Source organism: Heptranchias perlo, chromosome 1, assembly GCF_035084215.1.
Source record: "Heptranchias perlo isolate sHepPer1 chromosome 1, sHepPer1.hap1, whole genome shotgun sequence".
NCBI lineage: Eukaryota > Metazoa > Chordata > Chondrichthyes > Hexanchiformes > Hexanchidae > Heptranchias > Heptranchias perlo.
The window spans coordinates 140,782,631-141,070,988 of NC_090325.1; the positions used below are offsets into that span (position 1 = coordinate 140,782,631).

Genomic DNA, 288,358 nt, shown 5'->3' on the forward strand with positions numbered 1-288,358 from the left:
AATTTAAACTTTAAATCGCTCCCATTTTTGCTAGATTCTTCTTTTCAGTGAAGTCTTTGCCATAATTGAGGTAGTTTTACTTGTATTTTCTGCATTGAAGAATGTCCTAAGTCCCCAAAACAGGCCGTTGCCTGAGAATTGTTCATACTCGGGCAGTGGACTGTTTTGGGAACTTGCATCTGAAGACACAATTTTGCTTAAGATAGCAAGGAAAAAATTGCCAATGAACAGTGGAGTTTTGTACAATTAATTAAGAATTAGTCTGTGTATGCTCTGGCCCTGTGTCATATATCTTGTACTGTAAGCACAGCTTATTTAAAAATCAAGTAATTGTGTATCTCAAAATAGACTTTAACTGCTGGATTTTTGCTACAATTGCAAGAATTTTTTTTTAAGGTCAACAGAAAATTAAATGTTTTATTTATACATCCTCAAGTAAAGTTAGATGCATCATAAATGTTTGTAATTATATGGAATTTTGATATGGCCACGACTTATTCAGAAATATCCCCTTAAACCAAATGGAACTTGTTCAAGAATTGAGAGGTTGTAAAACAGAGCAGAACCCAGCTGCTTAGAATTCATCTCCATTTCTTAAGCTTGTGTGTATGCCACTAGACCTAAGCCAGATAGATTAATAATTGGCACTGAAATATGATCTGTCATACTGTGGCTAAAAAGTATTAGATCAGTGAGTGTATCCATGCAGAATATATGTTGAAATATAACTTTTTTTGTGTAATCCCTAAATTCAGTTGCCCTCTGTCTGTCTGACCGAGTGTCTGAAACAATTCCTTCCATTGCATTTTAATCTGAATTGTTTTGGATAAGCTTTTGAGCATGAATATTGTAACTGATTTTGCTGGATTTCAAGAAAAATGACCTGTAGCATTAGTAGCCAAAACATTTAATTTATTCAGTGAGGCTAATGTTGATTCCATAAACTAAGTTTAAATGCAACATAAAGGAATTGCTTTTGTATCATTAAAGATTTTCATTTCCTTGTATAGCTTTATTAACTGGCCATAGATTACCTAAAAATGTTTGAACTATTATTAATGGTGTCAATTTTTATGGTGCTGTATCTACTGAGTTAATTTCCAAAGCGGCTGTGCCTATAAAGCGTTTGAATTATTTTTAAGCAGTCTACGGACAGTTGCCACTTTGACTGATCAGGCAGTTCTCCATAATATCTTGCTGCATAATCCATAAACTAATGTGCTTTTGCTTGCAGTGCATGGTAAGGAAGGAAATGACATGAATCTAGTCCAAGAAGATTGACCTCCAAGTCCTATTACATTGCTTGGCAGTCTTCAGCAGATAGACTGAGCTGCCAAGCAACAAGATTGTGCCTCATTCAAATATATTCTGCTCAATTAACTCTTTGTGTACCAAATATTATCTTTGGCAACTTTCAAGGTTTCACAGTTTTGGCCACAGCTGCTGCAAAAAAGGCATGCTACTTGATCGTTCAGTGCATGCCCGATTCTGTTCCTGCCCGATTCTGTCCCCACCTTATGTCCACACGTATACACTTTCAGAAAGGATCACTGAATAGAGTAGGAATGCTGCATGTTTCAGTTTTTTTTCCTCTTCCCTAACCCACTCAAGTCTAAGGGCAAAGGTACCAATTCTGGCACCTCGCCCCCTGCTGTAGCTGAGATTGCTATCGCAGCACAATGTTGGTCTAGAACTTCCTGGTTTGTGAGATTCAGTACTACACCATGTGCATTTACTGAGTTATGGGGGACCTGGTTTTACTCATCTGTCTTAGTAGTATCCAGAATAAATGTGAGAATAGCTGTACAGACTGTGTTCCATTAGTAAGAATCTTATTTTATAGAAGAGCATTTTCTCCTCAGGATGTGAACCAGCTCTGTCCTGAAAATGTTTAGTTCAGGTTAATTAGCTAAATGTCAGAATTCTGACTGTTACACATACAAGATCAGTCAATTTTTCCCTAGCTCTCTTAAGCAAAATGATATTAATGGGCAGAGGGATGTTTTGTGTCCCTACAAACTTGTTAAAATAATTTCCCGGTCAGCTGTGTAAATAGGCCAGCTTCTAGGTATTTATCTAGTTACATGTACATCAGTCTTATTAACGTTTAGTGGAACCTCCACTTTTTGTGCTCCAGTTATTCACCTTCCAAATTAATTTTTGCATAAGATGGAGATTATTGTTTTGGCACATAGTTGGATTTTCTGAGGATTGTATAATTTTAGGATCAAATTTTGGCTAATATCTGTGCCTAAGGTACTAAGTGTTAAGTACAACAGATGTATGGAGAATTCAGGAATGGGCATTGTAGTATACTCATGCCACACATGAAGCAGAAGATGCAGTCCCAGGTGGGAGAGTTCTTATCCTTGCCTTCATGTTGATAAATATGTAAGTGCACACACCGAAATTACATAATTTTGGTAAGAAATCACAGTTCTTATTTTATCTTTCTCTGTTACTGTATTAATATTACTATGATCAGGCCTAAACTCTTGTTCTTTCTAAGCAGTGTTGCTCTAGTTGACTAAAACAAAAAGGAAACGAACTTTGTAATCCAATTTGTTCTCATGATCTGTAATCCTGATTTTTCTCTACATTTAATTCATCAACTGAGTTTTGCTGCAGCCTTACTTTGCCTAGGTCATTGTATTTTTGCCACCTAACTTAAAATTGGAACCGTATTCCTTGAAGCTAAAACTAAAATTCAAGAAAAAGAGACTGAACTTAAAATTATTTCCAAGGTTAAATACTTGTTCAAAGTCTGCAACTTTCAGAGCAAATGTTAGAAAATGAAACAAATAGTCTTATTTGTCATTCAAGTTCATTATTTCTTTGGCCTTCTGTGTTGGGAAGAGTTGTATTCTTGAAAGCTAAATTTGAAAAAAAAAATTCTTGAAGACTAGGTATTGAAACATGGAAAGCAAATTTTTGACTTTTTCCAAAACGAAGACTAAAATATGACAAATTTGGCAACAAAAGACTATACTAAAACTAGAACTAAATTTAGTAGAAAAAGACTAATAGTAAAGATCCAGAGATGAGATTAAAGTTATATCTATGACTAAAACACTAGCCCCCCTAACCATCACACATGGTGTTCCATACACTGTCATCCTTGATACTGTAACTCACTATGTTGAAATCAACAACACTTGCACTGTCTCCTATGCTAGTTCATTTCTTCTTTGGATTTTGAACTGTGGAGCTGCTTCTGGAAAGAAAGTATTTAAGGAAATGTAGTGATTTGTGTTGGGACAAGCAGGAGTGGAAGTGGACTATGGAGGAAAGGCGGAGGATAATGGAGTGGTCGATGGTCCTGAAGGCAATAAAGGTGGACGTGGTGGAAGAGGAGGCAGTGGACCGTAGTTGCAGTCACAGGATATGTCATTCATAACTTTGATCAGAGCAGTCTCATGATGTGACCTTTTTTTACAAACTGGCTTGGAAGGACTTGAATAGGAAGTGATGAATGATATGAGTGTGTAGCTGAGTAGCAATGATGGGTTCAAGGACTTGGAGAGGAAGGGTAAATAGAGATAGGCTATAGTTGGCAAAGGCAGAGGCACTGAGTGTGGGGTTTCTCAATAAGACTGATGGCAGTTTGAAAGGGTGTGGACGTTATTGGCAAGGATGGGATTGAGAAGGGCAAGCTGGGTTGCTAGAAGCTGGGTCAGAAGAGGGTCAAGGGAGCAGGTATTGGACTTAATGAACATCGGTTTGAGGGATGTCAGTATTAAGGGGTCGTTTTCCCAGAAGGTGGGTGGAGTTGCGTACTAAGAAAGGAGTTGATGGACATCGTGGATGAGTTGAGTCTGGCAAAGGCTTGGGAACATGGATGAGAGCCTGAACAGTAAAGGGAGAGGGTTTGGATGGAAATGTAGGGGGAGGGTGGGAGAGATGAAGTGGTGGAGGGGGTCTGGGAATAGGTTTTTGCATGTTTTATGGTTTTCACTTTTTTGTCCTTGTACTGTTATAGCACCAAATTAGTTCTTTTGCTGTCGTGTTTAGCCTCCACTTCGATGCTTTTTTTTCTAGAGGCATCTTTGCCCTTTTGATCATCCTTTTAACATGTTTATGTATTTTCTTATATTCATCCCAGTGAACCCCATTATCAAGTAATATTTTAGAGTTGTTATTCCAAATCCTTTATTAGATTGTGCAGTGTAGTTTCATGGTGTGCACCATTATCAACATTTTTGAAGTCTACTATAAAATATGATTCTAGCGTAGAAAACTAATTTTATTGTTTTTGTATTGATTTATTATGGTTTCTTGGAAATATGTTTAAACAAGATTTTCTCTGATTGCAGTTTGCTGTTACGTTGATGTCATTCCATAATCACAAAATTAGGGAAATATGCTGATGAGAATAGTACAAGGAATACCTTTAACCTGCAACAGGGAAAGCTTTATCACATGACCGAATGAAGTTTTTCACAATCAGCTTGATCTTTAATTAGAAATTTATAATATAAAGAAAGTATGGAATTATGAGGTAACCTGACAAGTGGATTCTTAGCTCTGGGATTAAGTTTAATATCTTTTGTGGTTATACTTAGTTCCCAATGGCGATTTTAAAAAAAAACTCATGCTTTCGGTTAAATTGAAAGTAAACTTTAGAGGGAGGAAGATTTAATTGGTGAGAACTAGTGAGTTAATACTGGTCACTGGTAAAGAGTCTGCATATATTGAGTAAAAATTAGGTACGTTATTAGATCGATTAGATAACAGGCGTTTCCACTAACAGCAGATGTATGGTTTGATTGAATCCAAATGGAAGAGGAAGAAGTTGTATTGGACCTTTGTAATTTTGGAAAAAGGGAATTGAACTGCTAACAATGTGGCTCATTTGTTTTACAATTGGCCATTTTTTGAGATGTATTAATAAATTCAGTTGAACTATGATTTAAAACCTTTTTGATAAGTGTACAAAGATACTGGAGTTATGTATCTAACTCTCTTTTGAAGGGTTTCAGCTGCTTATCCAACAAGAGAGGAGCTCCTCACCATACCACTTTCAACAGCAAAATTTGTATAGAGTAGTAACATCTTTTCTATTATTTACTACATTTTTATCCAATAGGTGTTGAGCTCTTTTGGTTTGGAGGATCAGGTATAGGAGGGATTAACATCAATAGTCAACTTGGAGTGTTTCAATGGTCTTATCTCTATTATGTCAATTCAGCTCCCTCACATGGCCAAGTTTAATAATTCCAAATTTGTACCTTTTTGTCAACAGTTCCTGTTTAAATGCAAATATTATTTATTTATGTGAATTTATAGTTTCTAATGACCAATCAAATGTTACAAAGCATTTGTTCTTTTTAAGTTGTAAATCCTTTTTTTTAAAAAGTCACTTTCTTTGAGATTGTTTCCTAAACTCCAATCTAAATCATCTATATGTACTGACAGCGGAAGTGATCTCAGCACCGATCCATGAGATACACCACTTTTAACAGTTTTCCAATCCCAGCAGCACAGATTTACTCGAACCCTTTGTTCCCTGTCCATCAGCGAACTTTCTATCCATGCTGCTACATTTCCTCTTGTATCATACGCCCAAATTTTTTTAAAAAGCCTCTTGAGAGGCCTTATTAAAGGCCTTCTGAAAATCCATATATACTACATCTACTGCATTTCATTATATATCCAATTGGTTACTTCAAAAACAACTAAGTTTAAGCATGACTTACCTTTAACATTCCACGATGACTGTCCTTGATTAACCTATGCATTTCTAAATGCTCAGTAAATCTTACGTTGAATGATGCTCACAACTAATATTAGACTAACTGGTCTAAAATTACCCATTTTGCCTTTCTCTCCCTTTTTGAACAATGGTGTTAAATTGGACCACTCTCCTGTAGCTGGGCACAATCTGCATATTAAAGGAGGATTGCAAAATTGTGGCCAGAGCCTCTGCTATCTCCTATCTGATTTTCTACAGCCTAAGGTGCATGCCATCAGGGATTGGGGACTGGAACAGGTTCAGTTGCAATAAGTTCCATGGTTACATAGCGCACTGATGTTTGGTCTTCTGACTTACACATGAAAACAGCAACTTGATTGAGGTACTAGGAGGGCTTCTGCCATGAGAGCAACCATATCCCAGCATGAGGCTCTGCTTTTAAAAGAGGGATGAACAGGAAAGTGGAGAGTGGCACTGTTCCTATTTAAAATAATTTGTGATGTTGAGATGTGCCTATTCTATTCATTCTATCTCCAACCATTGGATACTTATTTTGAGTCTTCCCAGTATGCAGGTTGCTACTCATCTGATATAATCTACCGGAGAATCAGTGAACAAAATCCTATAGATTGGCATTTGTGTTTCATTCTGGATGCTGATCAGGAGGTATCTGAACCAGGAAAGGTTAGTGCCAGTACAGTACCCAGCTGGTACTGAATTTTCTTGGCTCAGTTGCGTCATGATTAGCTTTTAAGACTGGAGGACCATGCCAAAAAGTGGGATTTCCTGTGGATTCTCTTGCTGACATTCCTGTAGCTGAAGTTAGTAGAGCAGCTCCTCCTTGCATAGAAAAGGAACCTGAAAAGGGGGGAGGAGGTTGAAGGAACTAATGAAAATAGGAATGAGTGTCTCAACAGCTGCTGTCCACTTAAATTAATTATGTTGAGGCTTACAAATAATTTTATGGGAGGTACTAGATATCAGAGGTTTAGACCATTATTCTTTCACCTCGAGCTAGCTTTTGAATCCATACCAGACAGATGGTATGTCTCTCATTTTCCAGTAGACAAAAGCCATACTACAAAAGTGCCCATAATGCAACATGAGTTGCTGCTGGTTGGTTAACTTCTTTCAGTGGTATTTAAGATACAGTAGTTTGTGTGGAAAATGGAAAGTAAGTGTGCTGCAAGAAGAGGCGCTCTTTGGAGCTTGTTTACCGTACATTTTTTTTGGATGGTGGAAAGAACTATAAATTTCACTTCAATATGTTATCCTTAACCTGGAAATTCCTAATACTGCTGGATACAAAAGAGAAAAATGTTTTACTACCCGAGCATTGTCATTACTTATCTTGCTATACGTTTACATGTACAGATGCAATACATTACATCAATGTGCTTTTCTTCTCCACTGAGATTTTAATATATTTTTAGCATGAATTTAGCTCGACGATATACATTCAAATCCATTTTACAACTGACGCCTTTGTGTTGAGTAGTAACTCCATTATAATTATTTAAATGCATCCACTTGCGATTGGGTATATTGTTCACACACTTGCTGTGGATTTCTAGTTTTGCATCTGCTGTCAAGACTGTTCGTGAAAGCACTGCATTGATCAATAGTGAATTATGAGACTGACGTGGCCAGAAACAAAGGTTTATGTAACCACTTCGGTGCTGTTTGACTCTCTTACTCGTGATGTGATGCTTTAAACTGAGGTCCTATTTATATATGAAGAATATCATTGTGCTGTCACTAAGGGTGTTGCTGTATAGTCATATGGTAGTGGAGCTTTTGTAAATGCTCTGTGAAATAGCTGGATTGCACTTCTGTATTGCATTTGTAGCATCCCAGCCCTGCTCTACTGTAGTCACTCACAGCTAAAATTGCCTGAATACTTGTAAACCTCCAAGTACATGTACGACTGCTGTTAATGAGCAGTCGCTGGGAGCTGCTGTCGGCTTGGGCTACACTGTTTTTATTGCATTGTACAGTGGCTGCTTGAATGTGATGTGATAGGTGTTCTGTCTCTGGGAGGTGGCTTTGCAGTAATGAAGCTTGCAAGCAGAATCATGTAAAATTAGTTATTTTCCCCTCAAATTTTATATCCCAGAGCAGGTATGTATGTTTTGATAAAATGAATTGGATCATCACCTAAGACAGCTGATTTGTGTCTGCAGGTTAAGGCTTAGAATTCTAAGCAGCATGCAGCCAGCAGACCAACAAAAGGTTAAATCATTTTCCTCTTTACATTTACACTATTAGTGTGGCGTTTTAAATTGATGGAGTAAAGGTGCCATTTGCAGTTTATTGAAAAGCAGCCTGAATCTTGGTTGGTTAGAGAGAAAGAGAGATAAAGACAGCAGTGGAAACTGGCCTGAGGACAAAGTTGTATATGGTTTTTAGTGATTTTGCTATTTGGACTGGTATTCAATGGAAAGCAGTGCTTTTAAAGATTATTTGCCTTTAAACTGAGATGACAACTGTATCAGCTTGATTACAATATCACCAAAATAACTGGGTTTTTTTGCAACAGAGCTTGAAGGAGTTCTGCGTAGAGAGCGCTAGTTATTTAAAATCAGGTTCTGTACAGAGTAATCAGGTTAAGTGTCTGAGGCGAGATGAAGGCTCTAGTTTACAACAGCCATTGTGAATTTCTAGGGTGGGGGTGAAAGAGCCACTTTGAACCTGAGCGACATTGATTTGAGTGACCTATTCTTTAGTTAAAAGCCAGTTATATTTGGTGGGTAAGATTTTTTTTTTCTTTAATGTGTTCACATGCTTTCTTGTGTAGAATTCATATTGTGAGTAACATCAAAAAACTGTTAAAGTATACAGAATAAATTTGATTAGTTGTAAATTGTAACAATTTTTAATTGCATGGTAGCATGTAACTAGGTTTGTTGTATTAAAGGTTCATAATTTTTTTTACTAAAGTATCAGTTGTTTCAACACACATCCCAAGTGGGTAGAGCAGTATAATTATCTTGTCTGTGGTTCTGACTCTGTGATTGACAGTCGTTCAAAGGGTAGTGTCATTGGCTTTGACTGGGGGAGAAGAGGGAGGTTAATGCATTGTGTTTTCCTGTTGCTTCAAGCACTGCAGCAGCAATTCTCTTTCAGGTATTGAGCAGTCTGAGGGCAGGGGACAGAGGGGCGTGGCCTACTTCTGTTGAATGTTGGGAATAGCAAGAGTCCAGTGACTGAGGGAACAGGTTGGGTTGACTGTGCTGAAGGAGCAGACAGCTAGCTGATCAGGGAGCATTTGTTAAGGACATTATTTATTAGCGACAGTAGCTGGAGAGAGTATTCTGACTTTCAAAGTCTTCCTCAAAATCATTCTAACAACAAATCCTTAGCTTTTGTTTCCTGCTGATTACAGTGTTGTAGAGAGGAGAACAAACATCACTTTGCCTCCCCCAGCTGTGATTAGCCAGCCCAGCTTTACTGACAGTTAAATTGACAATGAGATTACGGCTGCTACCTTTCCAGGAACTATGGGGTTTTCTCTTTGTCAGCAGTGATTTAAGCTGGAGAGCCGTGGAACGAGGCACTTGGCCATTTTATGCGCGTGGGATGATACTGATGCTGATTTACTGAGAATATCTGGTCAGGGTTGCCTGCATGAGTAAGTCAATGTGTGGCTGTGGTTGCAGTATCATTTCTTCTCTAATGAAGAGGCTGGGACGCTCAACCTGCTGTAAAGATCTTCTGTCTTGCAGCTTTACATCAGGACCACTGGAGAGACTTGCCAATGGATTGCCCACCCAACAAAAGGTAAGTGCATGCAAGTTCATTAAATGTCCACAGTGATTTCCAATATATTTGGTGCAGGACGGAATGAAAAAGGTTTATTAAGGGAAATGTTCCAGCTCTCTCTGACCTTGCTTGTAGCTATCCAATATCATATTTGGCCATGATCAGTCTGTGAGCAATGGAAATGTACTGCAGTAATTGATTTTGTAATAGGATCAGGTGATTTACTGACCTTCCTAGCATGTTCTTCCTGCTGGAATTGTGCATCACCTTAATGGATTCTGTGATTTGATATTTTCATTGGTATTACTCAGATATGTGTTAAGTTTCTGGAAGTTGAGACTTGTTTCATTTTGTGCAGCCTGCAGCATTTTCTTAACTTATAAGGTTTGACTGACACACACACACACACACACACACACACACACACAGTGTTAAAACAAACAACTCGGCTGCTATGAATGCTGGCTTTTAAGACTGAAGTGATTAAAGTAATTTTCTCAAGGTTCTGTAGGCAAATTTTAATAAAGTACAGATGTTGCGATATTGACTTGTATTGTTGCACCAGACTGACCAGTTTTTCTTGCAAAATTATTTCCATCTATTGTATATGAACTCTGAGCCATTAGATTTAATATTGGCAGCAACAGTGTACACAGCAGAAACGTTTGAAATTAATTTAAATTCATTCACTTCTAAGTAAAGATCAAGTAAAAGACTGACTGTGTGTGTATTTTAAAAAGGCTGTGGTAATTGCATTTTAGTCGTTAATTGCCTCTTGTGAATGTTATCGCACATAAGGGGCTTAGAACTTGGTCACAGTTGCTACGGATAAAAAAAAACTGGCAAAAACAGAATTAATCCCCCATGTAAAATCAATTATTATAAGTAATTGATATTAGCAAGTAATTCAAGGTTGTAATTGTTCACAGCTATCAATTTTTGATACACCATTTTTTGTTCAATTCTTGACAAAAGTTATAACTGTTAAGTTGAGGACAAGAAGTACTAGTTAGTCTGTGCATGTATGGCTGTAGCTACAGGGTCATTTCTCTTAAGGAGAGGCTGGGACCTGTTTGCTGCACTGTCAACTGCCTTTTTTGAAAATGTTAGTTTTATCTAGGACACAAGTTAAATAGCAGGAGCTATTTTCATTGTGATATGGAGTGGAGAGATTGAGATATACAGTTGTGGATTTTGTTCAATTTCCCCACATCAAATGTACCAAATACACTAGCTTTTGAATGAGATAGCTGCAATTAGCCCTTTGAATTTAAATTCCTCCATGCGTCTACCTCCCATTCCCCAGCTGGTGATACTTGAGATTCATGACTGCATCCTTCATCCCTCTCTCTGAACAAAAGTAAGGGAATATTCTGAGTCAGAGTTATTCCCGTTTCGATAGCATGGGCATAAATGGGCTTAAAAACTTTCGTCCCAGTATATTTGAAGCCTTTTCATTGAGATAGCCGTGTCTACTAATAGCATTCTGTTTTTTTTGCTAGAAGGACAGTAGCATTGAGTCCCAACACCAGATATAAATCATATAGTTTTGAACATTGTGTGTGCTGTGGCTTCTTCAGTCTGACAGACATGTTCTGATATCTAGAATTTTTTTTTTGTTGAAATTTTGTTAGTCTGTTGATGACAACATTAAATAATGAGCAGTCACACTTCATAAGAACATAAGAACATAAGAAATTGGAGCAGGAGTAGGCCAATCGGCCCCTCGAGCCTGCTCCGCCATTCAATAAGATCATGGCTGATCTGATCCCAACCACAAATCTAAAGAACACAAGAAGTCGGAGCAGGACCCGGCCACATAGCCCCTGGGCCCTCTCAGCCACCCACAGGGCATTGACCGATCCGAACTCAGCTTCATGTCCAATTTCCTGCCCGCTCCCCATAACCCCTAATTCCCTTTACTTCTAGGAAACTGTCTATTTCTGTTTTAAATTTATCTAATGATGTAGCTTCCACAGCTTCCTGGGGCAGCAAATTCCACAGACCTACCACCCTCTGAGTGAAGAAGTTTCTCCTCATCTCAGTTTTGAAAGAGCAGCCCCTTATTCTAAGATTATGCCCCCTAGTTCTAGTTTCACCCATCTTTGGGAACATCCTTACTGCATCCACCCGATCAAGACCCTTCACAATCTTATATGTTTCAATAAGATCGCCTCTCATTCTTCTGAACTCCAATGAGTAGAGTCCCAATCTACTCAACCTCTCCTCATATGTCCGCCCCCTCATCCCCGGGATTAACCGCGTGAACCTTCTTTGTACTGCCTCGAGAGCAAGTATGTCTTTTCTTAAGTATGGAGACCAAAACTGTATGCAGTATTCCAGGTGCGGTCTCACCAATACCTTATATAACTGCAGCAATACCTCCTTGTTTTTATATTCTATCCCCCTAGCAATAAAAGCCAACATTCCGTTGGCTTTCTTGATCACCTGCTGCACCTGCATACCAACTTTTTGATTTTCTTGCACTAGGACCCCCAGATCCCTTTGTACTGCAGTACTTTCCAGTCTCTCGCCATTAAGAAAATAACTTGCTCTCTGATTTTTCCTGCCAAAGTGCATAACCTCACATTTTCCAATATTATATTGCATCTGCCAAATCTCCGCCCACTCACCCAGCCTGTCTATAACCCCTTGCAGGTTTTTTATGTCCTCCTCACTCTCTACTTTCCCTCCCATCTTTGTATCATCTGCAAATTTTGATATGTTGCACTCGGTCCCCTCCTCCAAATCGTTAATATAGATTGTAAAGAGTTGGGGACCCAGCACCGACCCCTGTGGAACACCACTGGTTACTGGTTGCCAGTCCGAAAATGAACCATTTATCCCAACTCTCTGCTTCCTGTTTGATAACCAATCCTCCACCCATGCCAGAATATTACCCCCAATCCCGTGATTTTTTATCTTAAGTAATAATCTTTTATGTGGCACCTTGTCGAATGCCTTCTGGAAGTCTAAATACACTACGTCCACTGGTTCCCCTTTATCCACCCTATACGTTATATCCTCGAAGAACTCAAGCAAATTTGTCAGACATGACTTCCCCTTCATAAAGCCATGCTGACTTTGTCCTATTAAATTATGCTTATCTAAATGTTCCGTTACTGTCTCCTTAATAATAGACTCCAAAATTTTACCCACCACAGATGTTAAGCTAACTGGCCTATAATTTCCAGCCTTCTGCCTACTACCCTTTTTAAATAACGGTGTTACATTAGCAGTTTTCCAATCTGCCGGGACCTCTCCTGAGTCCAGGGAATTTTGGAAAACTATCACCAAAGCATCCACAATCCCTACTGCCACTTCCCTCAAGACCCTAGGATGGAAGCCATCAGGTCCAGGGGATTTATCCGCCTTGAGTCCCATTATTTTACTGAGTACCATCTCTTGAGTGATTTTAATCGTATTTAGCTCCTCCCCCCCGAGAGTCCCCTGTTTGTCCAGTGTTGGGATATTCTTAGTGTCCTCTACTGTAAAGACTGAAACAAAATATTTGTTCAGCATTTTTGCCATCTCCATGTTTCCCACCATTAATTTCCCGGTCTCATCCTCTAAGGGACCTATGTTTGCCTTAGCCACCCTTTTTCTTTTTATATAACTATAGAAACTCTTGCTATCTGTTTTTATATTTTTTGCTAATTTCTTTTCATAATCTAACTTCCCTTTCTTAATCAATCCTTTAGTTACTTTTTGCTGTCTTTTGAAGAATTCCCAATCATCTATCCTCCCACTAAGTTTGGCTACCTTATATGTCCTTGTTTTTAGTCGGATACTATCCTTGATTTCTTTACTTAGCCACGGGTGGCTGTCATTTCTTTTACACCCTTTTTTCCTCAATATAAACAAAACCCATTATTTGAGGACCAAGTTGAATAAAGTACCTAACACTCCCAAAAAATCAGAAACGTGATCATTTATTGGGGGGGGGGGGGATGGCAAATGGAAAATGTCAATAGATATTGCAACTCCAAGGATTTGAACAATGGTACTACTGCTAGAACGGGTCACGTGTACATTGGAAATGACAGGAGCAAACTCCTTTGTCAAGGTTTATAATTTTACAAAAATCAATACTATAGCATAAAATTATTCTGATCCAAGAACTGAGCCTGCACAAGTAAGTTGTTTTGTATGCCTGCCTGTTTACTACTCTCACCCTCTGTTTCTATGGTTTTTTTATTTTCTGAAATTTTGTTTTGTTTGCATTTGCTGTTTGTAGATGTGTAGATGCTTGCTGCAGATGCAAACTTCAAAGCGTTCTATACTTTAAAACTCACATTTTCCAAACACTTAAGATAGCTGTTAATGTTATTAACAGAGTAAAACACAGTGGAAAATTGTGGCTCTGACTAAGAGCAGGGTACAAGGTTATTGGAGTAAATGCAGAAATGGGGGAGGGGGGATGAAGAGAACAGCGGCAAGCTAGGGAATTTACACCCAGCCAACACCAACAAATGGAATTAACTGTTGAAATCAGTTAGGGATGTGCTTTGGAGACAGCACTGCAATGTAAAAAGGTGGCATCCAGTTAGTAAGATTATTTTTTATGTGCAATTGTGTTTTGTTGCTTCATATTCTTTACTGGTAACTTTGGAGGAACAACTTGACCAATTTTCTCCCTGCCCTATCCTGAAGGTGCTAAGTCCTTGTTAAGGTTCCATAGTGTCAGTCACTGTCCAAATGAGCATTATTCATGTATATGCCTCAGGTGTTGGGAGGGTAATCACAGCTAAGCCCAAACCTGCCCCCTCACCTGATGCCTGCAAATGTGCACCTCACTGGATAGTGATGAGACAAGGAACTCTTTTTGTTACCTCCCTAATCTAGCATTGCTATGGCCTTTTTACCACCCCTACTCTTGCTCCCATAGAGATTAGTTGACTCTGCATTGAGTAGAGGTTAAACTTGGGATCCTTCCTGGTCTACAACTTAATTGCTCAATGGAAAAATGTGCTGTGCCATTAGAGGGGCTATCAGCATTTCTATGTATACTTTGTGTATGATACTGAACAATCCTGCACCTTCTTTCATATTAGAATAGAATCATAGAAAGTTATGCCACCGAAGAAGGCCATTCGGCCCATGGTATCTGTGCTCGCTGAAAAAGAGCTATCCAGCTTAATCCCACTTTCCAGCACTTGGTGCATAGCCCTGTAGGTTATGGCACTTCAAGTGCACATCCAGGTACTTATCAAATGAGTTGAGAGTTTCTGCCTCTACCACCCTTTCAGGCAATGAGTTCCAGACCCCCACCACCCTCTGGATGAAAAAATTTCTCCTCAACTCCCCTCTAATTCTTCGACCAATTACTTTAAATCTATGCCTCCGGTCACTGAATCCTCTGTTAAGGGAAATAGGTCCTCCCTATCCACTCTATCTAGTCCCGTCATAATTTTATACACCTCAATTAAATCTCCCCTCAGCCTCCTTTCTTCCAAAGAAAACAACCCCAGCCTATCCAATCTTTTCTCATGGCTAAAATTCTCCAGCCCTGGCAACATCCTCGTAAATCTCCTCTGTACCCTGAATGTCAAACCTGAATATCAAAAGTTTGGGCCAAAGGTATATGGGATATAAATGACAGATTAAAATGTTTCACTTAACTGCAATAAATAAATGAAGCACTGCATGCCATTTTTATTCCACAAGTGAGGCTGACTAGCAAAACTCTGAAGTAACAATGGTAAGTGAGTTTTAGCACTCTCCCTCACTTGTGGAATAATTTCAGTGTTGTCAAATGCCTACAGGTATATTATCTGTGTACACTTATTATGTACGTAATATGAGATTTTTGTTCATGTACAATTTAGTTGAAGTATTGTCACCGAACTTTTCACTTCTGGTAGAAATTTTGATTTAGGTAGACTCCATTGAAATGAATTTGACAAATTACTCAAGTATAAAGAAATTAATCTATGCTAGTTGTTTTTGTTTTGACGTACCATACTGTGTTGGTTGTGATCAAACAGTCACATGCACATACTTGTTTGTTTCTTTTAAAGTCTTTTATACACCCCAGTGGAAGAATGCTGTATTAATAAACTGAACACTTGTTAATTTTGATATTAAAATTAAGTTGTTCATGCAATGTAAATCAGTTAATTAAATTACAATTGCACATACTCAGGCATCTATGTAAATAAGATAAATGTTCTTCCAGTGACATTAGAATCATAGAAGTTTACAACATGGAAACAGGCCCTTCGGCCCAACATGTCCATGTCGCCCAGTTTATACCACTAAGCTGGTCCCAATTGCCTGCACTTGGCCCATATCCCTCTATACCCATCTTACCCATGTAACTGTCCAAATGCTTTTTAAAAGACAAAATTGTACCCGCCTCTACTACTGCCTCTGGCAGCTCGTTCCAGACACTCACCACCCTTTGAGTGAAAAAATTGCCCCTCTGGACCCTTTTGTATCTCTCCCCTCTCACCTTAAATCTATGCCCCCTCGTTATAGACTCCTCTACCTTTGGGAAAAGATTTTGACGATCTACCTTATCTATGCCCCTCATTATTTTATAGACTTCTATAAGATCACCCCTAAACCTCCTACTCTCCAGGGAAAAAAGTCTCAGTCTATCTAACCTCTCCCAATAAGTCAAACCATCAAGTCCCGGTAGCATCCTAGTAAATCTTTTCTGCACTCTTTCTAGTTTAATAATATCCTTTCTATAATAGGGTGACCAGAACTGTACACTGTATTCCAAGTGTGGCCTTACTAATGTCTTGTACAACTTCAACAAGACATCCCAACTCCTGTATCCAATGTTCTGACCAATGAAACCAAGCATGCCGAATGCCTTCTTCACCACCCTATCCACCTGTGACTCCACTTTCAAGGAGCTATGAACCTGTACTCCTAGATCTCTTTGTTCTATTACTCTCCCCAACGCCCTACCATTAACGGAGTAGGTCCTGGCCCGATTTGATCTACCAAAATGCATCACCTCACATTTATCTAAATTAAACTCCATCTGCCATTCATCGGCCCACTGGCCCAATTTATCAAGATCCCGTTGCAATCCTAGATAACCTTCTTCACTGTCCACAATGCCACCAATCTTGGTGTCATCTGCAAACTTACTAACCATGCCTCCTAAATTCTCATCCAAATCATTAATATAAATAACAAATAACAGCGGACCCAGCACCGATCCCTGAGGCACACCGCTGGTCACAGGCCTCCAGTTTGAAAAACAACCCTCCACAACCACCCTCTGTCTTCTGCCGTCAATCCAATTTTGTATCCAATTGGCTACCTCACCTTGGATCCCGTGAGATTTAACCTTATGTAGCAACCTACCATGCGGTACCTTGTCAAAGGCTTTGCTAAAGTCCATGTAGACCACGCCTACTGCACAGCCCTCATCTATCTTCTTGGTTACCCCTTCAAAAAACTCAATCAAATTCGTGAGACATGATTTTCCTCTCACAAAACCATGCTGACTGTTCCTAATCAGTCCCCGCCTCTCCAAATGCCTGTAGATCCTGTCTCTCAGAATACCCTCTAACAACTTACCCACTATAGATGTCAGGCTCACCGGTCTGTAGTTCCCAGGCTTTTCCCTGCCGCCCTTCTTAAACAAAGGCACAACATTTGCTACCCTCCAATCTTCAGGCACCTCACCTGTAGCTGTCGATGATTCAAATATCTCTGCTAGGGGACCCGCAATTTCCTCCCTAACCTCCCATAACGTCCTGGGATACATTTCATCAGGTCCCGGAGATTTATCTACCTTGTTGCGCGTTAAGACTTTCCAGCACCTCCCTCTCGGTAATATGCACACTCCTCAAGACATCACTATTTATTTCCCCAAGTTCCCTAACATCCATGCCTTTCTCAACCGTAAATACCGATGTGAAATATTCATTCAGGATCTCACCCATCTCTTGTGGTTCCGCACATAGATGACCTTGTTGATCCTTAAGAGGCCCTACTCTCTCCCTAGTTACTCTTTTGCCCTTAATGTATTTGTAGAAGCTCTTTGGATTCTCCTTTGCCTTATCTGCCAAAGCAATCTCATGTCCCCTTTTTGCCCTCCTGATTTCTCTCTTAACTCTACTCCGGCAATCTCTATACTCTTCAAGGGATCCACTTGATCCCAGCTGCCTATGCATGTCATATGCCGCCTCCTTCTTTTTGACTAGGGCCTCAATCTCCCGAGTCATCCAAGGTTCCCTACTTCTACCAGCCTTGCCCTTCACTTTATAAGGAATGTGCTTACCCTGAACCCTGGTTAACACACTTTTGAAAGCCTCCCACTTACCAGACGTCCCTTTGCCTGCCAACAGACTCTCCCAATCAACTTCTGAAAGTTCCTGTCTAATACCATCAAAATTGGCCTTTCCCCAATTTAGAATTTTAACTTTTGGGCCAGACCTATCATTCTCCATAGCTATCTTAAAACTAATGGAATTATGATCACTGGTACCAAAGTGATCCCTCACTAACACTTCTGTCACCTGCCCTTCCTTATTTCCCAAGAGGAGGTCAAGTTTTGCCCCCTCTCTAGTCGGGCCATCCACATACTGAATGAGAAATTCCTCCTGAATACACTCAACAAATTTCTCTCCATCCAAGCCCCTAATGCTATGGCTGTCCCAGTCAATGTTGGGAAAGTTAAAGTCCCCTACTATTACCACCCTATTTTTCTTGCAGCTGTCTGTAATCTCCTTACATATTTGCTCCTCAATTTCCCATTGACTATTTGGGGGTCTATCAACGTGATCTCTCCCTTCTTATTTTTCAGTTCTACCCATATGGACTCAGTGGGCGAACCCTCGGATATATCCCCTCTCACTACTGCCGTGATGTTCTCCCTAATCAAGAACGCAACTCCCCCTCCTCTCTTACCTCCTGCTCTATCTTTCCTATAGCATCTGTACCCTGGAACATTGAGCTGCCAGTCCTGCCCCTCCCTTAGCCATGTTTCAGTAATAGCTATAACATCCCAGTCCCATGTACCCATCCATGCCCTGAGTTCATCTGCCTTGCCCATCAGACTTCTTGCATTGAAATAAATGCAGTTTAATCTAGACTTCCCTTGGTCTTTGCCCTGCTTTCTCAGACCATCTGTCTGGTCATGTTTTGTACACTCTCCCTTACTGCCTTTTGTTTCTGTCACCACTTTACTTCCCACTGACTTCCTGCATCGGTTCCCATCCCCCTGCCACATTAGTTTAAACCCTCCCCAACAGCATTAGCAAACACTCCCCCTAGGACATTGGTTCCAGTCCTGCCCAGATGCAGACCGTCCAATTTGTACTGGTCCCACCTCCCCCAGAACCGGTTCCAATGGCCCAGGAATTTGAATCCCTCCCTCTTGCACCATCTCTCATGGACATTAGTATACAGGTACTTTTTCTTTTTAAATAAAAGGAATAATTTAATCACAAAGAAAGAAAATGATGAAAAGAAAACACATCGGTTTTGGGAGCCTGCAGAATAATTGTAAGAAGAAAATCAGTTTATAGCATAGTAGGGTTCTGTGGGCTATGGCATAGAGTAGTTGCATACAGGTGTGTGTCTGCATCTTCACACAATAAGATCCTGCTTTAAGGGCACCTACTTTCCGTGCTCTTTCCATTCACCTCTTTTTAAAAAAAAAATCTATACTATTCTCTGCTAGGTTTTTCTTCTCCTTTTCCAACACAGTTTTCAGACCAACAGGACAGGAAAGTTGATCCAAAACCAACCATTCGGAAGTGCGCAACAGCAGCTTGAGATGCTTTATTTTTGTGCGAGGGCAAAGACTATGTGAGCTCTGCATAAGACCCCACTCCACTGTGCTCAGTGCCAATTTATGGACTAACTAGTGATGTTGAGGATGCAACCCATGAACCAAATGTGGCGCGTAAATTGCTTAATTCAGCCCACAATGCTCCTGCTCATTCCCGTCGCCTTTGTGCTTATGTCAAAGCCAGCTAAAGCACATTCAAGCTATTTAGTTGGTGTGGAGAACTATAAACAGTTTTGAGCATCCAAGTAGCAGCCTTTACCAAGCCCAGCAATTTTCAAGAGATGAAACATTCTCCACCCTGCTGCTCCCCATGCTGCTTTAGTAGCACCAGCTAGATTTCTCTTACTGCTTGTCTTCACAGGAAATATCTTTGAAGCAGGGATTGTATTCTAGGAGATAATAGCATCTTTTTGAAGATGTGCTATGACCAAAGAGAAAGACACACAACCCAGAAGGGGAAAGAGAAAGTGCACCTTAGGACAAAGAGAGCAAAAGAGAAAAAGCAAGCCTGAAAAGTTTGGGGTGGGGGAGGGTTATAAAAGCTCGGGGAAGAATGAGGAGACCAATAGAATCAGGCTGATGTCGGGGGAAAAGGAGGGGAAAAGGAGGATAGGGCATCACATGGTCCCGCTCTTTTGCCTATGAAAATCTCGCTTTCTTGCGTATGGGCCTTGCATTTTTATAGATGGACGCTTGCATTAGTACATAATCATATGCAGTTCACTCACTGGTTTCACACGTGTATTTGGTTCTCAGCTTCAATAGACTCAAATACACTCTCCACATCAATAGAAGGTATCTCACTATTTTAGATGCTCAAATTGACTTCTTTTATTCATGGTGCCCCTCAGAGAAATCTTACTTTCTTTTCTCTCGCCTCTGCATGAGTTGAACACGAAACACAATTTTAGGAACTTTCTAACTTGGGAGTCTTCATGCCACCATAGATATCACCATATGAGCATATAGGCTGCATTCCAAATTTGAGGCCCCCCCCACCCACCCTGCCAACTCCGACTGATTTTTTTTTTAAGTCTATCAATGGACAAGTTAATGTATATGTAAACTTTCTGCAGGAGCATACTACAGTCAATTGCATGAAAATGGAGCAAAGTAAGCTGCTTAGAAGAATTAAGTCAGATAAAATGCTGTCACAACCTACATTTTTACCCTCTTGTGTGCACCATAGGTTTAATGCCTAATAGGACTGTCAAATAGCTCTGTTTGATTCTATAAGAGGCCAACTCATGCAATCAAAAATGTAGTGTTTCCATCACGTTGTGTGGTTGATAGAAAATTAGGGTCCTTACAGATCTTCACTTGGTCTTTTGCCTGACTAGAGTGCATTTTATGTCTTGAATACAGTCCCCAGCTAAGTTTTGTTGTGCTTTAAAACACAAAATTTGCTTCCCTGTTATTTGTCAGCTGTAGCTCAGTGGTAGCACACTCGCCACTGATTCAGAAGGACGTGGGTTCAAATCCCACTCTGAAGATTTGAGCATATAATCTCGGGTGACACTTCAGTGCTGCACAGTAATGAGGGAGAGCAGCACGATCAGATGTGCTGTTTTTCGGAGGAGACGCTAAATGAAGCCTCGTCTGCCCTCTCAGATGGATATAAAAGATCCCATGGCACTTTTTGAAGAACAGCAGGGGAGTTCTCCCAGTGTCCTGGCCATTATTTATCCCTCAGCAACATCACTTTTTTAAAAAAAACACATGATCTGATCATTAATCTCATTACTGTTTGCTGTGTGCAAATTTACTGCCATGTCTCCCTTAAGACCCCACTCCACAAGTGCTGTAAGCACTTTGGGATGTCCTGAGATCATGAAATGGAAGTTTGTTCTTTTTCTTAAAAAGAGTAACTACACGAGAATGTGTGTGCGTCTGCATCGCTTCCGGAGGATGAAATGTTGGACTGTAAATCGCAGTGTAATTAAGGATGAATTGCTGCCACTTCCACCTCAGCATGGGGAAGACAAAAGGAATCATTTCCGGTCCTTTGCCACTGACCCCACCCACTACCCAGACATTCACTCAAGCTGAACCAGATCATTCACAATCTTGGTGTCCTGTTCAACCCTGAGATGAGCTTTTGACCCCATATCTTATCCATCACCATGGATCCTTCTATCCACTTAGGGCAGAATTGTTCTTCATCACCCGACCTCTGTTCCTCCATTGCTGAAACCCGTAAACGTGTTTTTGAGATTCCTCCAGATTCAATTGCTCTAACACTCTACTTGCTGGCTTCCCATCATCCACCCTCTATAAACTCCAACTTGTCCAAAGCTCTGCACATATGCTGTCCTGCACTAAGCTCACCCCTATATTCCTCTAACTCTGGACTCCCTTCGATCCACTGGTGGCAGAGCCATCAGCGATTTTGTTCCTACTGTTTGAAACTCTCGAAACCCCTCTGCTCCTGCATGCTTTATCATCTTTATCTGAATGCACGGCGCATTCGTAACAAGATAGATGAATTAATTGCACAAATAGAGACAAATGGGTTAATAGCCATTACAGAGACATGGTTGCAAAATGACCAAGGTTGGGAACTAAATATTCCAGGCTACATGACATTTAGAAAAGACGGGCAGAATGGAAAAGGAGGAGTGTAGCCCTAATAATAAAGGATGATATAAGGACAATGGTAAGAAAGGATCTTGGCTTGGAAGATCGGGAACTAGAATCAATATGGGTGCAAATTAGAAATAACAAGGGGCAGAAAACACTGGTGGGAGTAGTTTATAGGCCCCCTAATAGTAGCAATACCATTGGACAGAGTATTAATCATGAAATAATGGGAGCTAGTAACAAAGGAAATGCAGTCATTATGGGGGACTTTAATCTGCATATAGATTGGGCAAATGAAATTGGCAAAGGTAGTTTGGAAGACGATTTCATGGAATGTATTCGAGACGGTTTCCTGGAGCAAAACGTCATGGAACCAATCAGGGAACAGCCTATTTTAGATCTTGCATTGTGTAATGCGATAGGGTTAATTAGTAATCTCACAGTAAAAGAACCTCTGGGGAAGAGTGATCATGATATGATAGAATTTTACATTGAGTTTGAAAGTAACATACTTGAGTCAGAAACTAGAGTCTTAAACTTAAATAAGGCCAGTTATATAGGCATGAGGTGTGAGTTTTCAAAGGTAGATTAGGAAATTAAGTTAGAGTTTGACAGTTGAAAAGCAATGGCCAACATTGAAAGAAATATTTCAATATTCTCAACAGATATATATTCCACTGGAAAAGTGGCTAATCCGTGGCTAACTAAAGAAGTAAAGGAGAGTATTAGATTGAAAGAAGAGGCTTATAATGTTGCCAAGAAGAGTAATAAGCCTGGGGTTGGGAGAGTTTTAGAAACCAACAAAGGACGACCAAAAAATTGATGATAAGGGAGAAAATAGAATATGAAAGTAAACTAGAAAGAAATATAAAATCGGATCTACAAGTAAGTGAAAAGGAAGAGAGTAGCAGAAGTAAACATTGGTCCCTTAGAAGCTGAGACAGGAGAAATTATAATGGGGAAATCAGGAAATGGCAGATCGTTAAACAAATATTTTGTATCTGTCTTCACAGTAGAAGACACAAAAAGCATACCAAAAATAGTGAGGAACTTAAAACAATTAATATCACTAGAGAAAAAGTACTGGACAAACTAATGGGACTAAAAGCCGACAATCCCCTGGACCTGATGGCCTACATCCGAGGGTTCTAAACGAGGTGGCTGCAGAGATAGTGGATGCATTGGTTGTGATCTTCCAAAATTCTCTAGATTCTGGAACGGTCCCAGTGGACTGGAAGGTAGCAAATATCACCTCGCTATTCAAGAAGGGAGGGAGGGAGAGAGAAAATAGGGAATAACTAGACCAGTTAGCCTGACATCGGTCGTCGGGAAAATGCTGGAATCCATTATTAAGGATGTGGTAACAGCACTTAGAAAATCAACATGATTTTATGAAAGGGAAATCGTGTTTTTTGAAGATGTAACTAGCAGGGTAGATAAAGGAAAACCAGTGGATGTAGTATATTTGGATTTTCAAAAGGCATTCAATAAGCTGCCACATAAAAGGTTGTTATACAAGATAAGGGCTCATGGGGTTGGGGTAATATATTAGCATAGATAGAGGATTGGTTAAAGGACAGAAAACGGAGAGTATGAATAAATGGGTAATTCTCAGGTTGGCAGGCTGTAACTAAATGGGTGCTGCAAGGATCGGTGTTTGGGCCTCAATATTTACAATCTATATTAATGACTTGGATGAAGAGACCGAGTGAAATGTATCCAAGTTTGCTGACGATACAAAGCTGGTGGGAAGGTAAGCTGTGAGGAGGACACAGAGTCTGCAAAGGGATATAGACACATTAAGTGAGTGGGCAAGAAAGTGGTAGATGGAGTATAATGTGGAGAAATGTGAGGTTATTCACTTTGGTAGGAAGAATAGAACAACAGAATATTTTTTAAATGGTGGCAAACTATTAAATGTTAGTGTCCAGAGAGACTTGGGTGTCCTTGTACAAGAAACACAACGTTAGTATGTAGGTACAGCAGGCAATTTGGAGAGCAAATGGCATGTTGGCCTTTATTGCAGGGGGTTGAAGCCTTACTATAGTTGTACGGGGCTTTAGTGAGACCTCACTTGGAGTACTGCATACAGTTTTGGTTTCCTTATCCAAGGAAGGATATACTTACCTTGGAGGCGGCGCGACGAAGCTTCACTAGATTAATTCCTGGGATGCCCTGTGAGGAGAGGTTGAGTAGAATGGGCCTGTACTCTCTGAAGTTTAGAAGAGGTGATCTCATTGAAACATATAAGATTCTAAGAGGGCTTGACAGGGTAGATGCTGAGAGACTGTTTCCCCTGGCTAGAGTCTAGAACTCGGGGGCATAGTTGCAGGATGAGAGGTCGGCCATTCAAGACTGAGATGAGGAAGAATTTCTTCACTGAGGATTGTGAATCTTTGGAATTCTCTACCCCAGAGGGCTGTGGATGCTGAGTCATTGAATATATTCAAGGCTGAGATAGATAGATTTTTGGACTCTAGGGGAATCAAGGGATATGGGGATCGGGCGGGAAAGTGGAGTTGAGATCGAAGATCAGCCATGATCTGATTGAATAGCAGAGCAGGCTTGAGGGGCCATATGGCCTACTTCCGTTCCTAGTTCTTATGTTCTGCACCGCTCTTTCCACCCGTTAAAAACCTCCTTCGGACCCATTTCTTCAATCAAACTTTGTCACCCCACCCATAAGCTCTTCTTTCGTGGCTTGGCATCTGATTTCATTATGTCTATTTGTGAAACACCGTGGGACTTTTTTATGATAAAGATACTATATAAATTCAAGTTACTGCCTCCCTCATAAATAAGCATCATACAGACCTTTTTATATGTAATACTCTATTTCACCACCATTGAAAATCAGCAATTTACATGGGAAAATTTTACGTTAGATGAGCCACTAATGAGTTCCTGATCTTAGCTGGCTTGAGAAGGGGGGAATATAGGCGGTTAGGCAACATATGCACTTAGTGGCTGTTCGAGCAGCAGAGGCATGAAAGTGAGAGCATGTTCCTTACTCTTGCAGGCTGATTTCATTTTGCCCAACTGCATAGTATACTGTGGTCCCAGGTGAGGGATAAATTGTCCAAGAATACTTGTATCTCTAATAGATTGAAAGCAGTATTAAATCTAATACTTGAACAATGTGTCTCATTTGGCCCATCAAGCCTGCTTTGCCATTTTGTGTGCCATGGCAGCTTTGTCTCTTGAGTTCCAATTTCTTGTTTTCCATATCCCTTACTAGCCTTACATATTGGCTCAGAAATAGCTTAGAAAATAACGGTAAGCTTAAGAACATTCACCGTTGTTAGTGGTGAAATCGAGGACCAAGTTCTGGCACTAGCAGATGCACAGTGAAACGTGGAAATCTGGAACTTGCTCCTCCAGGTTCTCAGGCTTTATGACAGCTTCAAATTAAAGGGATATCACCGGCTGGAATCAGTGGAAACAAGGGACCAGCGCCAAATTGCCCAGCTGAAAAGTCAGCAATATCACCACAAAACAGGTATGCTTAAAAATACCAGGTCTAAACTAAGTTTTAACAGTGGGGTAAGTCTTAATGACTGTCAAACAACTAAAAATTAACTTTTAAAAATGTGGAGTCACATTACTCATTTTAATAGTTTTGGTCATTTTTTAAAAAACTTTAATTAAAAAAATGTTGAATTTTTTTTCCTTTTTTCTGTAATTTGTTTAATTTGATTATTTCTTACCCTTTTTTCCACTGTCTATAAACTGTTCTTATAAATGATTTTAGTGTTGTACCTTTCACTTCCTGGAATTAACGTTGCAGCCTACAGAAAATGTTTGTTGCTTGTCAAAAATACAGCAATCTGATTATTCGTGGGGAGAAATCGATGCTCTTGCTTCTCCCACTGGTCCTAGTATCGCTAGAGCTCACGCTAGGCTCTTCTCCACTTCCTATTAGAGGAAGTACACCCAGTAAGGACTGCTATAAGTTAGTGGATTAGTATAAATCTACCAAGTATATTAAAAATCTTGTATCTGCAAACAATTCCTGTCTATCAAACTTTACTTCCTGTTATCACATTTTTCTCACTTTTTTGTCAACTTTTTTGTGCATTATAAATTATGTTGACATCAATAATGGGAACTGCCTCTGTAAAATTGTCATGCTGTACTTTGACCTTTCTGCGAGCAATGTAGCTGTGGTGCCTGAGTTTTGCATCCCCCAGCTTCTTAGCCTGTACTGCAGAGAATTCCTACGCTCCCACAAACTCCACTTCAGTAAATTTACATCACTTTTTACTATTTAACTGTAGGCAATGATATAAAATTGAAGTATTATATAAAAGTATGCACAGAATGGATAATTTAAAAATGGGGTAGCCTGATACAATTATCCCCCACTCCACATGAAGCCAGCCCGTGGTCTTGACTCCCTATGTGCAACACCTGAGTTCGACTAGAATAGAATAAAATGATCAGGGCACTCAGACATCATTCAGTCCCCACTTTAAAATCATCCATTCTGTCCTTACTTTTATACCCGTGGAAATGTGGAAAATTGCCCAGGTATGTCATGTCCACAAAAAGCAGGATAAATCCAATCCAGCCAATTACCGCCCCATCAGTCTACTCTCAATCATCAGCAAAGTGATGGAAGGTGTCGTCGACAGTGCTATCAAATTGCACTTAGTCACCAATAACCTGCTCACCGATGCTCAGTTTGGGTTCCGCCAGGAACCACTTGGCTCCAGACCTCATCACAGCCTTGGTCCAAACATGGACAAAAAGAGCTGAATTCTGGAGGTGAGGTGAGAGTGACTGCTCTTGACATCAAGGCAGCATTTGACCAAGTGTGGCACCAAGGCGCCCTAGTAAAATTGAAATCATTGGGAAGCAGAGGGAAAACTCTCCAGTGGCTGGAGTCATACCTAGCACAAAGGAAGATGGCAGTGGTTGTTGGAGGCCAGTCATCTCAGCCCCAAGACATTGCTGCAGGAGTACCTCAGGGCAGTGTCCTTGGTCCAACCATCTTCAGCTGCTTCATCAATGACCTTCCCTCCATCATGTCAAAAATGGGGATGTTCACTGTCAGTTCCATTCACAGCCCCTCAGATAATGAAGCAGTCCGTGCCCGCATGCAGCAAGATCTGGACAACATCCAGGCTTGGGCTGATAAGTAGCAAGTAACGTTCGCGCCAGACAAGTGCCAGGCAATGACCATCTCCAACAAGAGAGAGTCTAACCACCTCCCCATGACATTCAACGGCATTACCATTGCCGAATCACCCACCATCAACGTTGACCAGAAACTTAACTGGACCAGCCACATAAATACTGTGGCTACAAGAGCAGGTCAGAGGCTGGGTATTCTGCGGCGAGTGACTCACCTCCTGACTCCCCAAAGCCTTTCCGCCATCTACAAGACACAAGTCAGGAGTGTGATGGAATAATCTCCACTTGCCTGGATGAGTGCAGCTCCAACAATACTCAAGAAGCTCGACATCATCCAGGACAAAGCAGCCAGCTTGGTTGGTACCCTATCCACCACCCTAAACATTTTCTCCCTTCACTGGCGCACTGTGGCTGCAGTGTGAACCATCTACAGGATGCACTGCAGCAACTCGCCAAGGCTTCTTCGACAGCACCTCCCATACCCGCCACCTCTACCACCTAGAAGGACAAGAACAGCAGGCACATGGGAACACCACCACCTGCACGTTCCCCTCCAAGTCACACACCATCCCGACTTGGAAATATATTGCCGTTCCTTCATCGTCGCTGGGTCAAAATCCTGGAACTCCCTACCTAACAGCACTGTGGGAGAACCTTCACCACACGGACTGCAGCAGTTTAAGAAGGCGGCTCACCACCACCTTCTCAAGGGCAATTAGGGATGGGCAATAAATGCTGGCCTTGCCAGCGACGCCCACCTCCCATGAACGAATAAAAAAAATTATTTGAACGCCTTGCTTAGTGTGCCACAGATCTGGTCTTTTATGAGTGTGCATGTCATGTGGCATTGATTGCTTTAGGTGCTTTCAAAAAAAAATGATGGGGAACTAGGTGCAGGAGGAGCAAGGCTGAGAAAAATTAACAAGAGAGACCTCCTGCTCCCATTGGATTGGGAGGACCAACAGCATGAAAAACATAATTGGAAAAGTGGTACTGAAAGTAAATGCTGCTTGTAAGAGCTGTGTGATAGGCCTCAGACTTTCAATATGTACTGCTGGATCTCCTGTGGTGTAGCTAATCCTGAGACGGCGCATACGTTCTCTTACCTGCCTTGCGTTGCTGCTTCACATCTCCCTTCTGTTTTCTCGTTATCATCTTCTGATTTAATTGTTTTCTCTCGCTCTCTCTTTCTTCCACTCCCTCTTGTGTTTTCTCCACCATGTTCTGTTCTTTCTCCCTCCTTTAGTCTCCACCCATTGTTGTCCCACCTTGCCTTGCATGCTCACATGCTCTCTTTTCTGCCTCTTTTGCAACCCCCACGTTGCTTTTTTTCCCCCTGCCCTTTCAGGTGCTGAGTGGCATGAAAGGGAGCCTCTGAGGAGAGTGCTGTTTTATAATACAGGGTTTTCCAAATAGGAAAGTGCTTACGGTAACCTGCTGGCCACTGTGCCATTCTCCCAGCAATGATCTTGCCCTCACTGGCTGCTATGCTGCTCTCTTTTGCTGTCTTCTTTCCCCCATTTGCCACAGACCTGCTCCCTGTAAATAATTTGGCCTCATTCACAGCTCTGCCTGCAGCCCCATTCCAACTGCATGTTGTTTTTTTTTAAAGAATTGATGTAAGTGGGAGTGTGATGTATACTCTTCTCTCTTGCTAACTGTGTCTTCAAACACTATGAATTATAAATTTCTGTAATAGTTTATGCTGTTTGTCAAAAGCTTTAAAAATTTATTTTAAGTTTTCTTTTCCCCCAAGTCAATACTTAGAACTGAGAGAATTTTGTAACTGCTCCGAAGACTCCAGTCTAAAGGTCATCTCATTGATGTTTGTGGGATCTTGTGCACATAATTACATAACAGAAATTACATCAAATTACACCAAATCCTTTATATAAATTCAAAACAAAATTGGTCACAGAACAGGTCCCTGGGGCCATCTGCTTTGTAACCATCTCTCTATCCATGCAGTTACATTCCCATTAGTACAATGTGACTTAATTTTTGTAACAAATCTCTTATGTTGTACCTTATCAAACTCCTGAAAATTCATATTTATAACATCCATCAAAGGAATATCTGAGGAGGATCCCCTTTTGAAAATGAATTTATAACATCCACCAAATTCCCTTTGTGTAATTACTGTGACTTGCTCAAAAAATTCAATTAAACTAGTTAAGCACATTCTGCCCTTTACAAGTCCATGTCAACTGTCCCAGGTTAGCCCATGCCCGTCTAAATTTTCACTAATTTCATCTCATATTATGGAGTCTAGAAGTTTACTGCAACCAAGGCTTATCCCTTTTTTGAACAGGGGTGTAACATTTATAACCCTCTCCAAAGGTTTTTGCAAAATTATGGTTGGTGCCCCTTCTATCTCTTCCCTACTACTTTAAGTATTCTGTGATGCATACCATCTGAGCCTGATGAATTTTCTACTTTTATTCTATTAGCTTTTGTTAATACAGTTTCCCTTTGAAAATTTATCACCAGTGGCAGCTCTTCCATATTCTTCTGAGATACACCTTACAGTACCACTTTAACTTTCTTCTGTTAAAACTGAGGTAAAATATTTATGCATTTTTGCTATTCCCTCACATCCAACTACATGATTTCCCCTTTCATCTCTGTAGTCTCACTCCTTCTTTGGCTTAAGTACTTATAAAAGCCCTTCCTATTTTCCTTTATATTGACTATTGGTCTACTTCCGTACTCTCTTAGCGTACCATTTTACTTCCCATCTGCACTTTTTCCTGCATTATCTCCCTATATTTATTGTACTGTTTTTAAACCTCTCTTTTTCTCTTGGGTTATCCGTGCACCCCCAACCTTTGATGTGCGTAGTTGGAATGTACTTAACCTGTATCTTATCTATTTATTTAAATATCTCACTGCTGTTAGGCTGTTTTATCTAGCATTTGTTTTCAAACCAGTTGATCTGGGCTAGGTCCAATCCAGTACTTTTTAATTTTGACATCCTCCTCTTTGTATATTTCTAATGTGATCACTATTGCCCAAGTATAGATTCAGATTGCTTACTTGTCCTGTTTAGTTACCCAGGATCAGATCTAGCACTGCATCCTTCCTTATTGGACATACAATGTAGTGATTAAGGGGGAAAAAAGTCCTGGATCTATTCTTAATACCCTTTCCCATTGTAGCACAAACTTTTATCTTGGTCTATCTTAAGGTAGTTTAAAGTCCCCCATTGTTACAACTTTCTTAGAATTACAAACCTCTCAAATTGCCAACAAATTTCATCCACTATTTACTTTCCCTTATTCAGTTATCTATAATGTACTCCAAATATGGCAACAAATCCCTTATTAACACAACCCAGATTGACTGTCAGGCCATCATCAGTGAGAACTTTCTTTTCTTTGGCTGAAGTCGTATCCTTGAATTTTCTCCTCATTTATGCTGGCATGGGCCAGGGAGGAAAATTGAGTGGGGGTCGTACTGCTGACTTTCACTGGGATTTTTTGCTTCAAGTGGTGTCAGGTGTGTGATACATCCACTTAAATATAAGCAGGCTATTATAATGGGACACAAATGACAGGATGACATTATATGATGTGTTGCCAACTATTTGCACCCTAACAACATTGTGTGCAAGGGATGCCTCTGCATCTCTGGTCTCCAGCGTTCCTATGGGCTGATGGGGGTTAACATTTAAATTACCATTTTTCCTATTGCAGTCGATCACAGTGATCAATCACATTTTGCAAAATGCCAAGTTCAAAACTTCAAACTTGTTTTTTTAAAAAAGTGTAATTTCTTCAAGTGGCACTACAAATGCCACTGCAACTTCCCCCCCATCTCTCACATTAGGTGGGTGCCCCAGTGTGTCCAATATGGTGATGATTCTTACCCTAGGAAATGGGCTGGGGACAGGGATGTAGGTGGCTGGAAGTCCTGTTTCACTGAGGAGCTGTCCCCACTAGGGCTGGGAGAAAAATTCAGTTCTTTGATAAGGTCATTCAACCTCTTTCGCACACCACCCCCCCCCCCCCCCCCCAACTCAATCTGTCCTGAAAATTTTATAGCCAAGAATAGTTCCCTGTCTTACCCTGGCTGAAACCATGTTTGTGCAAGGTTTAATTAGTGCTTCTAGTTCCACAACTTTATTTCTCATGCTTTGCATAACTACATATAAACACTGAAATCCTGATGCATTCATAGTCTTCAATTCACTTTTTCTTATTCTTTGCTCACCTTTTTAACCCTTCTATCTGCCCAAATAACTCCATGCCATCCCTGAGGTTGCTATTTTAACAGCTTTTCTCCATCACTACTTATTCTTCACTGAATGCTCTAAGAATTGCCCCTCCCTCCTATTGTGCTAGATTAAGCCTTCCCCATTGTTCTATTTACCCTGTTTGAGGATATTTAGGGAGTGTCTGTAGAGCTTCCTCTGTCCCAGAACTTCTCCCAGTGTCCTGCAAATCTGAAACACTCCCATTTACACCATATTTCTCGGCATTCAATGCATCCAATCTGTTTCTCCTATCTCATCCAGTGCATGGCACAGAGTAATTTTAAGATTGCTACCTTTTAAGATTTGGCACTTCAATCTAGAATCCAACTCCTTAAACTCTTTCTGAAAGATCTACATTTGTACTCTTTTGTGATGTAATTGGGAGGCAACACATCATTTGGTATTCCTGGTCAAAGCTTCAAAATAAGACAATCAGTCCCTCTAATTATGTGGTTTCCTTCAACTACCACTCATCTCTACTTATGGAAAGTGTTTCTCTTTTTCTCATGGATAAACACTTGCTCCAGGCTACTATGGTGTTACTCCTGCATACACTCCCCTGAGCCTTAGTCCTTATCCTCACCATGGGTGGTGAGAGCTGTAAACCTATTGATCAAGTTCAAACTGACCAAAAATAGAAAATGCTGGAAAACGCTCAACAGGTCAGGCAGCATCTGTGGAAAGAGAAACAGAGTTAATGTTTCAGGTCAATGACCTCTCATCAGAATCCATCAAACTGACTAGTTTTCCTTTACTGCTCCCTGTCCAGGCAGTCATTCACATTCTCTCTTCTGCTTCACTGTTACTCTATATCGATGGGGTAACCACCACCTGGAGCATGTCTTCCAGAAATCTTTCCTCACTATGTAATCCATGGAGTGTACCCAGAATCTTTCTGCTTGAGGATTACAACGATCTCTCATCTCACACGTATGTATTCCTCCTGGATATTTTGTAGATATGAGATGTCCCATGTCATGCATGCCACACACATCAGTGACCTAACTCTTAATCCTCCATTTCTGCACTGCTAACGTCTGATATACTCTGGACTTAATTAGAGCTAAATGGCACTTACCTGCCTCCAGATTCAGGCCTGATCTGTTTCCTTGCTGATCTCTTTCAACCACACTTGCATCTTTGCCTTCTCTCAGCAAAATCGCAGTCTGAATATCTTCGTTGGCCCATTGCAGTTCAAAAACCTGGCATATTTGCTTACAAAAGTGGCGTAACGTGGTGCTATATACGTGTAAGTCCTGTTTTCTAATATTTTACAATCTGCCAGTCAATGGTGGTGAAATGGAGAAATTGTAAATACCACCAACTGTACTAGAGACAAATGACAGAAAAGCAATCTGATTCAGACTGATGCATGTTCAGGCTCATTCTTGATTACTGAGTCCTGATTGTTAATGCACTGCAATTCCAATGTAGGTCAGTGAGCACAGGAGCGATGGGACATGTGACTTGGTATGGGATAGGATACTGGCAGCAGAGTATTGGATGAGGTGAAGTTTATGATGTGGAGGTTGGGAGGCCAGCTAGGAGAGCATTGGAATCGACAAGTCAGGAGGTGACAGGCACATATGTTTTTAGCAGCAGAAGGGCTGAGGTAAGGGCAGAGGTGGGTGATGTTATAGTGGTGGAAGTAGGTAGTCTTTGTGATGGAAAAAAATCGAAGTTTGGAAGCTCAGCTCGGGGTTGAATAGGACCTAAAGGTTGCAAAGAATCTGGTTTAGCCCGAGACCATGGCTGGGGCAGAGGATAGACTCTGTAGCAAGGGGACGGAATTTGTGGTGCGAACCAATGATTAAACCCACTGTTCAACTGGAGGAAATTATGGCTCATCCAAGACTGGATGTCGGATCCAAAGATTTTAAAATAAGTCATTCCATCTCTTTATTTTAATAAAAGTAACAGGAAAACTAAGAAAATGCACTGGAGGAGGTTAATGGTTGAAAAACAAGACATGGCGAAAAACAGTAAGTGAGGGACAGACAGAATGAAGATCAGTAAGAAAAAAGAAAGAAGGAAGAGAAAGCAAGATAAATGTATATAGCTTAAAATAGGTTTTGTTCTTCAGTGCAGAAAAGAGTTGTCAAAATCTTTCTGCACCCTTTCCTAGGATTCCATTTGAGTTTATGTATGTTTTTGCTTATTTGCATTTTTGCCAATTTGTTAGCTTAGCTCATGTAACCTTTTATTACTTTTTCCATAGGCCATTGAAACATTAAGTTAAAGGTAAAAGTGATTTGGTTTCTCCAAAAGATTTAGTGTTAACATAAATTTTCTGGTGAGTCGTTCTTTCTGGGTTTATCCACCCAAGAGGCAACACAATTTATCTTTTGATTGCTGCTATACTATGAGAGTGAGTCTAACAAGTCAAGCTCGCTGGTTTCACTAGTCAAGTCGACTCAGTGTCACGGCCGTTAATTTCAGAAGATAGAGTAATAACTACAGTGTATCTATTAAGTATAGTAGACCTCCGATCTACCTTGACCTCTGATATACATACAGTTTGTTTTTAAGATTTTGAAAGGGTTCTGCTGCAGTTAAATGCCACAACTGATTGTGTATTGGAAATTAAATGAGCTGGCAACACTTGAACACCTGAAATGTCAATAATTGTCTTCCCCTTATAGATGCTGAGTGACCTGCTTGAATTTCTAACCGTTTGTTTTTATTTAGGCTAAAATTGAAGTGTTTTTAAAGGCTCTTGTAATTTTTCCATGCAAAATATGGAGAAATGCAGTAATCTTAGAGAATTTATAAATTGGTATTCTGACAGAAAACTGTTTTAAACTCTCCTCCTAAAGTCTAGGTTTAACTGATGGACTTAGAAAATATGTAGATTCTGTAGGTAATTTCATAAAAGACGAATCATTAATATTGATCTTGGTAGATTTATCTCATAAGTAACCTTACTTGACTTGCATAGAGAATCACCATCTTCTGATTGTGCTTGTGATCTTTCGTGAATTAAGCTAACCACTGTATGTCGTCCATGTTTAAAATTGGCCAGGAATGTAGTGAGCAAAAGAAGAAAAATCACTGGTCAGCAAGAGATGTTGTGACCAACATGAGAACATGTGAAACGTAGCAGAGCTCTTGGGGAATGTGGTCACGCAGTCCCTTGAAGTGGTAAATTTAAATATGGTCTCTGGAATTTCTATAAACAATTTTGTGCTGAAGCACATAGGTATGCTGAAGCAGAGAAAGCTGCTGAAATGATGGATCCTGAGTTCCATCAGCAGGATTAAAACTTTCTCTAATGTGTTCAGGTGTGTTTGGAATTGGCTTCAGTTTGTCTGCTTGTGTGAATTGCTGCGAAGTAGACGTAGCTGCTTCTGGTTAGACCTATGCTCGTGCAGTCCGAATGTGACATTATGACACTTATTCAGTAGAAACTTTAGAGCAGTTTTTCTGTTTCATTTTTTCCATAGAATTGCTGACTTACGGTGATTTTCAATCTGCTGAGGAGCATATGCTGTTCTATAGAATATCTATAGAATATAACCATCTTTTAATCTCGAACATGACCTATTCCTGCTTTTTTTTTGCAGAAGCTTTTTTTTCTGCCTGTTGTCGGAAGGCTATATTATAAAGTATTGCCTATTAATCTGCTGCCATTTTTATCATTTGGTTTGGATTACAGTTATCATATGGAACAACAACAGGATTTAACATGTTGCAATATATTGGATAAATTTACCCATATTACAACAGTGACCATACTTCAAAATTATTGATTTCAAGATATCGGACATTGTAAATGGTCCCCTCTCCTGGAAGACTGTCCCGCTTCCTTTCAAAACTGCCATCATCCCCCTCCTCAAAAAAAACACACCCTCGACACTCTGCCCTTGCAAACTACTGCCCCATTCTTCACCTTCCTTTCCAAAGTCCTTGAACGTGTTGTCGTCTTCCAAATCCGTGACCATCTTTCCCATCTCCCTGTTGAATCTCTCCAATCACTTAACCCCACCCCACCCCACCTTCCCCGCCATAGCACAGAAACAGCCCTAATCAGTCACATGACATCCTCTAACAGTGACTGCAGTGCATTATCCCACCTTGACCGCTGTGCAGTCTTTGACACTGTTGACCACAGCATTCTCCTCAAACACCTTGTCTGTTATCCAAATCAGTGGGACTGCACTCGTTTGGTTCCACTCTTGCCTATTTGATCGTAGACAGAGCATCTCAAGCAATGGCTTCTCTTTCCACCCTACACCTACTTCTGGAATCCCCCTAGGATCGATCTATCCTTGCTCCCCCTCCTTCCTCATCAATAATTCTGTCCCTTGGCATAATATCGTTGTAGGTACAGCACTGGAGGAGGCCATTTGGCCCATCGTGCCTGTGCCAATTAGCCAATTACCATTTCCCTGTTCTTTCCTCATAGCCCTGTAAATTTTTTCCCTTCAAGTATTTATCCAATTCCCTTTTGAAAGTTACTGTTGAATCTGCTGCCACCATCCTTTCAGGCAGTGCATTCCAGATCATTACAACACGCTGCATTTTTTAAAAAGATGTTCGCCGATCACCTTAAATCCAAGTCCTCTGGTTACTGACCCTTCTGCCACTGGAAACAGTTTCTCTTTATTTACTCAATCGAAACCGTTCATGATTTTGAACACCTCTATTGAATCTCCCCTTAAACTTCTCTGCTCTCAGGAGAACAATCCCAGTTTCTCCCGTCTCTCCCCATAACTGAAGTCCCTCATCCCTGGTACCATTCCAGTAAATCTCTTCCGCACACTCTCTAAGGCCTTGACATCCTTCCTAAAGTGTGGTGCCCAGAATTGAACACCCTACTCCAGCTGAGGCCTAACCAATGTTTTACAAAGGATTAGCATAATTTCCTTGATTTTGTACTCTGTCTCTATTAATAAAGCCCAGGTCCCATATGCTTCTTTAACAACCTTCTCAACTTGTCCTGCCACCTTCAAAGATCTGTATATACACTCCTGCAGGTGTCTCTGTTCCTGAAACCCTTTAAAATTATACCATTTAGTTTATATTACCTCTCCTCATTCTTCCTACCAAAATATCACTTCACGCTTCTCTGCGTTAAATTTCATCTGCCATGTGTCTGCCCTTTTCACCAGTCTGTTTGTGTCCTATGAAGTCTGTTACTATTCTTCACATTGTTTATTACATTTCCGAGTTTTGTGTCATCTGCAATCTTTGAAATTATATACTCTATACCCAAGTCCGGGTCATTAATATATATCAAAAAGGGCAATGGTCCCAATACTGACCCCTGGGGAACACCACTGTATACTTCCCTCCAGTCTGAACAACAACTATTCACTACTAGTGTTTTCTGTCCCTTAGCCAATTTTGTATCCACGCTGCCACTATCCCTTTAATCCCGTGGGCTTTAATTTTGCTAATAAGTCTGTTATGTGGTACTTTATCAAATGCCTTTTGAAAGTCCATATACACAACATCATCAACTGCACTACCCTCATCCAACCCTCTCCGTTACTTCATCAAAGATTTCAATCAAGTTAGTCAAACATGATTTTCCTTTAACAAATCCTTGCTGACTTTCATTTATTAGCCTACACTTTTCCAAGTGCCAATTAATTTTGTCCCGGATTATTGTGTCTCAAAGTTTCCCCACCACTGACGTTAGGCTGACTGGCCTGTAATTGCCGGGTTTATCCCTTTCCCCATGTTTGAACAGGAGTATAACATTTGCAATCCTGCAATACTGAAGTCCTCCAGCACTGTCCCCATAACACAGGAGGATTGGAAGATTGTGGCCAGAGCTTCTGCAATTTCCACCCGTACTTCCTTCAGTAACTTAGGATCTATCCCATCTGAACCAGGTAACGTTTCTACTTTGAATACAGCCAACCTTTTAAGTATCTCCTCTTCTATTTTTATCCTATTCAATATCACTACGACCTCCTCCTTTACTGTAACAATGGCAGCATCCTCTTCTCCAGTGAAGAGGGATGTGAAATACTCATTTAGCACCTCAGCCATGTCCTCTGCCTCCACAAGAAAATCTTTTTTCCCCCTAATCATTGAAACATAGAAACATAGAAAATAGCAGCAAGAGTAGGTCATTCGGCCCTTCGGGCCTGCTCCGCCATTCAAAATGATCATGGCTGATTGTCTAACTCAGTACCCTGTTCCTGCTTTTTCCCCATATCTCTAGATCCCTTTAGCATTAAGAAATATATCTATCTCCTTGAATACATCTAATGACTTGGCCTCCACTGCCTTCTGTGGTAAAGAATTCCGCCGGTTCACCACCCTCTGAGTGAAGAAATTTCTCCTCATCTCGGTTCTAAATGGCATACACTGTATCCTGAGACTGTGACCCCTGGTTCTGGACTCCCCAGCCATCAGGAACATCCTCCCTGCATCTAGTCTGTCTAGACCTGTTAGAATTTTATACCGATCCCACCTTTCCTTTGACTTCCCTTGTACCATTTATATGTTTATAAAAGATTTTTGGGATCCCTTTTATGTTAGCTGCTAATCAATTCTCATACACTTTGTCCCTCTTAGTCCCTTTTTAGATCTCTTTACTTTCTGTATTCAGCCTGGTTCTCTACTATATTATGAACATTACATTCTCATATGCCTCCCTTTTCTGTTTCATTTTGATCTCTATATCTTTGGTCATCCAAGGAGCTCTAGCTTTGGATGCCCTTCCTTTTCCCCTCGTAGGAATGTGTCTACACTGTACCCGAACCAACTCCTCCTTGAAGGCCTCCCATTGTTCAATTACTGTTTTGCCAACCAATGTTTGATTTCAATCCACCTGGGCGAGATCCTTTCCTAACTCACTGAAATTTGCCCTTCTCCAATTAAGCATTTTCACATTTGATTTTTCCTTGTCCTTTTCCATAACTATTCTAAACCTAATGATATTATGATCACTGTTCCTCAAATGCACCCCCATGGAAACATGCTTCACCTACCCCACTTCATTCCCCAGAACTAGATCCAGCACTGTTTCCTTCTGGTTGGGCTGAAAACACACTGTTCCAGTAAGATCTCTTATACACATTTCAGGAATAGCCCCCTCTTTGCTCTTTACACTGTTACTATCCCCGTCAATATTGGGATTATGTATGGTTCTTGCATCTTTCTGTAATCTGCCTCCAAATTTGCTCTTCCATCTCCTTCCCACTATTTGGTGGCCTACAGTACACACCCAGTAGCATAATAGCTCCTCTATTCCTTAATTCTAACCAAATAGATTCTGTCTTTGACCCCACAACTGCGTCATCCCTTTCCAGTGCTATAATAGTTTCTTTGATCAATGTTGCCACCCCCTTTCCTTTCTTTCCTTCCCTATCTTACATGAATACTTTGTAGCCAGGAATATTAAGTACCCAGTCCTCCTCCTCTTTGAACCAGGTGTCTCTTATTGCGACCATATCATAGTCCCATTTGGCGACTTGAGCCTGCAGCTCACCAATCTTATTTACCACGCTACATGCATTTACGCACATGCACTCCAAACTCACCTTAGTCTGCCACGCATTTGCACCCTGTCTGATCCCTCCTATTTCTCAACTATTCTTTACTCCAGTGCAATTTGTCATTCCCAATTGTCTGTGCACCTTATTTCTCCTCTCTAATGTTTCATCCTGGTGCCCACCCCACTGATGAATTGGTTTAAACCCTCCCCCACTGCACTAGTTAACCTCTTTGCGAGGGCATTGGTCCCAACTCTGTTGAGGTGCAATCAGTCCATCTTGAACAGATCCCTCCTGCCCTATAATTGGTCCCAATGCCCCAGGAGTCTGAAACTCTCCCTCCTGCACCATTTCTCCAGCCACGCATTTACCTGTTTGATTCTAGTACTCCTATACTCACTCGTGTGTGGCACTGGGAATACTCCAGAGATTACTACCTTTTGAGTTCCTGCTTTCTAACTGCCTATCTAGTTCCTGAAACTCTGACTGCGGGACCTCAACCCTTTTCCTTCCTATGTCATTGGTTCCCACCTGGACCACAACTTCTGGCTGTTCCTCTTCCCTCCCTCAAAATGTCCTTTACCCTAGCACCAGGGAGGCAACACACCATGCGGGTCTCACATCGGTGGTTGCAGAACCATCTGTCTATCCCCCTGACTATTGAATCCCCTATAACAACTGCATTTCTGTGGGATCAGCTGACACCCAGATCTACACCTCCACCACCTCTCTTGACTCCTCCACTGCCTCTGACATCTAATCTTGGATGAGCTGCAATTTCCTTGTGCTGAGTATGGGAAGGACTGAAGCCACCGTCATTGGCCCCTGCCACAAATCCCATACTCTTGCCACTGATTCCTTCCCCATTCCCGACCACTGTTTCAGCCTGAACGAGACTGTTCGCAACCTCTGTACCCTATTCGGCCCTGGGTTGATCTTCCAAACCCATTTCCTCCTCCTCTCCATAACATTGCTCACCTCATCCAAAAATCCTATTCTAGTCCCCCAACGCCTCAAATTTAAAATAGTCATCCTCGTGTTTAAATCCTTTCATGGCCTTATCCCTCCCCGTCTCTATAACCTCTTCCAGCCCTATTAAACCCCCCCACCTCACCACTCAAACTGTCTGTTCTCCTGACTCTGGCTTCTTGTGCATCCCCCTTTGCTCCACCATTGGCAGTTATTCCTTCAGTTGCTTCGGCCCAATGCTGTGACATTCTCTCTAGCACCCTTCACCTCCCTCGCCTCCTTCAAGACTTTTTTTTTGACCATGCTTTTGATTACCCTATCTAATATCTTTTTGGCTTTGTGTTAATTTTTTTTGTTTATATCTCTGAAGCACCTTTCAACATTTTTCTATGTTAAAGATGCTATATAAATGCAAGATGTTGTGAGCAACAGTGTACAGCCTGCATTGCGGATAGGGTGCCAAATCTTATGACAAATTTACTGGGTGTAGGTTGGTATTTCACTGCCTTTTCTTCAGGTTGATGTTATAAAAGATGTAGAATTACCATCAATTATTGGTGCAAAGAAGAGACTTTATAGGCTTGATACAAAACACAGTAAAATTGACCCCTTTAGAGATGTTAAATGGTTTGGAAAAGGCTCCATCAGCACACAGTGTAGCTAGCATGCTATTGTAAAGTTGAACAGTCTGAATATACTTTTCTGGGCATCTACACTTAGACCTAGACTGAGGACAGTGCTGTCTACTGACTGGTTGAAATTGTTTAATTCAGTAAAGAAGAGTAGAGATCAATAGTCTGTCCTTTATGTTCATGTTGCATTTGACATGCCAAAATGTCAATTGTGCTTCACTTGGATTTCATTTCAGACTCCATTTCTGGAAATATAATGTCTGCAACATTGCCAAGAAGGCAATCAAGAAACCCCCTAACCTGAATCTAATGAGAAATGGACAAGGGGGAGATGCCCTGATCATTACTGCACTCCGATCTTTTCACTTTGTGGTAACAATGATAGTATCTTGGAAATCTTGAGTGACTATACCACATTAACTAAGAGTGAATGGAGTTGCAGTTTGAACATGGTACCCACATTTTCAGAACTCAACTGAAACAGGACTGAGAGCATTTTCATTCTTTATCTTAACCACCTTGAATTCCAGCACGGAACCTTGTTTAAGTTTCATGTTTTTATGGATAATTTGTTGTTACCTTATCCATAGCTTCGTTGGTGCTGCTGGATTCTAATGTAGTAGCTTATCAAAATACTCATGCCACCTTTGCCGAGCTTAACTTTATTAATGATTACCATTGAGACACCTGTGCCCCACAACAAGGCACAGCCAGTGTAATTGGTCCCTAAACCACTTTCAGAGCATTGTGGAAATTTTGTGTGTCTAATTGTGAAGCTAGAGATTGTGTTTCTTCTGCCTCTCTCACAAATGGCTATCTTATTAGTCAGATTTTTCTTTCCTGGAACCTTGTGATGTGATTTCTTGACCACTAAATTGAGAAAAACCATGATGTCCATATAGGCTATCTGTTTCTCACAAAGCAGTGCAGCTACTTCTGCATTGTTTTCATTAAAGCAGCCCTGGTGCTTTTTAAAAAAAAACTAATCCAGTGTCAGCTGAAGCTTGGTACCTGGGGTAGACGATTTTATGGAACACTTTAAATATCCATTTCATTATTTTCTGGAATCTAGTTAGTAGGTAGTATTTTGGTGGTGATGTTGAACATTTGGATCTGAGATGCTGGATGTCAAGTCAATTCGTTCAGATGAATGGTGAACATAAATTTGGACCTAATTATGTGACAATCCATGTGCACCATGCATTACCCCATTAAGTATGGCATCCTAAAAAATCTTGATAAATTGTTCTAGTCAGTGGGGTACTATTACTTTGAGCATGGATGCATCCAAGATATCAGTGTGATGAAAGATTTTAGCTAACAGTCTCTTTAATATAGGAACAGGAGTAGGCCATTCAGCCCCTCGAGCCTGTTCCGCCATTCAGTGAGATCATGGCTGATCTGTATCCTAACTCCATCCACCCAACTTGGCTCCATGTCCCTTAATACCCTAAGCGAGCAAAAATCTATTGATCTCAGACTTAAAATTATTAATTGAGGTAGCATCGACTGCTTTTTGTGGGAGAGAGTTCTGCACTTCTACCACCCTTTGCATGAAGAAGTGTTTCCTAACTTCTCTCCTGAATGGCCTGGCTCTGATTTTAAGGACATGCCCCCGTCCTAGACTCCCCAACCAGCGGAAAAAATTTCTCTCTCTCTACCCTAACAATTCCTTTCAAAATTCTAAAAACCTCAATCAAATCACTGCTTAACCTTCTTTATTCCAGGCAATACAAGCCTAGTTTATGTAATCTCTCCTCATAATCAAACCCTTGGAGCCCTGGTAACATTCTGGTGAATCTGTGCTCCACTCCTTCCAAGGCCAATATATACTTTCTAGGGTGCGGTGCCCAGAACTGTACGCAGTACTCCATATGTGATCTAACCAGGGCTTTGTATAGCTGTAGTAAAACTTCCCCTTTAAATTCTAGCTCTCTAATTATAAAGGCTAACATTCCATTAGCCTTTTTGATTATTTTTTGTACCTGACTCTACTACATTTTAGTGATCTATGTACGTGGTCCCCTAAATCTCTTTGGACCTTTGCAGGTCCTAACTTTTCACCATTTTAAAAAATACTTGGATCTATCCTTTTTTTCGTCCAAAATGGATGACCTCACACTTCCCTGCGTTGAAATCCATCTGCCACAGTTTTGCCCACTCACTTAATCTATCAATGTCTCTTTTGTAAATTTATGCTCCCGTCTACACTACTTACTATGCCATCTATCTTTGTCATCAGCAAACTTGGATATATGGCTCTCTATTGTGTGATCTAAGTCATTAATAAATATAGTGAATAGTTGAGGCCCCAGCATAGATCCTTGTGGGACTCCACTAGTCATTTCCTTTTAATTCAAATTCATAACTGTTAACCCTACTCTCTGTCTTCTACCGCCTAACCAATCTTCTAACCAGGTCAGTAATTTGCCTTCAATTCCATGAGCTTTAATTTTAGCTAACAGTCTCTTTTATACAGAACCTTATCGAATGCCTTCTGGAAGTCCATATAAACTACATCCATGGACAATCCCCTGTCTACTACTTCAGTTACTTCCTCAAAAAATTCAATTAGGTTCGTTAGACATGACCTACCCTTTACCTAAGAACATAAGAAATAGAGCAGGAGTAGGTCATGCGGCACCACGAGCCTGCTCCGCCATTCACTCAGATCCTGGCTGATCTTTGACTGCAACTCCACTTTCCTGCCTGATCCCCATGTCTCTTGATTCCCTTGGAGTCCAAAAATCTATTGATCTCAGCCATGAATATACTCAATGACTGAGCATCCACAGCCCTCTGGGGTAGAGAATTCCAAAGATTCACAACCCCCTGAGTGAAGAAAATCCTCCTTATCTTTGTCCTAAATGGCCGACCCCTTATCCTGAGACTATGCCCCCTGGTTCTAGACTCTCCAACCCTGTCAAGCCTCCTCAGAATCTTATATATTTCAATGAGATTACCTCTCATTGTACTAAACTCCAGAGAATATAGGCCCATTCTATTCAATCTCTCTTCATAGGACAACCTTCTCATCCCAGGAATCAATCTAGTGAACCTGCGTTGCACCGCCTCTGAGGCAAGTATATCTTTCCTTAGGTAAGGAGCCCAAAACTGTACACAGTGCTCTAGGTGTGGTCTCACCAAAGCAATGTACAGTTGTAGTAAGACTTCTTTACTCTTGTACTCCAACCCCCTTGCAATAAAGGCTAACATATCATTTGCCTTCCTAATTGCTTGCTGTACCTGCATCTTAACGTTCTGTGCTTCGTATACAAGAACACCCAAATCCCTCTGAACACCAACATATAATAGTTTCTCACCATTTAAAACAAAAATGTTGTTTTTCTATTCTTCCTACTAAAGTGAATAACCTCACATTTCCCCACACTATACTCAATCTGCCACCTTGTCCACTAACTTAATCTCTCTATATCCCTTTTGCAGACTCTTTGTGTCCTCCTCACAGCTTACTTTCCCACCTAGCTTTGTATCATCAGCAAACTTAGATACATTACACTGAATCCCTTCATCTAAGTCATTAATATAGGTTATAAATAGCTGAGGCCCAAGTACTGATCCTTGCGGCACCCTACTTGTTAAAGCCTGCCAACCTGAAAATGACCTGTTTATTCCTACTCTCTGTTTTCTGTCTGTTAACCAATCCTCTATCCATGCTAAATATTACCCCCAACCCCATGAGCCCTTATCTTGTATAACAACCTTTTGTTTGGCACCTTATCAAATGCTTTTTGAAAATCCAAATATTCTACATCCACTGGTTCTCCTTTATCTACCCTTCTAGTTACATCCTCAAAAACCTCTAATAGATTTGTCAAACACCATTTACCTTACATAAAATCATGTTGACTCTGCCTAATCATATGATTTTCTAAGTGCCCCGTTACCACGTCCTTAATAATGGATTCCAGCATTTTTCCGACAATTAATGTCAGCCTTAACAGCCTGTAGTTCCCTGTTTTCTTTCTCCCTCCTTTCTTGAATAGATGTTATATTTGCTACCTTCCAATCCACTGGGACCATTCTACAAATCCATGCTGGCGCTCTCCTAATCAGCTCAAATTTCTCTAAATGCTCAGTCACTCGGTCCTTAATTATAGATTCCAATAATTTCCCGACAGATGTTAGACGAACAGATCTATAATTTCCTGGTTTTTCTCTCACCTTTCTTAAATAATGGAATACATTTGCAATTTTCCAATCTAAAGGGACAATTCCTGAATCGAGAGATCTTTGGAAGATTATGGCTTAAGCATCTGCAATTTCCTCACCTCCTTCCTTTAAGATCCTGAGGCAGAAACCATGAAGTCCTGTGGATTTGTCCATCTTTAGTGCCATTATTTTTTCTAATACTATTTTCTTGCTTAGGTTAACTTTAGTGAGTTCCAGTCCTTGATTTATTATTAGTTTCATAATATACCTTCATTATTAGAATGTCAGGTATATTATCCTCTTCCTCTACTGTGAAGACTGACACAAAATAATTATTCAACAAGAACTGGCAGGGAGTGGACCTGGGAGGAGCACCAGAGCGTGCCAAGTTTAAAAGCAGTGAGGTAGCGGAGAGGCCTCCAGAACCGCCGGAGAGCGGACCTGGGAGGAGCACCAGAGCGTGCCAAGTTTAAAAGCAGCGAGGTAGTGGAGCGGCCTCCTACTGAGACCAGAGGCGGAGTTCCAGAGATGACGTCGCCAGTGAAAAAGTGACGCGGCGCAGGGGAGGCAGCTGATTGGTAAGTAGGTTCAGGTGAGTATTTCTACTATTCTACAGTGCAGTAACTAAAGTAAAAAGAAAGGTAAGGTCTGCAGGTCTTATAGCAAGTAGCGCTTTTTAGTGAATCAAGGTCTCTAGTGTAGTTAACATTCTCTAAATTAAAAATAATTTAAAGGAGTAAACACCTTAAAGGGAGTAACTAACAAGCTTAAGGCAAGTCATGGCAGCAGAGCTCGCACCCGTGATATGCTCTTCCTGTGCTATGTGGGAAGTCATGGACACCACCTGTATCCCTGGCGACCATTTGTGCAGGAAGTGTGTCCAGCTGCAGCTACTGGCTAACCGCATTTCGGAGCTGGAGCTGCGGGTGGATTCACTGTGGAGCATCCACGATGCTGAGATTATCGTGGATAGCACATTCAGTGAGGTGGTCACACCGCAGGTAAAGATTACGCAGGCAGAGAGGAAATGGGTGACCGCCAGGCAGAGTAAAAGGACTAGGCAGGTAGAGCAGGAGTCCCCAGGGGCCATCTCCCTCTCAAACAGATATTCCCCTTTGGATATTGTTGGGGGAGATGGCTTATCAGGGGAATGCAGCAAGACCAAGACCGTGGCACCACGAGTGACTCGGCTGCACAGGAGGGGAGGAAAAAGAATGGGAGAACAATAGTGATAGGGGATTCCATCGTAAGGGGAACAGATAGGCATTTCTGCGGCCGCAAACGTGACTCCCGGATGGTACGTTGCCTCTCTGGTGCTAGGGTCAAGGATGTCACGGAGCAGCTGCAGGACATTCTGAAGGGGGAGGGTGAACAGCCAGAGGTTGTGGTCCATATCGGTACCCACGACATCGGTTTTAAAAATAAAAGGGTTTAGGTCCTGCAAGCAGAATATAGGGAGTTAGGAAATAAATTAAAAAGCAGGACCTCTAAGGTAGTAATCTCAGGGTTACTCCCAGTGCCACGTGCTCGCGAGAACAGAAATAGGAGAATAGACCAGATGAATGCATGGCTTGAGAGATGGTGTAGGAGGGAGGGGTTTAAATTCCTGAGGCATTGGGACCGATTCTGGGAAAGGCGGGACTTGTACAAGCTGGACGGGTTGCACCCAAGCAGAACCGGGACCAATATCCTTGAGGGGTCATTTGCTCGTTCTGTTGGGGAGGGTTTAAACTAGTATGGCAGGGGGATGGAACCATAGGGTAGGTACAGATAGGACAAATTCAGACCAGGAAACGGGAAGTAGAAAAGCAGTTAGTGACGTAGTTAGCGACTCAAAGGCAAAAGAAGCAAAGGTTAAATAGTGTTCAGCACATGAATTTGACGGGGTTAAAAGGTATATACTTCAATGCAAGGAGTATTACAAACAAAGCTGATGAGCTAAGGGCACAGATAGACACATGGCAGCATGGCAGAAACCTGGCTTAAAGAGGGGGATAATTGGCAGCTCAATATCCCTGGATATAGAGTTTTCAGGCAGGATAGAGTGGGTGATTTTTTTTTAAAAAGGAGGGGGGGTAGCATTATTGGTTAAAGAATCAATTACAGTTGTGAGAAGGGATGATATGCTAAATGGATCATCAATCGAGGCCATATGGGTTGAGCTAAGAAATAAAAAAGGGGCAGTCACATTGCTAGGAGTGTACTATAGGCCCCCAAATAGCGAAAGGGAGATAGAAGAACAAATATGTAGGCAAATTTCTGAGTGCAAAAATAAGAGGGCAATAATAGTTGGGGACTTCAACTACCCTAACATCAACTGGGATTCAAACATTGTGAGGGGCACAGAGGGTGCAAAATTCTTGATCGGTGTCCAGGAGAACTTTTTTAGCCAGTACGCAACAAGCCTAACAAGAGGGGATGCAATTCCAGATTTAGTCCTGGGAAATGAAGATGGGCAAGTGGGTTAAGTGACAGTGAGTGACCATATTGGGGATAGTGACCACAATTCAGTTAGTTTTAGCATTATTATGGAAAAGGACAGAGTTAAATCAGGAGTAAACGTTTTAAATTGGGGGAAGGCAAATTTTACAGAACTAAGAGGTGATTTGGCAGAAGTGGACTGGGCACAACTACTTGAGGAGAAATCAGTGGCAAGCCAGTGGGAGGCACCAAAAAGTGAAATTCCACGTCCCTTCAAAGAAAAAGGGTGGCACTGCCAAACTTAGAGCCCCCTGGTTGTCTAGAAGTATACGGGGCAAGATAAAGCAGAAAAAGAAAGCTTATGACTGTCACAGAAAACTAAATACTGCAGAAAGCTTTGAGTATGGAAAGTACAGGGAAGATGTAAAAAGGCAAAGAGAGGGCATGAAAAAATATTAGCTAGTAAGATTAAAGAAAACCCAAAGATGTTTTATCAGTGCATTAAGAACAAGAGGATAGCTAAGGAAAAGTTTGGAACCTATCAGGGATGATAAGGGTAACTTGTGTGTAGAAGCAGAGGATATGGGTAGGGTTTTAAATGAATATTTTGTCTCCGTATTCACAAAGGAAAGGGATGATCCGGACGTAGTAGTTAAAGAGGAGAGGTGTGAAATATTGGATAAGGTAAACATAATGAGAGAGGAAGTACTAGAGGGACTGGAATCCTTGAAAGTTATAAGTCACCAGGGCCAGATGGATTGTTTCCTCGGCTATTGAAGGAAGCCAGGGAGGAAATGGCGGATGCTCTGAGGATCATTTTCCAATCCTCACTAGATACAGGGGAGGTACCGGAGGACTGGAAGATTACAAATCCATGATGACTATCCCTGTTTAAAAATGGTACGAGGGAAAGGCCGGAACAATTATAGGCCGGTCAATCTTACCTCGGTGGTGGGCAAACTATTAGAATCAATTCTGAGAGATAGGATAAACTGTCACTTGGAAAGGCATGGTTTAATCAGGGATAGTCATCATGGATTTGTTCAGGGAAGGTCATGCCGTACAAATCTGAATTCTTTGAGGAAGTGACAAGGAGGATTGATGAGAGTAGTGCAGTGGATGTTGTCTACATGGATTTTAGTAAGGTATTTGACAAGGTCCCACTTGGCAGACTGGTCAGAAAGGTAAAAGCCCATGGGATACAGGGAAATGTGGCGAATTGGATCCAAAATTGGCTCAGTAACAGGAAACAAAGGGTAAAAGTCGATGGATGCCTTTGCGAATGGAAATCAGTTTTCAGTGGTGTGCCACAGGGCTCAATGTTGGGTCCCTTGCTGTTTGTGGTATATATTAATGATTTGGACTTGAATGTAGGGGGCATGATTGGCAAATTTGCAGACGACACAAAAATTGGCCGTGTAGTTGATAGTGAAGAGGATAGGGGTAGACTCCAAGAAGATATCAGTGGGTTGGTGGAGTGGGCGGAAAAGTGGCAAATGGAGTTCAACCCGGAGAAGGTAATGCACTTAGGGAGGGCAAACAGTAAAAGGGAATATGCAGTAAACAGGAATATATTGAGAGGGATAGAGGAAGTGAGAGACCTAGGAGTGCATGTGCACAGGTCCCTGAAGGTGGCAGTACAGTTAGATAAGGTTGTGAAGAAGGCATACGGAATGCTCTCTGTTATGAGCTGAGGTTATAGAATACAAAAGCAGGGATGTAATGATGGAACTGTATAAAACGCTGGTAAGGCCACAGCTGGAGTATTGTGCGCAGTTCTGGCCACCACATTACAGGAAGGACGTAATTGCACTGGAGAGAGTTCAGAGAAGATTTACAAGAATGTTACCAGGGCTTGAAAATTGCAGCTACAAGGAGAGATTGGATAGGATGGGGTTGTTTTCCTTGGAGCAGAGGAGGCTGAGGGATGACTTGATTGAGATGTACAAAATTATGAGGGGTCTAGATAGAGTAGACAGGAAGTACCTGTTTCCTCAAGCGGAGAGTTCAAGAACGAGAGGACATGCATTTAAGCTGATTGGCGGAAGGATTAGAGGGGACATGAGGAAAAACTTTTTTACCCAGAGGGTTGTGGGTGTATGGAGTTCGCTGCCCAAATTGGTGTTAGAGGCAGAGACCCTCAACTCTTTTTTAAAAAGTACCTGGACCTGCACCTAAAGTGCTGTAAGCTGCAGGGCTACGGACTGGGTGCTGGAAGGTGGGATTAGAATGGGCACTTCTGTGCTGTATCTTTTCTATGGTTCTAAGTCTGCCATTTCCTTATTTTCATTTGCAATATTACCCGCATCTGTTTTTCAAGGGCCCACATTACCTTTAACTACTGTATTAATCTTGATATCCCTCGCAAGTTTCTTTTTGTATTCCTTTTTGTAGCTCTTACTATCTTTTTTGTCTTCCTTTGCTAATCTTTATCTCCCCCAGTCCCCTGTATTTACACTATTCTTTGCACTTTTGTAAGCTCTTTTTCTTTTAGTTTTATGTTATCTCTCACCTCTTTTGTGGATCATAGGTAATTTATTTGGTAAGTAGAGCTCTTGCCCCTTAAGGGTATATACTGGTCCTATATTAAGCTAAATTCTTTTTTGAACACCTCCCACTCTACATTTTTTTATTCGTTCATGGGATGTGGACGTCGCTGACGAGGCCAGCATTTATTGCCCATCCCTAATTGCTCTTGAGAAGGTGGTGGTGAGCCGCTGCCTTGAACCGCTGCAGTCCGTGTGGTGAAGGTTCTCCCACAGTGCTGTTAGGAAGGGAGTTCCAGGATTTTGACCCAGTGACGATGAAGGAACGGCGATATATTTCCAAGTTGGGATGGTGTGTCACTTGGAGGGGAACATGCAGGTGGTGTTGTTCCCATGTGCCTGCTGCGCTTGTCCTTCTAGGTGGTAGACGTCGCGGGTTTGGGAGGTCCTATCGAAGAAGCCTTGGCGAGTTGCTGCAGTGCATCCTGTGGATGGTACACACTGCAGCCACAGTGCGCCGGTGGTGAAGGGAGTCAATGTTTAGGGTGGTGGATGGGGTGCAATTAAGCGGGCTGCTTTGTCCTGGATGGTGTCGAGCTTCTTGAGTATTGTTGGAGCTGCACTCATCCAGGCAAGTGGAGAGTATTCCATCACACTCCTGACTTGTGCCTTGTAGATGGTGGAAAGGCTTTGGGGAGTCAGGAGGTGAGTCACTCGCCGCAGAATACCCAGCCTCTGACCTGCTCTTGTAGCCACAGTATTTATATGGCTGATCCAGTTAAGTTTCTGGTCAATGGTGACCCCCAGGATGTTGATGGTGGGGGATTCGGCGATGGTGATGCCGTTGAATGTCAAGGGGAGGTGGTTAGACTCTCTCTTGTTGGAGATGGTCATTGTCTGGCCCTTGTCTGGCGCAAATGTTACTTGCCACTTATCAGCCCAAGCCTGGATGTTGTCCAGGTCTTCCTGTATGCGAGCACGGACTGCTTCATTATCTGAGGGTTTGCGAATGGAACTGAACACTGCAATCATCAGCGAATATCCCCATTTCTGACCTTATGATGGAGGGAAGGTCATTGATGAAGCAGCTGAAGATGGTTGGGCCTAGTTCACTGCCTTGAGGAACTCCTGCAGCAATCTGTAGTATTACCCGATAACAGTTTTGACCAGATTGCTGTCGTCAGTTTCTGACTCATCCCATTAAAGTTAGCCATGACAAAATCTAGAATCTTAGTAACTGTTACGTTTCTCCTTTTCAAACCTAACGTTGAATTTGATCATATTATGATCACTGTTCGATAAATATTCCCTTTCTGTTGGATTATTAACCAAGTCTGGCTCGTTACTCTAGTATGGCCTACCCTCTTGTTTAGTTACTTTTGCTCTTGGCTCTCGCTGAGCAATAGAGTCACTGTGACTAGTTGTTGCCAAGTGGTGATATCAGAATCAACTTGCATGTTGAAGTTGCCCATGATCGGCTTGCCACTGCAGGATCTTAGTCATAGTATCTTGGAGGTTGCTGTAGAATTCTTCCTTTATTGTTGTTCATGATGTAGTTTGTGCATAGGACCTGGAGATAATAGCAAAGCAGTTGCCCTGTTATAGCAGTCAGAGTTTCATGAGGTGCTCATTTATGCCCTTTGCCAACATAGATTTGCAATTCACTACCAATGAGACAGTTCAGTACATTTGCCATTCCAGAAGATGCCTCCAGTTCTAACTTTAGTTAGTTGGGTCTTAATGGGCAATCTGGTACCACTCACTACAGCAGTGTCTACTCCATAGCAGGTCAGTGCTTTGGTAATCATTGCTGTAGCATGCTCATAGCAAGAGGGCTCTTGATGACCCTGAAGCATTCTGATGTCCAGTCAGATTTCTTCCTATGCGACTGCAATTGAGTGACCTTGCAATTATAGAATCGTGGTTGGCTAATGGAAGTGTACTGAATTGTGAAGAAGCGAGCAGAAAATTGTAAAAGAACATGAATGGATTGAAAGTGAGCAAAATGATGGCAGCTACAGTTTGATGTAACAAATGTGAGGTAGTGTGCTTTGGACGTGGGAATGGCGGTTAAGAGTATCATCTCAATGGGGTAGCATTGGGAGGGACTAGAAGAGAGATTGAGGTCTTGGCACATAAACCATTCTCTTGGTTGAAAAAATCAAGTGAAGGTAAATTAAATGCTGGGCATAAAGTTTAGAATATAAAAGCAGGGAAGCGCTGCTGCAGTTGTGCAGGTCAGACCAGACAGAGAAAGTCCAGCAATTCTCCAGGGTAATACCTAGGTTGAAGGGACTGAGTTATGATGAAAGACAGGAAATGTTGGTATATATTCCTGGAGGTGAGGTTAAAAGGAGATTCCTTAAAATAGGACCAGAAATTGACAGTGTCTATGGGTAAAGACTCCGATCCAGCAAGAGAATCCAGAATAAGGGGGAAGATAAGAGAATTCAAGCTAAGCTTGTTCAAAGTGAATCCATGAAAAGCACGTCAACACACACAGTTGAGAATGTGGAAATTCAGTGACTGAGAAGGCAGTAAACAATAGAGATGTTTGAAAGAGAAATAGATACGTGTAAAGTAAGCTTACTGGGGATTGATATCAAAAAGTTGACAGCACCCATACCTTACAAAAACGGCATAGCAGGCTTGATTGGCTAAATGGCCTACTCCTTTTCCACGTCCCTATGCTAGAATAAAGTAGAATTTACAAGAATAGTTATTTAATTCTTTTTTGAAGATCAGTAACATGGGATGGTGTTTATAGACTCGTGCTCAGTAATTAGGGGTCTGAATTCTTGAACTGCTTTAGCAGTATTGCTACATGTAGTTTAGTTTTTTTGTATTTCTGTGGTTTTGAAGTTGTAATTGCAGGAGAAGTCATCAGCAAAGTCCTTGGTTTGCTGTTTTCTTGGAAAAATAGACATCATCTGAGATCTCAAACACTGATTTAAAAATTCTGGAACTTGAGTTAGTCACCGTAAACCATTGGCCTAACTTATCAGTATTGTGACAATGTTTGTACTGCTTGTTTCCATGACTTTAACATTCAGATAGTGTCTTTGATGTCAGAGCAGATTGGCTTGTTGCTTTTAAATTGCAATTGGTCTTGTTTAAATACGGTTGACTCCAGTGAGACAGAACTGTTTTGTGATGACTTCGATCCAGTTAATTAACCTGTTTATTTTGTACGTGAGTTATTTTTTGTATCTCAAACTGAATCATCATATTTCTTTATTAGGTGATGAAATCTGCCTATTCTTGTCGTATTATATATATATATATATATATATCAATAAAGCATTTGATTTCTTGTAGCAAAAATTCTTATGTTAATCAGAAAGTCTCATAGATACTGATTGATTTGATGTGGGGAAAATTAAAGTTACCGGCTCATGCTGGGGTATAGTTCTGCAGTATCTTGCCTAAGTGGCCATTCTTAATGTGAGCCTGGGAAGCATCAATAGGCACCAAGTTCTTTCTTTCTGTCCAACATGACGACCTTGCATCTGAGCCCAATCCTGTTCATATATGTATACTTTACAATAGGGCATACCAGGCAGTAATCAGGCTGGGAAGCAAGCCTGGCAATAAATGAATCGAGCTGTTTCTCCCCTCCCAATTATTAGCCCAAGGCTGCTGAGGTTAGTTGGGCCACCACCAGCTCAACTGAGATCAGCAAACTGATCACTGACCAGGGAAAAGACCTGGGACCTTCCTGGTTGGTATGACTCAGCATTATTTCAGGAGATGCATTTTACCTCTGGATTATCTGGGCTCAATGATTAATTTTTAATTACTTGAATATGTGCCTCCCCATTCTTGTATAATTTCAGTATTGAGGTTACATATTAGTTCAGGTACCAGGGAAAAGCTTTAAGAATTGTATGCAAGCAGCAGTCAGTGACTTCATGAGAGGACAGGAAAAAAACATTTTTAAATGTTATCTACTAGATTTTTATTATCATAAAAATGAAAGGTTCTTTTAAGGACTTCAGTCTGTGTGGGATGGGTCACCTGTAAAAGAATTGTATCTGCCTGTAAGTAGTTAGTTTGACAAGTACTCAAGCCATCTTTTAAATTCTAAAACCAGGATTTATAATTATGTATGGATTTAATTAGAAATTAATGTAACTGGGGCATTGAGACCCTGGAACTTACAGCCTAGGATTGCAACTCTCGTGGGTACTGAATAAATAAGCTAGCTGGGACTTGGACACTGCAGAGAGAAACAGAAAAGTCTGCATCAGTAATACCACATAATAAACAATTAATGTAACCAAGAATCCTACTGTTCAAGAACTACTCTTGTCTATGCATCCCAAATGGTATCAGAATAATCATTTAGCACCCCCTCCCAACCTTCACTTTCTCTGCCCCTCCCCCAAGATAAATCAAAATGCCACATGGGGTGATTGTGTCACCTGGTCCCAGAAGTACTCTCTTCCCCCTCCTCCCAATCTCGTACATTTACCATTAAATGCATGTCCATACCACTTATTTTTGTTTAAATATTAAGTCGCTAATGCCTGAGTTACCAACTAAAACTCATGTGTTTCTCACAAAATACATGGTAGCTGGGATGCAGATTAGGCAATAAATCCAGGATGCTAATACACTTGTTGTTCAGTTTGAAAAAAAAGTCAAGGTTATGTAGCACCTCTCAATGTCTTGAAGCAATTCAAATACAGTGAAGTACTTTAAAGTGCAGTGGATGTTAGTAGGCCAATTTATGTGCACAGCAAAATACCATAGGTAGTAATGACTTGAATTTTGGTGGTGGTGATTGTGGGAGTAAATTTGGCCAGGCAGAACTTCCTCCTCTTCAAATAGTGCTATGGGATCTTCATCACCCACCTGAACAGACAGACTAGTCTTCGATTTAACATATCATCCAAAGGACAGCACTTTTGATAATGCAGTATTTGTGAGTGCTGCACTTGAGTGTCATCCTAGATTCTGGACAACAGCATAGCAAGTAGCATACTGCAGATGGAGTACATTACATTCTTGTACTAATCTTGTTTTGGTTTATGGTTATATCAAGTTTTCAGGATTGCTTTTTTCCACTTTTTTCCCCCTGAATAAGGACATGCCTTATTGTGGAAAATGTGTAAGAATATTTTTATGAATCCTTGAATAGTAAAAGTATCCTGACATTACTTGATTCTCACCCGAGGGTTCTCATTTCCATTCAGAACCTCAGTACTTTTCGAACATTAATTACAAAGTAGTTTCCTCGATGGCTTTGTGGGTAATTCTGTCACATGGTATGGTAGTGAGTCATAGAAGCCAGGAAGGTCCTAGGTTTGATACTAGTTCGTGCTGTGTAATCTGATCTCAGCCATATGTGCAGCAGGCATGCTGCAATTGGCCTTAGTACTCGTGGACTAGGGAGAAGGGATATTAATTAGGATTTGTGATCTTGATTGATACAATTATCCCCTGCTTGGTGTGTGTTTTGTATGAATGTCGGGTGAGAGCAGGCTAGGACATCACGTGATGCCTCTATGCTGATAAATACAAAGGCCCTGAGTTTGCGCTGGATTGTGCTGGCTTTTTCCAAACAACGGGGATGGCGAGTTTCCACCAATTGCGTCCGCTTGCGACCGTTTGAGGAGAGTCTTAAAATTAAGCTAGTTTTTTAAGCGCACAGGCAGTAGTAGGCATGTTTTAAACATTTTTAAAATATTAAAAAATATTTAATTTACTAAAGAAACTGACTAGTGTACAGCAATGAAAGTAGTAAATGCTTCAGTGTAGTATTTTTAAAGCCATTATCAGTGATTTAAAATCAGGTTAATCGCAGTTGGAGGACTAGACACTCTTATTAAAAATGCTTGTTTGTGATAAACCCATTTCAGTTGTGTTAATAAAACTGCACCAGGTTACCACTCTTAAATACAACAATGAATTTTTTTTATTGCTAAAGAAACGGTTATGCTCTGTTAAGCCACATAATTCATGGAAGATTTCATGTTTATGATGATGCAATTTAGCGGAAACTCGCAATTTGCGCCCAATTGCTGATTGCCCCCAAAGCGGAAATTCAGTTTAAAACTGTTTGTACATTTTCAGTCATGTTAATCATCAATTCAAATCAACATAATGCCCAATTTATAGTACGGAAATCAGCACTTTTGCAATTTTCACCTTCCTGCTGATTTTGTTTCTCACTCCAAATAACACATTTTTCCAAATTGTCTTAAGGTAAAGCTGAAAAAGATGAAGGGATATTTGTAGATTTGGCACTAAACATGTCAACACTATGTAGCAGAATCAGCAAAGCAAATAGAATGTTGAACTATGCAGCCAAAAGATTGGAGTAGAACTCATCGGAAGTCATGTTAAACTTCACAGCACTCTGGTCAAACTGTAACCAGAACTGGATACCGCACTTACTGAACAAAAGGAAGATATTCAAGCCTTGGAGATAATGCAAAGAACAACCATGAGCCTGATCTGTAGTATAAGAGGACTGAGTTATGAGGAAAAACTGGAGAGCTTGGAGTGTTCACCTTGAACGGAAGTGACTCGAGGGAGACTTGCGATAAGTAAGGTTAAACACTGTAGAAAAGGTAAATTCAGAACGTTACTTCAAATTCAAGCATCACAGTCGGTAAAGGGAGAACAAGTTCAAATTGCAAAAAGCAAATTTAGAACTGATGTCAAAGTTCTTATTCAGACAGTGATTAGCACCTGAAATGGGTAAGATAACAGAGGCAAAAACCTGTATTCATTTCCAAAATATCTGGTTGCTGTGATTGAGTTATTGCATGCTTCATTTTCCTGGATGGATGAGCTTGCATGGGCTGAATGACTTCCTTATCCACATCTGTCTTGTAATTAAAATCTATCAGTAGTGTTGGCGTAATAGTTGGGACCGTTCAGAGACTCTGAATTTTGGATGGTTAAAATGTGGCTGGATTATACTGCTGAATTCCCAGCACTGCCACAATGTGAGTGCCTTTACCTTTACTGTTGGCTGACTTGCATAGCGTTCCAATCAAAATGCGCCGGTCTGCTTCTACTCCTAACATATTACATTTAAACCAAATATCAGAACAGGTCTTCTGTTTGCCCACATGCAGTACACACATGTCTGAAATCCCATAAAATGCTTTTTACTGAGGTGATCCGTATCCAAACTTGTGCAGGGATTTTGCTGGCAATGAGTGTGATGGATTCCTTAATGCTCGAGAGAGGAGGATATTGATCATCTTTTTCTCAGAAGAGAGAAAGCAAATCATAGAGTCATGGAAGTTTACAACACAGAAGGAGGCCATTTGGTCCATGGTGCCTGCTGGGTCTTTACTGGATTAATCCAAAACTTAGTTCCATTGCCCAGATCTCTCCCCAGAGCCTGTATCTTCCTCTGGATAAACATTTGAGGCAATCAGTTGGGGAGTCATATTTCTGCTAGATTTTCAAGACTTAGCAACAACCATCTCTACTAGTTCTTGCAATCAGTTGTTTTCAAACTTCTGTATGTGAGTGACCATTTGAAAATATTGACGTCTACAAAAAAAATGGTGTCAGCTATTTGGGAAAACAGTCCAGTCATTTGCAAACTAGTTATTTCTGTTGCTATATCTTTTAAAAATGTTCTAGTACTTAAGTCAACAAATACAGAAATTAAATGACTTTGTCAAGATGCCAGATTTATTCTCAACCCCTAGGGTTTGGGCATCCCAGTTTGAAAATCAGTTCATAAGAACATATGTTCTGTACCTGTATTGCATTTCTCACCATTGTGATATACACTTCATTTAAAGAAATATATATCTGCATGTTAGTGTCTGCATGAAATCAGAGAGAGAGGATATCACTGTTTTTGGGTCATTTTGATGCAAGAGTACCACTCAACAACCCAGTCATACATCTGTGATTTTGATGTTAATTAAGGGATGCCATGAACTACAACTTGAGTCTCTTTTGGTAATAGAAAGTGACCCATGAAGTAGTGGCACCCCTGGGCAACAGCAACTATAAGGTTAAATTTGATATGATTTGGAATAAACCAGCACTCTGGTATAAACTTTTTAAAAGGGAACTGTCAAAGGAATGCGTGAAGAGCTTAAATTAATCACCTGGGGCTTGGATTCAAATTAAAAAATCAGTTTAATGGTATATTGCTGAGCATGCAAAATAAAAATATACCAATGATTAGTAAGTACAAACTCCTAAATGTATCAAAGCAATAATAAATCAAGTAAAGAAGAAAATGCACAAAGCCTATTAGGCAGAAGGTGAGGGAAATCACTAGGAACAAAATAGGGGACAGTCAGCGGATGAAGAAACAGAGGGTGTCAGCCTTGGTTGAGTGATAGCACTCTTGCCTCTGAATCAGAAGGTTGAGATCAGGCTCCACTCCACAGACTTGAGCGCATAATCTAGGCTGACACTTCAGTACAGTACTGAGAGTGCTGCACTGTCAAATGAGATGTTAAACTGAGGTCCCCTCAGGTGTACGTAAAAGATCCCATGGCACTATTTGAAGAAAAGCAGAAGGGTTTTCCCAGTGTCCTGGCCAGTAATTTTCCCTCAACCAATACCTAAAACATATGATCTGGTCATTTATTTCATTGCAGTTTGTGGGAGGTTGCTGTGTGCAATTGGCTGCTGCATTTTCTACTTTAGAACAGTGACTACACTTCAAAGTACTTCATTGGCTGGAAAACACTTTGGGACATCCTGTGGGTGAATGGTGCTAGATAAATGCAAATTCTTTTTCTTTAACTGCCAAATGAGCATGGCTGCAGATGCTAAATGCAACCGCAAATAATTTTTATTGATCTCATACTTTGAGGGTTATCGGACAAGAATTTAGATTTCTTTAAGGATGCAAATAGGGTTGTAAAGGAGAATGAATTAAAAATAAGTAACATTCTAAGTGATTACTTCCTGAAAGTATTCACTGGAGAAGAATAGCATACCAGCCATTATGAATAGTAAACAACAATTTTGCAACACTGAGATTGTGATCCTGGACTGTCTCAACAAGCTCAAGGGCTCAAAATAAATCAATCCCCAGGGATAGAATCTATATACCTGAGGATGCTAAATGGGTTTAGAGATTAAATCTGCTGAAAATAGATAATCATGGAGGAGTTGCTGAACATGGGGAAGTCCCAGATTGTCAACATGGTGTCCATTTTCAAAAAAGGTAATCTAACAAACTCAGAATTACAGATTCATTACTTTTGCATCAATATTTTCAAAATAGTATGGATCATGAGAGACAAACTGGAGGATTGCCTGTATGAAAATAATTTAATAAATGGCAGCCAACATGGTTTCAGAAGGGAAGATCTTCCCTGATTAATCTTGACTTTTTTGTGTGTGATATTTCAAGTTAATGTTGGGAAGCCCTACTGTTATGTTGTGCCTAGCTCCCCAGAAAGCTTTTGGAAAAAGTCCCACATGAATTCTCTGGAAGGAAAGAAATAGTGAGTACTAGTTAGGGGAAAGATGTCAGGCTGGGGAGACGCATTGAGTGGCATGCCCAGAAATTGGTTTGAATACATAAGCAACTTGAATTCAAAAACAAAAATGTAGTTTGGGCACATTTGCAAATGACACACAGTTGAGGGCACTTGAGTCTGATACATCATCAAAGAAACTATAAAAAGACTGAGATAAGCTTTGCCTAGCAAAACCAGATGAAATTCATTGGACAAATCCATTTTGGAAGAATGAGACACAAGTAACGGTGTTGGACCAGCTAGGGGAGATGCTGTGAAAGATTTGGGGGTGATAGACTCATTACTTAGCATTCCCAGCTATTACAGAGTATAACTGCAGATGCTAAAAGCAATTGCAAGTAATTCTTCCAGTATTAAATTAGTAAGAGGGTTATGCGACAAGAATTCCTATTCCTTTAAGAACGCAAAGGAGGATGAACTAGAGCTGCAAAAATAAAGCTAATGGAATACTTAAGTAGAATACAAATCAGAGGTGGCCATGCTGAAGCTATATAGTGCTCTGTTTAGGCCACACTTTTAGTACTTTATTCAGTTATGGTCACCAAGACATGAGGCCTGGAAGTGGTGCAGAAGAAGTTCATATAGCTAATCTTTAGCATCAGAGACTGAATTGTGAGGTTAGGTTTTTAAAACCTAACCAGCCTTCAAAGGAAATGAATGAGAGGCGATCCTGTAGATGTATGTAAAATACTTAGTGAAATAGAAAAAATGATCCAAACCACTATTTTAAGTTATATTTTGTTTGGACAAGGAGACATAAACACATGAAGAACAACTTCAGGAAGGATGTTGGGAAGTAGTTCTTCGTGCAAAAAGTAATCACCCCCAGAATGACATTCCGGGTAAGGTAATAGAGGCAAAAATTCTGGAATCATTCAAGAGGCGATTAGATGTGATGTTGGAAACGCCTTGTAAATGTACACGAGATCCTTAATGTATAAGTTTCTATGGCAGGATAGGTTAGATGGGTTGTATGGCATCCCTTATCTGTATGAATCTTTTGTGATCTTGAAGTCAGAAAGCAGTGCCAAAACTTATTTTAAAAACTCCCCTTTCACTCCATCAGAATAGGGGGGCAACCTATAACCATCTAACAGGATGTGCACCCAGATTCCTTTCAGCTTCTTCCTCCACGGGCCAGAACAAGATTGGGACATTCTATATGAAATTGTGCGTACACAAGATCATGAATCAGCTGCCTAACACACCATATACTTAGCTGCTGAGCTGCAGACTCTAAATTTCAACCATGTTGGGCTGCTTGGATGCACAGCATTCATGATCTTGTGTACGCACAATTATATTGCAATCAATACTCTGTGCTGTGGTTTATTAGGATCCAGGCTGGCAACTGACTCCACACATGATGACTTCTCCATCTCAACCATATTGTTGAGAAATGTCAAGTGTAGGCCAGTAGGTTCCCTGAGGGAAAGGAGGGGTTGAGCAATCACCATCCAAGTTGGTTGGTTTGATTGCTCTTGTGTTCATCCTAATGGCCGGTTATCGAGCATACTAACCTTTTCCCTGAGAAAATATGAAGAAAATTAAATTGCAAAATAAAATCTAGCATCTAAAAGAGACATCCTCTCATCAAAGGATTTATTTTTAAGGAATCCCCGTTGTTATAATTTGTTATGGGATTTGAGTTAGAAAGTTTGCCAGAAAGTTTAATGTCATAGAACGGAACAATTTACCATTTATCAGAAAGCTTTTCAAATTGTTGTATAAGTACTGCACAATGGCTTGCTTTGCTTCAAAAGACTGAAAAAAAAGACATATCATTTTTGTTTAAATTTGTCTGAGCTATTTCAACTGCTTTTTGAAAACTTTCAAGAATTCTTTGTTTTGTCTTTGTTATCTTGCAACCAGCTGGGGACAAATGACCTAAATCAGATCTCCCCATAATGGTCTGGACGTTCAGCACTAGCCTTGGCAATATTGAGGGTGTGAAGAGATTTCTTTGCTCCCTCCTCATTGATGTTAATAACTTCATGTTCAAAGAGGTATAGTGGCCATCTTAACCACTTTATTATTTCTGTTTGCTCTTAGTAATGTTTTTGATTATTTTATTTTTTTCTTCTCCCTTTAATACTGCTCCATTCTGACCAATCTTAGTTTTGTTTTAATTCTACACTTTTTTTCTTGAGGTCTGATATTTTTTCACTGTATTAGATATTTATTTTTCTTGAGTTTCCTTTTCCTGGTGAGATTTTTTTTCTCAATTGCTGTGGACGTTTTCACTTTATCCTTCTAAGATTTTTTTTCCTTTTTTAAACTCTTTTGGGCTATTAGACATGCAATTATTTAATGAGCAGTGGTACTGCGCACTTTATAGTTTCCAAATTCTGCTGCACAACCCTCTCTAACTGCATTGCTGTTGGTTATCCTATCAGTGGCAGGCTCATAATTTAAGCTGACAGCCCTTATCCTCTTCTGTTTGCCAGAGTTGCATGTGTACAATTTTGAACCATTAAATGTGAACTTTAAGATGTGGAAGAGGGAGAGGATTAAAAACTGTAGTGAATAGTGTTCGGGAAGTGGAACTGCAGACTGAAAATAATAATTGTGTTCTTTCCTGTAGTGGTGCCAAGCATGAGTTATTAAGCCAAGTCTGATATGCTGCAGTCACAGGGGTATAATGATCAGTATGATGAGAATGACATGGCTGTAGCTAGGGGCACTGCTGCTGGTGATCGCCAGCAATAAGACATCCTGATGAGCACAGCAGGAGAACCATCCATAATTTACAACCTCTGAAACCTTCTGCAGAATAATAAAGAATTTCAATGCAGACTGCAACTGCCAAAGCCAAGATTATTCAATGTACCTAGAAATTGAAATAATCTAATACCCAAGGGCAAGAATCAAAAGTGAAAAGTAAATAAAGAAATTAATATGTAAACATTCAGTTAAATTTTGGGATTATCTGAGATATTTTTGTAAAGAATGCAAACCATAAATTATGCAACAATGTGCACTTATGTTTTAATTTTGTTTGTCAAATTTTAACTGTCAAATTTAATTGTCAAGGCACACAGAATTGAAATGGAGGATTTTATTATTCTAATTGTGAATAATAAACAATTTCGAAGTGTATAGACCCAAACTAGACTAATTGCTTCTAATTGGATAACCACCGTAACAAAAATGGATGTAAAAATACTGCTGCTGTTCGTTTGATGCAGTAAAATTTTTAAGTTGTCTGCATGCTTCAGGGCAAAATTTTATTAATTGTAGTACCATTGCTTTTATATATATATATATATATTTATTTCAAAATTTGCAGATGACACAAAACTTGGAAGGGTAGTGATGGACTTCAAGAGACATAGACAGGCTGGTGGAATGGGCGGACACTTGGCAGGTGAAATTTAATGGGGAGAAGTGTGAAGTGATACATTTTGGTAGGAAGAACGAGGTGAGGCAATATAAACTAAAGGGTACAATTCTAAAGGGAGTGCAGGAACAGAGAGACCTGGGGGCTGCACAGGTCATTGAAGGTGGCAGGGCAGGTTAAGAAAGTGGTTAAAAAAGCATACGGGATCACGGGCTTTATAAATAGAGGCATAGAGTACAAAAGCAAGGAAGTTATGATGAACCTTTATAAAACACTGGTTCATCCACAACTGGAGTATTGTGTCCAAAGCTGGGTACCGCACTTTAGGAAGGATGTGAAGGCCTTAGAGAGGGTACAGAAAAGATTTATTAGAATGGTTCCCGGGATGAGGGACTTCAGTTATGAGGATAGGCTGGAGAAGCTGGGGTTGTTTTCCTTAGAGCAGAGAAGGTTGAGAGGAGATTTGATAGAGGTGTACAAAACATGAGGGATTGAGACATGGTAGATGGAGAGAAGCTGTTCCCATTGGCAGAAAGGTCGAGAACCAGAGGACACAGATTTAAGGTGATTGGCAAAAGAACCAAGGCGACAGGCGAAAAAACTTTTTTACACAGTGGGTAGTTATGATCTGGAATGCACTGCCTGAAAGGGTGGTGGAGGCAGATTCAATTGTGGCTTTCAAAAGGGCATTGGATAAGTACTTGAAGGGGAAAAAATTGCTGGGCTATGGGGAAAGGGTGGGGGAGTGGGACTAACTGGATTTCTCTTACATAGAACCATTCTATGATTCTATATATCTCTATCTCAATAGCTCTACATATATCTCTATATCTAATGTGAAAATACTTATGCTACTGGGTGTATACTGTAGGCCACTAAATAGTGGGAAGGAGATAGAAGAGCAAATTTGCAGGCAAATTACAGAAAGATGCAAGAACCATACATAATCCCAATATAGACTGGGATAGTAACAATGTAAAGGGCAAAGAGGGGGCTATTCCTGAAATGTGTATAAGAGATCTTACTGGAACAGTATATTTCCAGCCCAACCAGAAGGAAACAGTGCTGGATCTAGTTCTAGGAAATGAAGTGGGACAGGTGGAGCATTTTTCCGTGGGGGAGCATTTGAGGAACAGTGATCATAATATCATTAGGTTTAGAATAGTTATGGAAAAGGACAAGGAAAAATCAAATGTGAAAATGCTTAATTGGAGAAGGGCAAATTTCAGTGAGTTAGGAAAGGATCTCGCCCAGGTGGATTGAAATCAAACATTGGTTGGCAAAACAGTAATTGAACAATGGGAGGCCTTCAAGGAGGAGTTGGTTCGGGTACAGTGTAGACACATTCCTACGAGGGGAAAAGGAAGGGCATCCAAAGCTAGAGCTCCTTGGATGACCAAAGATATAGATATCAAAATGAAACAGCAAAAGGAGGCATATAACGAATGTCAAGTTCAAAATATAGTAGAGACCTAGGCTGAATACAGAAAGTAAAGAAGAGATCTAAAAAAAGGGACAAGGAGTATATGAGAATTGACTCGCGGCTAACAAAAGGGAAGCCAAAAATCTTTTATAAACGTATAAATGGTACATGGGAAGTCAAAGGAAGGGTGGGACCGCTTAGGGACAAAAAGGGGATCATCTTGTGGAAGCAGAGGGCATGGCTGAGGTACAAAATGAATACTTCGCAATCATCTTCACTAGAGAAGAGGATGCTGCCATTGTAGCAGTTAAGGAGGAGGTAGTAGCGATATTGGATAGGATAAAAATAGATAGAGGAGGTACTTAAAAGATTGGCAGTACTCAAAGTAGAAAAGTCACCCAATCCAGATGGGATGCATCCTAGGTTACCGAGGGAAGTAAGAGTGGAAATTGCAGAGGCTCTGGCCACGATCTTCTGATCCTCCTTAGATATGGGGACGTGCTCGAGGATTGCAAATGTCACACCCCTATTCAAAAAAGGGGGGAGGGATAAACCCGGCAGTTGCAGGCCAGTTGGCCTAACGTTGGTGGTGGGGAATCTGAGAGACGATAATCCGGGACAAACTTAATTGGCACTTGGAAAAGTATGGGCTAAAGAATGAAAGTCAGCATGGATTTGTTAAAGGAAAATCGTGTTTGACTAACTTGATTGAGTTCTTTGAAGTAACGGAGAGGGTTGATGTGGGTAGTGCGGTTGATGTTGTGCATATGGACTTTCAAAAGGCATTTGATAAAGTACCACATAATTGGCTTTAAATTTGCTAATAAGTCTGAGATTAAAAGGACAGTGGCAGCATGGATACAAAATTGGCTAAGGGACAGAAAGCAGAGAGAAGTGGTGAACGATTGTTTTTCAGACTGTAGGGAAGTATACAGTGGTGTTCCCCAGGGGTCAGTATTAGGACCATTGCTCTTTTTGATATGTTAATAACCTGGACTTGGGTATAGGGGGTATAATTCCAATGTTTGCAGATGAAACTCTGAAATGTAGTGAACAATGTGGAGGATAGTAACAGATTTGAGGAGGACGTAGACAGACTGGGAAATGGGCAGACATGTGCCAGATGAAATTTAAAGCAAAGAGGTGTGAAGTGATACATTTTGGTAGGAAGAATGAGGAGAGGCAATATAAACTAAATGGTACAATTTTAAAGGGAGTACAGGAACAGAGACACCTGGGGGTGTACGTACACAAATTTTTGATGGTGGCAGGACAAGTTGAGAAGGCTGTTTTTAAAAAAAAAAGCATAAGGGATCCTGGGCTTTATTAATAGAGGCATAGAGTACAAAAGCAAGGAAATAATGCTAAACCTTTATAAAACACTTGTTTTTCCTCAACTGGAGTATTGTGTTCAATTCGGGGTACCACATTTTAGGAATGATGTCGAGGCCTTAGAGAGGGTGCAGAAGGGATTTACTAGAATGACACCAGGGATGAGGGACTTCAGTTATGTGGAGAAATTGGAGAAGCTGGGGTTCTTCTCGGAGAGGGTTAAGGGGAGATTTGAAAAAGGTGTTCAAAATCAAGAACGGTTTTGATTGAGTAAATAAGGAGAAACTGTTTCCAGTGGCAGAAGAGTCAGTAATTAGAGGACATAGATTTAAGGTGACTGGCAAAAGAACCAGAGGCGACGAGGGAACATTTTTTTTTTACTCAGCGAGTTGTAATGATCTGGAATGCACTACCTGAAAGGGTGGTGGAAGCAGATTCAATAGTAACTTTCAAAAGGGAATTGGATAAATACTTGAAGGGCTGGCACAGGCACATTGGGCCGAATAGCTTCTTCCTGTGCTGTACCTACTATGTAAGGAATCTTACAACACCAGGTTATAGTCCAACAGTTTTATTTGAAAATCACAAGCTTTCAGAGGCTTTCTCCTTCGTCAGGTGAGTGTGGGATTCCATGGAAGGTACTGCATATATAGTCAGAGAACAATGCCTGGTGATTACAGATAATCTTTCCAACTGCCCGTTGTCAAGGCAATCAAAGGAGTCGAATAGTGTTCAGACAGAGAGATCTTACATACAGGACTACTGAATATACAAACGGTCAGAACCCAAAGAGAGAGAGAGAGAATGATCAGTTGTATATATTTTTTATATATGACACACACACACACACACACACACACACACACTCTTATAAAGATGATGACCAAAAAAAGTAGATTTTTGAATGATGTGAAAAAGATATTTTGTACTTCTGGAAACATATTGAATAGTTATTGGACTAGATTTTGCAGTCAAAATAATGGTGAGGCTGATGGTGCTCGCTGTTATTGATGCATAAATGGTACAGCAACTTCAGGCGAGGGGCAGATGCATAGTTAAATGCGATATCCAAAAGTTGCTGTCCGAGCTTCACTGCCCCGCCGTTAGCTTTGCGAAAAAGGCATTTTGCTGTCTGCCTCTCAATTGAAGTGAATTGAATGTCGCGAAGTTTCTCTATTTGAGTGTTAAATAGCAACTAAACCAGCTGCAGATATTTAGGGCTAGTAATTACAAGCGTAAGTACCCTTTTAACGACGTGATAAGTGTTAATGACTGCCAATCAACCCCTCTCCACCAAAAATTAACTATTATAAGTGTGGAGTCTCATTCCTTCAGATTGTGAATTGTTTTAGGAGATTTTAAAAATATATTTAAAATTAAAAATCTTTCTTTTCCATCTTTTTTCTCTCTTAATCCAATCTTTCTTCCCCTTTTATTACTTTTTCTATACCTGATTTGACATTGAATTCTCACCCCCTTTAATTCTCCATCCTTCTGCTGTTTATTCCCAATCCTTGAATCTCATTGGTTAAAGAGATACCCTGTTGGTTGCCCTGTTCACTCAGGTCCCAGATGCCTTGTGTCCCTCGTTGCGCCATTATTAGTTTGCACTTCCAGCAACTTAGTGGGCAAAAAAATGTGTTGAAAGGTGCAGGGGCAAGCGTAACTAACGGCAGATACCATTAGATGCCCTGCTACAGCAAAATCTAGCCCATTAGTTATAGCTATGATACTATTATCAACAAGCTAATTTACAAATCCAATAACTCACGGTTGACATTAGCCTTACCCTGGTTTAAAAAAAGCTTTATAGAAAGATCAACTGCTCTTTAGCAGAATTTTTCATAATATAAAATGAAAGGATTTAATATTGTGCAATATCTTATGCTGAATATTGCAAACCAACATTAGAGCAAGAAATCAATGAATGTGATTCAGTTTAGCCCATATCCAAGTAAGTCTCAGTTTATTTCATGGTTTTGCTATGGTGCAAAATTGCTAATGAGACTTTCAAAATTGATTTTTAAAAAAATTTCTCTGTGTCAAATCTAGTTCAACGATCTAGTGGTTTCCTCAGATTTACGTTTAATTCTGTGAGCAATAAGGAACAATGCAATGTGGTTGGATAGTTAGATATATGGCTATAGGACCTGACATCAGTCTAGGTCCTCAGAATTTTGAGTCTACCACTAATGCAATGCTGCATTAGAATAAGAAATTGAGAATTTTAGTTGAATCAGCACATGTAATGCAATAGCTTGTGATTGTTCACACCCAAGATGAACTCTGTACGGCAATCTATCTCTAATGATGTAAAAGTACCGAACATTTCAATGAATTTCCTGCACCCCTGAAACAGCAGGTCTTGAATCTAACAAAGAATTTTCATTCACTCTGCAATGAAAAATGGAGGCTATGAAAGGAGCACACAAAAAGTAAAAGAATAGCTCAATAAAGAGCATTTTTGGTTAGAGATGGAAAAGGAAATCTCTTGGTGGATGAAGGAACGGTAGAAATACAAAATGATTTTTTTTGCTTTGGTTTTCATGGAAGAGTGGTAGTGGGAATGAAAGAGTGCAAGGGGGAGACATGGAGCAATTAGATAAGATAACTATAGATAAAGTACTACTGTAAAAGTTGGTGGAACTCAAAGTGGAAAAGGCACCAGGCCTGGATGGCATGCATCCGATTGAGAGAAGTCAGAGGAAACAGCAGAGGCTCTGATTACAATCTTTCAAACATCCTTGGATTGGGAAGCTGTACCAGATGTAATACCTCTGTTTAAGAAGGAAGAAATGGATAACCCAGATAACTATTGACCTGACATCAGCAGTGGGGAAGCCATAATATGGGAAAAAATTAATATCACTTGGAAAAAAATGGGTTAATTAAAAGCAGCCTTAATGGATTTATAAAAGACAGCGCATCTGACAAATTGAAGAGTTACAATGGAACGTAGTGGTAAAGGAAAGGCAGTGGATTGTCTTCGAAGCCATTATCTTAGGTCCCTGCCACAAACACTGTTCCCTAGCCACCAATTCCATCCCCTTCCCTGACCACTGTCTGTGGCTGAAACAGACTGTTTGCAACCTCTGCATCCTATTGACCCTGAGCTGAGCTTCCGACCACATTTCATCTCCATCACCAAGACCACCCAAGCCCATCGGCTGCTGAAACCCTCATCCGTGCTTTTGTTACCTTCAGAGGCGACTATTCCAATGCTCTCTTGGTCAGCTTCCCATCTTCCACCCTCCATAAACTTGAGCTCATCCAATTCTCTGCTGCCGGTATCCTGACTCGCGCCAAGTCCCGTTATCCCATCACCCCTGTGCTCGCTGACCTAACATTGGCTCCCAGTCCAGCAGCGCCTCAATTTTAAAATTCTCATCCTTGTGTTCAAATCCCTCCATAGCCTTGCCCCTTCCTATCTCTGTAACCACCTCCAGCCTTACAACCCTCCGAGAACTCTGCATTCCTCCATTTCTGGCCTCTTGTGCATCTCTGATTTTTTTTCGCCCCTCCAGTGGCGGTTGTGCTTTCAGCTACTTAGGCCCTAAGTTTTGTAATTTCCTCCCTAAACCTCTCCGTCTCTCTACCCACTGGCACCATTAGTGCTCATTCTGATGAGCACAAAATTCACCAAAGGCAATTTTAAAAAAACAATTCCAATATACATATGGAGCAGAACCATTGTAGACCACACTGCCACCATCTGTACTTAAGCTAGTGACAACATTTTTAAACTTACGCTGCAGTAAATTTATGGGCTTTGTGTGTCAGAATACACTCAAGATCACTTTTGTTCAGTAGCTACTTGTAAAAAAAAGGAAACAAATGGATACCCAACCCAATTGTGTACTATTTGTAAGTAATAATTGAAATTACCACTGGCTTATTAAGTATTCTTCAGAATATGCTTTGTTAATATAAGTCAGAAATAGTCCATTTTGGGCACCTACGTCAGCATCACAGACTCCCAGCTCAAGTAAAGCAACTTTGGATTCAGATTGCAGCTCCCTATACTCTGCCTCGACAATATGCATCAGCCCCACCTCTGGAACATGTTGCACCAGTGACATTTTATCCATTTCCTGCACCAGCCATCCTGTAGCCTCACTGACTGCAAGACAGCACTAAACTGGCAATCTCAATCCATTTTGTGCTGTGGACCAATACCTGCTATTAACTGGATTGGGACTGTCCTAATTCACTTCACATAGGACCCTTAAAATCAACAGAGCAAAGTTTTATCTCATCAGGGCTGGATTAGAATCCATGTCAGAAGTGAGGGCCCAATGTCTAATTTGGTGCACTAGCCAATCTGCTATTTGAATCATTTTTTAAAATACCATCCTACAGAAATAATAGGATATATTATTTGGAAATCATGCACATTTCTTAAACTTTGCTTAAAAAAATGTTTTTTGTTCCACTAGATAGTCCAAGACCAAGTCCTGTGCACAACCTGCAGAAACTTGAATGGGTGCTGTACAGGTCAGTGTAACAACAACTTGCATTTATATAGCACCTTTAATGTAGAAAAATGTCCTAAGGTGCTTCACAGAAGTGTAATCAGACAAAAATCCACTCCGAGCCAAAGGAGAAGATATTAGGAGGGGTGAAAAATGGGTGATAGAAGTAATGATCCACAACGGCAGCCAAAATGTGTGCAAGCAATGCTGTTACAGTGCAACAGCAGTAAAATAGCATTTAAACTGCACTGCTTTACTTGCAATTTGCTTTTGATCTGCTTCATATTTCATCTAAAACTTATAAAGCACCACTACATGTGCTCTGGCACTCGTAATATAACTCGCTACCCCTAGCTGCCCAAGAATCAACCATTGGCAGTTTTCTTGCTGTGGGGTACGAGAGTCCAGATATGCAGCAGTAGCAAAGTTGACAGGACTGCATTTATGTTGTCAGTTCTTGCAGTTGTACTGGACCAATTGCAGTGCGAAAATGTATTTGGGATCTTATTTTTGGTGTACTTTGACCGGAAGTGAAATTTGGGAGGAATTGGTATGCGCTCTCATCCTATGGATTTTGTGCAGGATTTATGCCAAAATCGCCACAAATTCAGTACCAAATTGTTACTACAACAGGATAATTAACAGATTGCAGGGTAGATGTAGCCAGAGTATATAGTATTGATCTTGAAGTTTAATATGTACTTTGAGTATACTCTGCATTCATAAACCATTTGCTTTATAGGATTAGCTCTGATGGTAGGATGCAATCATGTAGACTGCAGTGTCATCTGAAACATCGAGACTCTCATTAGAACATTGTTTCTCAGAATACTCCAAACACTGAATGTGGGCAGCACATGGGTTTGGTCCACCATTTTTATCTGGCCTGGACATACTGATCACACGTTGGTGGCCTTTAAGAACCTTCCCGAGGTTGAAGAACCTTCCTGCCAATGTTGCTATGAAGCTTTGTACTAATTGTGCATATCAGAATTCCACACGTGCAGTTATCCTGGTTGCTAAATCTATGTAGTATAAATGGGGCAGGTTTGGCAGCAAAGGAGCTTGGCTATATAACAGAAATATCAATGTATAAATGTCATAAAGGTGAGGATTATATATAAATGAACTCGTGAAACAAAATTTTTTTAAGAAAATACCTCTAATAGAATTATACTATTTCCTATTTGTCTTATTCCCGCTGAGTCACAAAAGTTACAAATGAAAACTTGGTTTCCTTTGCATTATGCATTTGCAGTATGCAGACTGGATACTGTAGAAGTTGATAAAACATTTTGCACATTTTGATTCATTGTGGATTGCAAGCAATGAATCAGTTTGGGTAAGAGAGTTGATTCATTGAGGTCTTGGAAAGATACCAAGAACTAATTGCACATGAAGCTGATGCAGACAAATGCCATTCAGCGAGCAGCTGGGGCCACTTAAAGCACTGAAGAAAATGGATAGATAGCAGGAATCTGCAAGGTGGTAACAGTTGTGGATTTCAGCTGATATCTAAACCATAAGTGAAGCTTGAGTAGCTTTTATTTATTAACTGAACTCCCAGGATTGCCTTACTGCCGTTGCCTTTTTCACACAATGAAATGAAATGGATAAATACCTTATTCCCACTTGCCACTTAAGTGGTCCCACTAAGGCACACTTATGAGATATCTATCCCTGCCACCCTCTTTTTTTTTCCCCCCCGCCCTTCAAAAAAAAGTTGCTCAGTGTCTTTGGACAGACCAAAAAAGGAATAAGATGGAGTGAGTAGTGGTCTATATGAAGGACTTCGACGAATGATAGGACAAGTTTTTTTTGCTAAGAATATTTAAAGGAATAACTTGAAAAAGATACCAGGCCTGCTTTTCAAGTTTCTTGTCTTTTTCTCCTCCAGAGCTGTGTACATTCTTGCAAAGTCCCTGAAGTATATTGAAAGCTTTTATGAACTGATATCATACATTCAATTAATCACTTGACTAATAAAGCATTGTAAGATTACTTTTTTACAGTGAGATACCATGTTTTATGCAAAATTCTCTATTATAGACCATTAGACCATGGGATGGCCAATAAATGCCGGCCTCGCCAGCGACGCCCACATCCCATGAATGAATTTTTAAAAAAGACCAACACATGAACGGCTGATTAAATATGCATTCTCACCTTCCTCAATACTGCACTTTCATGAAATATTATTTCCTCTAATCCTAGAGTTTTTTATTATTGTGATGTAAGGAAGATGATTTTTTTAAAAACTCTACCTGGTAGCATTCATATTCATTGGATTTGCTGTGATTATATCTCACTGCAGTACATATGTAAATTGCCATTCCTATGTGTGCACAGTTTAGTGATGATACTGCACAAGCTTAAATCTCATCACAATAAATACATTTTAGGTGATTGATTATCCTGCTGGATAGAAAATGAGTAACATTTTGGCATTTCTTCTGTGGCTTCATCTATTTAATTTTGTTCTTGGACCATCTATACATTTTTTTAGCTATTTGGCTGTGCTAATTGGGTTAATTCATTTGCAGTTACATTGCAGCCAGTTTCTCTCCAAGCACTTTGCCCAAAATCAGCAGGATAATACTAATTGGAGCTATAGTTCAGGTAATTTCAGGCACACTCCAATAGTCGTTAGATAGTAGAACTGGACTAATAAGGACTTGTATTTCTAAAGTGGCGTATCACATTTCAGAAATGAATAAGAGCTCCACGTATAACAAGTTATTTTGATGTGTAGTTACAGTTGCTGTTTAGGCATGGAAAGAGGCCATTTGGCCCATTGTGGCCAGCTTTCTGAAAGACCAGTCCACACAGTCCTATTCCCCTGCCCTTTTCTCCGTACCTTTTAAGTTTTCCTTTTAAAAGCTATTATAGATTCTGCCTCTGGTAAGACATTCCATGTTCTAACAGCTCTGCATAAAAAAAATTCCTTCATTCATTTGATAAATTTTGCCCTGTAGTTACCAACTGATTGACCAGTGAAAATATATTTTCCTGATTTATCTTCTAATTGTCAACACCGTCATCTGATCTCAATTTAACCTTCTTTATTCTAATGAAAAGTGCGCCAGTTTCTCTACTCTTTCCTCATAATTAAAGCCTGTCATCCTTGGTATTACCTTAGTGAATCTCTTCTACAGCTTTTCCATGCCCTTGATACTTGTCCGAAAGTAGGGTGTTCAAAACTGGGTACAACATTCTAACTGCAGCCAAACCAGTAATTTGTATAGATCTAGCATCACTTATTTGTTTTTGTACTAGATGCCCCTGTGTAAAACCTAGGATCCCATATGCATTTTTTTTTTTACAGCTTCAACAAATTGAGCTCCCACTTTGGAAGATTAATGTACCTAATCCCCAAGCCTCTCTGCTCCTTTTGAAGTTTTACCGTTTAGTGTATAAGTCCTCCCTTTATTCTTCCTCCCAAGATGTACCATTGCTCATTTCACAACACAGTAATGTCATGGGAACACCATCATTTTCAAGCCATACATCATCCTAATTTTATCATATTTCACCATTCATTCATCACTGGGTCATAAGTCTGGATTCCCTACCTAACTGGTCAGTCAGTAGGAGGATCATCACCACAAGGATTTCATTGGTTCAAGAAGGCGACCCACCACTTCAGAGCAACTAGGGATGTAATACATGTGGCATTGCTGGTGTCAATCACATCCTGTGAACAAATTTTTAAAAATTGTTTCATATGTGTGCTGAAGCTGCTTAGAATCCTCTTCACAGGATTCCTATTTGTGTGTTCACAAATATTTGTTAAAATATAAGTATATGCAAAACTAGGCCATTTATATAGATTAAAAAGAGCAGTGATCTCAACCCTGGACACCACTTTTACATCCCAAAAAAAAATCCATTAATCAATACTTTATTTTCTGCCCTGTCCTTTTTATCCAGCTTTCTATCCATGCTGCCACACTCTGTAGTATTACGTGCCTTAATGGTATAAACAAGCCTATGACGCAACACCTCATGAAAATCCATATACACAAAATCACTGAATTTACTTCATCAATACACTCTTATTTCCTCAGAGCTCTACTAAATTTGTCACACTCAACTTGCCTTTTGAAAATCCATGATGCTTTCCTTAATTATCTTTCTATGTGACTACTAATTTTATGATGTATTATGGCCTCCAGAAGTTTGCCCACTACCTATTTGGGCTGACTGGTCTATAGTTACCCGGTTTATCCCTTTCTCCATTTTTGAACAGAAGTGTTTCATTGGCAACCCTCCAGTCCTTTGCAAGTTCCACATCCAAGCATGTTTGAAAGATTGTGGTCAGTGCCTCTACTCGTTTTTCTGTCTTGACAACATTCCAAGATGTATGCTGTCTGGGCCCAGTGTCTTTTCCCACTTTGAATTTCACCATTTTTTTTTCAGTACTACTTATGTATCTGTAGTTATCCTATCTAATTGCATCACTTGCTCCTCTTCTACCCTTTCATTCCCACTACAGCACATTTCTGTGAAGTACTCATTCAGTTTGTTGTCATTCCTTCATCCTCCATAAGATTTTTCCACTGATTGGCCCTACCCTTTCTTTAACTATTTGATTTTTAATGTGTTTATACAATCTTTTACTATTGCCCTTTATTGTGCCTGCCAGTCTGTGTTAGGCTTTTATCTTTTTCTTGCTTCCCCTCTATATTTTAATATTCATCTCGATTCTCTTTTGTATTATTAGCTCAACTTAACCTTGACTAAAATGGGCCCAGCTTCGACAAGGGGAGAAAAAAAACCTGTGAAACCTTTTGAGAAGCTCATGTATTTACATTACATGATAAAGAAGAAGCAGTTCTGTCTTTAGATGCTGTGGAATCTGTCCCATTTGTACTGCGGTTTATACGATTCCACTCCACCAGCTGATTGCGCAAATATTGTTTAGAGGTCAAGATTCAGGCTGCTGGACCTTCCCCAATTGGGATAGGTTTTTATGGTCCATTGATGGGAAACCATATCACTAACCTGTATGGAAGGGGTGATGGCTCCCACAGCTAGAAAAAAAATGGTGTCTGACTGCCCCGATGTTGCTGCATTTCAAGGAACTAGAGTCCCTCTGCTTTACAGTGCAGCCGCTGATGACCTCACCCATTCCCACCCAATGGATTTATGTGGCCATGTGGTGGCGCTGCTGTTAGCTGAAGATTGTCCTACAATGTAAAAGGAGTGGGTTGCACAGCACCGGGTGTCCTGGATTTTAAGGTAACTCCATGTTGAGTTTGGCGACCGAGAATAGCAGAAGTCTATTTTCCAGATGATATTTAGAAAAATGCAATTCCTTAGCATCGCAGAAACCTGAAACTTTTTAAACCCAAGTAGGTAAAGAAGAGGGAGAAAAGCATTTTATTTTGAAAGCACTCCTTCTGAATTTTGATATTCAGTTTCAGTCTGATGTAACCCTGTTTGCTGTTAATGTACCAACCATAAACAAGCCCAGGAATGTATATTTTGTGTGAATATATCTTATTCTTTACTGTACATGTGACTTAGTACAGTCTTGTGTCCACAATCTTCAATGTAGTCATATTATTTAATATTTTAACTTGCCAAACTTTGCAAAACCATTCCAGGTTGGCAAAATACCTCTATTACTCCTGTAGCCCTTAACAGCTTCAGAGCAATGATGCATAATTTAAATTGATAAGTTCACCACGACTGCTTCCCACCCGCATCATTTTCCACTTTGCTGCCTACAGTTGCTTCGGTGTTGTTCTTCACTCCCCATAGCTGAAGATTACTTTTCATTAGGCCTCAGCTTCTTAGTGCTTGAGAATATTCTTTGCCAAACTTATTTACTGGTATTTGACATTGCACCTTTTCCACACTGCCTGAGGAAGGGGAAAGCCCCCGAAAGCTTGTGGGATTAAAAATAAAATCGTTGGACTATAACTTGGTGTTGTAAAATTGTTTACAATTGCACAAACAAAATGAGAGAAACAGATGACAGAAAATGGGGAGCAAAAAGGAAGATAACAAATAGCAAAAAAATGGAAGAATCTAGGAAAAGCAGAAATGCAAATTGACAACAAAAATCCAAAAACAAACAAATCCCTGGTACTCAAGTTTTAAAAAGTGAATTAATAATTTTCACAAGGATTATTGGAGTATGACTTTATAATCAAGCTTTGTTGGAATAACTTAATCATAGTTCATTTTTTAAAAATCAAAGTGAATTGAAGAATTGAAACCAGTTTTTTTTTATATAGTACCCTTCACATCCCCAGGAACTCCTATAGCGCTTTATTACCAATAAAGTCCTTTTGAAAGTGTAGTCACTATTGAAATACAGTCAAATGGGACAGCCAATTTGCACACGGCAAGGTCCCACCAACTGTGAGATAAATGACCAAATAATCTGTTTTAGTGGTAGTTGAGTGATAAGTGTTGTGCCACTGGATCTGTTATGCCTTTCTGAATAAGCAGACAATGCATTGTTTTAACGTCCTACCTGAAAGACAGCATCTCTGACAGTGCAGCATTCCCTCAGTCCGGCACTGAAATGTCAGCCTAGATTATGCGCACAAGTCTCTGGAGTGGGGCTTGAACCTACAACTTTGAATCAGAGGCAAGGGTGCTACCACTGAGCTAAGTGGTAAATGCTGATGATTTCATTGGAGTGGAGGAGTTAATTAGCAGAGCTTGATATCTGTAAAGAACAATGTGTAGTCGGAGGTGTTTGTTTATTCTTGCCATTTTAACAGCATTCATGCTATAAGATTGGAAGTTTTTTGCTTCACACCGATGCTAAACTTGTATGTAAGTCAGGTGCTAAGGCACAAACTGATCCTGAGCGCAGTGAAACTACTGCTCCTCCAGGAAATCTTGCTCCTCTTCACTGGTATCAGGTCAGGGCCTGAAGAAAAACCACTTCACCGTAATGCTAGTTATGCACACTAAACCACAATTTTGCTGATGTGGTTTACCTCTATGCTTCCTCCCAGCCAATTTCCTTGAGTGTTGCCAGGATTTACAATCTAATTAAAAGCAATTACTTAACAGAAATGGATGAGGAAGAATAGGAATATACCTTGTGGATTAAGAGTAACGATGGTGATGTGTACTCTTGAACTTCCCAATCTGAACAGTTGGAATTGGAGAGATGCACCAGTACCCGAGAAAAACGAGCAATGCAAATTGCCCAAATTAATCAAAAACACTGAATTATTAATACTCAATTTTTAAAGGATAAACTAGTATTTCCCTTGATTTCAGGAAATATGACTTTACAATTAAAGTAAATAGAATTCATTGCATTTTGAACAATGTTTTGCTTTTAATCTTAAACGTTTGTCAATATGTGCTGTCCAATTGTTTATGTATCTCTAACCTTAGCCAACAGATGATGTCTGGAACCTTTTTGTATGGATATAGTCACATTGCTGTAATAAGTTTTACGTCAAGTATGCCTCATGTTGCAAGTTTATCAACATTGACTTGTTTGGTTTCACTTTTTTTCTAAAATACGTCCAGGCCTCTGTGTTTTTCCATCTAAAAAATGACTTGATTTACTGTATCTTAAAATATAATTTTCCATTGAGTTTATTAAGTGCATTGGGGAAATGGCCAGGAATGTAAAGTAGTTGTGCATTTTATGTCTGTGTATATCTAATCTGTCCACAAGGAGAAAGGATTATTAAATTTGAGTAATACCGAATGTTATCGAGTTTTTTTATCAACAGTATCACAACTGATACGGTATGCTGCCTTAGAATACACTTCAAAATGTGTAACTAGTTTTTAAAATCTCCTTCCATGCCTGATTTGTTCAATTTTTTCACGAGTGTTACATGAGCTCCTGATAGTTGTTAGGCCAGCAGTACAATCTGGAATTATTTTACTAACTAATAAAGGAGACTTAAATACCTTATACATGTAAAAAATCAATTTAAAAGCTGACAATTGAATTAGAGTAGTACAAACATTATACAAAAATCCGCTGTTGCGTTGATTTGGTAGACATTAATTGTTCTTAGGTTTGAATAATTTATATTTATTGAATATATTCTATAGAGGGATATGTGTGTGTTTTTTAGTCGTAACCCTTTGTTGTATTTTGTTAGTTTTTAGTAAATGTGACTTGCAACATGAGCGGAATGAAAGAGGAAGATTTATTTTAAAAGTAAATACTGTTCCTGACTGTGTTAATGGATTTTTTAAAAAGAAATTTTCCCAGTCTTCAGCTGGTTAAAATTATCTCTACAAAAAATTGAGGATGTTTATATGTTTCTGGCAGGGGTGCTCTTATGGGAAGTTTTTCCTACATCATACTTGAAGGAAAGCCAGCTGAACAGTACTAATTACAAGATCTCTCGCCAGACTTAGAAATAAATATTGAAATTGCATTAAGCCATTGAACAGTGGTATTGATTTAACATTACAATTGACATGTTTAGATTATTGCTTTACCTGTGTGAGGCAGTGATATTAACATGCAGTTGAGAACTGAGTAAGATATATTAAAACTTGTGCAATATTGTTCCTGTCACTTTTGAAAATTCTATTAAACTGTGCTATATTGCAGTATTTTATATAAAGAAACCTACGTAGCCTAACTATTATTCAGGAAATTGATTTGTCGACTACTAACTGAAGTGCAGGAAGAAATCTCGATCTTCAAAATCGCAGTATGGTAGAGCTTTTGAATGGAACACTTACCCACTTCAGACTTCCAGTGTCAACCTCAAATAATTACAAATGAGATATTGCATAGCCAGCTACAGGGTAAAACCCTCCTTGTGCTGCATCAACAAAATGCCTGAGCCCCAACCCCAGAAGAGCATCCAGTATTGCACAAGTGTGACATTTACACTTCCCATATCAGTTCTCTCTGTGGCCTCTGTCAGATTGCCATTTATAGCTGACTCATCTGTGCAGAACTAATTTGTCTGGTATGTCCGACATAATCAGACAAATCAGCTCGGATGTGCAGAATCGAGTGTGAACACACGATTGGCAAACAGCCATCAGTACAGATAACTGGGTCCTTACCATCTTACTGCTTTGCGGTGCCTCCTGACTCCGTGCCCTACAGTCCAGGTGTACACTTTCTTTCTCCATGATATTACCATAGTATACCATATTCAAAAATTTAGACTGCCCAAACTAATTTCTTATATATGGGTTCCTTGCACCTTCATCCAGTAAATCTAGGCTGGGATTTGAAACCAGAAGTCACAGGTGAAGGAAGAGTGTGCTAACCCAAAATGCCACCCACTGCCTCACAGTAAATCTATTTCAGTGCAGTTAATATTGGCAAGCATGTTTTTGAATACCGCACGTTTAGAATAGTGTGCCAACATTCTACTTAATACCTTGGAAAAAGTAAGCTGTTCACCAAGGGCTGTGGTTTATGCAAAGGTGGATCACGTAGCGAATTTACTAAAAGCTTCTGAGCAAATTAATATGAATAACTTAAACTCTTAATAAACTAGTGTATTGGTAGCAAGAGTTATGTTGTGCATTAACACTCTCCTCAAACACTCCCATATTCTGATGCCAAACTAAATAATATCTTTAATCATGTATGCTGAAACATCTATACCCCATAGACCATAATTGTGTTGTCTACTGATGGAGCCATATGTTATGCAGTGCTTCTGGAAATGCACCACTCTCTTTTTCTCTAATTTCTGGTCATCCGACTTGTTAGATTTGTCTTTTCTTTTAATAGATTGCTAATATGGTGGGAGAAGTTTTTCCTCCTGATTGTCACACTTGTGTACCCGTAAAAGGGTATGCAAGGCTCTGTCACCTGAAACCCATTTAAAAGTGCATAAGCACAATTGCAGAGGAAACCTTCCCCTGCAAACAATATATTAAAATAATCTAAGGGATGTGCCACCTCACCTAAAATTTGAAAAAATATGAAGGGAGCATTTACTAAGTCCAAAATGGAGAATCTCAACAGATTCAGTAGTATTCATTTTGAGATGTATGAATTCAGTATATATTTATATTTGAGAAAACGTGTCCATTTTATTTTCTGTATTTCTTTTGATTTACAGTCTTATGTTAAATTGTGTAGCAATCCTGTAGACCACTCAGATGACAGGATTGCCAACGGTTTCACAAGCTATTTTTTTGGTGGCGGGGGGGGGGGGACAGCATTTGGTAATGTTACATTTAGCTGCAATGTTGTAACAGTGGTTCACAATATTTGGCATTTTTTCCTGAGTAAACGGTTCAGTTCTCATTTTAGAATACTTTAGTGGTGTGGTGTAGTAGATAGTGTTGAGGGCTTGGAGGTTACATTTGGCAAGATTGAGGTTCATTGCCAAAGAACTGCAGTGTTCTTTTCTCCATCAATTTTTCTCCTCCCTTCTTTCCTGTAGGTATAGACTTCTTGCTAAAAGCGCCTTGCCCAAGTTGGCATTATTAATGTTTTAATCTTGACTGAGTGTTGCCAGGTTTTTTAACCATGGATGGGCACCATATTGGGCCAGGTTCTGTCCTGATCCAACATCCACCTGTGCAATTACAGCAGAAGTCCCTGGTGATCAGAGCGGAAGCTGTGGTAACGGTTCTCCTCCATACCCTGGGGTGCTGAGGCTAAGTGCACCCCGACTGCAGTCCTAGCTGAGATCTGCTCGCGCAACACAGATCGGGGTTCGCACTTGGGGTTTTCCTGGTGTGTATGGCGCAGCTGCTCACTGGATAAATTCATGGGAGAACTCAAATTGCAAACTTAGTACAAATTATTATGAAGTTGACTTCCACAAAGTTGGAATATTTTGCCATATCATATGGGCTTTAATTGAAATGTTTTTTTGTTAAAAGTAGAAGATATTATTGCTGAGATTGTGGAATAGAATATTTGTTCATTCTCCACATCCACACACACACAGGATAATGCTGTCATCCCATAGGGAAATACACTTGATGATACTCACCCTTTTAAGAGGTTGCATCCTGAGCGATCAGAGGGTCATCTTTAATTTTGTTTTGTTTTGGGCTGCACTCTAGCATATTTGTCTCCCACATCAGAAAAAGTTTACAGTTAATTTATTGGTTGTTATTTTCCTGTGTGTGTGTCAGTAGTGGAAGGATTTGCAGGCCACGATATATACACTCCTTCCATGGCCATGGTGGTTGGTCCTATATGGCTGGAGGGTTTTACGGGCTCCCACAACCCATATGATAGGGATGGGGGGAGTGGAGAAGGCACCCACAACCACAAGAAGCGAGTATCCAGCTGGATGTCAACCCAGAATTCAAAGCCAGACCTTCGGTCTCCACTCACCAGGACTGTCGGGAACGAGGTTCGAACCCTGCACCTTCTGACTCAGAGGTAGGAATGCTACTGCTAAGCCAAAGGCTTGCTCCCCAGTTTATTGGTTATCTGTTAACAAAACTCTTCCAGAATTTCTCCTTCAATTTTAATTCCCAAAATGAAGTTTTATTTTAACTTTTGCCAGATGTTTGAGTTTGTAGTTGAAGTTCGGAAAGTTACTATGCCTCTTTTAGAGACAGCATCTTGAGTTGTGCTTCATTGCAGCCTGCCCTGATCAACCAGACTTCAGTCAACCATACCATACCATGGCTATTGGCAGCTCCAGATTTTTTAATTTTCCTGAGTGTCACGCGTGCCCTCAGTGACTGACTTGGAATGCATATAGTACAATATTTGGAAGTGTGATGCCTGGTTGAAACTCTGCAGAGGCCTAATGTGACATTTAGCCAGTGTTGCCTGGTAAAAAGCACCCCTCCTCTCCCATGTCGAACAATTAAGCATGATCAGGAGATTACATATTCCTGTGAAGATGCACCAGTTGGGACATACTTTGCATCACCTTATACAGCTGGGAAGGAGGGATCAGAGCTCCCAAGTCCTGCCAAAACACCTGATGCATTGGACAGCAATAGTTCAACCTGTAGGTTTGGTCCCAGGCAGGTATCAGTTCCATCTGGGCAACCAGAGTGTTCAGAATGCCATAATTGACCTTGTAGACATGTCTGCTAGTCATACTTATGTGAAATTCCAATCGCAGCTCCGTATATGGATTTACAATATAACTGTGAGAAGGTTGTTACAAAGAATCAGTGGGCCTGGATGCTGGAGACTGTCATCTTCCCTCAGAGAGGCGAGAAGCTAGGCACTGTGGATGAGCAGAGAGATTTTGGGGTCTAAAAGCTAGTTGACAGGTACAAAAAAATAGGAACATAAGTGGACCATTTAGCCCTTTGAACCTGTTCTGCCATTCATTGAGATCATGGCTGATCTGTGATCTAACTATATATCCACCTTAGCCCCATATCCCTTAATACCTTTGGTTAACAAACATCTATCAATCTCTGATTTAAAATTAACAATTGAGCTAGCATCAACTGCCGTTTGCGGAAGAGAGTTCCAAACTTCTACCGCCCTTTGCGTGTAAAAGTGTTTCCTAACTTCACTCCTGAAAGTCCTAGCTCTAATTTTTAGGCTATGTCCCCTACTCCTAGACTCCCCAACAGCGTAAATAGTTTCTCTCTATCTACCCCATCAGTTCCCCTTAATATCTTGAAAACTTCGATCAAATCACCCCTTAATCTTCTAAATTTCAGGGAATACAACCCATCCTGTGAATGCTTTCCTCGTAATTTAACCCTTGCAATCCAGGTATCATTCTAGTAAATCTACGCTGCACTCCCCCCCGATCTACACTGCACTCCCTACAATATATCCTTCCTAAGGTGCGGTGCCTAGAACTGAACACAGTACTCTAGGTTTGATCCAACCAGGGCTTTGTATGGCTGTAGTATAACTTCTAGTTCTCGAGATATAAAGGCCAGCATTCCATTAGCCTTTTTGATTATTTTCTGTACCTGTCCATGACATTTTAATGATCTATGTACATGACCCCAAGTCTCTTTGGACCTCCACTGTTTCAAACTTTTCACCATTTAGAAAGTGCTCTGATCTATTCTTTTTATGTCCAAAGTGGATGATCTCACATATGCCTACACTGAAATCCGTTTGCCACAGTTTTGCCCATTCACTTAATCTATTAATATCTCTGTAATTTTATGCTTCCATCTACACTGTTTACAATGCTGCCTATCTTTGTGTCATCGGTAAACTATGGCTCTCTATTCCGTCATCTAAGTCATTAATAAATATAGTGAATAGTTGAAGCCCCAACACAGATCCCTGGGACGCCACTAGTCACATCCTGCCAATTTGAGTACCTGCCCATTATCCCAACTACCTGTCTTCTGCCGCTCAGCCAATTTCCTAACCAGATCAATAATTTGCCCTCAATCCCATGAACTTCAACTTTAGCTAACAGTCTCTTATGAGGGACTTTATTGAATGCCTTCAGGAGGTCCATATAAACAACATCCATAGACATTCCCCTGTCCACTACTTTAGTCATCTCTTCAAAAGATTCATTCAGGTTCATTAGACATATTATGATCGCTATTAGATAAATGTTTATGCACCGTTAACTAAATCTGGCTCATTGCTCATTATTAAATCTAATATGGCCCGCCCCCTTGTTGGTTCTATGACACATTGTTGCAGAAAGCTATCCTGAACACACAAGAAATTCGCTATCTTTCTGACATAAACTCGTCTGCTTATCCTAATCAATATGAAAGTTAAAATCCCCTATTAAAACCACTCTGCCTTTGCTACATGCTTGTCTAATCTCTGCATTTAAACATTCTGCCACTTCACAGCTACTACCAGGGCACCTATACACAACTCCCACTGCAGCCTTAAATCCTTTTCTATTTCTTAATTCTGCCCATAAAGTCTCCACTGCCTGCTTGCCTCTTGTTATGTCCTCTCTTACCATTGAAGTAATTTCATCCTCAGTGCAGATTCACCAGAATGATACCAGAGCTTAAATTATGACAAGTTGCATAAACCAGACTTGTATTCCCTTGAATATAGAAGATTAAGGGGTGATTTAATTGAAATGCTTAAAATAATTAAAGGATTTGATAGGTTATTTAGAGAGAAACTGTTTCCTCTGGTGGGAATGTTCAGAACAAGGGATGATGTCAGAAAGCACTTCATGTAAAGGGTAGTGGAAACCTGGAACACTATCCCCCAAAAATCTGTTGAGGCTAGGTCAATTGAAAATTTGAAAACTGGGAATGATAGATTTTTAAGGGTTACGGAACCAAGGCAGATAGATGGAATTAAGATACAGATTGGCGATGATCTAATTGAATGGTGGAACAGGCTCGAAGGACTGAAATGCCTACCCCTGTTCCTGTGTTCAAGCTTCTGAAAGGTTTTTGGTCCTGAAGTCACTCAATGACTTGTCTTCTATGTAACATGAAATGTGGCATTGGTTCTCTGGTTCTATAGATGATAGGATTTGGGCTTTTGCAACTCTCATTACTGGAAAATAAGTTGATCTTATGTGCTTTCCTGTTGGGCAAATTTTCTTTTGAAGGTCATGACTTGATCTGCCATTTCCTTTCCACCCGAGAAGCTATACATGTTTTCAGCCAGCTTTTTAGATTGAAGTCTTACTTGATTGGTTTGGTTGAGGAGGATGAATTGATTTCACAACTCATCCATATTTGTTTTTACAGACACAATAAGCTTGTCTCCTTTAAAATAGGCACGACCAGATAGCCTGACTTAATTGTGTGATTTCAGGTGAGGAATGGAAAGCTCTTTGGTCTACAGTCCCAGAGGGTTGACAAAAATTCTTATTCATAGCTATTGCATGAACATATTCGCATCACCGGCGACCCAGAATTACAGATGAATGTTTGTGAGGGCACAGCTGGGTTGGTGCCACTTATATATCTTCTAGATTTACCACTTAGTCCACATTGAGTCATGATACTGCATGAACTCAAGTTTACCACAGGTATATCTATCAAACTCAACCTGCATTGTGTTGAAGAAGCAACACTGGCCAGGTGTCAAGTACATTTTAGTCAGTATAATCTTTGTGTTATTGCTGATTGGTTTAATCTTGCCTAACTGTCAGAAGTTTATGTTAAGTTTATTATTATTGTTATTTTGCTGTATATGCTGCAAAGTTAACTTCATACCAACAATAACCACCCCCTCATACCAACAATAACCACCCCCTCTCACCAAGAGAACATTTGCCGTTTCAGACCACTAAGCATCCTGCTAGTATGGTTAACAGGGCCACAGAAAGCACCTCATCCAGTGATGCACTTTGTGTCCCCCATTACTCTATGATACTTCTGTGGACAATCACATCCAACAATTTCAAAAAGTAGCCCCAGATTTTGGTGGTTATCTGTGATGGTGGAGGGCTGCCCTCTAAAATTGAGAAGAGTGATTTTTCTCTTGATGGCCTGAAGATATTCAGATCATTTCAGCAACAAAAGTCACATTATTAGGTGATGAAGCGATAGATGTTTCCATCAAGCGAGGAGACTGAAGGATTCAAATCTGTTTAATGGTGCCCAAAAGCATGGGAGATTTTTCACCAATTCTGGACCCTAGAAATCTGTCTGGATGAAGCAGCTGAGGACCAAGATGGTTACCCTTGGGTAGATGACCCTTGGACTGTTTGATAAGTGTTAGCATTTGTTTTTATTTAAAAAGCTGAAAGAAGGGAGAATGTTTAGAGACCAACGCAGTGTTGAGTGGTGTGGTGGTCTTGAGATGGCTCATTTTTTCTCCTCTAGTATTTTCCAGTCTCTGTTGCCTTCTAATCTTCCCTGTTTTACTCTTTCAGAACTCCCCTTGTGGTCATATGAAATACATTTGGGCCTGTGCCAGTGCTGCTTTTGCGATAACCAATAGGATATTTCTTCTCAATTTCTCAACAGAAAAGGAGGAAAACTAAGAGGTCTGGCACTTCCCCATAGCCTCACAGCTGAAATTAATAACTGTTCAGTGGGAATCTGACCGTCCAGCTGTGGCATTCATTGGTGTTCCACGATGCTGCAAACTTAGAAGATATTATAGTTTTATCCCCTGTGCCACATGCCACCCCGTCATAAAGCTGGACAGGCATCTTGCTTCCTGATCTCTGCCATTGCAGCCCTCTAATTGATTTTAAGGATGAGTGTGTACTGTGGGGCTATCTACCTTTTTTTTTGCTCACTCCCTCTGTGGAAGCACCTGGTATTCCGCTTTGCATTTCTTACAACAGTGAAACTTAAAAATTGCTCTGTGATGAATTGGGAATGGAATTATGACCTACTTCCCCCCCCCCCCCCCACAATGGCATGGCACGCTGGAACTTCTAAGCACTGTACTACACTTTTTTGTTTCATATTTAAGGTTAAAATATTGTTTCACTGTTGATACTGGCTTGTAGCAGAATGACCTCAACTTACCTTATTTTCCACAGTTCTTGAATATATTCAAATTGCACTTAATATACCATTTTTCTGTGACAAATAAAATTGATCTGTGGAGAACTGATGAGTCTTCCAACCATTTTATTGCAAAGAGAGAAGTTGTTGAGAAAGGGTTGTGTAATTGCTATCACTTTACAAATGGAAATAGTTTATGCAAACTTAAAGTACCAGCTTTATTTTGTTAATTAATGAAGCAAAGAAAAATATGGTCCTTGAAGAGCAAATCTAAAGCAGCTACTCCCAGTTAGAAACCTTACAATGCTGTTAGTATATTTTTCCCAATTGGTAATTTTCTTCTTGCTAGTGACAATTTGGCACATTTGGTAGTACTTTCTCCCCCAAGTCTGAAGGTTATGATTTCAAGCCCTACTATGGACTGAAGGACATAATCAAGACTGGCACTTCAGTGCATTGTTGGAAGTGCTATGTTCTGATGAGATGCTAGACTGGGGCCCCATCCGCCTGCTTAAATGGACATAATGGATCCTATGGCACTATTTGAAGAAGGGCAGAGTTCTCCAAATGTCCTGGTCAACATTCCTCTTTCAACCAACACCAAAAATAGATCATCTGGTAATTAATTCATTTGCTGTTTGTGGGATCTGCTGTGTGCAAATTAACTGCCATGTTTGCCTACATAATAAGCGATTGCACTTCTAAAGCAACTCATTAGTTGTACAGTGCTTTGGGATGTCCTGCAGACATGATATGGTAATGTGCTTATTTGAGTTCTTCTTTCCTCCTACCCCACCATGCACTATTCCCCTAATAATGGCTCAAGTGGGCAACCTGCTTTTGGGACCTCTGCCATTGCTGCCTGAGGTTGACTGGTATTTTAAATATTTATTTAGTCACTGCTTATACCTGCTTCTGAAGTTTCTTCAAACTTCCAAATAGAACATTCATGACAGTATCTTAGTGTGTTTTTGTTTCTAAGCACGAGATATTTCGATTTGCCTCATCTACAGAATTTCAGTACTACTTCTGGAATCCCTTAGATCTGATTGACACTATTGATTTAAATGTTATGATTGGCAATAAGATTGTAGATACCATTTTTGATCAGGAAAGAATGATTGCAAAGGGCACCAAAATCTATCTTTAACCCCTGCAATCATGTTGAGTGAATGCTCAAATTTTAGTATCTAATTTGTGAAGAATGAAGGTAGGAGAAAAGAAAGAACAACTTAGCTATGTATGGTCCCTTATCATGCAAGACACCCCGAATCACTTCACAACCAATTGATTACTTGAGAATATGACTCTCCAATGGCTTTCTTAAGATATACTTTTGTCAAAAATATACTTTCATATCACTGGCCGCCTTATTACAGCCCCTGTTGTACTGTTTCTTTTACATAGGGAGCTAAGAGTGCTAAGCCATGACATGTCAGCCCCTAGCCCAGTGCTACCAAAACACACGCTGCTAGCTGTATTCAGTTTAGTGTGTCTCGGTGTACTGAGACTTATACTTCCTGAGTGCTTTTATTTTAATATTATTAGCAGTAACATGATTTTTAACAGAAGGGATTTCTTTTTTAAATTCTCTCGTGCTTAAAGATGTTTGTCATCCACAATCTAGTTTTGAAAATGCCCACAGTATATTGGGATTTATTCTGATGCAGTTGTTTTTCATTGGTTATAATCATATGACTCTCATCATTTCACAGGTCTGATTTTTATTTTTACGTGATCTGAAAAAGTGTTACTGTTAATGGAGTTTTTTTTATTTAGTATTGCCATTTCTACAGCATTACATTTTTTTTTGGAAAAAAAGAGGAAGAGAACAAAAGACAAGAGCTAGAGCTCATACCAACTGTTGCGGAGTTACCATATACTCTACCTCATGTTAAGTCTTGAGCCATAGACTTTCACAGTGTAGGTCATTTGTGGTTCACCTGAGTCTGAAAAAAAATCTACAATAAAAGTACATTTCTCTTCTCTTCCCCCCCCCCCCCCCAACACCCACCAAACCTCATAAAAAGACATTCAGAAAAAGTTGTATATACTGAGTAATGTGTGCTTCACAAACCCACATTAAGCTATGATGCCAGCCTCAATTGTGTGCTGAGCATCATATTGTTCAAAATCCAGTCAAGTATCTTAATACTCAAGGTAACTGCAACTAATTTGTCTTTATGCTGGACTGTCAAAAATATGAAATTTACAATGCAGGGAAAAATATGTCCATTGTCTTAAAAGGAAGAGTTAATCTTGATATTTTAACATGAACTGAAGCCCTCTTACAAGTGGCAGAAGACCGAGATTGTCTTTTATGAAGGTCTCAATGTTTGCACAGAGTGGCTGCCTGAGCTGTCCAATTTTCTACTGCTTATGACTCCCTAAGGAACTCCCTGTGTGATTTGTAATAGGCATATAATAGACAAGATTTCTGCTGCAATCCCCACTTTCGCTTGTGACAAGTGTGTATTTACATTATGTGCATACATTGTACAGCTATCTTTTTTTAAAAACAGCAATTTCAGTCCTTCTGTACATGCAAAAGGAATATTTAACATCCTATACTAGAAGTATTGATATTTCCTTTGTGGTTGCAATAACTGGTTCAGTAAGAACTGCTGCATTGATAAATATTTCATACAGCACACAAATGAGGTTTTAGTTGTGATAAGGTAACCTGTCAGTGTGCTTCATGTGGAATGCATGCTGGGTAGACACTGTTAGTCAGATACACACTGAGTGGGATGCAGTGCCTGTTAAAATACACTGAGACAGGTTGCTTCTTCACTGATCTAGATGCTTCTAGGGGTTTAGATGTGGCCAATCGTCTTCCCAGTGAGGAGCTTGCAAAGGTTAGGAAAGGGAAGTGTAATGATCCTTTTCTACACTGGCTGAAAGAGGATTGCACAAGTCTTAGTGCCTCCTGGGAAGGGTAGCTGGGCTGATTAGTCTTTGTTATTGATTGGAGTGTGCAGGTAACTTCTCAGTTAAAATTCACTCCCTGTGGAATGCTGATACTGTATTGGTTGGAAAGTATATTCATTCACAAGTTATTTGTTGAGCCTCGAGCTGGCTGTGGTTTTGAATGGTTAATAGGAGGTGCCGCTCTGTTGCCTTTCAGTATGTGTGCTTTTTATATAATATTTAATAAATACCGTGGCTAATAACTGACCCCCTTGCATCTCATTTGCAATTTGTACCGGACGTTGTTCACTAAAGCCAGGGTCTGCTGTGAGGAACATTGGCTTCTGATTTGTAGATGTTTAAAAGCTTACGGTTTTTGATGCCAATGCCATTGGCAAATATTTTTTTAAATGCTAGTAGAACATTTGTGACACACAAATTACTGTATATGAAGTGGTTGGAATAAAAGTAGTTGTCTGTCTTATCAATCAGTGAATGTTTCTAATGCTTTGTGCCATTTTTAGCAATGTGCATAGCTTTGAATATCACTGGGAATTTGTACAGGTTAAACTGCCAGAAACACTTAACTGCAATACAGATAGTTGGAAAATTAAATTAAATCTTATGCAAAGAGGGGTAGAGTAACGAGTATGTACAAAAAGCAGTAATAATCCTTTGTTTTTATACTCTGGCTAACAAAAATGTTGAGTTTTATCTCAGGTCGTTTTAAAGTGAAATGTAAAAACTTGTACAAAGTTTATCTTGTGTTACTTATTGCACATAACTAATTTCAAGTGTATTGATTGAGTCTATTTAGATGGTGTTCCTGGGCTAAATTTGAAATATGAAGAAAGTCCTGAAAAATCAGGGCTTTTTTTGTTGGAACAAAGTAGATTATGGGACAGTATGATAGAAGTGTTTAAAATTAGGAAAGGATGGGATGGGGTAGATAGAAGCAGACTGTTACCAGTAGTTGCAGGACCATACATGATTAAATGTAAGAGATTTAAGATAGAGTGTAAAACAAACTTCTTTACACAGAGTTCTGAGGCTGTGGAATTCACTTCCAGGGTTAGTGGTTGAGGCAAAAACTGTCAACATTCAAGATTAGATTGGATAGATAGGTGAAAGAAAGGGGGATAAAGGGACATGGGAACAGGGCGGGTAAATGCGATTAGGCTACTTGCTTGAGTGGAGGGTAAACGCCGACAAATTAGTTGGGTTGAATGGCCTTTTTCCATATCGTAACATGTATTTCTATATATTTGTATTTGCAACAGCATTTTTGCCATTGAGTGGAATATCTGACATTTAGTAGTTCTGCCATCTTATTAATACTGTCCATCAAGATCTTAATATTTCTAATGTTTTCTGATCAGTTTCCCTTTTTCAAGCATTTACTTTATATAAAAAAAATTCAAGGAAAATTGCTGAGATTTGTAGAAATTTTCTGAAACGTAATACCGCTCTTTGCCAGTTGTAATGGAAGCAAATGATTCATTAGGCTTTATCAGGATTTATTTATGACTTTGTGACATTCAGGGCTGGAAATGTTGATACAGTTAATTAATATATTTGAAATGATTCATTTTTTAAATCTTGAATGTGAGGGAAAGTATCTAACTAGCATATGTAAACGACGCATAATGCAAGTTGCACAAAATACTGGGTTTTGTGGCAGCTAAGATGATTGTAAATAGAAAACTGAACACACTCTTGACCAGAAGGATAGAAATGGGAAAATATTTAATTTCAGAACCTAACAGCATAGTTTTCTTTCAGTATAATAAGGTTGCCATGATGGATAGCTTCATTTTTCTTGCTGACAAGTTAAATTGCACATTTATCTTGCCCTGGGCTAGTACCAATATTTCATTGGACCCATCCCCAGGTGGATTACAATTGTGTTTTCAGGCTGCCTGCACCTAACTAACTAGTGACTTTTGTAGGCTAGTTTGTTAATAAAACATGAGTTCACCACAAATCTGTATTCTGTAAACCGCAGACAGAGAGTTGGTTATGCCCACTTTTTCCCCGTGTGAGACAGCGCAAATTCTAAAGCCATAATTTCTGCTAGCTTTTTTTTAATACATACTTGTCTTATTTGAAAGGCAATTGGTCAAACAGCTCCTGAATTTGTTTTAAAATGCTTTGAGAACAGAGCTTCTCCTGTGGTATGTAAATTTAGTATCATGATGACTAATTTGTATCTACCTAGAGAATGTCTCATTTACTTGGGGGTTGCAGGAGAGCTGTACTGTACGTACATAAAGAGATCCACTGCTGTAAGCCAAATGTGCAAAACTGCTTTGTGTAAACACCATGGCATAAGATTAAGTGATATTTTGATTAAGGTAAATATGGTAAGCTTTGAATTCTTACCCTTGCTGTTCCCAGGTGCTGTGCTCAACATTCAGATATCTTAATTATTAATGTGGTTGAAAGTGACACTGTGTAGCAGATATTGACACTTCCATTCTCAAGTTGTACATGATGCTTTCTGTCGGGTATGTAGAATTATTAGAATGAAATGTTTACAATTTACTTAGAGATTTTTAGTTTCATATAGAAAGTGGGAATTGAACTGTGGGTTGTTACCATATCAGATGATGATAACCAGTCTATTGGAAGCAAAAATGCTTAAGATTTTAATATTTACATAAATTGAAATCTGATCACATCTTTCCATTGAAGCATAGAAACCAAACAAAAGGTTAGTATTCTGATTCTAGCTAGCTCCTCTGATTGTTCAGGGGGTTAAATCACTGTATCTGAGCCATACAAACCAGGAAGACCTCAGCAGGAGTAGTTTTAGGGGTGCTACAATTGGCAATAGAGTCCCGAGGTTAGGGAAGGAAAAATTGGCCTGGCTGCTACTCCCTATTGCTGAGCACTGACCCCTGCTAGAAGTGTTCATGTGGATATTCAGGTAGGACAGGATCAGGTGTGACTTGTGATATCATCCACATTTGGATAGCTGCCAGTATTCACTGTTACAGTTTAAGCCACAAAAATTGACCACTTGATGAGGTATTGGAGGGCAACTGCCACCTGTGGAACAAGTTGATGCCTGGAGAGAAAGGGGGACAAATTTATAGAGAAAAGAAATACAATGGCAACAGTGAATAAAACCTTTTTGAGCTGGTTAGCCAGTAATTCCATACTTTTCTATTTGGGCACCTGCTTTTTGGTCATTTACAAGAAATGGTATCATTGAAATGTTTGTAAGCAGAACATAATTTGTTCCATAACAATATTTTAACTTTTGTTGTGAAATATCTAATCATTTAAGGCAAGTTGTTTGAGTTAGACTTGCTATTAAAGTTATTTCTATAAACAATTGTTTTGCCAAAACTGAATTTATTTGGCAAATACAGTGGAACCTCCATTATCCTCACTCCATTTATCTGCCTTCCCTATTATCTGGAAGGATTTTCTCTGGACCAAGTCTTTGCATAGCCTACCACTGTTGTATTTTATCTATGAAAAAAGTTATATTGTTTTGTTTTTTGAATTGTGCTTGCCTTTATCCCTGTGTCTAGCCCATTGTACTGTATGAATAAACTCTTGGACCATAAATGTTATTGACAAAACACATTTTGGCAAATAATCAGAACAAAATTTACATTCAATGCACTGTTTTTGTACTATACAAAGTTATCTTAATTTTAAATTATATCCGCCTAAAACCATTCAATATTTTGGTTAAAAACTTTTACAAATGTGATACTCGAATGTAAAATAAATTTTGAAATGTAATCTTATCCCCTCTGTTCTCAGGCTGCAACAACGTGTACACCATCCACCAATCTAGTAAAGGTTCAGGAAGTAGCAAGCTGGCTGTTGGAAATGAACCAGGAATTGCTGTCTGGAGGCAGCAAGAGGCGTCGAACTGGAGGATCTCTCAGAGGTAATGCCTCCTTGAATCATGGGGAGGAGGAGCAAATGAACAGAGTAGTGGAGGAGCAAGAGGGGCATTGTGTGAGGAATGCTGATGGCAGTGGAGCTGAGGCAAGCAGCAGCACCAGTGATGAGTCCCAAGTTGCTGCAGAAGAAGAAAACAACAACCGAGTCACAGCAGAGGACAAGGAAGAGAACAAAGAGGAGGAACAAGAGGATGGTGACGAGGAAATGGACCAAGACAGTGATGATTTTGAACAATCCGATGATAGTAGTAGAGAAGAAGATAGCACAAACGGAAATGATGTAACCGATCAAAATTATAATGTTGATGTTGCCACTCAACAACCACTGGCTCTATTAACGAAGAATCAGGTAAATGAGAATCTGTTAGTGACCATAAAAAGCTGAATTTAACATATAGTGATGTCCTACAATCAATTTGCCAGTTTGATTTATTGTATATTGCAATTCTATAATAAGTTAATGACAAGTGCCTGTTCTGCTGTAAGTATGCACAGTAAAGTTGTGGAGGTATTGCAAATAGGTACAGCATGAGCAGGATCAACAGAGTAGCCTTCATGTGCTAATATGTTGCAGAACTCTTGACAGGCCGTTGTTTAGGTGCAAGAGTATTTAGATATGTCTGTGTTTTAACAGGTACTGTTAAATCATTTCCTAGTGACTGTTTTCACACATTTTTACAGCTTATGAAATATTTGCAGTGAGATACTAATTTCCTATTGCACAATTTATTAGATTCTTCAACTTGTAGAAGTGTAAATGGTTTCCGAATTTACCTTGCTGTTTGGTACTGTATATTGCAGTACTGGAAAATGACTGGGATATGAACATAGTCGAATGTGTTATTGGGCAAAATTCTCACCTAACTGAGCAATTTAATGTCTGATTCTCTTAAAAGGAAAGAATACTGAGTGCACATAGAAAATGGTTTTGGAATATGTATGAAAAATATTCACTTGAGTGAAGTTGACTGTAAATACAACAAAGTTATTTGAAATCTGACAAAGGGTTTTGTTTTGTATAGTCAAGTACCAAACCTGACAGCCGCCTTGTTATTTAGGATTTGGCATTGTAATGAAGCCCTCCACGTGATTGTGCTGAATTGTCTAGGGAATCCTGGGCTTAATTGTTACTTACAAAAAAGGGCCAAATTTTGAAAAAGCTTTGTCCTCTCTCCCACCCTGACAGTTCATATCCGTGACCACCTGCATTCACCTAACCCTATTCACTCCTTCACTGATAATCCCACTCCACATTCAATAAATTCCTTCAGATTGCATGCCTGCAGTACAATGGCTAAATCACTACATCTTTCTCTTCAGGCATTTTGGGGCAATGAGAATCTTGTTTTTTAAAAAAATTTCGGTTTCTTTGTGTTTCTCAAGTCCAACAAACTTATATCCTCAGGGCTCCACCGCTAGTCCTTCTTAATCCTTTGAAATTCTTGATTTCATTATCTCTTCTGATCTTAAATAGAACTCTCACATCTCCACCATTGCTAAAGCTGCCTTCAAAATCTCTTTCCTTTTTCATGCTGTGCACTTTCCCCCTCAACAAATCCTTACTCTGTTTCAAGTCCAAGTCCATCCAAGACATGAATATTTCTCCCATATCTTGGGGAGAGAAGAGAGTCTTCTAACATTTATTTTACACTCTTAAGAATGAAATAAATGTTAGAAGAAAAAGTTTAACTCTGGGCTTTAACCTCTATCTGTTGCAACTTTTCTTCTCTGTTATTGATACTACTGTTGTCCATGTTCCTCTGAAGTTTTATCTCTTCCTTCTAACCTGCAAATACATTGTGCAACACCATCCTTCTCCTCCACTTTCTTACCGTGTTGAAGTGAATGCTCATTACAGCCTCCTACTCTTAACTCATTCATTCCAGGATCTCAAAACTGTAGAACTGTTTACCTCCTACTTACCACCCAGAGGCCTATCCTTCCTCCCCCAGACTTTATGCTTTTAAAACCCAAGCTTGACATCATATTATCACTACCTGATTTATCTCTTACTCTTGCATTATGGGCCTTAGCCATTTGCCTTGATTTCTCAATAAAAGTAAAGCAATAAATCTTGCTTTAATATATAGCCAACATAAGACCATAAGAGATAGGAGCAGGAGTAGGCCATTTGGCCCCTCAAGCCTGTTCTGCCATTTAATAAGATCATGGCTGATCTAATTTTTAACCTCAACTCCACTTTCCCGCCCTTTCCCCATATCCTTTGACTCTCTTGCTGATCAAAAATTTGTCTAACTCAGCCTTGAATGTATTCAATGACTCAGCCTCCACAGCTTTTTGGGGTAAAGAATTCCAAAGATTCACGACCCTCTGGGAGAAGAAATTCCTCCTCATTTCCGCCTTAAACCCCTTATTCTGAGACTATGCCCCTTAGTTTTAGATTTCCCCTATGAGAGGTAACATACTCTCAGCATCTACCCTATCGAGTCCCCTCAGAATCTTGCATGTTTCAATAAGATCTCCTCTCATTCTTCTAAACTCCAATGAGTATAGACCCAACCCATTCAATCTTTCCTCAAGACAACCCTTCCATACCCGGAATCAACCTAGTGAACCTTCTCTGAACCGCCTCCAATGCAAGTATGTCCTTCCTTAAATAAGGGCACCAGAACTGTACACAGTACTCCAGGTGTGGTCTCACCAGCACCCTGTATAGTTGCAGCATGACCTCCCTGCTTTTATACTCCATCCCCCTAGAAATAAAGGCCAATATTTTAGATTCAGATTACCTGCTGCACCTGTATGTTGACTTTTTGTGTTTCATGTACGAGGACACCCAGATCCCTCTGTACCGCAGCATTTTGTAGTATTTCTCCATTCAAAAAATAAAAAAGCAAAATATTATTCCTCCCAAAGTGGACGACTTCACATTTCCCCACATTATATTCCATCTGCCAAATTTTTGCCCATTCGCTTAACCTGTCAATATCCCTTTGCAGACACCGTGGGCCCGATTTTAGCACCCGCTATCGGGTGCGTTCTCGGCGGGGGGGGCCTCGAAAATCGTAAAATCCAGGATCCCGACCGGATCCCGCCTCGATCCCGCCCACTTCCGGGTTCCCCGCTGATGCGCCGGCGTGCGCAGGCAGCCCCCACTGGTGGGAATCCCGCAGGCAATTAAAGCCAGCGGGATGCCACTTGAGAGTATTTATGTAGCTATTTCAGGTCATTAACTGACCTGATTAAGGGACTGTGTGTGATTTTTGGATCAACATGGGACTGTTTCCCACACTGGGGGAAACACTCCCAGATCGAATGGACGTGTTGCAGCTGTCAGCCTGTGGCAGCTGCAAAGGTCCATTTGACAGGTGGTGTGGGGAGACCCTCACCCATTGCAGGAGGCCAATCTGTCACTTGGGACAAAGTTTGGCCTCCACCACCCTCCTCCTGACGGTCAAAGTCACCAACCTGCACACTTACCCCGGGGTCCGGAGACATGTACCTACCTTGCGGACCCCCTCAGATGTACATCTTGCGGATGGGGGCCGCCGTAGCTGCAGTCATGACCTCCTCGGAGGGCGAACAGCCTCGCCATCCACGCCGTCCACCTCTGACACGTGGAGCTCCACAACACAGTGCTATGACACATCCACCTGTATAGCAGGAGGGAGGGCTACCGCAGAGAGAGATGCGTCGCAGAGGGCACTACCCTCGCCACAGGGTCCGCAGGCCGAGGCTCAGCCTCCTGGACCTCTCTGAGCAGCAGTGCACACGGAGGCTCAGAGTCACTCGACATCTAGTCGTGGACATCTGCAGCCTCTTTCATGCCGAGCTGCTCCTGGCTGGCCCGTGCACCATCTTCCTACCTGTCGCTGTCAAAGTCACCACTGCCCTCCCGAACTTCTCCGCAGCCTTCCAGGATGCAACCGGGGACATCGCCGATGTCTCTGTCGTCTGCGCAGAAGAGCCTTACAAATACACCTACACCCACTCTGCAGTGACACAATGGGTGGCATCAGTGGTGGGTCCTCATAGTGATACCCAGGAGCGGGCATTATTGCACAAACCGGACAGGATTCGCGAAGACATGGCAGTAGCGGTGCCAATATAATGTGTGATGTGAGTTGGTCAGAAATTCAATATAAGTAACAACCATGACAAACCCTCAAACACCCTTGTGCATCCCCTTCATGCTCACGACAGGTTTGCCTTACGCTGCCTACTGCACATATGTGATGCATGCCCTGTGGCTGCAGCACAGGTGGTGGCAGGTTGAGTGAGGCTGGCCGTGAGAGAGATGCACGTGAGGGTGAGTATGGGATAGAGCCATGAGATTGTATGAGGATTGGGTTGCGTGGTAGTGGCGGGGTGAGTACTGGCGAGGTGAGTAGGTGCAGGTAAGATAAGGATGGGGTTTGCGTGGGTATGAGGGGTGATGTGACAGAGTAGTGTTGGCAGTGCCGAAGGAGATGTGGGGTGGGGGCAGTGATGTGGCAGACGGAGTGTAGGGGAAAGACTACGTGTACTCACTGTGGCTGACCTACTGAGGTCATTGGACCGCCTCCTGCACTGTGCGCAGGTGGGCGATATGTTGGTGGCACTGGTGACCCCCTCTGCCACCTCGAGCCAGGCCTTCCTGGTGGCAGAGGCAGGCCGCTTCCTCCCGCCCGCTGGGTGGAAGATCTCTGTCCTCCCCCTCCTTCTCACCCCATGTATTGATACCTGGAGTGAGGCATCATTAAACTGGGAGCAGCCTTCCCCCTGGGCTGCTCCATGCAGTCATCTTTGCTATTTGTTGCAGCATCTGTCAGAGGAGGACTGCCCCTTTAAATAGAGCGCCTCCAGCTGACAGATCTTACTGCGCATGCGCAGCCCGCCCGACGCGCAGACCAGCAGCGGGGAACCTGGAGGAGCAGGTAAGTGGCTCCAATTACTGCGTTGCCTGCTACGATCGCGCGGGAAACCCACTAATTTCACCGGGCGCGTTACCCACGCGCCCGCTTGCCCACCCGCCGAGAACCCGCACCCCTGCTAAAATCGGGCCCCTTGTGTCCTCATCGTAACTTGCTTTTCCACCTATCTTTGTATCATCACCAAATTTGGCCACAAGACACCCTGTTCCTTCATCCAAGTCATTGATATATATGGTAAATAGTTGAGGCCCCAGCACTGATCCCTGCGGCACCCCACCAGTTACAGATTACCATTTTGAAAATGACCCTTTTATTCCCACTCCTTGTTTTCTGTTAGTTAGCCAATCCTCTATCCATGCCAGTATATTACCCCCAACACCATGAGCTCTTATCTTGTGCAGTAATCTTTTATGTGGCACCTTATCGCATGCCTTTTGGAAATCCAAATATACTGCATCCATTGGTTCCCCCTTATCCACCCTGCCTGTTACTTCCTCAAAAGAACTCTAATAAATTTGTCAGACATGATTTCCCCTTCATAAAACCATGTTGATTCTCCTTGATTGTATTATGAGTCTCCAAATGTCCTTTACTACTTCCTTAATAATGGATTCTAGCATTTTCCCAATGACAGATGTTAGGCTAACTGGTCTATAGTTACCTGCTTTCTGTCTCACTCCCTTCTTGAATAGGGGTATTACATTTGCAGTTTTCCAATCTGCTGGGACCTTTCCAGAATCTAGTGAATCCTGGAAGATTACAACCAACGCATCCACTATCTCTGTAGCCACTTCCTTTAAGATCCTCGGATGCAAGCCATCAGGTCCAGGGGACTTGTCAGCCTTTAGATCCATTAGTTTACCTAGTACTTTTTCTCTCGTGATAGTGATTGTTTTTAGTTCCTCCCCCCCCTTTGCTCCTTGATTTTCTACTATTATTGGTATGTTATTCGTGTCGTCTACTGTGAAGACAGATACAAAATACCTGTTCAATTCCTCTGCCATTTCCTTGATTTCCATTATTATTTCCCCAGTCTCATCCTCTAAGGGACCAATGTTTACTTTAGCTACCCTCTTCCTTTTTATATACTTGTAGAAGCTTTTACTGTCAGTTTTTATATTTCTTGCTAGTTTACTTTCATAATTTATTTTCTCCCTCTTTATTATTATTTTAGTCATCCTTTGCTGGCTTATAAAGTTTTCCCAATCTTCGGGCTTACCAGTAATCTTTGCCATGTTGTATGCTTTTTCTTTTAACCTGATACCATCCTTGACTTCCTTAGTTAGCCATGGTTGGTTCACCCTTTTTGTGGAGTCTTTCCTCCTCACAGGAATATATTTTTGTTGCGAGTCATAAAATATCTTTTTAAATGTTTGCCACTGCTTATCCACCATCATACCATCTAATCTGTTTACCCAGTCCACTTTAGCCAATTCCACCCTCATTCCTTATAATTGCCCTTATTTAAGTTTAATACGGTAGTTTCAGACCCAGGATCCTCGCTCTCAAACTGGATGTGAAATTCTATCATGTTATGATCACTGCTTCCCAAGGGATCCTTTACTTTGCGATCATTAATTAATCCTGTTTCGTTACCCATTACCAGATCCAAAATGGCCTGTTCCCAATTTGGTTCCCCGACGTATTGGTCTAAGAAACAGTCCCTAATACACTCCATGAACTCCTCCTCAGGGCTATTTTTGACAATTTGATTCGTCCAATCCATGTGAAAGTTAAAATCGCCCATGATTATTGCATTAACTTTTTTACAAGCCCATGTTTTATAATGTATTTCATTTTGCTGTTGAGACTGTCCTATAATTGTAAACAAATCCAACTTTTAGGCTTACTGGATTTGATTACTTCCCGGAGTAGCTTTGTGTGTTGACTGTGTTCTAAGGCAATGTGCCACGAGCAGTTTTTGATGCAGTTTTGCTGTCACATTTGCTCAGAAGACTTATTTCTGAATTCACCTGTGTGGTGTGGGGGAGGCAGTAGGCAGATGGTATTTAAGAGTGTACACTTGAGAGTTGGGTTGAACAGCAGTGGTAAAGGCCTGGGAAAAAGTAGCTTGCTTATGTTGTTGCTTTAAAAGTTGATTGCTAGGTATGTTTAAGGCTCCATGTTACTAATTCGGGTCTGCTGTTGATACCCTCTCGGGTTCACTGGTGTCAGTCACTCCCATAAGCAGATCCCCTGCCCCTTATATGCTGAACTTGACTCTTGCTGCCCAATAATCTACTTAAACAATAGCGTAAGCCAAGGATGTAACATTAGTATCCACTTTAGACCTGAACCAGATATTCATGTCTTTGTATGTGCACTTCCAATCTTTTTAGAGGTAGACAGAAAAAACATTTGGTAAATCGAGGCCAGATACAAATTGTTAATCTGCATTATTTCACCGCAAACAGTAGTTATGATTGGACTCAGTTAAATCAGTACAAATTATCTTCTTGCAATAATACAAAATATTTTTTTTATTATTCGTTCATGGAATGTGGGCATTGGTGGCGAGGCCAGCATTTATTGCCAATCCCTAATTGCCCTTGAGAAGGTGGTGGTGAGTCAGTGTGCAGCGGTTCACAATATGCTATGCTTCCCCTAATCAGCAGATCATCTTACTGTTATTTAACAAAATAACTCCTGTTTACCTTCTTAAGTTCTCGTTTTGAGGTTGACAAAAGCTTAACGAAAGGCACAGGTGGGGACCCAGTGGTAGTGGTCCATGTAAGGCTAAATGACACTGAGGAAAATAATATAAGGGCCTTAAAAGCCACATATATGAGGACTGGCTCAAAACTCAAAGAGAAAGGATCAAAAGTAATGTTCTTTGGTATGCTTCCAGTAATTGGGAAAGGAGGAAAGCTCACTAAAAAAAACTGAAGCAGGTAAATGAGTGACTGGTAGCATGGTGTGAGAACAATGCTACCTTCATAAATAACTGGAGATCCTTCCAGAATAAAAAGAACAGGAACAGGGGAGAGTTCGACTACACTTAAACCAAGTAGGTTTAAAAAAAACTTGAGGGACATTGAGACAGCAATAGAAAATAGTTTAAACCGGACAGGTGGGGTGGGTGGGGAGGAAACGAGACAGATCATAGGGTAGAATGCAATCAACAGGTAAGTATGGACACAGATGCCCAGCGAGAGACATGCGAACCAGTAATCAGGAATAGGCAAACAGGGGGGAACATGAGAGGAGGCAAATCTATAATAAGATGGATATAAATGAATGTTAGAAACATTGAAAATAAATTGCCGGGATGAAGGCTGTTGTGGCAGGACAGAACTACGATATGGTGGGAATACCAGAAACATGGCTTAATCCAGAGCATGGAAATTAGTATAACATTCAGGTGTATAGAGCTATAGAAGAGACAGAATGGACAAAAAGGAGGTGGTGTAGCCTTATATGTCAGCAACATGTAGGGTTGTGAAAAGATAGGAAAGGTATGAGAGAACAGGTAACCTAAATAGATGGTGAATAAATTTAAGTACGCATCCTGTAGGAAGAAAGGGCTTACTGGGATGAATACAAGAAACACATTAAAAAGATGATCAGAGAAACCTGAAAAAAGCATAGTAATTGAAGCTAAGCTTAACAGTAAATAATATTTCAGTACCACAATAGCAAGACGGCAGTCAGAGATCAAGTGAAAACATTAAACATGCAAATAGGCTTGAAACTTAGAATGATCACAAAATAGTAAATATTCTAAATGAGTCCAACCACAACTTGCATTTGTATAGCGCCTTTAACGTAGTAAAACGTTCCAAGGCACTTCACAGGAGCGATTTTCAAACAAAATTTGATACCGAGCCACATAAGGAGATATTAGGACAGGTGACCAAAAGCTTGGTCAAAGAGATAGGTTTTAAGGAGCGTCTTAAAGGAGGAGAGAAAGGTGGAGAGGTTTAGGGAGGGAATTCCAGAGCTTAGGGCCTAGGCATCTGAAAGCACAGCCGCCAATGGATAGACCATTTAAAATCGGGGATGTGCAAGAGGCAAGAATTGGAGGAGCGCAGAGATCTCAGAGGATTGTAGGGCTGGAGGAGGTTACAGAGATAGGAGGGCCAAGGCCATGGAAGGATTTGAAAACAGATGAGAATTTTAAAATCGAGGCATTCCTGGACCATGAGCCAATGTACGTCAGCGAGCGCAGGGGTCTTGGGTGAATGGCACTTGATGTGAATTAGGATATGGACAGCAGGGTTTTGGATCAGCTCAAGTTTATGGAGGGTGGAAGATAGGAGGCCAGCCAGGAGAGTGTTGGAATAGTCAATACCTAGAGGTAACAAAGGCACGGATGAGGGTTTCAGCAGCAGATGAGCTGAGGCAGTGGCGGAGATGGGCGATGGGTGACAGCGGCCAGGTTCATGGCACCGTGGCTGGCTCTGCTGCACAGGAGGGCAGGAAAAAGAGTGGCAGAGCTATAGTGATAGGGGACTCGATTGTAAGGGGAATAGACGGGCGTTTCTGCGGACGCAACCGAGACTCCAGGATGGAGTTGCCTCCCTGGTGCAAGGGTCTGGGATGTCTCGGAGCGGCTGCAGGACATTCTGGAGGGGGAGGGTGAACAGCCAGTTGTCGTGGTGCATATAGGTACCAACGATATAGGTAAAAAACGGGATGAAGTCCTACAAGCTGAATTTAGGGAGTTAGGAGTTAAACTAAAAAGTAGGACCTCAAAGGTAGTAATCTCAGGATTGCTACCAGTGCCACGGGCTAGTCAGAGTAGGAATGACAGGATAGCTAGGATGAATACGTGGCTTGAGAGATGGTGCAAGAGGGAGGGATTCAAATTCCTGGGCCATTGGAACCGGTTCTGGGGGAGGTGGGACCAGTACAAATTGGACGGTCTGCATCTGGGCAGGACTGGAACTAATGTCCGAGGGGGAGTGTTTTGCTAGTGCTGTTGGGGAGGGTTTAAACTAATGTGGCAGGGGGATAGGAACCGATGCAGGAAGTCAGTGGGAAGTAAAGTGGTGACAGAAACAAAAGGCAGTAAGGGAGAGTGCACAAAACATGACCGGACAGATGGTCTGAGAAAGCAGGGCAAAGACCAAGGGAAGTCTAGATTAAACTGCATTTATTTCAATGCAAGAAGTCTGATGGGCAAAGCAGATGAACTCAGGGCATGGATGGGTACATGGGACTGGGATGTTATAGCTATTACTGAAACATGGCTAAGGGAAGGGCAGGACTGGCAGCTCAATGTTCCAGGGTACAGATGCTATAGGAAAGATAGAGCAGGAGGTAAGAGAGGAGGGGGAGTTGCGTTCTTGATTAGGGAGAACATCACGGCAGTAGTGAGAGGGGATATATCCGAGGGTTCGCCCACTGAGTCCATATGGGTAGAACTGAAAAATAAGAAGGGAGAGATCACTTTGATAGGATTGTACTACAGACCCCCAAATAGTCAACGGGAAATTGAGGAGCAAATATGTAAGGAGATTACAGACAGCTGCAAGAAAAATAGGGTGGTAATAGTAGGGGACTTTAACTTTCCCAACATTGACTGGGACAGCCATAGCATTAGGGGCTTGGATGGAGAGAAATTTGTTGAGTGTATTCAGGAGGAATTTCTCATTCAGTATGTGGATGGCCCGACTAGAGAGGGGGCAAAACTTGACCTCTTCTTGGGAAATAAGGAAGGGCAGGTGACAGAAGTGTTAGTGAGGGATCACTTTGGGACCAGTGATTATAATTCCATTAGTTTTAAGATAGCTATGGAGAATGATAGGTCTGGCCCAAAAGTTAAAATTCTAAATTGGGGAAAGGCCAATTTTGATGGTATTAGACAGGAACTTTCAGAAGTTGATTGGGAGAGTCTGTTGGCAGGCAAAGGGACGTCTGGTAAGTGGGAGGCTTTCAAAAGTGTGTTAACCAGGGTTCAGGGTAAGCACATTCCTTATAAAGTGAAGGGCAAGGCTGGTAGAAGTAGGGAACCTTGGATGACTCGGGAGATTGAGGCCCTAGTCAAAAAGAAGGAGGCGGCATATGACATGCATAGGCAGCTGGGATCAAGTGGATCCCTTGAAGAGTATAGAGATTGCCGGAGTAGAGTTAAGAGAGAAATCAGGAGGGCAAAAAGGGGACATGAGATTGCTTTGGCAGATAAGGCAAAGGAGAATCCAAAGAGCTTCTACAAATACATAAAGGGCAAAAGAGTAACTAGGGAGAGAGTAGGGCCTCTTCAGGATCAACAAGGTCATCTATGTGCGGAACCACAAGAAATGGGTGAGATCCTGAATGAATATTTCACATCGGTATTTACGGTTGAGAAAGGCATGGATGTTAGGGAACTTGGGGAAATAAATAGTGATGTCTTGAGGAGTGTACATATTACAGAGAGGGAGGTGCTGGAAGTCTTAACGCGCATCAAGGTAGATAAATCTCCGGGACCTGATGAAATGTATCCCAGGACGTTATGGGAGGTTAGGGAGGAAATTGCGGGTCCCCTAGCAGAGATATTTGAATCATCGACAGCTACAGGTGAGGTGCCTGAAGATTGGAGGGTAGCAAATGTTGTGCCTTTGTTTAAGAAGGGCGGCAGGGAAAAGCCTGGGAACTACAGACCGGTGAGCCTGACATCTGTAGTGGGTAAGTTGTTAGAGGGTATTCTGAGAGACAGGATCTACAGGCATTTGGAGAGGCAGGGACTGATTAGGAACAGTCAGCATGGTTTTGTGAGAGGAAAATCATGTCTCACGAATTTGATTGAGTTTTTTGAAGGGGTAACCAAGAAGATAGATGAGTTCTGTGCAGTAGACGTGGTCTACATGGACTTCAGCAAAGCCTTTGACAAGGTACCGCATGGTAGGTTGCTACATAAGGTTAAATCTCACGGGATCCAAGGTGAGGTAGCCAATTGGATACAAAATTGGCTTGATGACAGAAGACAGAGGGTGGTTGTGGAGGGTTGTTTTTCAAACTGGAGGCCTGTGACCAGCGGTGTGCCTCAGGGATCGGTGCTGGGTCCGCTGTTATTTGTTATTTATATTAATGATTTGGATGAGAATTTAGGAGGCATGGTTAGTAAGTTTGCAGATGACACCAAGATTGGTGGCATTGTGGACAGTGAAGAAGGTTATCTAGGATTGCAACGGGATCTTGATAAATTGGGCCAGTGGGCCGATGAATGGCAGATGGAGTTTAATTTAGATAAATGTGAGGTGATGCATTTTGGTAGATCGAATCGGGCCAGGACCTACTCCGTTAATGGTAGGGCGTTGGGGAGAGTTATAGAACAAAGAGATCTAGGAGTACAGGTTCATAGCTCCTTGAAAGTGGAGTCACAGGTGGATAGGGTGGTGAAGAAGGCATTCGGCATGCTTGGTTTCATTGGCCAGAACATTGAATACAGGAGTTGGGATGTCTTGTTGAAGTTGTACAAGACATTAGTAAGGCCACACTTGGAATACTGTGTACAGTTCTGGTCACCCTATTATAGAAAGGATATTATTAAACTAGAAAGAGTGCAGAAAAGATTTACTAGGATGCTACCGGGACTTGATGGTTTGACTTATAAGGAGAGGTTGGATAGACTGAGACTTTTTTCCCTGGAGAGTAGGGGGTTTCGGGGTGATCTTATAGAAGTCTATAAAATAATGAGGGGCATAGATAAGGTAGATAGTCAAAATCTTTTCCCAAAGGTAGGGGAGTCTATAACGAGGGGGCATAGATTTAAGGTGAGAGGGGAGAGATACAAAAGGGTCCAGAGGGGCAATTTTTTCACTCAAAGGGTGGTGAGTGTCTGGAACGAGCTGCCAGAGGCAGTAGTACAGGCGGGTACAATTTTGTCTTTTAAAAAGCATTTGGACAGTTACATGGGTATAGAGGGATATGGGCCAAGTGCAGGCAATTGGGACTAGCTTAGTGGTATAAACTGGGCGACATGGACATGTTGGGCCGAAGGGCCTGTTTCCATGTTGTAAACTTCTATGATTCTATGATGTTACGGAGCTGGAAGTCGGCGGTCTTGGTGATGGAGTATTTCCTCCAAATATTCCCATGGGGAGACTTGAGCAACACCCCCTCTCCAAACAAAGATATCCCAAGTAAAATCAGTGCTTTGTTATAAATGAGATAGAAGTCTAAGGCAGGCCAATTGGGCTCAAAACAAACAAATCCCTTGGGATAGATGGTATTTATCCCAGAGTGCTGAAAGAGACTAGGGACAAGATTTGTAGTAGAATATATCAGAGGAAGTCATGATCCAACATTATAGCACTCTAATTTCACCTTGAAAACTGCATCCAGTTCTGGTTGCCAAGAAACAGTCAAGCGCTGGAGGCAGTGCAGAGAAGAACCACAAGGCTGATCCCTGGTGTCGGGGAGCTGAGTTATGAGGGAAAACTGGAGCGGTTGGGCTTTACAGCCGGGAAAGGAGGCAACTGAGAAGTGATCTTAGAGCTATATAAGATCGTTAAGAGTATAGAAATGGTTAATCCAAATATTACTTCAAATTAAACTGTGGGAGTAGAACTAGGAGACACAGGTTCAAAGTACAGAAGGGTACTTATAAGACAGATATCAGAAAATGTTTCTTTATACTGTGTAATCAACATTTGGAATAAACTTCCAGATAGAGTAGTGCAGGCAAAAACCCTGGAATAATTTAAGAAACAATTGGATGATACAATGGGGTAACAGGACCTCTCTGGATGCGTGAATCTAGATGGGCCAAATGGACTTCCTTATCTGTAAATATCTTGTGATCTCAAGCGGAGCAATTGTCAAGGCAGTATAATTAGCCACAGCCCCTTGGATTCGGGGGAAGATCAGCCAGGTTCCTCCTCATTGTTATCTAGTGACCCCTACTGGAAAATGCATATATGTCAACATTAAGTGACAGAATTCGGCGTGGCTGTGATACCCCCACAATTGAATAACCTGTCAAGACACATCATCTCGCCCACAAGTGGAGAAAGGCTGCTTGGATGAAGTACCAGAGGGGAGTGGCACCTGTGGAACTATACTCAGACCAGAGTTAATAACTTTAGGGCAGTGAGGAAGAAACATTTGAAAAATGTCATGCTGATTACCACATGAGGGAACTGGCTTGGAGCAGTTATTGAGCCCCCAACCATATCAGAGGCAAAATGACCTCTATTTAAATCTAGTTTGTTAGTAATCTGGTCACTTGAACAATTTGTTGATTTAACTTGTTCATACTATCAAACTTATAGGAGGTGAAATTGGTCTTTGCCAGTGGTGTGAAACAGGCTCAGGGCGAATCGGCAGCCTCTTGTGCACCATGTCCAATTTTCTTCTCCATTGACTTCAAGATGCAAAAAATAGCTTAAATAGGATGTTAATATTTTAACTCTTCTTTTTAATTCATTTAAAATTAGTGACAGTGCAACATTCCAATGACTCTAAATTGGTTATAATCTTGAACATGACTGGCAGAAATCACTCTTAACAGCAGAGACATCAGATGAAGTTCCTATCCAGTGCTGAAAAAGCAGATTACACGTGGGAAGACAGAAGTAAGATTTCAAGTTTTCAACTGCAATTAGCATTCTTCTCATACCTAAAGATGTCACAAAGTGCTTATCGGTGGTGGTCAAGCAGGAGGGGAAAGGGGAAAATAGAAGTAGTTATGCTGGGGAAGGGTAAAGCCTACTCAGAAGAAGGGTTTTTAAGAAGCTCTTGAAATTGGGGCAGGGGGCTGTATCCAAGAAGAGGGATTTGGGGAGTGAGTTCCAGAGACATGACATATTGGCTGGAAGAGCAGCTACTGATTATATAGTAGAAGGAGCAGTGAACAAGGTGTAAACAGAATATTTTTGAGGAGAGGGGGAAGAAGAGGGTGTATGGAGAGAAGTATGGCTGGAGAAGATTGCTGAGGTAGGGTGAGGCATGGCCAAGAAAGAATTTTAAACTTGAGCCCATGAATTTTGAAGTCCATTAACTGGGGAACAGGGGAGCCAGTGAAGTTTGGCAAGATTGGATGTGATGGAAGCCAATGAGGGCATGGGCTGCAGCATTCTGAACGAGTTGTAGGGTGGAAATTGTGGTGCAGCACATTAGAGAAATTAAGCCTTGCAGTGATAAAGGCATGGATTCAACATCAGTTGGAAGTGGTAGGAAATGGCCATGGTAATGGAATAGATATGAGGAAGAAAGCTAAGCTTGGTGGTCGATCAGTATGCCTTGTTCTGCTCCTCCTTTAGCCAGAGATGGTAGCTGGGGAGGTGATGAAGTCATGACCCACTTCTGAGAATTACTCTGGTTTTGTCAACATTAAGCTGAAGGAAATTTAGGCTCATCTGGGTCTTAATGTCAGATACGCAATGGGAGAGTCTTGAGATCGATGAAGGACGAGAAGTGAAGCTAAGTGTCACCAGCATATTTGTGGATTCTGGCTCCTGACTTCCAGATGATATCACTGAGAGCATATAAATTATGGAGATGGGGACCAAGGATAGAGCCCTAAGGTGTACCAGAGATAACCATGCTGTTATGGGAGGAGAATCCATTGGTGGAGTGTAATGTCTTTGTTGCATGCTGAATTGAGAACTACAATGCTTAAAAATAGCTCCTTCCCTACTCTCAGAAGCCTCTGAAGAAACCTTCAATTTGACTGTACCTTTAGCCTCTCGTAACATTTCCTTTATCCTTGTATTAATCTCCTGCTTGGCTTCCACTGTTGACTTTTTTTCCTCTGCCCCCTGAAGCTGTTTAAGAAATTGCTATATGAGCAGTGCTGTAGAAGTGTAAGTTGGTGGCAGAGGCTAATGCAAGGAACACCAGAAACTTGTACTAAAATATTTGTTGAAACCCAAAATTGAAGGCCAAACAGGGGCCTACAATTGACCAATGACTAGATCTCTCCATATTTTTTATTCTGACGAGAACAAGAATTTGTGAGAGTAGTGCCACAGAGGTGGACTGTATAAAAGCGATGTTTGAGGAAGTTTGAGTGGCGACAGCGTTAACTATTAAGATGAGAGATGATGAACCACAGTCAGTCATGCAGGATGTTTGTAAATTTGATCCAATGCAGTCTCTGCTGGGTGTGCAAGAATTGTAAGATCTTCAAGAGGGAGAGATAGGGGCATAGTTGCAAGGCAACAGTGTGTTCCAAGATTTTGGAAAGGCAGGTTGGAGATCGTGGCACTTGGAGAGAGCAAATGGATTGAGGGTGAATTTTTTGAAGAGGCAGAGATGGCAATTTTGAAGAAGATAGAGACTGTGCTTGAGGTTAGAGATGAGCACTGGGTTGACAATGGGAAGTTAGGTTGTTGGGAGCTATAAGACGGGAGGGGAGAGGGATTTACAGACTAGGTTGTGAGCTTCACAGATGAGATTAAGGTAATCAGAAATGGGAGGGACGGCTCTGCTTTTTTAGTTGGATTGTGTCTGCAGCATGGTAGAAGGCAGTTGGAGGAATCAGTTGGTGAAGAGGTTTTTGGAATTGTTCCTACACTCTTGAGGTGATGTTGGAGTTGTAAGCAGATTTGACTGTGGAAAGCGAAAAATGGTACAGCTTGAGGCCATTCAAATGAAATCTGGCAGTGGACAGCAAGGCCAGTTGCTTGCTATGTGCGTTTGAGTTTGAGGTTATGGAGGTGGCTGTTGTACTAGATGGCAGTGAGAGACTTGCCTGGAATCTGAGGAACAGAGGGCATCGAAGGTGGAAGAAAGACCATTAATGAGTTAATTGAAGTGTTGATGCCTTTGTGGGTGGCAAGCCAGAGGAGTGATGTGTTGGAATTTAAAAAGACACATGTAAGGATAATTTTTCCAGGGATGCAAGATGAAAATAGAGCGGTTTAGGGGCAGGTCGGGGGATGTATAGGAGGGAGATGAGAAATTGGTTAGAGTTCAGGGGACCTCCGGTCCATGGCATGTGTTGTGGAACAACAACAATCCTTACAACATGATCAACAAAGGAAGATTATGGATGCTTGGAGTGGAGTTCAGCAGGGCTCAGATGAAGAGTAAATACAGACTGTAAAAATAACTCAGTCCTTTTAAATGGAGCCTTAAAAATCAGTCAGGGTTCGCTGTTGGTTTGGGATTGACTAGAAGGTTATAGTGAGTCGGGCTTTGCTGGATAAGCCGCAGCAGAGGTGGCCAGAAAGCTGTTTAGTGGAAGAGAACAAAGCGAATAAGACAGTTAAGCACTTCCTGTCTCCAACCACGATCTTCAGCATTGGGGAAAAGATAACTCTGAGCCAAGCTAAAATTACTTATTTATTCACTTTCAAAAGCCTATTGTTTGAACCTCATCTCCTCCCCAATCTTGCCATTGTCACCATTTTTTCCTGTTCAACGTCTTGTTTATTTTTTTCCACTGCGCTGTAAAGCTGTAAATGAGCACTAAAGAAATGTAAGAGACTAAAATAAAAATAATCAGTGACTTGTACTAAAATATGTCAAAAGCCAAATCTGGAAGCATTGTATACAAGGCCCCTATTTCACATGATTTCCCACAGTTTAACAGTTACTAAAATCCAATAACAGCATTTCATATTTAATATTGTAATAAGATTATTCACCTAGTTTGTGGGCAGTAGTGATTGCGTCTGTTTCCTGCCAATGTTTCATTGTCTAGAACACCAGAGGGCATATTTGCCCTGCAGCCAATTAAATTTGCTCTTCCAGTCCAAGGAGATAAATGTGCTTTTTTTTTGAATAAATCTTAGAGAAAAAGAGAAAAAATTACAATAAAACAAGTTTGTGAAGCAAAATCACCCAAAAGAACTTTGCTTATGTCCCCTCACTAAAATAAAATGTTGAAGGCAGTCCAAATAACATAGCAGCATTGAACCAGTTCATGAAAGGATTAAACAGACAAACCTCTCAGTTGAGTTTATTGGCTTTATTTTTGAGAACTTCCTTTTTTCAAAAAAAAGGGCAAACACCTCTCTGAGGGGGAGTAGCTATCTGTTCTCTACTGGCTACAGTGTTTCTTAGAATTACGGAGGCACTCCTATCTATGGAGTTGCACATTGCCTCTGCATCTGTTGCTGTTAGTTGAAAACCATAACAAACAGGTACATCCGTGTCTTATTCTTGTACCCGTAAAACCCTTCAAAGACTTCGCCTTTGAGAAGTCAGTCAGTGAGACTATATCCAAAGTGGACAGCCAGCTCAGAAGCATGCCGAGGCCACGTAGTGTTTGATGAATGCTATATTAAGTCTATGCTCATTAGATTATGCTGTTGTTCAATAGCCCGGTGATGCAATTTAATTATTTCTAGCTCTTGAGTATGCTTGTTCTCCTTGGCATGTCGATCTTTTAGTAATCAACTGTGTCTTTATGTACTTTATGCAAAGCTAAAGGAAGTGAAGCTTTTCTCCTAGCTCGCAGTTGCAGAAGCTAGTTTATGCGTGGTATCTTTCTTGATAGGACTTGATTTTAAACTAACGGGCAGTGCAGAAAGGAAACCCATAAACTATAGACAAAATTATCCAATTTGTCAGTGATTCTATTGTGCATGTGATGATTAACCAGAGGATCTTTATTCCCTAAGAAAAGAGGTGTGTTCAAAATGTTAACTTTCATTTATATTTGGATATTTTGAAAATAACTTCAATTTTCTAATGTTGGAAGATAACTTGGGAAAATTCATGTAGGATAACATGTGTATTTGTTGAAAAACTTCATTTTCTAAAATTTTCTTGCAGGATTTGGGTAAGGTGCCTTGGAAAACCTTCTGTGATTCATGTACAAGGACACCCAAATCCCTCTGACTACCAACATTTCTTAGTGTCTCACCTTTTTAAAAAATATTCTGCTTTTCCATTCTTCCTACCAAAGTGGATAATTTCACATTTCCCCACATTATACTCCGTCTGCCACCTTCTCGCCCTCTCACTTAACCTGTCTATATCCCTTTGCAGACTCTGTGTCCTCCTCACAGCTTACTTTCCCACCTAGCTTTGTATCGTCGGCAAACTTGGATACATTACAATCAGTCCCCTCATCTAAGTCATTGACATAGATAGTAAACAGCTGAGTCCCAAGCACTGATCCTTGCGGCACTCCACTAGTTACAACCTGCCAACCTGAAAATGACCCGTTTATTCCTACCCTCTGTTTTCTGTCTGTTAACCAATCCTTAATCCACGCTAATATTACCCCCAATCCCATGAGCTCTAATCTTGTGTAACAACCTCTTGTGTGGCACCTAATCGAATGCCTTTTGAAAATTCAAATATGCTACGTCCACTAGTTCCCCCTTATCTACGCTGATAGTTACACCCTCAAAAAACTCTAATAGATTTGTCAAACACGATTTCTCTTTCATAAAACCTTGTTGACTCTGCCTAATCGTAATGATTTTCTAAGTGCCCCGTTACTAAGTCCTTAATAGATTCTTGCATTTTCCCTACTACTGATGTCAGGCTAACTGGCCCATAGCTCCCTGTTTTCTCTCTTCCCTCCTTTCTTGAATAGTGGGATTACATTTACTACCTTCCAATCCACAGGGACCATTCTAGAATCTAGGGAATTCTGGAAGATCAAAACCAAGTCATCCACTATCTCTGCAGCCACCTCTTTTAAAACCCAAGGATGTAGGCCATCAGGTCCAGGAGATTTGTCAGCTTTTAGTCCCATTAATTTCTCCAGTTCTTTCTCTTTACTATTCTTGATTACTTTAAGTTCCTCACTCTCATTAGACCCTTGGTTCCCCACTATTTCCGGTAAGTTTTTTGTCTTCTACTGTGAAAACAAATATTTGTTTAACGTCTCTGCCATTTCCTTATTCCCCATTATAATTTCTCCTGTCTCTGCCTCTAAGGGACCCACGTTTACTTTCTCTAATCTCTTCCTTTTTACATACGTGTAGAAGCTTGTACAATCTGTTTTTATATTTCTTGCTAGTTTACTCTCGTTCATTTTTCTCCCTCTATCAATTTCTTGGTCATCCTTTGCTGATTTCTAAAAACTCTCCCAATCCTCAGGCTTACTACTCTCTTTAGCAACATTGTAAGCATCTTTTAATCTGATAGTATCCTTAACTTCTCTAGTTAGCCATGGTTGGATAATTTTTCCCATAGTTTTTATTCCTCAAGGGAATATATATTTGTTGAGAATTATGAATTATTTCTTTAAATGTTTGCCATTGCTTATTACCATCATATTTTTTAATCTAATTTCCCAATCTACCTTAGCCAACTCGCCCCTCATCCTATGTAATTGGCTTTGTTTAAATTTAAGACCCTAGTTTCGGACTTAACTACATCACCCTCAAACTCAATATGAAATTCTAGCATCATATGATCACTCTGCCCCAGAGGATCCTTAACAGTGAGATTACTAATTAACCCCATCTCATTGCACAATACTAGATCTAAAGTAGCCTGTTCCCTAGTTGGTTCCTCAACATATTGTTGTAGAAAACTGTCTCAACTGCATTCCATGATCTCGTCCTCCAAGCTACTTTTGCCAATTCGGTTTGCCCAGTCTATGAAAATTAAAGTGCCCCACAATTATTACATTACCCTTGTTACATGCTCCTCTAATTTCCTGATTTATACTCTGTCCAACACGATAACTACTGTTAGGGGGCCTATAAACTACTCCCTCCATTGTTTTCTGCCTCTTGTTTTTTTTTAACTCCACCCATACTGATTCTACATCCTGATTATCTGAGCTAAGATCCTTTCTCACTTCTGTTTTTATCTCATCCTTTATTATCCAGGTTACCCCCCACCTCCTTTTCCATTTTGCCTATCTAAAAGTCAAGTACCCTGGAATATTTACTTCCCAGCCTTGGTCACCCTGCAACCACGTCTCAGTAATGGCTATTAGATCAAACCCATTTATCTCTATTTGTGCCATTAATTCATCTATCTTGTTCCAAATGCTTCTTGCATTCAGCTATAGCGCCTTTAATTTTAACTTTTTACTATTTTTCCTTGATGTGACCTTAGTCACTAATCCTGTATTACCTTTGTTATTCTCTGTCCCTTCCTGACACACTCTGCTTGTTTTTACCTAAATTGCTACTCTGTTCTACAGCCTTGACTTTTCTCTTTAGACTTAAAAATTTACCCTTACCTGAACCCTCCCTTCCTCTTATTAGTTTAAAGCCCTACCTACTGCCCTAGTTATTCAGCTTACTTCCTTTTCCCTCCTTAGCCCAAGGATGCTGAGACTAGTTGTAATGCTATTAACAAGATTTTCTAATTCAGCTCGGAGCAGAAATCTAACCTGGCTCCGCCTTAGTTTGTAAGATTCTCAGACCACACTAGTTCGTACATTTACCCAATGAGCTATTGGGGCGCTTCGAGCACACAGCAGCCAAAATGAACACATGATCCTTATATATAGACTGGCTATTTCTTATACTGGAATATGTAGGTAGCTGTAAAAGGAAACCCTTATTAGCAGCGTTAAGAGTATAGTGCATTCTTCAAAAGGACAATTGACATAGATGCTTCAGATTTCTTTTTGGTGTTCTCTTAGTTTCATCTCTGGCATCGTTCTCTGCTCAGCCTCTCCCATCGTACAGCTCTTTGTCTTTCATTTTGGGTCGTCTTCTAGTCTTATATTTTTACTGCTTATTTTTCCTCATAACCCTCCCCCGCCCCCCCCCCCCCTGGAATTATCTCTCATGATGGCAGACTACATTATAAATGCGAATGCCACCAATGATTATATTGGTTCCATATTCAATGTCCCACATCTATCCCAGCATGTTACATTGCTGACATCCTGATAAAACAGGCCCAATCTTATTGGAATCACTGAGAGGTTCAGTGATATCCCTAACTAAAATTCTGTTGCAGTAATTGTAACTTTTGTCTGTTTTGTTAATGATCACTTGATAACTGAATGTCACAAATAATTTACATAAGAACATGCTGCTCTACATACAAGTTGTGGGGTAAAGTTTCCATGAGCATTGCTCACATTCTTCTTTCTGGTCGTGGTCTTCAGTAGAATTTTATTTCAGGGGTGGCAAATGTGGTGTGGATTTTTGGAAGCATTTCTTAAGTATTTCCTTTTTCCAGTTGTTGCAGACAGTTGATTGAATAAAATAGCCTTCAGTTAACCACTGATTTAATTCTGTGAAAGAGTGAGATGATTTTCTATTTCTTCAATTCTAAAATCCTGTACTGGTCCAAAATAGTTTAAACTCTAACCGCATTAGCAAATTTTCACTTAAGTTGAGGAATTTTAGATAGTGGTCTTATGTTTAAAGGTCATTTGTACCAAAGTGTGGCATCGATGGTTGCTGAATTGAATTGTGTTAAGTTTACATGTGCAAGTAGAAATTGAATTGCAGTAGATTTATGCATGCACATTAATGGTGGGTATAAATATTTTTGCTTCCCTCTTTGATGTATTTTATTTTCTTGTTCCTGTGCCACACACGATTCCCCAGCAAAATTGACAAATAACCTCTCTGTGCCCATGCTGCTCTGTATCTACACAGTAGGGAATGGCACTCGACATATATCATCTTGTTTGGGTGGGTGGGATCCCACGATGGAAAAGTGTCTGATCTCTTGCTGCTTTCCCCTTCATGACCTAGTGTGTTGGGAGCACCAGTATGTGCCTCAATAATTAAAAGGTTTAGATCAATAAATGTTTCATTAGAAGAGAAGATATTGGCCTCAGCGTTCAAATGAATCACATGGTGTGTTACTTAACCATAAAGGTTAAGAACCATACTTATAAAGGTTAAGAAGGTCCCAAGTTTGATCCTCAACTTGTGTTGAAGTACACATCTTGGTGCAATGGTAGTCAGAATGTGGTTGATCGGTCGGCATTGAAAAATGGCCACTTGGGTGAGGTATCAGTGTCAGGTCAGATGTTAAAACCTGCTACTGTAATGACATTCCATAGTACTAGTTATAACTGGTCAACGCCAGGTTACGGGTAAGTAAGGCTTAGGCCACCTTCAAAAGTGCCAATGGCTTTGGCAAATGAGCACCTGGAGGAGGGTCGTGGGACCTTTGGTGGAGGAAATGCCATCAAAAGGTGTGAATTAGCCAACAGCATCTACAACCTTCAAGCTGTAATGCAGCTGCAGCACTTAATGTCAATGGTCGCGGATTTGAGAGGTGCTGTCTAAGAAGCCTTGGCGAGTTGCTGCAGTGCATCCTGTGGATGGTACACACTGCAGCCACAGTGCGCCAGTGGTGAAGGGAGTGAATGTTTAGGGTGGTGGATGGGGTGCCAATCAAGCGGGCTGCTTTGTCCTGGATGGTGTCAAGCTTCTTGAGTGAGTGCAGCTCAAACAACAATCAGGCAAGTGGAGAGTATTCCATCACATTCCTGACTTGTGCCTTGTAGATGGTGGAAAGGCTTAGGGGAGTCAGGAGGTGAGTCACTCGCCGCAGAATACCCAGCCTCTGACCTGCTCTTATAGCCACAATATTTATATGGCTGGTCCAGTTAAGTTTCTGGTCAATGGTAACCCCAAGGATGTTGATGGTGGGGGATTCGGCGATGTTAATGCCGTTGAATGTCATGGGGAGGTGGTTGGACTCTCATGGAGATGGTCATTGCCTGGCACTTGTCTGGCGCGAATGTTACTTGCCAGTTATCAGCCCAAGCTTGGATATTGTCCAGGCCTTGCTGCATGCGGGCACGGACTGCTTCATTATTTGAGGGGTTGCAAATGGAACTGAACACTGTGCAATCATCAGCGAACATCCCCATTTCTGACCTTATGATGGAGGGAAGGTCATTGATGAAGCAGCTGAAGATGGTTGGGCCGAGGACACTGCCCTGAGGAACTCCTGCAGCAATGTCCTGGGGCTGAGATGATTGGCCTCCAATAACCACTACCATCTTCCTTTGTGCTAGGTATGACTCCAGCCACTGAAGAGTTTCCCCCCAGATTCCCATTGACTTCAATTTTACTAGGGCTCCTTGGTGCCACACTCGGTCAAAAGCTGCCTTGATGTCAAGGGCAGTCACTCTCACTTCACCTCTGGAATTCAGCTCTTTTGTCCATGTTTGGACAAAGGCTGTAATGTGGTCTGGAGCTGAGTGGTCCTGGCGGAACCCAAACTGAACATCGGTGAGCAGGTTATTGGTGAGTAAGTGCCGCTTGATAGCACTGTCGCCGACACCTTCCATCACTTTGCTGATGATTGAGAGTAGACTGATGAGGCGGTAATTGGCCGGATTGGATTTGTGCTGCTTTTTGTGGATAGGACAAACCTGGGCAATTTTCCACATTCTCGGGTAGATGCCAGTGTTGTAGCTGTACTGGAACAGCTTGGCTAGAGGCGCAGCTAGTTCTGGCGCACAAGTCTTCAGCACTACAGCCGGGATGTTGTCGGGGCCCATAGCCTTTGCTATATCCAGTGCACTCAGCCGTTGGGGTGAATCGAGTTGGCTGAAGACTGGCTTCTATTATGGTGGGGATATCGGGAGGAGGCCGAGATGGATCATCCACTCGGCACTTCTGGCTGAAGATGGTTGCAAACGCTTCAGCCTTGTCTTTTGCACTCACGTGCTGGACTCCGCCATCATTGAGGATGGGGATGTTTACAGAGCCTCCTCCTCCCGTTAGTTGTTGAATTGTCCGCCACCATTCACGACTGGATGTGGCAGGACTGCAGAGCTTTGATCTGATCCGTTGGTTGTGGAATCGCTTAGCTCTGTCTATTGCATGTTGCTTCCGCTGTTTAGCATGTATGTAGTCCTGAGTTGTAGCTTCACCGGGTTGGCACCTCATTTTTAGATACGCCTGGTGCTGCTCCTGGCATGCTCTTCTACACTCCTCATTGAACCAGGATTGTTCCCCTGGCTTGTTGGTAATGGTAGAGTGAGGAATATGCCGGGCCATGAGATTACAGATTGTGCTGGAATACAATTCTGCTGCTGCTGATGGCCCACAGCACCTCATGGATGCCCAGTTTTAAGCTGCTAGATCTGTTCTGAATCTATCCCATTTAGCATGGTGGTAGTGCCACACATGTTGGATGGTATCCTCACTGCAAAGAATGGACTTCGTCTCCACGAGGACTGTGCGGTGTTCACTCCCACCAATACTGTCATGGACAGATGCATTTGAGACAGGTAGATTGGTGAGGACGAGGTCAAGTAGGTTTTTCCCTCATGTTGGTTCGCTCACCGCCTGCCGCAGGCCCAGTCTGGCAGCTATGTCCTTCAGGACTCGGCCAGCTCGGTCAGTAGTGGTGCTACCGAGCCACTCTTGGTGATGGACATTGAAGTCCCCCACCCAGAGTACATTCTGTGCCCTTGCTACCCTCAGTGCTTCCTCCAAAGCATGTCTATCTTCATACTAATTTTATTGAGCTATAGCCTGTAAATTAACCTTCTGGCTCCAGATTTGTGGTGTTCATTGAGATGGGTTATATAATGTGACAGCTTTTGAATTGTACACAATTTGTATTTACCTCAGACCAAAAAACAATATAGAATAACTTTGACAGATTTGACAGCTGGAAGTATAGCTTACAAAGGCTTGTAAGGTTAACTCACAGTCAATTACATTTGACCCCACCACTCCCCTAATTACTGTTTAGGAAAGGGAACTCTGTGGAATTTCTTTTGCTGAGTTATGAGTTGTGCAGCAATTGCTGACCGCTTGCTATGTGGGCTGGACAAATGGCAGCGTGAGCAGTGTCAAGTATGCCATTTGGCCGTTGTTCTGCATGTCAGAATGGCAGCTGACATTGACCTATGAAGATATTCAACTAGGCACCAGTGCACCTCGGCATTTCTAGTGCAATGTTGTTAAATATTGGTTCATTGAGTTTGTACTGTACAATGTCCCTAATTGGTTATTATTTCAAAATTTGGTCATAAATCTGCACAGGCGTAAGGATTTTTTGTATTGAGAGCCTGTTGCTGCTCCCATTTTTATTTCAGCAAATGGGGAACAAACGGATGAAACAAATCACAGTCTTACTGGTATGTTTTAAGTTGCTATATGAATTATTGTTTAGAAACTTACTGCTTAAAGCAGCACACCTAGATAAGCAATGTGTGTATTCACTAGATTTTTCCCCCAGGATTTTCTTGTTATAAAGGCTTATAACTTGATGGTAATTTTCAGTTGTGTATCAAAATATGTTTGACTTTTTTCTTTGTGTTTAGAATTTATCTACAATTTATATTTCCACCATGAGTAAAGAACCTTTCCACTATCAATAAATCATCTGTTAATGCACCTTTTTTTGGAAATTTGAAAGTCTTAACAACAACTACTTGCATTTATATAGTGTATTTTAAGTAGGACAAGTTTTGTGTATGGGGTAAAATGGGAAGAGACGAAAAAAATAAATAGTAATAGATAAGGAATGGGCACAGAGTCATGGAAGGAATGATTAAGGTAACAAAAAAGCTTATTTGAAAAGATGCATTTAGAGTGGTTTTCAAAGTTGGAGAGAGGTGGAGGGATTAGGCAGGAAATTCTGCAGAGTATATCACAGGTTCTACCACTAACATGGGGCAAAGGGAAGGAGAGATGCACAAAATGCCAGAGTCAGGGGACTGATGGGAGTGTTTGTGGATGTAAAGCTGATGGAGCTTACAGCGGTAAGATGGGCTGAGGCTATGGAGGAATTTGAAGATTAAAATTTAACATGTTGGACTGGGAAAAATGTAAGTCAATGAGGGGGAGGGGGTGGTGATGAGCAAGTAGGGCTTAGTGTGGGACAGGATTATAGACAGCTAAGTTTTAGATGGTTTGGAGTTTGTGGAAGATGGGAGGCCAGCAAGGAGAACCTTGGAGAAATCGGGTAAGGATTTCATGGGCGGATGTGGGCAATGTTGCGGAGGTGGATTTAAGCAGTCTTGATGGGTAGGAGCTGAGATTTGGAGCTCAGTTCTGGGGTTGAGCAGGATGCCAAGGTTTTACACAGTTGCTTTAGCCTTAAGGCACTTTTTCTTCACGAATGTCAACGATAAGTGTGCAATTCTCCTATCATCTGTTGCACCCTGAAATATAAATGACTTGATCTCCTTTGTTCTACTGCAGTGAGCACTCATCTTTTTGTGGATCTCCAGATCTTTTGTTAAACGTCTGTTGTTACATATAAAGTGTGATACACAGATTGTGGTTGCATTGCTCTCCTGGGACCTGGACTGCATCAGGCTGGAACATAATAAAGTCTTCAAATGTTTTATAGGGGGGAGTCATCACATTGAAGATAGTTTTTTTTGGTTTCTTGAAGCCCAATCATGGTGTTAACTTGTAATTGACTTAACTGATAAAACTGGCTCTAACTTATCAGTTTCGTCTTTGGATGTTGGAGGCAGACATTGAAATCCAGCCTCAGTGTCTGTAAACAGAATCTGTGCTGAAACTAACAACCAAGACGGCAAAAGGTGTAGCCGCCACTGACATGAGTTTCTGAATCCTTCCAGTCCCAGAATTTTTTATTTCCCATTTTGCTTCTCATTTTCCCAACCATTAACCAAGCCAATGCCCAGATGCTCAATCAGAGTCACAAATGACATCCTCTGTGACTGTGACCATGGAGCACGATCCCTCCTCATCCTACTCGATCTCTCTGCAACCTTTGACACTGACGACTATGCCATCCTCCTCCTGACGACTATGCCATCTTCTCTGTCGTCCAGCAGAGTTGACCTGCCTTCGCCTGATTCCACTCTTACCTATCCAGTCGTAGCCAGAGAATCTCCTGCAATGGCTTCACTTCCTGTCCCTGCACCATTATTTCTGGAGTCCCCCAAGGATCTAACCTTGACCCCCTCCTATTTCTCATGTAAATGCTGCCCCTCGGTGACATCATGCGAAGACTTGACGTCAGGTTCCACATGTGGGCTGACAACACCCAGTTTTACCTCACCTCCACTTCCCTTAATGCCTACACTAACTATATTCAAGGCTGAGATAGATAGATTTTTGGACTCTAGGGGAATCAAGGGATATGAGGATCGGGCAGGAAAGTGGAGTTGAGGTTGAAGATCAGCCATTATCTGATTGAATGACGGAGCAGGCTCGAGGGGACGTATGGCACACACCTGCTCCTATTTCTTATGTTTTTATGTTCTTACACTACCTCTGTGTTGTCCAGTCCTAGATGAGCTGCAATTTCCTCCAATTAAACATTGGGTGGACCAAAATCATTGTCTTCAGCCCCTGCCACAAACTCTATTCTCTAGCCACTGATTCCATCCCGCTCCTTGGCCATTGCCTCAGGCTGAACCAGACTGTTCACAACCTTGGCATCCTATTGACCCTGAGCTGAGCTCCATCATTTTACTTGGACAAAAAAAATTACTAATTAAAGCCTGGGGCGGGGGGGGGAAATGTTCTAATTTATTGTGCTACTGAATAGAACTGTTTATAGACTTAGCTAGTCAATTCATATAGAAGCTTGTCACCGTACTAAAATAAGCCGTGGCAAAATTTCAGTCACTTTTTGAAAGTCTGCAACCATATGATTTTTTTAATTCAAATCTAACATTAAGAAAGCCTCAATTTAAACTTGCTCACCTGTTATTCCCTGAAGTTTAGTTCTTAATACAAGATGAACCGAGTTCTTAACCCAAGATGAACCAAGTTCACCCATTTGAACTTGTATTCATGCTGATAACGGTCTTCAAAATGCTTCCTAACTTTCTCTCCTTACCACTCCTCTCTGAAGGCTGTGACTTACGCTGGGGCATGGTTCTAGCTATCTGATACCTCGTGCAAGTCCAGACAGTACTCACACACGAATGGAAGGACTGCAATGTGATTGGTGCTAATGGAATAATATCCCACGAAAAGTCAGTGCCTTTGCGGGGTGGGGGGTGAAATTTGGGGTTTTAAAAACGTCCTTTCTGAAGAAGACCCAAAGTTTGAGGGATGCTGTTCTGGATTTGCCAAAAGATGAATGAGGATGAGGAAGGATTTGAACATATAAAGTGTAATCTAGGATATTCTATTCCCTGAATTGATTAATCCTCTTTTTAATACTTACCAGAAGAAATGCACCTATGAAATATGTTGTATAATGTCAATTCAGTTTTGCAACAATTCGGTATTGCTTTAATACAAGAGGAGGAATCCCTGCCTCAAAGTGCCACAGGTCATTGTGCTGTGCATCTTAGAAGTTACCGAGATTTTGATTTCTGTTGCAGAGGACAGTGAAATTCAGTTTTCTATTCCACTAATGTAAGTTTAAAGTACTTTATTTCATAATCAATTCTTTGGATGTTGGCAGTGTAGCAAATGTACATCCTTTCATTCGTTTTTCTCTTGAGCAATTTAATATTTTCACTCAGGGAATGTGTTCAATGTTGACAAAGGTCCTAGTGGAGAAGCATCAGGGCACTCATCTTACACAGCAATCGAAAGAGAACTTATGAGCTGGCTGCTGGAAACTCAGTTAAATTTGATGTACTCCAAATTTTCACTACCCAGAACTTAGAACTGAATTGGTGGTCCTCCTCTTATGACATTTTTTGCATAGTTAACTAATGGTAAACAAAAGTATCTTTCTACAAGTGAGTGAAATGTCACTAGTATATGTCAGCAGCTTAGAACTCAATGGCCCAGATTTTCCTGTCAAAATAACAGTGTGGCTAATGGCACTCGCCATTATTTATGTGCAAATGATACAGCAACGTCAAGCAAGGGGCAGATGCACGGTTAAACTCAAATATCAAAAAGCTGTTGTGTGGCTCATCATTGAACTTTATTGAATGGTGTGAAGTTGCTGTATTTGCGCAGTAGATATGAACTAATGTCGCCATAGAAAGTCTTGTCTATTCCAGTCTAAGTACCTTTTTAACGACTTGAAACTATTACTAGTGTGGAGTCTCATTCCTTCAGGTTTTAGTTGTTGCTGGAGATTTTAAGTGTAAAATTTGAAATTTAATTTTTTTTAACCTTTCCTTTCTGTCTGTCTCTCTCAATCCAATCTTTCTTTCCGTCTTTTTTTCTCTTTCTGTACCTGATTTGACATTGAATTGGCCCACTCTAATTTCCACTTCCTTCTCAGTCCTTGTGCTGTTAATTTCACAATCCTTCAATCTGATTGGTTAAGGAGATACACAGTTGTTTTCCCTGTTCACTCAGATCCCAGATGCCGTTTCCCTTGCTGCGACGTTATCAGCTCGCACTTCCAGCAACTTACCTCACAAAAAATTTAAAACCTAAATGTGTAAGGGAAAATCTAACTAACGGCAGATGCCGTTCGATTCCCTCCGACAGCAAAATGTGGCCTTTTATGTTTGGAGAGGACAATGCAGAGGAAGTTGAGATCAAACTGTACAGTGCTCGTCGACCAAATTTTGAGTACTCCATCTAGTTCTGCTTGCCAAGACTTTAACGGAGACATCCAAGGTCTAGCAGTGCTGCAGAGAAGAACCATAGGACTGATCTCTGGTAGCAAAGGCCTGAGATGTGGAAAGGCAAGAAATTTGGGCTTTTCTGCTTTCTATGAGGTGATCTTAGAGGCATATAACAGCAACAACAACTTGCATTTATGGAGGGTCTTTAATTTGAAAAAAACAAGTTCCAAGCGCTTCACAGAGGCATCAAGCAAAATGAATGCCACATCAAAGAATAAGCTATTAGGAGGATGACGAAACCCCTAGTTGAAGAGATAGGTTGTAAGGAGGGCCTTAAAGGAGAAGAGGCAGGTGGGATGGATTTAGGGATGGAATTCCAGAACGTGGGGCCTAGGCAGCTGAAGGCACAGCTGCCAATGGGTGCACAAGAGGCCAGAATCAGAGGAACATAGGAACAGGAGTGGCCATTCAGCCCCTTGAACCTGTTCTGCCATTGAATCAGTTTGTGGCTGATGTATACCTTAACTCCATTTACCCGTGTTTGTTCCACATCCCTTGATACCCTTACCCAACAAAAATCTCAATATTGAAAATTTCAATTGACCCAGCATCCACAGCCTAGTGGGGGAGAGGGTTCCAGATTTCCACTACCCTTTGTCTGAAAAAGTGCTTCCCAATTTCACTCAAAGCGGCCTAGTTCTAATTTTAAGATAGTGACCCCTTGTTCTGGATTCCCCCACCAGAGGAAATAGTTTCTATCTACCTTATCAAATCCCTTCATAATTTTGAAGAGATCACCCCATAACCTTCTAAACTGAAGGGAATACAAACCAAGTTTCTGCAACCTGTCCTCATTTAACCTATTCTAGTGAATCTGCGCTGTACCCCCTCCAAAGCCAATATATGTCGGACAAGCAGTCTAACAACAGAGAGGCAGTAGAGGGATCGAGAGAGGTAGACAGATGCAACTGTGTCCTCAGCAGATATGTAGAATCTGACCCCATATTGGTGGATGATATCGCCATGGGGCAGCATGCAGATTAGGAAGAGGAAACAGCCAAGGTTGGATCCCTGGGAAATTCCACAGGTAACAGTGCCAGGGCATAAAGAGAAGCCATTGCTGAAATGTGACTTAAAATTTAATAGTGGGGGTAGGTGAAGGGGACAAATATTCAAACTAGTAAAAAGCAAATTTAGGACATATGTCAGAAAATGCTTCTTTACACAGAGTGGTCAAAGCATAGAATCGTCTTCCAGGAAGACTAGTGGAGGCAAAAACCTTGGAATCTTTTTGGAAACAATTGGATGCTGAAATAGGGCACTTTATGATCTTTCTAGTTGGATGAACTAAGATGGGCTGAATGGCTTTCCCCATCGGTAAATATCTTGTGATGCAAGAAACCTGAATATTTTATTGTGAATCTTAATAGTCTGATGGATTTGTTCAGTGTTTAACGTTGACTTCCTGAGCCATTGGCGGTTTATTTTTGGTGGAGAGTGTGGGATCATTGAAATTCCCATCATTCATGTTTATTGCCTTAGCAGTTGGATCAGCAGTTTCTTAGTTTGTTCAACCTTCAAGTACAAATAAGGCAGCCATCATGTCATGCACAAGACAGTAATGCTGTCCTCAAGGAACTTGCACCTTAGTTAGCCATATCCCTCTCCACCAGTGTATAACCCTTGTTCTGAGCCTTTTCCTTTGTTTTGCGATGGTTATTTGCAACAGAAGTTGCCTACCATATCCAAAAAAAGTTCATATTGCTTTTTCAATGTTTTTGAAAGAAGAAGAAAGCATGTATATAGCATCTTTCACATCCTCAGGACGTCAAAAGCACTTCACTGCCAATTAATTACTTTTGAAGTGTAGTTACTGTTGTTATGCAAGCAAATATGGCGGATAATTTGTGAACAGTAACGTCCTTTTCTGTTGAGTGAAGTTGGTTGAGGGATAAATATTGGGCAGGACACCAGTGAGAATTCCTCTGCTCTTTGAATAGTGCCATGGGATCTTTTATGTCCGCCTGAGGGCAAATGAGGCCTCAGTTAACATCTCATCCGAAAGATGGCACCCCCAACAGTGTAGCATGCCCTCAGTACTGCACTGAAGTGTCAGCCCAGATTATATGCTCAAGTCTCTGGAGTGGGGCTTGAACCCACAACCTTCTGACTCAGAGGTGAGAATGCTACCACTGAGCCAAGGCTGACACCTGACTCAATGTTTTGAATTCACTTTTACAACCTGCCATGGTGAGATTTGAGCACTTAGCCTCTGGGTTGCTAGTCCAATATCATACATTACATTACTGTATTCTTGCTAAGCTCTGTTCACGTGTCACCATTTGCTGACAAAAAGTAACGTTTCCTGCTGCCTCTGGCCCCTCTCCTGAGATCAACTAGAATGCCCCACAATTTGCTTGCACACATGTGGAGTTTGTACGTGCACAAATGTATGGATCTCGTGCTGGCTTAGGAACAGCACCTGATGGCAGACTGGAATTTGAATAATTCTTCATGCTGTTGAATTAGTTGAAATCTTCTGCCCCATACAGCAATCAAATATAAAAGGAAGTATGATTGTTTTAATCTCTATCAACACATAAACCTAATTGCTTGAATGGTTTTTCCTTGTGTCAGGAAATGGCATTGCTCCAATTTAATAGATTCTTAATTTTTATTATTTTAATCTGTGTTCAAATATTGAAATCTGGTTTTTGATTGTGTAATTTCCTCACCGTAGTGCTGTCTTTTATCTGCTGAATTTCTTTAAGGAGGCTGATAGTACACCAGAGATAAATGAACACTTGAAAGAAAGCAAAAGCACTATAGAATATACAACTTTGGTACATTCCATTTGTTGCTGTGTACAAATAACGCTATGCTAATTAAATTAGAATGATAACAAATATAAATATATGCTTACGTCGCTACGTGGTTTACAATCTAGCACTGTCTTGTCGAGAAACAAAAACAGAAAATGCTGGAAACGCTCAGTTTGTCAGCATCTGTGGAAAGAAGAGACAAGTTGACATTTCAGGTGTGGACCCTTCATCAGAACGTTCTGAGACAGGTCCACACCCGAAACAACAGCTTGTCTGCTCTTTCCACAGATGCTGAATGTTTGCAGCATTTTCTTTTTGTTTCAGATTTTCAGCAGCTACATTTTTTTTTGCTTTTTGTTTATAGGCTGGATTGTGATTCTTAAGGGTTTTTGAAACACTAACTGCTGTATAATCTAATAATGCTGATAACACCCAGCTCCTCTTCTCCACCACTCCTCTCAATCCCACAAACACCTCCATGCTGTCAGACTGCATGTCTGGCATCAAGTTATGGATGTGACACAACTTCCTTCACTGAACATTGAGATCAATGCCGTTGTTTTCAGCTCCCTCCATAAACTCTGCCTATGAATCCATCTCTCCGTAGTCTCTTGCTCTGACTGAATCAAACAGTGCAAAATCTTGGATGTCCTGTTCAACCCTGAGCTGATCTAAAATCCCGACATCCCATCCATGACTTAAACTGCTCATTTCTAGCTCTGCAGCATTGCCCGTATCTGCCCCTCCGGTGCTGAAACCCTTACTCGTGCTTTTGTCACCTGGTTTGGATTTATCTAATGTCCTTGCTGGCCACCCATGCTCCATTAACTCCAACCAGTCTAATACTCAGCCGCCCATATGCTGTCACAGTTGCTCATTATCTGCTATCCTCGTTGACCTGCATTGGCTCCCAGTTACCCAACTGATTAAATTTTAAATCCTCGTCTCCAGCTCTTGCCCATCTTATCTCTGCAATCTCCTCCAGCCTATATCTCCTTCAATTCTCTGACTGTGGCCTTATATGCATTTCCTGCCTCCTTTCACCCCATCACTGGTGGCAGAGCTTTGTTACTTCAGTCCTACTCTTTGGACCTCTCTGCCACCACTCTTCTCTCTCCACATTTTAATAATTTATCACATGCCATCTTTTTGACCAAGCGTTTTATGGCATTTTTTCTTTAAGGTGCAATGTAAATATAAGTTATTGATTATAGAAATCAAATATTTACTCCCTTAAGTCTGCAAAATAGCTCCATCTTTTTTTTTCCTGTTTTTGATTAATTTACTTTCTTATTTGCGGGAGTCTCTTTTAATTTAAGCGATTGACTAGAAAAACAAAGAAATTGCAGTAGTTAGGCTGAAGTCAATTAGCAAACCAAACTGAAACGTGGAAGAGCATTAAAATAAATAGCTCTAGTTGTACAGCTAGTGCTAGCACAGGCAAGATGTGTGGATGGCCTTCTGTTCTGGAATTGCTATGATTCTTTATCCTGCCAGAAAGCTTCTAAAAAGTTAAATGGCAGCAGGCAAAAGACAAAAGAAGAATACTAGTGATGAAATGTCCTGAAAATTGTTTTCTGAATGATCTTAAGTACTTTGAAACTTATTTCCGAAACAGCTCAACCTCTAGCAAACTTCGACTCCCGTTATATATTAGTGTGAGGAACACTGTGTAATGCACTCTGAAACATCAGGAAATTGGATGCATGTTGAGGTAATGTCAGCCAGCCTTAAATTTACTGTACATTCAATTATTTTTCAGGTGGAAGCTACCTGCCGCTGATTTTGCTTTCCTCCAATCGGAAGTGTCTGCAGAGTGCAAACTTGGCACAGATCCCCAAGAAGGAATCCCTGCCAAATTACCCACTCCGTTACACCCCATAAACAGGCACACTTCATATAATCATAGAATTGTTACAGCACAGAAGGAGGCTGTTTGGCCCATCGAGCCTGTGCACTTGGGACGTAAAAGGTGTAATAGTCCTGCTATGTTTATGTATTTTCTTATAGTACAAAATCAATTGTAACTTCAACAAATTTCATTTTATTATTTAAAATACCTGTATCCCTTCTAAAATAAATTAATTTTTGGCTTCAAAGGCACAATTACGGTACATTGCAGATTCAAAATATCCTGGATATACATGTCCCCCTCTGGAACTAAACCTTCCATGCTCTTATCCTCTGTCATAAATTTGTAGATTGACCACAGCAAAAAAAAAAGGCACTTTTGTGCACTTCAATTTTTTTCCTGCAGTACAAGGAATGGATATATTGGGTATACTTACTGCTAAAATTACAATAACTTCACTACTTGTTTTCATTGTCATAGGTGCAAGGCCTTTTGGTTTTACTTTTCTCAGAAACGGGGACTGAATTGCACAATGTGGTTCCCAAAATACTGATTAAAAATACCCTGGAATCCCTTGTAATAAAAACAGAATTTAGTTTATTTGGTCAATGTAACGCAGTAGCGGTAGTTGTCATAGGCCTAGATTCAAAGGTCCTTTTGAGTTGGTTGTTTTCTGAGTTGGCAGCTTTTTTTTTGGCACTTTCATCTTTTTTGAAGCTGGTTGTCAGCTTTTGAGAGCTTTCTAGGTTGGCATATATAAATTAACTACAAGGTGTTGCACATTCGAAGAAATATTAAGGACAATAAGGTGTGAAACTAGCTAAGCGAGATCCTGAAAAACATGAGAGTAGTGCTCGACTCGACACTTGCCATGTCTGGTCATTGCTTTGCTGATTGATGCTCTGCAAAGAGAATGCTAAACTGTAATGCCAAATCAGTAGAGCATAAATCTGAGGGTATCATCCTGAAACAGTCTCTGGTCAGGCTGCGCCTCGAGTACTGCATTCAGGTCTAGTCACCAAAGAACAACAGAAACATCCAAGCCCTCGAAGTAGTGCAGAAAGTCGCCACGGCAATTGGTTGGAGTTCTGAGAGAAAGTTTGAAAAATTCAAACTCACCATCCTTAAAAGGAGATGAATAAGTGGGGTGCAGAAGCAAATAATTATACTAAGTGCAATAGAAAAGGTTAGTCCAGAGCAATGTTTCAAGTTAAGCCACAAGTGTAGGATAAAGAGATGCAAGTACAAACGAACAAAAGGCAAGTTCGACACTAATGTCAGGAAGCACGTCTTCATACATAGGATGATCAATACCTAGATTGGTTCTCTGGGGAGGATAGTGGAGGCAAAAATTCTGGAATCCTTGAAGGGGCAATTAGATGCTGTGATAGTGTAGAGAAAGAGTGAGACGGGCATTGGGACTCCCTCACTGTGTTTTGTAATACTCCTGTTATGTGTGGAGTTTGGCTGAATGAGGCAAATGCTAAATTACTTGCTTTATGTATGGTTTTCCTCATTCTTTGAAGTTAGTTAAGCTTGCACATGGAAAATCTCTTTTCAGCGCACAACTTGTTTCACTTTCTTACTCGAGTGCCTTGGAGTTGTTTTTTTTCCCCCCATTTATTGTAGCTGTTTCGGTGCTCTGACTGCCACCTCTAGTCGGGTACTAAGGGCACAGCCCAGGAGAGAAGCTTGCATGTAGTGAAATGGGGGAACACCACCTGATTATATGTGGCAGGACTTGGCCTGAAGGGACAGTACGCCCAGTGATTTCTCGTGTGTGACAGTGGCAATGTTGCATTTGTATGCAGAGCTGAAACAATAACATGAGAAATGTGATACTTTATTCTGAAGTTCCTTACTAAAGTCACCATTTAGCACTGTTCCTACAGCAACGCCTTCGAATATGAATGACATAACTGTAGCTCAATAGTTTAAGTAGGTGCTTGCTGTTGTAAGTGAAATACCATAATGGCAGTGAAGGCCTTGTTACAATCTCCTGATTGGACATTTGTAGCAATAGAAGTAAGTTATTGTTAAGAAAAAGACACATTAATGTGGGGAATGAGAGAATTGCTGAAACGATTTCCAGAAAGTAACAACTTTTTGTTTTATTAGCTCCCCAATCAACTAATTAAAAGGAATAGGGCTGTGCAACACATACAATGTTCACTGATCTGCAACAGTTAGTTTCTAATTTTTTGTTTTAAAAAAACTTCGGAACCATACTGCATGTTTAATATTGGTGTTTTTTGCTATTTCAAGTTTGCCATGCTGGGAGTTGTTCAGTTTATGCGTAATGCAGCCTTTGAAAGTAAATTTAAAATTGGTTAACATAATTTTAACTATTTTTAGACCTTGCGCCATTTCTAGGCATTGAAGGGCCAGCTGAAAAGGATTATGGGGATTACTTTGCATCGTGTAGAAATATCGCAACTATTGGTCTAATTTTAAAAGACTAGATGACCTGAGTATTTAAAACACTAGCTAATTGTGCTGAGTTTATATATTCTTCAGAGTTTCCAAGCCCTTCATAATTCAAAGCCATTTTTTCAGCAATTTCACTTGTATCTAATCACTTCAAACTTGACCTGGCAACTTTAAGGAGCTTACAGTATTGTTCAGTATTGGAACAAGTTTATCTCTAGGTATTACATAGCCCTAGGAATGTTACAAGATTTTCCTGTGGCATAATATTTCAGTTACAATTTTAGTTAGATTTTAATAGATTGACTCTACATTTATAGAAAGATAAAATCCCACAGTATGCTTAGACCTGGGCTATCAAGTTTCCAAGGAACAAAAGACTAGTAAAGCAACTGGCTTCATCCCGGTGGGGTTGGGGGAGAGATGGGGAGGGTGTTCAAATGTAAAAAAAAATGAAAACTTTTTCTTTGAGGTGGTAACCCTCCAGTTTGGACAGTCCCACTGGCCTTAGTGAGATATGGCAGTGGGTGTTAGTCCTTGTAGGACAAGCCAAATGAATGGGGCCAGATTACAGTTCCTCCAGATGAGTAAATCAAGAATAATGGCTCGTCAAAAGAAATGAATTACATTGACGTGCAGTGACTGTTACATAGATCAGTTTAGCAACTTTGTGTGCACACCAAGATAAACAGCAAGAAGATGAATGACCGTTTCTTCTGTTTTTGATGGTGTTTGTTATGTGGAAAGTCAGTGTTTGTTGAGGGGCAAGTCATCTTCACGTAGTACTATGGAATTAATGATATCCACCGAAACCACCAGATCACCATCCAAAAGATGGTACTGTTGTAATTTGGGCTTCTCTCACCACTTCTGTCTTGTGTTCATGTTCAAAGGGAGTTTCCATAAGATAAGTGTCTCTTATGAAATCTGCATCCCTGTATGTACCATGTGTGGGTTTGCATGACCATCTAAGATTATTTATACATTAAATACTGTCCACAACGACAACTTGCATTTATATAGCACCTTCAATGTAGAAAAATATCCCAAGATGCTTCAGAGGCATAATCGGACAGAAGTGGATGCAGAGCCACACTAGGAGAGGTGACCAAAAGCTTGGTCAAAGAGGTGGGTTTTAAGGAGAGTCTTAAAGGTGGACAGTTAAGGGGTTATAGGGAAAGCATTCCAGAGCATGGGACCTTGGCTGAAGGTACGGTTGCCAATGACGGGGCGAAAGAGGTGGGGGATGCACAAGAGCCCAGAGTTGGGGGAACAGAGTTCTAGGAGGGTTATAGGGCTGGAGGAGTTTACAGAGATAGGGAGGGATGAGGCCATGAAGGGACAATGACAAGGATGAGAATTTTAAATTGGAGGCATTGAGGGATCGGAATTGAATGTAAGTCAGCAAGGACGAGGATGATAGGTAAGCAGGATTTAGTGCACAATAGAATACCATTAGCAGAATTTTGGATGAGCTAAAGTTTACAGATGGTAGAGGATGGAAGGTCTGCTAGGAGAGCATTGGAATAGTCGAGACGAGAAGTGGTAAAGACAGGCATAAGGATTTCAATGACAGATGGACTGAGACACGAGTGGAGGCAGGTGATGTTACGGAGGTGGACATGGCGGTCTTTGTGTTGGAATGGATTTGGGGTCAGCAGCTCAGTTCGAGTTTAAATTGGATACTGAGAATGTGAACAGTCTATTCATCCTGAGACTGTGACCGGGGAGGGGATGGAATTTGTGGCCAGGGTACTGAGCTTGAGGCAAGGGCTGAAGACAATAGTTTTAGATTTTGCAGTGTTTAACTGAAGGAAATTGTGACTCATCCATGACTGAAAAATTGAACAATATTCCAGAAGTTGTAGAGGACTTGACAGGTGGCGGAGAGGTAGAGCTATGTGTCGTCAGCGTACACATGGAAGCTGAACCCATGTCTTCAGATGATATCGTCAAGGAGCAGGATATAGATGTGGAAGAGGAGGGAATTAAAAATAGATCTTTTGGGACTCTAGTGGTAACAGTGCAAGTTGGGAAGAGAAGCCATTGCTGGTGAAGCTCTGACTGCAATCAGACAGTCAAGTGAATACGCCATTTTTTTTTTAAGAAACTGCATCTTAAGAGTCTAAGGAGCAACAGGACTTTTGGATGAAACAGTCAGGTTTGCCTCTTTAAGACCTTCATGCAGTGATGTACGTGGACGGTGTGCATTCCAGTTCATCGACAGTTTGTATCTCTTGCCATTTTTTAAAAAAAGCTGAGCAGAACTGTGATTTATAAGATGGGAGGTCTTGCATTTTACAGTTCTTTCCTAAGTAAACAATCTGAGTTTAACAGATCGGACCTTGTGTGCTATGATGTTTGGATATTTTGATATTTCCCTTAATGGCTCAGCAATTCAAGATTAGAGTTCAAGATAGGTTTCTAGAGCAATATGTTCTAGACCCAACAAGAGGGCAGACCATACTATATTTAGTAATGAATAATGAGCCAGACCTAGATAAATGTTCCCTTACGTTAAATTATTAACTAACAGTGATCATAATAGGATCGAATTCAATGTTCGGTTTGAAAAGGAGAAACGTAACACAGTTACTAAGACTCCAGATTTTGGTACGTCTAACTTTAACCGGAAACTAGTCCAAACTGTTATCAGGTAAAACTACAGATGAACAATGGGAGGTGTTCAAAAAAGAATTTAGCTTAATACAGGACCAGAATATACCCCTAAGGGCAAGAGCTCTACTTACCAAATAAACACCCATGGTCGACAAAAGAGGTGAGAGACAACATAAAACTAAAGGAATGAGCGTACAAAATTGTAAAGAATAACATAGATCCACGGGACTGGGGAGAGATATAAAGAACAGCAGAGGAAGACAGAAAAGATAGTAAGAGCTGCAAAAAGGGAATACGAAAAGAAACTTGCGAGGGATATCAAAATTACCACAAAGTTTTAACAATTATATTAGAAGAAAAAGGATAGTCAGGGATAATGTGGACTGTTTAAAAACAAATGCAGGTAATATTGCAAATGAAAATAAGGAAATGGAAGACTTGTTGAATAATTACTTTGTGTCAGTCTTCACAGTAGAGGAAGAGGATAATATTCCTGACATTTCAGGGGAACTAATAATGAATCAAGGACTGGAACTCACTAAAGTTGACGTAAGGAAGAAAACAGTATGAGAAAAAATAATGGCTGGCGGGGAACTCCAGCCATTTTGTCCATGGCTGTTTTTTTTTTGGCAAGTTAAGCTCTTGCCCCTTAGGGATATAAACTGGTTCTGAATCACGTTAAATTATTTTTTGAACACCTCCCACTGATCTCCTGTTGTTTTATCCATTAACAGATTTGCCCAGTTTACTGTGGACGACCTCTGTTTCAGCCCATTGAAGTCGGCCTTACCTAAATTTAGACTCTTAGTAACTGATAAGGGTTTCTCCCTTTCAAACACAACATTGAACTTGATCATATTATGATCACTATTAAATAAATGTTCACCCACTGTTAGGCTGTTAACTAAACCTGGCCCATTATTCATTAAATCTAATATAAGATAAGAAATAGGAGCAGGAGTCGGCCATACGACTCCTTGAGCCTGCTTCGTCATTCATTAAGATCATGGCTGATCTTCAACCTCAACTCTACTTTCTCGCCCAATCCCCATATCCCCCTAGAGTCCAAAAATCTATTGATCTCAGTCTTGCATATACTCAACGACTGAGCATCCACAGCCCTCAGGAGTAGAGAATTTCAAATATTCACGACCCTCTGAATGAAGAAATTCCTCCTTATCTCAGTCCTAAATGTCCAACCCCTTATCCTGAGACCATGTCTCCTAGTTCTAGACTCTCCAGCCAGCGGAAACACAATACGGCCTGCCCCCTTGTTGGTTCTAGGACATTTTGTTGCAGAAAGCTGTCCTGAATGCACTCAAGAAAGTCGCTACCTTTCTGACTTGAGCTCGTCTGCCTATCCCAATCTATATGGAAGTTAAAGTCCCCCATTAAAACCACTCTGCCTTTGCTACATGCTTGTCTAATCTCTGCATTTATACATTCTGTCACTTCACAGCTGCTACCAGGGGGCCTATACACAACTCCCACTACAATCTTAAATCCTTTTTTATTTCTTAATTCTACCCATAAAGTCTCCACTGCCTGCTTAACTCTCTTTATATCCTCTCTTATCATTGAAGTAATTTGATCCTCAATCACTAAGGCTACTCCTCCCCCTCTACCAGTTTCCTGATCCTTCCTATAGACCTTTTTTATTTGTTCATGGGATGTGGATGTTGCTGGCAAGGCCAGCATTTATTGCCCATCCCTAATTGCCCTTGAGAAGGTGTGTGATGAAATACTGTCCACTTGCCTGGATGAGTGCAGCTCCAGCAACACTCAAGAAGCTCAGCACCATCCAGGACAAAGCAACCCGCTTGATTGGCACCCCATCCACCACCCTAAACATTCACTTCCTTCACCACCAGCGCACCGTGGCTGCAGTGTGTACCATCCACAGGATGCACTGCAGCAGCTCACCAAGGCTTCTTCAACAGCACCTCCCAAACCTGCCGCCTTGAACCGCTGCAGTCTGTCTGGTGAAGGTTCTCCCACAGTGCTGTTAGGTAAGAAGTTCCAGAATTTTGACCCAGCGACAATGAAGGAACGGCAATATATTTCGGGATGGTGTGTGACTTGGAGGGGAACGTGCAGGTGGTGTTCCCATGTGCCTGCTGCCCTCGTCCTTCTAGGTGGTAGAGGTTGCGGGTTTGGGAGGTGTTGTCGAAGAAACCTTGGCGAGCTGCTGCAGTGCATCCTGTGGATGGTACACACTACAGCCATAGTGCGCCGGTGGTGAAGGGAGTGAATGTTTAGGGTGGTGGATGGGGTGCCAATCAAGCGGGCTGCTTTGTCCTGGATGGTGTCGAGCTTCTTGAGTTTTGTTGGAGCTGCACTCATCCAAGCAAGTGGAGAGTATTCCATCACACTCCTGATTTGTGCTTTGTAGATGGTGGAAAGGCTTTGGGGAGTCAGGAGGTGAGTCATTCGCTGTAAAATACCCAGCCTTTGACCTGCTCTTGTAACCACAGTATTTATGTGGCTGGTCCAGTTAAGTTTCTGGTCAATGGTGACCTCCAGGATGTTGATGGGGGATTCAGTAATGGTAATGCCGTTGAATGTCATGGGGAAGTGGTTAGATTCTCTCTTGTTGGAGATGGTCATTACCAGGCACTTGTCTGGCGCGAATGTTACTTGCCACTTATCAGCCCAAGCCTGCATGTTGTCCAGGTCTTGCTGCATGCAGGCACGGACTGCTTCATTATCTGAGGGTTTGCGAATGGAACTGAACACTGTGCCATCATCGGCGAACATCCCCATTTCTGACCTTATGATGGAGAGAAGGTCATTTATGAAGCAGCTGAAGATGGTTGGGCCGAGGACACTGCCCTGAGGAACTCCTGGGGCTGAGATGATTGGCCTCCAACAACCACTACCATCTTCCTAGTATATTCAGTTCCCAGTCCTGACCGTCCTGCAGCATGTCTCAGTAATAGCTACCATGTTGTACCCTGTAAGTTGAATTTGCGCTTGCAATTCATTCAATTTTTTACTCATACTCTGTGCATTTGTATATAGAACGCTTATTTGGGCCACACACCTAAACCTGTCCTCCTGCTCTGATGTTTTTCTCACACATTTCTTATTTCTGTATCCTAATTTAATTATTTTACATCTTTTAGTTTTCCCTTTACCTGTCGTGCCTAAAACATAATTTCTGACTATTACTCCACTCTCTTTCTTTTGTTTTAGTATTATCTATACTACTGTTTCCACCTGAGCACCCCCCGCCCCCCCCACCCGGCTCCATTTATGAGTTTAAATTCCCTGTGACCGCCCTATTTATCCTCTATGCTAGAACCCTGGTCCCAGCCCGGTTCAGGTGGAGCCCATCCCAATGATAGTTTCTTCCTGTCCCAGTACTGGTTCCAGTGTCCCATGAAATGGAATCTCTCTTTCCCACAACACTCCTTCAGCCATGTGTTCACCTCCCTAATCTGTTTATTCGTACACCAATTTGCACGTGGCGAGTAATAATCCAGAGATTATAACCGTTGAGATCCTGTTTTTAATTTAACTCCTAGCTCCTGGTACTCTGTGCCTACTCTTTCCTATGATGTTGGTTCCAACATGGACCACAACAACTGGATCCTCCCCCTCCCTCTCCAATATCCTTTCAAGCCGGTTTGTGACCTCCCTCACTCTGGCACCAGGTCAGCAATATACCATGTGGGACTCTCAATCTTGCATACAAAGGATGCTATCTTTCCCCCTAATTATTGAATCCCTTACAACTACCTCATCACGCTTCTCCTCCTCCTCCTCCCTTTGGACTGCCTCCTGCTCCAGGGTGCCATGGTCAGCATTCTGGCTGACCTTCTGACAGTCTTTATCCTTATTCTCAAAGGTAGCAAGTACATTGTACTTGTTGGATCAGATCAGTTTCTGCGGATCCTCGTGCTCTATCTCACCTGGGTCCCCCCCTTACTCTGTACACAATCAGTCACACCAACCCCGTTCTGATCCTGTACCTCTGTATGAGGTGTGACCGAGGTCGGGAGTAAACTGTCCAGATACTCCTTCCCCTCCCTATGTGTCGGAGTGCCTCCAACTCATACTCCAGCCCAATGACTCTGAGCTGGAGAGATTCGAGGCGGAGACATGTACTGCAGATGTGTTCGCTCAGGACATTCTCAATGTCCACAAACTCCCACATACTGCAGTCCAGACACACAACTTGCTCTGCCATATCTTAGTCTATATTTGTTTATTTATAGATAATTACATTTTAGCCTGTTTTGGTTTTTTTTGCTTTTTAAAAAAAAAATTAGCACCTAATTCCCACTCTCTCCAAATTCTGAAGTTCCCATTCTGGTCACGATCCACTCTCTTTGCAATGCGCTCTGTGCTTCAGCAGATAACTTAGTTTATACACCTTTTGAGAACAAGAGGTAAGGGACAACATAAAACTGAAAGAAAAAGCATACAAAAATGCAAAAAATAGCACAGATCCTGGTGACTAAGAGGGATACAAAACAGCAAAGGGTGCCAAAACGATAGTAAGAGCTACAAAAAGGGAGTGTGAAAAGAAACTTGCAAGGAATATCAAAATCAACACAACATTTTTACAATTGTATAAGGAAAAAGAGAGTGGTCAAGAGCAATGTAGGCCCCTTAAAAACTGATAATGGTGATATTGTAAATGAGAATAAGGTAATGGCGGATTACTTAGAGTCAGTATTTACAGCAGAGGAACAGGATAGCATGCCGGACGCCCCAAGGAAACTAATTTTGAATCAGGGACTGGAACTCTCATAATTAACATAAGCAATTAGCAGTAATGAAGAAAATAATGGCACTAAAGAGTGACAAGTCACCAGGACCAGATGGTTTCCATCCCAGGGTTATAAAGGAAGTAGGTGAGAACATTGCAGATGCCCTAACTATAATCTTCCAAAGTTCTCTTGATTCAGGAACTGTTCCTTTAGATTGGAAAATTGCACGTCACTCCACTATTTAAGAAAGGTGAGAGAGGGAAACCAGGGAATTATAGACCAGTTAGCCTAACATCTATTGTCAGGAAATTACTAGAGTCTCTAAGGATAGAGTGACTGAAAACCTTGAAAATTTTCAGCTGATCAGAGAGAGCCAGCATGGATTTGTAATGGGTGGGTCATGTCTGTTGAACCTGAATGAATTTTTTGAAGAGGTGACTAAAGTAGTGGACAGGGGAATGCCTATGGATGTTGTTTCTTTAGACTTCCAGAAGGCATTAGATGAAGTCCCTCATAAGAGACTGTTAGCTAAAGTTGAAGCTTATGGAATTGAGGGCAAATTATTGACCTGGTTAGGAAATTGGCTGAGCAGCAGGAGACAGAGTAGGGATAAGGGGCAGGTACTCAAATTGGCAGGATGTGACTAGTAGTGTCCCAGGGATCTGTGTTGGGGCTCCAACTATTCACTGTATTTATTAATGACTTAGATGACGGGATAGAGAGCCACATGTCCAAGTTTGCCGATGACACAAAGATAGGCAGCATTGTAAACAGTGTAGATGGAAGCATAAAATCACAGAGAGATATTAATAGATTAAGTGAATGGGCAAAACTGTGGCAAGTGAGGTCATCCACTTTGGACCTAAAAAGGATAGATCAGAGAACTTTCTAAATGGTGAAAAGTTTGAAACAGTGGAGTCCAAAGAGACTTAGGGGTCCATGTACATAATCATTAAAATGTCATGGACAGGTACAGAAAATAATCAAAAAGGCTAATGGAATGCTAGAGGACGAGAATACAAGGAGGTAGAAATTATGCTACAGCTATACAAAGCCCTGGTTAGACCACACCTGGAGTATTCTGTTCAGTTCTGGGCATCGCACCTTAAGAAGGATATATTGGCCTTGGAGGTAGTGCCGCGTAGATTTACTCGAATGATACCTGGACTCCAAGGGTTAAATTATGAGGAGAGATTACACAAACTAGGGTTGTATTCCCTGGAATTTAGAAGATTAAAGGGTGATTTAATTGAAGTTTTCAAGAAAATAAGGGGAACTGGTAGGGTAGATAGAGAGAAACTATGTACACTGGTTGGAAGTCTAGGCCGAGGGGACATAGCTTAAATATTAGAGCCAGGACGTTCAGGAGTGAAGTTAGGAAACATTCTTCACGCAAAAGATGGTAGAAGTGTGGAATTCTCTCCCACAAAAAAGCAGTGGATGCTAGCTATATTAATAATTTAAAATCTGAGATTAAAAGATTTTTGCTAGCCAATGGTTTTAAGGGATATGGTGCTAAGGCGGGTAAATGGAGTTGGGATACAAATCAGCCTTGATCTCATTGAATGGCGGAACAGACTCGAGGGGCTGAATGGTCTATACCTGTTCCTAATTGTTTATATCGCTGTCCGTCAAGCCACACATTAACACTTTGAATAGGTTATTCCAGCCACTTAATGCAGCCACCTGCATTAATGTAGTGCTTTTAACTTAGTTAACTTAAAAAGAGGATCACAGTAGAGAGAGTGGTCACTGAACAGTCTATAAGATTTGGGGCATTGAACAATAAAAAAACTCAGTTAAATAGACATTTTTAATTGAATACGCTGATTAGATCCACTTGCATGCGGTTAATTACTTGTATTTGTTAACACTGCTGCAGAAAAATTGGGTTTTCCCATTTCACTATAATTATGTGACATTAAAATAAAACAAATATCTCTCTATCACAGGCACATTCGACAATGCGGCACTCCCTCAGTGCTGCGCTGGGGTGTCAACCTAGATTATGAGATCATGCTCTGGAGTAATTGAGAGTTCAAATCCCATCTGATTCAAAGACAAGGGTACTACCAACTGATGCTATGCCACGGACACAACACCTTGACTGGAGGCAGATTTAACTGTTTAGAAATATTTGTAGGCTTTAAATACTGATTAAATACTTCAAATTCTCATTTATTGAAGCTTTTTTTATGTTTGTAGCTACACGTAAGCAGCTGAGCAGCCACAGAACAACTGCAGAAATTGCTAACAGCTGGTCCACTCCAGTACAGATCTGAAAGTAAAATTCCATTGAAAGCCTGGACTCTGTAAATCCTCTTAAGACAAACGTGGATTGGTGAAGCACTTTAAGAATGCCAAATAAAAGCTGGCAAACTGTTTGATTCCTTACATAGTACTTCTCTGATACCTAACTGTTGTAGACATATAAAGATAAAATTAGCCCGAGTGTCTGCCAAGATAACATAATCCTGCTTCAGTCTCCCAGTTCTAAAATCAGTTATTCTCTGTCTCATTACTGCTTCAAAATCTGCTGAAATACAGACATAAATCCTTAATGCCTCAGAAATCCCCTGGATTATGGACAATTGCATCCACTAACTAGAATGCTCGTGTTAGTTGGTTTATGCCAATGCCTGAATTCAAGAATTATGTATCTTGTGTATGGTCCTTTCTAATGCCAGAGACCCATGAACAGTACTTTATGAGAATCATAGAATTTTATAGTACAGAAGGAGGCCATTCGGCTCGTTGTGCCGACTCTTTGAAAGAGCTGACCAATTTAGTCCCACTCCTCAGCTTTTTCCCCTTAACCCTGCAAATTAGTCCACTTCAAGTACACATCCAATTGCCTTTTGAAAGTTCCTATGGAATCTGCTTCCAATACCCTTTCAGGTAGTGCGTTCCAGATCTTAACCCTCTATGAAAAGATTTCTCCTCGTTTCCCCTCTAGTTCTTTTGCCAATTATTTTAAATCTATGACCTCTGATTACCAACCCACTTGCCAGTGGAAACAGTTTTTCCCTATTTGCTCTATCAAAATCCCTCATTATTTTGAATACAGAGAAGGTTAAGGGAACAATTCCAGCTTCTCCCATCTCTCCATAATAACTGAAGTCCCTTATCCCTGCTATCATCCTGGTAAACCTCCTCTGTACCCTCTCCAAGGCCTTGATATCCTTCCTAAAGTGTGGTGCCCAGTGATTTGTAAAAGTTTAGCATGACTTCCTTGTTTTTGTATTCAATGCCCCATTTATAAAGCCATGTATCCCATATGCTTTTTTAACCACCTTATCAACTAACCCTGCCACCTTCAAAGATTTTGAATAAGCACCCCCAGATCCCTCTGCTCTTGCAGCCCCCTCAAAATAGTACTATTAGATTATACTGCCCCTCCATGTTGTTTCTCCCAAAGTGCATCACTTCACACTTAACCTGTATTAAATTGCACCTGCCATGTTTTCAGACGCGATAGAGAGGGGGATAAAAAAAAGGAGGGGGGGTGGCAATTTTGGTTAAGGAAACAGTTACAGTTGTGAGGAGGAATGATATTTTAGAAGGAGCATCAAATGAGGCCTTGTGGGTTGAGCTAAAGAACAAAAAAGGGGCAGTCACACTGCTGGGAGTGTACAATAGACCCCCAAACAGTCAGAGGGAGATAGAGGAGCAAATATGTAGGCAAATTTCTGAGAAGTGCAAAAACAATAGGGCAGTAATAGTAGGGGATTTCATCTACCCTAATATTAACTGGGATACGAACAGTGTGAATGGTATAGAGGGCGCAGAATTCTTAAATTGCATACAGAATTTTTTTAGCCAGTATATAGCAAGCCCACGAGTGGGGGGGGGGGCAGTTCTGGATTTAGTTCTAGGAAATGAAGAGGGGCAGGTGGAAGAAGTAACAATGGGAGAGCATTTTGGTGGTAGTGGTCATAATACAGTTAGTTTTAGCATTGTTATGGAAAAGGACAAAGGCAGAGCAGGAGTTAAAGTTTTCAATTGGGGAAAGGCCAATTTTACTAAACTGAGAAGTGATTTAGCAGAAGTAAACTGGAAACAGCTACTTGAAGGTAAATCAGTGTCAGAGCAGTGGGAGACATTCAAAGGGGTGATTCAGGGGGTTCAGGGTAAACATGTTCCCACAAAGAAAAAGGGAGGGGCTGCCAAACCTAGAGCCCCCTGGATATCAAGAAGCATTCAGGGTAAGATAAGACAAAAAAAGAAAACCTATGATAGACATCGGGAACTCAATACTACGGAAAGCTTAGAGGAGTATACAAAGTGCAGGGGTGAAGTTAAAAAGGAAATTAAGAAAGCAGAGAGGGCATGAAAAAATATTAGCAGGTAAACTCAAAGAAAACCCAAAGATGTTTTATAAATACATTAAGAGCAAGAGGATAACTAAGGAAAGAGTAGGGCCTATTAGAGACCAAAAAGGTAAACTATGTGTGGAGGTGGAAAATGTGGGTATGGTTCTTAATGAATACTTTGCATCTGTCTTCACAAAGGAGAGGGATGATACAGGGATTGAAGTGGAGGAGGAGTGTGAAATATTGGATGGGATAAACTTCGTGAGAGAGGAAGTATAAAGGGGATTAGCATCTTTGAAAGTGGATAAATCACCAGGGCCGGATGAAATGTATCCCAGGCTATTAAAAGAAGCCAGGGAGGAAATAGCAGAGGCTTTAACAATCATTTTCCAAACTTTACTGGATGCAGGCATGATGCCGGAGGATTGGAGGACTGCTAACGTTGTACCGTTGTTTAAAAAGGGAGCAAAGGATAGACCTAGTAATTACAGGCCAGTCAGCCTAACCTCGGTGGTGGGCAAATTATTAGAATCAATTCTGAGGGACAGGATAAACTGTCACTTAGAAAGGCATGGACTAATCAAGGACAGTCAGCACGGATTTGTTAAGGGGAGGTCGTGTCTGACTAACTTGATTGAATTTTTGGAGGAGGTGACAAGGAGGATCGATGAGGGGAGCGCAATTGATGTAGTCTACGTGGATTTTAGCAAGGCTTTTGACAAGGTCCCACATGGCAGATTGGTCAAGAAAGTAAAGGCCCATGGGATCCAAGGGAATGTGGCAAATTGGATCCAAAATTGACTCAGTGGCAGGAAAATGGTCGGGTGTTTTTGCGACTGGAAGGCTGTTTCCAGTGGGGTGCCGCAGGGCTCAGTACTAGTTCCCTTGCTTTTTGTGGTATATATTAACGATTTGGAATTAAACGTAGGGGCATGATTAAGAAATTTGCAGATGACACAAAGATGGGCCATGTGGTTGATAGTGAGGAGGAAAGCTGCAGGAAGATAGATGAGGGCTGTGCAGTAGACGTGGTCTACATGGACTTCAGCAAAGCCTTTGACAAGGTACTGCATGGTAGGTTGTTACATAAGGTTAAATCTCATGGGATCCAAGGTGAGGTAGCCAATTGGATACAAAATTGGGTTGACGACAGAAGACATAGGGTGGTTGTGGAGGGTTGTTTTTCAAACTGGAGGCCTGTGTCCAGCGGTGTGCCTCAGGGATCGGTGCTGGGTCCGCTGTTATTTGTTATTTATATTAATGATTTGGATGAGAATTTAGGAGGCATGGTTAGTAAGTTTGCAGATGACACCAAGATTGGTGGCATTGTGGACAGTGAAGAAGGTTATCTGGGATTGCAACGGGACCTTGATAAATTGGGCCAGTGGGCCGATGAATGGCAGATGGAGTTTAATTTAGATAAATGTGAGGTGATGCATTTTGGTAGATCGAATCGGGCCAGGACCTACTCCGTTAATGGTAGGGCATTGGGGAGAGTAATAGAACAAAGAGATCTAGGAGTACAGGTTCATAGCTCCTTGAAAGTGGAGTCACAGGTGGATAGGGTGGTGAAGAAGGCATTCGGCATGCTTGGTTTCATTGGTCAGAACATTGAATACAGGAGTTGGGATGTCTTGTTGAAGTTGTACAGGACATTAGTAAGGCCACACTTGGAATACTGTGTACAGTTCTGGTTACCCTATTATAGAAAGGATATTATTAAACTAGAAAGAGTGCAGAAAAGATTTACTAGGATGCTACCGGGACTTGATGGTTTGACTTATAGGGAGAGGTTAGATAGACTGGGACTTTTTTCCCGGGAGAGTAGGAGGTTAAGGGGTGATCTTATAGAAGTCTATAAAATAATGAGGGGCATAGATAAGGTAGATCGTCAAAATCTTTTCCCAAAGGTAGGGGAGTCTATAACGAGGGGGCATAGATTTAAGGGGTGAGGGGAGAGATACAAAAGGGTCCAGAGGGGCAATTTTTTCACTCAAAGGGTGGTGAGTGTCTGGAACGAGCTGCCAGAGGCAGTAGTAGAGGCGGGTACTATTTTGTCTTTTAAAAAGCATTTGGACAGTTACATGGGTAAGATGGGTATAGAGGGATATGGGCCAAGTGCAGGCAATTGGGACTAGCTTAGTGGTATAAACTGGGCGACATGGACATGTTGGGCTGAAGGGCCTGTTTCCATGTTGTAACTTCTATGAAGATATCAATGAACTGGTCAGATGGGCAGAAAGGTGGCAAATGGAGTTCAATCTGGAGAAGTGTGAGGTAATGCATTTGGGGAGAGCAAACAAGGCAAGGGAATACACAATAAATGAGAGGATACAATAAATGAGAGATGTAGAGGAAGTGAGAGACCTTGGAGTGCACGTCCACAGATCCCTGAAGGTAGCAGGACAGGTAGATCAAGCAATCCATAAGAAGGCATATGGATTGCTTTCCTTAGCCGAGGCATAAAAGCAGGTATGTTATGCTGGAACTGTATAAAACACTAGTTAGGCCACAGCTTGAGTACTGTGCACAGTTCTGGTCACCACATTACAGGAAGGATGTAATTGCACCAGAGAGGGTGCAGAGGAGATTTACGAGGATGTTGCCAGGACTGGAGAATTTTAGCTATGGTGACAGATTGGATAGGCTGGGGTTGTTTTCCTTGGCACAGAGGAGGCTGAGGGTGATTTGCCTTAGCGGAGGGGTCAATAACCAGGGGGCATAGATTTAAAGTGATTGGTAGAAGGATTAGAGCTGAAATGAGGAAATACTTTTTCACCCAGAGGGTGGTGGGGGTCTTGAACTCACTGCCTGAGAGGGTGGTAGAGGTAGAAACCCTCAACTCATTTAAAAAAAAATACCTGGATGTGCACCTGAAGAGCTGTGACCTGCAGGGCTACGGACCAAATGCAGGAAAGTGGGATTCGGCTGGGTGGCTCGTTTCTCAGCCGGTGTGGACATGATGGGCTGAATGGCCTCCTTCTGTGCCGTAAATTTTCTATAATTCTACGTGTCTGCCCATTTCACCAGTATGCCTGTCCTCCTGAAGTCTGATACTATCAGCTCACTATTTATTATGTTGCCAAGTTTTGTATCATCCGCAAACTTAGAAATTGTGCTCCCTATAAACGGCAATTGATACTAGCTCAATTGCTAAATTTAAATCTGAGATAGATAGCTTTTTGGCAACCAAAGATATTAAGGGATATGGGCCAAAGGCAGGTATATGGAGTTAGATCACAGATCAGCCATGATCTTATCAAATGGCGGAGCAGGCATGCGGGGCTGAATGGCCTACTCCTGTTCCTATACCCAAGTCCAGGTCATTTATATATTACAAGAAAAGCAATGGTCCTAATACCGATCCCTGGGGGACCCCACTGCATACTTCTCTCCAGTCAGAAAAACATCTGTTCATCTACTCTATGCCCCCTATCCCTTGGCCAATTACGTACCCAAGTTACCACCGTCCCTTTAATCCCATGTGCTACTATTTTCCGAATAAGTCTGTTATGTGGTACTTTGTCAAATACCATTTGAAAGTTCGTATATACAACATCTACTGCACTACCTTCGTCATCCCTCGCTGATACTTCACCAAAGAACTCAATCAGGTTAGTCAGACACTATTTGCCTTTAATAAATCTGTACTGGCTGTCCCTTATTAACCCATGCTTCTCTAAGTGAGAATTAATTTTGACTTTGACTATGATCTCTCAAAGTTTTCCCACCACTGACGTTAAACGATTGGCCTGTAGTTACCAGGTTTATCCCTCTCCCCTTTTTTGCATAGGGGTTTAACATTTGCAATCCTCCAGTCCTCTGGCACCATTCCTGTATCCAAGGAGGATTGAAAGATTGTGGTCAGAGCTTCTGCTATCTCCCCTTGCTTCCCCCAGCAACCTAGTATGGACTGGGTGACTTGTTAACTTTGATGCCAACCTATTTAGCACCACCTTTCTATCTATTTTTATCCTAGCCAATATCTCTACTCCCTCCTCCTCTCCTACGACATTAATTTCACCCTTTTCTTTTGTGAAGACAGATGCAAAGTACTCATTCGGTACCTCAGTCATGCTTTCTGCCTCCACAAGAAGATTTCCTTCTTTGTCCCTAATTGACCCCACCATTCCTTTTAACTATCCTTTTATTTTTTATAAGTTTATAAAAGATTTTTGGGTTGCCCTTTATTTTACCTGCTAATCTGTTGTTTCCTGTTGTTGCATTATTCCCAAAAGACCTCACTAGTGCAGTTTGTTGTAGATGTACACTAACTCCATCAGAAAGATGACTGAGTATAGGTCATCAAGATCATTCCCAGTAATTGACCAGAAGTAAAGCAGTTGAGTTATGTTGCACTGCACAGCAACTTGAAGGGCCAAGGAAATGGTGCTGATTCTCTAGGGCCTAGCCTCCTTCAGCTCTTGTCCAAGAAATCCAAAGCCATCTGGCACTGGAGTATAGGTCACTGTGGTGTCCTTATTGGTATAGTATTCCAATACCTCTTCAATGACTACCTCAACAGCAATGCCAGCATCAGCTGCCATTGATGCTTTAGTAGTCATTGATGCAAAAAAAACAAAGCTGTGTAGCTGCTGACACAATAAGGCTTGGAGTTCATTTTTCATAATTGCCTGTCTCACTCTCCAGAGCTTTTTAGGCTTCAGTCTCTGCGACCTCGCTCATCTTTATTTTAGATCACCAATTGCCTCCTCCAAGAAACTTTTTAAAGAAGGCTTTGCGATCTTGTCAACAATACGGTGACCTGTACCCTCAATTGTTGCACCGTTGCATCTAATCTTGTCTCATTGCACCAATGAGGTGCTTAATGGCAGTGCTTATGTCGGCCTTGGCTGAAGCACTACGACTTATCTTGCTGTATATGCATAAACAGGAGTCAACCTCTCTGGAGGAAATCAAGGTTTCCTTTTATGGCAGGGGAAGACTCACATCTGGGTTCAAAAGAGTCTTACAGGGAGGAGAGCAAAATCAAGAAATATCATGCCCTGCAGTGCTGTCACTCCCTCTGTGCCAGTGCAGTAAAGTGGTATCACTGTTATTTCTAATACTGATATATCTTCTGGTAGGGAAACTACATCCAACACTTCACAAATGAGTGGAATCTGGTCACATTAGCTAGGGGGAAAAAGGTTACTATATTCTAGATGATTACTCCCTACCCTTCACCTGAATCATTGCATGTTTCTTGAGAAAGTTCTACCAGCGAGCTTTCTAGCTTAGAAATACAGAAATTTGTTTTTCCAGACTGTAACAAAGATTCCCCTAGTGCAGAAAAACCTGAACGGGGGACGGGAGGGGGTGCTGGTTATGAGGATATTTCCTCCTCCATTATAAACAAAAGAATTTCAGCCAACACTTCTCAAACTTTTGTCCATGTAGCATTTCATTTGTGGTGTGCAGTTGCTTTTTAGTTTTTTTAAAAAAAAGTTTAGCAAAGCCATGCTTTTACTATAGGCCTTTTTATACAGATTTTCTTTGTTTTCAAAAAAAATCTGACACGGTATAACAGTTATCCTTCCCATCCCTCCAACAATCACCTGTAAAGCAATAAATCTTAATAAAAGATTATACGATCATTTTGAAGTCTATTTAAATATATACTGTAGAAGGGAATGGTATTTTTGACCTGTCCAGCATTCTGGGATTTAGGTACCTTTTTTGCACCAAAAGAGATATTTACTTTGATTTCTCACCCTTTACTGACGACACTGGTGCTTGCTGGATATGATTCCATGGATATCAACAACTCTCTGGTAACATATCCAGATGGCTACTCATGTGAACCTGAGCAATGAGCTATTTGATTGTGGGCATCATCACAGGTGATGGCAATCATCTCTTCACCTAAAATTCTTTCTAGTAAGAAAGAGCATACATTCATATAGAACCTCATCACATCCTTAGGGTATCTCAAAGTACATCACAAGCAAAGAATTACTTTTTGAAGTGCAGTTTTAGCTGTAATGTATGTAAAATATACACAGCAAAGTCCCGTACACTGTAAGTAAGATGAATGTACCGGTTATTCTGTTCTTAATGGCGCTGGTTGAGGGAGGATTGCTAGCCACAGCATTAGGACAACTCCTTGCTCCTCTTCAAATAGTGCCACAGGATCATTTAAGTCTACCCGAACAGTGGGGCTTGAATGCAGACCTTTTGGCTCAGAGGCAGTAATACTACAAATTGAGCCACCGTAACATTGAATAATACCATCAGTGAATAGAAATCAGGGGCAGGAACACTGGCTGACTTTTTTCCCACTCCCAAGCCTAGGAACGTTGCTATCAGCCATAGAACCCTAGTTGCTGCCCTGGACGTAATTAGCCCAGATTGTGAATTGAACTGGAACCTTTTGGTGTGACATAATACCACCCGCTGTGCCATTGCAGGAGCATAATATTAGCATAGGATGCTAAGTCGGGAAAGTAAGGGATCTATTGAAACTGGGTGTTTCCAGTCTTTTTTGCTACAGCCCAGTTAAGCCACAGAACTTGGTTGTGGGAGAGAGAAGCGTATTTGTACATTACTTGCAATGGTACAATTTTAAATTGCTCCAGTAACTCTGGAATAGGTCAGCTCTAACCTTGAGCCCCCTGTGAAATTAATGAAAAACATCTGGAAAAATGAAATGTTATAACTAGGATTTGTTGCTAAATTAATTAGGCTATAGAGGACGAGAGTGTTTTGCAGTTGTATCTGTGATACTATCTAGCCTCGCCACAATGCAGCTTAAAAACATACATTGTAGACTTTGATTTGAAATTACCTGTTGGATCAAATGATTTATGGGGAAAGGGCAGAGTAACGGGACTAAGTGGATAGCTTTTCCGGAGAGCTGGCGCAGTCACGATGGGTCATACAACTGCCTCCTGTGCTGTAAAATTCTACGATTATTAGTTACTATATCTGTGGCAATTCTCTCTGTAAACAGAATGCTGATTTTAAAAAGTTGTCTTTTCATCGAATTATTTAAAATTTAATCAAATAATGTGCAAAGTAAAGTGAGCTAGGCAGATCATGACTCGGTCGCTTTGCCCTTCAATTAATCTGATTATCCTCTGTCTCTAAGTATGTATGCATGATGTTGACTAATTGCCAGGTATATACTCTACATTTATATTAGTGATTCATGAGCTTTACTTTTCCTGCGTTTGACCCCTAAACTTCATTGACATTGAAAAAGTTAGACACCCAGAAGTTCGTGCGACGGCGTTTGATTCCTGGGTGAGCCTTATGCAGGCTTTGGATTGGGCAGTCACATGTTAATATCACATATCAGTAGGAATTTAAAACACAACCAGAGAGGGCACATTCCTTGGCTAATCAACCTAGCTTCTCCAAAATATACTAAAAGGGTGGCCCTTGTGGATGGCATGCTTAAAGCTGTATCAGCTGCAGGATTGGCAGTCGTTTCCAGTGATGTCAGCTACAGAAGTAGTTTATAGTCATGCTGGCCTGTGTTTGGCTGTGCTCAGAGAATTTGAACTTCAAAGCTTATTGACTGGGGAGTGGGTTGGACTTCGTAGTTGGTGGGAGAAGATCTTGAGAGAGGCAGCAGGCCTTGGGATTCCCTTGCCCTTTTTATATATTGCAGTGTTTTTTTTTTAATACAATGCCTTGCAAAGTAGGAGTTCATTATATATCAAGTAAATAAACCCTAAACATCAGCACAGAAAAAAAAGAGCTATTCTAAGCCATGGTTCGGTCTTTTCTGACTTGATGAGTGAGAAAGAGCCTTTATCGCACCATACGGTGCTCAATATGTTTAACATGAACATCGCCATCAATATCATCACCCAGGGCCTTCCCTGCTGTCGCAGACGGGTGAGTCGAGTGTTGAGTTGCTATAAAACTGCTTCTGCTATCGCTTAGCAGTAACCTCAGTACTTTGTTGCAGTGTGCTTTGTGATGAGAAACTTGAGTACTGTATAACTACCCGACAACACTAGAGACTTAAACTAACATGTTTCCGTTTAGCACAACAGTAGTGCTTGTTGGGGGGAAAAAAGAAAAGTAAAACCCTGGTGATTTAGATTTTGTAACATCCAGGATCTAAATTAAGCTGAGTTTTTAATGGATGGATACTTCTCTGTGTACTGTAGGACTTGTTAGTGACTTCAGATGTAAACTCTACATTATTGAAGTTAATACTGCTCACCATAAAGAATATGTTTGTGATTATAATAGTGTGATCTATATTATAGAGTTAACAACCTGAAGAAGGACACTACTTGTATTTGTGCTAATGTGAAAAATTATTAATGCATTAAGTAGAAACCATAAATATGTGAGCCAAGATTCAATCATTAGCCTCTAGTAAAAATAGTAATCTTTATTTGTCCCTTTTCTTCAAACTAATGTTATCGGTGTGAACTATGCGTAACATTTGCAACTGACAGTCATTTAACAAAACTTCTGCTACTTTTCAGTGAATGCATAAATGATTTGCGTGTGGGAGGTTTTGAGGAATACCCTGCATTTTTTTGTGTATTTGTGTCCAATGTTATCAGTCACAGAACCTAATATATTTATGGTGATGTAAGGGACAGTAATGCATTTGGGAGTGTTTCCCAACGTGTCCCCTTTTTATGGTCAAGAATCATATTGGTATACTGAATATGGACATAAATTATAAGTTTTTATTGAGTGATTTTCTTTGTAAACTTTATAGTTTATTCAATACACTTTACTTTTAAAGCAGAGGCATTTTATAGATGTGTCACTTTAGTGAAAGAAATGGTGCTTGTACAAAATTAAAAGAGAAAAAATTTGCCTAGTCGGCAGTGGTTTGATTACTAATATTGGAAGAAATATATTAAATAGTATTAGCTTGTGTATCCTGGCAACTTAAGTATTTTTTTGCCGTCCTTTTTACTTAAAGTGTTTGCTGACAACTCGTTTGGAACTTACAGCAGTTGTCTAATGAGAACAAGAGAAGATTGTGGAATATACGGTCCTATCTCTGACTGGTTCACATTTCAAAAAACAACTTCTCTAATTAGGTCTTTTAAGTTTCTAAAATTTGATTATTTTAACTTTAATAACTACATGAACTGGAATTATGTTGCCAGTGTTTGTGAACTGTCAATCTAACCTAGTTTAAACTTTTACTGCTTACTGTAGTTAAGAAGCATGCTCTTACATTAAATGAAATTAGTATTGAACTGGTAGCAAAGAATTTGATGTATTCAGGTTCATAGAGTTTTAAAATATATATAGTTCTAGGTAAACTTGAGCTGTAGCTGCAATTTTAAAATGCACCACAGAAGCGTATCGACTATACAGCCATCTGCACTCACTTTGCTGATATTCTCTTCTATTAATAACCTGCATTAGGAGATCATGAGTATCCCACGATACATTATAGCAGCTGACAGAAATAGTTGCAGTTTTTACATATCTTTGCAGAACAGTGGGATGATGCTCACATTGCAATGAGTTTCATTGTTAGTTTATTAAAAATTGCAAAATCTGTTCGCCCCCTATATCCTAGGTCTTTGATTAGTGTCTATAAAAATAAATTGTTAAAGTTGGGTTCTGAGACTTGGTACGTTAAGTTCACATTGGGAATTGGCAATTTCAGAAGTTTGCAAGAAGGAATGCCGCACATGGCTCGATGATAACTAGTTTGGAAACATTTACTCAGCAAAACAGTACCCAGTTTCGTTTGGTTCAGAAAATGATTCACAGTTGATAATGATTGCCCATTTATACCGTAACCATTCCGACAATGATTTGCTACTTGCCTGACTATATAACAATTGGCCGTTCATCACTTCCATAAGTCTATAAGCACCATCCTTTAAACCTAAACATCCAGTTTTAGTTTGCAAATGTTTGCTTAAAATGTAAAATGTTGTTCATTAATAAGATTTAGTACTGTTAGAGCACTTAATATTCCTTTGTGTCCGAACTGTCCAGGGGACAAAAAATTTACTCAACATGCCATACCAAACATAGTTATGTCTTGTGTGTGTAAAAATATAAATAGTATTAGGGCTTTAAAAAAGGGTTTCAGATCAAAGCCAACATCTGCAAAACAGTGTCCATGTGGAGCTTCCACCCCCTTTAATTCTGGTTATATGTTTGAGCACAGGTTTAAAAAAAAATGTAAATTTCTAGAATATCTTGGTCAATTAAACAAATGTTACAAGCTTACATTTCGTAGAGTGATTAACTTCCTTTGTACTCATAATCTGCTCTTGTATTGGGTTTACTTGGGTGCTAGGGCCCTTGGCTCCCAGAACCAGTTTTTTTTAAAAAAGTCTTCCCAGTGGCTGGCATTAGCGAATCTGGCAGCTTTACTTTGGGGTGCCACTAACTCAGAGATTTGTGTGTCAGGTGCCATAACCAAACCCAACATAAATGTGACTAAATTTTCCTTAGGAGTTGCTGCGGAATTTTTTTTGGGGTGTGAGGTTGGTTTGATCTAGAATGTTTTATTCAGCTAACAAAACTGGAGATTTACACTGCCGTGCAACTGTGAAGCATTTGGAATATCCTGAGGCCGTGATAAAGTGTGATATAAATGGAAGTTTTTTTTGCACACCATCAACTAATTAAGTCCACCTTTCTTTTCAGCCTGTTTACCTGATATTTGAATTGTAAAATTGGTAATTCTGGTAAGGAAGCACAGCATCTTATGAATTTTTCTAACCAAAACCAAAAGATTGGCACTATTATTTCCTAAAAATGACAGAATCCGAACCCCTTCTCTGCAAGTTTATACAGTGAGCAACTGAGCTATACAGACTAGAATGGTACCAAATTTGAATTCCAGAATCTGTGAATTGGCTGCTGTCAGCCATGGCAGAGGTAGGGTTGCTACAATTGGCATAAACTTCTCTGGGTTCGTTTTGGGCAGGTGGGGGGTGGCGAAGTTGGACAGGTTGCCATTCCTGTTCACCATCCAGCCATTCCTGCTGGAAATGCCTGTGTGTGTAGACATCAGGTGAGGACTGGAATGGGTTTGGTTGTGATATCCCACTGCAGTTAAACAGCCTGGGGACACTGACTGCCTAGGGTCACATGTAAATAATGGGACACTTGATGCAATGTACTGGAGTGTGAAGGGCACCTGTGGAAACACACTCTCGCTTAGATTTGTCATCTTCAGTACAAGAGTGGAGAAAAGTGTTTAAAAACAAAATGTCAGCATCTGGAGCCTTCTGATGGCTTAATGGGTGCATTCAGTGCACAGTATGGTGCTGGACTATACAGGCCAGGAAAATTCCAGGTTTAAACTGAATTAGTTGATCTCCAACAGAGCAACCATTAGGATGCCTGAATTGTAATGTACCTAGGTTAGGGAGAGGAAAAAAAAGTCAGGATTCGCAATCTTAATTGCTTTTCACTGATCCATGCTAGAAAATGGATGCGTGGACAATAGATGAGGACCAGATCTATCTTGCCAATGATTTACCTCAAGGTTGTATAGTTTGCTGGCTCTTGATGTCTAAGCTTACACATGAAGGAAGACCTTTTAGAATAGCACCTAATACCCAGGGATGGCATCTAATACCCAGGAACCACATGGAGATTTTTATCCGGTCAACCAGTTGTCTGAGATCCATGCTCAAGAGTCTCCAAGCCAAACTGCTGAGAAATCCACATAAGTAGAATTTCTCTTTGCCTGATATGGAGTGCACATTCTTTCTTCATAGGAACACACCCCACTTATCTAGGCTGAGAATGTTGGCGCAGAGTGGGGAGAAACAAAGCTTAGGGACCCCACCCCCAACTCCAGTTTGGGTAGGGATAGTGCTGGGGTTTAACTAGGTAAAACTCTTTAGCTTACTAGCAGAGCACTGACCCTATTCCTTTTATCTATCTGGGACCTACCCGTCCATTGGAACACTGGTTTACAGTGTTATCTAGAGCCATGTGAGAATCCCAATCCTTATTGACGGCCAGTTGAACTCCAAAGTATTGCAGACCTGCCTAACTGAGGTATCAGCTTATTGTTTCAGCCACAAAGGATTAACTGGTTCAATTTTCAGTTGCAAGATGACTGGGGAGGGGTTGATGGTGCATGCAGGTTGCTCTCTGTCGGGATGGAACAGGCTTAATGGATTAGTTGATCTTTTTCTGTCCTTTTTATATGTTCGTATGATAGTCGCTAGATGGCTATCTCAAGATAAGTCACCACCTTCATGAGATAAGGTGGGTGGGGACTACACATTTAAAAGCAACAGGAATCCTAAAATAAAAATCTCAGCTTGGAGAATAAAAAACATCTTTTTGAAGTATTTGAAATGACTTTAAATCGTAAATAAAATTGTCGTGATATATAACTGAGGATAAAAAACATGCCGAATAGGTGGTCACTTTTAAAAAAATAAACTGATGTTCAGCTTTCATGTGCTTTAAGTAATTAGTGCTTGATTGTCAAAGGTTTAGTTAACTTTCCCAGCACAATGACACACGATATGAAACCAAATGAAATACTTCTACTTTAAGAGTCGCCATATAGTGCATTTTGTTGGCAACGGCATGTGCCCTGTGTTGGTTATTGCCAATGTTGTCTCGGGGGTGGGGGGAGGAAACTAGTTGGCTACTTGTCAATTAAAAGGGTCATGAAGGATTTGACTATTGGTTTCCACACTTCAATAGTGAGGTTTCTGAGCAGATGGCAGACCAAAGTTCTGCTTCATCACAAAATAGAAAACCTAGCAGCTGTAATTTGTTTGTGGCCTGTAGAGGGCACTTCATGAAATCAGTTTACTGTGTGGCCCTGAACTGTTTACATGCTGTATTATATCATGATGTGTGAAAAGAAGTGAAACCCCAGTTTTGGCTCCCTAAAGCCCAATGCAAATTATAGTAGTCATTAAGAAATTAGAGCTTATGCTGTTTAGTGTGTACCACAAACAATATGCCCAGATGTTTGTAACAATTAAAGTTTCATGAATTGTTTAAGGTTGTACAGTTGGAGTTTCCATGTTCCAAAGTTGAAAGGACCTCTATCAAAAAACCTTGACATCAAAATATACAGATTTTGCTAGCAACCCTGTTCTGTACTGTGTGGGTATTCATGTTCGAGAAACTACTATAGGTTGTGTTTTGTAATAGCTCACTTCACTAGCAAAATAAACTGATTTATTTAAATGGTTTAAACAATATGTACTGCACATTGACAGCATTCGTTTACTAACCTGGTTTAAACAGTGTATTACAGCACCGAGCAGCAGTAAAACTGGTTTAAACATTTACAAAATATTGTACAGTACGTACTGTACAGTAAGAAAATGACCCAGCATAAACATTTACAGCATGTTTTCCAAAATGACAGTACAGTAGGTAAGGCCAGATTTGAATCAAAAAATCAACTATCTTTGCTTTTGGCAGCTCTTTTTCGTTCATTTATTCTTTGCGCAATCTGTAGAATGCTGAGGCACATTAGCACTTCAGTATCATTTAATGTCAAAGAAAATCTAGACTGTACACTATTGTTAGTGCATTGCTTGAGTGTTTGACTGGTTCACCCATACTGTTGGCCTCTTTCTAATCTCACATATGATTGCATTTATGAGCTTAGCACATTGACATTGTCATCAAAGTCAGTGTCTGCATTAGGGCGCTCACGTCTAGTTGGCATTCTCATCTGGCTCAGTTACATCTTCAACCACGAGGAGGCTTTTTCATAGTTACTGCACTCATGAAACCATAATTTCTGATGATCTCATTGAATATATGGTGATTAATTTGCATTGCCTGCAAGATGTTGATGTCTGTCGCCTCTTCTCTCCTTGTATGTGGTTGCATTGGTGCTATAGACAGCCTTGACCATTAGAGAATTTGGCTTATCCTATTTGGGGGCAAATAGACATTTTTTAATGTTCCACAACACCAAACGTATTTTAGGTGAGCAGGGTAACTTTTCTCCTGTCTTACCAAGTCCATCTCAAATTCTTAAATCCACCCTGAAAAGTTCTCTACCACCTAAGTCTTTTTGTTTCTTTTTTGCGTTTTATTGCATGCATACATTTTTGAACCATTATGATTTTGTCAATCTGTATTAGAGGGCTTTTGTTTTCATTCATGCAGTCACATGCCTGGAACTTAAGGTGTCATTTAATTTTCTTGCTTGAGCATTTCTTCCCCTTGAAGTCAAGTATTTTGTATGACATGATTTTTTTTTAAAAAGCTAACTCCTCTGTGGATGGTAAGCATGTACCAATGCAGAGAGCTCGGGGTGTTGCTAAGTTTGTTATCTCTGGCACAGTGGAGTTGACTTCACGTCTGATGGTCTGAAATGCTATTCCATTGTGAAGCCAGGCAGTGCTGCCTCTGAAATAATTTTCAGCACATGCTAAACTAGTGAGTGAACAGTCTTGCATTTTCCACTAGCTCTCATTTGGGTAAACCACTTTGTGTTTCAGTTGTACAATTGTTCTTAATTAATTTGTTTGCACTTAACATTCCACTGATGCAAAGTTGATGTTGTCTCCAGCCATGATGGCAGTCTGTTCGGTGGCACACCATACAACTGGCAAACCTCTTCTTTTGCTGGGTACTATAATGAACCTCCTCAATAGCAGCTAACTTTGTTGAAATTTCTGCATGCATTTGCTTTGCCATGTTTCTCGGGTTCATTTGTGATGTTAAAGCAAACCACAATTGGAGTGGGTATAACCCATGACATACACAATGTAACCCGTTAGTGGTCATTGACCAGATTTAAAGCAATGCTCACAAAGAAATTCACGTGGCTCAGTATGTAAGGGTTCAGTAAATGTGCTGTTGATGTCAGTTTTTTCACGTGACGCATCAGCAAAACCAAGGACATCCAAAAATGCTTAGATTTCTACATGTGACTTACTGGCTAAGATCCTTGTCCCCCCCCCCAATGAGACCAAATCCAGGACATTGTATGAACTACATTTTTTTTATACACTCACCTTTTTTCTCCCCACCCCCCCCCCCCCCCCAAAAAAATCAAGAATTAGAACGTAGCTCAATTCCCCATACTTTTCCTCAGCAACCCCCACCGATATGATGTTCTGGCAGTGGGTGAGTGAGGTCGCAGGTCGCTACAGCCCTCACCCTCACTAAGAATTGTGATCCCAAGGGTGATGAGAATCTGGAATACCTCTCCCTGCTTGGGTAGTATTCCTGCTTTTAGGAACATAGGAACAGGAGTAGGCCATTCAGCCCCTCGTGCCTGCTCCGCCATTTGCTAAGATCATGGCCGATCTGTGATCTAACTCCATATACCTGCCTTTGGCCCATATCCCTCAATACCTTTGGTTGCCAAAAAGCTATCTATCTCTGATTTAAATTTAGCAATTGAGCTAGTATCAATTGCCGTTTGCGGAAGAGAGTTCCAAACTTCTACCATCCTTTGTGTGTAGAAATATTTTCTAATCTCACTCCTGAAAGGTCTGGCTCTAATTTTTAGACTGTGCCCCCTACTCCTAAAATCCCCAACTAGCGGAAATAGTTTCTCTCTATCCACCCTATCTGTTCCCCTTAATATCTTATAAACTTCGATCAGATCACCCCTTAACCTTCGAAACTCCAGAGAATACAACCCCAATTTATGTAATCTCTTCTCGTAACTTAACCCTTGAAGTCCGGGTATCATTCTAGTAAACCTACGCTGCACTCCCTCCAAGGCCATTATGTCCTTCCGAAGGTGCGGTGCCCAGAACTGCTCACAGTACTCCAGGTGCGGTCTAACCAGGGTTTTGTATAGCTGCAGCATAACTTCTGCCCCCTTGTACTCTAGTCCTCTAGATATAAAGGCCAACATTCCATTAGCCTTATTGATTATTTTCTTCACCTGTTCATGACACTTCAATGATCTATGTACCTGAACCCCTAAGTCCGTTTGGACATCCACTGTTTTTAACTTTTTACCATTTAGAAAGTACCCTGTTCTATCCTTTTTTGATCCAAAGTGGATGACCTCACATTTGTCTCCATTGAATTCCTTTTGCTCCCTAACCCATTCCTCCCCTCCATCACTCCTTCCCTGCTGATCTCTTCCCTTTTCCCCCATCACCACACTTCCTCATTCTTCACCTGCTGTGCCCCCACACTCCCTTCTCTCCCTTCCCCCTCTTCACCCCTTCATCTTACCTCCTCCCCTGCATTGATCCAGTTATCTCCACTGCTCTGTAACTACTTGACCAGAATACTGCCTTTGGTCCTGACTCCCTGTGTGCTACACCGCAGAAGGTTGACTGGTGATTCATAAAAATCCTATGTGAAGCATAACCTCAGGAAATATATGGATTAAATTGACCTGGTGAGGAGGAGAGAAACATTTATGTAACTGTATTTGTTCCTTTTAATTTGGCCTAATAGACTCTTGATAGCAGGTTATACCATTGCAATGGGAAATTTTGATATTATTTATTTAATCTACTGATAAACCTTCTGCTTCGCTCTGTGTGTGGTCTGCTGAATGTCCTTTCACACAGGTTGCTGGAATGAAACCGACATTTCCTGTGGCTTAGATGAATGCTTCAGATGCAAGGAATAGTTAACAGTCTAATAATGGTCACAAGATGTACTGGAGCCCAAGCATCAGTTCACCAATCAGAGGCCAGCACATAGATAGAACATTGCTTCATTTGTTGTTAAGAGGGGTAAGGAAGAGTAAGGATTACATTGTGAGAATGACCAAGGGGTACTTGGTTAATTGCAGTACAGAGGAGCGCGGTGACAGGATATGGCTGTAGTGGAAATTTGATTTGAATCTCATTGAGATTTCATCATCTATAGTGCACCATTTTTGCACCAGCACTGTTGCTGGGCAGAGCTGAAGTTGTTAACTTATTTGTGGAGGTATGAACTGTACATTCTGTACTTTTTGAGTTGGATATGCAAGCAATGACTCAAAAGTGGTTTACAGTTTCTCTAAGAATAGTGCAAATTATGTTTAAAAAAAAAACTTTAAATTTTGTACTACAAAAATCATATTTATGAATTAGTCTTCAGTCTGTTTCCCTCACGTAGGTCTTCAGCATTTTTTTTGTGGGGGGGAGGTGCGGGAAGAGTTACTGTTACTGTGGGCTGCATACCACTCTATTGATCATTTCCTAAGCCGTATATAGGAGCAGCAATGCCTTTTCCATTAAACTTCACGTGTTGGTTCCATAACCCTTCCATGTTTCTTACTTTTTGTTTTCATTACATAATTTTTCCTACATTTTTGTCATTGCGTTTCCAATAAAATCATAGCGCATGTATTTTTCAAAATGGTCTGCTTTTTAAGTTTTACTTTTATTTTGATGTTCCTGGGTGTTGTAAGATTTGTACATTTCGCTTGCTATCTTTTTTTCCCCCCCTCCCACCCCTCAATGCTTTTGTGAAAAGTGCTGACAAGATCAGTAGTATAAGCCATGGAAAGTTTTTCTAGAGCTGTCTCAAGTCCAGTACTTTCCTAAGAGAAGCCAGCAATCCTGCCTCATATTGCTTGCGTAAGTGGCATCCAGTGCCTGGCAGTGAACATGACAGACACACAAACAAACATTCTACCACACTGACACTTGCTAGAACCAGCTCAAACATATGTTGGAAGGGTCAGACTTCTCCCATTTGAGCTGCAGGTTGGCTGTGGTAAATGGAAAAGAATTTATTCATATACCTGTATTGGGATGTCTGCACCTGAGTGGCCTAATATAATATGCTGAAATGGTCTTCATTCTTTTAATAGCGGCTTTCACACACTGCGTCTATTAATCCAGTCACTCTGTAAGCCTGTTAAGTCTGCATAAACCCACAACTGATTTTGCTTAAATCACTATTCAGCATCAAACACACACCACTTAAAATGGCCAGAAACATGTTTAGAAAAACTTATCCTATTGTACTTTTCTTCCCAAAATGGAATTCCCTTATCACCACTTAGTCTGTCCTCAGTGATCAGAGCAGCTTGGAATGTATGTTGCTTCCCTTCCTTTGATCTTTGGCTTTCTATGAAGAGTGCAATTATGGCTCGCATTCAAGCTAATCAATCTCTTTTAAAAACTACCTCTAAATAAAAATTCTACCCTTTAGATGTGAACAACTGATGCTGTTGTGGTGCATGACAAGTGCAGTCAGTAGTAATGTATCAACAGAAATATGTGCACAGAACCAACATGGAGTATGGTTTGATGACCTTCAGTACTGCATTATATTTTCTGTAATGGGAAAGAGCTGTACATTTCAGGTGGTTTTGGAGGCCTGATTCACCCTTCTTCCTCTCAAACCTAATATTGAATTCTATCATATTATGGTCACTGTTAGCTAGGTGTTCCCTTACCGTTAGATTATTGACTAATTCAGGCTCATTACTCATTATTAAATCTAAGATGGCTGTTCTTTTGTTGGTTCAAGAACATATCATTCCAGAAAACTGCCCCGAATATACTCAAGAAATTTGCTGCCTTTGGGACTGGAGCTGTTCTGCTTCTCCCAGTCTGTGAAAATGAAAGTCTCCCATTATAACTACTCTGTTTTTGCAACTGCTCCTCTGATCCCCATATTTACATATTCTGCTACATCTAAACAATGTAAATCTATCTGTATATTTAGGTTGTTCTTATGGGGTAATTTGTGGGTAGACCTCATTTGGAGTCCTCAGCCTCTAGTTTTCTTCGATCTCAATCTTGGCTAATTAAATTCTGGATATTGACTGAGGAAAATTGGAGAGATTCAATTCCAGTCCCCAATTATATTGTAGGGCTTTAATTTTTTTAAAAAAGATAAAATTGTACAAGTATTTTTTTTAAAGGCCAAGTTTATTATACCAGTGAAAATTCAATATGAGTGTGTTGCAAAAGATTAAGGGATTTAGATTTGCAAATGCTACCTGACTGGAATTTTGAAAGTGAATCGGTCTTCAATCCCCAATTAGAAAATGTCCAAATCCTAATCTTTAGCCATTTAATTTGTTAATTTATGATTGAGTCACAATTGGGATTTACAGGCTACATTTAACTGGAATTAACCTCTGTCTTAGACTGTGCTGCATAAAAAGCCACTTGAGCAGCATTATTTTTCTGGCTCCTGAATATTTTAAATTGTAATCTCTTTTTCTGGACCTGGTGTGGAACTGTAGTAAATGTACAGTTTTTAACCTGGCCCTAAAATGTACTGGAATTTTTTTTTTTTATTAACTGCATTGTGGAGACTGGTCATACACAGAGATGATATTGAATTTGATCAGGGATTGACAGGAAATTGGCAAAAGGCAATGTCACCATTAAAATCAATGAAACTGAAGGACCATCCATCTTTATAATTTATGAAGCATTGTGCCAAAAGTATATAGGTAGGGAGTGAATACCCTGTGTGTGCATTAATTAGTGCACAGCAAAGTCCTGCAAACAACAATGATATTATGACCAGTTAATCTGTTTTGATAGTTGAGGAATAAGTATCGGCCAGGGCACGGAAAGAACTCCCCTGCTCTTCTTCAAATAGTGCCATAGAATCTTTTACATTCATCTGAACAGGCAGATCCCTTAGTATCGCTGTAAAGTGTGGGTCTATATTTTAAGTTCTGGAGTGGGACTGAAACCCACGCCCTGCAGACTTGGAGGCAAGAGTGTTGCCACTGAGTCAAGCTGACACTTAATAGATTGGGCAGATAGATAGTCAATGAAATTTAATGTGGAGAAATATGAGATGATACATTTTGATTAGAAGAATGAGAGGAAAGTAACTGGTCAAACTTCAAAAGGAGTAGAAGAGAAAAGATACTTGGGGGTTCAGACGCACAAATCTTTAGCAGGGTAAATAAGCTGAGGCCGTCAGTAATTAAGATATAGAAAATATTTAATGTAGCAGCAAAAAAGGAAACAATATTTTTTTTCTTTTCATCAGCAATCAGTTATAAAACTCTGACATAGAAACAGCCAAGACAGTGGTGAGGACCTTTTCTTCTTTAAACTTTCATCTCCCACTGTGAAAATTCCACTTTTTCTAAATGCTTCGATCAAATTTATGATAAGCCAGTTTAGGTGGAAGTCAGTAAGTTGCAGTTGTATTTCGTATTAGATGTTTATTTTTACTTGTGCTACTGCTTTTGTGCGCCTCCATGTGGCTATTTCATGTTAATGTCTTCTGTAAAGAAACTGGGCAGTATTGTATTTTCAAACTGACATGAGTCGCATTTCAGCCGTGGAGAGGTATTCAGTGAAGGCAAGTAATTTTCTCATGGGCATCAGTTACCCTGTACATCTCTTGTGTACCACTTAGTCACCTAACAAGGTGTGTCTGGTAAACCTGTGCTCTTTACAAATCACGACATGTTGTAGACTATTTGTCTAGCTTTCAAAAATAAGTGGCTTTATTTGTAAAACTAAACAGTCATGTCAGTTAAAAGCAATTGGCTGTTAAGGTCAGTTCACAGGACATATAAGGAGGCTACTGTAAATAAAGTTTAATGTAATGGCAATACCAGCCTAGAAATGAATAGTCACTGCAAGACAATGAAAGTGCACATCTACATTTTCAGTTTATGCTTTTTATTTTAGATTTAATAAATTTTCATAAAACCTTCCACCTGATTTCCTGCAGTGACCCAGCATCGTAGCTCAAAGATGAACTGTAATATCTAGATACATAAAACTGAGTTATTTTTATTACATTTAGAATTTTTTTTAAAGCTCAGACTTCATCACTGTTGCTTAATTTTTCACCCAAAAGTTATAGAAAATGTAAACCAAGAAAGTGTTTGAAAATGTACACTATAAAATATGTGGCTTCTTCTTACCCCATTAATGTTTTTAATACTTCTTACCTTGGCATAATTTTATTTTATTAATTGGCATCTGAATTGAATGCATATTTGCATCACAATGAGGTAGTAAGTGTTTGAAGTTAGCTTGACTATACAGTTATAATCTGCTGAGACTCTTTAACATTGTGTTCTTGTGTCATTCGGAAGCATTGTGCACAAAGGTTATGCACTGTCAAACCAATATAGGAAAATCTGACAATGATAAGAATGAAGTGTGTTTTGCTTGGTATGTTCTTCCTTCAGGTAGTTTTCAGAATGAAACTGCTGTGATTTAAGTTGCATCCTATTAATGACTACTCTTGTCCAGTGGAGATACTGATTGAATTAACCATTTGAGGGAGGCTCAAACATCTGCATTCTACTGATGTGACACGTAAACTACAATGAGGAGGAATTGACTAACTGAATTTATGACATAAAGAAAAATAAGGATGCATAGAAAAGAATTGGTGAGGATAAGAAATTGTGTGTAATTTGCACTCCCTAAATGAAATATTCCTAATTTCTGAGTGGTTTTGAAGCCATATATTTTTCTGTTTAGGCTTTATAATTCGTCATGTCCAGACCATAAAAATGTGAAAATAATTTTTTTTTCCAGTTTAAAAAAAATTGCAAAGTTCACCTTTCTTGACCCTTACACTGCTTTTGTGCTCTAAGCCTGCTTGTCCAATATTCAGTCTTGAATGAACCGCAGTTTCCTCCAGTTAAACATTGGGAAGACTGAAGCAACGTCTTCAGCTCCCACCACAAACTACCTTTGCCACCGATTCCAACCCCCTCCCCGGCCACTCTCTTGGGTTAAACCAGACTGTTCACAATCTCTGCATCCTATCTGAAAAGAAGTTTTGCTTCTGACCCCATGTCCTCTCCATCACAAAAGATAGTCAACTTTCACCTCTGTAACCCCTCCATTCCTTCCATGCCTTGCTGCTGAAATTCTCATTCATGCTTTCATCACCTCCAGAGTTGACTATTGCAATGCTGTCCTAACTGGCCAGTTGTGTCTGCTCCGCACTCTAACCTTCTGCTCATCCAAATCTCTGCTGGCCATATCCTATCCTGCACCAAGTCCTGCTCATCAATTACTTCTGTCCTTGCTGACCTACATTGGCTCTCATGGACTGTCCAATGCCTCTAATTTAAAATTCTCTTCCTAGCGTTTAAATCCCTTCATGGCCCCACTCCCTATCTCTGTAACCTCCTTCACCCCTACAACCTTCCCCTGCAACCTCCCCCCCCCCCCCCCCCCCCAAAAAGAAGTTTCTATTTCTGCAACTCTGGCCTCTAGTGCATCACCCCTCCTTTTGCCCTACCATTGGCAGCCATGCCTTCAGCTGTCTGGGTCCCATGCTCTGGAATTCTTTCCCTAAACCCCTCTGCCTCTCTATCTCCCTTTCCTCCTTTAAGACCCTCCTTAAAACCCAAGCTTTTGGACACCACTCCCAATATCTCCTTCTGTGGCTGGGCATCCATTTTTGCCTGATTTACCCCTCTATAAAGTGCCTTGGGATGCTTTTCCACATTAAAGGTATTATATAAATGCAAGTTGTCATTGAAATATAGATTATTTTTTAGTCAAACGCAATCATGAGCTAATTTTAGAACAGTATTGGTTTTGTTTAGTTCAGTGTATTAAGTCCTTGAGTAAAAATGTTCTTCTATCTCTTAGACTTCTGCATTGTTGAACAAAAAACATGCATTCCTAGTGACTCAGATTTGCCATGATCTTTAATGAACACACATTGCAATTAATCCCTTTGTGTGCAGAACACAATGGAAAATATTTTCTAAAGCATACTACATTAATGTGCGTCACATATGGTTCCAAAGATACAGTGGTAGAGATCAAAAATTCAACAAGTCTTAAGTTCTAGGAGCCACTGACACTTGGTGCAGACCAGTGGCAAGTTGTTTTTGAAGCTGGTTTTATTATATTGCTGTAGTACCTATTCTTAACACTGAATGGCACTGTGATAAACCTATTGCACACAATCCCTGCTAATGCTGTACAGAAATGGAGCTCCTTGACAACATAGGAAAATGCCATTTAAATTTTGCTCTGCAAAGGGGTTGTTCCCCCACCCAGCATTACTGATCTGGATCAGACCCCTCTCAACAGACCTGAACGTGGACTGGTCGTAGTCTAGAAGAGCGGTGATTTGTTCTATGTGAATTAACCAAATAATTAGCTACGGAGTAGGCAGTGTGTAGCAAATTGTACCACATTAGTACGATTTAAATATTTTTAGCCCAAATTTACTTTTGATAATTCACAGGAAGATTTTTGAAGTTATTCACATGGAACATTTTGATAAGATTGGATGCTGGTAACCTTGCAAGAAGCAAGGCCTACAATGTGTAGCATGATCTGCTGGGTTTATGCACTACTCCCACTGCAAAGGACCACTTCAAAAAGTGAAGAAAGAGTGAGGCAATGCACTGCAGCACAAACTGCTTTTCTACTACTCTGTCACAGTGATTTGCGCCCCCTGACACCCACAGCTTTTCATCTCAACTATGTTTTCTTGAGGGATTGCAGAGCAGAAACCAGGCATTTCTTCACAAATTAAAAATTGATGAATATTCAATGTATAGGCATCTTCCAGTAGTTAATTGTAGATTGGCAGTAGCTCCAGTTTGCTGTCCTGGCCAGAACACGGTGCATGGCACCAGAGAAATGGTATATAATATAGAACGAATGGAAGAAAATAAAACTAGTTACGGCCAGTATCTTTCAAAACATTCTGCTTATACAGCAGAGATCTATAAGTCTAATTTTTGGCTGCTAGTGGGCTCTACTGTATTTGCCACAATTAATTTTCACAAAGAACGTGGAAAAAGTACAAGTTGGCACATGCATATTCTCAGTATAACTAAAAAAAAAATACCTTTTACTTGAGTTCCCCAAAATTACATCAAGTCTCTAGTGTCTCACTTCTGAAATGGTGCAAGAGTTCAAAGCCAATCTCCTTCTACCTATTCAGGTTAAATATTAGAAATGCTTTTTATTTGCTCACCATAAATTTCACTATGTTAAACCCTAGTCCATTAAGTTTTTTTTTTCAATTCGTTCAACTTTCCAAAGCCAAAGTTAGGACAACATATCAAGAATTTAGGTTCTCCAAAGGAGCTCACCATGATCCTGTGAAGTGCCTTGGGATGTTTTACTGCGTTAAACGTACTATATAAATGTAAGTTGTTCTGTATTTGTACTATAATATCTCATAATATTTCATTTGATTTGGATCAGGGTGAATGTGCAGTCCCACCATTTATACCAGCCTATTAAAGGCTCATTGTTTTATATTACATTAAGTTAGTAGTGGCGACTGATGCCTAAATAATAATCAAATGTTCTGTGCTTGTTGCCAGGTTTCTAGTTTTCCAAAACTGCCTTCAACAGGCCCACAGGAAAGTGGAGTTGAAGAATAATGTAAAAATTTCTTCTAATTTAAAGAGATGTGTTCCGGTTGAGAATAGGCATGAACTAGCCAGTGCATCGTATGCACTCATATCATGACACAATTTGATGCAAACATGAGTTGGACCATCTCAGCACGGTTAGCAGCCCAACCACAGGGCCACTTGTTCCAGGGGCAGAAGCCAAATGCACAAAAGTTATAGGTTTATGCTACCACCAGGTTTGAGATTGTTACAACTTACATGTGTTGGATGTCAGTGGTACAAACATAACATAAAAGCCCCTCGTGTAGTGGAATGTTGATTTTTACAAGAAGGAAAGGAGGACTCCGAGGACAGCAAGAAAGATTAAGGCAGGGAGTAACCAAGGAGAAGTTTTTAGGAGGCTTTTGGAGGATGGGAAAGAAGCAGCAAAGGGCAGCGGTTTAGGAAAAGTGTTCCAAAGCAAATGGGCATAGCGATTGAAAGAGCAGTCTTGGTGGAACAGAGGGTGCTGGAGATGAGCTGTAAGCCAGGGGCAAAAGAGTGGAAGGTGCAAGCTGAGGCATATGGCTGAGAAGTTGGGTTTGTAACCATATATAGAATCTTACAGCACAGGAGGCCGCCATTCGGCCCATCATGCCAGCTCTTTGAAAGAGCTATCAATTAGTCCCACTCTTTCTCCTTAGTCCTGTGATGATAGCACCACCTTGACCTCAATTGTGTGTTGAAGCAGTCGGTGCTGTTGGAGGTCGTGGCTCCCAAAAAACACGGCCACCGGTAGGCTGAGCAGCTGAGACATTCCCATCCTATTTGTACAGGTAGTGAAGGAGTTTTGCCACACCAGTCTGTATGTGCCACCTTCAGAGGTTGGAAAAGGGATAAGCACTGAACAAGATTGCAAACAACATTAAAATAACTGGTCATTCCAATTTTTGTAAATCCTGTAATGTAAGCAAGTTTTCAACAGCACCAGAACTTGGGGGCCAGCAAATGGGTGCTGATTGCGTGTGAAGTTACCAAACTAAGACATGCATTCAAGCATGTTGCAAAAAACTTATACTAGCTAGTTGTAGCAGCTTTGCAGTGCAATTCTTAGTTTGGAGTGTTTACTCCAAACTAGTAACTGAATGAAGCATGCTTCACTCTTCATACATGGGACTTCTGCCAAAATAATTGAATTTAGTGCAAGTTGGAATGTGAGTGCAAACCTAAGAAAATGGAAGTCAACTTGTTTAAAAGCTTTTTTAAATGCTGCTGCCTTTAAATCTAATTAACATGAGTGTGTCAAATCAACCCAGAATATTTCTCACTTTTTTTAATACACTTAACGTGGTGCAAGCACATTCTCTACAAAACACTGGGCGAGTCTCTGCTACTAACTTAAAACAGTCTTTGTGTGAATGGTAAAGGAAGTGTTAGATAAGCATCAACAATGAATCAGGAGAAGCTGCACATTTTTTAAAATTAAAGTTTTGTCTAGGGGATAGTGATGTCTTGCAAAAATGGTCAGGATGTTGTTAATGCAAGTATAGAATTGGTCACTGATTAAGCAGGTGACAGCATGAAGTTGCTGGATTGTTTTGAGGAGCACAGAGGATGTAACTGTCAACACACAGTTTAAATCCAGTCACAGTCCTAACCAAAACAAATCAAAACTTTTACTGGAAAATAGTGAAATATTTTTGTAGAATTTTTCGATCATTCATGCAGACTCTGCAGGTTTTGTACTTGTGCAGTTATGCACAATCACTAGGTGCAGAAGAGATCCAAAATAAATCTTGAGTACTCAATTCAATCATCCTCTGCAATTTACAGGATCTTTGGTATTCTTTTTGCCTCTCGTTTTATCTTTTCGGGCAGTGAGAGACATCGGGGATCAAGTAGGGACTCAGTTGGCAGGTAGCATCAGGATCCGGGTGGATGGGCACGTTCGAGGTGGCCACTGTGTCTGGGCACAGTGGGGAGGAATTCCAGTGACGCTGCAGTTTGATGAGGGTATGGTCCGAGAGACCTTGGTGGTCAACTATAGGGAGCAGAGGTGCTGGCAATTTCCAGCTCTGCCTTAATGAGCCCGGATCAATTGGTTGCTCCAAAGTGTGGTATCTTCCTTCTGCTTCCACAGCAAGCACAGAGCCATGGAAGAATGAGGTGAACACTATTCATGAAAAATGTTCACCTCTGGAAAATCCCACCAGTAGTAACGTCTAATCTGCACCTGGGTTTGAGAGATTTTCTTCTAAATCTTGAGTAGTACTACAGGCTTTATAAACAAGATTTTTTCTGTTCAGGGTTCTGGAACTCACTACCTGAAAGGGTGGTAGGGCAGAGACCCTCATTGCATTTAAAAAGTACTTGGATGTACACTTGAAGTGCTGCAACCTACTAGACCACAGACCAAGAGCTGGAAAGTGGGATTAGGCTGGATGGCTCTCCTTTGGCCAACACAGATACAATGGGCTGAATGGCCTCCTTCTGTGCTGTAAATTTCTATAATTCTATGAAGATTGCACTGGATTGACGCACAGATCCTGCTCCTGGTAGAACTGCCTTCCTTCCTCCTTCTGTCAGGACCTGCATCAGGAATTAACAACAATGCTGGTCCTGACTGAAGGAGGAAGGAAGGCAATTCTACCAGGAACAGGATCTGTATGTCAATCCAACACAGTCTATAGCACTGCCTGATTTATTTTTAAATTTAAATTCCCATGATCCCACATGCAAATTAGCTGTTTCTACCAGTGGGAGGGACCAAAATGTCAAACTCCTTAGCCCAGATAAAATTGGGAAACAGGCTGGATTTTACAACTCACTTTAGTTTTTGAATTTTGTGCTTTTGGGGAAAGAAAAACCAGACTGACAAAGCAAAATGATAGTTCACCAAGAGTGAAAAGACTTGTATAGAAAATAAAAGTTGATGAAAATTTGTTGCTACACCATGATTTTATTGTGCTATCTCTGGGTTCTGTTAATAAAGTGCAAGAGCATAAAAAGAGAGCAATTTATCTAGTCATCAGAACCCCAACCATTCTTTTCATTTTCTCTTGACCAGGATGGTTCTGGAACTTTAATTTATTTTTCCACTTTTTTTATTAGTTCATGGGATGTGGGCGTCGCTGGCAAGGCTGGCATTTATTGCCCATCCCTAATTGCCCTTGAGAAGGTGGTGGTGAGCCGCCTTCTTGAACCGCTGCAGTCCGTGTGGTGAAGGTTCTCCCACAGTGCTGATAGGAAGGGAGTTCTAGGATTTTGACCTAGCAACAATGAAGGAATGGCAATATATTTCCAAGTCAGGATGGTGTGTGACTTGGAGGGGAACGTGCAGGTGGTGTTGTTCCCATGTGCCTGCTGCTCTTGTCCTTCTAGGTGGTAGAGGTCGCGGGTTTGGGAGTTGCTGTCGAAGAAGCCTTGGCGAGTTGCTGCAGTGCATCCTGTGGATGGTACAAACTGCAGCCACTGTGCGCCGGTGGTGAAGGGAGTGAATGTTTAGGGTGATGGATGGGGTGCCAATCAAGCGGGCTGCTTTGTCCTGGATGGTATCGAGCTTCTTGAGTGTTGTTGGAGCTGCACTCATCCAGGCAAGTGGAGAGTGTTCCATCACACTCCTGACTTGTGCCTTGTAGATGGTGGAAAGGCTTTGGGGAGTCAGGAGGTGAGTCACTCGCCGGAAAATACCCAACCTCTGACCTGCTCTTGTAGCCACAGTATTTATATGGCCCTAAATTGAGAGAGGACGTGATCTAGATCTTTAAAACACTGTGTTGGATGGATAATATAGAGGCAGGAATGGTATTTAACTCAAACTGTGATTGTACAAATGAACTTCAGTACAAAATTGATGAGCCTCAGGTGAAGATGGAAATCAGAAGAAATTTTCATTCCAGAGTAGTAAATCTGTTCAGTAGACTTATGCCAAAAGCAATTAATGCTGTGTTGATTAGCTCCTTTTTTAAAAAAAAATCTAGGTGAATATTTAGTTAAGAATGTGAGGGATATAAGACTAAATGTAGAGACAGGTGATCAAACGCATTGTGGAACACTATTGTTCCGGTCCTCCTGGGATCATTTTGAATGACATTTCTGGAATGTAACCGGTCAGGGTTGAATAAAGTGGATTGTTATGTTTGGAGAAATAGCTTGGAGTTTTGCTTGAACACCTTGGAGTCATTTTTTCTTGCAACTTTTATTTGCAACTGTTCACCAACCTCAAGATTAAAGGCGCTTTGATTTTATCAGGTGTACAGTGCACTGCCAGCATTAGGATCTTGCACTGTAGAAAGTACACTAAAGTGTAAATGACCCGACCTCCACACGATCAGCGGAGGTGCGCCACCTTTTGGTATGTCTCCTAATCTGCAGTTGGAACATTCTGGCATTGGCCTGCTAAATGCACTGAGCCACTTCAATGCTTCATGGCGCAAATTAGCATCATGACACTATAATGCCGATGCATAGGATTGGCACTGCATCAAATTTTTTGACCCATCCATTCTATGCAATTATGTCACGACATGATGTCCCCAGGCCCGCACCTAGAACTGGTCCCGACAAGCTTACACAGAGTCAGAATAAGGCAATAATATAAACATGGGAGCGTGGTGCACATAGATAGATACCTCTTGAATCACAAAGTTAAAGATGCCTTTATGTAGGAGGGAGTCCACAACAATGCAAATTACGTGTGATCTGTATAAAATAGCAGGTGAAATAGACCAAATAAGATTTTCTTCTTTGAGGTTTTAGGGTTTTTTTTAACTTTTATGGTTGTGTTTTATCTTGCATTGACGCAAGCGTGACTGCTGATTTTTTTTCTTGCTTTATATATACATCTGTAAATAACTTTCTCACAACATTTCCTATTCTTTTTTGCAACAGACTTATATAATTCCTTGGTATGTTTTACATGTCTTTCAGCAGCACATGAAAGAAAGAAAGAATAAACTTGCATTGATATTGCGCCCTACATGTCCGCGGAATGTCCCAAAGTGCTTTACAGCCAATGAATTACTTTTGTAGACAAACACAGCATCCAGTTTGCACGCAGCAGCAAGGTCCCACAAACATCAATACAATAAATGACCAGTTAATCTATCTTTTGGTGATGTTGGTTGAGCGATAAATGTTGGCCAGGATACCAGTACAACTTCCCTGCTCTTCAAATTGAACCATGGGATTTTTTACAGCCACCCGAGCAGGCAGGCAGGTCCTTGGTTTAACTTTTCACCCGAAAGTCAGCAGCTTAGTGCAATATGTTTAGCCACTTTTAGACTGACACTTGTTTAAGATTAGATTCTGGGAGACTGGTTGTCCATGAGCCGGCTCCCACATTTACTCCCTTATCCCAGCAACAGAAATGTAGCCTCACAAAAAAAAAGCTAGTTTTATGATTGTGTAGTGACCGATGGGAGCCAAATTTAATAGTGTGAAAAGGGGTGCTGGCTCTCAAACACCTGGAATCCGATATAAGGAGACACCAATATAAAATTGGTTCTGCTTCCTATGGGAGGTAATTTTCACCATCACCACCTGGGCAGTAAACTGAAGGAGCAGATCGCATAACCGCTATAGAACCAGCCCAAATTTCATTCCTGGACATGTCTTCTACTTCCCCATTTGTTTTCAAAATGGTTACACTTGAGTCTCATCACTTTAGATTTCAAAGTTTCTGGAGATGATTATCTGCCTTCCCAGCACAGCTCTTAGATTTCTCAGATTGTTTCATTGCTATTTGCAGTAGTTTTTTGTAATATATTTTTGACTTTGCAACAGCATTAATCCTGTCCATTGGTATATTTTCTCTGTAATTGCCCTCATTTTCTCCATTTTCCTCCAGTGGTTTGCCATTAATTTTTTTCTTGTGCATTTTGTGAGGTTTTGTTAGTGTTTTTCTGCTTTTTTAAAATGAGCATTATGTATTCTAGCCATTTGTAAGACGGACTTAAACTCCATCACCATTCCCATTCTGTTTTTTTAAATTACTTCAACTATTGCTTTTTGCTTCTTACAGCTGCTCTTATTTCCACTTATATGTAAAAGTGTTTGAAGTTGAATATTTTTGTATTTATCCTTCTTTGCACATATATCCTCCAGTACCTGCATACCTACCTGCCTCTTTCGGCTCTTGGAATTCAACAGGAGCCTCTTCAGCAGTGATCTTTGTGTTATTCCACATCTGTCTTTTCCTTCCTACTGTCAGATTGGTTCCAATTAGTCTGGCAGTGGTTTGCACCAGTCTCCATGTCTAGAGTACCATCAGGTTTTGTTTTATTCAGTTAAGTTTCAGGTGTTCCATAATCCCTTAGCTGCCTTAATTTAACTCTTTCTTCTCCATTTTACAGAAGATGGCTTATCTTCTTCCAACCTCATAATTCTGTTTACCCTGGAAATTTCTGTATATTCTAATCGTAATTTGAAGTTGCTTAATTCAAATTATTGTAAACAATTTTACAACACCAAGTTATAGTCCAGCAATTTTATTTTAAATTCACAAGCTTTCGGAGGCTTCCTCCTTCCTCCGGTCATTTCGTTCACCTGAGGAAGGAGGAAGCCTCCGAAAGCTTGTGAATTTAAAATAAAATTGCTGGACTATAACTTGGTGTTGTAAAATTGTTTACAATTGTCAACCCCAGTCCATCACCGGCATCTCCACATCATAATTCAAATTATCTGTTTGTTTGTGCAAAAAATGCCTCTTGTGCTCTTTTACTTACATTGCTTAATTCAAATTACTATATAATTTTTTTTCAAGCAAAAGAGTGACTGAATTAACAGGAGCAGACTGTATTTCTATACATAGGGAGAGTGGTTCACATTTCTTTGCAATTTGGTTCATCCAGTATTTGGTATATATCCCCTTCATCCTGGGTGAATTTCCTAAATGGAGATTTACATAGTTCTTGAAAACTTCTTTAGGTGGGGTGGAGAAGAAGAGTTTAAAGAGTGACCTGTTTGTATTGCTTTTACATTTCTAATAACAAAAGGGCTATTAGATATTCCATCAGCTCTTTTTCTGACATCTAAAATTTTTCCAGCAATCAAGAGTTGGAGCAGGCAGTGTGTGCACAGCTGGTCACTCATTGCTTTCAGGAGTAATCTAAATCCTGAGTAGCTTCGTGCAGAATGATTGTGATATCACAGGACGCAAACCATTCCCTGTATGGAAAGGAAGGCAATCTGCTCCCACTACGGTGTAGTGATTTACCAGGGTCAATGCAATGTTAGATTTTTTTTGTATGAGATGGCTAGAACTGTGTTGTTGTCTTGATTGGTGGCCTTTCCCGACCTGCCAAATGTTTATTGGAAGCAAGTTATTTCCCCACTGAGAGGGAAAGAACTTGCATTTAAACAGAGCATTACCACCTCAGGACATCCCAAAACACTTCACAGCCAATATGTAACTTTTGAATTGCAGTCACAGTTACATAGGCAAATGCAACAGGCAACTTGTGCAGAGTGAGTGAATGAATGACTAGATAATCTGTGTTTGGTGGTGTTGATTGAGGAGAAATGTTTTCCAGAACCCAGGAGAATTCCTTGCTTTTCGAATAATGGCATGGGATCATTTACGTCGACCTGAGCAAGCATGCAGAACCACATTTTAACATCTCATCCAAAAGATGGCACCTCTGCCAATGCAGCACTTCCTCAGTACCATACTGAAGGGTTATGTGTTCATTTCCATAGCGAGGCTCGAACCTATAATCTGATTCAGAGGCAAGAGAGCTACCAACTATACCAAGCTATACTTTAGGTTGAGGTTTCAATCTCAACATAAAACTTTGACCCTGTGAATCTCCGAACTGGAAATTTAAATGAGCTATGTAGTAAGTTCGGGCCTGCACATGCTGCTCATTTTTAACTTCAATTTGCGTTTCAATAATCCCAGTGTGGTAGTTTTATTACATATGAAATTTACAAAATGCTGAAAGGATTGTCACAACTCAAATATACCTTTCTTGCTTGTGAGATATTCTATCCCTCCTCCTTTGTTTTTCTCTATACCTCCAATTTTATGTAGGAAAAAACTGCAGTCAATAATGTCCTGGTTCTTGCACAGGATAAATTGGTCTTTTTAGTGAGGAAAGCTGTTCATCTGGTGCTTGATGGTGTAAAGCGGTTTACCTTTGATCTATGGTTTCAGTAGGTTGCAAAGATATGCCTACATATTTTATCTACTGGGGTGGGAAATTGAAGCTGAAGCTGCTGTTCTCGTGACTTTGTCTTAAACTTCTGTTGGTCTTTACTGAGATTGTAATGGAGACACAAGGCAGGCACTACATCCGCACTCAAATTGCCAGTTATCATAAATCTATCTGCTCCTTGTAGAATACCAGCGAAGTCAGACATGAGGAAAGGCTGTCTGGAATGTCTTTTTATCTTGTGTGGTTTAGTTGATGGTATCCACTCCAGGGCTTGGTTTCTGGTTAAAGGGATCTGCAGTAGTCTAAATCCAGAGTTGATCATTTTACTCGCTATTGCTGTGTGCATTGATTTGTCTTTGTTCTCCTTTATTCCCTTTTCCTTTTCCCTACTTTGGCAAACTTAGATTTTTTTTGTTACCAGTGTTTTTTCCTAACTGTTTTCAAGCTATTACTTTTTTTTTAAGTTTAGAAAAAAATGTAAATATAAAAATATGTAGTACGTACTGCCCCAAAATGTGAAGTTTAAGGCTGATTATAAATTGAGATCTAAAACTGAATAATTTAAACAAAGCTTCTTGTAAAACTATCGTAAATATTGTATTCCTAAGACATTGCTTTAAATATCAACTGATTTTGATTGTTTCTCTTGCACTCTGATGTTGACATTTTAAATTTTTTTTAACATTTGTGTGCAGCAAGTGTATTATTATTTTCCTGAATGGCTCTTAAGTTCATAACACTAAGGGTCTGTTGAATGTGAGTATTATTCAGGGTGCTTCATACTGGGCTTATTGCAGTGCAGTGTTTTTCAGCTGTTTCTGCTCATTACCATACAGCTGGCCTGTAGAGTAAAGTGGCAAGCAGTGGCTAACACTGTCTGCCGGATAAGAAGCATTTAGCAACACTGGCGGTGGCAGATGGAGTCTTCAGTTGGAAGTGATTATACAGATAACAGACTACATTAAGAATCAGTCTTTTGAAGTTAAGGTCTGCTGCTTCGCTTTTGCATTGCAGTTTTAAGGATTTCTCTTTTTATAATGATTTGAAGAAAGTAATTGTGGAGATGATTCAAGTTTTACCATCGTACCATTTAGAGAAAGTTAGACATATTAAAATAGTAAAATCTCTATCTTAACAACTGCAAAAGTTCTTGGCCTCTTGCATTTTTTTTATTGCAATCAGTGCAGGGTGACTGAACAAAACAACGTGTTGTGAACCAATTGCAACCTTCTTATGAACTGGGTAAAATCAGCCAAACTATTTCCATTGAAAATTGAAATATTTCAATTATCAAACATATTTGAAGAGTCAGAAGGCCGTAGAACTCCTGTTTAATGCTTTAATTAAAAGAAATAAGAATAGGGAGTCTGCTGGACTCTCATTTTAGAGTCTATTATAATTAGGAAAAATGCACTTGAGCAGTGACCCAGATTTATGTGTGACTTTGGCTGGAAAAGTTGATGTTTTGGAAGGATTCTAGAACCTGGGCACATTTCAACCTTTTTCTTTGTGATATTTTGGTAAAAATTCAAACTGGTTGTACTGCAGCTGGATTACAAGATTAGTTTATAGCCTACATCTCGAGGATTTGCATTAAAATATTCAACAAAGGATCAAGGATATGCTTTTTTAGAGTTGCGTCCTACTTATTTATAACAGGTGTTAAGCTCAATTAATCCATGCATTTTAAAGTGTTCAGTTTGAGTAATATTCAAAAACCATGGTCCAGCTGGATATAGTTTAGTAAAATCCTTCCAATCTTACTCCTCACTACACTATGGAAGGGGAAAGTTTATTACACCTTCCATCCATGAACACCACTTTGTTCCACATACTTTCTTCTGACAATTTTGTTTCTTTTTATCTTTAATTTCCCGTCCTATTTTCTTACCTTATGCATTCTTTCCTGAAGATGCTTTCTCCTGCTTGGTGAATTGACCCAGAGTGTTGCTGCTGACCATGGTACATCATCCAGTTGACTAACCTTCAAGGGTGAGCCCGAAGAACTGTTGGTGGACTGTTTGTGGAGGCAGTGGCAACAGAGCACAATTGTGTCCTTGCCAGGTGTCCACAAATGTTCAATTACAGCATGGGTTACTGTATAGTGATCAGGTTAGAAATTGATTGATCCTTATTTTGCTCCCTAACTGGGCAATGGTGAGACCAATTTTACTGCTGTCTGGCTGAGATTGGCTGACTCAGCACGAACCAGGGTTGAATCTGGAATCTTCCTGGTCTGTCTCATTCAATGTCACGTTGCACAGTAAATTTATCCACTAAGCAATGGAGGGATTTACATACAGTGTGTTTACCTACTAAGCCAATGAGGGGGTAATACTTCTGCCAGTTTGCACATCCTGTTATCTGCTGAATGGGTAGAGATTGCTGGGGTACACTTGAAATTGACACACATATGGCATTTGCATGTTTGTGGAGTGATGTTTTGCCTCAGTAATATAAATTGAACTCCTTGATTTTCACCTGACTTTGTTATTCTCTGGATTTATGTCAAAAGCCATACAGGTTACACCTTGTAATGTAATTTAGCCTGCTAGTTTTTGAAATAGATCTGATTGGATGATTTGAGCATAGAAGGGAGGTACTCAACTGCTTTGTTGAATTGTTATAGGACAGTGGGATTTTCAATTTGGACCATGAGTCTGCAGACATTCTCCTCTTGAAGCCTAATGTCAGGTCATAACTTGAGTAAGAGCTAATTCCTGCTGCCTGTTAGCCGACCTTTATTATTATTGTGTATAGAGGTACACAAGACAAGTCTGAGTTGAAAATTGAAGTAATATTAACAGTTGTTACCACACATCTCAATTTGAAGTTAGAAACAATTTGAAGTTGAAACCAGGACAGTACAAATATCAGCAGCAATCCTCCTTCAACTGTCTGGTGTCTCTGTATGAGGTCCCTCTTTATCACACCTGCATACCTTCAGAACCCCTTCTGGGCTGCACAGCTATCCAGCCCTGTAGTACGCCCCTTAGTCCCACAGCCAGACTCCTTTATTCAAACTTTTTTTAACTTTGTAAATATGGCTCTACTGCCAGCGTTGATTCTCCTCTTGAACTATATTTCCCTTGATGTTCCATGTCTCGAGACCTATTTTAGCAATTAAGAAAAGTCTTCCTTTACTCGTACAACTCTTGCAAAGTTACTATTTGTTTATTCACCTTCATGAAGAGCTCCAGTGCATGGCAGGTAAATCTTCCAGCAGTTGTCCCTCTTCCCCTCTTGTGCCCCCTTCTCCTTTTCCCAATTCCTAGAAGTACTAGCCTCTTCTATTACATGCTGCATATCTGAGTCTATAGTTGGCAACTGTGACAGCCAATCAGGATACTTGCCTCCATGAAAGGTTGTTTTCTGTACCAGACATCCCAACAACGGACTTCTACTGCCAGGCCTGGAGCCCTGCAATCTTCAGGTTACACCTTAAAAACTCGGCATGACTTACCTGAGTCAGTGGGTTCACACACCATTCCAGGACTTGAGCACATAAACTAGGCTGACATTTCAGAGCAGTAATTAGGGATTGCTGCATTGTCGGAGATGCTGTCTTTTGGATGATATGTAAATCGAGACCCTGTTTGACTGTTCGTATTTGAAGATGATCAGGTATTCCACCCAGTGTCCTGGCCTACATTAATTTCTCAGCCCTTATCACCAAAATAGATTATCTGGTCACTTATCTCACTTGCTCTTTGTGGGACCTTGCTTTATGCAAATTGGCTGCCAGGTTTGCTGGCAAAACAACGGTGACTATATTTCAAAGTAATTCATTGCGGCATCCTGCGGACATGAAAAACATGATATGAATGCAAGTTTGTTATTCTTTTGCTAGATATAAGGACGTAAGAAATAGGAGCAGGAGTCGGCCATATGGCAACTCAAGCCTGCTCCGCTATTCAATAAGATCATGGCTGATCTTCTACCTTAACTCCACTTACCTGCCCTACCCCCATATCCATTGATTCCCTTAGTGTTCAAAAATCTCTCGATCTCAACCTTGAATGTACTCGATGACTGAGCATCCACAGCCCTCTGGGGTAGAGAATTCCAAAGATTCACAACCCTCCAAGTGAAGACGTTTTTCCTCATCTCAGTCCTGAATGGCCGACCCCTTATCTTGAGACTATGACCCCTAGTTCTAGACTCTCCAGCCAGGGGAAACAGCCTTTCAGCATCTACCATGTCCAGCACTCTAATAATTTTACACGTTTCAATGAGATCACACCTCATTCTTCTAAACTCCAGAGAATATAGGCCCATTTTATTCAACCTCTCCTCATAGGACAACCCTCTCATCCCAGGAATCAATCTAGTGAACCTTTGTTGTACCCCCTCTAAGGCAAATATATCTTTCCTTAGGTAAGGGGACCAAAACTATACACAGTACTCCAGGTATGGTGGTACCAGAGCCCTACATAATTGCAGCAAGACCTCCTTACTCTTATACTCCAACCCCCTTGCAATAAAGGCTAACGTACCATTTGCCTTCCTAATTGCTTGCTGTACCTGCATGTTAACTTGCTGTGATTTCTGTACAAGGACACCCAAATCCCTCTGACTACCAACATTTCTTAGTCTCTCACCTTTTAAAAAAATATTCTGCTTTTCTATCCTTCTTACCAAAGTGGATAATTTCACATTTCCCCACATTATACTCCATCTGCTACCTTCTCACCCACTCACTTAACTTGTCTATATCCCTTTGTAGCCTCTTTGCGTCCTCCTCACAGCTTACCTTCCCACCTAGCTTTGTATCATCAGCAAACTTGGATACATTACACTCGGTCCCTTCATCTAAGTCATTGATATATATTGTAAACAGCTGAGGCCCAAGCAATGATCTTTGCGGCACCCCACTAGTTACAACCTGCCAACCCAAAAATGACCCGTTTATTCCTACTCTCTCTTTTCTGTTCGTTAACCAATCCTCAAACCATGTTAATATATCACCCCCAATCCCATGACCCCTAATCTTGTGTAACAACCTTATCGAATGCCTTTTGAAAATCCAAATATACTACATCCACTGGCTTCCCCCTTATCTACCCTGCTAGTTACACCCTCAAAAAATTCAAATAGATTTGTCAAACATGATTTTCCTTACATAAAACAATGTTGACTCTGCCTAATCATAATATGATTTTCTAAGTGCCCTGTTACTATGTCCTTAATAGATTCTAGCATTTTCCCTACTACTGATGTCAGGCTAACTGGCCTATAGTTCCCTGTTTTATGTTTTGTTTCAGTGTTAGGAAAGCTGGAAACTTCCTACACAAGTTCATACATCCAGAATGAGACTTGTAACTTCCACAACATGCTTATATTTACTTGGACAATCTAGTAGAACTCTGCCCACTCAATTGTTTGTGGGTTTGATGTTAGGACCAACCTGGAGGCAACACAGTCTGAAAGGTTTCAACTGTGCACCACATCACTCGTGCCTGTTATCTATTTGGTCATATTAAGGACTTTTGAATTGTATGTGTGTGCGCCAATGGAACAAAATTATGCCCACACAGCTGTCCCACTGAGAACTATAAATGTGAACATGGCATCTCTATTTTCCCACATTAAGTGCCCATCAATTCTGGATTCAGCGCTGGTATTCAGCGTGAACCAGACTTCGAGTTTCCACCGGTCTTCAACTCAATTTGACTGACTTAACTTAGACTAAGGATTATAGTAGAACTGAGGCATATGATTTATATCCCATGAGGTGGCTGATCTGATCAGACACACAATATTGCTCGCTTATGGTGCATGTAAGATGTGATCCTATCTCACTGCTGTGTTGTGTTTTTATCACATTCAATAAGTAAAATGATGAAGTTGCATATAAGTATTCATGTAGATATGCTGGTTCCAGTGATCGCTGTAAAATTATTTTGCTCACAGTCCTGTCTTATCAATTGGACATCATTACCTCCCTCAAAAAAAAATCATATAACTTGAAGCTAACATTAAGTTTAAATATGTAGGAGTTGAATTTTTTTTTTATTCGTTCATGGGATGTGGGCGTCGCTGGCGAGGCCAGCATTTATTGCCCATCCCTAATTGCCTTGAGAAGGTGGTGGTGAGCCGCCACCTTGAACCGCTGTAGTCCGTGTGGTGAAGGTTCTCCCACCGTGCTGTTAGGTAGGGAGTTTCAGGATTTTGACCCAGCGATGATGAAGGAACGACGATATATTTCCAAGTCGGAATGGTGTGTGACTTGGAGGGGAATGTGCAGGTGGTGTTGTTCCCATGCGCCTGCTGCCCTTGCCCTTCTAGGTGGTAGAGGTCGCAGGTTTGGGAGGTGCTGTCTAAGAAGCCTTGGCAAGTTGCTGCAGTGCATCCTATGGATGGTACACACTGCAGCCACAGTGCGCCGGTGGTGAAAGGAGTGAATGTTTAGGGTGGTGGATGGGGTGCCAATCAAGTGGGCTGCTTTGTCCTGGATGGTGTCGAGCTTCGAGTGTTGTTGGAGCTGCACTCATCCAGGCAAGTGGAGAGTATTCCATCACACTCCTGACTTGTGCCTTGTAGATGGTGGAAAGGCTTTGGGGAGTCAGGAGGTGAGTCACTCGCTGCAGAATACCCAGCCTCTGACCTGCTCTTGTAACCACAGTATTTATGTGGCTGGTCCAGTTAAGTTTCTGGTCAATGGTGACCCCCAGGATGTTGATGGTGGGGGATTTGGCAATGGTAATGCCGTTGAATGTCATGGGGAGGTGGTTAGACTCTCTCTTGTTGGAGATGGTCATTGCCTGACACATGTCTGGAGCGAATGTTAGTTGCCACTTATCAGCCCAAGCCTGGATGTTGTTCAGGTCTTGCTGCATGCGGGCACGGACTGCTTCATTATCTGAGGGGTTGCGAATGGAACTGAACACTGTGCAATCGTTAGCGAACATCTCCATTTCTGACCTTATGATGGAGGGAAGGTCATTGATGAAGCAGCTGAAGATGGTTGGGTCTAGGACACTGCCCTGAGGAACTCCTGCAGCAATGTCCTGGGGCTGAGATGATTGGCCTCCAACAACCACTACCATCTTCCTTTGTGCTAGGTATGGCACCAGCCACTCCAGAAATCATGTGTGATATTAGTTATGAACATGTTTACACATTCTTATGAAGTTCCTTTCTGCACTATACAAATTCTCATGGTTATTAGTTTCTCATCCTCATAACTTTGAAGAGAAAATTGGATCTGTCACCTCAGAATTTCATTGCAAAATTTGAAACAATATTGGAAGAAGCCTTGGATTGGTACTCTTTTCTGATCAGTTAGCTGAAGAATGATGAAGGGCTTGAAGTAACAAAATAAAGGTGTTATAATTAAGGCCATCTACTAACACTTTTACTCATGTTCTCTGCAAATGCAATTCCCATAAACAACCCATGCCTCATGCACCGAAACGTAACCTTGTGCCTGTCATGTAGTATGCCTTAGGGCTAACAATCTATCGTCTTACCACTGAGTTATATCAGATATACTATGGATTGCCCACGTTATGCTCCTGAACACTCCAGTAGAGAACTCCACTAAAAAACAGACCATACATTTTGAGCTAAACTATGAATTGTTTATTACAAGAAATACACACAGAGGCAAGTTAAGTCAGTAGGTAAAATTAGCATTACAGGATTTGACTTTCATCAGCACATTAAACATTTTTCTGAGTCTGGCATAAACCATTTTGAGATTTTTAATCCTTTAAACTGAGCCTTTTGATGGGCATTGATGTAAGTCTGCACCTTTTATGTTCATGGAGTTATGGTTCCCCGCAGTAACCTGGCAATATGGTCGATATGAGCGAACTGAAGAACTAGTCAATAGCTTTCTAGTATTTATCACAGTCTAATGAGGCCGCTGAGCTCATGGCTGAAAGACACAATGGGAGCATCTTGAACGTGAACCATTTGATTGAATAACTATTCACACTTTGTCCAGGCCTTGAAGAGTATCCTGCATCTCGCTGATTTGCAAATCAAAACACCCAGCCTGTGTTCTGCAGAGCTTAATTTTTTGAATGCCCAGTCATTAGTGATGACCATTGTGTCTGTAAACTTGCATTGTCTGACACCTGTTTGTGTGGATCCTGTGAAATAAAATAACCATTACCTTCAGAGAATATGCACTTCCACATAGTTCAAAAGCCATTGTGATCAATCAGCAATTTTCACAGCCAGGTGAGAATTGCTGTTGCCATTAATGTGTAATGCACACCGATTTGTGCATACTTTCTTAAAAAACCTCCCTGCTATAAAGTAGTTAGCAGAAATCAGTTCAAATTTGCCAATTTTGGCTTTGCTAAATTTTGAATGAAAAGATATAACAAACAGAATTGATCATCTTTTCTGTTACAAAAGGAAATGGCACAAGTATTTTTTAAATGTTGTTTCCATTATTATGCTTCTGATTCAAACACAGAATTCCATTGTCTTCTATACCAACACATTTCAGCTGGGTGGTTAGTCCACATTGCTCACTTTTAGCTTTGTATTAAAACCTTGCACAAATAATACATCCTTGGTTCATTCCTTGCTTCTCACCATCCAACTACAGTTCCTATGAATTTACATAGTCTTTCCAACACCCATTCTCACACATGCAAACTAACTACACCACCTGTTCACAGATAAAGACAAAACCAGGCTGCCTGTCCAATTACAAGGGATGCTCTGCTAATTGGAGGAAAATTGCAACCTTTTATTCAATTCAAATAATAAATCCCCAAATATATAACCTACGTTGTTTCAAGCACTTGTCATGTTTATTTGAAATTACAGCATTTGAGACAGAGAGACACCCTTCATTTATTTGGTTTCAGCCCATGCATAAAATGTGACTTTGAAATTTATTTTTCAACAGTTGGGGCCTACTTTGTTGTAAACAGTGTAATCTGGTTGGTAATTCCAGAGTTTATAAACACCATTTCAATGGAATTACTGTATGAATGCAAACTACAAGGTGGTGATCTAAGGTTACAAAAATCAGTACACATCCTGATTGTCCTGGTGATGTTACAAAATCTGTTAGCCATCGATAGAGCTGCAGCACTAGTCTGGATCCCTATGCTCATATCTGTGCATTGTTCACTGTAGACGCAATGGAAGGTGGTTAGGGAGCAACTATTTCAGTGCAGCTCTAAATTAAAACATTAACCAGATCACGATTGCTGCTGAAGTGGCTTTTATAGTGAGTGATTTTAACATTTTACCAAAGATGCCTGTTAGATGGCAGTACTTAGCATTTAGGATACTGTTGTTGAGCTTTGACCTGGTGACGTTTCATCAACAATAGAATCGGAACACTCTGCATGAGCCAGCAACTTGTTCCATAGGTCGGCGATTACCATTTCACTATATCTGTATGATCTTAATGGAGTCTGTTTAAAACCAAGCAAAAATAGATTGGGGGCCCATTTTATTGCATTATAATGTGCTGTACTTCGGAATGATGGTAAGTTAGATCTTCCTCATCAACCTGTATAGGGTGAGTTGCTGAGCCTGTCTGGCTTTGGGAAGGTGGTGTTAGGAAGGCATTGAACAGGAGACAAATTATGTGTAAGAAGGAAAGGGCATTCAGTTTGTGCTAAATTCCAGTATTTTCAGAAACTGTCCAGTTTTCACAAGTAAATCCTATACAAGTAGCCACTTACCCATTTGAACTACAAATTGTCTACTTTACAGTCATTATATATGAAAACTGCTTCTCCAAGCAAATCCATCAAACTTTGAGGAAAATAGTATTTCGTACAGGAAAAGGGTACAATAAATAATCCCCTCTGAGACCTAATCAAACTGGTTGCTGCATACAAGTGGCTATTTAATTCAAAGGGCAAATAATGGAATTTTACCATTCTAAACTCAAATGCACAACAGTGTTGAAAAGGTGATTCCTTACTCTGGAAGAAGATTCCATCTAGAATTCTGATATCTTAAAGCAGTCGCTTTTACCAACTCTTGACTACTGTAAAATTCAGGCATTCAGTCACCCCACCATAAAAATCATACCTGCAACTTTTCTTTTCCGTTTTCAGCCGTAACATGATACCTCTAAATTACACAATTGTATAAGTCACTCACCTCATATTTGAAGGTTGTAGGTGTACAATGATTGGAACTCAACTTTTAAAAATGGAAATGGCTGTTAGCAATTTAATGGTTAATTTCATTGTTAAGCTTCGTGTTTAACATAATTCCAGAATGAATTCCATAATGGTTCTATTTCCACATTGGCACTGCTGCGGGCTAACCAAAACTTTTAGCAACACAGCTTTCAGTTTATTTAGTTAACTCAGTGGAAAGTCTATGGGGAGAGAACAGGAGTTTATTTAAATTTTCCCAAAAGAGAGAGTTGGTGGACTCTTGTGGGCAATATCAGGATTTCTCGCACTCTCGATTTTGCTCAGTCTCTTTGCTTCTCTGACTCTCTCGTCATCACTCGCGCTCACTTGCGCGCTCTCTCTCTTTCCCCCGTCCCGCCTCTTCCCCTCATTCTCAACTGCAGAAGGTATCACAATCAAACCCAATCCCGGCCTCACCCAACATTTACCAACTTGAACTTTCCAACAGAGATCAATGGGCAGATGTCAGGAGTGAAACCTTGGCCTGTTTTTCTCTTTTCTCTTTCTCCCCCCGCCCCAAGTGAAGTTGCACTGATGCCAACTTGCCGTGCATTCAACTGTTGCACTAGCTAGAAACTGTGGGCCCAGCACATACTAGAAATCAAGCCTGTGCCTTTCTGTTCTGTATGGCTTGGTGCTACACCATGCAATGCCTTCACCACTAAATTTTCATGAAAACCAAGTAAAATAGGGACAGGAAAGATCTTTCTTTGTGGATTTTATATTTCTCGCCTTCCCGCCCCCACTCACCTTGAAAATGTATTCTTACAAGAAGTTAGTGTTGTGAAAACTGCCTGAAATCCACAGGCCCAACTGAGTGACACCGCTGCTTTTTTAAACACTGGTTTAAAAATTATACTGTCTAATGAATGGTCCATAATCATGGAGCTGCTTCTCACCTTCAGTGCGATCATATTTGTACTTTAATCAGTAGCTTTCTGTGGAGGAAAGAAAAACATAATTTGTGCTGGGTTATAAATTGTGCCATACCACAAATGTATCCGGCCATAGTGCTGCAAAGTACAAATAAAGTGCATCAAGGTAAAGTTATATTATATAAAAGATTGATGAAGAGTTTGGAAGAGCATTCTGCAACAGAGCTTAACTGTTTCACTGTTTGATTTTGACCACTTAAGCAACCTATATTGTACTATTGTAGTAATACTACCAAAAAGTATAGGAAGAACAATACTGAGCAGTGCTTGAATGTCAATGAGCTATATCTATTTTTGAAGTTATAACTCTACAGATTAGTAATCTGTGACTGAAATAAGCAGACTGCAGTCTGTTTTCACTGTACTTGAACTGTTTAAAAGGCTGCCCATATATATCATTTTTCACACAGGAGGTCTGAAGTTGAGAGGGTGGGAGTATGCTTTATGTGCAATTTTCATAGTTAACTTTCATTGAGTGAATGGGAATAAGATAACTCTTCTGTGCTATTGCGAAAAAAAATAATCGTTATCATTGTACCACTTGTGTTGAAATACAAAATTATTGGAGAAGAGGAACCATGGGAAATCCACTGTGTGATCTACTCCAGTGTCCTCAAAGAAGATGCTGGAACTGGCTTTTGAGTGTTGTATTTCAAACCTTGCTTTGTTTTTTTCTCTCGCTGTAATTTTAGAAGGTTTATTGGTAACAATCAGATTATCTCTTCCTCAGCTATATCTTGAAGCACTTATTTAATTTTCTCTTACCCTCAGCTCTGATGTAATTGGTGACTCATGTTTAGGTATGTTGGTAACCCTCCAACAGCTCACACAGGTGCCTATTCTTACCTGAGCCTTGGCAGAAAGTGTCAGCAGGCTATTTGCCCATGACACCTAACATTCATACGTGCCCTTTTAGGAGTTGCTGGGCAGTGATAAGCAGCTGGAACCCTAACTTTGATTCTCCCTCTGCCGCCGCCTCCTTCCATCCTAGGACACTTAGACCAATCCTAGCACCCCTTTCCCTCCACCACATCTGATCTCAGGTAACGAATCAGAACAGGGGCTGAACTTGGAACCTTAATTTGCAACTGTGACAGATCTATAATGTACTGATAGCTTTTTTGAATAGATATTACATTTTACTAGCCCTTAAATAAATTTAAAACAATGTGCTTGAAAGAGAAAGGGTATGTTCTTTCTACCCTCTCTCAAAAAAAAGTACTGCTGGGGAAAATTATGTAATATTATAAATTTCTCTGCTTTTAAGAACAAATTATACCAGAATATTTCCCATTTTTCTATTAAGTTTGAAATTAGAATAGAATCATGTGACCCCCCCTTAACACTTTTTTTGCTGTTTTAAAAAAAAATTAAGCTAGACACACATTTCTACAAATGAAAGTTATCAACCAAAGTAGAGCTACATGAGCAAGGCTTTCTTTGAAGAATCTGCTAGAACCAGTTTTAAGCTAAATGTTCTGTCCATCTTTAACTGTGAGTGTGGGACAGGCTCCATTGCACCTATATTAAATCTTTAAGAGCTGGTAAGGGGATCCTGCAATAGGCACCTCAGTAAAATGTATGACAAATGTGAGATGAAATCACTAAATATTTGATCAGTCTCTCGTAAGTATAACCACCTATTTGTGGGAGATTAAAAGAACCTTCTGGGCTGGGCGTGCTTTGGAGCTATCTTGCAGCCAAACTTTATCATGTCATCATGTTGAAGTGACATATATCTGAATGTAAGTAGCTGCAACATGTATGGTGCCAGTCTTATGTAAATATTAGAAAATAGGCAACAATCCAATCTGTCACTGCTTTCCTCCTCCCACTGCCACCAAGACTGCATCCTGAATGCGAGGTATTCATAGACATAAAGCTGGTTGTTTAGATCTGCAGTATTGTGTTTGACTCATCAGTTTCACGTATATAGTAGTAAGACTCAAACTGGTCTTTGAGCAGAATGCTGAGAAGCAGCTTTTATGTAAGTCCAAAATATATGATATTGAGATACAGATTAAAGTGAGTGTAAACCTCTCAGGCTTTGGTCATTTTTTTTAAGAAAGTGTCTAGTCTTAAATATATGAAGATTAAATGGACTGATCAATTCAGGAAAACCTGCTAATCTAAGGAAATACTCCAGACTAGAAAGGGTTTAAGACTTTGAAAACTAGCTTCCATAAATTAATGTGATTGGAAATGTGCTGTAACCTATATAGAAACAGGAATGGTGGCCTATTAAATTTGAGTGGTACAGTACTGATCTAACATACTGATGCAGAAATCTTGGATCTTTATATCTGACATCAGAGGCTCTTTACAAGAATTTGTTTTTCTCTGTTCTTCAAACAGATCAGAAATCTTTTGGTGTAAATTTATGTGAGAGGTCATTGTGTCCCCCATTGCATTTTTTTCAACCACCTCAGGAGATGTCTCTCTCAAAACACAATTGTAAATGGAATGCATCTCTGGAAGGACTAAAGTTCCCCTTTGAATTCGCCCAGCTTTGGAGACACTGCAATTGTTAATCACTATCAAAATTCTCAGACAGGTATTTGTAAACTTTGAAGCATTCAATGCGCAAATGTGTAGTAATTTGCCATATTCCAAAACTGATTCAAATTAATGCTTTGTAAGTTTTTTTTCCCCCCCTCTGTATTGCAACTGCCTTGCTAGTGTTCACGATACCTTAAACATTCCAGTTCATCTTACTGAGGACAGCTTGTGATGTTTTGAAATATAAAATACCCTGTGGATTTCTGCATGATTACTCAGAGCTGTACACCCTCTATTGTGGCTAAAGGCTGTCAACCACAGACCTGTTTGTGCCATTATAAAGCTGCTCTGTGGTTAGCTGGTGATATTTGCTAAAGTGGGAGTTACAGTTTCATTGCTTTAACCTTCCCTACCATCGTTTTTTCCGTGCTACTTTTTACCCCAGCAGCTGGGCACCCCAATTCCACTCTGCTGTTCTCCTCAGCTGAGATTAGTAACTCACCATATGGGACTAAAACAAATGACTGACTCCTTTTGGAGTTGACCCTTAGCACCGCTATGTTAGCCTTCCTTTGGATTCTCACAGTGGAAGGCTTCTGGATATTTTGCAGTATACATGTGTCAGTGAATCCCAGTTTTGTGGTGACAAATGGAATTAACGTCATGCATGGCCGCACGTGCTCTGGAGGATGGTCCAAGCAGAGCGAATTGTGTTCTGTTTGGTTGGACCAGGAGAAATTCCTCTGAGTACAGTTTCACTCTTTGTGTATTGTCAGTGACAGATGCTGGACTTGAGTCTTCATTCTGGCCTCCTGTCTGAACTATGTGTTGGGCTGGCATTGTGTTGTGTGTTTTTTTTTCTTGTTTACATTTTCAGTAGGAGCTTGAATGCAGCTTGTGCCAATTTTTAAAATGTAAGCGTCGTCATTGGCACTGCCATGGGACTGTTCTTTTTTGTTCTTATCATTGGTTCTGTGAATCCCTGAGGCACTACATGGTGTTGTTTGTTTGAGATTTTGCTGCTGTAACTATAAATCTACAGTTCAGTTTTTTGTATTTTTGCTTAACATCTGTATGTATTTAACCTGCAAATGTGAAAAATACCTGCCAATAGGTAAAATATTTTTGTAATGTATTTTGTTGAAAAATGACAAACATAAAATTGCAGGATTTCTAACACAGGCCAATATGCCTGTTTCCTCCCTGCCCAAAATGTCAGCGGCATTAGTGCAATTTAAACTTGTATAATTTCCCTGTTACATATAGGATTTTTTCCACAAACAGTGATATCAATTTATTTAATTGATGTAACAAATTATAATAGCTTTACAAGTGTTAACATTAAATATATTGTGTCAAGCTGTGGGAAGTTTAAAATTCTGGACAGTTTGCTCATCTATTCCAATATGTATTCTGTAGAATGTGTTTATTCATTCTCAGAATGTGGGCATCGCTGGCAAGGTGGTATTTATTGCCCATCCCTAGTTGCCCTGAGAAGGTGGTAGTGGGCCGCCGCCTTGATCCGCTGCAGTCCTCCTTGTCATGGTTGGGTGCAACTAAGTGGCTTGCTAGACCTCTTCAAAGGGCACGTGGGTGTGGGACTGGTGTCACATAAATGCCAGACCGAGTAAGAAGGGCGGGTGCTCTTCCCTACAGGAAATTAGTTAACCAATTGGTCCGATAGCTCCGTGGTCACTTTTTTTTACTGATGCCTGCTTTTATTTCCATATTTTTTTTAACTGAATTTAAATTCTCAAACTGCCATGGTGGGATTTGAACTTGCATTCTCTGGATTACTACTAGTCCAGTAATATAATCACTATATTACCATGCAGTCAATGAGGTGGGTCAAACCATTTTTGGAATCCTGTTCCATTTAGTTCATAAACAAATTTGTATTTAAAATTAAAATGGCTGTTTTTATAAAAAAAACTTTATTTGTGGAGTTTTTTTTTCTAGTTTCTCTAAATAAAGCCAAACTTCCCAGCATATTTTGCAAAATTTATCATGCCTAGCTAGCCTTAATAGGTATGGGATTTCCTTAGCAAACATTTTAAAATGTTAGGATTTCATCATGCAACATTGAACCTTCATTATATTTGTAGTTATTGGACTCCTCGTTCATTTAGGAAAAAAGTACAAGTTCTGTATTGTGTGTGCCAGTTTATGCAATTCTATTTTAAAAGGAGTGTCCCTTCTATTTAGTTGGATGAATATGGGTATAAACCTAAGAAAGCAATTGAGTTTTTTTTTCTCAGCAGTGTCAAAAAATTTATATTTTCAGAGAAAATACAGAAGTAACAAGGCCATAATAACGGGTGATTTAATTATCCAAAAATAGGTAAAAGTCATGTAAAAAGTAAAGAAAGGGTATTTTTCCAGGAATGTTTCCTAGATCAGTTTTTAGTCCAATGAGGAAGGAGGCAGTACTGCATGTAGTTCTAAGAAATGAAGTGGGGCAAGTAAGTAACACAAGGGTAGGAAAACATCAAGAAAACAGTGACCATAACAAAATTAGATTTGATATAAAAATTGAAAAGAAGGAACAGTCGAAGACACAGGTAATAGGCTGGGAAAAAAAGCAAACTTCAATGAGATAAAAGTGGAGCTATCCCAGATAAATTGGAAAGAACAGTTAGCAGATGTGACGGTAGACAAACACGAGATGCTTAGTGTACAAAGTAGACATATTTCTACAAGAAATAAAGGTGGTACTGCAAAAGCCTTAGTTTCATTGGATGCGTAGAAAAATTAAAATGAGACAGAGACATACGATAAAGATAGCGCTAATAATACAGATAATGATCAAGCAGATGATAGAAAATATAAAGGGGAAGCAAAAAAGATTAGGAAGTCTAAGGGGTATATGAAGAAAGACAGTCAGGTAACAAAAAGGAAATAGCAAAGAATTTTATTAAGGAGGATAGGAGTGACTGGAGGTGAAAATGGAAATCTTTCTGATGGTGGAGTGGTGGGAATACTAAATAACTACTTTGCCTGAGTTTTTGGAACAATATGATGGGAATGAAAGGACATGAGGACGAAGTGGAACAAATAGATAACTATAATGAAGTACTAGTACTAGAAAAGTTTGGGGAACACAAAGTGGAAATGGCACAAGGTCTTGACTGTATCCATCCTAGAAAACCAAGGGAAGTCAGAGGAAATAGCAAAGGCTTTTGCCACAATCTTTAAAACATCTTTGTATATGGAAGGTTGCCAATTTAATACCTTTGTCCAAGAAAGGGATAAACTGGCTAATATAGACAAATCAGCCTAATATTCATAATACAGGCTAAAATTAACATTCACCTAGTAAGACATGGGTTAATTAAGGGCAGCCAGCATGGATTTGTGGACTGAAAGGCATTGGTAAAGGGACTACAGTGGATGCTGTGTGTGGGTCAACAAATCTGGGGGCTTACTGATGAAATTAAAGCACATGGTATTAAAGGAGCTGTGGCAACATGAATAGGATGTTGACTGAAGGACAGAAAACAGTAGTGGTTAATGGATGTTTTTCAGACTAGAGAGGTGTGCCCCCAGAGTTGGTGTTAGGACTGTTGTCATTCTTAATCTATATATATTAAAAAATCTTCCATATGGCATGTGCTCCATGTCCACAAACCTTACCTCCTGTTATCTCAATTTTTGATCATTGTAAAATGCTGTGTTAACATTTCTCATTCAGTTTTGTTATGTCAGCTGTCATAATGTACTTGCATGCTCAGGCCTTTAGGTGTCTCTGGAGCAAGTTTCTGGAGTGCCTCCCAATTTTGCTGTAGTCTTTTATATATAAAAAAAGATTTGTATTCATCCACAGACCATGGGTTACGCCACAGACAAATTACCCAGTGTATGTATATCAATGATCTGAACTCTGGTATAGGGGACGCAATCTCAAAGTTTTCAGACAAAAATAATTAACTGTGACGAGGATCGTAAGTGACCTAAGGAAGACATAAGTTAGTAGATTGGGCAGATAGATGTTGGGTGAAGCTTGTTGCACAACATGTGAGGTGATACATTTGGTAAGAAGAAGAAGAAATATATACTGTATGGTAAAACTTTAAAAGGAATAGAAGAACTGAGAGACTTAATGATTCAGTTACACATCTTTAAAAATGGACAGACAAGCTGTTTAAAAAAACATGAGATCTTGGGTTTTTTAAATAGGGGCATAGAGTACACAAGTGAAGAAATAATGCAAAACCTGTGCAAATCATTTGTTAGGTCGTAGTTAGAATATTGTGACCAGTACTGGGTGCCCTGAAGAGATGAACAGATTTAGTTGTGAGAAGAGACTAGAGAAACTGGCTGTTTTTACCATAAAAGGTTAAAAGGAGATAAAGGTATTCAAAATATTTACGGTTTTGATCAGGTAGATGAGGGGGGAAACTATTTTCACCAGTCCATGAATCAGTAACTAAGGGACATAAATTTTAAAACATCAGAAGAACAAAGGGAAAGGTTGGGAGAATTTTTTTGCACCGAGGATTGTTAGGTATGGAATACCCTACCAGAACCAGTGGTGGAAGCAGGATCCATGGTAAATGTTTAAAGGGAAGTGAATAAATATTTGGGAAAGGGTAGGGGAATAAGATTAAATGGAAAGCTCTTTGAGAGCCAGCACAGCTGTGATGGGCTGCATAATCACCTTGTGTGCTGTAAAATTTTATGCCTCTCTTTAATCCTGTAACTGATGCTTAACTGCCCAATGGTGGTCTGGGATCATATGGAATGGGTTTTATTTCCTTTTCTTGCTGGGGTACAGTTCCATGTGCAGCATTTACTTGCCTATAATTGGTCGTCTTAAGTATTAACTGGCTATTCAACTTTGGAGGACATCACAAACAAACCTGATCCTGTTTTCTTTCAGCAAGGGGTCATTGGATGCTACTCAGTAGTGTGAACCATGGCTAATTTTTCCTTCCCTAACCCAAGGGCGCCACAGCCAATTGTAACATCCTTACCACTGCCCCAGCTGCAATCAGCAAAAACTGGAGATCAAACCTTGGAGCTTCCTGGTCTGTGTGGTTAAAAGATGCAAGCTATTTTGGAGGAATCCTCAGAAAACAGATTTTATAGAGGGTGTTTTCATTCTCTTCTGGAAAGGGTATTAAAGACTTTGTGTTGCACTTAGCTTTGCGATGCTTTCTATTGTACTTCCTAAAATTGGGGCATTGTTTTCATAGAATATTAATTGTAAAAACACCAAGAATAGAAGTATACGTGAATGTGACTGCAGTGCTTGATCCCTCCTCGACCTCGACAGTGTTTGACATGGTTGACCAAGCCATCCTCCTCTAATGCTGCTCCTCTATCGTCCAGCATTGTGAGGCTGCCGTGACATGGTTCCATTCCTACCTATCCAAATGTAGCCATCTTATCTCCAGCAATGCCTTCTCTTCCCTCCTCCATTTATTTACTTCAGAAGCCCCCTTATGATCTATTCTTGGCCCCCTTCTCTTCTGCATCTCCATGCAGACTCCTGACAGTGACCTTCACAGGCATGGGGTCAGCTTCCACATGTATACCAATGACACCCAACTCTACCTCTCCGCCACATCCCTTGACCCCTCAACTGTCTCCATGCTGTGGGACTGCTTTTTCAAATTCACTCCAGGATGAATCACTGCTTCCTCCAGCTCAACATCAGGAAGACCAAAGCTATCTCTTTAGCCCCCAACACCAACTCTGTTGCCTTGCCACCGAATCTTTCCCCCAGTAGGAGGCTCAGCTGGGGGAAGGATTGGCGTCTTGTTTGACTGAGTTCAGTTTCTGATCTTATATTCTCTCCACCACAAAGACTGTTTTCTTTCATCTCTGCAACATGACTAGCCTCTGCCACTGAGACCTTCGTCCATGCCTTCCCAATTCTACACTTGACTGTTCCAACGGTCTTCATGCTGGCCTCCCTTCCTCCACCAGATAAACTCTACCTTGTGCAAAACTGTCAATCCCTCCATTGTCTTTGCAACCTCCTCCAGCCCCATAACCCTCCTCCCCCAAAAATTATGTTCTTCTAACTCTGACCTTTTGTGCATTCCCCACTTCCTCCATTCATCCCTCAATTGGCAGCAGAGTCTTCAGCCACTTAGAAAGTTGCTCCCTACACCTTTTTTAAAAAAAAACTTATTCCAACCAAAGCATTGGTTACCTCTTCCTCCTGACTCGGGTTCCGTTTTTCTAGCACCTATCTCTGAAGCACCTTGGGGCACTTTTAAATTAAAGACACTATATAAATGCAAGTTGTTATAATTAGAGATTTGCCATGAGTGTTTGCACATAAGTTAGTGTATTGCTTCATTTCTGCCCTTTTTGCATTCCAATACATCAATTGTTAATACAGGAAACTTGGAAACCACCTTTTAACTCAAAACCAACCTCATATTTAAACTGACAATCAACACATGCTCAAGGCATAATTCTCTTCCCCAACTCTCTCATACTCATCTCCCCTTTGGCCTCTCCTTCACCTGAAGGTACTGGTTCTTGCTTGAGTGTGGTTACATGATAGCCATCAAATACCACACCCAAGTAACCATTCTTCTTGTATAAGTATTGACATTTCATTCCATAATGGAGGATATCATTGCCCAGCCCCATCCCATCTTCATGTGATGCACTTTACCGCAGAGGTCACTGGAAAGTAATTGGGATACAGAGGGAAAATTGGAGGGCATTTCGTCCAGCTACTGTCCTGCATCTGGTGGATAGCTCAAGCAGCAGTACCAGCAACTCCTCTCCACTGCAGTTTGTATGCGGTAGAGGAGGTTTGAACTTGGACTGGTTTAAAAGGCTTTTTTCCTCACAAAAACATTGCATTTTATATTGTTATTTCGGACAAGCTTCAGAAATCTTAAACAAAATGTAAAAAAAACTGTAAATCATATTGCCAACATGTTATACTAGTTGGGGGGTATAGTTAATAGTGAGGAGGATGGTGACAAAATACAGAAAGACATTAGTAAACTTGCAGAATGGCCATGTAATTGGCAAATGAATTTCAATATAGCTAAATGTGAGGTGATACATTTTGGTAGGAAGAATAAGGAGGCCACATACTGCTTGGAAAATAAGAGTCTAAATAGGGTAGAGGAGCAAAGGGATCTCGGGGTTCAGATACACAAATCACAAAGTAGCAATGCAGATTAATACGGCCATTTTAAAAAAAAAGTGAACAAAACATTGGGGTTTATTTCTAGAGGGATAGAATTGAAAAGCAGAGAAGTTATGTTAAACTTGTATAGAACCTTGGTTAGGCCGCACTTGGAGTACTGTGCACAGTTCTGGTCTCCATATTGTAAAGAGGATATAGATTCACTGGGGTAGGTGCAAAAAAGATGTATAAGGATAATACCAGAACTGAGAGGTTATACCTATCAGGAAAGATTGAACAGGCTGGGGCTTTTTTCTCTCGAAAAAGGACTGCGGGGTGACCAGCTAGAGGTCTTTAAGATTATGGAAGGGTTTGATAGGGTAGACAGAGATGTTTCCACTTGGGGCGGGGGAGGGGAGTCCAGCACCAGGGGCCATAAATATAAAATAGTCACTAACAAATCCAATAGAGAATTCAGGAGAAACTACTTTACCCAGAGAGTGGTTAGAATGCGGAACTCACTACCACAAGGAGTAGTTGAGGTGAATAACATAGATGCATTTAAGGGGAAGCTAGATAAACACGAGGGAGAAAGAAATAGAAGGTTATGCTGATAAGCAACCTCCCACCCCTCTTCATTTATGTGGAGCATAAACACCAGCATGGCCTGTTTCTGTGCTGTACATTCCACATAGTGTAATTGTAGTTCAAGCTTTCTGTTCTACCGGCTAAGTAAAGTTGGTTTCTGAACCACACTTGTGTAAATGTTTGCATTGACTTTTTTACAACACAGATTATTTAGAAAAAGATGAAGTGTGCTTTTGATTGCCACTTTGAAAATGCTTTAAGAACCCTATTCATTGGAGAAGGGCAGAGAGAAATTGGGTGTGAAATTGATTTTGAACTGTTAAGGTTCAAGTAGACACCTGTTTTGTAAAGGTTCCTGTCTGGCTGTGGAGCTCTCAGCCTGCCATCTCAAATCTTGGCACAGTTGATCAGGAATTGCACACCAGAAGGTTAACGACAATGGGTTATGGACGCTTCAAAGAGCCAGCGTGACCTCTGCATGCTTGGCATTCCTCTCTGCTGTGTAAAGGTTGGGAGTTGTCTTCCAGAGGTTCCAAGAGCGCGCTTGAAGCAAAACTAACTCCAAAGTAGGTGGCCGACCTCTGCCACTTAACCGCAGAGATCGCCATGGCAATGGGAGGCGATCATTGGCAGATGGGTAGCCATGAGTTCTCTCCCACATACCACCTGCATCATGTTTACTGTGAAAAAGGCAGGTGAAATTACATAAACAGGGCGAAGGTCGGGGGCGGCGGGGGGAAGAGAGAGAGAGATCCGATTTACATCTCCTTCGAGATATAGACCGCAAATTAAACAATGGAGGGGAGAAACCCCATTTTAAAAATACGTAATTTAATGTGATCCAGTGAATACTGGAGACATAATCCTCGGATGTTACAGATCTTATTAGTAATTCCACACATTCCACTTGCCCGCAGAATGCAGGCATGCAAATTGAAGAGGGGCATGAGCTGAATTCAATCATATGAAACCGGCTGTATTCCTTCTTCCGTTTCGCTCCCCCTCTGCTTGCAGGCTCCCTGGGGCTTTGTTCATCTAATTGACGTGCAGCTCACATTGTTGGTAGCTGGACTGTGCCATTTCTTTTTTTTCAAGGCAGGGGGTGGAGCGCAATGCAATTTGATCCATCTGCCAGACACAGACGAATCTGTTCATTGGAGACTTTGCCAAGGCAGGCTTTCCTGTCTCCGCTCCCCCTCCTGTTTTTCCCCTTGAAGCCCAAGTGCAGCTTGCTGTCTGAGAATTGGTTTGCCGGCGAGCTGCATTTGCTCTAGAGACGGCGGTTTTCTCAGTTGTGGTGTATGCTCGCTTTCCCATTCTTCGACGTGCCTGAGCATGTCCATGTTGGGGACATCGCAGGATCTACCTGAAGGAACACTCTATCAGCAACCATCAGCCGAACACGCAGTGATTTGAACCAGCAGTAAAGATGGGTTTCTACGGCACTTTAAAAATGATCTTTTTTAAAGTAAGTGCGCACATATTGTACATAGTGTATATTGTATGGAGTGCAACAATTAAACGCAGTCAGGTTATGGCTGCATTCATCCGTACTTTGCACATTACTGGTAACAGCTCATCAGTATAAAATTACGGTTAATTAATTGGCGAAAAGTAGGGATCCAACCTTCACCTTCAGAATACAAAATCTTAAATGATAATTCTGAATTGCGTTGCAACTTCTAGCAAAACCAGCAGAAATTGTCCATTTTAAATCGTGCTACCTGTTACCCAAGAACTGCGGCTAATTCGTTTTAAAAGGGAGTAGGGCATAGAGTCTTGCGAATTGACTTCTGCAAATGAGTTGAATTGATTTTGGTGTGTAATATACGGGAGCACCATTTGCTGTGTTTTGTGCTGTGATGAACCCAGTGGCTTTTACAGTACAGATCAGAGACATGGTCTCGGAAGTAAAATTAACGTTGGAATTATGATAACGTTTGCTTTCTTGTTAACTTACGTTAGATGTTTCAATGGCCACGGTTTATGTCGTTTGTGCTTAAATAGTTGATCGACATGTGACTTCACAGTAGCTCATTTAAAAAAAATAGTCGCAGCTTCGCAAATAACTGGTAATATTCACTGATCATATGGAGATAGGTGGCGAAATCACAGTGTCTATTGCTGTTCTCAGGAATATATGTCAGGTCTTGTCTGCTTTATGTAACATCGCTGTGTAGCACTGCTAATAAATCAGCAATTATATTTTGTACCGAGCATGAAGAATTTATTGGTTACAGTGATACTGTGCAACATACTTCGTATGGCTTCACTGTGGCTGCAAAAACGGCAAGCATTTATAAACTATAAAAATGTCCCTATTTGGAACACATCAGAGTTGTGAATGACTGAATAACACTTTTTTTGCTGCAGTCTATTTCACATTTCAAGGTTGTGGTATCATCACTGCATATACCAATATAATTCGATACTTAAAACCCAAAAACATAAACACCATTTTTTTTCTCGGTTGTAATAGCTAGAGGTAGCATATTCCTGATCAGATTAACAAAGGTTAAATGCAACTAAGCCTATTGCTTGGATAAAAGAAGCCAAATGGCCAGGGTATTTTTATTTTTTGTGTAAAAATAATGACATTGCAGTTAGCACCATCCAATATCAACCTTTTTAAGCTGATTGACTCATTCCCTTGCTGAAATTTGTACACAGGTAGTGCCTTTATGTCACACGGTTTATATCTGAGGTCAAGTGTATAAGCATGCAATGACTGAATAAACTGATTTGCAAAATCTTCAGTAGAACTGTATTTTAATTTATTTCCCAAACTGCAGTGTGAGATACTGAAGATTACTGTTGCATTTTCTGGTCAGTAAGAATAATTCGGCTAATTCAGTAAATTAATTTTTGGAAGCTGAAGATCCAGACAATGAATTAAAGCCATGTTAAATGCTCCACTGTCTTTAACAAGCTGCAATTCCTGACGCTTATTGACAAGAGATACCTTCTCGCTTCCTTGCTTGAGTATTTTTATTTTTAAAAATTGTCATTCTGTTGTGTTTGGAAGCTAGACGTGTATAATAGTAACATTTCCCACATTGGGAATCTGTTTGAAACTTTTTCCAGAACAATATGCCATTGAGATAACTACATATTTAAAACTCCTTTTTTTGCATTTCCATTAGTTGTATAAAAAATTGGCCTGTAGAATGCAAGCAAAGCAAAAATCTTCTCCTATATTTCACAAACAAAACTCCAGTGAAAACTATTTATTCAATCCAGTTTACCTGGTTAGCCACTTCTGTCCGTCTTTCAAGCAGTGATTTTTCTTTGAAGAGTACAGGCATGATATTTATAATGTAATATGTACAAGTATGATCTAAAATGTGGTAATGTTGAAAGTTTTATAAATAGAACTGAATACAGTACATCGAAGAACATTGGTGCATTTAAATAAGCAAACGCTGATGAGCATTTAAAACACCTTTTATGAATTCAGTATTCAGAATGCTAAGATAACATTCTTAATCCATGATGAAGATGGTTTACTTAATATGCGGTTATTGCTGCTTATGAAATCAGCTAGCATGATACCACCTACATTTATTTACTACTGTGAGGATTTAGCCACGATGACCATTGGTTATATATGTAAGTGCATAGTTTGCGTAACTGAATCATAGATCAGTGTTATATTCAATATTAAAAAAAAGTCACTTTTTTCTCTTTCAGATGAAGAGAAAATTGGACCCTGGCCCTGAGGTCCGGTCTTTCTCTTCAGGAAAGAAACCTTGCAAAGGCTCAGAGTACAAAAGGTAAATAGTACTTTAGATGCATTAGCTATTTCAGGACACAAAAAGGTTTTGCGTTCTGCCACATATATTTTAATGCTTCCTGCTTAGGAAGTGAACTGGACTCTGTCTATAATGACAGACCTGAGTTTTAAAAAGGAACCCATGGAATAAGTATACATCCCGATTATTTGTTGGCCTATTATTCCCTCAGTCCTGCATGTTGTCTATGTTTCTTGTTGGCATATAAAGAGGGTTGAGATGTGGCAGGTTCTTGGCATAAAATGCAAAGCATGAAAATCGGACTAATTTTTGCCCAATTATAATCTGGCAGTGTGGGCCACAGGGTAGAATCCTTCACATCCGTTAACAAGCTACTACTACTGACATGGCAACTGATCCTAACCCATAGACACGAGATGAACCCTCGCGGGAGATAGTTTTCATCACTTTGGTTTCTCCGACCCATAGTAATGCTTTCATTATTGGCAAATAAAATCATCTGCTAATGTGTTAACATTTTTATCTATCATGTCCTCAGCTGCCATGCTCTTAAAGATAAGATGCTTCACTGTAAAGCATTGATTAAGCACTCAATATATGCTATTGTGCAGCACAAAATGGATGAGCATGATCTTCATGAATTCTACCCTCTATGTTTTTCTTCGATTTTTATATGTTTGTTTTTGTTTAATCTTTTTTGCCACTTTTGTAAAAAAAAAGATGGGTTTTTCATGATTTTTTAAAATGTTTTTAATGTTTAATAGTTAATAGAAGCAAAATTTGGGTTTCTTTTACAGTGACATAAAATTCTGCGATCGTGGGCACCGACAAAACTCCCTTTCTCTATTTTAATAGAACTGTAGCTGAATTGTACTGTAATTCTGAAGTCTTAACCTGAGATTTAATACAACGTTGACAAAATACAGATTTTGGGAATGCTTGTCCCTCCACTGTTACGGTTTTTAAAATTTCTTTTGAAATTATGTTTAGCTGATGGTGCTTTTCATATAAAGGATCATGATAGGGTGTAGTTATGGTCTGAAAGTGACAACCTTCAAGCTCATTTGTATGGATCTGGCACATTAATCAACTACCGGTAATGCTGTAAAGTAGATATCTTTAAAAAGATGGCTAATAGGTTAATTATTATTTGAATGGGCTCATGCTTCTCCCATGGTGTACTGCAGCATAAGCTTCAAATTGGTGCTGCTGGAGGTGTGGTATGCCTCCAATATTTTCCTGTGTGCCTCTACAACCAGTAAACAGCTCCCCCTACCCCCACCCATCCAGTATATTGTGTTATTAAAGTCTAGATTATTAAGATAGTTCACTGTAAGCACAGTGCAGGCTTTCAGCAGGGTTCTCCCTGACCGGCTGATTGGTTGTGATGACTGTTTTCTTCTTACACTGCTTCACTGCTACGTGTTGCACCACTTGGAATTACGGAAATCACGCTTGAATAAGCGTACTGCCAAAATTGTTAGAATGTGTAAGACATATGACCCTGTAGAGAAGACCCAGTGGTGCTTCTGCAGACTTTGGCGTTGTGATTTCAAGTGGGATGGTCTTCCAGGTGGGAGGGACCAATAGGCTACAGGCCTGTTTCTTGGAAGGAACACAATTATTCAGCATTCTGTTTTTTGAAAACTGAATAGGAATTTTCAGTCATTTACAGTACTTTTTGCTTCTGATATCTTTACCAAAATAACACTGCAGTCATATGTTCCCACAAGACCAGAGCTGATTAAAAATTAAAATAAACATGTTAATCATTTAGTCCTTTTATTTTTGTCTCACGTACATTTTCAGTGATGAGACTGTAAATATTCACATGACAGCTGCTGTTGATGTGCTGAGGTGTGATAAATGGAGGGCCATTAGTTCACCTGCTGTTTGATAGGGTAATGTTGACTTAGTTGTCAGAAATCTGATTTTCAGATTTGGCTTTTTTAAAGGCTATTTATCCTGATTTTTTCCCCCGGCCCCCTCCGCCCCCCCCCCCCCCCCCCCCAACCATGTTTTTCACCATGGACAACCTGAGGGCAGGTAATTGACTTGAGTACAGCCTTGACCAGTGAGGCTCTGAATAAGAGCCAGCAGCACATGAGGGTGGTCTAGGAATAAGATCTCTCCATATTTTTCTCTCCTTGTGGTTTCTGTGTGGTAGTTCCTCATAATTGTGCAACTGCGATTGAAACTCAGTGGAGTTATGGCTCGAACCTGCATTCTAACATTCTTTGGTGCCACATTTTAATGATCCAGTGCACTGTGTCACAGTCGCACCTGCCATTTTTTTTTTAACGCAAGTAACACTACATATCGACGTGTCAGTTTGGCTCAGTGGTGGTACTCACCTCTGAGCCACTAGGTCATGGGTTCAAGTCCCAATATGAACTTGAGCACATAATCTAGGCTAACACAACAGTGCAGGGCAGAGGGAGTGCTCCATTGTTAGAGGTGCCATCTTTTGGAGGAAACATTAAACTGTGGCCCCATCAGCAGCTTCAGGTGGACATAAAAGATCCTGTTATACTATTCAAAGAAGAACAGGGAAGTTCTTCTGATGTCCTGACCAACATTTATTCTTCAACAAACACCACCAAAAAACATATTAACTGTTTATTCATCTCACTTCTTCTTTCTGGGATCTTGCTGTGTGCAAATTGGCTGTCGCATTTGCCTCCTTAACAACAATGACTACACCTCAAAAGTAATTTGTTGGCTGTGGAGTGCTTTCTGACCTCCTGGGAATATGAAAGGCGTACATACGTGCAAGTCTGTCCTTCCTTCCATCTTCCCTCCCTCCCATCCTATTAGCACGTTTATCTTTTATTTTGTGTTAAAGTGCCTCTGATTATGAAAAGAATGTTCTTTAGATATGTTCTGAAAGCTGCCCTGAACTTGATTTTTCTTCTGCAAGTGCAAAAACTGAGGCTTTACCTAGTTGTTTGACTATTCCAAAGCTCTCCTGGCCGGCCTCCCATCTGCCAGCCTCTCATCTTCCACCCTCCATAAACTTGAGCGTATCCAAAACTCGCATTAAGTTCCGTTCACCCAGCGCCCCTTTGCTCGTTGAACTACGTTGGCTCCTCTCCACCAATGCCTCAGTTTTTAAAATTCTCATCCTCGTGTTCAAACCCCTCCGTGGCCTTGCCCCTCCCTATCTCTAACCGCTGATCACGCTCCTGTGAAGTGCCTTGGGACACTTTACTATGTTAAAGATGCTATATAAATGAAAGTTGTTGTTTTGCCTACTTGAGGCAAGACATGTGTCTTATCCTGGATGACCTGTGAATGCTAGTAGTTGATGCAATGAGTTTGTCTGTTTAAAACCAAAGTTTGTTTTAATGATCTACTTTTGTCAGCAGCACCACTGGGCTGGTTCCATGCTCAGCAACACCTACCACCTTTGGGGACCTGAGAGCTGCAAATGGGCAAGGGCAACAGCGGCGCCGGATCACATCTGTCCAGCCCCCTCCAGAACTCCAGGATTGGTTGAAGACATTTCAGGTTAGAATGTACTAAAGTAACGACAGAACATTTATCATGAACTATTGTAGCCAAAAAATTTCATACTGCTAATGGGGAAACCTGGACCTGGGCTGGGCTGTTGCATTAGTTCGCACATACCAAAGCAGGTTTTAAAGAAAGATAAAACTTGTAGATTCTTTAGCATACATGCTACTTTCAGATCTTGGAGAACAAAATACTTACCCTTGAGTAAATACTTTTCTGATAAATATTTGTGAATTGATTCCTCTGTTCTTAAATCCTTGCCTACATTTTGAAGAATATTGGGAGCTTTATTTGCATTTTGATTGTTTTGGTTTTCCATGTTCCATTTTAGTCCCTGATTTTGATGGGACTAATAACTTCAAGATGACATCAGAGATAAAACAGTGTACTGTATCTCTGCTGTTTCAGATGTGGAGCCAGACTTTTCAAGTAATCACAAAACAAATGGCTCCCTAATGACACCGGATAAGATTCAGTGCAGACATAATATTCTGTATAGCACGTCCTCATTTCCTGCCTTTTTGTGAAACTGTTTCTGTGATGAGTAACATGCATACACATCTCAGTAAATTTCTGTCTGTTGCATTCAAATTGCATATGTGAAAGTATTTGAACTCCTGCATGTAATTTGTATGAAGTGCTGCACAACCCTCTAGATAAGAAGTCTCCCTCTGATTTGCTATTTAGCCAAAACTTATTTGTTTAATACTGGTATTTTCCATATAACGAGGGAGATTGCAAGCAAACACGTGCAATAGAATTTCAGTTGTCAGCCAGACATAAAGGGCTAGAAATTGGGCCATCTAGTGCCCGTTGTATCAGCACTGTGCGGCCTCTCGCAGTGCCAAGATGGCGTGTTGACCGCGCACGCACATTTCTAGCGTGACGTGTGCTGGACGCCATCTTGGTATAGGTATTAGCGCATGCGCAGAGAGCGAACGCTGGCAGCATGTAAAGTAGGGAGCAATTGCGTACAATCAGTGTGCAACGCTGATATAAAGTGATAAATTCCAAAATGCTGTCTAACACTCAACTCGACGCTTGGTCTTAACCATGCACACCTGAACATGTCTTAGTGCCTGGAGTACCCCCCCACCAGTGCTATTTAAAGGGACCATGCAGATGTTGCTGGTTATTTGCTGGACTATTGCTTGTGGCTGCTGGTAGAATAGGAAGTGTTTTTTGAAGCTCCCTATACTTACTGAGATTTGCTAGAGTACATTTGAGAGTGGTTTGGCAGGTACAGCCTTATGGTTCGGAAAGTTACAACCATGGTTGAACAAGATTCCTGGCAACCATGGGTGGTCTGCTAGGGCTCCCGCTGGGCATTGAACACGACTGGAAACATGCAGAGAGGCCACACAGAGCAGGTCAAGCTGCGAGGCGAAGGAGGAAGTAGGCACAGGCCACTGAGCAGGAGGCCGTATCCAATGAGGGCCTTCAGGGAACAATTCTTTGACCTCAACATGAGCGAGGAGCGTTGCATCCGACGGCTGAGATTCACCAAGGAAGCCGTGACGGAGATCTGTCAACTGCTGAAGCCACACCTACAGCCTCAGAGCAGGGCAAGGACAACATTGCCTTTGGCTGTGAAGGCAATAGTGGCGCTAAACTTCTACGGCTCAGAATCCTTTCAGGCCCCTGCTGACGATATGTGCAACATCTCACAGTTTGCAGTGCACTGCTGCAAAAGGGAGGTCACAGACGCACTGTACGAGATGAGGAACAGGTTCATCATATTCCCTCTTGATAGAGACAAGCAGGACGAGCGAACATGAGGGTTTTCTAGCATTGCAGGCTTCCCCATGGTGCAGGGTGCCTTTGACTGCATGCACATTGCTTGCGTGCCTTGCATATCAACTCTGCCGTCTTCGTGAACCAAAAGGGCTTCCATTCCCTGAACGTGCAGCTGGTGTGCGACCACATGCTTCGAATCATGGAGGTCGATGCCCGTTATCCTGGGAGCAGTCACAATGCCTTCGTTATTCGGCAGTCCAACGTGCCAGCCATCTTTCACCCGGCTCGGCAAGTCAGAGGCTGGCTACTGGGTGAGAAGGGCTATCCCCTCATGCGGTAGCTCATGACTCCGATCAGGAACCCATGCACACCTGCACAGCAGGCCTACAATGAGAGCCATGCTGCCACACAGAACGTCGTGGAGCATTGGCCTCCTCAAACAACATTTGCACTGCCTGGACCGTTCTAGAGGAACCCTGCAGTACTCCACTGAGCGGGTGGGAAGATTCATGGTGGTATGTTGCATGCTGCAGGAAAAGGAACCATTTACAATGTCAACTAACATGGTGCAAGGAGGGGGAGTTAATTGTCGGAAGTTGAGTTGGGAGGGGATCAAGGGGGGCAGGAGGTGTGTCTCATAAGAAAATGAGCAATGAGAGGACGTGGGTCGATGAGTCTGGGCAGGAATGGGTGGGTTACTGGATAGAGATAAAGGGAGATATCAGCAGGGATAGCTGCTTGGTTGCTTTCCATCTTAAAGACTTAGCATTGGAGGTGACTGTGGACAGAATAGAGGAAAGGGTTTTGAGAAGGCTACGGTACGGTAGCATAGTGGTTATGTTACTGGACTAGTAATCCAGAGGCCTTGACTAATAATCCGGACACATGAGTTCAAATCCCACCACGACAGCTGGGGAATTTAAATTCGATTAATTAAATAAAATCTGGAATTTAAAAAACTAGTATCAGTAATGGTGACCATGAAACTATCGGATTGTCGTAAAAACCCATCTGGTTCACTGATGTCGTTTAGGGAAGGAAACCTGCCGTCCTTACCCGGTCTGGCCTATATGTGACACCAGCCCCACAGCAATGTGGTTGATTCTTAATTGCCCTCTGAAATGGCCTAGCAAGCCACTCAGTTGTAAAATCTCACTAAAAAAAGTCATAATGAGAATAAAACCGGACGGACCACCGGGCATCGGACCACTAAGCACCGGACACGACAAAGGCAAACTAAGCCCAGTCGACCCTGCAAAAAGTCCTCCTCACGAGCATCTGGGGACTTGTGCCAAAATTGGGAGAGCTGTCCCATAGACTAGTCAAGCAACAGCCTGACATAGCCATACTCTCAGAATTATACCTTTCGGCCAATGTCCCAGATTCTTCCATCACCATCCCTGGGCATGTCCTGTCCCACCGGCAGGACAGACCCACCAGAGGTGGCGGTACAGTGATACATAAAATCTCATGGCATCAGGTCAAACATGGGCAAGGAAACCTCCTGCTGATTACCACCTACCATCCTCCCCCAGCTGATGAACCAGCCCTCCTCCATGTTGAGCACCACTTGGAGGAAGCACTGAGGGTAGCAAGGGCACAGAATGTACTCTGGGTGGGGGACTTCAATGTCCATCACCAAGAGTGGCTCGGTAGCACCACTACTGACCGAGCTGGCCGAGCAGGTGGTGAGCGAACCAACACAAGGGAAAAACCTACTTGACCTCGTCCTCTCCAATCTACCTGTCGTAGATGCATCTGTCCATGACAGTACTGGTAGGAGTGACCACCGCACAGTCATCGTGGAGATGAAGTCCCGTCTTCACACTGAGGACACCATCCAACGTGTTGTATCACTATTACCGTGCTAAATGGGAAAGATTCAGAACAGATCTAGCAGCTCAAAACTGGGCATCCATGAGGCGCTGTGGGCCATCAGCAGCAACAGGATTGTATTCTAGCACAATCTATAACCTCATGGCCCGGCATATTCCTCACTCTGCCATTACCAACAAGCTAGGGGATCAACCCTGCTTCAATGAGGAGTGTAGAAGATCATGCCAGGAGCAGCACCAGGCGTACCTAAAAATGAGGTGACAACCTAGTGAAGCTACAACTCAGGACTACATGCATGCTAAACAGCAGAAGCAACATGCTATAGACAGAGCCAAGCGATTCCTCAACCAACAGATCAGATCAAAGCTCTGCAGTCCTGCCACATCCAGTCGTGAATGGTGGTGGACAATTAAACAACTAACGGGAGGAGAAGGCTCTGTAAACATCCCCAGCCTCAATGATGGCGGAGTCCAGCACGTGAGTGCAAAAGACAAGGCTGAAGCGTTTGCAACAATCTTCAGCCAGAAGTGCCGAGTGGATGATCCATCTCTGCCCCCTCTCGATATCCCCACCATCACAGAAACCAGTCTTCAGCCAAATCGATTCACTCCACGTGATATCAAGAAACGGCTGAGTGCACTGGATACAGCAAAGGCTATGGGCCCCGACAACATCCCTGCTGTATTGCTGAAGACTTGTGCTCCAGAACTAGCTGCGCCTCTAGCCAATCTGTTCCCATACAGCTACAACACTGGCATCTAGCCGACAATGCAGAAAATTGCCCAGGTATGTCCTGTCCACAAAAAGCAGGACAAATCCAATCCGGCCAATTATCGCCCCATCAGTCTACTCTCAATCATCAGCAAAGTGATGGAAGGTGTCGTTGACAGTGCTATCAAGTGGCACTTACTCACCAATAACCTGTTCACCGATGCTCAGTTGTGGTTCCGCCAAGACCACTCGGCTCCAGACCTCATTACAGCCTTGGTCCAAACGTGGACAAAAGAGCTGAATTCCAGAGGTGAGGTGAGAGTGACTGCCCTTGACATCAAGGCAGCATTTGACCAAGTGTGGCACCAAGGTGCCTTAGTAAAATTGAAGTCAATGGGAATCAGGGGGAGAATACTCCATGACTGGAGTCATACCTAGCACAAAGGAATATGGTAGTGGTTGTTGGAGGCCAATCATCTCAGCCCCAGGACATTGCTGCAGGAGTTCCTCAGGGCAGTGTTCTAGGCCCAACCATCTTCAGCTGCTTCATCAATGACCTTCCCTCCATCGTAAGGTCAGAAATGGGGATGTTCGCTTTAGATTGCACAGTGTTTAGTTCCATTTGCAACCCCTCAGATAATGAAGCAGTCCGTGCCCGCATGCAGCAAGACCTGGACAACATCCAGGCTTGGGCTGATAAGTGGCAAATAATATTCGCGCCAGACAAGTGCCAGGCAATGACCATCTCCAACAAGAGAGAGTCTAACCACCTCCCCTTGACATTCAACAGCATTACCATCGCCGAATCCCCCACCATCAACATCCTGGGGGTCACTATTGACCAGAAACTTAACTGGACCAGCCATATAAATACTGTGGCTATAAGAACAGGTCAGAGGCTGGGTATTCTGCAGCGAATGACTTATCTCCTGACTCCCCAAAGCCTTTCCACCATCTACAAGGCACAAGTCAGGAGTGTGATGGAATACTCTCCACTTGCCTGGATGAGTGCAGCTCCAACAACACTCAAGAAGCTCGACACCATCCAGGACAAAGCAGCCCGCTTGATTGGCACCCCATCCACCACCCTAAACATTCACTCCCTTTACCACCGACGCATTGTGGCTGCAGTATGTACCATCCACAGGCTGCACTGCAGGAACTCGCCAAGGCTTCTTCGACAGCACCTCCCAAACCTGCAACCTCTACCACCTACAAGGACAAGGGCAGCAGACACATGGGAACAACACCACATGGGAACAACACCACCTGCACGTTCCCCTCCAAGTCACACACCATCCTGACTTGGAAATATATCGCCGTTCCTTCATCATCGCTGGGTCAAAATCCTGGAACTCCCTTCCTAACAGCACTGTAGGAGAACCTTCACCAAACGGACTGCAGCAGTTCAAGAAGGCAGCTCACCACCACCTTCTCAAGGGCAATTAGGGATGGGCAATAAATGCTGGCTTCGCCAGCGACGCCCACATGCCATGAACGAATTTTTTAAAAAAGGCTGGTAGCTATGGAGAAAAGAAGGCTTGGATTGTCCTTGTCCTCTCGATGATCATGGAGTAATATGTAGTTTTGACTGAGGAGAGTGAGGCACGGTAATAATTGACATTGTCAAGCCAGAACTAGCAATTGATGGCCAGATCAGATATACACCAGGTCCGTTCCAGTTTACAGTACTCTGACTTGGGAGAGCGATAGTAGGGACTATACCAGGGAGAACAAAAAGAGTGGGAAAAGGCTAGTCATTTGGAGGGAGCAAAACCATCAAAGGCAGAGGAAAGGAAACAGTTATGCAGCCCCACAACATCAGAGATGAAGTGGGTGAAGAGCCAGAAAAGAGAGTGTTGGGAGTTTGAGGTTGAATTAGTGAAGGGGCCTGGGTAGAGAAATTTCCACTGAGAAATGATGAGGGGAGAGATAGGGCAATGTGGGTGATAAGGGAGATGAAGAAGTGATCTGAAATAGCTTTGTTAATGGTTGTGATCTCTGGAAGATAAGGTATGAGAGATGGCAAAGTCGAGCTGGTGGGTGGGGGAGTTTGTTGTGAGTCAAAAAGCTTGCCAATGCTCAGTATCCATGCTGCAATGTAAAATGGTCATTTGAACAAGGGACTGTTGGTGACTTGGAGAAGAGCGGCAAAATTGAAAATCATAGGGAAAACTGGAGAGGATTTGAATCAGTTTGACCTCTAACTTGCATTCTGAATGACTTTGCACCATCACATCACTTTTATCTTTTTGTCTTACAAATTTCTCTACAATTTTTTCTCCACTACTCTCCTGAATGCAATGACTCCTTAATGTACTATAGTTCCATCGGTCCTGGATGCCCTCCAGTTCCCTTGCCCAAGTAGTAATATTCAGATCTGAGTGTCTACAAGCTATTTGAACATGGGATGCATCACAACCAAAGCTCATTCCTATGGTCACCCAATGTCCATATTGGGTGACCATAGGCCTTGCTGGATAGCAATTGGACTGAGAACCCTGGCAATTTTTTTGCCCTTCCCTAACTCGGGAGTACTGAAGTGAATTGTCATGCCCTTACTGCTGCCCTACACAAGATTAGCTAACTCAGGACAGATTTATGACCCTCCTAGTCTGTATAGCTCTGCTACTATTTTAATAAACATGTTGAATTATTGGGAGTAACCAGTCAAATTTTATTTTATAATGTATTGCTCCACACACATGGGACGAATAATAGACAATTTATATGTTAGAATCCAAAGTCTTCCATTTATGAAAAGCAGAATCTGCTCTAATTCAAGTCCCGTGGTAGCTGTCTACTTTTTTATGTACCTTCCTGTTATATTCTCCTATTAGTGTGGTAAATATCACTGTATGTGTGTATGTATAAGTTGATCTCCCGTGGCATTGTGCAATGAAGGGTAAGTGTAGTCTGCAGGTTGGAGGGTGTGGTGATATATTCCCATGGTGATGCTCACAGTTGGAGCATACAGTCTTTCAGCTGTCTGTTTCTTAATGTTTCTGTGCAGCAATGGTTTGTCCTAGTTCTCTCTCTTTTGTTCTTTCTTATGAGAGGAAGTGAGCGACAAGGCAGGGAAGGGAGCTGCCAGGACCATAAGCTGCATTTTTGGGTGCCAGTCAGGAGGAATCCATCCTGGACCACAGGCCATCAGGTTGTGTGTGGAGGAAAGGGATCTGGTTAGGGCCACAAGCTTGCTTTGAGGTTACAGCGCAACTTGTGGCCTGCATTTGGCAACCATAAAGAAGAATCAAGCCAGTTTTTGAGTTATGGGTGAGGGCGTTCTGGCCAGTACATAGGGCAGAACAATATAGTGATCAGGGTAGGGTATATATCCCCCTCACATCTGTTTACCTAGGCCCACACCCAGGCCTTCCCATCAACCTGTTGCTCCCCTCACCTTCCCTACTCAATCTTTTCTGGTTTCCACGCTCTCTTGCTCCCATCACCTCTCCTTCACACCACCTTCTCAACTTTTACATCCTCCCCTCCCATTCTCTCTACTGTCACCCCCACTTCCCTATAGCCTCCCCTCCCTTATCCCCCTATTCCCCCTTCCCAACTCCCCACACCAGCCTGACCTAAAGGACAGTTTCCCAGCACTAAAACTGCCAGGTTGCTCTGTGTTTCCAGGCTCTTCGTGTCCTATAATATGCCCCGTATATCCTCCCGTTCCCTTGCACTGCTGTTGCTTCCTTTTCGCCTTATGTTTCTCCTCTTACGCCGCCCTCCCCCAACCAGTCTGACCCAAAAACTGGTTTCCTTGTGCTGGGCAGGAGCCAGAGAGCAGCTGAAAATGGATGGGGTGCTGGCTGAGAACGGACCAGGAAGGCTGAATGTAACAGGAGCCCTGAATCAATGCCATTTAGGCTAGAAACTGGGAAATCTAAAAGGTAATAGGCAATAGCTCTACCTACTTTGGAGATCAAGTACTGCAGGACTCGAGGCAAGTAAAATCAATACAAAAACATGATGGAGAAAGCATGATACGAGTGTGACTATGACAGAAAAAACAGAAGTAAGGTGTTGCACAAAAGCAAGTGTGCGCAAATGCGAGACTTCTAATATATAACTAGCTGAAGACCCACGATGATGGTCATGGTGAGTTGGAGGTTTTATAAGAACTGTAGTGTCAAATAGCATGGTCAAGGGCACTGATTAATCAGTATTGGGAATGACCTGGGAGCACGAGGAAAGATCTGCGCACATTGGGAGCAGTCTTGGGATCTGGGAGCATTGGGCAGGGGTTCCTTGGAGGGAGGTCCCAGGGTCTAACATTGGGGGTAGTACTGAAATCAGGGAGCATTCAGAATGGGGAATTACTCTTTGTTTGGCTCAAAGAAATACTGCAACAAGTTAGAACCGAAGAAAAGGCAAAGAAGCAAATCAGAAGCAAAGAAAGCAGCATGAAAACTGCCGGTGGAAAACTTGAAATTTGTACAGTCCAAAATAAGGTTTAAACAAAATGAAAACATAAAAAAATTACATGCTTCACAATAATGTGATTTATATTTATTCATAAAGTTGTGTTTTGTGCCTTTTAATAACTTAATTTAAGTTTCTTCAAGGATTTAGCCTGTCTCAATCCTAGGCTTTGACTGCATTTTTTTCAGAACAGTTGAAAGAGTTACCAAACACATTTATGCATTCTGAGCATGTGCAGTTTTCTGAATTTCTTATCATGTACCAGTAGGTTTCTCTGAGTTGAAGCAGAGAAGTATCCTTTGAGGAGTTATGAGTATGTTTGCTTAAGGATTTCAAAACAAACTATAGATTGAATTACTAAAGCTTTATTTCAGGCAAGTTTTATATTTATAACATTAAAAAACTCATTTTCTATTGTAAACTGTTTTGCAAGTGCTGTTAAGTACAGGTGTTGGAATCATAGGTTATAGCACAGAAGGAGGCCATTCGGCCCATCGAGTCCGCGACGGCTCTATGCATGAGCCATCCAGCTAGTCCCACTCCCCTGCCCCATCCCCGTAGCCCTGCAAATTTTTTCCTTTCAAGTACTTATCCAGTTCCCTTTTGAAGACCATGGTTGAATCTGCCTCCACCACCTCTGGCAATGCATTCCAGATCAAATCACTCGCTGTGTTTAAAAAAAAAAGTTTTTCTTCATGTCACCTTTGGTTTTTTTGCCAATCACCTTAAATCTATGTCCTCTGGTTCTTGACCCTTCTGCCAGTGGCAACAGTTTCTCTCTATCTACTCTGTGTAGGCCATTCATGATTTTGAATACCTCTATCAAACCTCCTCTCAACCTTCTCTGTTCCAAGGAGAACAACCCCAGCTTCTCCAGTCTATCCACGTAACTGAAGTCCCTCATCCCTGGAATTAATCCAGTAAATCCCTTCTGCACCCTCTCTAAGGCCTTCACATCTTTCCTAAAGTGCGGTGTCCAGAACTGGACACAATACTCCAGTTGTGGCCGAACCAGTGTTTTATAAAGGTTCATCATGACTTCCATACTTTTGTACTCTGTGCCTCTATTTATAAAGCCCAGGATCCCATATGCTTTTTTGACTGCTTTTTTGACCACTTTCTCAACCTGCCCTGCCACCTTCAATGATTTGTGCACATATATCCCCAGATCTCTCTGTTTCTGTACCCCTTTTAGAATATTGTGCCTTCTAGTTTATATTGCCTCTCCTGGTTCTTCCAACCGAAATGTATCACTTCGCATTTTTCTGCATTAAATTTCATCTACCATGTGTCCACCCATGCTACCAGCCTGTCTATATCCTCTTGAAGTCTATCACTATCCTCCTCACTGTTTACTACCCTTCCCAAGTTTGTTAGGTAATTATTTTTTTATTGAGAATGTATCTCTTTCTCAATGGGAAAACCGGAGAGAAGAGAAAACTTTTTCCCTGAAATGACTTAAATGTAGTTGAAATATGAATTTAAATTACTGAGTTGCTGCTGTCAGTTTCAATCACGTCGAGCCCCTCCTGCTTGATCTGCATTCTAAATTTAGTTTAAAAATCTTTCTCATCTGAGAAAGACAGCAAACTATTTTTAGTGCTTAAAGGAATTTTTCTGTTTCTGTAAACTGCTTAAATTATGATCTTTTCAGTGTAAGGTCACTGAACAATCAAATGCTTTAATGCAAGAATTTAAAGGCAATAAGCAGCTGACAATGGGTAAAGGAGGAAGGGAGTGAGTGAGTCAGATGGGGGGGTGGTGTTGGTGCCCAAGGGTCCAAAAGGAGCTGTCGATTAGTTGAGACAGGAAGCTGACCAGTGGGTATGCAGTTATGGGTGTGTAGGGTGTCTAGTCCAGAAGGGGTCAAGGAAAAGTTGGACCTCGTTCTCCTACACCGCCTTTCCTCTCAAGGCTGTCAGACCCCACCCAATATTTCCAAACCCAGGCAACTCCCCCAAAACTGTCCCATTCACCCAGACCCTCCTTCCCAAGACTTATTGTTGGAGCACCTTCTCTGCTCACAAATCTCTAGACTGCTCTCAGACCTTAGGAGAATTCATTGTCCCCAGAAGCCAGGACCTCCCAAACCTTGGACCACCCTCTCTCACCCCCCAACCCCGAGTACTATTAGACCATGAGACCCGATCCCAGTGCTGCCCCCACTGCTGATAAATCTGTGTCCCTGACAATATTGCAGATTGAAATGTGATGAGTTGTGCCAAAGTTCCCTTATCAAACAATAATTTAATTCTGAATGATGAGAGCCATTCTTTACTTAATTATTTGTTTCTGGCCCTAAAAGGATTTGGTTCCACAACAGAATAATATATTGTGCATTACGTGGCATAACATTGCTAGTCATTGGAAAGCAGTGTATCATGTTACTTATTGTAAGCAGTGTGGTAAAGTGTGACATCTAAAGAGTGCTAGACATCCAGGGATAGAATTTCCATGTGGGTTCTCCCGATCGTCTGTCATAACTTCAACAGACACCTTGGAGAAACGGTGTTAACAGCCGTTTGTAGCGTTTCTTCAGGCTTTCGGCTAAAGTTATGACGCACAATTGGGAGAATCCCTGCGGAAATTCTACCCCCGGGTGTCTAGCACTCATTAGATGTCATGCTTTACTGCAGATGCAAAACAATCTTAAATGCTGAGTGCTTGTAAAACGGCCAATCCCATTGCAATTTGCAATGTTCCTGAGTGCACCCAGGCTGTTTTTACTTCTAACAATTAGAATTTGTGGCCTTAAAGGGCTACAGGTTCACCTTAACAGCAGAAAAATATATCTTGCATTACCTGTTAAAATGCTCATGTCCTTGGAAAATGGTATATTCATAAAGTTCTCTAAGTAAATAACAATTTACTTGGGTTCTGCCAGGACCACTCAGCTCGAGACCTCATTACAGCCTTGGTCCAAACAAGGACAAAAGAGCTGAATTCCAGAGGTGAGGTGAGAGTAACTGCCCTTGACATCAAGGTAGCATTTGACCGAGTGTGACATCAAGGAGCCCAAGTAAAACTAAAGTCAATGAGAATTGGAGAAAACTCTCCAGTGGCTGGAGTCATACCTAGCACAAAGGAAGATGGTAGTGGTTGTTGGAGGCCAATCATCTCAGCCCTAGAACATCGCTGCTGGAGTTCCTCAGGGCAGTGTCCTAGGCCCAACCATCTTCAGCTGCTTCATCAATGACCTTCACTTCATCATAAGGTATGAAATGGGGATGTTCGCTGATGATTGCACAGTGTTCAGTTCCAATCACAACCCCTCAGATAATGAAACTGTCCATGCCTGCGTGCAGCAAGACCTGGACAACATCCAGGCTTGGGCTGATAGGTGGCAAGTAACATTCACGCCACACAAGGGCCAGGCAATGATTACCTCCAATAAGGGAGAGTCTAACCACCTTCCCTTGACATTCAACGGCATTACCATCGCCAAAACCCCACCATCAACATCCTGGGGGTCACCATTGACCAGAAACTTAACTGGGCCAGCCACATAAATACTGTGGCTACAAGAGCAGGTCAGAGGCTGGGTATTCTGCGGCGAGCGACTCATCTCCTGACTCCCCAAAACCTTTCCACCATCTACAAGGCACAAGTCAAGAGTGTAATGGAATAGTCTCCACTTGCCTGGATGAGTGCAGCTGCAACACTCAAAAAGCTCGACACCGTCCAGGACAAAGCATCCGGCTTGATTGGCACCCCATCCACCACCGTAAACATTCACTCCTTCCATCACCGACGCACCGTGGCTGCAGTGTGTATCATCTACAGGATGAACTGCAGCAACCCGCCAAGGCTTCTTTGACAGCACCTCCCAAACCCGCGACCTCTACCAGCTAGAAGAACAAGGGCAGCAGGCACATGGCAACACCACCATCTGCACCTTCCCTCCAAGTCACACACCATCCCAACTTGGAAATATATCGCAGTTCCTTCATCGTTGCTGGGTCAAAATCCTGGAACTCCAGCACTGTGGGAGAACCTTCACCGCATGGACTGCAGCGGTTCAAGAAGGCGGCTCACTACCACTACCACCACCACCACCACCTCAAGGGCAATTAATGGTGGGCAATAAATGTTGGCCTTGCCAGCGACGCCCACATCCCATGAATGAATTTTTTAAAAATTAAGTGCTGAGTGACTTGAGCTTGTGTTTATTTAACAGTTGGCCTTACTTTACAAGAATAATACACCTTACCGTGAGCAGTGCCACATGAGATTTGCTAGAATTATCTAAGTGTCTGCCGTTCAACACACATCCATCACACTTCAGATGTCACACTTTGTCACAGATGCAAACGATCTTTTTTTTTTAAAAAAGTGAAAGTCAGACACCTCATCGTGGGTTCTTCATGAGTTGGAGCCTATACTGCCCTGACCAAGTACAACCAACTACAATTACCTGGATTCGCAGAGAATCTTTAAGCAATAGTCTTCAAGGAAAAGGCCAGACCACCAGCTAAACATGGCAACTGCACCCCAAATTGTCCATGAGCCATGCCACAAGAGATTAGTTAGTAATTAGTGTTTTGATAATTACATTGGGATCTTTATTTACAAACTATATAACTCATTTTGTGCTTAGTCCGTTTGGAAATTCAGTACTGCTCACTTTGTCACATTCTAAAAGAGAATTCTGTCAAAATTTACAATTAATTCACATTTTTCTAGTATGAGGAGACATTTGTTATAAACATTAAGATGTGTTCCACATTAGAAGTGAATAGTTTTTGGGTAAACATGTCTTGTAATGTTTCCTCTTTAAAATACCCTGAATCTTACAAAGAGGGGAGGAGACGTGACACCAACTTGGACTGTAATTTTATGAAAACATTTCCATGATCTCAACTAACGAAGTTGAGTGTTCCAACTACACATAATAGTATAGTACAGCAGATAACCAGCTAACAAAATAATCGCAGACAGGTCTCGCGATCTGGGGTACAGTTGCAGCTTCTATTCCAAAAGTAAACAAAGAGCTGACATTATAGGGGTTTTTTTTCCCCCGTATGAAATTCCTTTCTCAAAGCAATTGGATCTGGTCAATTTTGGCTATTTTAAGTCTTTCATAACATCTGTTTCTCCAGTATTGTAAGATTCATTGAAAATTTCATCCTCCAGTATGTTCATGGAAACAAAAGGTACAATGATTTCCTCATAAGAGTTGATCAGCGGTCTTGGAACATGGCTTACTATGAAATACAATAGTTAGTTTCATGAGTTGGAATATTTTATAGATCTCTGCAGAGCTTCCTCAATGCTTGAGTTTTTTGTTTGCATTTGCTGCAGTTGTCTTGTGTAAAATTAGTCATTCATACCATGGCATACACCCTGTGCTTTTGACCTCCTTGAGTCAGTTGCATCTACAGTGTTTGTTTCCCCAGAATTTTTCATGTGACTTTCATAAGTCAAATAATGACATGGATTTGAAAGCAAGCTTAAGTTTGCATTCACAGACACCTATCGTCATCCAATTGGAAAATTTTATCATTTCTCAGCCAGGCTGTTAAATCCACTGGAGCACTCCTTCCTCAGCTCCCTTCTTTCCTCCACCCCCCACCCGCCTTAAATATATGGGTGGGGGCATCAGAGCTGGTAACATTCTATGGCAGTGCTGCCTTGTCAGTTTGACAAAATTGTATGTGAATTAAGCTAAGAAAAGTCCATAGTCTAGCTTGTTTCAGCCTAAAAAAATCAGTTGGACGGAGGAGGGGTTGGAATGCAATTTGGGGAGAAAATTTGGCATAAAATTATTCCAGTTTCAAATCGGGACCGTAACCCTCATCAGTTTCAGGATAGCTTTGTAACCAGCTAAAGGGTGTAGCTTCAGTGGGTGTCTGTTAATCTTTTATGTGAAGTTTGAAGGGAATACTCTGTTTTGAAAATATATTCTAGATTTTGTGGATTGGTTTGAGATGCAGACTGCCTAGTCAATTTAAAACCTGTTCCTTTAAAGGATTTTACTATTGTGCATAAAACATGAGCACACAGTAAACCAGTCATAAAGAAGAGAAAGTTGATTGGATTTGTGACCTGCTTCTTGAGAAAAATGAACTTAACCTTTATTTGGATTAATGTGGACCCATAAATACATTGCTGCTGTTTGAACATTGTGTATTGAATCTCCATAATCATCCATCATCTACTTTTATGTCAATAATCCATGGACGAAGAGGATTGCTGAAATCAGTTTTTAGGCTCATAAGCAGCTTTCTGATAAAGCTTCAAAAGTTCTAGAAAGAGTAGGCAGCTGTTAATTCAGAAAATTTGAGTATCCCTTGGAGCAGTTTAATTGAATGATCGGATTGACTTGATCACAAACATACATACACATTACAGTTAATAGATTTACAGAGACATAGAGTTATACAGCACGGATAGAGGCCCTTCGGCCCATCGTGTCCGCACCGGCCATCAGCCCTGTCTACTCTAATCCCATATTCCAGCATTTGGTCCGTAGCCTTGTATGCTATGGCATTTCAAGTGCTCATCCAAATGCTTCTTGAATGTTGTGAGGGTTCCTGCCTCCACAACCCTTTCAGACAGTGAGTTCCAGACTCCAACCACCCTCTGGGTGAAAAAGTTCTTTCTCAAATCCCCTCTAAACCTCCCGCCTTTTACCTTGAATCTATGCCCCCTTGTTATAGAACCCTCAACGAAGGGAAAAAGCTCCTTAGTATCCATCCTATCTGTGCCCCTCATAATTTTGTACACCTCAATCATGTCCCCCCTCAGCCTCCTCTGCTCCAAGGAAAACAAACCCAATCTTCCCAGTCTCTCTTCATAGCTGAAGCGCTCCAGCCCTGGTAACATCCTGGTGAATCTCCTCTGCACCCTCTCCAAAGCGATCACATCCTTCCTGTAGTGTGGCGACCAGAACTGCACACAGTACTCCAGCTGTGGCCTAACCAGTGTTTTATACAGCTCCATCATAACCTCCTTGCTCTTATATTCTATGCCTCGGCTAATAAAGGCAAGTATCCCATATGCCTTCTTTACCACCTTATCCACCTGTTCCACCGCCTTCAGGGATCTGTGAACTTGCACACCGAGATCCCTCTGACCCTCTGTCTTGCCTAGGGTCCTCCCATTCATTGTGTATTCCCTTGCCTTGTTAGTCCCTCCAAAGTGCATCACCTCGCACTTTTCCGGGTTAAATTCCATTTGCCACTGTTCCGCCCATCTGACCAACCCATCTATATCGTCCTGCAGACTGAGGCTATCCTCCTCGCTATTTACCACCCTACCAATCTTTGTATCATCAGCGAACTTACTGATCATACCTTTTACATTCATATCCAAGTCATTAATGTAGACCACAAACAGCAAGGGACCCAGCACCGATCCCTGTGGTACCCCACTGGCCACAGGCTTCCAGTCACAAAAACAACCTTCGACCATCACCCTCTGCCTTCTGCCACTAAGCCAGTTTTGTATCCAAAGTGCCAAGGCACCCTGGATTCCATGGGCTCGTACCTTCTTGACCAGTCTCCTGTGGGGGACTTTATCGAAGGCCTTACTGAAATCCATGTATACCACATCCACTGCGTTACCCTCATCCACACGCCTAGTCACCCCCTCAAAAAATTCAATCAAATTAGTCAGACATGATCTTCCCTTGACAAAGCCATGTTGACTATCCCTGATTAATCCTTGCTTCTCCAAGTGGAGACTAATTTTGTCCTTCAGAATTTTTTCCAAAATTAATTTGCACTGCAAATGTCTGTTCCCTATTTTTCCTTCTCCTCGCTGTCCTTTTAGTCCACTCATTGTTGCTTTTCAGCTGGCCTCTCACTGTGTTTAATTTTTCTTCCCTCCAACTTTCTGTAAGTTTTGCAGTTATTTTTCTTTGTCACATTTTTTTAAGTACCCGTTTACCTTTAATTTTCATTTTACTTTGACCTTTTTTTTATTGCTTTCTTTTTCTCACTTTCTAACATTCTCTAATAGTCTGCTGATGTTTTTGGTTGCCTCCATTATCTTCTTCTCCCTGTGCTATATTCAGAAAAACGAAGTGGGGAATGCCCTTTAATCGTTCTGTCTCTCTAAGTGCACACTTTCCTGTTCCCACATGTGGGACTTTTCTCATCTGTTCGGGTCAATAGCAACAAGAAGGCCAAAGTTTGATCTGCTTTTCTTGTGTCACAATGCACATCCTGATCTTTGTTCACAGCCTCCTGCATCCCAGATAGAAATAGAGTCTAGCAATGTTCACAAAAACAAGACAGACAGAATATGCCCACAACCCGTATTTAGGGCGTCCTCCTCTCACGCTCGCTCTCGCTCTCTCTCTCTCTCTCTCTCTGCCCCCACCACCCCCTCCCCGCCCGAATTTATTGAATTTACGCATAGACTTTCACCATCCAAGTATGATTTCACTAAATGTTTTTTTTGTCTTTAGAGTTGGAGTGGACCAGAAAGATTACTTGCATTAGATGAATTAATTGACAGCTGCGAACCTACCCAAGTAAAGCACATGATGCAAGTTATAGAACCACAGTTCCAACGAGATTTCATATCACTTCTCCCAAAAGAGGTGAGGTTCTCTGATAAACATCCCTTCTAGAGTTGGATGATTTTCTTATTAATTGCTTAACACAGCACTGACAGTTTAACACTTCAGGTGTTAATAAGCAATGCTAACTAAAAATTGCATTAATGTTTTAGTTTCTGAAATGTGATGCTGTGATACACAAATGACAAGAATTCTGTTTAAAAAGCCTTTGTTTACACAAGTGAAAGCCACTGACTTTTGAAAGTTGAATTGCTGATCCCAGTTGTGTGTACAGTAAAGACAGAATGAATAAATGTTTACACAACCCTGTTGTACAGGAGTGGAAGTGTCCTGCTTTCGGTTAACTGCTTTTGTTCAATTTAATTTGTACATCATTATTTTTACAGCCACCATTTTGGAGAGGAACCTTTACCATTGTAGAAAGATAATATAACTAGTTCTTTTCAACTTGTATTTATTGCAGCTGGCGCTATATGTTCTCTCATTCCTGGATCCCAAAGACCTGCTGCAGGCAGCGCAGACCTGCCGCTACTGGAGGATATTGGCTGAAGACAACCTACTTTGGAGAGAGAAATGTAAAGAGGAAGGTAAGGGTATGGAAAGAAATCTTAATGCTGGTATCCATAGCTTTGCAACACAGCACTATTTTTTACTGTGGTTGTGTTCTTGAATATTAGGAGAAAAACAATTAAATGAAAGCACATATGCAGAATTGGAGCCAACATGTTATTTTTTTTAAAGGCAAGCTGTTAATTATTGCATTTTTAAACTTATTTTGAGAATCTTTAGCGAATCAGTTCTCAAAACTGAGAGTAAAATCTTTCCTTTCCAGGAATTGATGAACCTGTATACATCAAAAGGAGAAAAGTGATCAAACCAGGCTTTGCTCACAGCCCTTGGAAAAGCGCCTACATCCGACAGCACAGAATAGACACTAACTGGCGCTGTGGAGATCTAAAAACCCCTAAGGTACGAGAATTTAGGAGCTGCAATTTTGGGAACTATTTCCTCCTGTACGGTAGTTTGTATAAATGGGTTAAAAGATGTATGAAGTATTGATGAAGCATATGGTAAATTTTGAAACGAGATTCCAAGTCATTTGATAAAAGGTAAACCTTAGTCTTGCCCTAAAACCAAAACTGCAGCTTATGCGGATGGAATAGGAGAATCAGAAATATAAATGCATTTATATTTTTAAAAAATTTAAAGCAAAAGAAAACTCCCTGGACTTCTCAATTGGTAACTGCATTGCCCAATGTGGAACCGAGCCATACAAACCAGGAATGTCCAAGTTTCAGTCTCTGGTTTGTGCTGATGTCAACAAGTAGTAATAGAGGCATGCAAATTGATCTAATTTTCTCAGGGTTTGAGGGGGTGTGGATGGAACAAAATCAGCCAGGATCCCCATTCCTGATTGCTATGCAACGATTCCTGCTAAAGGATGTGGAGGTACGATGAGGACAGAATTGGACATGTCTATGATCAACTAATTTGCAAAGACTCGCTGTATAAGCTCCAATATGAAAAATGGCCACTTTGATTAGTTATTGGAGAGCAGCTGGTGCTCCTAGAACCGTGCTGTCTTCGGGGGAGAAAAAAATAGAAAGATGGGAGCATTATTTTTGTAGTGAGGAATAGTAAATCCCAAGTTGTCCTGGCTCTGAGTGAGATGTTCTTTCTCAGCAGGTGCTAAAAGGTCATGACGATCATGTGATCACATGTCTACAGTTCTGTGGTAACCGAATTGTCAGTGGATCTGATGACAACACACTGAAAGTGTGGTCAGCTGTTACAGGAAAGGTGAGTTTCTTCAGTTCCACCCATATCCTGATTCCTTCTTAAACCTGTGAGCTTATCAATAGGAAGCTGCTTAGAAAAATGAAAAGTTAAAATTAGAACGGGTGACACGAACTAATCTAGTTTTAGAATTTTAGTTTCCTTTCCTGTTGTAACTAAGGAGCCACACCCTGTCTGTCAAGAAAATGTGGGTGAAGCAAAAGGACGTTTGTCTTCAGCATTTTCCAACGTAGTTAACTATTGTGTTTCCTGTACCCTCCTTATTTGTCCAAAGTAAATTCAAAGTATGTTTTTGCCTTTTGGAAAAGGCAGATGCTGAACATATTTTGCAGTATTACTTTCACCACCTTTGATTTAAACCTGTAGTATCCTTTGTCAATCGGTACACTTACCTGTTTCAAATCTGTTGTAAATTTAATTTTTTTAATTGGTAACCTCTGTGCATTCAGGCTGATTGAGATGAGGGCTATCAGTAAACACCTTGCTACAATAAAATTTACCAAGACTGAAAGGAACAAGAGATTGGGATGAAATAATTACAAAAAGGCAAAGGAGGACAATGTATTTTTAAATAATCTCACTGCAGACCTATTGAACCATATTATGAACTGAATGAGAATGCAGTTGACTGAAAGAAATTTTGTGGAAATATTCCCACAAAATATCTGCACCAACTAGGATTGGAAAATGAAAACCTCCCCGTATTTGAAATTAAGACTTCACCGAAGTACAGTAAGTTGGTGTAGTGATTCCTCAGATTGATCAACATATTGAGTTCCTGATTTTAAGTGGAGGATCCCTGCAGATGCCAAGGGCTTTCTCTACCTGGTTACCAATCAAGTTGACTAGACCTGAAAACATGCCATTGCTTCTGTCTCGGTCAAGAGACGGCTGCATGGCTCTGGGGATTTAATGCAAATTTTGTCAATTCTTTATCGCCATCAGAAAATGTTTTGAATGTATTTGTGGCCCTGCTCTGTGCTGATTTTGCTGATATGAGCAATGAGTGACAGTAAGGATCCTGAATTTCACAGTACTGCCCCTAGATTAGAGAAAAATATCAGCCAGCATCTCCACTCCTGAATGCTATCCAGTGGCTCCTGCTGGAAAGTGTTCTGTGCGAGTGTTACTGAGGACAAGATCAGCTTTGGCTGTGGTGCCTGTCTGGTCAAATAGGAAGTTACCACACACATGAGAAATGGCCATTTCAACAAGGCACCAAAGGCAATTTGCACCAATGAATGCTTGAGTCACTGCCATTAGAAGAGATGGGCTGAAAATTGGAATTGCATTAACAGAAGAATCTGTGGCAGGGGAGGGAATGAGTGGGAGGTGGCTTGATTGGGTCGATTGTGACCTTATTGTCTTCTGTCTCCTGATTCCATATCCGTCAAGAAATTTAAGAACCACAATTCCCCATCATGTCACTGATGCAAAATATACATTTTGCTCATTGCCTCTGCAACAAAATTGTGCAACACACTAAAGTAAGTTAATGCTAACTTGAATTGCATCAAAAATCAACTTCTGTAATTTAGGTCTCCTGCAGTTGTTTCCAATGGATTCACCTCTGATCTGAAAGCCTCTTCCAATCTGCCTGTGATTAAAGCATGCTATGTGCCTGCAAGTTAAAAATATAATTAAATATAGGTTTCTTTCCAGTGGTAGCAAGCATCTGAACTCTGGTATATATAGTTTTAGAAAAAGAACATATTTTGATACATTTTCATTTACTATCATGGTAACTGACTCCATATGGCTGCCTACGAGCTCTGTGCTGCTATGGATATTGACCCATGTGATCTAGTCTAGCATATACTGTGCATTTCATGAATGCCAGAAATGATATATGTCATCACTATACAGCAAGAATGTACTGAAGTCTTTTATCAAAGTCCTGACAAGTGTGCTGCTTTTGCCAAGATAGGATGATCAATCAGTAGTATGGAAGCAACAGCCTACGGTTTAATGAAATTTCCTCAATTCTCTTTTTTTATGATTTTCCTGTTGCCCAATATCAGTACTTAAACTGAGAAGCAGGCTAATGCGCAAAACTGCAGTGGTATTAATCTGAATGTCTTAACCAGAGTTCCTCTCTTCAGGATGAAATGGCACAGGAAAATGGTTCAAATTCTTGTTACCCAAGATTAACCAATGTGGAAAGTGTGCTTTCACTGTTACATAATATTTTGAAATATATAACAATTTTGTTTTTTTAAACAGCTGTCAAAAATCCAAATGTTTAGAGTATTCAGTCAGGTAGATGAATATAATAATTCTAAAGATCTGGCTGGGCTGTTGTATGAAATCAAATAAAGCAGAATATTAGTGTTTGCCTGCGGAAACTTTCCTGTTCTCATTTACGAGTACATTCATCAGTACGTAAATGAACCATATTGGACAAAACTGCCTTCAGTAGTTGTTGGCATTTACTTAGAATCTGCCATGTTTTTGCACATTGAATGTGTGTTTGGATTTCAAAATGAATACTGTTCTACAATGAGAACATTTTCTGTGTCTCTGTTTCAGATTTCAGAATTTGTTTGAGACTTTTAAGAATTGAAGCTGTTATGTGTTTTTGCAAGCTGCTTAACTTAAATTCCTTCCTAAAAGTAACATTTGAAATATGCGAGTAGGGGAACCACTCTTGGCATTCAACAAGCGCATATCCAAGTGACCTGCTTTTGAGATAAGAAACTTTGACAGCTTTTCAGATTCAAAATGGATAGCACGTTTCAGGAGGTGGTCACTCCCCAGCTTAAGAGAGTGCAGGCAGAGAAGGACTGGGTGACCGCCAGACAGACAAGGAGGACCAGGCAGGTAGTGCAGGAGTCCCCTGAGGGTATCTCACTCTCTAACCAGGTTCAGTTCTAAATACTGGTGAGGGAGGGTTCCTCTGGAGAGTGCAGCCAGAGTCAAGACCATAGAACCATGGGTGTCTCAGCTTTACAGGGAGGGAGGAGAAAGGTCAGGAGAGCAATAGTGATAGGGGATTCTATAGTTCGGGAAACAGACAGGCGTTTCTGCGGCTGCAGACGTGATTCCAGTATGGTATGTTGCCTCCCTGGTGCCAGGGTCAAGGATGTCACTGAGCGGCTGCAGAATATTCTGGAGGGGGAGGGTGAACAGCCAGAGGTCGCAGTCAATATTGGTACCAACGACCTAAGTAGAAAGAGGGATGAGGTTCTGCAGGCAGATTTTAAGGAATTAGGAAAGAGATTAGCAGGACCTCAAAGGTACTAATCTCCCGATTACTCCCGGTGCCACACGCTTGTGAGTATAGAAATAGGAGGATAGAGCAGATGAATGCGTGGCTGGAGAAATGGTGCAGGAGGGCTTTAAGAGTCCTGGGGCATTGGGACCAGTTCTGGGGGAGGTGGGACCTTTACAGGCCGGAGGGAAGGCATCTCAACGGAGCTGCGTTAGGGTTAGGGTTGTCGCGGGGAGGTTCACTAGTACTGTTGGGGGGGTGGGGGGATTAAACTAATTTGGCTGGGGAATGGGCACCAGAATGTAGCATTGGAAAGGAGAAACAAGGTGCACAAAGGATTGGGAGAGAAAGATAGCGCCAGAATAAGAAATAATATGGTATTAGGTGGGATAAAACTAAGCGAGCGTACAAGAAGGTCTAAGATTGATTTACAGTCAATGTGTGTAAATGCATGGTAAACGAAGCATGGTAAACAAGGTTGGTGAGCTGCAGGCACAAATAGCCACATGGGAATATGATGTGGTGAGGATGGATTGATTAGGGAAAGCCAACACGGATTTGTTAAAGGCAAATCGTGTTTAACTAACCTGATAGAGTTTTTTGATGAGATAACAGAAAGGGTAGATAAGGGCAATGCAGTTGATGTGGTGTATATGGATTGTCAAAAAACATTTGTTAAAGTGCTGCACGGTAGGCTTATCATCAAGATTGTAGTACATGGAATAAAGGGGGCAGTAGCAACATGGATACAGAATTGGCCAAGGGATAGGAAACAGAGAGTCGTGGTGAACAGTTGTTTTTTGGACTAGAGGAAGATGTACGGTGGTGGTCCTCAGGGGTCAGTGCTGGGACCACCGCTTTTCTTGATATATATTAATGACTTGGACTTGGGTGTACAGGGCACAATTTCAAAATTTGCAGATGACACAAAACTTGCAAGGGTAGTAAACAGTGAGGAGGATAGTGATAGACTTCAAGAGGATATAGACAGGCTGGTGGCATGGGTGGACATGTGGCAGATGAAATTTAACACAGAAAAATGCGAAGTGATACATTTCGGTAGGAAGAACAAGGAGAGGCAATATAAACTAGAGGGCACAACTCTAAAAAGGGTACAGGAACAGAGAGATCTGGGGGTGTATGTGCTCAAATCGTTGAAGGTGGCAGGGCAGGTTGAGAAAGCGGTTAAAAAAACATTAGGGATCCTAGGCTTTATAAATGGAGGCATAGGGTACAAAAATATGGAAGTCATGATGAACCTTTATAAAACACTAGTTCGGCCACAACTGGAGCATTGTGTCCAGTTCTGGGTACCGCACTTCAGGAAAGATGTAAGGCCCTTAGAAAGGACGCAGAAGAGATTTACTAGAAGATGTAGTTGAGATACTGATACCAGTGAAGAGGGACTTCAGTTACGTGGATAGACTGGAGAAGCTGGGATTGTTTTCCTTGGTACTGAGACGGTTGTGAGGAGATTGATAGAGGTATTCAAATTCATGAAGGGTCTAGATAGAGTAGATAGAGAGAAACTGTTCCCATTGCCGGAAGGGTCAAGGACCAGAGGGGACGGATTTAAGATGATTGGAAAAAGAACTAAAGGTGAAATGAGGGAAAACATTTTTACACAGCGAGTGGTCAGGATCTGGAATGCACTGCCCGAGGGGGTGGTGGGGGCAGATTCAGTCATGGCTTTCAAAAGGGAACTGGATAAGTACTTGAAAGGAAAGAATTTGCAGGGCTACGGGGAAAGGACAGGGGAGTGAGACTAGCTGGATTGCTCTTGCGTAGAGTCGGCACGGACTTGATGGGCCGAATGGCCTCCTTCCGTGCTGTAACCTTTCTATGATTCTATAATGCAGACCTGGCTCAAAAAAGGGCAGAATTGGTTACTAAATATTCCTGGATATAAGGTGTTCAGGAAAGAAAGGAGGGGGTTGGGTGGCAGTATTGATTAAGGAGAATATTGCATTGCTGGAGACAGAGGATGTCCTGGAGGGGTCAAGGACAGAATCTATTTGGTTAGAGTTAAGAAACAAAAGAGGTGCCATTACACTACTGGGTGTATACTATAGGCCACCGACTAGTGGGAAGGATATAGAGGAGCAAATTTGCAGGGAAATTACAGGGAGGTGCAAAAGCCATAGAGTAGTGATAACGGGGGACTTCAACTATCGTAGTATAGACTGGGATAGTAATATAAGGGGCAAAGAGGAGGAGGAATTTTTGACTGTGTTCAGGAGAACTTTCTTGACTAGTACGTTTCCAGCCCAACAAGGAAGGAGACATTGCTGGATTTGGTTTTGAGAAATGAGATGGGCCAAGTGGAGCAAGTCTCAATGGGGGAACGTTTAGGGAGCAGCGATCATTGTATCATAAGGTTTAGAATAGCTATGGAAAAGGACATGGACCACTCGAAAGTAAAAATACTCAATTGGAGGAGGGCCAATTTCAGTGGGATGAGAACAGATCTGGCCCGGGTAAATTGGAATCAAAGATTGGCAGGCAAAACTGTAATTGAATAATGGGCTGCCTTTAAGGAGGAGATGGTTCGAGTACAGTCTAGGTACATTCCCACGAGGGAGAAAGGTAGGACAATTAAAACCAGAGCTCCCTGGATGACGAAAGAGAGAGAGAGTAAGATGAAGCAGAAAAAAGGGGTATATGACAGATGTCAGTTTGATAACACAAGTGAGAACCAAACTGAATACAGAAAGTACAAAGGGGAAGTGAGAAAGAAAATAAGAGGGGCAAAGAGAGAGTATGAGAATAGACTGGCGGCCAACATAAAAGGGCATCCATAAGTCTAGTATAGGCATGTAATCAGTAAACGGGTAGTATGAGGAGTGGTGGGGCCAACCAGGGACCAAAAAGGAGATCTACTCATGGAGGCAGAGGGCATGGCCGAGGTACAAAAAGAATACTTTGCATCTGTCTTTACCAACGAAGAAGATGCTGCCAGAGTCTCAGTAAAGGAAGATGTAGTTGAGATACTGGATGGGCTAAATATTGGTAGAGGGGGAACTGGAAAGGCTAGCTTACTTAAAGTAGATAAGTCACCTGGTCCGGATGGGATACCTCCTAGGTTGCCGAGGGAAGTAAGGGTGGAAATTGCGGAGTTATTGGCCATAATCTTCCAAGCATCCTTAGATATGGGGGTAGTGCCAGAGGACTGGAGAATTGCGAACGTTACACCCTTGTTCAAAAAAGGATGTAAGAATAAACCCAGCAACTACAGGCCAGTCAGTTTAACCTCAGTGGTGGGGAAACTTTTAGAAACGATAATCTGGGACAGAATTAGCAGTCAGTTGGACACGTGTGGATTGATTAGGGAAAGCCAGCACGGATTTATCATCATATTTAACTAACTTGATAAAGTTTTTTGATGAGGAAACAGAGGTAGATGAGGGCAATGCAGTTGATGTGATGTATATGGACTTACAAAAGGTTTTCGATAAAGTGCCACATAATAGACTTGTCATCAAGATTGCAGTCCATGGAATAAAGGGGGCAGTAGCAGCGTGGATACAGAATTGGCTAAGTAACAGGAAACAGAGTAGAGATGAACGGTTGTTTTTCAGGCGGGAGGGAGGTGTACAGTGGTGTTCCCCAGGGGTCGGTACTAGGACCACTGCTTTTCTTGATATGACTTGGACTTGGGTGTACAGGGCACAATTTCCAAATTTGCAGATGACACAAAACTTGGAAGTGTAGTGAACAGTGAGGAGGATAGTGATAGACTTCAAGAGGATATAGACAGGTTGGTGGCATGGGCAGACACGTGGCAAATGAAATTTAATGCAGAAAAATGAGAGGTGATGCATTTCAATAGAAAGGATGAGGAGAGGCAATATAAACTAAAGGGCACAATTCAAAAAGGGGTACGGAACAGAAATCTCGGGGTATATGTACACAAATCGTTGAAGGTTTGCAGGGCAGGTTGAGAAAGCGGTTAAAAAAGCGTACGGGATCCTGGGCTTTATAAATAGAGGCAGAGCGTACAAAAGCAAGGAAGTCATGATGAACCTTTATAAAACAGTGGTTCAGCCACAACTGGAATATTGTGTCCAGTTCTGGGCACCGCACTTTAGGAAAGATGTGAAGGCCTTAGAGAGGGTGCAGAAGGGATTTACTGGATTGATTTCAGGGAGGAGGGACTTCAGTTACATGGATAGACTGGAGAAGCTGGGGTTGTTCTCCTTGGAACAGAGAAGGTTGAGAGGAGGTTTGATAGAGGTATTCAAAATCACGAAGGGTCTACACAGAGTAGAGAGAAACTGTTCCCATTGGCGGAAGGGTCAAGAACCAGAGGACATAGATTTACGGTGATTGGCAAAAGAACCAAAGGTGAAATGAGGAAAAACTTTTTTACATAGCGAGTGGTTAGGATCTGGAATGCACTGCCCGAGGGGGTGGTGGAGGCAGATTCAATCATGGCTTTCAAAAGGGAACTGGATAAGTGCTTGAAAGGAATAAATTTGCAGGACTTCAGGGATAGGGCGGGGGAGTGGGACTAGCTGGATTGCTCTTGCATAGAGCCAGCATGGACTCAATGGGCCGAATGGCCTCCTTCCATGCTGTAACCTTTCTATGATTCTATGAAAAGGAAATGACAGAGACTCAGATCTTCGTACCATACTTAGCTGAGAGATTTGAGGATTCTGTGGAATGTGCATGTATTGGGAATATTGGGTTTTCTGTAACAGGTACTTTATTTCATTTATTATTTCACATTTATTTGCAGTGTTTAAGAACATTAGTAGGACATACGGGTGGTGTCTGGTCATCCCAGATGAGAGGCAATATCATCATCAGTGGATCCACTGACCGGACGTTGAAAGTATGGAATGCAGATTCTGGCGAATGTATTCACACGCTATATGGTCATACCTCAACTGTACGCTGCATGCACCTCCATGAAAATCGGTAGGATTATGCCTCTACCAACTGAAATTACAGTATTCCTGAAGACGTTCCAAATTGTATTGGTGTTAAGTAAACGTGAAATCGGGAGGATATTTCTCTAACAAATAGCTTATAATTTGAAAGAAACCAACATTAATCTCTTTGCTTAACTTGCACTGTTGTACCCCTAATTCCATGACTCTTGTTTAACGTTACAGAGTTGTGAGTGGGTCTCGAGATGCTACTCTTCGTGTCTGGGACATTGAAACAGGACAGTGTTTACATGTGTTGATGGGTCACGTTGCAGCAGTGCGATGTGTACAATACGATGGCCGAAGAGTTGTTAGTGGGGCATATGATTTCATGGTTAAGGTGTGGGACCCTGAAACAGAAACCTGTCTACATACGCTACAGGGACACACCAACAGGGTCTATTCATTACAGGTAAGGGACTGGAATAATTATTTGTACCATTTTTTCAAAACCTATTCAATTTTTTTTATGTGCAAAGGCATTTTGTATATACGTACATAACGACGTAGGAGGAATTCAATCTCTAATATTCAGAACTTGGTGTGTCAAGCTGCACTTGGGTCCACGTGGCTCAGCATTTTCGTAAAACCGACTGGTGACAGGCAGGAAGCTTTACTGTTCTGTGGGAGATGCAGATCCTCGGCAGCAGTTCCTGGCATAGAGCGTTCCTGATCTTGCCTTTGAGGCAAGGCTTTCAAGTCGAGGCTGGGATTTTCTGGCCGGTATGGAGTAGGGGAAATACGGAACAAAAAATAGCAATCAAGTTACCCTGGGCACCTCCCAGCTCTAGCCCCTGCCCCATCCACTCAGATTTTTTTTCCATGTGTAATGTCAGGCACTGCTTCATTATACTGCTTTTGGTACCAGTAAGAAAATGCTGCTTCCAAGTTTTGTTTGAGCTAACAATCCAGCATGGTACAAGTATGCGCGCGGAGTGTGTTTTTTTGGCATCAAACAGTGCACTTCATTAGGGAAGAATATAGCTTTGTAAATGGTGGTTGAACAACTAGCTAATTGTTCATGTGGAGGTCACATGGAAAGGCCACAGCAGTGTTGGGTACCAATTAGATGGCAAATGGTTATGCAAGGGTGGATTCTTTTTGGATATTCTGGCTCCAGGAAGCATCCCATAACTATTTTCAGAAACTTGTTTTATCATGTGCTGGTGCAGATGTTAGTTAGAAATGTAGACTTCTACTAAAATAAGTAGTAAGAGCAGTGTTTTAATTGAGAATAACTAGCAGCCTACGTTCTAAATTGCACGGATATATAATTGAGCTTTTCCCAACTTTGTGTGTGGCATGACCGAGCCATGGAGGGAATTGAAATAACTTGCTTTTGATTTATTATGGATCAGGGCTTTCCACATTTATTTAATTATGTATTTATTTGCTATGCTTTTTGTAATGTAAATTTACATCCCTAGTGTTGTAGTAAAATGTGGAGAAAACAAAATTTTCCACTGGTGCATAAAGCCAGAACTATCTGTATTACTTGTCGTAGCAAATCTAATTAAAGATGCAATCTGTGTGTAAATTATAAGCAACTCTCCGCACTACTAAAGCCAGATTCACATTGTAAGTTTTAGAAATGTTTGCCCGATGCTCCCATGGAGTCAGTTGAACCCAGTAGCCTAGATTGTTTGGGCATAGTTTTGGCTGGAATGGCTATTGGTGGGTTTTAGCCACACTCCAATGGAAGGGTGCTCTTTTCACCCTATTTGGGTCAGCTCATTAACATAGCTTGAGATGCAGATTTCAGCAGATCTAGGGAGGATACTTGGAGTGGGAGTAAAACAAAATTATATAAGTGAAATTTAAACATTAAGATAGAGAAAATTAAAGATGAGTGTCACAATAGGATGACAAATCCTTAAAGATTTTAAAGATCCTCAAAGGGTATCTCAACCCATTATCAATGCTAAAGGGACAGGGACTAAGAAGAGACAGGCAAAAAGGAAAGAAAACCCAAGTTGCAGACATGATTCTGCAAGTAACTGAGATGGGAGCCCAGCACTCATCCTTTGCTCGATGGCTGCTGAAGTGGGAAGTGATTGTGTGGACGGTGGCCCTCTATGACAATCTCCAAAGGTTAGTATTGTAGCAAGCCTGCAAGGAGGTGCAGCTAAATTTTGGGCTAACCATTACTGTCACAGACGTGCCAGCCCTATACTGTAAGATAGCTGCAGTTTACCCACAGTCATTGCAGGTTGATGTACCAGGGTCTGCAGAAATGGTGGCGTCTTGATGGGTACAGCCAATCAGGCTAGAATGGCTTTTTTTTAAACCAGCCTGGCTTGCTGCCTTTCATGCGGTATCACTGAAAGCATGACAGTCTGTGATTGGGTACTTCTCTGGGAGCACCCCACAGTACAATTAGGCATTCATATATCTTAGTGGTGCCATCAGGTTTGCTGTCCTAGCTTATTTTGGGAAGAAAAGCCTCCAACGCACTAATCATACCCCAAAGTGCGGTAGGTTCACCTCTGTCTGCAGATGTGTGGGTACCTATGGTTATGCACAGAGCATCACTCATCCTCTTCCTCTTGCAATAATACCAGATAGGTTTCCCAAGCCCACTGATGCTAGTAATAGTGCTGGGGGCAAAAAATAAATAACATACACTTTCCGAAAAGGCTCATGTGAACTTAAGTGCCAGCAGGAGAAAAATAAAAACAAAAAAAACGAGTTGAAAAACAGTTAAGAAAAGACTGAAATAACACTACTGTGGCCTTTCCATGTGTTGCAGTGTACATACTGCCACTTAGCAAAACTCTGTGCCCGTTTCACATGGGTGTGATTAACATTTGACATGGTTAACATTTGATGTTCTGTCTGGCACTTCAGTGGGAAATGATGTCCCAAATTATTTGAGGCAGGTGCTTCCTCTGCTACCAGTTGCACCCACTGGAAATTGCACAAGGATGCAAAGTGGGCAGTCAAGTGACAAAAAACCTGGCTACCAATGTGCTAATGAATATGGTAAAGTACTCACTGCAGTAACATGAAAGCAAAAGGGCACAATTTTTAAAAAAAACTATGAAAACTATTTAGTGCTGTTTCCCCTCAAATCTAAAAGCATATGGTGTATTTCTTTTCCCCCTCAACTTTGTAGTTTGATGGTATCCATGTAGTAAGCGGTTCACTTGATACCTCTATTCGTGTATGGGATGTGGAGACTGGGAATTGTATTCACACATTAACAGGACATCAGTCATTAACAAGTGGAATGGAACTGAAGGACAACACCCTAGTGTCTGGAAATGCAGATTCCACAGTGAAAATCTGGGACATCAAAACAGGACAGTGTTTACAGACATTACAAGGTGAGTCTGATAAAGCGCCTTTCTTTCTACAGCAAGACTTGTTGAATTGAGATTGCCTTAAATATTAATGTTTCACTCCAGTAGTGGTGAATCCTAAATATGGTTCTGGTTTTATTTTACAGTGGGGCCACTTACCTTTGTTATCTCCATGTTTGAGTATTTGAATCTGAGAAATGCTAGATAAACTGATTGAGAAAGCTTTTCAAATTACAAGGTTGGATGATAAAGTAGAAACTGAGCATCAATTAATGCTAAGTAGTGGCCATCCATTTTGAAGATTATACAGTAATTACACTTTCCAAGTCAGGTTTCAAAGAAAAAGTTGCTTTATTTAACACAATTTTCACATATGTGATCTCTCAAATGTATATTCATTTAAGTTTGCGATCAAAGTGATCTTGGGTTATTTGGTGCTTTTATGGTAAATTGACACTGCATCACATAACCAATTGCAAAGGAAATTGAGTTAAATAGAATGATCTAACATGGCTTGTAAACATGTTGTTAAATGTTTTCCCAGTGACTGAGTAAACTGACTGCATGGTGCTTTACTGAGCCATTCAGGCCTGGAGCTTCCTGGTTTGATCTTTGGCCTATAGAGAGCTCCTGGCCTAACCAGAGGCAATAGTGGGGTTACAACAGTTGGTTTTGGTGTTCCTGATCAGGGACAACACAGATGTAGAGAAAAATGATACATGGTTCACAATCCCAGTCTCTTATCCAGTGTCCCCTGCCGCAAAGGGGGTGCCGTATGAGAGCAGGATTGGGAAATTGTAAGTTTGACAACTCCTTCCCATCCTTTTCCTTTGTGACAGCAATGTTTTAATATACTGGAATCCACTGACACTAACTAAGTTGAATATCAACATGTATATGAAAGATTCCTTTAAAATAAACTCAGTAAGCCTTGGGTTTGAACATCTATCCTCCACCACTATGACAATATTGTGTTAATAGTCAGTCCGCACTGTCAGTCACAAGGTAGTATATCTTAAAATACGTATGGAAAAATTCCCTTAAAATAAGCTCACTAAATCTCTCAACATACAGTAGGAGGTGTTATACCACATGTATAGACTGTAAATAGCTACATGATGGTAGACAATGGATCTGAATTCATGTATTTTATCTGTAAATGTGTAGAAACATGCTCTCTTTTGACTAAAAGTCTGCAAATTTTGTGTTACTCCTGAAAGACAATGAGCGATCTGAAATGTTGCCCGTTACTGGTTACAGTAATTTTCAATAATCACTAACTTTTTATTTATTTAAATAGTTAAATAAAAATGGGAATGTCCATGGGCAGTTTGGCTCTCATGCAAAGTACATTCAGTTATCCTCTGCCTGTTTACACGTGTACACAATCTTGCCCATCTCTACAATCAAAAGCAGACTTGTTAACTGTAGATATGTTGAAATCTTTGAATCTTCCAAATGGAACTTTCCAATACTGATCAGATGGGAAAGCATGTTGGACCAATACATTGTGCAACTGAGTGCACTCGGAGGAGAAAGGGTGCATCCGAGAGCAATTAAAACCAGCTCGGCTAGTTTGTCAGCTGGAGGCAAAGTATTTCTCTGAAGTGAGGGACATTCAGAGAGTGAATCTCCCTTACCAGGTTGAACCTCTTAATAGACACCTGAGGGTAGTTAGCCACATCCCTGCCCTTAGCTGAGGAATAGTACTTAACAGGCATTTTTATATATAAAATATGTAGGATAATGAGGAGTCATTTTCTTCTATGGAGCCATCTCCCATTAATTTCAGTTTTTTTAAGATATAATCTATGGGTTGCAAAGTGCCAATGTATTTGCAGTATAACTTTTTTCTAATTTTTAAGAATATGAGCCCTAAGCATAGATTCCAAAAAAAAACTGACCATTTATCTTGGAATGATTGACAATGGGAAAAACTGTAGGAAACCAATTCCTTTAAGGTTTAGGGGCTTTTGGGGTAGGCCAGGCATGACGAGACACTCAGGCCTCAATTGACTTGTGTGGCAATCTGTACATGTTGGCATAATTAATGAAGGAATTCAGCTACATGTTCTCCACTGAATATGGAATGAGCTGAGGTTAATTTTGCAAACCATCAAATGTGCTTTGAACATTTCCAAAAAGTTTTTTTAATCCTAAAATTAACATTTGAGAATTAACAATTTTGATTTTTAAATAGCTGTAAAATGATGGCTAATTTTCTGTCTCTGACATTGTCCCAACATTTTTGGCAGTATTTTTTGGTATTAAATATTTGAAGTTCATGTATTAAAACACCCTCTTTGCACGCACGGATTTAAGTTAGAGGCTTAAGTTCCAAGTTCATCATGGTGTGTGAACTCTTGTTCCTGTCACCAATGTATTAAGGTTGTGGTGTTACCCAGCTGATGGTGTACAAGGATATGTAGCTTTGTGGGGGAAAGACTTGTTGATTCATCTCATTTTGTTTTCCTCACTAGGGCCTAACAAGCATCAGAGTGCTGTAACTTGCCTCCAATTCAACAAGAACTTTGTGATAACTAGCTCAGATGATGGGACTGTAAAACTTTGGGACCTGAAAACAGGAGAGTTCATTCGAAATTTGGTTACACTGGAAAGTGGAGGCAGTGGAGGCGTTGTATGGAGAATCAGAGCGTCAAATACAAAGCTTGTGTGTGCAGTGGGAAGCAGAAATGGGACTGAGGAAACAAAGCTGCTTGTTTTGGACTTTGACGTGGACATGAAGTGAAGAAGTGGAATAGGAATTTGTCTAACTGTTAAGTCAGTGTACATCACCCTGCTGTTGGTGGGTACAGGATGTTGGCTCGGGGCAACAGGATGCATGATGAAGACACAGAGACCTATGGATCGCCGGGAAAGGGAGTAAGGGATGACATATTATAACTGACGAAATCTGACTTGGTCAGATGCACATATTGTCTTGTTATATCTGGCTTCCCTTTTGACTCTGGGCAGTTTTGTGCAGAAAGACTTGATACGAAGCCTAGTGCAATTATTATTTTTTTAATGATGATCAGCAGCCAACTCTCAGCAGCAAGGCATAAAAAATTTATTTGAAAAGTTATGTTTTAAACAAGCTGCTTATCAGGCCAAGAGCTGGTTTTCTTAAAGACTTGGGTTATGTCTGCCTCAGTTTTGTCCTTCCAGGTTTCAACATTTGGAACCTTACTGTGAATTTTGTACAATTTTTTATATATATATATAAAAATATATATATAAAAAAAAGCCTAATGTTGCCAACAATCGGTCACAGTATTAACATGTATTTCTCTATTTATTCACCACTGCTTCCAGATTCTTTTAATGAGGGTTATGTAGTTCTTCAGAAGCAAATTATCCTGAGTGATCTAAGTACTTAAAGAACTCAAAAGCTGGAAGAGTTCTTGAGATTGTTATTCAAATAGGTCTTTGGGCTTGTTAAAGTTGTCCCATCCCTGTACTGTAATCCCAGTGGCCAAATAATTTGCTGCTAAGTCTTCTGTTGTGACATTTTGCATCCAGACTCTAGTTCTAAATTTGATCTGGTATGGATGATTTTTGAGTTTTAAAAAAGGCATTTGCCACTGAAACTTGAGCCAACTGTGCCTCTGAGAGGCTGAAAGAAGGAAGGAGATGCAGAATGGCATAGTGTGATTTGCTTGCAAGAAGGAAATTGAGAAGTGTTATGTGCTACATTGGAATGTTTTTTTTGTTTCCGAACAATGTTGAACACATTCCTTCAGATGGGAGCTCTTTCAGCCTGTATTATGGAGAATTTCATTGTGAGGACTATGGTGGAACAGACAAAAACACAATTAAGATTACTGACATAATGCAAAATGAACAAAAAATTTCAGTGAGATGTGCATATGAATAAGAGGTGTCATTGCTGGTCAGTCTTAGTGTAAACAGTATTGAAATATCCAACTGTTACAGTTATTGCTGTGAGCTACTGCCAAAACAATACCAAATGTTTTGTGCTGAGCTAATTATTATTCAAGATCCACAACTCAACATGAACTGTGAAAGTGGTTTAACACTGTATACTAAACAATCTTGAGTTAGATACTTTGTTTTTCTTTTTATTTTCCTGTTAATTTATAGTCTGGTTTTTAAAACAAAACAAAACAAAAAAAATCAGATTTCAGGTGTTTTACTTTACAGTATGTAACTGCCTGATGTGATGGAGAAACCTTAAAGGGATTGTGTCTATTGTTTGATTCACTTAGAATTTTTATTTTCTTATAACTTAAGTGCAATAAAATGTGCTTTTTCATTTGAAACTGTTGTGCATGTTTAGCTTCCATGTTGTACTGTATGGTTTGTATTGAATCATATATTCTTCATTATTCAAATGACCTTTGTACAATACAATCTGATGCTGCTTTTCTTGTATTCCCACCCTAAAGATTCTAGTACAACGATGAGAGTTAACGTCATCAGTTCTCACAAATGCTCATTTATGACTTTCAACAAAAGCTTTTGATTTTTTTTAATGCAGCTGCATATAAAACACATCTGTTGGCAGTGAAATGCTTTTGTGGGAATATGATCAGTGCCAACTTAACTGAGTTTTGAATCATTTTTGCAGTGCCTTATTCGGAAGGATATAAGTGAGAAATTCTTGGATAGAGCAGTTACGCCTTTTTTGGCAATGACTGTTCAATGATTTTCAACGGTGCTAATTCTAAGTTTTATATTGTAAGAAACAAAGTAAATCAATTTTATTTTTGCCACATTTGCATGAGTTTTCCCCTCTTTCCCTTGCTTGTAAGCTTCTGTGATTACATGGATGAGGACTTCACAATTGCTGCCAGTGTTACCTCAGAGTCAATAGGCATGGCGGCGGGAAGAGAACGCATGGGGGGATTTGCAGGTGTGAAACCCACAAGGTAAGAAGGCGGGTTGCAATCTGCGATTGCGACCTTAATGAGGCCAATCAGTGGCACTTCCGGGTTTCATGCCAGGCAGCCAAGCCTGATTGAGAGGCTGACTGCCTGTTTACAATGAGAGGAACTACACATCACAGAGGGGGGCCGGAAGAGAAAGATTATCGGGCTTTGGGAAACAGTGGAGATCAGAGGGGGGGTGTCTTCCAGCCGACATCGGAGATCGGGGACTCCAGGCAGCATCGGTTTTAAGATTTTATGTTTGTTAACTTTATAGCATGGAAAATGTCATTTTATTTAATTTATTTATTGTATTGTTCATTGATCCGGCCCTTCCCACCTGATTTCACCTGGCATGAACTGAAGCTATGGGAAACCCAAACAGGTAAGGTTAAAATCATTTTTTTAAGTGTCCAATACACAAAATATAAAGTATCTCAATTAGGTACATTGCCCCTTTAAGTAACAGCTCGTCAGATTTAAGTGGGGGCAGGACTTTCTGGTAACTGCAGTGAACACGCACACATCTGCTGGGTCTAATTCAAAAATGGGCGGGGTGAAGCCGGGATGTCTGCCCGCTCCTAAAAGCATCAATTTTTCTCTGCCCCCTGGCCCCAACCCACCCAATGTTGGGGCCTAAAATTATGCCCAATAGGTAAAATGGCTCACTGAATTCATCCAATGAGTAGCTGAGCCATATAGAGCAGGAAGGTATCTAGTTTGACCCCCCACCACAGCCTTGGCTAGGTTCAGGTAACTAGGAGCAAACAGATGCTTGTCTGATTGACGGGATGTAGCAAATGGTATGCCCCAAGTATCTGTGTTGGGACTTCTTCCTACATATGATAAGGATATAGAGGGAATATCAAAATTTTCTGATACCAAATTATGGTTTTATGGCAAATTGAGAGAGACTGCAAGAAGGCATAAACAGTTTAATGGCTTGTAGCATACTTTGCCAGTAGGGCTGAATTTTGGGACATGTTCATAAGGTATAGCTCCTTCTTCACAACCTCTCCTGCACTATCTCAGGACTATAACTGGGGATACAGAATGTGCAGCAGTTTTTAATTTGTCCTTTCAGTTTGTTATATATGTGGAATGTACACTATTTTCCAGATGAATATCCCATTTGTCATTGGATAGGGTTCTTTTTAAGGTCTCTTTCTTGCTCATGATTCATTCTGCTTGTATTTTCTGGACATATTTGAATAAAGATTTGTGTTTGTAGGATGATGGGAATTTTTCCATTGTTGAGTGGGTTGGGTAATTTAGTCCTGTTTCATTGGTTCTGAGCAGAGTGTTTGTTTTACAAAAGAGGTTATCTTGGTTGAGTTGGTAGAGTGCTTTTAGGGACATGTGGGGTGTTATAAAGCCATTAGCAATGAGTTGAAACTGTCATAAATATGAAATTGAAGCCCCTGCCCAGAGCTTGTGTTGGAATTGTGCTATATTAAGTGATATTCCTGATAACCCCAGTAGGATGTAAAAGGGGCAGTATTTACAGGGTGGTCCAGACTGAGTGAGTACCATTTGTGGGTGGAAGCATCTGGCAGGGGAATGATTGGGCAGCTTTCCTGATCAATCCATCCAGACAAACTGAGTGATTTGCTTGTCTGGCTCTGAAGATGGGATTTTAACAGGAAGCATCTGGAGCATATACAGTAATCTGGGCAGAATATAACCTCTAGAGACCTATACAGTTCCCAGGTATGCTCAAGGCCATTCAACAGAACATATCCTGCTAGTCTTGCCTTTGTCATCTCCAGACTCCATTACTTAAGTGTTCCTCTGGCCAGCCTCCTATCCTAGACCCTTTCTGTAATTGGGCTGAGAAACCCTTTTGCAGTAACAGCAACTATTAAAGTCAAGGAATGCTAATAGGCAACTGAGACAGTAAACAGTCAAACACAGGGAAGAGCCTGTAGCAACGAATGCACATTTTGAAACCCTTGAGCATATTGTCACACAATTTATTTAAGCCTATTGGCTCCAGTTGGTGTTGATCAATGTTGGTGAGACTGATCACGGTTGAGGAATTGATCAAGTGTTGCCAAGAATCTTTCTGAAATGCAACATGTTATGCTCATTTCTATGAAAAATATTAAGTACAGAACAATGCCAATAATTGTTTCTTGTCCACATATAATGGTTAATCCATTAAACCACCTAATCACCCAGAGAAAATGTACTTCTGTCAACTGGATCTTTAAGATGGCACTATAATTCCACACATTCCCTCTTCCTATTTCTTCCCATTCTAAGTTTTGTTGCCAGTTGCAAACATGTGCTAATGCCCAGGTCTTTCTCTGCTTTGTCCAGACAAGATAAGCATAACAAGAAATGTTTTTTTTATTCGTTCATGGGATGTGGGCGTCGCTGGCAAGGCCAGCATTTATTGCCCATCCCTAATTGCTCTTGAGAAGGTGGTGGTGAGCCGCCTTCTTGAACCGCTGCAGACCGTGAGGTATAATGTGATCTGAGATTTAGCAGTAGGCTGGACTCCGATTAAAATATCCCAATAGCTCTGGGAGTAAATCACTATCTCTGTATTCAGGTAACTGGTAGCGTGCAGGAGACCTATTCAGTGCAGCAGTAGCAGTATAAAGCTGCACTCCTAATAGACAGAAGGTTTCAAGCTTAAATTCAAGCCTTGACTGATATTTGAACTTAACTATCCCCAATGGATACAGTTTGCTAGTCCTCTAGATTGAACTTTTCACAACTCTAGAACCCTCCAACTTGCAGAAGTGAGGGGTAGGGTAGAAAAAGGACCAAAAGCAACGTGGTGACACTAGTCAGCTTCAGTTGCTGATATGATGCAGCCATGGAGATGTTGAAATCAAACTACCCACTTTCTGGTGTGAGACAGACAACATTCATGTGGAAAGATAAAGAACAGAATCAAACAGGGGCTAACTCTGCCATTTGGCAAGGAAATTAGAGCTAAAGTCTGCCAGGACTAGAAGCGGTGTCATCAACTTTTCTGGGTGTGCTCTGTTGGTTTGAGTCCTCTCCCTGTGGCCGATGTGAATCTGCTGTAAATGCTCTGAGCATCAATCTGATAACTACATTAGAAATTTTCCATGCGAACCTTTCAGGTTCAACCTTGGATTCATTGGGTGTAATCTATCTCTCACCCACATTTGAACTCATAACACTCAGTGAAACTTTCCTTTGGGAGTTGTTCACTTCAAATAAACCCGAAGGTATGGTGTTCCTAACTAAACCGCCTTTGTCAGGAGTGTATCCACTACATTTAAGATTACAACTGATGAGCTCTTTGGAATGTTTTGGGATCTGTTCAGTGTAGGGTTACCAACTCTGGTTGGGTGTATTCCTGGAGGTTTCATCACATGAGCTTCTGCCTTAAACTACCATGCCTGCACACTCCCACCATTCATCCATCCTCCAGGCATTGCCTTCCCACACCAATTGGAAAGGGAACAAACTCTGTTACCCAATTGGATTAATATTGACTGTTAATCAAACAGCCTTTTTGCCCCATCTCCAATATTTTTATAACTAATAAATGAAAGTGTTCGAAGAAAATGGGGGGAAAAAACTAACAATTTTGTTTAATACACCTATGATTTTTCTCCTGGGTTGCTTGCAGCATTGTCCTGGAGATTAATCTTCAATTCTTGGAGACCCCAGGACAATCCTGGAGGGTTGGCAACCCTAGTTCGAAGCCAAATTTCAATCTGTCTGCACAACCGGCATCAACCAGCCAAGTACTACCGGATGATTCCAAGGTCCTGGCTGCCTTTGATAAGGAATATGATATCCAGATGATTACACAAGTGGCCTACCCAATTACTAGTTGCATTGTGTTCGTTGTGCTAATCAATTGCCAGGCAGAGTTCACAATATTGCCCATGTTCTTGAGGCTCTAATATATTGAGGTGATGCAGATGATCACAATGAAAGTGGCTGTCCTATGGATATCTAGCTTAGGAAAGCTGGAATGTCCCAGGGCATTCAGCCAAATACTGCTAAATTCTTCATGAGCTGCTTTTTAGGTGATAAGTTATGTTGGTAGATTGATTGAGTGTAGCTTAGCTTAGTTTGTAGCACTGAGTCAGAAGGTTGTTGGTTCAAATCCCACTCCAGAAGTTCAGCACATTATCTAGGCTAACACTTTAATACCGAGAGTGCTTCGTTGCTAGTGCTGTCTTCCAGATGAATCTGTAAATTGAGACCCTATTTTCCTGCTCAAGTGGGTGGAAGAGATCTCTGTATAAAAAGAAGAGCAGGGAGTTTCCCTGGTGTTCTGGCCAACATTTCTCCCTCAACCACTTTGAGAAAACAAAATGATGCAGTAATTCATTAATTTGCTGTCTGGTATTTTGCTGTGTGCAAATTGGCTGCCACATTTGTCTATTTTACAACAGTGACTACACTTCACAAGTTATTCATTGTAAAATGCTTTGGAATGTCTTAGGACATTAAAAGCTGCTAAATAGATGTAACTTTCTTTGTGCAGCCCTAAGACTGCAGCGGTTCAAGAATGCGGCTCACCACCACCTTCTCGAGGGCAATTAGGGATGGGCAATAAATGCTGGCCTCGCCAGCGATGCCCACATCCCGTGAACGAATTTTTAAAAAAGTCTGTCTCCAAGCAACAACAAATTCAATAAGGTGGTGGTCAGCGTCTGAATAAGTTGTTGTCCTTAAAGTGTTACTTTGATAGGCCTCCAGTACCCCATTCTGGCTATGTGGCAGGGATGGTTCAAGAAACCATATCTTTCATTGTACTTATTGGCCCATGTGGAATTTGAACACATTTCTTGAAAATTTAAATATGGTTACTTTACAGATCACTGATTTATGTCGAGCTTGTTCTAATCAGGTGGCCAGATGGCTGCACCTACAGTCATTATGGAAAAATCTGGTTCATTGGAATCTGAATTTAGTGGTGTTTAGATTTCAGTCTGCTCCTTGGATAATCTTCCAGCCTGAGATGGTTTCTATATAGCCAGAACCCCTTTGTTACTGTTAATCCAGTCGCAGTAAAATGTCCTGATATAGATGGCTATTGATGACTTTGGTTCAAACTTGAGGGCCTTTTAGTTTAAATTTATTGCTCCTGTGGTTGCTGAAATATTCACCTTTCCCCACCCAAAATGTCACCCAATATCCAGGCATCTCACTGCCGAAGATAGCAAGCTGATGAGCCTCCAGTTTACAGCAGCCACATATACCGTTACTTACCATTTCTTCCCTTGCTAATTTTCTCCCCCTACTCTCCTGAAGATGTTGATTCCTTGCTAGGGTACAATCACACGAATACTGTTTGCTTTCCAGCACCTTAGCCACGTGGCCATTTTTCAATTCTGAGCATTGAATGTGAATGTCAGTAGGATATTTAACAGTGGAGGCCTTAATGGTCAAGCACACGCCAATGTCCACACAATGCACACTTTCCAGCAGGCGTCACTGGACATTGATCAAGAGGGGAAGCCCGACCAATGTTTCAATTCTGTAGTCCGGGGTTGCTCACGTCAATTAAAGAACCCCAACTGCTGTCTGACACCAACTAACTCGGCAGAGCCTGGAAATCAAACCCGTTCATAAAGCAATGACCTTTACCAACTGGACGCGAGCATTTCTCTTTGGGTCAGGGCCGTGCAATTGCACAGGGCCCCGAGCGAGTCCAGTGGTAAGTTTAAGGATTTCCGAGCACCCACTATCGGTGCGATTACTAGTAACTAACCACCACTTTCACAACACTGACCCTTTAACCTTTGTTCCGGAAGAGTCGCTGACTGAATACGACCATGATAGCTGGTCAAACTGCTTTGATCGACAGGAGGTAGCAGCCAACTGGGACCGGGCTTCGGTTCTTAGTATTTAGGGACTTGGACGCCACCGTCATCCCCTCAGGTTGCTTTAATCATATTGTACTTTAGATACTAGTTGTCTCTTTTGTAAACTTACAGTATTATTCAGCGTACCTGTAGCTTGCATTGATCAGTGAGTGAATAGTTTTAATTAGTTTCAATTTTTTTTTCTTTGGACTTAGCTCGAGGGACCCAAGAGGTTCCACCTAGTGTGATGTGGTTTACAATTTAAATACTGGCAGTGTCGCCTGTCCCGATGGTGAAGAATGAGTCCCTTTGGGGCTGGTTTCTGGTGTCTTTATTCAGAAAGTGGTTTCCTGTTAACTATTAAGGTCTGAATTTTTCAAATTCGTTGTGAGATGGTCAGTGGGGCTACAATGTCCCTCTCCAACAAAAACTGGAAATGCACAGCAGGTATTGAACAATCTGAAAGGGAAAGGTAGGTTAATGCTTTGGGCCTACCCATCATGTGTTACAGTTTGGGCCTTTTAACACTATTTCCCCTTTCAATGGTTGTACTATATTCCCTGTGAGTAAATGAGTTGCACTCCTGATGATCCGCGTCTTAGAGTCACAAAGAAGAAAGAAAGAACTTGCATTCTATCACTGCTGCTCACCAAGAGGGAGTCTCACTAGACTGCTCTCATGTACTTTTCTTGCAGAAGGTTGTATTCTACTCAAAAATTGTTTTGTCTTCTAATATAGATTTATTTTAGGTAATAATCTATTATTAGAAGACAAAATAATTTTCGAGTAGCATACAATCTTAATTCATGGTCGCTTAATTCAAATTATGTGATTATTCCATTTTTAGCACTAATTTCCCAGTTTGTGTTATTTACATTGGTTAATTCAAAATTTTCAGTGCATAAAAACCTTGAATTATCAGAACTAGTCTACAGGTGCTGATTGTGTATGTAGATTACAAGTTATCTATGACTTATCATTTTGTCAACTATTTTTATATTATCTATTGTAAGCATACTTGTTCACGATTGTACATGTTCGAATTTGATACTAGATTAAGTAGGTAGTAATTGGTATCATTGTCGGGCAAAATGTAGGGGCCCCAAACCAAACCTTTGCATGGGCAAACACCACTCCTGCTTGCTCTTGATGCCCTCATGCTCTGTTCTCTTACCTAACTTTCTATGGAAGATTGGTATGTTGATGGAGTTGGTTGCTATAGAGTAGAAGACGGACCTAATGCTTGTAGTGGAGCTCCTTTTGATTTTCTGTACTTGTTTACAGGAAAAAATCAAAAACATTGAATTATATTTTACTGCCAAAAGAGAGAGGATGCCTCTCAAAAATAGAAGTATTTCAAACATTTTTTTTCTGTGAATCCACCAAAATACGTAATCTGACTTTTAAAATGTACTAACTTTGATTTTGTCACCATAATTCTCAAAAGTCTTTTTATGTAGGTGCTTGCTTAGGTTGGATTCCGGGAAACCAAAGTTGGTGAGCCAGTTCCCTGTATTTACACTATATCAAGATATCCTGTTCTGCTGGCAGAATTGTAGACCCAGTTTTTTTTTGTGGTCTATGATTGTGTAACTGGAATAAGGGAGAAGGATTTAGTAGCATAAACCCAGAGCCGGCTGACAGACATCTCTCAGAATCTGACCTAAACAAGCATCTGAATAAAAGCAGCTAAAGAATTACATTTTGTAACTTTTCCAACACAGATCCTCCACAACATAACAAAAACATATCTAAGTTCTCTTTATCTCATTAGTAACCGATCACTGGTCATTCATATCATTGTTTGCAAAATGGCTGCCACATTTGCCTACATAAATCTGCTCTTCAACGGTGTTCATCATATATAATGTGCCTTGGGACATTTCCAAGACATGGGTAAGGCCCAAATAAGTATAAGGCTTTCTTTCAAACCAGAGCAAGTACATACTTGTTACAGATATGTACTCCACCCTGGATGAATCTTGTGCTTTGTTTATTATTAGCCAAAATCATTTGAAGGATTATGGTAAAGTGCCACTACCTTTCTCTGTCCTTTATGTATATCTATAATTTGTCAACAGTGAGATTTCATTATAAAGTATTAAATTTTTCTTCTTTATCCTATTATATTTAGCCAAATTTTAACCCCTCAAATCAAGATAGATACTCTCAAGTTCTTAAAGAGCAGCATTTTCCCCATTATTGGGGTGGGGGGGGGGGTGGAGGTAATCCCTTTTTAAAAAAATTTTACGGCTGGTGTGCCTGATTTTACAACATGCTGCAACATCCACTACAAATTGGTTACATTTTTTGTTACTGTTAATTAATCGCAATATATCTAATAAGGATCCTTTAGCACTTCTCACATAGCCAGATTCTCATGTTCCAGTCTCTCCGGCTGCAGTTGCTGGCCTGTGGATGGTGACTGCTAGGCACCATCATTCTCTTGGTCTTCCGTGGCTTGCTGATACTCCTCATTCAAGTCTATGATGAGGCTTCTATCCATGGCAGAATGTAGCATACTATCAATTTGTAGACCTTTGTAAACCTTGCTCCCCACCCCCGACACCTCCCTCCCCACTATGGTCTAAGCCTTAGCATTCCAAATGTCATCTTCCATGCTCTCTCTTCCTTTAATTCTCTCTCTCTTCCCCATTTCCCATGCTTGGCCTTTAACAAGGCCTTAATGAGCAGAACATTTTTCTATTATTTTTACCAATTTTCCTCAAACCATTTTTGGAAAGGAGCAATTGTCAGAACACGTCTATTATTTCACTGCAATTAGTGACCAAAGGAAAATATATTTTAAAAAGAGGAATGTGCAATGTCCATCACAACATAATTACGGATGAGAAAGACTACGACCCATCTTAATTCATCCATCTCTAAGCACCTAACAGTCCTTCCATTACAGCATCCAGTTGTCTCTTGAATGAATCCAGGGTTTCACCCCCACTACATCTGGGAGTCCATTCCATGTATTGATCATAAAATGGACTTTTCTTCACATAAGATGTGAAGAAAAGTTTCCTGATATCAATCCTAAATTTGCCTGTTACTAGTTTGCACCTGTGACCCCTTGACCTACTCTAGCAATGTAATTTAAAGTAATATTCAGGATTTATCTTTTCCATACCTTCAACTATTTTGTATATGTCTATAAGATTACCTCGCAGACACCTTCTTTCTATGCTGAGGAACCCATGTCTCTTCAGTCCTTCCTCAGACCACTAAAACTGAGGATCCAACCTCATGACCCTTCTTTGAACTGCTTCCCATGCTTGAATGTCTCTCTTATGTCTCGGCAACCAGAACTGGACACAGTAATGAAGGTGCAGCCCCACCAGATCACTACAGTTTTATCACAACCTCATCTGATTTATATCCTACTGTTTTGGTTGTGTAGTTCAACATTCTGTTGGCTTTATTAATTATTGCTCTACATTGGTTGGAGTGTCGAGTCTCTAAAGACTCGCAGGTCTATGTCAGCATCATCCTTAGCTATTTCACCACCATTCGTAGAGTATGCATGTTGCTTATTTATCCTTATTATTTGTAGTTCCGTGCACTTATCCCACATTAAATTTAATCTGCTATTGTGCCGTCCACTTACATATCTCATACAGCTCATTCTGTAACTTCTGAGCCGATTCTACTGCCCCACTCAGTTTGGTATCAACTGCAAATTTAACCATATTACATTGAGTTTCTGAGTCCAAGTCATTTATGTCAATGAAAAACAGTACTGGACCAAACTCCATACTCTGGGGCACCCCACTCAGTTCTCTCCCCATACCCAATGTAACTTTTCTAACAAGTATTCATTGTTTTCTACCCTTCAGTCAGTTTCTTATCCATTCCCGCAGTTTACCCTGAATCCCTACAGCTCTGAGTTTGACTAGTAGTTTCTGGGTGGAACTTTGTCAAATGCCATTTGGAAGTCTAGGTGCACCACGTCATAGGACTTATCACAGTCCACTTGGCATGCTACTTTCTGAAAGAAGTTGAGGAATATGGTCAGGCAGGACCATTCCCTTCTAAATTCATGTTGACTACCATTTACTAGGTTATTAGTGCACAGATACACCTCAAGTTTACTCCTGAAAATCTATTACCTTATTTTACACTGAATGGAAGTGACATTAATGGGTCTGTAATCACCTCTGTCTATTTTACACCCTTTTTTGAATATTAATATAAGAGTCGGTTTCCAATTTATTGGTACATCCCCACTGACCATTGACTCCCTCATAATGATTAGCAATGCCTCGCAAATCTCCTCCCTAGTCTTTCTCAGCACTCTGGGATAAATAACATAAACCTCTGATGATTTGTTTTGAGTCCTTTTAGAGCGTCTAGGACTAGCATCTCATTTATATTTAAGTCATTGATTTTACTTTAGTTATCCCTGTTGGAGAGACCATTATGTCCTTGTCTTTCTTTGTGAATACGTGGAGAAAGTAATCATTCACAATATTAATTATCTTGCACTCATTTTCAGTTTTGATAACATTTGCATCTTTTATGCTTTTCACCTAATTTCTGACTGCCCCCTACTGATATGTTTAGCCTCTGCTGCTATGCTTTTTTTCTGGGCCTATCTTTTAATTCGATTCTGCATTTTCTTTTCTTCACTGGGATGGCTTTGCTGGGGATAAGGGCATCAAAAATGAAGGTGAGGCAATGGTTGAGCAAATTGATGGATGCATAAGTTTTGTGGTGAATGGATGGCCAATGATTAGGTTGTTGGGAGTTTGAAAGTTGAGTTATAAATGACTTGGGGGAATTCCGAGGTGGACTTGGAAGAAAGTTGTTAAAGGGTAGGGGGATCTGGGTGATGAGGGATACCAGTAAGTGGTTGGAAATGGCCTTGTCAGTGAACGAGACCACGGAAGTAGAGGGGCAATGGGAGATGGTAAATATGGATGGGAGATTTTATATGGAAGGAGAGGTTTAGGGAATGCCAGAGGGCAGCGTATTCAGAGGAGAGAGGACAAGGGGGACACAAGGTGATACTGTGGGATTCTTTGTGTTATACATGTGAAGGCAGTAAAATATTGTTATTAAGTGCTAAAATCTGTGTGCTCTACATGCCCCAGGAGTCTGTAAGTTTTGACAGATGTTTCTTCTTTATAACTTTCTCGTCTTTCCAATGCTGTCAACACATATTAGTTTTGCCTAACCCACCTCACCTGTACCAGCTGTTCACAGTCTGCCTTTCATAATGACTTCTTTGTACACAGGTAATAGTGGGTTTTGTGCAAATCGCATGAGCCAACAAAACCCGAGAAACAATTGTGCAGAGCCTATTTATTACTTTACATATTATTAGGAGCTATGTGCAGTAACATTTTGCTTTGGAATATTTTAACCCTTGACTTTCTGGTGCAGTATTTCTACAACTGCACCACTCATTTATTATTTAGTCACTCTGTCATTTCAGTTCACATTAAAGCCAGAGGAGAATATTATGGGCTCCCTAATGACTTATTGGGTAAATATATTTTGTAATGTGGTGCTGAGCCATACAGACCAGGAACGTTGCAGATTCCATTCCTGGGCTGTACATTCAGGATGCTGGTAGGGCGCAACAATTGGCCTGAGTGTTGTCAGGCTAGGGAACGGATGGAAATGATTGGCCAGGGCCTCTGCTGCTGGTAACTGTCCAATTACCCCTGCTAGGAACTGCATGTGTCTGGACGTTTGGTGAGGACAAGATCAGGCCTGCCAAGTAACACGTCAAGAATGGTTACTTGGGTGAAGTAGCAGAGGACTGCAGCACCTTCCTGTGAAACCATGCCTGAGTTGTCACCTTCAAGAGAAGGGAGACATTTTGAAAACAATGGGGCTGAATTTCTGCAAGGGTTTTCCTGCTCATCCACCAAAACTTTGGCAGAAGGGACCCAGAAACCTCTGGGGAAAGTGATGTAAATATCATTACTACTGTTTTTCCAGGGCTTCGGTGACTCTTCCGCCAAAGTTACGGTGAATTTCAAGCAGGAGATTCCCCTCAGAAATTCACCCCCAATGTAATTGAAAAGAACAATCTATCCTTAAATATCCCACACAATAATAGTCAATCGAGGCCTTCTCCAAAGAGTCTGGGGAACATTTCATCCAACTGGTTTAATCTGCTGCAGTTTTTTTGATGATCCTACTGACATTTAGTATCATCAAAATGCTGTCGCAGGTTAATCCTTTAGATATATATTTGGATTTTCAGAAAGCTTTTGTTAAGGTTCCACATTGATGATTAACAACTAAGATAAGTTGTAGAATGGGCGTTAAAGTATGGTGCTGGATAGAAAATTGGTTTAAAAACAGGAAACAGAATAGCTATAAATAGAGATTTTACAGTGATAAACATAATAAACAACAAATGCTGTAAATCTGAAGTAAACTTCTTAGGCTGGAACGAGGCTGCAATACCCCAGTGATCAGGGTTTGGACCTTTTTTTATATTGTATATATTTTATATATATATATGACGTGGGTAAAGGTCTCAAGTACAGTATTGAAGTTTACAGATGATACCATTATGGAGTAAATAATGGGGAACAATGTAATCAGATTCAAAAGGGTTGGATTTTTTTTTTCTAGCCAGTTTCTTTCCCTCTCCTCTCCTAAAGGTGTTGACTCCTGGATGGTTACAGTTCCACATTTGCCCAAATAGATTATTCATGTGTGAGCCTTAATCAGTAGGTTAGAAGTATATGCTGATGGGGTTAAATGAAAAGGGGTGAGAGGAGGCTCGTATGGAGCATAAATGCCAGCATAGACCTATTGGGCTGAACAGTATGTTTCTGTACTGTAGTGTAATTCTGTAATATTTTTGTGGAAGGCATCACAGCTAATTCTAATCCTGTCCCCACCTAATGTCCACACAAGTGCCTTGCACTCTGAGTATTCCAGAATGTGCACTAACTTCCCACTGTCTGGATGCGCAAGAATGTGTATTGGCCCCATACTCTGAGTATGCCCAGAATGTGTACTGGGCCTTCTATTCTTAAGATTCTTCCCTCTCTCCCACAGTATGGCCAACAACCTTCAGCTTATACGACAATACTTCATTTCTAATTGGCTGCTGCCCAGTAGGCTTAAATCAGAACCTTATTGTATAAGAAGTTGAAAGGGAGACAGTGTCTGACCACATGTCTGACCACATGTCTGACCACATGACCACATGTCTGACCACACGTCTGACCACATGTCCTACCATTCCTCAGCGCAGTCTGTCATTGCAGCAATCCATGTGCTATTAATATTTATTATTTTTACAGTGTACAAATAATAGGAAAGGATGTGGCACCAACAAATGCTTTGCTTTGTCTGATTTCATTGCTAAGTTTATTTGTTTAACATAATTTGAATAATTTTCAGTTAGGGATCACCAGAAGAAAACCAACGCAAGTGAAACTAGAAAATTGATAGCGAGAGTTGTTTTATGCGATATAATCTCGACAAGTTGATAAATAATGGTTTTAAATGGTTCTAACATTGGATGAATGCTTTCATGGTCAATATTAGAGTTCATTCATCTCAAGTTCAGCTTTCACTAGACAGTAATAAGTCAAGACAAGCCAAACATAAGAGTAACACCTTATCATAAGATATAGACTATTTCAAAATGAAAATACCTCCAAATATCTCAGCATTGCAAACAGACAGTCTGCATTTAAGCAATAATTAGCTCAAAGGCATTTTTCTAATCCTGCGTCTTAGCCTGGCCTTCTGCCAAAGTGCAGGATAAGTACTCACCTTTCAGCTGCTTATTGCAATTTTGAGTTTTTAATGCATTTTCCTTTGCTGTCAAGGATCCCACTATCTTCACAGCAGCAGCACTGATAGAAGATAAGAAAATCTGAGGTTTTACAGTGCACTCAGCCAATTCTGTCCTGCTAGCCTCTCCAGCACCGAATTGGAATTAATACACCAGCTGGAAATATTGGATGAAGTAAAAACATGATGTCACTGCTTTGTTATTTTCAATTTGGAGCTTCCTCTGAGTGGGACGGACACATTTTGTTTATTTAAACATTAGCTGTAGTGCCCTGCGGTGAAATACTTTAGACATTTGTTTTGAAACCCAGTGAGGGGCAATGCTGAATCTGACTGCTGCTTGTGCTGATCATTCAGCACTTTTCAGCAGGACTGTTGGATGTGTTGTCTCCCATTGTGCATTTTGTCAGTCTTGTCTTGTGACAATTTTGCCTCCTATTAGCTAAGCATGAAGCAACACACGTATTGGAAGTTAGAGAGAAATTTTCCTGCCTGTCCCTGCTGGCGGAGGCAAGTTGCCACGATGCCAGGAAAGAACAAGTCTGAGTGCAAATCATGCACAGTTAGTCTAGCAGCAGTGTACTAGCCTCTCAGCCAGATGATCATGGGTTTCAATGCCAGGACTGCTTGTCACTCAAACGCACTTATAACAATTGGACTGTTTCAGTAATTCTTGACCTGAGTGATAAAATTCCTGGCAACAGCCAAGAGTGTTCCACAGCAAGGAAGGGAAAATCCTGACAAATCTGCCTTGTCCCAACACAAGGGTACTTCCTGTTGGCAGCAAACAGAACTGAGTCAGCTGTAGGAAGCCTGGACATTCCTGCTCACCCCAGACTGCAGATGCTTGTAACGAGAAAAGTAATAAAAAAAAAATTGTATGTGCAAATTTAAGTGGAATTTTCTGTTACTGGTTCCAGAATATGACATTGCTTCACATGTTGTACATTTGCTTACAAAACATATATAGGCACAAGTCTTTTTGAAAAATTGTGCATGTTGGTTTATTAGTGTCACTAGTTTCAGGATCCCAGTGTTTTATTGTCGGTGGATATGAGGGATACAAATAGCTGGGAAGGAGTACACGGGGCTCCCGAAATCTGCCTCAGAATGCTGTTGAGTTAGGTCAGTATTTTTGTGGCACCTAGATTAGGCATGTCCTTCATATCAGTCTGGCTCACTCTCTATAGAATTGGGTTATCAAGCCTCCACGATTGACCTGGAGTCTCCAGGAATTAAAGATTAATCTACTAAAAACTGCTGCAAGCAACCCAGGAGAAAAGTCATAGGGACATTAAAAAAAATAGTGTGTTTTTCATTTTCTTTGAACACTTCCATTTATTAGTTATAAAAACATTGGAGATGGGAAAAAAGGCTGTTTGACTGAGTGAGGAGGTTGAAGGCGGGAAGTCATGGGACGATATGTCCAACCAGAGTTGGCAACCCTACTATGGAGATGTGATGTGACATTTATCGGTGTACTCTTGTTGTATAGGCCTCCAGCAAAGAAGTTCAGGATGCTTGGTATTTTTTCAGAGGAGACTGAGCATTGCTTGCTCCAGTTGGCATATGTCAAATTGGCTTTATTCGCATACTTGTCTGAGGAGAGAGGCTTCACTTTAGCCGGGGGAATGTATCCTCCTGCCACCACCAATGATAGCTATGCTAGTCTATGCATGGTGGAGGATCCTCCATCCCTCAACAGAACTCAGGAGGCCACATTATTGGGTTGCCAACCAATTTGCATCGAGGTCGGAGCCTAGGGTCTGATAATAAAGAGAGCGGTCGCACAATACAGTACAGCACAAAGCACCCACCATCATATTATCTGCCTCAGTTAACTTCACTATAAATTTGGGCACCATGTCATAAAATGTATGTACTACACACTGTGCTTCAAATTGGGCCTTTGAGAGATATGATATGGTAACTGTTCTCATATGGCTTTTTCAAAGCAATAGGGGAAGGGGAAATGTAAGGAGATAGAAATGGTACATAAGGAAATGCAGTGGGTGATGGAATATGAAATGCCGGTTTATAGTGACAAATAAGGACAGGCCATGAATTTAATAAGAGAATGAAACAAGGTGGAAAAAAATAATGGAACCCGGTCCAAATAGAATTAAGTTATTCTTTTCTACTCGGATGTTATATTATGTTTTAAAGAATTTATTTTCCCCTCATTACTCGCATTAGACGGTAGCATGAAGCTGTAGTTTGCTTACGAAAGACAAAGACTGACTACCCTTTGCAGTATCACTTGGAGGCTCATCAACACCATGGAGTTCTGTGACTGGAGAAGAGTGGTAGTCTATGTTTTGCCTACTATAGTCATTAGTATAGCACACAACAAAACTGAGCCCTATTTTTCTTAATGCATTGGTTGCAAAGGGTCATTCACCATCTTTTACAACTTATACACAGACACACAAAGACACACACATAAAGACACACACATTGGAGTTAAGGGGATTCACCACAGGATTACTTATGCTAAAAATCACTTTAACATATGTTCAAAAAAGCTGTTATTAACTGAAAATGTCATCTAATTATATACTGTTTAAAGGTTCACAAGGATCTTAAAAAAAGTAATTTCCAGTATAACTTTTTTCCCCACTAAATGGATGTTCCTGTCATAATTATTTAGTTCCACACAGAGATCACAAGACCTGTGCACCATATGTGACATGCACTCTGTAATGATGTACATGTTGCTGGTCCCCGATGTTCAGCCCTTCATTACTTACAGACACAGGTTCGTGCACTGCAAGAATCAAAAGCAATCCAAACTTTCCAATGTAATATTTCAGCATAGTTGAAATCATGATTTTTGCTACCTCAATTTCAACAAACAGGTCAATTCATGCAGCTTTAAGATCACCACCCCATGTGCTAGTGCTAACCCCTAATCAAAGCTATCTACTCTTAATCGCATTTCCCTGTTTTTTTTCCCATGCTTTTTAATGTTTTTCTTATTCAAGTGTTTATTTAATTCCCTCTGAAGTGTCATTGTGGCCGGCCTCAGCAGCCACTTGCGGTAGGACAATGATGATACATAAATGTTGCATAAAACATCTATTAATTGTACACTTAAGTCTATCTGAATAGGCAAATGGGTATTTCCACTGAAATGTTTCATTGACCTTTTTGTTGGCGGGAGTAACATGTTTAATACATAAAGTAGAGCCAGTAAGCACAGGGAGTGATTACACCCAGTTTCAATCACTCTGTCACCACTTGCATTTGATTTCAGTGCATCAGTTACTTTGCTGCAGGCAAGGAATAAAGTGATGTGAATTGATTTGTCCACTGTGTTGTTACTGGTACTTGATGTCCTGGGACTGGTTAGAAAATTACGCTTTCTGGAGCTAACAAAGCAGACACGGTGGGAACAGTAACCAGAGGCTTCAGTTCTCTTTATGTGTGCTTGGCTTTATAGCTCTTTGTAAAAAAAATAAATAAAATTAACTTCAATCGATCTTCTTCCCCGATCGATAGGATTTTTAAAAACACACCATTTTTTATTTCCGTGGTCCTGAACGTTATTAATCATTTTGCGCCAGTTTATATTCATCTGCATCATCAGCTTGTGTAAAGGAAATGCTCATCATACACCACACTAGGACACTTTAGATCAGTCATATTTATGGCATGTCTCCCAGAAAATCTGCATCTTTGTATATACTTAGTCATTTGTTATTCCTGTATATTATATACTATATGTTTTATTCAATATGAACTTTTAGCAAGCTGAAAATCAGAATTTCCATTTGAATATACAGTAAAAATCCATATATAGCAAGAAACAGGCTACATTTGGATGTGTTAAAGTGATTCATTCATTCTTTTATATAAAAAATTATACTACACTTATTTCTTTGCCCTGCATACATTCATATTAGTCTTTAAGAAATATAGAAAATATCCTTGTTTTATCCCCTTATAAAAACTTTTTTTCCCTTCCCTTCAAACCTTGCTATCTGAGGGGGAGGTTCTAAGCTCAAAATTAAATTAGGTTTGTAATTTTACTGTTATGGTGCAACAAAATTAACACAGCTAAGTGTCAGCTTGACTAAGTGGTTCGATCTTTTCTTTGAGTCAGAAGGTTGTGGTTTAAGCCCCTGCTCCAGAATTTGAGGACATAATCTAGGCTGACACTTCAGTGCAGTACGGAGGGAGGTGCTGTTTTCTGGATGAAATCTTGAACAAAGGCTCCATTTGCTTGTTTTGATGAATGTAAAAGATTGCATGGCACTATTTGAGGAAGAGTTGGAGGGTCTTCCAGTATCCTGGCCAACATTGCTTCCTCAACCACCAAAAACAGATTAACTGGTCATTTATCTCATTTGCTATTTGCAGGACCTTGCTGTGTGCAGATTGGCTGCCACATTTGCCTACATAACAACAGTTACTTCAAAAAGTAATTCTTTGAGATGTCCTGAGGATGTGATAAGGCACTATATAAATGCAAGTTTTTCTTTTGCTCTATATACACATGTGGGATGTTCCAGCAACTCCTGCTTCATGAAGCTAGTCTATTCTCACTATAAGGAACAGACTATGTTCACAAAGCAGAGATGTTGTATGGCTCCATTCCAATAGCAACCCTTGAATCTCAGACTGTGAGAAGATGAGCAGCTACCATCATTTCAGAGCAACAAATATGGATTGTAATAAAATAATGAGGAAACAATTGTCAAATATTTTTCACAATTAGCTAAATTCTGGAATAACAGTGCTGTCCTCTGTTACTTTGCTAGTTGGCTGCACTCTCCGCCATCCCTAATTATTTCAACACTGACATTCAATTCATTGGGAAAAGTTTTTTAAAAAGTGTCCAATCATTTTTGAGGAGGGTATCTTGGCTCATAATGAAGGCACACATCCTCCTCCCATTTTATTTCTACAGTCTTACATTCTTTCCCACAACCAAAAGGCTAATGTGGGCATCCAACATCTTCAGTCATTGCCAGTGGTGCTCTTAACCAACTGCCAAGCAGTGTGGAAGAGCTGGTGGCTGGAGATGACCAATTGTACCTCTCCCTTCTGGGTAGGCATTTGCCCTATGCCTGGCTTCTCTCCGTATAGTGTAGTTGATTTTGGGAACTCAGGGGAGTGGAAGCTCAGACTTGTGTCCTTCTACTCCATGTGCTGCATATTGGTACTCCAATGCATGGCATTTCTCAACAGCATCTTCTAAAAAGGGGAAAAGTGAAGTTTTTCTAAAAGAAAGACAAACAGGTTTATTATACTAACTAAGTGCATTGCATAGATAATGTTACTCAATGCTCTGAAATCTGTCAAAATACAGTGAACATTTCTTATTTATGTGAACATCTAATTTTGAGGTGATGATGAATAAGTAAACATTTTACTAAAACAATAAATGTAAATGGGAGTAGTTACCAATTCTGAAATATGAATGACTAGTGATGTCCTATAAATGGAAATACATCAGGGAAATATTTAAAACATAATCCAATTATTTTAGAATTTATGGCACTTTTCACGGATGAAATGTATCCTGAAATAATTATTTCTGTTGGAGAGGTATTTGAAAAATAGAAAATGTTCATTTAGGTCTCTGTTGGCTGTATGTTGTAGCGAGAGTGTTTTGAAGCTCCATCCATTGGTTATCGGTGTAAGTTTTGTGATTTGAATGCAGCCTATATTGTTACTTCAAAGTGAGGGAAATACAAATACAGTAAGCTTGCATGAACTGCTGACTAAATTGTGATGCTGAAACCATGAGCAATAAGGTACTTTGTGTGTAAATATTACATTCAGATCTTTATTTTGCTGTCTCAGTATTACAATGTGATGAGTTATCATTCCTATAATTATTTATCAAGATTATGATTTTACATTAAAATGTTTCAGCAGAAAGCGGCACGCATGAAAAACGAGAACATTGCACAACATAATAGAGCTGAAGCCTATTCTCAGCAGCTTCACCACTGGGTAGGTGGCTCCTGTTGATAGTGCTTAAAATACTGGGAAATGCAGCAGCACAATATTCCTGTATGATTTCTATATTCCTGCTGCAGGGATGGTGGGAAGCTGATATAATTTTATGTCGTTTTGATCAAAGCTATTGCTGACTGACTGATGCCGTAATTGCTCCAGTGGGATTCCAGAAGGTACCAGCAGCAGAGAAGGTGAGTGCTGCAGTCACCTTCACTGGCCTCAGCCGTGTATAATTAATTCATGTTAGGCTGACACTCAAATCATCTGTTAACTCCTCACACAGGTCATAAAGTATTTGCTTATTATGTATAAATCTCGGAAAATAGTGGGTGTCCTAACAATCTGTAAACGGAATGTGACACTTGTAAATCCTGAGGGAGGACAGCTTTCCTGCTACAGTAGTACCAGCCCCCATAAACCATTGTTGAATCAGCACATTCTGCAGATAACAATTTTGATTTGTAACAAAGGCACAGGAACTTAGTATCCGTATCATTCCAAAACGTGTGTGTATGCGTGCATGTGTGTGAAGGAGGGACGGTGTCTTTGGAACATTTCAGCCAGTTACAGAAGTAGGATCAGACCATTTTGAATGTTTTAAAAAATGGGCCCAGGATTTGGCAATAGAGAGCATAGCAATTTGTGAGGATGATTTTCAATTTTTCTCCCCTCCTCTCCTGAAGGTGATAAGTGATGCTGGGGTAGAGTTCCAAGGCATTGGCAGCCTTACAGTACCTTACCCAAGTGGCCATGCGTGATGTGTGAGCCTTGATAGTAAGTGTTGACAGGCTATTCGACTGTGGTAGTTCCCCACATGCTATGCATTATTCCTCAGCCAGGGCAGCCGTGTTTGACATGCCAGATGCATGGTTACTTGCCCAACAGTTTCTTTCCTTCCATCTCCTGCTTCCCCAGCAGGAATCAACAAAGGACACGACCATCCCTAACTTCTCCAATTTTCTTGTTTCTCAGACTCACATTTTACCGCTCATTAAAACTTACTTCTTCATGAAAATAAAGTTTGGCCTCGATGAAAAATGCTCAATAACATACAGATGTACATACCTTGATATGTCCAGGGATTGGGGGAGGGTTTTCATACTCAGCAATGAGAGGAACAATGGCACTGATATCGAGTTCCTACTTACACAGCAATATCATAAATGTTCTTCCTTGTACAGTATAACAATTCACTGTTTGTGAAGCTTCAGTAAAAAGTAGACCTTTGTAAATTCTGATGTAATGTAGGGAGAAACAGGCAACATATTAATCATCCATACTCTGAGCATTCCTAACTTTTAAAATAGTAATTAGAAACGCTAAGGTTGGAACAAAAACCAATTGAACTTGGAAGGTTAAAGGTCATGAATGAGCATCTAGTGCAGCATTCCACGGCTATGGAGGCACATCGAAAGGTGAATATTTTACCAAAGTTCAGACCTAACAAATGAGAATTACAAATATTTATGTAGCTTGTATCACATCTCTGAAATGCCCCTCAGCACTTCACGAACAATGAATTACTTCAAAATGCAACGTCTGCTGCATGTGCCTCTGAAAGAACCAACAGCAGACCGCCCACTGCAAGCAGCAGCACTGTGCGAGGGTCTCATTGCCAAATCATTCCAATGAGCTCTACAACTGGGCTCTATTTGCCATCCCTGTTTAATTTTTTCAGGGTACTGCATATGTTTTATTTGTTTGGCTTTTGGACAGCTGGTGCTTTATTTTCTGCACAATGAAAAATAATTTTATCGAGTTGTGCAGTAAGTTCTCCTGACAGTTCGACGGGTTTATCCAATGAGTAGCTGAGTCACATGGATCAAAGTCGTCCCAAATTCAGTTTGTGTTGAGTCAGCTGATTCCAGCCAGGACCATAGTAGGGGCGCTACAATTAATTCCAGTGTCGCTAGGTTAGGGAAGGAAAATATTGGGCAGTGTTCTCGCTCCTGATCACTTTCCAGTGACACCTGCAAAGAGCTTAGAGCATCTTTGAGTTTTCAGAATCCTTCTGTCATGCTAGTTACTGTTCTCCACACGAGTTGAACCCAATCATGGCAGCATCTTGGAGTTTTGACTCCAAAGCCTCCATAGCAACACTATGAGCATTTATTAGAGTTGCCTCTACTGAGTCTATAGGCTGTATAAATGAGGTCTCCACTGAAGATGCCACTGGTGTCAAACGTGCTCCGTGGCAAATTGGAATGCAGACAACTGCTTGATATTACTCATGTTTGACAGTGCAGTGCACACCGGGTGTTGGACCCACCAAACTACACAGACCACCTTCCAATCTCATATGTAAGGAGGCAAGTTATTGTTCTTCCACTGTAGTCAGGGCCACTATGGTCTGCATCCCCATATAACTCAGTCTGGGTATTCAGCTTGGTAGGCATCCACCTTATACCACTGGTCTTTCACTGACCACCACTGCTGCTAATCTTCCTCATCACTGCTCAGTGCCCACCCTCTGTTTCCTCATCCTCATCAATATGAGCCTCTCTCTTGCAGTGTGTGTATTTGTGCTGATGCCTGCTTCATGTGGGGGTGGTGATGATGGTGTTCAGGTTTGTGGTACTCTTAGGGTGCAGCTGGTGGTTGACTGGGTTCTCCTTGATCTGTGAAGAGAGTAGGCGAGACATTATGAGTACATAAGCACATTTCATTTTGGTACTATATTATCATTACATAAACTTGTGAACAATCAGAGTGAATGTAGACGTTCATTTAACAAATGCAAATCACAGAATATTTGTTTAATGCGGTACTTACCATGAATTATTTGTGATATTTCAATCTGCACTGACTCAGTCCCTTCCAGAATCTTCCTGCCAAACAAATCCACTATTCTTTCTCCATTTGGTGTGAGTATATTCAGGTATTAGGGTCCATTACACTTAATCCTTTCTATTATATGAGATTTTAACTTTAAACAGGTGCAGTGGGAATTTGGCCCACAGAAATTCTTTCTTGCAGTAATTTCATTCTCTCCTAATGACATGTATTATGGAATTTGCTTAGACCTGCTTCTGATACCTTACATGTTACATTATTCCCATGTCTCTCAGTCAGTACTGCATTTCTTTGCACGTGGGGGCTGATTATGCTGTGGCGGGAAGACCGCTGAGTTTCTCGCACGTGTCCTGGTGACCTGACCTGACCTTGCCTGAGGCCAGGTCATTTAAATCATTGTGGCTCAAGGGTTGTAGAGAAAATTTAAAGGGATGTGGCAACTTAAAGGTAAGTGGCTGGATGGGGCCAGGTGGATTCTATCAGCTTCAGAAAGGCTGAAAAAAATCTCTAATAGTCAGCCTTTTCAAAGGCGATATGGAGGAAAGAAGTAGCAAGCCAAAAGGGAAGGCAGAGGAACAAATTAAATTTGTGGGCACACTTTAATGATTGTCAAAGTGGAGGTGCTGCTGCAGTGAGATGGGCTTGAGGAGGGCTTGCCCTGTTTTGGACTTCAGGGCATCCTTCCATAACGCACCATCCCCACCAGAAAGTGGCAGCCAGGCTGAACGTTATGTACAGCACCTGCAGGAATCAGGAACTGAGCAAAGTAAAGCTACCCAACAATACCACATACCAGGTCAGTGGCTACAAAAATGTTGTCTTCCAATCTATTCCACACTGGTAATGGCTGGCCCATGCCAAGCCCTCACACAAATGTACAGCTCTTTCACTGCATCTCATGCATACTCATACTTCAGCAGGGCACACATTCAGGCATCAACTTGAAAGCCTTGACACAACTTCCAAGGGCTTCACACATCAAACCGTTGTAATACAAACATGGTGGTATAGCATTTGTCAGCTGTGTCATTGCTATTCAGTGGGAAAGGAGATAAAAGTGCTGGCCATGCTGACTAATGCACCAGTCACCTGTGGATACATGTGTAAACAGCACTAGCTGCGAATAAGGCACTAACATAACAGCTGAGGGTGGCAGCAACTACTGGCAGTGCCGTCTTTACATTGCAAGTTAGCTGCAGATATCCTCACTGCAGATAGCAAATCTCTTCAACTGGTTCCCTGCTGATCCAGGTCAAGCTGAGGCAGTTGTCCTCTGTGACTGGCTAGTAGATATGCTAAAGCCTACAGGTATGATCTTGTATTTGCTGATCTCCTTGGCTTGCCGCCTTTCATCTTGTACCATGTCAACAATGACATATTGTCATAAAAACAAGCTTACCTTAGGGAGTAAAAACAAAAGCCCCTAATTTTTTTTCTTAAAAATAAATATTTTAAAAATTAAGGAATATGGATAAATGTCTAATAAAAACAATTGTACTAAAGGAGTACTGTAAATGTTGCAAAATACATAGCATGTGGCAATTTAAGGGCACCATTGCTCCCATTTCAAATGGGAGCGCAGATCCTGCTGAATTGTGCAGAGCATGTTGGGAGACTATCTCCCCGCCCTACGCACACAATTGCAGACACACGCGCCAAAAATGTGCACCTTCCTTTCCATAACCATGAACATCAACACTTGGTCAGCCTCCTACCTGATACTAGTTTTGCGCTGGTCTCTTTCAGCCATTTTCTACTACCATTTCACAGTCTCAAAATTTGTAGGAGCCAAGTGGCTCGTTGGCTGCTTCAAAAGTGTGCAAAGATCATTATTGCAGGACTAATGTCCTTCAAGGGAGGGAACCTGCCACCCATACTCAGTCTGGCCTACACATGACTCCAGTTCCACACTACATGGTCGACTCTTAATGCCTTCTGAAGTGGCCCAGCCCCTTAGTTGTAAAAAGAATCGGTAGAAAAAGCACCCACCACTACCTACTCTGGGGAACTGGGGACTGGCAATAAATGTGAGCTTGCTAAGAGTTTTAAAAAATTTTCATTCAAGAATGCTTTGTATGAAGGTGATTTTGTTTGAACATGGAATAAAAGTTTCTTTATGCTTGTTTTTTTATTAATTGAGGACTGTCTGACTCATATGTTTGATTGGGAGAAGAGTTAAAAATACGCATGTCCAAGATATTTCCATTATATTGAAGCACTGGGCTATGGGACAAGTTTCAACAAACACTTTTTTGTGCTGGAAAATACTGAACTGTTGGCAGTTGGAATGGGGGAGGGGAAAATGTGGAGCATTTTCCTTTTTATTGGTACCATACAAGTGTTCAGCAAAATTTCCACGGATCTGAAGTCCTGGCCTAAATGTAACCAGTCCGTGCAAACACCACTTTAAGCCTCCTGCACCGCAGCAAAAATGAGGAAGCAAACAATGAACCCTCTCTTGAAGCACAACAAGGGGACTAGTGTAAAAAGGAACAACACGGCTGTGTTGCAGCCAGCACTGTCTTGCATTTGTTTTGACAATATTTCCTGTTTATAAAGAACAAGCTTGTCTATTGTTCGGGGGAGTGTAATGTGGCTATCTGAAACAATCAGTCTGCATAGGAAACCAGATAAAAATAACAGCAGGGAACAGGCGACGGTACACATGTCCCAGTTTGTGCACAGCTCCTCTGTTAACTTGACCCAGGCTCACAACACAATCAGCTGCCCCGCTCTTGTTTTTTATGATTACACGTACACCCCAGAGTTTCTAACACAGGCATTAAGCTGGTGCTACGTCTATGCCTCAATTATGTTTTGCTAAACTCAACACCGAAGAAAAAGAAAGCAACCTAGATCATACAGGAACGTTCTGAGCCATTAAATGAGATAAAGCCTCTTGAGTCGAGAGAATACTGGCCAGCCCTGACTGGTGGATTGCATCCATGGTAACCAGAAGATTCTTATGCTAAGTACAGCCTTTGGATGTCTTCAATTTAACACAGGAAGAAATGGCCCTGATGCAAGATGAAAAAATATATATCATTTCAAAAAGGTCGGTCTGCTTTGTAAATAGAAAATAAATTCCTGAACTGGCACCCTGTTCTAGCTGAACATCTTTTGAGGTAGTTAACCTTGGCCGATTTAATAAGAAATTGAAATGTACATTGCTGTCACCTTTCACTTCTCTGTAAAATGTATTAAAATGGAGAGTGGGTTGTGTTTGACGCAATCAGAGATGAGAGAACGGGCTATGAGATGTGAGAGTCACTTTGACATGGGACAATTTATTTTTATTCTGTTTATAGGTAGGAGCCAGTACTTATTATGACTGAGCTGAGCCACTTCATGTGGGTGGATTGAGTGTGTACAGTACCATCCAGGCATTGCGCCAAGGTCACAAGCCCCCTGTATAGGCATTTTTAATATTATTCTCAAAGATATATTTTATTGAACAATTGTGATTCTTGTTCTTCTGGACAGTAGTGAACACTAAACCTCGTAATTTACACTGAACTGCTTAAGTGTTGAAGTGGAAGCACAAATACATGTAAAAAGTTGGGAGAGCATATCGGGCAATTTGGGATTTGGATCAGTCCCGGTAATTTAATGCGGTGGGTTGCGGACACCTCGTGCCATCTTATGTGCCATTTGAGAGTATTTTGGACAGTCCAGTCAACATGTCAGATTTTGCTGATACAATTCAGCATATCTAAGCCTGCCTCTGCAGCCCCTCAAGTCGTGCTCCTCCTGAGTCCGGTGGCCCTGGACAGATTCTGCTCTTCTCTCTGCGTACTGAGACAGGATTGCTGCTTCTATATACAGAAAATCTCGAGAGTTCCCACCTACAATATACAGAAGGGGTAATCCTGGCCATTAGTGCTAGGAGCACACTGAGACAAAGGGGGAACATGTCCAGGAACAGATAGGGGAAATGGATGGCAACAAGCGAAGGGCAACGAATTACAAGAAGAGCGGAGCAAAGGGACGAATGAGTGGCAGTGGAAAGAGGATGGGACGAATGGATGGCAGTGAGACAGAAGTGGGAGAATCAATGGTGCTTCGGGTGGGAGTGGATTTCACAGTAAGGGGGAGTGGATGGCAATGAATGGGGAAAATGAATGAGAGGAAAGGGGGCAACAGTTGGGAGTGGTGCTTTGAAGAGAGGGGAGAAGAGTGAAGAAGCTTGTCGTGGCACTTGTGGTGGGGAGGAAAAAGACTGCCAGCTTTAGGTGAGAGAGAGAGAGTGCCAACATGAACTGAGGACGCCAAAGAACGAAAGCACAAACTCTAAGGGGGTGGAATTGAGAGCACATGAAATGGAAGGATCCGAGCGTAACTGGGTGGGAGACGGAGAAGAATTAACAAAAGTAGGAGAGTGTCTGTATGAACTGGGGAGGTTGGAGGACAAGAGAGTGTGGCCAAAATTGCTCAGCCCTTCTGGTGCACTCCTGCCACAAGTCCAGGAGTCCAGAAGAGGCGCTCCGAATTTGACCGGAATCTGGATGTGCTGGGTCCCAGCCTTTGTTGTAAGTTCCTGCTGGGCCTTGCAAGTTGTGGAAGCTCCACCTGCCTCCTACACGGCCAGTGATGCCAAAGGGGCTGATCTGGGGATGGGACTGCGGCCAGGGACTCCAAGTTTGGGGTTTCCTTGGCCCTGGTCTGTCAGAGCCCTGGCGTAAGACGGGAGGCTGGTATGTCCAGTGAAATGAAGCATATCAGCCAGCAGAAGGGCACAAGTGGGCCCCACTGGGGGACGGAGGGAGAGGCCAGGGAAGTGGACCCCCTCCCCCCAAAAAGGGTAAGGATTTTAATTTTTTATTTTTTCTTATCGGCCCCTTACACAGAGGGCCAAAGGTTCTGTTTCAGGTCTCGGGGGAAGGGGGGGGATCCATGGCAGCCAGGTGCAGGATTTTCTGGCAGCATGGGGCATGCAGGTGCTGGAGATGCACCCATATTGGTGCCTATACCTTCTAGCCCCATGTAAATTCGCTGCCTTCCCACTAAACCCTCCCCACACGATTGGCTGATGCCCACCCCCCCAACACGATCTCTATCTCCCCCCCACCACTTGCGATCTCTCCCTCCCTCCTCGCTGCTGCACTCTGGCCCATCCCCACCACCAACCCCCGAGCTTCTCGATTGCCAGGGACTGTTGCCAGCAGTTCATCAGCTACTGCCTTCTACTGCTGGCTTTCCCACCTGGCAACCAGCCAGCCTTCAATCCGGCCAGCTGCCAGATGGAAAACAGAGTTAAAAAATTCTAATGGCGGCAGGATGTCCGCCTTCCCGGTATTTCCAGGCCGCTGGTATGCGCGCTGCTCCCTCTCCGCCTCCCCATAAATATTGGGGCTGGTATCTATAAAAGGGCGGGAAGTCGGACGGGACGCAGTGAGTCTGTGAACTGGGTCTAGAGGGATAGAGTACTGAGGTGGGGGAATGTTGGATGTGAGACAGTGACTATTTTGAGCAAGTGATATTTTGGTTGGTCTGCTGAAAATCCATCTGTCACTTTGTTTTTCCTTTTTTAAGATTGAAAATCTTTTTAATTACAAAATGTTACAGCGTTTAAAATGAACCAGAATGCATCATTTTTACTGTAAAGATTCAAAACTTTCTGGGGGAGTAAGCATCCGACACCCAGCCCCCCCCCGACACCCTCCCCCCCCGACACCCTCCCCCCGACACCCTCCCCCCCGACACCCTCCCCCCCGACACCCTTCCCTCCCCGACACCCTTCCCCCCCCGACACCCTTCCCCCCCGACACCCATCCCCCCCCGACACCCTTCCCCCCCGACACCCTTCCCCCCCCGACACCCTTCCCCCCCGACACCCATCCCCCCCGACACCCATCCCCCCCGACACCCTCCCCCCCGACACCCATCCCCCCCGACACCCATCCCCCCCGACACCCATCCCCCCCGACACCCTCCCCCCCCCGACACCCTTCCACCCGACACCCTCCCCCCCGACACCCTCCCCCCCCGACACCCTCCCCCCCGACACCCTCCCCCCCCGACACCCTCCCCCCCGACACCCTCCCCCCCCGACACCCTTCCCCCCGACACCCTTCCCCCCGACACCCTTCCCCCCCGACACCCTCCCCCCCGACACCCTTCCCCCCCGACACCCTTCCCCCCCCTGACACCCTTCCCCCCCCGACACCTTCCGCCCCGACACCCTTCCCCCCCCCGACACCCTCCCCCCCCCCCGACACCCTTCCCCCCGACACCCTTCCCCCCCGACACCCTTCCCCCCACCCCGACACCTTCCCCCCCCGACACCTTCCGCCCCGACATCCTTCCCCCCCGACACCCTTCCCCCCCCCCGACACCCTTCCCCCCACCCCGACATCCTTCCCACCCCCCCCCCCCCCCCGCCACCAGGAAATGCATGATCAATTTTATTTCTTCAACATTTGGAGCTCCCCTTCAGGCTTTCATGTACTTATTACGGAGGAGATTTGTCTCTTTGTTGTATCAGGTCTCCACCCTCACGATGCTGCCATGGGAATTCTGGAGCTTTCCCAAATCAGCATACCTGGGTTAGGCGCAGGCTCAGTGTCAGCGTGCAAATGAGCAGGAGTGAGGTATTCCTGGCCCTCCTGCCTCACTTTCCATTGTGTGCTCGGCTTGCCAACTCTGGTTGGACATGTTCCTGGAGGTTTCATCACATGACCTCCTGCTTCCAATTTCTCCACTTGGTCAAATAGCCTTTTTTCTCCAAATCCAATATTTTTATAAATAATAAACGGAAGTGTTCAAAGAAAATGAAATAAGCACACCTTTTTTTTAATGCCCCTATGACTTTTCTCCTGGGTTGCTCGCAGCAGTGCCCATAAGGTTAATCTTTAATTCCTGGAGACTCCAGGACAATCGTGGAGGGTTGGCAACCCTACTGTGTGTGCCCACACAATAACCAAACAGAGTGGCGCCTTAAAGAGAAAAGCTCACAGTGGGCTGTGTGTGCCGGGACTTTCCGCTGACCAAAGGGTCTTCAGAGGTGCCAGTGATTATTGGAACCTTCAGCTTTTTTACCTCCTAACCTGAATGATCTTCAGGCCCCGATGCTGGGAGCCAGGAACACAGCTACAGCCCCCCAGACCTGCACTTATGCTCTTGCTTCCACCCTCTCCCCCCGCCCCCCACTCTTTTATTCTGATCCCAATGCAAGGCCCTGCCAGGACTGGGGCCGCGCTGGGAGGCTGCCTGGGCCATGCATATGGCCCGGGAGCGGAAATTCAGGCCAACTCTTCCCCTGTCAGGCTCAGCACACCTCCGTTACACTGGTCCTGTCGAGCAGCCAGTGCAGGGCAGCCAGAGAAAAATCAGCACCCTTTTCTCCCCCCTCCAGTACAAGTGAAGGAATGTTGGGTATAACAACCATCTAAATTTCAAAGCCCGTGTAACTATTTGTTTTCACATGTCTGATGCTCTCTTGAGTTGTCAGTTTGCTTTGGGCTGTGTCAGCTTTTGCTCGTCTTCTAGGTTCCATGTATGTTCCATCTGAGAGGGAAGACAGAACCCATGACAAAAAACCCATGACCCTCTCATTCCCAACTCCCCCCCAACCTCCCCGTAGTTGTGTCTGTGCCTTAAAGTGCTAGCCATATTTATTTTGTCCTAACTGCATAGATTGCTTATTCAGCAGGGTAGGTCAGCACTAAGTGAATTTCAATCTGGAGATGCATTGCCTGCTTTTTGAATACTATTGTTCTCAGTGGGAAGCTTGCCGCAGTTATGGACAATAGTGGGTTGCTTGTTTATATGTATGTGGCTTTGGGATCAAGGTGACATCATGGCCCTAAGGACTGAATAAAGTGCCTGACGATCTGAAAATCCATATTGTGTAATAATGCTTTTTTAAAACAACATGGCTTTCTAAGGTTTTGTTGGTGTTCTGAACTGATTTCGTTTATAGTGAGAGTTGCAGTTCGTGATGGCACCTGAGCCATTTAATTGTATTCACGCCTTCCTGCCTATTCAATTGCCTATATATAACTCTCTGGCTGTTACATGTGTTCAGAAAATCAGCTCCATAGTTACGATTTCATGTGTTTTTCCACTTGTTTGGCAAAGCTAAAACGTTTCTGTCAGAGTTTGGGTGAAGGAGTGAAGAAAAAGGGGGCACCAGTGAGGCGGGATAAGGTGTTGCTGAGGGTATGATCTACTGCTGGGATCAGCTCATAATCTGACATTTTCTGCAATTGGAGGACAATTCCCCAAGACGATAATGGGGAGACAAACTTGGGCCTCTAAACTCTCTTGGGGGTAACAGATTTAAGAGACCCAAAAATGTAATTCAGCTGTCATGAATTGTGTTTCAGGGATATAATGTGTAAATTGCATTCACTGAAGGAGGATTATATTCTTTCCCCTTGCTGCACCACATCGTTGTATTCTCAATCCCATAATTTTCCTACCAAGGTGTTCTTGCATACAAATATCGACACACGAGTAGGCTGCACCCCTAACTGAGACTCAAAGAACGCAGTCTATGTTCAGAAGGCTAAATTGGAAACAGAAATTGCAGGCCGGTTGCAGACAACATAAGTCCATCGACCAGTAGGAGAAACTCTGTAAGTTGACCTGCCTTCAAAGTGGGCTCTGCTTCAAAAATGTGCCAGAGTGTGAAGCCAGCTTCAGTATCCTTTGAGATCTCGCCCGAAGAGGTCAATGGGACAATGTGAGGGATGCGGTGCAGGAAAGCTACAGTTGGAATCGATTCCCTGTGGAATGCTCCACGAACTGTCTGTCTTTAATATTACTGTAATTGGTGCAGTTCATAACCATATTTGGCATTCTGGAATTCTCACACATCTGAATCAGGAAGTGATGACCTCCCTTTTAATAGCTAAGCAAGGATCCTCAGACAGCCCTGTTCACTGTTCATTTGTGAACTTAAGATTTTGGCGAAAAACTGACAAGGCTGGAGCGTGTCCTTCCCCGGCTAGTTTCCTAGTGACAGCAAGCAGGCTGTTGGACAATATAAGGATTCTGATTAATGCCGGTCGTATCCTGCTTTAGGAAACCAAGATAACTATGCCTTTGACCCATTCGACAGGCAATTTTTGTTTTCAGTATTGAAGAGAAAGAATTACATCAAAACTGTAGCGCAGAAACCAGCCATTCGGCCCAACTGGTCAATGCCAGCGTTTGTGCTCCACACGAGCCTCCTCCCTTCCATCTTCATCTAACCCTATCAACATATCCTTCTATTCCTTTCTCCCTCATGTGTTTATCTAGCTTCCCCTTAAATGCATCAATGCTATTTGCTTCAATTACTCATTGTGGTAACGTGTTCCACATTCTTAGCAATCTTTTGATAAAGAAGTTTCTCCTGAATTCCCTATTGGATTTATTAGCAACTATTTATTTATGACCTCTAGTTTTGGACTCCCCCACAAGTGGAAACATTTTCTCTATGTCTACCCTATCAAACCCTTTGATAATCTTAAAGACCTCTATCAGGTCACCCCTCATCTTTATCTTTTAAAGAGAAAAGAGCCCCAGCCTGTTCAATCTTTCCTGATAGGTATAACCTCTCAGTTCTGGAATCATCCTTGTAAATCATTTTTGCACCCTCTCCAATACCTCTATATCCTTTCTGTAATATTTAGAATAGAACTGTTCATAGTACTCCAAGTGTGGTCTAACCAAGGTTCTATACAAGTTTAACATAACTTCTCTGCTTTTCAATTCTATCCCTCTAGAAATGAACCCTAGTGCTTGATTTGCCTTTTTTATGGCCTTATTAACCTGCATCACTACTTTTAGTGATTTGTGTATCTGCACCCCTAGATCCCCTTGTTCCTCTATCCCATTTAGACTCTTATGTGGCCTCCTTATTCTTCCTACCAAAATGCACCATCTCACACTTATCTATATTGAAATTCATTTGCCAATTACACGCACATTCTGCAAGTTTATTAATGTCCTCTTGCATTTTAACGCATTGTTCCTTTGTATTAACTACAGCCCCCCCCCAATTCATCTGCATATTTTGAAATTGTACTCCTGATTTCCGAATCCAAATCGTTAATGTAAATTGTGAATAACAGTGCTCCCAGCACCGATCCCTGTGGAACAGCACTTCCCACTTTTTGCCAGTCTAAGTAGCTACCCTTAACCCCTACTCTCAGTTTTCTGTTTTGTAGCCAACTTGCAATACATTCTGCTACCTATTTCCTGACTGCACATGTTCTGAGCTTAGTCACGTGTCTATTATGCAGTACCTTATCGAAGGCCTTTTGAAAATCCAAATATATTACATCTACTACATTACCCTTGTCTACTCTTTCTGTTACTTCTTCAGAGAATTCAATAAGGTTGGTCAAGCATGACTTTCCATTCTGAAATCCGTGCTGACTATTTATTATATTTTCAGTTTCCATATGCTTTTCTATTACATCCTTGAGTAACGATTCCATTGTCTTTCCTACCACCGAAGTTAAGCTAATTGGTCTATAGTTCCCAGGACTTGTTCTATCTCCCTTTTTAAATATAGCTATCACATTAGCTGTCCGCTAGTCTTCTGGCACTATTCCCTTTTCTAATGAATTTTTATATATATGTAATATAAGGCTTTATATTAGGCAGTTCATAAGGCTTTAAACTAGCAAGCTGGGGGGAGGGATCTGGTAGCAATAACAAAAGCTAAAAGACAAAAGAAAAAGGAGATGAGTGTAAAAGTCAGACCAGAGTAAGGAATAAAGGTAATAAACGTACATGGAACAAATACAATTATAAAACAGAAGTATAAAAGGACTGTTAAAAATAAAGTAAAAGGAACAACTATTAAAGATGAATTAAACTGCCTGTACAGCATCCAATGTGCATAGCATCCAAAATAAAATGGGGGAACTGGAGGCAATAATCCATAGTGAGGAACCAGATGTAGTAGGAATAACTGAAACATGGCTACATAAAGAGCAGGACTGGCAACTAAATATTGCAGGCTATAACATAATCAGAAAGGATAGGGAAGGATAGGGTGGAGTAGCTGTACTAATTAGAGATAACACAATGGCAGTAGAAAAAAGGGACAAAACAGAAGGATAGAAACAGAATCCATAGGGATTGAAATAAAAGACAAAAAGGGATTGATCACGCTAATAGAGGTATAATACAGACCACCTAATAGTGGACAGGAGGTGGAGGAAGAAATGTGTAAGCAAATATGTGAAATGAGTAAAGGACATAGAATAATAATCCTGGGAGATTTTAACTATCCCCAAATAAACTGGCATGAATAGGTAGGTAAAGAGGTACAGGGAACGGAGTTGTTACAATGTGTACAGGACTCCTTTCTTACCCAGTATGTAAAAAGCCCAATAAGGGAGGAAGCACTGCTGGATCTAGTAATGGAAAATGAACCAGAACAGATAAGAGAAGCATTGGGGAACATCTCGGCAATAGCAATCACACCATAATAAGGTTTAAGATAAAGATTGTGAAGGACATAAATAAGACAAAGACCAAAGTAATAAATTGGGAAAAAGCTGCTTTTCAGGGGATGAGAATGGAACTAGGGAAAATAAACTGGAAAAATTTACTGATAAACAGAAAAATAGAACAGTACCTTTTGGGATTTTTCCCGGGGTTTGTTTAACTGCTCCGGTTTCCCGCTCTTTTTAACTGTTTAGCTTTAAGGCAGTTTAACTGTTTAGCTAATAGTAACGCACTAACCACAAATAACAATAACCACTAACCAATCAACTAAATGCTTGCACTGACTTACCCTCGGCACTTCTCTGTGACGTCATTTTTGACTTTTTTTATTTTGTTTTTGATTTCTCTCCCACCACTCCCACTCTATGTTCAGGTCTCCTCTCTCACCACTCCCACTCTATGTTCAGGGTCTTCTCTCTCACCACTCCCACTCTATGTTCAGGGTCTTCTCTCCTACCACTCCCGCTCTATGTTCAGGGTCTCCTCTCTCATCACTCCCACTCTATGTTCAGGGTCTTCTCTCTCACCACTCCCACTCTATGTTCAGGTCTCCTCTCTCACCACTCCCACTCTATGTTCAGGGTCTTCTCTCTCACCACTCCTGCTCTATGTTCAGGGTCTTCTCTCCTACCACTCCCACTCTATGTTCAGGGTCCCCTCTCTCACCACTGCCGCTCTATGTTCAGGGTCTTCTCTCTCACCACTCCCGCTCTATGTTCAGGGTCTTCTCTCCTACCACTCCCGCTCTATGTTCAGGGTCTCCTCTCCCACCACTCCCACTCTATGTTCAGGGTCCCCTCTCTCACCACTGCCGCTCTATGTTCAGGGTCTCCTCTCTCGCTGCTCCCGCACTATGTTCAGGGTCTCCTCTCTCGCTGCTCCCGCACTATGTTCAGGGTCTCCTCTCCCACCACTCCAGCTTTATATTCTCCGCTCCCGCTTTATGTTCAGAGAAGTTTAGATATTAAACATTGACTCTACTTTGATCTTAAAATAAAGGTTTGAACTAATGTTGATCCCTAGTTAGAGGGTCAAGGAATAGGTGGTTAGATCCAATTCTATTAATCGAGTAGAGGTCAACTGCGAGAAGCATGTTATCGTCATTCATCAATGGAATTTTTCTGGGTCACTAATCTATTGAAATCAGTTCCTATCATGCTGGTGCTGATTGAGGAGCTCTGCATGTAGTATATGCATAAGGTTAATTATATATGAGAATTGGTTAATGTTTTCTCCACTTCTCTTTCAGGTGGACAGATGGGGGGAGATTTTAAATGTAAAGAATTTCTACAAGGTGCTACATGGTACCATGCAACTGTTAGACCCCTCCCCACAACCTACAGTCTGTACCTTGACGGACAATATCCAGGCTCTGATTGCCTGGTTGGGCTGCATTAACCTTCTTAAAACAAACATCCTTCTGCAGTTAAACAGTCCCTTTCAAACCTTAGTGGTGCACCTGCCAGGTGTTCTCAAGCTGAAACAGATCACTTAACACATTTATCTGTAGAGGAGTTGTCTGTGGCTCTGAACTACTTTCCTTCAGTGACCTAAACCGAAATGTTACTCAGCTTCCTAGTTCTATCATTCAACCTCTGAAGGAAGCTTCATGAATTTTAACTTGGTGACGGCGGAGCAGTTGATTTGCTCTGCCCTTACTGTCTACTACCTTCACTTTATGGACAAGCAACATTGCCCAAAACATTGCCCAACATTGCCTAAAGGTAGGCTGCAACTCTGTTCTGAGGTAGGCAGTCTCCAAAATCTCTTTGAGGTAGACATGTTTCACCCCCATCATCTCGGTCAAGTAATAGAAAGAGGCATTAAAGAAATCAAAGACTTCCGACTGCCTTAAGTATTCACTTGTTCTTTGTTTCTTTAATGTTTTTCACTTGTTTAATGCCTCATTAAATGTCAGCAAAGCATATTATGAAGCCCTATAGTGTGCCACCCCTTCAACTGTCTGCTCACAGTATTGTAACCTGGCTTCCTCTTTTCTTTGTTCATTTGTCTGAGGAAGAAGAGCCAGGCCACGTTGTATCTGGACCCGCTAGCACTTCACACCATATAGCGTACTCACCCTTCCTTCCCAAGTACCAGCTCAGATAGATCAATCCTGAGGCATTCAGAATGAGCTAGTGGGAGTGACTGGATGATACACACAGCATGAGTAAGCAGGAACAGGCGGTGGCAACAGAGGAGGACAAACTAACTGTCTGGAGGGTTAGCTTATGTCACACCCTAGCTAAAGAGCCTGGAGATGTGAACCTTGAGGGAACTGCTGTTAAAAGAAGGGTGCTTTCAGAGTCTTGTTACAGGCAATGGAGGCTGTGCCAAACTGTGTGCTGGAAATTACAACCCAGGTGGAGGAGTCCACTGCCCACATGCTGGGCAGTTTCATAAGACAAATGTGGCAGCTCCAGGGACTTCTGCACCTGTGCCCTCATCCAAATGCCCAAAGGTCAGTCATGGCTTCTACCATAAATGTTTGGACAGCTGCCATAGGCACCCAGGGTGCCAGATTGCGATGATTATCTCCTCTGGCCTTGACAATGTTGGGGATCAGGTAGAGAGAACCCTGAGGCAGGGTTTCACAGGATCTCACTGCTGCTGTTCTTCTGATTGATGCAGCTCCCTTTTAAGATCTTCTGTACCTAGAGACCTTCCTCCTCTGCGGTTTCCATGGTGATGTATCTTTGCAGAACAAAGTCATGCAGCATGCAGCCGATGGCAACAATCCTAGAAGCTCTTGACAGTCTGTAGTGGGTGAGGCCCCAGATTGATCCAGCCACCGGAAGTGCTGCTTTAGCATTCCAGTGATGTGCTTGAAGATAACTCTAATGGAGGCACATATCTCATTACATCTGCATTCAGCTGTGTTCTAGGAAACTGCAGACATGTTATAAGCTCTGGCTGTAGAGAATAGCTTTGATCCCACAGGAGCTATAGGAGACTTGCTTTTCAGGGTCAAATATTGGTGAGGTCATGCACTGCCTTAAAATTAAGGCATTGTGACATCTGCTGGAAAAGCAAACACTTACGTGCATTATGTTGTGGTAATGGTTATGGATGGGCTGCACATTGAGACAGTGGAATCCTTTGTGATTGATGCAGGTAGTGGCATTTTGTAATAGAGTATATAGGGCCACATGGGTATACTCGATAGCTCCCTGCACTTTTGGGAATCCTGCTACTCTAAGATTGCGGAGCCCTCTCATGCTGCTTACTGCTGCCCTTAGAAAGGGAGATGAATATGATGCTTGAGCAGACCGTGCACCTGTAACTTCCTTCACACGTCTATGCACTGCTGATATTTGCAATTTCTCCAGTGGCCACTTGAAAGGACCCCGTGCATAAATAGTGATTGAGGCTGTATCTTCAGCAGTAACTGGCAGTGCCATGGCTATGGTGACGTTACCTGAAGGTCTCATTGCATAATATGGCAAAATTTTGTGCTGGCTTCCCTGGTAAACAAAAGCCCCCTCAGGCACTGACCCTCAGGCAAGTGGAGGTATGTGCACTTCGACCTGTTTATTCTAGTGTGGGGGCATTGGTGGGTGGGTGGCGATCGCCTGACTTGCCTGGCATCCATTTGTTGTTCCTCACCGAAAAAGCAGAGATAGAGGGAATTCCCAGTAGGAAAGTCATTGTGGCAGAATGGAAGCTGCAATAGAAAAAAATACTATAGCACTGTATAAAATTGCAGCAGCATAACAATAGCAACAGGGTCTTCAAACACATCAGTGGCAACAAGAGAAAAACACAAAAAAAGTTCAGTAATGGCAGAGCAACATTGCTGTCTTAGTGCTGGTTCCTTTACAACAACAACAACTTGCATTATGCAGCGCCTTTAATGTAGTAAAAACATCCCAAGGCGCTTCACAGGAGCGTTATCAGACAAAAATTGACACCAAGCCACATAAAGAGATATTGGGACAGCTGACCAAAAGCTGTAGCTTTTAAGGAGTGACTTAGAGGAAGAGAGGCGGAGAGATTTAGGGAGGGAATTCCAGAGTTTAGGGCCTAGGCAGCTGAAGGCACGGCCACCAATGGTGGAGAGATTAAAATCTAAGATGCGCAAGAGGCCAGAATTGGAGGAGTGCAGAGATCTCGGGGGGTTGTAGGGCTGGAGGAAGTTACAGAGATAGGGAGAAGTGAGGCCATGGAGGGATTTGAAAACAAGGATGAGAATTTTAAAATTGAGGCATTGCCGGACGGGGAGCCAATGTAGGTCAGCAAGCACAGGGGTGATGGGAGAACGGGACTTGGTGCAAGTTAGGATACAGGCAGCAGAGTTTTGGAAGAGCTCAAGTTTATGGAGGGTGGAAGGTGGGAGGCCATGGAGGGATTTCAACATGAGGATGAGAATTTTAAAATCAAGGAGTTGGTGGACCAGAAGCCAATGTAGGTCAGTGAGCACAGGGGTGATGGGTGAACGAGACTTGTTGCCAGTTAGGATATGGGCAGCGGAGTTTTGGATGAGCTCAAGTATATTGAGGGTGGAAGATGGGAGGCCGGCCAGGAGAGCATTGGAATAGTCAAGTCTAGAGGTAACAAAAGCATGGATGAGGGTTTCAGTAGCAGATGAGCTGAGGCAGAGGCAGGGATGGGCGATATTACGGAGCTGGACGGTAATGGAGAGGATATGGGGTTGGAAGCTCAGCTCAGGATCAAATAGGACGCCGAGGTTGTGAATAGTCTGGTTCAACCTCAAACTAATTTCCACCTGGAGCACAACACCTAGCAACAGCAAACTCCCAGGTTAAATGGGCAGGTAAAGGAAATAGTATTAAATGGATGTAAATGATGGAATATTATGTATGTGGTGTGTGGTCCAGGCTATTATTTAGAAATGTACATTAGCAGGTCTCCTTGACATTGCTCACATATACAGTAGTGTGATTATGGTACTGCTGCTGGATAAGCTGCATAAACTGCTGGATTGTTCTGGAAACCCAACTGGTTCACTAATGTCTTTCAGGGAAAGGAAGCCACCACCCCGATCCTCGGAAGTAGCCTAACAACTCACACAGTCGTCAGTGTAACTAAGGATGGGCAATAACTCTGTCCTTGTCAACATCATGCAAATCAAATTAATAAAATAAAAAACACCGTGAGGCAGAGAATGCACTGCTTTATAACAATAGGGGTGTTAATGCCACTGATCTACAATGACCATAGAAGTTAAATTCCATTTATACTAAGTGATATTCTGGGACTTTACTGGTGCCTTTGGTCGAATTCCACAAACATGGTACGGTAGCAAAGTGGTTATGTTACTGGACTAGTAATCCAGAGGCCTGAACTAATAATCTGGAGTCATGAGTTTAAATCCTGCCACAGCAACTGGGGAATTTAAATTCAATTAATTAAATAAAATCTGGAATTTAAAAAAAACTAGTATTAGTAATGGTGGCCATGAAACTACTGGATTGTCGTAAAATCCCATCTGGTTCACTAATGTCCTTTAGGGAAGGAAACCTGCCATCCTTACCCGGTCTGGCCTATATGTGACTCCAGACCCACAGCAATGTGGCTGATTCTTAATCGCCCTCCGAAATGGCCTAGCAAGCCACTCAGTTGTACAATCTCACTACAAAAAGTCACAATAAGAATAAAACCGGACGGACCACCTGGCATCGGATCATTAAGCACCGGACACGACAAAGGCAAACCAAGCCCAGTCGACCCTGCAAAGTCCTCCTCACTAACATCTGGGGACTTGTGCCAAAATTGGGAGAGCCATCCACAGACTAGTCAAGCAACAGCCTGCCATAGCCATACTCACAGAATCATACCTTTCAGCCAACGTCCCAGACTCTTCCACCATCATCCCTGGGTATGTCCTGTCCCACCAGCAGGATAGACGCACCAGAGGTGGCGGTACAGTGATATACAGTCAGGAGGGAGTGGCCCTGGGAGTCCTCAACATTGACTCCGGACCCCATGAAATCTCATGGCATCAAGTCAAACATGGGCAAGGAAACCTCTTGCTGATTACCACCGACCGTCCTCCCTCAGCTGATGAATCAGTCCTCCTCCATGTTGAGCAAAACTTGGAAGAATCATTGAGGGTAGCAAGGACACAGAATTTACTCTGGGTAGGGGACATCAATGTCCATCACCAAGAGTGGCTCGGTAGCACCACTACTGGCCGAGCTGGCCGAGTCCTGAAGGATATAGCTGCCAGACTGGGCCTGCGGCAGGTGGTGAGCGAACCAACACGAGACAAAAATCTACTTGACCTCGTCCTCACCAATCTACCTGTCGCAGATGCATCTGTCCATAACAGTATTGATAGGAGTGATCTCCGCACAGCCCTTGTGGAGACGAAGTCCTGTCTTCACACTGAGGACACCATCCAACATGCTGTGTGGTACTACCACTGTGCTAAATGGGATAGATTCAGAACAGATCTAGCAGCTCAAAACTGGGCATCCATGAGGTGCTGTGGGCCATCAGCAGCAGCAGAAATGTATTCCAGCACAATCTGTAACCTCATGGCCCGGCATATTCCTCACTCTACCATTACCAACAAGCCAGGGGATCAACCCTGGTTCAATGAGGAGTGTAGAAGAGCATGCCAGGAACAGCACCAGGCGTACCTAAAAATGAGGGGCCAACCTGGTGAAGCTACAACTCAGGACTACATGCATGCTAAACAGCGGAAGCAACATGCTATAGACAGAGCTAAGCGATTCCACAACCAATGGATCAGATCAAAGCTCTGCAGTCCTGCCACATCCAGTCGTGAATGGTGGTGGACAATTAAACAACTAACAGGAGGAGGAGGCTCTGTAAACATCCTCAATGATAGCAGAGTCCAGCACGTGAGTGCAGAAGTCAAGGCTGAAGCATTTGCAACCATCTTCAGCCAGAATTGCCGAGAGGATTATCCATCTCAGCCTCCTCCCGATATCCCCACTATAACAGAAGCCAGTCTTCAGCCAATTCGATTCACTCCACGTGATATCAAGAAACGGCTGAGTGCACTGGATACAGCAAAGGCTTTGGGCCCCGACAACATCCCGGCTGTAGTGCTGAAGACTTGTGCTCCAGAACTAGCCGCGCCTCTAGCCAAACTGTTCCATTACAGCGACATCACTGGCATCTACCCGACAATGTGGAAAATTGCCCAGGTATGTCCCGTCCACAAAAAGCAGGACAAATCCAATCCGGCCAATTACTGCCCCATCGGTCTACTCTCAATCATCAGCAAAGTGCTGAAAGGTGTCGTCGACAGTGCTATCAAGCGGCACTTACTCACCAATAACCTGCTCACCGATGCTCAGTTTGCGTTCCGCCAGGACCACTCGGCACCAGACCTCATTACAGCCTTGGTCCAAACATGGACAAAAGAGCTGAATTCCAGAAGTGAGGTGAGAGTGACTGCCCTTGACATCAAGGCAGCATTTGACTGAGTGTGGCACCAAGGATCCCGAGTAAAATTGAAGTCAATGGGAAACTGGAGGAAAGCTCTCCAGTGGCTGGAGTCATACCTAGCACAAAGGAAGATGGTAGTGGTTGTTAGAGGCCAATCATCTCAGCCCCAGGATATTGCTGGAGGAGTTCCCCAGGGCAGTGTCCTAGGGCCAACCATCTTCAGCTGCTTCATCAATGATCTTCCCTCCATCATAAGGTCAGAAATGGGGATATTCGCTGATGATTGCACAGTGTTCAGTTCCATTTGCAACCCCTCAGATAATGAAGTAGTCCTTGCCTGCATGCAGCAAGACCTGGACAACATCCAGGCTTGGGCTGATAAGTGGCAAGTGACATTCGCGCCAGACAAGTGCCAGACAATGACCATCTCCAACAAGAGAGAGTCTAACCACCTCCCCTTGACATTCAACGGCATTACCGTCGCCGAATCCCCCACCATCAACATCCTGGGGGTCACCATTGACCAGAAACTTAACTGGACCAGCCACATAAATACTGTGGCTACAAGAGCAGGTCAGAGGCTGGGTATTCTGTGACGAGTGACTCACCTCCTGACTCTCCAAAGCCTTTCCACCATCTACAAGGCACAAGTCAGGAGTGTGATGGAATACTCTCCACTTGCCTGGATGAGTGCAGCTCCAACAACACTCAAGAAGCTCGACACCATCCAGGACAAAGCAGCCCGCTTGATTGGCACCCCATGCACCACTCTAAACATTCACTCCCTTCACCACCGGCGCACTGTGGCTGCAGTGTGTACCATCCACAGGATGCACTGCAGCAACTCGCCAAGGCTTCTTCGATAGCACCTCCCAAACCCGCGACCTCTACCACCTAGAAGGACAAGAGCAGCAGGCACATGGGAACAACACCACCTGCACGTTCCCCTCCAAGTCACACACCATCCCGACTTGGAAATATATCGCCGTTCCTTCATCGTCGTTGGGTCAAAATCCTGGAACTCCCTACCTAGCAGCACTGTGGGAGAACCTTCACCACACGGACTGCAGCGGTTCAAGGCGGCGGCTCACCACCACCTTCTCAAGGGCAATTAGGGATGGGCAATAAATGCTGGCATTGCCAGCGACGCCCACATCCCATGAACGAATGAAAAAAACTCTGACCATTAATCTGTAAAACCTGTAAATGAGTGACTTTATATATTTTCTATATATTCCAATTTATTTAATTCTTATCCCTTACCAGTTCTAAAGTTGAGAATATGCAGCAAGATGGTGTGCAATGTATCTATGTCCTGAAATTCCTGGGCCTGGAAAGGCGCTACCAGGGTAGTACATCGGGAAAGTGGGTTGTGGAATCTGAGATGGGACCTGATTCACCAAGTCTTCCGCCTCTTTTTGAGCTGATGAGAAACTGCAATGGTAGGAGGTGTGGGCACTTCTTGCAAACCCCCGCCCTGCTTTCCTGACTTTATAACAGGAGTGGGATGGCAGGATGATGTCACCTGCCAGAAATCCCGTCAGTTTTGCTTCACTTGTATCCCACAAGAAGTACGCCTACAAGATGCAACATAAGGGTGGAAGTGGGGTCCACAATACTCGTTTCCTAATGGTAAATTCAAAATCTTTGCCTTTTTAAAATTTTTGGCCTATCTTCAGCTAGGTCAGCTTACCTCCGCTCTGAAGGAGTGGCAAGATACCTGATATTCCTGCCCCCCCCCACCCCACCCGATACGATGGATGCCTAGGGAGTGTCATAATAGTGCAGGCATCTTCCCCCTTTATGCAAATAATGAGGCCAAGGCTGGGCAGCCTGGTGGCTGGAAGTCCTACTGCCCCACACTTTCCATTAATTTCTGGTCCCTGATATTTAGCAGTACTGGAAAGGGGCCATGGTGTTTAACTTGCAGGCATTTTTGGGCTTTGGTAGCACTGGGAGATGGTCCTGGGGTTCTCCAACATGGGCGAACCCCTTCAGTCTGGCATCTCTGCAGAGTGGGAGCCTGAGATTTGGCAGAACTATAGGTTGCAATGTGGGTTTTGACTCACTGGTGCATTCCTGGTGTCTGTCAGCAGTGAGGGGACAGGGAGGGTATGGGCCTGTCAGCACTGGGTGGGGAAGGGTCCCGGAACTGGCAACACTGGTTTGTAGCTTCTTAAAAGATCTCCTTAAACATTACATTTGGTGTTTTGTGATCCAGAACAGGACACGTGTCTTTGTCTCTCATTCTTTCTCTCTCACAGGTGTCAGTAATTAGAATGTTTAACTTTTCTATCAACAAAACACAGATTATAAATAGAACATTTTTGTTTGTTTCAAAAGCAATCAGCTAACGGATTCACGGCTCTCGGGAAAAATATCAAGTCCAAGTCCAGGTTTTTGGGAGAGGATGAGGCCTTCAAGTAAGAATTTCAATGAAAAAGAAAGAAAGCCTTGCCTTTCACAACACCTCAGGATGTCCTAAAGCACTCTATAGCCAATGAAGTACCTTTGAAGTGTAGCCACTGTTGTAATGTAGGAAACGCAGCAGCCAATTTGCACACAGCAAGCTCCCACAACAGCAATGTGAAAATGACCAGATAATCTGTTTCTAGTGACGTTGATTGAGGGATAAATATTGGCCAGGATACTGGGGAGAACTCCCCTGCTCTTCTTCAAAATAGTGTCACGGGATCTTTTACATCCACCTGAGAGGGCAAATGGGATTTTGATTTAACATCTCATCCGAAAGACGGCATCTCCGACAATGCAGCACTCTGTCAGTATTACACTACAGTGGGACTTGAACCCACAACCTTCTGACTCAGGCGACAGTGCTACCACTGTATTAAAAGACAACAATGGAAAAGTTTAATCATTGCCACATTTTGGGATATTTTTCCAATTTTTCCACGGAGAGGATTTGGAAAAAGAGTTCTTTTGAATGTTATGTTTTAAAGCATATGTCGTCTGAGATCGGAAATGTTATTTGGTTAAGATGCTAATTAGCTAGCTTTGATGTTGTTTCCTCATAAGCCATAAGTAACAAGCAATTCATTAGCTTGTTTCATTAATTGTGTTGGAGAGGCGCTGATCCTGGGTGCATTGCAGGAGATCTGGCAGACCTTCCCTTTCTGACTGTGAACAGTGAGAGATAGAACTACAGAAACACAGACAGTCAAGCACAAGGTTTTTGAAACAGAATGCTGCACAGACAGGTTTTTAAAGAGAAAGCTGCAAAGCACTGAGGCCAGCAAAACGCTGTGAGAAAGACATGATGCAGTTCAAAATTAGTTTATTTAAGTCAAGAAAGATGACTCGCCGAGGTGAGGAAGTGCAAAGTGTTCATTATTTTTGTATAATTACTCGAAGACAAGTTCTAAGGTTGTAGGTCTGTCAGAAGTTACACAGATAGAGAGGGGTGAGACGAGGCCGTGGAGGGATTTGAAAACAAGGATGAGAATTGTAAAGTTGAGGTGTTGCTCGACCGGAAGCAATTCCATGTTCCCATGATATCAGTGCAGAGCGGAGCTCGCAGAATGTGCATTGTGCGTACACAGACCAGGAATTTTTGTCCTTTAATTTTAATGGGTGAAAAAACATGGTCTGTGCACCTGTGAGATCCAATAAGGTGCTCCCTGCTCGCACCAAAGATGTGTGGAATCAGTCCTACTGTGGACAGTTTTGAGCACCCCACTGTAGGAAGGCTATTAAAGCAATGGAAACGGTACAGCATAGATTCACTAGCATATTGCTAGGGATAAAGGAATAGAGTTAATAAGAGAGCTTTAAGAAGTTAAGGCCTTTTCCCTAGAGTAGAGATTATTAGGGGGAAAACTGATAGAGGTCTTCAAGATTATGAAGATTTGTAATAAAGTCAATAGTGATAGATTGGGGGTGAAATTGACCTTGGGCAGTAGTGCAAAACGTGCGATAGCGAATCGACAGCCTGTTTTACACTTCACCTGATTTCTTTTCCATTGACTAGAAAAGAAAATCAGATGGGGTGTAAAACGGGGCTGCCGATTCGCTATCGCCCATTTTGTGCTACAGTTTTACCTCATTGATTCCACTGGTCATCGAGACAGTAACAAGAGGGCACAAATTTAAGATAACCACAAAAAGAATTACAGGGAGGTTAGAAAAAATTATTTAAATAGAGGGTGGTTAGAATGTAGAATTCTCTGCCTCAAACTATTTTTGGAACAGAGTCCATAAGTTATTGTAAAAGGAAATTAAAGTTGCTTGGAAAAGAGGAATTTTGTAGGATATGCGGAGTGAATAGGAGGGTGGGATTAGAGTATGTGGCTGATGTGGAGAAAAAAAATCAATGGGCCAAATGGTCTGTTTCTGTGCTATAACATTCTAAGATTCTGGCCTATAAATTCAGCCGTGCAGCATCCTTTTTTCAGGCGCTAACCAACATCCTAAGCCCCCAGTATGGTGGGAAGGAGGCATGTGCACATTTCCACCTGGGAGTGCTCCACCCGTCATATTGGGAAAGGAAGAAAAATTGTTGTACAGTGCCCAAGCCTGAAACAGGCGTTAGGCCCTTTACATGTGCAAATAAGTGGGGGGGGGGGGGGGCGGGGGTGGTCTAACGCCTGTTTGAGAACCCTCACTGCAAGATTGGTTTACTCAGTAAAACCAGCCCTTGGGGCTGCCTGGTCCAAAAAGGTAAGTTTTGAAATTTACTTACCTGAATGTGGAGCCAGGAGAAGCAGGTGTGCTCCTCCCTAACCCACATTTAAAGAATGCGGATCGCCACTCCATCACCCCAGCAGATCAGCACAACTCCCCCCTCACTCCCTGAACTCCATCCTCACTCCACCTGATCACCGCCACTCTCCCCTCACTGGCCTCCGATTCCTCCTCCACGGCCTCTGAGCTCCTGGCCTCCGATCTCCCATCGGCCCGACCATAAAAAGTGCGAACAAAGCACTGTGGTTCATTTCTAGATGAATAGAATTAAAAAGCAAAGAAGTTATGTTAATCTTATATAGAACCTTGGTTAGACCACTTGGAGCACTGTGTACAGTTCCGGTTTCCATATTACAAAAAGGATATAGAGGCACTGGAGAAGGTGCAAAAAAGATTCACAAGGTTGATACCAGAACTGGGAGGTTATAACTATCAGGAAAGACTGAACAGGCTGGGGCTTTTTTCTCTAGAAAAGAGAAGACTGAGGAGTGATCTGATAGAGGTCTTTAAAGTTCTGAAGGGGTTTGATAGGGTAGACATAGAGAAGATGTTTCCACTTGCTGTGGAGTCCAAAACTAGGTGTCATAAATATAACATAGTCACTAATAAATCCAATAAGGAATTCAGGAGGAACTTCTTTACCCAGAGACTGTTGAGAATGTGGAACTCACTACCACAAGGAGTAGTTGGGTGAATAACATAGATGCATTTAAGGGAAAGCTAGATAAACACATGAGAGAGAAAGGAATAGAAGGATGGGATTAGATGAAGTAGGGTGGGAGGAGGCTCATATGGAGCATAAACACCGCCATTGACCAGTTGGGCCGAAAGGCCTGTTTCTGTGCTGTAGATTCTATGTAATTCTATGTAAATATTTTGTGGCAGGGGCCCACACCATTTCAGCACAATGGGGACACCCAGCGGGAACAGGAATGTCACAGTTGCACCTCACCGCAGTATCCCAGAACCAGACAAAGTTACAGGAAGAGCTGCGAGGCCCAGAATTCAAATCTGATGCTTTTCCAAAGGTAATCAATCACTCGGGCAACAGGACTTTTAAAGAACTACTGGGGCCCACTTCCACCAGGACATCGTCCTGGCATGCACTGTATGCCTGCTTCGGTGTAGGTTTACAGCGCATTGGGACCAACTGAGGTGGAACTGGTGGGAATTAGGACATCTGACATCATCCTGCAGTCCCGCCTATTCTCATGTTGTCACCACAGAAAAGGGTGGGCACGAGAAGCACTCACCCCCACTTCCTGTAGAATGTTTGGTGGCCGTAAAATGTGGTGAATAATCAGCAGATCCGGCTTCCTCCCCATATTCCTCACCCCCTGCCCAGGTTACACGAAAATAGCACTTAACAGAATATGTGTAATTTAGGGACTTGGAAACAGGAGATTGGGGGTCTGAGGGAACAGTCTGGGACATCGGGAAATCAGGAGGCTGAGAAGTGGAGTCCAGAAGCAAAAGAAAAGTGACCGGTGCTGGAGAGTCCAGATCAGATAGGAAAATGGGACTGTGCCACGAGCAGTGAACTACCATCCACCACGATGATACATGTTTAAGACAAGTCCCCCCCACCCCCTATTTTCAACCTTCAGGCAGTGACCTAAATATTTTGTTTTTTATGTGAGTGTAGATAGTATTTTGTACCAGATAAAACTAGCACAAGTAGATTCTATCAGTGCTAATCAGTCATCTGAAAATAGGACACAAGCTCAATAAGGGAAGCAATGGACTGGACACAATAAAAATAAGATACAGATACCTTTTGAGCTGATGTATAAAGGTTTATAGATGAGGTTGTGTTAGTGAAGTGGATGTTTTTCTATAATGGTATATGTATGATAGAATGATTCTTGCTCAGATATGCAAGTCAGCATGTTTGTTGGGCACGTCTCTGTATTTAGTTCAGTGTTCCTTCAAATTAGTCTGTCTTCAGCTGGTTGCAAATATTAATGACCGAAAAGTTAAAATTCCGAAGGGGTGATTTTCGTCTGCCTGTTAAAGCTGAAAGACAGAGCGGTTGGCAGACAACATTTTTTTTAAAGAATTGCCCGCCCTTTGGCCACTCGAAACATGCGGGAGCCTTATTTAAAGATTGAAATCAGGGTCCTCCTTAAAGAGACTGCTGGAGGCCTCTGTCAATGGCCCAAAAGAAGATCCGTGGCACTGACTTTTGTGCCACACAAATGTTCCTCCTGGCACCACAAAGCCTTCCCACCTGCTGCTCGGTGTCACCCGGGGATTGCCTCCCTTTTAGATTTTGACTCGTGGCTCACCACCGTGGAGGAGCCGCCAGATTCCCCCTCCCCAGTTAGCGAGCTGCCTGTCAGTGCTTATTGGGCACTGGCAACTCGCTGATTCCATTGAAATGAGGCCTGACCCTGAAATTGGTTCAGGCCTCTCACTAGATCCATTGGGCAGCAGTGTGATCGCTATGCCCACTGCCCGCCCGATGTGGGCTCTATGTGAAAATACGTCACCCTCGTGAAAAATATGATAGTATCTAAGATGACAAGTCAAGCCTACTGTTCCTGTGTGATTCACCTAATGCACAATTGCAGACAGATTAATTTACAAAACAGATTTGCGTCATTACCTTCATCTTGCATCATTCCAATATTATTTGAATCAACATCAATTACTTGTTTGATTTGTTCACTACAAATGAGATTTCAATGCTTCCTTAATATGTCAAAAAGACCTGGCATTGGTTGTGGTCATGGTGGTTATGTAATGCTGGTTTCGATTGCATCTGCACTTTGGCTTCCCGAAGGTGCGTTTCACAGTTTCGACAAACATTTTATCTGGGTGGAGGGTGTGGAAAACTGGTTTTGGAATAGATGCCTTTGTGTAATACTTAATCAAAGAGAAACATTAATAACACCCATGAATACGGCTATTTCACCGCCCCCGCCCAACTAAAGTGCTTGTGTCATGTTGTTGTTGTTGTGGGGGGGAGGGGGTAGAATATCAATCAAATTTTAAAAAATGTTTTAGAAGCAACAACAACAACTTGCATTTATGCAGCGCCTTTATCCTTTTTAAGTCGTATAGTTGAATACTATAAAGTAACCATTAGAGGAATGCACAAAACCAGGAACAGTTCAAATAAAGCTACAATGAATCTTGTTGCACTGTATTTTGTTACTTGAATTTAGGAGCATTACTGCAAAGACTTCCATATATTTAAGGAGCATGAGTGACTTTGCCATAGTGGCCAAGAAGATCGCAGGTTTGATTTGCAAGGAGACAGAAAGCAAGCTTCCAACGGAATCAAGCTGCATGATACATGTTTATTTACTCACACATTCACTGGGATGCAGGATGTGTTCTTCAAAATTGCAATTTGCTGAATACACGGTGCTGGCATGAAGCGTTACCTGCCAGCAGCACATATCGGGAAATTAATGAATGGAAAATCACAGGGAACATGACCCCGATTCCCCAATATGCAGTGCTGGTGGATGAGGCTCAACATCGGAATTGGGAAAATCTGCCCTACAGTTTACTGCCATGTAGACATTCTTAGAAGGAGTGTGTTTTGCTGCCTTTTCTGTAACGTGTTTCTCTTCTGTTTCTATAGGAGATCCCAAGAGCCAGCATGAGCTCCCGGTGAAATAGAAGTGGGTATCACCTCGTGTCACCAAGCATTACTCACTTCATCTGTCACAAGCATCAGCCCTGGGGATTTAGTCAGTTTGGGGAAGGAGCACTGGGTGAATCACAAAGCATGAGTGAGCACGAGCAGGTTCTCTGGTCCAGCTTACTGGGGGATCAGAGGGGGTGTCTTTATTGAGGGATTCTCAGTTCTGCCTAGAGGTCTGCTCCCAAGCAGATTGATGGGAATGGTAAGGGAGTGCCCAATAACAGGGCACAGCTGAAGTAGGCATACACGTTGCTGCTGTTCCAAAATAGTGCATAAACCAGGCCATCCAGCGCCCATGCTTACTCCATGTCAAAATGTGTCACCATAGTACTGGATGTGACAAAACCAGTTGCAGAGCCACCTCATGACCAAGTACAAGGAGCGACTGGGTTATCTCAGTCCCAGAAGGCTCCCATTCATGTCCAGCAGTCACCCACTTCACTTTTGCCTCTCACTGGGTAAGCATCCAGCATGAGCATAAGGAAATGTTCTAGAAAACACATTGTACACTGTCACCAGGGTAAAACACACTGGGAATAAATTGGTTACACTTTATTTTCACTTTGTCTCATGAGTTTACTTTTGAAGGTGTAAAATAACATAGCAGCAGATCAAAAGATGGACGTCCATGGTAGCTGAGGTGGTGTGGAGGACAGTGTTGGTGATGGCTATTGAGCCATCACATAGTCTACATGTGCACACAACTGTTGGTGAGTTCGGAAAGTCAGACAATCAGGTGATGATCTCACCCATGAGAACCTGGTCTACTACTATTCCTGACTGCATCAGCAGAGATATCTTCAGGGTATTTGTCAGTGTATTTGTCAGTACCCTTGGCTGCCGATGAGCCTCCTGCTCCACAAGCTCCATGGTTTAGCCTCTTTGGATGTTAAGTATAGCAATCAGCAGACAATAATGATTTTGGAAACCTGGTGAACTGTACTTTAATACGTCCCCTTATCTGTCTAGGCATCTGAACCACTATTTCAAGATGTCTATAGCATGCTCTAATAATTATCCTTGTAACTGCATGGGACTTGATGTATCTGTGTTCACCTGGTGTTCATGGTTATCGCAAAGATGTCATGAGCCAGGATTGAAGGGGTTAGCCTTGGTCTCCTAGAAGGCATCCTCTCAGCCTGCCTTCTCTTTCAAATAACCCAGGTACAGAGGATTGCCTTAAAATGAAAGAACCATGTGAAGAGCCTGTGAAGTGAGCATTGCGCTACCTGATCTTGTGTTACCAATTGCTAACTACATTTCTGGAGTGGAACCCTTTCTGGCT

The 288,358-nt window shown here is 41.4% G+C and overlaps 1 protein-coding gene across 7 annotated transcripts; it reads left to right on the forward strand.

Annotated features, from left to right (window-relative positions):
• Positions 1-9,452: 9,452 nt before the first annotated feature.
• fbxw7 (F-box and WD repeat domain containing 7) lies at positions 9,453-236,922 on the forward strand. 7 transcript variants are annotated; one of them, XM_067992005.1, is made up of 13 exons: positions 9,453-9,472; positions 69,337-69,394; positions 92,353-92,847; positions 198,579-198,661; positions 202,006-202,150; positions 219,282-219,416; positions 219,859-219,982; positions 220,228-220,364; positions 221,079-221,195; positions 229,145-229,326; positions 229,524-229,749; positions 232,453-232,663; positions 235,120-236,922. In XM_067992005.1, exons 2-13 carry the CDS (start codon positions 69,380-69,382, stop codon positions 235,386-235,388), a joined length of 2,139 nt encoding a protein of 712 aa, XP_067848106.1. In that variant the 5' UTR covers positions 9,453-9,472; positions 69,337-69,379; the 3' UTR covers positions 235,389-236,922. The 7 variants fall into 7 exon arrangements, with proteins under 7 accessions (XP_067848106.1, XP_067848114.1, XP_067848123.1 ...); XM_067992013.1 differs by having other exon boundaries at positions 9,454-9,472; positions 221,082-221,195; XM_067992022.1 differs by having other exon boundaries at positions 9,454-9,472; positions 202,009-202,150.
• The last annotated feature ends 51,436 nt before the right edge of the window (positions 236,923-288,358 follow it).

Excerpts from the sequence above, each read along its gene's own strand:
- fbxw7 (XM_067992005.1), top strand. Across the intron at positions 220,365-221,078 it reads GAGATCTAAAAACCCCTAAG|CAGGTGCTAAAAGGTCATGA; the intron begins GTACGAGAATTT and ends GTTCTTTCTCAG. Across the intron at positions 229,750-232,452 it reads ACAGGGTCTATTCATTACAG|TTTGATGGTATCCATGTAGT; the intron begins GTAAGGGACTGG and ends TCAACTTTGTAG.